This window comes from Mustela erminea, chromosome 12 (assembly GCF_009829155.1).
Source record: "Mustela erminea isolate mMusErm1 chromosome 12, mMusErm1.Pri, whole genome shotgun sequence".
NCBI lineage: Eukaryota > Metazoa > Chordata > Mammalia > Carnivora > Mustelidae > Mustela > Mustela erminea.
The window spans coordinates 92,194,211-92,478,441 of record NC_045625.1 but is presented as its reverse complement, the minus strand read 5'-3'; the positions used below and the strand labels follow the sequence as shown (position 1 = coordinate 92,478,441).

Here is a 284,231-nt window from a genome sequence, read left to right as displayed (position 1 = left end):
CACGACCCGAGCAGAAACCAAGAGTTCGACGCGCAACCGACTGAGCCACCTGGGCACCCCGAAGGGTCATTTTGCTTTTCTCTCTACTCTGAGACGTGCTTTTGAATTTCCATGTTGAAATAACAGGTAATAACCAATAATAATGCGTGTACGTTCTTACGGAGGCTTCCAGATGCAGCTGTGACATGTGAAGGGCTTGGAGGCCGACACCCTCGTGCCCAGGACCAGCCTTGTGCCCAGTCGCCTCGCCTGACTCAGGGCAGAGTTGAGCTCGCAGCGTGACCAGAGGCCCCGTCTGGAAAGGGGCAGATCTGGAGAGTCACGGCCGAGCTCTGCCTCCTGGGGCTGGGGCTGCTGGAGCCACCCACGGCTGAGAAAACCCACACGGTGACTGCAATGAATTTCCAGGGGCCACGTGTGGGCTGGTGTGAGTGAGCGATGCTGGGGTGGACGTATCGGGGGCCCACCTCCAGCCTTCCCCGCAGGAAACCCAGCAGATTCTCATCTTTCTCATCTGAGACCGAACTCCTGGTGACTAAGGTCGGGGAAAGGAAGAAGTGTCACCGTGAAATACACCTAGAGCCTCTTCTGGGGAAAAAGACCTGCCAGAGCCTCTGCCGGGTGAAGGAGAAACGCCTCTTCCTTCCCTGCAGCCCCCTCCAACCCTCCCGTCACCTGACAGCAAGGACTGGGTGACTCTGCCATCAAGAGGGGTCAGGGTTTCAAGAAACAGGCTAGGAATGTGGCAGCCTGGGGACAGGGAGGAGGGGACAGGAAGGGAAAAACAGGCAGTCTATGGGAGAGACACTTGTAAGGGACACAGCGCAGAGACTGAGGTTCATACACGTGCTTACAGGGTGCTCACACACACAGACCACACACATATGCACACACACCGCACACAGACCTACACACACATGCACACATCATCACCACCACCACTGCACCAACAGACCTCCAGGATGGTAACCGTGGGCTCCTACTAGAAGAGCTGTGCGCTGTGGACTACCTCTGAGGACACTAGGGAACCCAAAGTGAGGATGACACTGGAGACATCTCAAGCCTCCGGTTCCTACAGCCACAGCAAACACTGCCCATGGCTCAGCTCCGATGCAGATTCATGTAAGTCCTCGAGAGCTGAGATCCCGCCACCCCGGCTGCTCAGTATAGCACACTAGTCTTCCAGCAGAAAGGCAAACCAAGGGGAATTTAAAAAAACACTATGAGGAGACAAAGCGAGCACCAGCACCAGGCTCAGGTACGGCGTACCCATGACATTATCACACAGGGATGTAGAATAATATGACTAATATGTTAAGAGTTCTGATGGAAAAATAGGCACCATGGAAAAGCAAGTGGATAATGCAAGCAGAGATGAAACTGTAAGAAAGAATCAAAATCAAGTGCCAGAAATTAAAAAAAAAAAAATACAATGGTGGAAATGAAGGATACCTTTGAAGGGCTCATTGTGGCCAGGACAGGGTCATGCACAGTGGAGACAGGTCAGTTGGAACTTCACAAACTGAGAAGCAAAGTGAAGAAAGGATTAGAAAAATTATAACCAAGGGGCACCCGGGTGGCTCAGTCAGTGAAGTGTCTGACTTTTGATCTCAGCTCAGGTTTTGATCCGGAGTTGTGAGTCCAGGCTCTGCACTGGGCTTCACACTGGGTGTGCAGCCTGCTTAAGAAAACACAAAAGCAACAACAACAACAACGTATCCAAGAACTTCAGGATAATATCAAAAGGTGTAACACATGTGCAGCTGGACTACCAGAAGAAGAAAGAAAGCACAGAGCAGAAGAAGTGTTTCAAGTAATAATTGCCCAGAACTTTCCAAAATTAACGACAGACACCAAAGGACCAATGCAGAAGTTCAAAGAACTCCCAGCACCATAAATATCAATAAAATCACAGCTGCGCACATCCTATTCCAGCCTAGAAAACTGGGGCGCCTGGGTGGCTCAGTGGGTTAAGGCCTCTGCTTTCGGCTCAGGTCATGATCCCAGGGTCCTGGGATCGAGCCCTGCATTGGGCTCTCTGCTCAGTGAGGAACCTGCTCCCCATCCCCGCCTGCCTCTCTGCCTATTTGTGATCTCTGTCTGTCAAATAAATAAAAAAAATCTTTGAAAAAAAAAAACCAAAAACCTAGAAACGCGAGGACGAAGAGGAAATCATGGAAGAACCCCAAGGAAAACTACGTCTCAGCCACAGAGAAGCAAGGATGAGAGCTGCCTTACGGAAGACCAAGCCCTTCCCTCCAGAACGCAGGCAAGCCCGAGTTGGGGTAGTCACAGGACGGCACGAGACCACACCCCCAGCCCAGAGTTTTACATCCAGCACAACTAGCCTCCTGACAAAGCAGAGACAAAGACTCCGCGGGAAAGAGAATGAGAACGTTCATCACTGCTCGACTGGCTCTGCCAGAAATACTGCAGGAAGTTCTCCGGCAGCGGGAATGATCACGGCTAGGGGCCTGAATGTACATAACGCACGGAAGGGCAGCAGAAGAGTGTGAACGGTGGTAACATGAGGTTTATTCTTCCTAATTAGTCCACAAGAGAGCTGACGAGCAGCCGTTTTCCGAGGGAGCCTGGATCCTCGCTCCTGGTGCGGATCCCCGGGCTGTGGGTGCGGACGTGTTGCTGGATACCGGGCTCTCCTTCCCCCAGACCCTTTCTGCGGCCCGCACCATGGACCAGGACTTTTGTCCAGATTGTTCTAATTCAGGTTAGTATTAGAGCGTAAGGTCTTCTGCAGGGGCCGCGAGGGGTGCAGTCGGCGAAGCGTCGGACTCTTGGATTCGGCTCAGGTCATGATCTCAGGGTCATGAGATCGAGCCCCATGTTGGGCTCCGAGCCAAGTGTGGAGCCTGCTTGACATTGTCCCTCCCTCCCTGCCCCCACCCTTGGTGCTCGAGCCCCCCCACCCCGCAACACACCAAAGAAAGAAAGAAAGAAAGAAAGAAGAAAGAAAGAAAGAGGGAAAGAATATACTCAGAAGGGGCCCCTGGGTGGCTCAGTGGGTTAAGCCTCTGCCTTCGGCTCAGGTCATGATCTCAGGGTCCTGGGATCGAGCCCTGCATCGGGCTCTCTGCTCAGCGGGGAGCCTGCTTCCTCCTCTCTCTCTGCCTGCCTCTCTGCCTACTTGTGATCTCTGTCAAATAAATAAATAAAATATAAAAAGAAAGAATTTTGGCTAGCAAGTTCATTTTGATTCTGTATTTTTTCAAAATCTCCTTTGCGTTCACTCGGGCTCCCAGGGCCCAGCCTCGAGAAGCAGATGTGAGATTAATGATTCTAACCGCTCGCCCTACAGAGCTAGTGGGGATAGGCAGGCCCTTCTCGGTGCCAGCGAGTGGCTTGTTTGTGTAACTGGTCACGGGCCGCGTCTGGCCTCTGTGCCGGCCCGCAGGGTTGCACAAGCCGCAGGGCAGGCCGGGCTCTGCGGCGCCGCTGCCAATATCCTTTCCCAACTGACGGCGGCCGCACAATTTACTTCTGAGCCTGAATCGGAGCGTTGCTGATAGTTACAAGAGTAAGAGGGGCCTGTCCTGGTCCAGCCAGGATGCCAGGTCACCCTGCATTCTGTCCCCTTGTATCTGGTAAATATCTCTGTGTTTTTTTTTTTTTTCCCTCAAAACAGTAGCCAATTACGATGTATTCGTCAGCCCATTCTTTTGTTGTTAACTGTTTTATGCAGAATCCCATACTTGCATGGGTCTGATGGAGGACTTTGCACCTTCCTCAGTAGACAGATGGATTTGTCTCTTCCCCCGCTGGCATCAACATCCCTGTTTCTGCATCGGGCAGGACTGCGCTGGGCTGCATGGGACAGAATTCTGAGAGCAGTGGCTTCCTCGGAGTTAATGATCCTCATGTACCGAGAACGCCTGAGCCGCATGGTTCAGGTCAGGCACGACAGGTCCAAGACAGCATCTGTGACCCAGAATCCTTCCGCTGTTAGCAGGGCCACTTGTCACCCGAGGTTTTGGCCGTCGTGGTTACCAGATGGCTGAGGAAACTCTAGGCGTGTATCAGAGCAGAGTAAAGAGGGAAGAAGCAGGCGAAGGAAAAAATTATACCAGCGTCCAACCTGCTCCCCTGTCCCCGAAGTCTCGCATGGCAACCTTTACTTACATCCGATTGACCTAAACTGTGTCACTGGGCCACTTCAAGAGCAAAGGAGACTGGGAGGTTGCAAATTTCACCACCCCAAACAAATTTAGGAACCAAGAGACAGAATGGATGTCAGATAGACCAGCAACGTCTACCCCACCAGATCTGTAACACTTGTACACCCGCACAGAAGTCCGAGCTCCCCTTTTAGAAGCATTTGGGAGCTCGTGCGCATTTATGTCTCCCTGTGAATTTTAAAATCAGGAGGTTAATTTCCATGAGAAAAATAGTTGAGATTTTGAGTGTTATTCATTGAATTTTGACATGAACTTTGGCAATATTTTCTCACTTATTAAATTTTCTTCTAACTCATCCGGTCATATTTTATAGATTTCTCTGTGTAGATCTTCCACTCCCTGTGTTAGACTTATTCCGGTAGCTATTAAAGTTTGGCCACTACTGCTTATAATTTTTTCTATTATGGCTCTGAAGTTGATTATTGCCATCTAGGCTTGCAACGCCGTTGATTGCTAGTACTCACCTTGTGTCTGGCTGTCTGATTAAAGTAACTTATTGAAACTAATCATTAACCAGTTGGTGCCCCTTTTTAAGAAAGAAATCGTGTCATCTGAAAATCGTGTTGTCCTGTTTTCCTAGCCGAGGTGCATACCTCTTCTTGTTTGCGAGTGCGTCGGCTCGGGTCTCCAGGAGAAGGCTGACTCGGGGGAGGAGCCGGCCAGTTTTGTTTCTGACTTTATGCAGAGCACTCTTGAGTCTGTTGGCAGCTTTCTGCACCCACTGCAGACTTAGGCTGTTTCCTGCTATGACTAATTTCTCCAAATTATGCTTATTCTTTTATCATTAGTGTCGAACTGAAGATACTGTGGATTTTGGCTTTGAATAGTGCCTGTGTTGAAAACACGGAGTGGCATTTTTCTATTTTTGAAACATTCCCCATTCCTTGCATAAACTTATTTTAATATCCTGAGGGCTTCCTTCTATATTCATGTGCAAGCAACATCGTCTTATAAATTCCGATTTCTGATGTTCTTTTCCTGTTTCAATATCAGATTTAAACTATTGTCATACACTCAGGTATTTAATTTTTTGTCTTTGTTAAAAACTGGCTGTGTCCCACCCCCAGGTTTGTATGTTAGAGGCCTGACAGCCCCCCACCATGGGACTCTATCTGGAGATATTACCTTTAAGGAGGTAATGAGGCTTAAGTGAGATGTAAGGGCGTGGTTCAGGTCAGGATGGCCAAGTGTAATAGGACTGATGTCCTTATAAGAAGAGGGCGAGACAGCAGAGCCTTCTCCGTCAATTTCTGCATGTATTGTCGAGAAAAAGCCAGGTGAGGACACAGCAAGAAAAGGGCTGTCTGCAACCATGTCTCACCACAAGCTGAATTTTCTTGGAGCCTTGATCTTGGACTTCCGGTTTCTAGAACGATGAGAAGGTAATTTTCTATGTTGTAGGTAAGGAGCCTGTGATACATTGTGACGACAGCTCAGGAAAATGAACATAATCTTTTTTTGTTTTTGTTTGTTTATTTGTTTTGTATTTGGAATATAGGATAGCATTTTTCTGTTCTTTGCAGGTTTGGTAGAACTCAACTCTAAAGCCATTTGAGTAATATCTGTTTTAGAAGAATTTGACTACCGTTTCAAGGCCTCTTTCAATTCATGATCTACGCTTTTTAGAGCCAAGTTTGGCAAACCTGAGCATTTTAGAAAATTGCCAGTTTTCTGTAAGTTTTTAAATGTATTGGTATAAAGCTGTACATTTTGTCTTTTTTGTCATCCCATAATTTTAAATCTCTCCTGTATCCGTGGTCTATGATCACACCCTTTTCTCCTGTTGTTTGTCCCTTGTGTCTTCTTTCTTCTTTTTTCTCCCTTGATCAGACTTGCCCAGGAGATGTCTATTTTATTCCTTTTTTCAAGCAGTTACTGTACTGAGTTGCATGGGGAGACCGAGAAGATACGTTTGTATCCTAGTCCCCACATCTGCGTTACTTCATTCGGAAAAAGAGTCTTTGCAGATCCGATGAAGCGTGTTGGGGTGAGACGCTCATCCTGGATTATGAGTGGATCCAAAACCTCATCAGAAGTGTCCTGAGAGAGGGACATCTGGGGATGTCCGTGTGGCTCATCCGGTTAAGCACCTGCCTTGGCTCAGGTCATGACCCCGAGTCCCAGGATCAAGCCCCACCTCCATCCTGCGCAGTGCAGAGTCCGCCTCTCCCTTTGCCGCTCACTCTGCCGATGCTTGTGCTCACGCTCGCTCGCTCTCTCTCAATCACAAAAAAAAAAAAAAAAGTGTTGTAGGAGAAAAGCAGATAGTGGTTTACACGGAAGAGGGGAAGATTCAGACACCGAAGAGAAGGAGAAGAAAAGCGGGCAAAGACGGAGGTACACAGGTGCAGAGATGGGGACCCAGCCAGGGAGGTGGGGGACTGCCCGCAGCCGCCGCGGCTGGTGGAGGCCGGAGGCTCCCCCCAGCCTCCAGAGGCACCGCAGCGCTGCCCGCACCTTGATTTCAGGCTTCTGGCCTCCGGCATTGCAGGAGGATAAATTTCTGTTGTCTGCGCTACTGCGTCCGTGGTGAGGTCTTACGGGAAGCCCAGGAAGCGAACACCATTATCTTTTGATTTTTAATGAGCAACTCGGTTTTCCCTCCAGTTTTATTACTTTCTGTGTCTAATTTCATAATCTTTTGGGTTTTTACATTTATTTCATTTTTAGTCTAAAAAGCCTCGAGGTTAAACTTAACCTCATTGTCCCAAGGGTCTGATTTAGTTTTTCTGTGTATCGATGGAGGACGCGACAGTGTAGGGCTGCCTGGGTAGCCGGGATCCTATGTCGCTCTAAATACAATGGAGCATAACACATTCTCCATCAGTGCCACTGGCTGAGCAAATCTTCCACCAATCAGTGACCAGGAGTAAGTTTTCACCCAGGATCCGCGAGAAACCACAAACATGGCATACATTACGGGCGTGGAGGGCACAGAAGGTGCACGTTCCCCGGCGGGAAAACGATGAAATGGGTTTACTCATTGCTCTTCAAGTTACACACGAGGAACTGAATCGCAATGTAACATTTCGTTTCCACTCTAAATCTTTCTATATTGCCCATATGCTTAGGATGGATGAGGTATTTTTGCAGTTTTCAGGATATAAGTAAAATAGTACTTTTGGATTTATGATGCTTTTCAGAGGGTGCCCAATGTACTCACACCATATGCCACGCATAATGAGCCAGATGCTCATTTCTTTACTTCTCTGTTTCGTAACTACAGAGCTGAGCAGCGTGTGCTAGGCTCTGGCACATGCACAGCTCAGAAGCTGGAGTAAGTCCTCCAGGGAAAGCCCTGGCACGAGAAGGAGTAAGACCTGGTGGAGAGACCTCCCCACCTCCTGCCCTCCAGGTGGACAATGCTGGTTTCGTGAGGTGTCCATGAAGAACCAGGCTCCTTGTGCTCGCTCTGGCAGCACATACACTAAAGAATCAAGCTTCCTTGCTTAAAATGGCAGCACCAGTAAAACACATTGTATTGACTTTACATTGTATTGACTTCTTCCCCGCACAAGACACCCAGACCCCCACTCCCGCTCTGGGGATTACGTCTCTAAGTACGGGCATGTAAGTGCAGGCCTCAGACTCCATTGAGGCTGCCCCTGGCTCAGAATTCTCTTTCTAAAATGGTTAGTGATCAAAGGAACATGTAAAACCCCAATCTCTCTACCTTCCCCATCACCCTCACCGAAATCTTCCCATCCACACACAAGCCAACATAAGAATGCATCTCAGCCTGTGGGTGATAACCCAGACCAGGAAACACCCACACGTCCATCGGCCGGTGAATATTTCACACACTGCGGTACATCCATGCCATGGGATGCTACTCAGCAGTAAAAAGGAACACACTATGGACATACACAACAGCGCGGAGAGAGGGAAACATAATTACACTGACAAAAGAAGGCTGAAAGGAAGTCGGCTGAGCCACCCAGCCTCCCCTTCTCAAGAAAATTTTTTAAAGTAAAATTTGATGATCAGTTTTTGAGGTAATTCAGTTATGGCCCAATCTATAAGAAAATGTATGATCTTACACATAATTAAGACTGTGGTTCTACTGCAGTAGTTCTTCAGAGACAAAACCCAATTTTTAGTAAACAGAAAAATGAAAAAGTAAATGTTTGAGATTAAAAGCCTTTCTGAAAGATGATTTCCAGGGAATAGACAGATTTCCTCTATTCCAACTGTCTTGTTTGTTTGTATTGAGGGAACATAAATTATGACTTATTTTAGCTGTTTTATTCTTTAATTGTATTCCTCAAGGCTCATTCACTTGAAATCTCTTTCCACATCAAAAGCTAATGTTGAATTTCACATAATAAACAAAATAAGAAATGCGATATTATAAGCTAAAAGCATAAATCCCAAGTCAATATAGACTGCCATCATGTTGTGACTAATTGTAATGTTTTAGTTCTATCGTTTCTCTTAGTTAGATAATATCTACCAATGAAAGATGCTCCTTGTTCCTCTGTTTTAATTTCAGAGAAAATTTTAAATTAATATGTGTAATAAATGATTGCTTTAGTGTAATGCCAGAAATATCTCTGCTCTGAAACATAGTTTCAGGTGGTCAAAAAGACCTATTAGTGTAACCACTTGAGGAAAGTGCCAAGTTCCAAGGATTTAAGAACAATTTTTGAAATACCTAGGGAAAAATCAATTTCATATCTTTCCAAAATAACTTTGACATTTTTAAGTTTCAGTTTTTTATTATTTTTTATTGATAATTCATTACATATAATAAAAAAAAGGATGAGTTTATTCTATAGAACCTAATGAATGCTTATATTCCGCTTTTCTTTATGGTGCAGAAGGTTATGGGCAGAGCTGTGGTCCTCCCAAACTCATATGTCAGTGTCCTAACCCCCAGTACCTCAGAATGTGACCGTATTTGGAGACAGTGTCTTTACAGAGGTAATTAAGTTATAACGAGGATTTTATGTGGACCTTATTCCAATATGACTGATGAGAAGAAATTTGGACACAGACATGTCCAGTGGGAGGGTGAAGTGAAGACACAGGGAGAAGATGGCCCTCAGCAAGCCAAGGAACATAATCTTCCCTCAAAGCTTCAGAAGAAATCAAACCTTCCAGTACCTTGATCTCAGATGTCTAGCCTTCCGAACTGCAGGAGTATACATTTCTGTTGTATAACCACCCAGGCTACAATGCTTGTTGGCAGCCCTTGCAAAATAATAGAGGTGTCAATTCTGGTTCTTCTCCCTGGAGATAATGACCATATCCTGATTCTGTGAAGGACAGTGAAGAGTCCAGGATTTTATTCTACTTGCAAGCTAACAAGTTATCCTGTTGGCTTTTTTTTTTTTTAAGATATTAACAGAAGACATGAGATTCCTGGGTCAGAGAAAAAGGACTTTGATTGTGGATGGCAAAAACAGCAGGCGTGCACGGGTTTCCTCTGTCACCCACCCCCAGTCCCACAGGGACAACACAGTGGGTCCGAAATGGATGCCTGTATGTGCAGTGAGTTATGTTACAAAACAGGAAGTCACAGAGCTTAGGAGAGTTACCACCATTGCCGGACGTGGAAGGAAACCTGCCCCTCATCTGGGAGGACATGCTGCCTCGTCTCTTGGGATTACGCACTGTAAGTGGCCCCGATAAAGAGTGGCCAAGGCCTAGATAACCAATAAGAACATGTGAGGATACCCATGGCCAGTTGTGGCTTGGCTCTTCCAACAGAGCTGTTGTGTGCCAGGCACAAGGCTAAAGGCTCCAGTGGTGTAGACCAACAAGCCAAAGAAAGAGTAATTCTCATGATGAAATATTAAGTGCCATGAGTAAGTGTCAAAGCACGTGAAAGGGCCGAATTTTTAAAAAACAAAAGGCAAGAGTACCTCATGTTGCGTAAGAAACTCAGGGTGGGTTTCTGGGAGGATTTGAGAGCTATTGGACACCTAAGCGGTCAGCAGGAATTCTCTATTTGAGGAGGTCGAGGTACAGGATGAAAGGCAACTCCAGGCAGGATTAAGAAAATTAAAGCCAAAGTCAGAGGTTAGAGAAGAATTCGTGCAATTAAAAACAGGAAACATTCAATATATCTGGAGCTGGAATTAAGAAGGCCGGTGGTAAGAAGACAAAATTAGAGATAGGACTCAAAGACACATGTTGGGTTTTGAAATGATACTAAAGAATTTGGCTTTTTTCGTGAGTACCGTGGAAAGCTAGGGAGAATGGTTTTAGTGTGGAAAATGTTGGGATGAGTTTTGATTTCAGAAAGACCACTTTGGGGTGTCCAGATGGCTCCGTTGGTTGAGCCTCCAACTCTTTTAATTTCGGCTCAGGTCCTGATCTCAGGGCTGTGAGATGGAGACCAGAACTGGGCTCCACACTCAGTGGGGATCCGCTGTAGACCCTCTCCCTCCGTCCCTCACCCAGCGTCTCCCTCTCCTTCTATCTCAAATAAACAAATAGGAAAGAAGATACAAGAAAAGAAAGGAAAAGAAAAGAAAATGAAGGAGGAAAGGAGGAAGGAAATAAAGAGAGAAAGAAAGAAAGAAAGAAAGAAAGAAAGAAAGAAGACCACTTTGGCTGCTTTAGGAGAACAGATTTAATCAAGATAAGGCTGAGGCCAGTTAGATGCCATTACAGTGGAAAAGGAAAAAGTCTGGTGGCGAGGATGGATTCGAGAGATCTTTGGTATTCACCGAATTGAAAGGATAGACAGTTCTACAATAATATTTGGAGACTTCCATATTCTATTTTTGGTAATAGATAGAATATCAGACAAAAGATCAATAAGGATACAGAGACTTGAACAACACAATACAGCAGCGAGATCCAACTTCTATAAACTAGTGTGCACACAGAATACTCCACACAACAGCAGAAAAAAAAAAAAAAAAAAGGATACATGTTCTTCTCAAATGCACATGGAATATTCTCCAGGATAGACTATATGGCATTAACAAGTGTCAATAAATTTTAAAATGTTGAAATCATATAAAGCATCTTTAACAATGAAGTGAAGTTAGAAATCAATGAGAAGCAAAATTGGAAAATTCACAAACATGTGGAAACTAAACAACACACTCTAATTACAACCAATGGCTCAAAGAAAAATCACAAAAATTAGATAATTAGAGGCAAATGAAATGAAAATACAACATACCCAAACTTATGGGATGCATCAAATACAAAGCTCAGAGGGATATTTATAGCTGTCAAAAAATTTTAAGAATAAGAAAGATTTGGGCACCGGGCTGGCTCAACTGGTAGAGCATGCAACTCTTGATCTCAGGGTTGTGAGTTCAAGCCACATGCTGGGTATGGAGATTACTTGGGAATAAAATCTTAAAAAAATAAGAAAGATCGCAAAACAATAGCCTAATTTACACCTTGTGGAAGTGGGGGGTGGGGTAGAAAAGAGTGATTTAAATTCAAATGTAACAGAAGGAAAGAAATAATGACGTTATAGCAGAGATAAATAGAAAAGAAAATACAAAAATAATACAGAAAATCAATGAACCCAAATGTTGGTTCCTTGAAAAGACCACCAAAACTGACAAATTTAGCTAGACTGACAAAGGAAAAAAGAGAGAAGATGAAAATAATTAAAATCAGAAATGAAAGTGGAGACATCACTACTGACCATAGAAAACAAATTAAAAGGATCATAAAAATTCTATGAGCAATTGTACAGCAACAAATTGGATAATATAGATATAATGGGCAAATACCCAGAAACACAAATTACTTAAACTGACTTAAAAGGAAATAGAAAATCTAGGGTTAACTGGGTGGCTCAGCTGGTGAAGCATGTGACTCTTGATTTCAGCTCAGGTCTTGACAGAGGATCTTGGGATTCAGGCTCCATCCGACTCCATCTTCAGCACGGAGTTTACCTGTCTCTCACCCTCTGTTCTTTCCCTTGCTTGCTCTCTCTCTTAAATAAATAAATAAGTAAAATCTTTAAAAAAAAAAAAAAGTGGAAGGAAATAGAAATCTCAACAGAGACTGAATCAAAGAAAAGTCTCAGACAAGATGGCGTCATTGATAAATTTCACTCATAGCTAAAGAAGAATTAATGCTGATATTTCTCAACCTTTTCTACTAAAGATGAGAGAACGCTTCTTAACTCATTCTGTGAGGCCAGCATTACCCTGATTCCAAAGCCAGATAAAGACAGACCAATATCCCTTATGAATAGAAATGCGAAATCCTTAACAAAACATTAGCAAACTTAATCCAACAGCACATTGAAAGGATTATATTCTGTGACCAGTGGAATTTGTACTAGGAATGCAAGGGTGGTAAAACATAAGAAAATCAATAAATGTAATATATCACATAAATGCAATGAAAGAAAAAATCCACATGATCACATATGATCATCTCAGTCAATTCAGAAAAGGCATATGACAATATCCAACATACTTCCATGATTTGAAAAAAACACACTCAGAAAATGAGGAATAGAGGAGAATTTCATCAATATGCTAACGGGCACTTTTGAAAAACCCACAGCTAACATCATACCTAATGGCAAAAGACAAAACTGCCCCCTAAGATCAGGACCAAGGCAAGGATGCTTACATTCACCACTGTTACTTAAAATCATACTGCCCAGAGCAATTAGACAAGAAAAAGAATTAAAAGGCATCCAAATTGGAAAAGAGGAGGTAAAATATCTCTATTTACAGATGGCATTATTCCACATACAGAAAATCCCAAAGAATCCACAAAAAAAGCTACTGAAGTAATAAATGAATTCAACAAAGTTGCAGGAACCAAGATCAAAACACAAAAATCGGTTGTATTTTTATACACCCATTACATATAATCAGAAGAGGATGTTGAAAAGAAATTAAGGAACAGTAGCAACTGAAAAAAATAAAATAAAATAAAATACCTGAAAATAAATATAACTTAGGATGTGAGATACTTGAACACTAAGAATTATAGAACATTGCTGAAAGAAATTAAGACCTATGTAAATGGAAAGTCATTCCATGCTCATGGATGGAAACACTTGCTAGTGTAAAGATGTTAATACTAACCAAAGAGATCTACAGATTCAATACAATTGCTATCAAAATTCCAATGGCCCTTTTTTGCCAAAATAAAGGATCCAAAATTCAAATTCATATGGAATTATAAGGGACCTTGAATAGCCAAAGCAATTTTGAAAACAGAAGAATGGAGTTAGAGCACTGACATTTCCTGGGTTTAGAACTTTATGCAAAAACTAGAGTTATAACAGTGTGGTGTTCGTGAGAATAGACATGAGACCAGTAGGATAGAACTGACGGTTCAGAAATAAACTCATGCATCTCTGGTGAACAGGTTTTGCAAGAGGGACAAGTGCATTTAATGGGAAAAATAGTTTTCAACTTGTGGCACAAAAGAAAGAAGTTAGACCACCTAATTCACACCATATACAAAATTAAAAATTAACTCAAAATGGATCAATGTTCTAGATATAATGGCTAAAATCATAAAACTCTTAAGAGAAAGCTTAGGAGTAAATCTTCAAGATCTAGATTTGCCAATGATTTCTTAGAACACTAGAAGCACAAGTAACAACAATGAAAACACTGACAACTTGCCCTTCATCACATGTAAAAATATTTGTGCATTAAAGGACACTATCAATAGAGTAAAAAAGCAACCCACATGAGGGAGAAAATTGTTTGAAAACTGTATATCTGATAAGGGTACATTATTCACAAAATATAAAGAACTCTTCCAACTCAACAACAGTAAGACAAATAACTCAATTTTTAAAATGGCCAAAGGACTTGAATAAAAATTCTCCAAAGAAGATGTACACATGCATCTAAACATGAAAAGATGCTGAATATTGCTAATCATCAGGGAAATGTTCATCAAAACCACACTGAGATATGACCTCACGCCTAATAGGACGGCTACAATGAAAAATGGAAAATACCACGAGTTGGCAAGAACATGGAGAAATTGAAACTTTGCACATTCCTGGGGGGAATATAAAATGGCACAGCCTCCACGGAAAACAACCTGCCGGCTTCTTATATTTCTGCTAGGGTTGAAAGCTAAACATTGGATTACCATGTGAACCAGCCTTTGCACTCCTAGATACATACCCAGGGGAATGGAGAGCGGGCGTCCCAACAAACACATGCAGGCCCGTGTTCAGGATGACACGAAGGTGGGACACGTGTCCGCCAACAGACAGATGCATAACACATGGGAGCTACGCACACAAGGGACATCATTCAGCCGTGCATGAATGAAGATCCGGTACGGGCTACACCATGGAGACCTTATGCTAAGCGAGACACAAAAGTGAGCGAGACTCAAGGACAAATATTGTATGGTGCTACGCATACAGAATCTCAGGACAGGGACAATCATAGAGACAGAAAGTAGATCAGAGGTTCTCTGGGGCTACGGGGTGGGGAAGAGAACATTATTGCTTATGATTACAGAGATTCTCTTTGGAATGATGACACGAGTTTTGGAAATAGTGGTGATGGCTACACCCGTTATGAATGTAATTACTGCTACTGAACTGTACGTTTAAAATGGTTTAAAGACCAAATTTTATGTTACGTGTTTTATCCCAAATTACAAACATTCATAATGTAACGTACCAAAGACCACTGAACTGTAGACTTTAAATGGGTAAATTTTACCGCATGTGAATTTCTCCTACACCATTAAGAAGAATTCTTTTTCTTTGAGTTTTATTGAGATGTGACTGACATACAGTCCCTACGTGAGAAAATATGGAGAGGTGATCATCGTAGAGATAAGGCAGAAATGGCCATAGCAAGATCCGGGGTCTGGATAAGATAAGGTCCTGGGCAGGTAGCAGGAGGGCTTTGTTGTAGGAGGAAGAGTTGCATTATGTTAAGCGTTAAAAAGTGTACGTGTGTGAGGAGCTCCTGGGGGCTCCAATTCGGCTCAGGTCAGGATCTCAGCGTCCAGGGATCGAGCCCCGAGTCAGGCTCCCCGCTCAGTGCGAAGTCTGCTTCTCCCTCTGCCCCCTACTTGTGTGCACGCACTGTCTCTCTCTCTCTTGCAAATAAATAAACAAAATCTAAAACAACAAGGAAGTGTCGGTGTGTGAAGAGCTTACGCTGCGCAGTCAGTGGGAGGGGCCGTGGGTGCTGTCCATTCTTGGTGGCCACCGGACGTCAGGACCTCATTCCTACACTTGAGGAATCGACCGTCCTGTGACGCACAAGCCCACTCTGCCCACTCCTGAAGCAAAACGTGCCGGATCCTCACTCCCCAGCGTCCCCGCTTGAAGCCACTACATCCGTCTGTCAAACGCACGGCTCACCCTCCCCCCAGCCCCTGTATTTCTCTCTTGGTTGTCAACCAGTCATGAAAATAAGCTGGGATTACACGCGCTCCGTCCCGGGACGTTGGTGATGGCGGCATCTGCTGGGATTTTAGCAGCTGTCCCAGGTCCCGGGAGGGCGTTGTTCGTCGTGGGCACAGTAGCGTGTCTGCGCCCAGAGGCAGCGTCGGTTCCTTCGGTGACCAGGCGTCGGTGCTGGCTCGGCTAAGATGGACTGTTGGCTGGGCAGTCTGGCTGGAGCATCTGTGAGCTACCGAGGACCCTTCCAGTAAAATCCTCCGGACTTAGCTGAATCAGAATTGGTTTCCCAGCTGCAAGCAAGAATTCTCACTGCCGCAGTAGGTGGCGAGGGAAGAATCGAGGGTGACAGTTAGATGCCCAGTGGCTTGTGCGACGGGTGGGTCCCGGTCCCACTACCTGAGACGGATACCAGGAGGACGAGGAGATCGGATGAGCTGAGCAGGCGTTGCCCTGGAGACACCCCAACGGGTGCGTGCATGGGAATGTGGGTCCTGTCCCCGGGAGGGATGTGACGCAGACACACCTGTGTTTGCCGGCACGGAAAGGATACGTCCAGCCGGCCCAGAGGGTGGGCTCCCGCGGTGAGTGTGTAAAATGAGAAGAGGGCCGAGCAACACCGTGTCCGAAGGACGGAGCCTGTGAGCGAGCTGCAGAGCTCGATGCAGCCCGAGATGGTAAGAGGGTGCGGTGGCCAGGGCTCGCCTCTGCTGAGCATCGGTGACCGGACGTCCAGGCGGGATGACGATGGGACGTGTGCCCGGACGGGAACCGCTGACCCTGCCCAGAACACTTCCAACGAGATGGCAGCGTGCGTGGGACGGAGGGCACGGGCTCCCCCCAGCCCCGCAGAATGGGGAGCGCAGGGCAGGCAGACGCCTGGAGGTGCTGCTGGGGTCGCCAGACGGTTGCTTTTCTACTGAAGGGACGGGGAGGTGAGCAACCCCCAGATTACAAACACCCGCTTAAGCAGCCGGCGTGGGACGGCGAGTCACGGAAGCAGATGAAGGCACAGGCGGGGCGGGGAGCCGTCGCTGATCCCGGAGACAAACCTGGTGAAAATCCATTCTGGTTTTTGTGGCTGAAAATCCCCTGAGTCCAGGGAACCCGTCACTCCCCAGTAACCGAGGGGCGGTCACCGTATGTTCAGACGCTGATGAGATGTGGTTCGTGCCCAGCGCTGGAAAGAGGGGTGCCCGGCTCCAGAGCGAGGCCCCACGGGGACAGACTGAGGCAGAGCCTCCTGAGAGGACCATTATCGGGCTGAGACAGGAGAGGGCTCCTCTTCCGTGGTGACGAGAGACAGAAAGGAGGTAATGGGCGCAGCGGAGCCTTGCAGCCAGCACAGACCGCGCAGGGTGTTCGCTTTTCTCTGCGGGACGAGGGCACGTGAGGTCATTTCCTGGGCCTGGGCAGGGCGCTGGCGAGGCAGGAGGTCCGAGGGAAGCAGGAAAAGGCCGCGTCCTCTCCTGAGCAGTGCGGGCTGCGCGTGCTGGGCCCCGTTTGAAGTCTGGTGACAGACGTCCTCTGAGGGGTTTCTTCTCACTCCAACTCCGGGGAAGCAGCAGGAGGGGACCGGGCTGGTCGGGGCGTCAGCGCCGCGGGGCGCGGGAAGGGCGAGGAGCCGCTGCAGGACGAGCCGCGCCCGCGGACCAGACGGGGCGCGGAGCGGGTCCTACGGAGCGGGGGTGGCAGCCCACCGTTTGCCCACAGTGACAGACCGGGGCCGAGGGCTCAGATTCCCCGCGCAGTTGTCAGCCGACTCGGGATCAGTAACGGGAAGCTGGGGGCGACGTGGGGAGTGGCGGAGAGTCTGGGTACAAGGTCGCTTCGATTCCTCAGTGCTCTGTCCACGTGGTCAGCGGGTCACTCTTTCCACGCCATCGCGAGGACACCTGAAAGATCCCTCTGTGGGGAAAGGAAAAGAAAGACTCCGTAGCTCCTACTTGCTGGGCCGGGTGTGGCTGCCCTGCGTCAACCCCATGCGGGGTGGGAGGAACACGCCCACAGAGGAAATCTGGGGCACTACCCGTCCCCCAAGAAAGAGATACGGGAATCGGTGCCGGGCGGACTCACGCCTGTCTCCTACTGGGGATGGTACTTAAGCTGGAGCCAGCGAAAGATAAGGATGCCATCCAAAACACGAGCTAGAACGTTCCAGGCAGAGGAAACAGCATAGGCAAAGGCCCTGAGGCAGGAAAGACTGTAACACAGTCAACAAATTGAAGGAGGACTCGTGTGTCTGGTGCCTTGGGAGCAAGAAGAGAGGCGTGATACGAGCTGGAGAGGTGGAAGGTCTACACACATGAGTGTGTAGACGCTCACGGATCGCAGCTAGAGGGCGGCTTCTCCCTGAGCGTGATGGGGGCCGAGAAGCTCTGCAGAGCAGGGGCAGCCTGGGGGTGTCCTGGTCCGTTTGCAGAACCGGCAGGCTGAGACAAGGTCCGTGGAGAGGAAGATGGCTGGGACCGAGGTGGGGACCGTGAAGGTGGGAAGACGGGGCTCCATGTGGGACAGGGGCTGGAGGCTCCCTGCTTTACCTGGGGTCCTCTACCGTCCGCACACCCCCCACCCCAGCAGCCAGGAGGCTCCCTGTAACCTGATCATCACATAAGGTTTGTTGGAGGAGTGAAGCTCTGATGCTTTAGTGACCAGGTAATTGAGCAAAACTTAGCACAGTGGTGTTCTGTTCAAGGTAACAAGCCCTGGTGTAGACCTTACACAGGAGGCAGCCGACTCAGAGGCCAAGCCACCAGCCCAAAGCCACGCAGCAGGTAAGGGGCACAGAGGCCCGGCTGCGCACTCTGTCACATTCTCTGGGCTCTTCTGACAAATTTAAAATAAATTATTATTATTATTTTTTTGTTAACCGAAGCATAGTGCTTTCTTGCCAATGGTTCAGGGACATTGACTTCTTTGCAAGAAAGAACCAAAGGATAGATTTACAAGCGAGGCGGGGTTGAAAACAAAGGCTCCCGTGCAACATTTCAAAGGAAATTTTTAAGCAATGTAGCATCTATGATCGCATTCAGGAAATTACGGCAACAGGCCAGTTACGACAGCTCGCACAGGCAAGCAGCAAGCCAAGATAAGGGGACTGAGCTTGGGCAAACAACAAAACAAAACAAAACAACGCACACTGGGCAGGCAAGGGGCCGACGGCACGTCCTGGATGCGGCGCCAAGCAGGAGAGCAGTTCTGCACAGGCCACCTCGAGGCTGCTGGAAGGCGCTGGTCTCGCAGACCCGACGGCCTTGGCAGGAAAGCGGATCGCGCCAGCCAGAAGCAGAAGTTTCTCTGGAGGAAGGTGTAACGCAACTTTAAAATGCCAGAACACTCTCTGCTTCTGGTTTTAGAACTCGGACATAATGGCCTCCGGAAATCATGCAATCCCTCCCACCTAGACTCCGACCTAGGAGGCGGGAGCCCTAATTTCCACCTGCGTGGCGTGAGCTCTAAGCAACTTTGAACATTAAAGGGGGGTTAGCCACCTCGGTGTCGTGCTGCTTATGGCAAATGGCTTTCGTCCTGTACGGATCTTCATGCTTTTATTAATTAATTAATTTATTTATTTCCGTTTTTGTTTTGTTTTGTTTTGTTTTTTAATTTTTTTTGTTAACATACAATGAAATACTAGCCCCCGGGGTACATGTCTGCGAATCGCCAGGTTCACACACTTCACAGCACTCCTTCATGCTTTTAGATACGCGTCTTTCCGAGGTGTGGAAGCCGGAAGGAGTTCACACGGTGAGAAGTGGGGTTCTGCCCACACTGACCGCTACGCCTGCGGCCCGGGGCGGGGACACCGCGGTCAACTGTGCGTGCACCCCTCCCGAGTGGCTGTGGGCATAATAACATTTTTGTCTTTAGAAACAAGTGGAACTGCCTGAGTGGCTCAGTGGGTGAAGCCTCTGCCTTCGGCCCGGGTCATGGTCTCAGGGTCCTGGGATGGAGCCCGCATCGGGCTCTGCTCGGCTGGGCACCTGCATCTCCCTCTCCCTCTGCCCCTCCCCCTGCTTGTGCTCCCTCTCTCTCTCTTTCTCTGTCTTTCTCCCCCTCTCTCTCAGAAAAATAAATAAAAACCTGTTTTAAAAAAAGGAGCACGTAGAATCATGTTACCCACCTACTCTCGACTTACCATATTATTGCCATTTTTGGAAGTCCATAGAACTAGAGCTACTTCTTTCTCATGGCTGTTTGGTATCCCCCTGCATGCTGTATCATCAGCTATTCAGCTAATGGCCCCTTGATGGGCACGAACAGTCATTTCCAGGTTTCCCTCCTACCAATGACTCTACAGTCAAAACCCTGGCGGCACGCGCCCTTGCTCGCTGGCGTGGCGATGTCCGAGGGACAGATTCTGGGAAGTGTAATGCAGGTTGAAGGGTGAGGACGCTTGCACATCCGGCGCATACGGCCAGATTCACTTCTGAAGTTCGCATGGGTTGGCACTCGATTTCCACACCGCTCCCACCGGCCGTGGGTATTATCACCCACTGTGCTTGCCGGTTGGATAAGTAAGAACCCCGCGTTGTATCTCGTGTACTCATGATTAATGAAGCTACTCGTGCTTCCATAGGCTTCAAAGTCATCCGCATTTGCGTTTTTCCAAAAAGTAGTTATGCCTGTCCTTTGCCTATTTTACGATTGGCAGTTGATCTTTTTCTGTGGATTTGTAAGAACTCTTACATATTAAAATTGTTAACTCTATCTAGAACATAAATTGTAGATATTTCCCCTAACTTTCTGTCTTTGGTTTTTTGTTTGATTGTTTGTTTTAAAGATCTATTTACTTTACTTTAAGAGAGAGAGCACGCGCAAAGGGGCAGAGGCAGAGGGAGAGAATTCTAGCAGACTCAGGCTGAGTGAGGGGCCCGACGTAGGATCTGACCTGAGCCGAAACTGAGAGTCAGACGCCTAACGAACGGACGGTGCCACCCACGCACCCTTAGCTTTTTGTCTTTGAACTTGGTTTATCATATCCACGATCACACCAAAGACGCTTAACTTTACCTCAGTTAAAGATGCTTATCTCTTCTTCTATAACCTCTGGGTTCCATGCGATCCCCTACTCCAAGATTATAGTTCTCCCATATGTTTTTGAGTAGTTTTGAGCATGATTTCAACACTGAGATCTTTAATCACGTGGGAGTATTTTTACGTTTGGAAGGAGGTGAGGGTCTGACCAATGATCCTGAAATCATGCTCTTTTCCATCAGGAGTGGGTGCTTCGGGTCAGTTCTCTGAGCTTCCGTCTAATCCAGCTTCCACCTGCCAAACTGGAAAGCGAGAGAAGATGTTTTCTAGACTTCCCCGAAGCCGAGGTTCCGGAGCAAATCACCTCCCATCATTTAGATGCACTCGCGAGAGCGTCCAGAGGGCAGCTGTGAGCCGTCTTCCCCGCCCCTCAATGTGGCCACTGCAAGGAGCCCAGGAAACGCGAAGCTTCCTTGCCTGACACCCCAATGTCCATCCTGCAGCTTCCTGGGAATCAGAAGCAGTGGTGACAGGGACAGCATCTTACTATGACTTCTGGGTCCCGGAGCACAGCTTGGGACACCACGGTCTGGATTCCTGGATGTGTCGCTTCTTGTTTCCTGGACGGCGGCTGGCTTCTGGCCTGCTTTGGCGGCGGAGTCACAGTAACCACGAAGGCTCCCCCTTGAACCAGCTCTGTTTGTGCGGAGTCATGCTGGGGGGGCCCGCCTAGAAGGTGCCCCGCAGGACTCCCGTGGGTGCTGTCAACGTCTGCAGGACCCGGAGAACTTCTGCTTCTGGCGCTCATCCCCGACGGATCCATTCTTTGGCTTAAATGACCACATTTATCAGACACAGTCTTAACGTTTCTAGGAGAATCTATTTTTAGAATTTCAGTTCCGTTCCATTGGTCAGTTTCTTTCAGTGATGCCGCATTGTTTTAATTAATGAATTCACAACGTTTATTTTATTTTTTCAAAGCCAGTTCAGTTATTTTGGAATATTTATTCTTCCAGTTGAAAATGAGGATTGACTTTGCAAGTTCCTCAAATCGCTCATTGGAATTTTGCCGCGTAGGGTTATCCTTATTGGTTAATTTGGGGTAACTGTCTTCCTTATAATATTGACTCATTTTTTTCTTTTAAAGATTTTTATTTATTTACTTGAGAGAGAGTGAGCGAGAGGGAGGGAGAGACGCTGAAGCAGGCCCTGCACTGAGCACAGAGCCCGACGCGGGCTCGATCCCACAGCCATGCGATCGCGACCTGAGCCGAAACCAAGGGTCAGATGCTCAAGCGACGGAGCCACCCAGGCGTCCCGATATTGACTCTTTTAAACCAGAAATGTGTTCAATCTTTCCACTTATGTGTCTCTTTTTACACCAGTGTTCAGCGTCGAGCGGTTTTCTTCGCCAGATCAGCCCGCACTGTTTCGCGGGATGCAGTATGGTTTACCCGTTTTTTATTATGAGTCGCACACTTTTCCCAATCGTATTTTAAATACATTTAAATATAGTCTGTTAGCACAGAACAGCAAGAGCCTGCGGACGGTCACGAAGCGTTCTTTAGGCACGAGAAATGTGTCTTATGTTACATATTATTCAGACACAAATGAAAACGTGTGGGTCACCCGCCACTCCCCCAACGACAGCTTGAACAAACCCGGAGCTGTTTCTCACGCATCTGAGAAGCTGCGAGACGTGGTCAGAGGCCGGCACGGGCCCTTCCTCCTCGTCACATGGGCCGCATCGCCAGCGTGACCTTGATCTCCGAGGGAAACAGGAGACACCTGGACTTCGTCGGCCTCTCTGGCCGGAACTGCATCAAAGGGCCACCCCGGCTCCAAGGAAGTCTCCGGAAGTGAATGACACTTGCAAAACCCCCAAAGACCAGGGGGCTGGAAGGAAAAGCCTGGGATTAGGTGTCGAGGGAGCCAAACTACAGTGACCGCCCAGAAGGTCGAGGGCAGCGGGATCCGCACCCCTGGTTCCCGCTTGAGGGAGGACCAGGAGTTTGGGCCACGAGCCGTGGTCACACAGCTGCGGCGCCGAGCGCGAGCTTGCAGCCGAGCCGCTCCAGGACACCGGGCTCCCGTAGGCAGGAAAGCCGCCGTTTTTAAATATGACACTTTGTCCCGCGACGCTGCTGAATCCTTGTTTTCTTGCCTACTTTACGCAAAAGAATGCATTGGGTCACATCTTCCCTGTAATAATGATAGTTCTTTTTCTTTCCCTTCCTCATTTCTCTGTTTTGACGTAAAAAATATGGGGTGTTCTCATTGGTTTTCCTATTTAAATATGAAAGCTTTCCTGAGTTGCTGTTAATTAAGTGATCACATTTGTCCTGGAAAAGAAGACTCTTCTGATAGTTAATGATAAAAATGGATACTTCTCAGGAACACGTTAACTCCCTTTTCCCCCAAGATTTTATTTTATTTATTTGTGGGAGAGAGAGAGCACAGAGGCAGAGGGAGAGGGTGAGGCAGGGGGGCCCAATGGGGGACTCTGTTCCAGGACCCTGAGGTCATGACCTGAGCTGAAGGCAGGCGCTTCATCTACTGAACCCCCCAGGCACCCCCGCATTTTACACCTTCCACAGACTCTAGAAGCAAGAAAAAAGCTGACTGGGATTTCTAGAAACTGGAGCCGGAGTCAGAGCCGGTGCGCTGAGGCTTTCTTGGGAGCGACGGTTCCAGAACTGCGCGATGAGGGCAGGGAAGCCAGGCAGAGAGGGGCGACCGGCTCGGAGGTGTGTATTACCAGGCTGACCCCAGGTCCCCAAGCAAACGGGCCCCGCTCAGTGACGGGAGCACCAGGCCGCTGGAGAGCGGCTTGTCCAGCTCCCGCTTCAACCTGCTGAGGCCTCCTTGTGCTGCACCATCTCCCCTGCCCTCGGAGGTCGGCGCGACCCACCCCACGGGCAACCTCGGGAAAGGACAGGCCTCCCGCCTTCAGCGCCAATCTGAGTTTCTCAGTGATGGAGGCACTGGGGTGTCTGTCCAGTCTGCTGGGTCTGACGTGGTGCGGGGAGGAAGCGGAGATGAGGCCACCCACACAGGAAAGCGCTTGCGGCGGCGGGTGGGGTGCGAGGGGGGACAGTGCCGGGCAGGGCCTTCCTCCACCCCTGGCCAGCCGCCGGTGGGGGTGGGGCGGACGGCTGAGGCCAGGCAGTCCAGGAGGAGTGCACCCTGGGACTCGGGGCAGCAGTCGCTCTCATCAGGAAGAGGTTTCCTTCTTGTATGTTAGGAAGGAGGTCCTGTGTGGCAGGGGCGGGGGGCGGGGGGCAGCACGAGTCCTGCGTCAGGAATCACCTAACAGACGGCTGTGAGCCGAGGGGTCAATGCCCGGGGGCCGAAGGCACGTGGGTCTCGGCGGAAGTTTTGCCCATCAACCCCTGTTCCTGCCTCACGGGCCAGTCGGGCTGTCCCCACGGGGCGGACACCGCACAGGAGGACAGCAGCCCCGAGGCACGGAGCTCCCTGTTCACTTCCAGTGTGGGCAGCTGGGGTCTGAGCCCTGGTCCCGGCACCCCTCGCCTCTTGGCACAATGGCACGAGAGTGCAACGCCGTGGGCGTGCACAGTCCTGTCCAAGAGCCCCGGTGGACCCTGTGACCGCAGCCGCGACTGGAATGGACGGGCACGTGCGGCCCGCGGAGAGCCCCTGCTGAAACCTCGGTGCATCTGGCTTCGTTCGGGCCCTATGCGTTTAGGCGTCGGTCAGGAATTTTCAGCCGTGGGCAAGTAAACCAACTTCGCACATCAAGATTTCCTCCTCGCGTGTCTTGGTGAGCTCAGCAAGCCCGGGGGAGGCGCAGATCTCAGTGTCCCCTCCCTGGGAGTGTGGGGCCCCGGTGCCCACCATTCAGGAGTCACACAGCGTCCTCTCCGAGAGCAGAGCAGGAACATCAGGACACCTGGGGGCTTGGGAGTGGGGCAGAGCCACGCAGCTCAAAATCCCAGAGCGTGTGACATTTGCTGCCACCTTGTCTTGGGAGGGGACCGTATTCACCGGGCCACTGCTTGTTCCCGGCACCTTCCTGTCTGCTGCCAACGGCATGGGGGGCCTGTGTCCTCTGGGACCACCATGTCACCCCGCACGTCCCCACCTACCCAGGCGTTGCTACCTCAGCTCCTCTCACCTGTACGAGTGGCCCGTTTCCAGTCTCCCCAGCGGCCCCCCCAGCAGCACCCCCAGCGGGCTCATCCTGCCCGCCGCTCCCAGCTTGCTCCTTCTGGCACACGGCTCTGAGCAAGACGCCTGTTGAACAGGGTGGAACGCAGGGCCATCAGGCGGCAAGGTCCAGGCCTTCAACCGGTTCCCACGCTGACGCTTGGTGTGTGACACTTTGCATAGGAACATGTTTGAAACAGGGTGTCGCTCTTGGAGACCACGTCTGCCAGACCGGCTGTGCTCCTGCCTGCCTGGATCACGGTCAGGTCTCGCTGGTGTGGCCTGGCCGGCCTTCCCACCTGTTCCCCGGCCGCAGAGCCCTGCACACCCCGGACTCGGGAGCTCGTTGGGCCCCCCGGGGTCCCTGACCTCCACCCTCACTTGCTTCCGTCAGGTCCCCTCCACCAGTGGCCACACCTGGGGAACGCCCACCCGTCTTAGCAGTTCTGGCGAGTTGCACCTCTTTCCGGAAGAATTCCCATCTCCCTGCAGTGGGGACTGTGTCTGGTGGCCCGTGGTCCGGCATCGCGTGTGACAGCTCCACGTCGCGATCGCGCAGGCACAGCTTAGTCCCTGGGCCCCGGTCAGTGAACGCGTGTCAGGGGAGGGAGGGAAGGAATGAACTCATGGTGCAGGGCACGTCTGGGGGCCCTCGCGCAGACGTGAGTGAGCCCTCACTGGTCAGTCCCACTGAATGAGGCACCGACTCTGCAGTGTCATTCATCGTGCACACCACTTAATGGAGCACACACTTGTGCACATACACAGCGATGCACATGGACACCCGCTTTGCTGGTGAATATGGTTTCCCTGACGCAGGTCGAGTCTGGGTTGGGTTAATAACAACACCTAACGCGTGTCGGGTACTTCCCGAAGCAGGTGGTGGGTCCTCGCTCACTTTCACCTTCAACAACTTGTGACGTCGGCGTTGTGGTCGTCAACAGTCGCCGGAAGCGGAGACCAAGAGAGAAGGCAGGGAGGTAACTTGCTCTGTCCGCACAGTTCGTGGGCCGCTCGTGGGCAGCTCATGGGCCGCGAGGCCGAGGTGCAGACCCAGCACTGTCTGCTTCTCCCCGCCAGGCTCTCCGCCCGTTTGCTGGGTGACGGCCCCCCAAGGCCCTGCACAGCCATCATTCGGACAGCAGACCCTACGACAGCCCTCGGCAGATGCTTTGCCCTACTCAGGAAGGTCGTCACACCTCGGAGCTGCACAAAAGTCTAAAGCACTTCTGCTCCGTTGCTCAGAGTCTTTGAAGCTGGAAGCTTCTCAGAAGACCAGAAATGTGGTCAAGCACCCAGTTTCCGGGCTTCCAGGGCCTTTACCAAACTGATAGCATTCCTCTGCATCTCTTGCGGAAACAACCCGCACCTAAGAAGAGGCTTTCTGTCCAAGCCCGTCCATGTAGTTTCACCGTTAACTTCCTACGGTGTGAGTTGCAATTAGGCAAAGTGAAGCTCAGGGGCAGAGCCAGCGTGAACCGGGGTCTGCTTCTTTGCAGATGCTGAATGCGCCGCCCTCCGCCTGGGCGTGTCCTGGAGAACCCCGCACTGCAAGGCCAGAAGGGACGCTGGGAGTTGGTCAAGCCCATCAGCCATCTGAGGAAGAAACGGGGATCAGACAGGTGAAATGATTCCCTGCGTGTGTCTGGGGTCAAACACGCGTGAGCACCCCGCCTCCGGGGTTGCAGCCCTGGCTCCTTCAGCGGCCGTCCGGGGCCTGACTTCACAGAAATGTTTAGATAAGGTTTGCCTCGGTGGCGGGAGCTGCATTGCTGGGCGGATGGGTCACCTCTTATTTTCAGTGAGATGTTTGTGTTAGAACATGTTTCACAATTTTTTATTTCACACTCTTGTGACCCTGCCAGGTCCCCGTCGCCGGCTAACTGCTGCCACAGGCCTTGCCCCATCACTGGGGGATTTTGCAATAAATGCAATCAGCCGCTTCCCATGTCTGGACCATTTCTGGTGTCTTCCCCTGCTCGTCACCTGCCGTTCCTATGAGTTTCCTTTATTTTGACAGCTTTACTCACACCGGCCATTTAATTGGAAGGAGCACAGACACGGACCGAAACGTGTGCCATCCGCATGGCTGAGTTTGAAGACCCGGTTCGGTTTCTGTAATGCTAGACTTGCAACATCCTGTCCTCTTTTGCAAAACCGTCTCTTTCTGGTCTTTTCCTGGGTCTTTGCAGATGCTTTGAAATGCATTCAGGCCATCAGCTGCTTTTGTCTGGGGAAATCATGTCGTCGGTGTAGAGATCTAATTTCTTTCTTAGCTTGAGCAAGAGCCATTTAACATGAAACATTTCAGCTTCTCGTACTCTAAAGCCTGTGCTTCTAGGGGACTTTGTTTGACCAACTTCTATTACCCAATTTCCCACAACAACTAGTTTTTGAATAATAAGGCCGAGCACGCCCGTGGAGCTCCTCGGATGGGACCATGCGGCAGGGAATGGGCTGGCAGGGTGGGAATTCTAAACCCTCACGCTGTCTGGGTTGTGGCCAGGAGAGGCAGGGGCCAAGCAGGGGAGGCGGAAGCTTGGTAAAGGAGGCGATCCAGGGACTAGTGAGGGTCTGACGCCTGGGGAAAGGCCAAAGGAAAAACTAAGAATGATCGAGTAAGGGGCGCCTGGCTCGTTGGTTAAACGTCGGACTCTTGATCAGCTCAGGTCATGATCTCAGGGTCATGGGATCGAGCCCCACAATGGGCTCTGTGGCCCGTGTGCATCCTGCTTACGGGTCTCTGTCTGTCCTTCCCCCTCTGCTCTCCTCCTGGCCACTCCCCGCCATTTCCCCCACTCCTTGCAAGCTAAAAAAAAAAAAAAAAAAGCGTACATGGAATAAATCAGGAGAAGAAAACACAGAAGGAGAGTAAAGGTCAACAGCAGCAGAAGGAGGAAAGAGCGGCTCGGGGAGGACAGGACCAAGCCCGATGACTGGAAATGGCATCAAATACACAAAACAAAGAGCAAGCAGGAAAGAAAGAAATGCCCATTCCAGGAAGTTTCTGCCTAAACAGTCGATGACTCATGAGGTCAAAGCAAAATGCCAGCATGTACCGCACGCTGACGGGTGTGGGCAGCCTCCCGTTGGGGACCAGCTGTGGCAATCACTAGCTCTCGGCTTTAGGCCTAACCTCATAAACAAAACAAATCTATAGCTTCTGCATTCCTAGAAATTGTTTCCCCTGGAGTTTGTGAAGTTTACAGGGTGGGCGTCAGACCGTCCGTTGGCCCAGTGCGGTGGGAACACCGGGGTCCTGGGCTCGCCACCCTGAGCCTGGCTCTGGGGCCCCAGCGGTGGCCAAAGGGTTTCTAACTGCAGACGGTTTCCTAGAAAGAATCCAGAAGCCACAGTCTGGAACAGGTGAGGTGGAGCTGTCCAAGCGGGGCCACCAGCTAGGAGCCTGTCTTCCTCCCCTCGATGGCTCCTACCCTGGGCATCCCTGTAGAATTCTCCATCAGGTGGCACAGCCCGCCCAGCATCCAGCCCGCCAAGCCATGGGGTCTTTTCTTTTTTAACCAATTGCTTGCCAACACTGAAAAATCAGGATAGCTTACCAAATAAAAATTTTGTTGATGTCTACTCTCTTTTGAGAAGCTGGAGCCTGAGGCCCCCGGAACTCTGTCCTGTGCTGCAAGGACCCACGAGGGATGAAGCAGGGTGTGCGGCTCTCCCGCGGCCACGGTCCAACACAGTTAACCCGAGTTCTCGCTATGCATCCAAGATTGCATCTTCCTCTGCCTGTCGAGGCCCGAGGAAAGACCTCTGGAGACAGATGGCCTCTCGGGAATCTTCTAGCTTGACATGTTCTGTAGTTTTAAGGTCACTGCCCAGCTCGGGAAGGGGAGGCCACCCTTGGAGTCCATCGTTCTGCTCTCCTTATATCTGGTTAACCAGAAAGTACGCTGGGCGTGTCATCAGACGTAGCTGAATGGGACCGACCGTCTTCTGTCCCTAGTCCCGATCAGAGTCCCTTCTTCCTCCTCCTGCCTCTGGACTGACAGGGGCTGAGAGTGAGGAAGCTGTGACTTCATTCTTCAACAAGAACCCTGTTCCTCCTCCTCAGGGGCCTGGTCACAGCCCTGCTCCACGGTTAGGCCCCTGCGGACGTCTTCCTAGAAGCCTCCCTGCCCTGAGTCATTTGTTTCCAATGCAGGCTCCCCTGACTTGTGTTCATCTGCAAGCACTTGCCTGTTGGGGAACATTGTAGGATACGCCATCAGGCACCCCACGTCTTGGGGAGTGGGGACAGATCCTTCATTGTAATGCTCCGTGGTTTCCCAATCACCAGGAGGAGCTCTAGAGTTACTTTCTGAGTTGGTATCACAGACCTCTCCTGCACTGCCTCTGATTTCCGAGTAGGATGGCACCAAAAATTGATGCACAGATATGACACAGGCACAGTCTAGAACCAACCCTCCCCCAGTAATGAAGGGAACATCGGGTCTCAAAATCCAGCATACAGAATGAGTTTCCAAGTTCAGAGACTCCCCCCCCACACACACACCATCATTGTCTGGGGTGACTGCAAGCATGTTACCTACTTTTCTTCAGTTTTTCCTTCTATAAAACCATTATTCACTATTCATTTTACAGCAGCTTTGGAATTTTATAAAATTATGCAAAAAGCAGAACAATGTGGAGAATATGTTGCAGGTGTGGGGTAAGAGAGTTCTGTTGCTCTGGGGTTCTAGGAATTAGCTGCATTTCTAACCCTGAAAAGGTAACTGACTTACGGATATTGTTTTAATTTCATCTAAGGAAGTTTTCAAACTATAATAGGCATTGTGAGGGTTTGGAAAAAGCAAACCTAATAGTAAAAAAAAAAAAAAAAATGAGAGAAGTGGACATTATAAACCAAAACCAAGACTTATTTTCATCAACAGAGTCAGCTCTGTGGAATAAATATCTAATAGAAGGGGCAGACTCAGAGCCAGGGACATGCCTCTTGAACTGGTGAGGGCCCGGACAGTGGATTTGGGGGAGATATTGAAACCTATTTTGCGTGCCTAAATTGTCAGGGCCTTGTTGGTAAACCTACACTTTACCAGTCGGGTTGTGAAGAAGTGTGTGTTGTGAAACACAGCATTGTCCTTGAAGAACACTTCGAAGTGTGAAGCTTTCCAAAAATCAGGTGATAAGTGATCAACATTTTTAAGCATCACTCCTTGGGTGCTTGTGACTACTGTGTAGTAGGAGAACGGGGGAGACGGAGACACAGGAGGGTTTTCTATTGATGACGAGCACGGCCGTGGTCGCCGGGGGTGCAGTCTCCTCTTTCCTTCGGGGTTTGGTTCAAATTTTTCTTCTTTTTCAAAAAAAAATGTGTCATGGGGGAAAGAATGGAACGTCCCCGAAGGCATTGCGTCCGGCTCCCGCGGTCCCGGCGGAGCAGGGGGTCCTCCCGCACCTGCCACGGCCGCGCCCGGGCCAGCGTGTGCGTCCCCGCGAGGAGCGTGGCTCCCCCGGCAGAGGCCGACCCGCCCGCCCGCTGCTTCAATCCGCAAACGCGCCGGGTGCGCACGTGCCGCCACGGCCTCCCGCGCGCGCTGCCCGGAGAACGCGCCGCGAGGGGCCATTTCTCCGGTTCCTTTACGTGTCTTACGCAGCCGGGAATTCCGGGGGAGAAGACAACCGCGTCCAGTCGGGGCAGAAACGACACCACGGAGGCGCCGGCTCCGAGGTCGCCGGGGACACTCCGCGCGCCGGCGGGCCACCGGCCGGGCACCCGCGGCGGCCGCGCACACGGACCTCGGCAGCCTCCTTCCCCAGTGCTATTACGCAACAACTTCGCGTCCGTCATCTTCGCCCTAATCGTGCAGGGGGCGGTGTCTGCGCGCTCGCGGTCTCCCGCTCGGGGCCGTCGCGCTCCCCGGGGAGACGCGCGGGGCATTGTAATCGCCGCCGCCGCAGCGCCGCGGGGCCCCAGCCGGCCGCCCGGCCTCCTCCCCACGGCCCCCGCCCCGAGCGCCCGCGGCTCGCCAGCGCCCCCTCCCCGGCGCCCACCCGGAGGCGGCGGACCGGTCCTCGGCGAGGGTGCGGGGAGGGGCCGGCGGAGGTCCGTGCCACGCCCGGGTCGCCGCCGCCCGCGGGCCTCGGCTGGGCAGCGGGTCGGCAACAGGTAGCCCCGCCGCTGCGTGCTCGGGAGACAAAAAGCGCCCGCGAGCGAGCGCGGACCGGGGCTCCCGGAGGCTCCGCGGCGCCGGAGGGCGAAGGCGGCGGCGGGAGAGCCGGACGGCGGGGGCCGCGGGGGCGGTCTTGGTCCCTCCGCTGGGGACGCCGGCGCCGGCCGCTGCGCAAGCCCAGCGCGGGGCGCGGATCCTCGCGGCGCTCGGGCGGCGGCGCTGGCCGCGGTCGCGGAGGGACGCGGGCGGCCGGCGGCGCAGCGGGGAGGTGGTGGCGGGGCGGGGGGGCGGGGAGCGGGCGGGGGGGGGGCGGGGGGCGGGCCGGGGGCGGGGCCGCGGAGAGCCCGCCCCCGCCGGCCGCGGCCATTGGCGGCGGGCCGGGGGCGGGTGCGGGCGCGGCGATTGGGGCCGCGGCCGCCCATCACCGCGAGGCTGGCGGGCGGCGACGTAGCGCGGCGCTCGGAACTGACCTACTAACACACATCTCCCGGCGCGGCCACGGCGCCCGCGGACCCGGCGCGCCGCCCGCCTCCCGCGCCGCGCCCTCGCCGCCGCCCGCCGCCCCGGAGGCCCGGCCCGAGCCCCGCGCGCCGCGGCGCCCCGCTCCCGGCCGCCCGCGCGCTCTCCCCGCCGCCCGGGCTCGCCGCCCGAGAGCAGGAACACGGTAAGCGCTCCGCCCACCGCCGGCCCGGCCCGGCGCCCCGCTCCCCGCCCGCTGCCGGGGCGCGCGGCCGGCGGGCGCGGGGCGCGGGGCGCGGGCCGGGCTGCGCGCGGGGCTGGCCGGCGGCGGCGAGAGTGCGCGGGGCGTTCGTTACATAAACTTTTGCTGCCTTGGCGCGCGGGGGGGGGGGACTCGCCACCCTAAGGCGGCCGCCCCGGCTGCAGCGCCCTCGCGCCGGCCCGCGCCCCCCCGCCGCGGTTGCATAATGTCTCCGGATTTCAGGAAAATTGATGTTTCGGCGGAGCAGAGCGCCGGGGACGCTGAGCCACCTCGAGCGGGAAGCGCGGCGCTGCCTGCTTCCTCGTCCCTCCCGCGGGGCTGGCGGCGGGGGCGGCGGGGGCGCGGGGCGCCGAGGGCCGGGGCTCGTCCGGGGCGGCCGGCGGAGAAGGCGCGTCGGCAGCGTGAACCGTGACGGCATCCCGGGAATGCGCGCCCGCGTCTGCCAGTGTCAGGGGCTGTGTCGGCACCGACGTCTCCCACCCTGTCTGTCGTCAGCGCGCGCTGCCGGCGCCCGGGAAGGTTGTGGGATGTGTCCTTGCGCGGATTGCATAATCTGTCCGCCGCGAGACCCGGGCCGGGGTTCCGGGCCGCGGTGGGAGTGTGCGCGTTCGTGCGCCGGGATGCGGGAACGTTAGCGCCGCGCGGGCGCTGGGGACGTTGTGGACACCTATGCTGCGACCCCAGGAGAAAGACGTGCCCCTCAGCACTCCTACGCGACGTGAAGAATTCCCCGCGCCGTGTTCCGATCTTGGATACTCCCGGGGTTCGCCCCGTAGGTGTCCCGAGCTATTATGTTTAAATGTGGGACGAACCATTGTGGCGTTCACCTCCCCAGCTTCTTGATTTTCACGCATTCCGTTCCATCAGCCCTGTTTCTCACCTTATTGTCATTGCTTTTTCAGACACGAGACAGATCACATAATAGTTTCCTGGAAATGTTGCATTATGTAACCGCCGAATTTGCTGGCAGTCAGCATAGGAAACGGGAGCTAATTACGTGATTTTATATTCTTGCTACAAAGAAAGTAGGACAATCTCAGCCTTTAAAATGTCACTGTAACAGTTTTCCTTTTCTTTCTTTCTTTCTTTTCTTTCTTTTTTTTTTTTTTTAAGGATATTTTAAACAGGAAAGTAGACAACCGGGTAAAGCACTGAGTTGGCTCACGCTGCCGAATGTGTGTCTTTAGCCCTAAATGAAATGTGCGTTCTTCTAAATTTAGCCTATCGCATTTTAACAATTGTGGCCTCGCCGCGCTATTTCTGGTGTTTTCTCCAGGGCTGTGTGCAGATTCAAGTTCAAGGCCATTTGCCGTAGTTTTAACTCCACGCCTTCGGAGACCTTTGATAAGACTGTATTTTTAGGAAGGCATTTCGCAGAGCCGGGTGGCTTGCTGGATGCGGACTCCCGTTCGTCTTTATAAAGGACACTTTAGGAAACTGCTGTGTTCCCTGAGAACAGCAGGGGATGGCCAAGTGTCGTCTTCTGGTCTTGGCTTTTGTAAATAACAACAGGGAATGAGGTCACAAGTATTTATTTCACATCGTGGGTATTTTTTTTTCTCCAGGCTAGACATGATTTATGGGAAACAGATATAGGTTAGTGGATTGCATTTTGGTGTAGATACCCCAGTTTTATTCCTGTGAGTATATATGGACATATAATATACCGAGATTTTAAATTTCCTCCGGCACTCTTAGGTAGTGTAATTAGGTGTGAATATATGTATATGATGGTGTGTATATGTCAGGTTTTTTTCCCCCTGACTTAACATTTAAATAACTACAGAACAGGGTTCGAGTTTTGGGGGGGGGGCGCGTGTTATAGACATTCATCCCTAGAACAAATTATATTACCCCAATAATCGCAGCTGCTTTCCAACAAGCTAATATTGCTCCAGGCCCCCCGGTGTCAGACCCCGACCTACTTTGGAGCTTGGGCAGGGAGCCCCGGGCCTGCCGCGGAACGCGCAGCGCCACCTTCCGATCGCGACCTCCAGGGGCGCGCCCCTCCCGCCTGCGGGCCCTGGGGGGACGGAGGCAGGGGGCCGGGAGGTGGGGGCGGCGCGTGGGGGCCCAGGGTCGGGACCCGGGAGCGCCCTGGGCGGCGCTTGGGCCGGAGCCGCGCGGCGGCCTGCGCGCGTCCTCGCCCCCTCCCCACATTCCTTTGTTCTGGCGAGGGGGTCCTGCCGGCGCCGAGGCCCCGCTGCGCCGCCCACCCGGCGGGGGCGGGTCCCGGTGAGGCGCCGCGCTGGGGGCGCGGAGGGACCTGGGCCGGGGAGCGCGGGCGCGCTCGGGGTTCGCCGGGCCGAGGGCGGGGAGAGGAGCGCGGCGGCGGAGGGCTGGGAGGGGAGCTGGGGAGGAGCGAGCGGCGCCCGGGCGAGGCGCAAGGACAGGGCGGCCGGGCGGCCGGAGCGGCCGGAGCGGCCTGCCTCCTGCCTCTGCCCGGTGAGCCTCCGAGCGCCGCGGACACCGTTGTTCCTGGAGCCTTCATTGTATTTGGGAGCCGCGCGCTTCTCGGTTCGCGAAGTGAGAGAGACCGACAGCGCCTCCAAATGTCAGCGGCCCGCGGCCCCCGGGGGTGGGGGCGCTCCCGCCCTGCTGGTGACGGAAAGGAGCGCCGGGCTCGGCTGTGGCCACAGTCGAGCTGATGTTGTGTTTTTTGGTCTTTTTTGAACCTTCACTTAGTGTGGTCAAAGGCCAGAGTAGAAAGAACTTGAGTCCCCCGAGTTGAAAATAAAACAAAAATCACAGCGCCCACGCAGACGCCGCGGTCCTGCTGTCAGACATCAGCCCGTCCGTCCCCGCGCGCAGACCGCGGGCAGCCGCTGTGCGGTGGCTTCGGGCGACATCACGGGCGTTCTCCGGCAGGCCGCTGGTTTCTGTGCGATCACATCCTAAGTCCGAGCCCCTGATCCGGTTCCTCTCTGGACTCCAGGCCGCTGTCCAGAGCCAGCGACCAGCTTGGCGGGGTGCTGAGAGCTCGGGTCCAGGAGAGCTGCGCCCTCAGCCCGGGCCTGTGGTTTTGGGAGCCGCTGTGATCTCCACCGGTGTCCAGGGTAAACTGAGGGAGTAAGACCTATCCGCTGGGCAGTTGTGAGGAGCTCAGCAAACCACCAGCAAGCAGACTGGTTCGTTGTCTTAAATAAAAATATTCACCTTCATTTTTCGCTGCCTGCGTCTCTGTCCGGTAACAGTAGGGACTGAGGTTTGAGTTAAACCCTGTAGTTAAAGATCCTCCTTGGGATCCATTTTTGTTGTAACAATGATTACTTTTTTTTCTTCTCTTAAAACTGTGTGCCATTGTGTTCGATGGTAACTTCAGTTGGAAGTGAATTCTTGGCCGTGTTGCAGGCCTCCTAGATCACCGGGTTGATGTAGAGGAAGTGCTGGCAGGAACAGAGAGGCCAGTCGCTGTGGCGGGAGTGACGAGACAAGTGCCACAGAGCCCTGGCTTTGCCCCGTTCCTTGGACCACTCTGATGGTTTTCCGTGGCCTGATGATGCACATCTCTACGCTTCTGTGGCCCCTGACCAGCGCAGGCTGCTTAGACCCCACAGATGAGCCCTCTGGGAAGGAACGTGTGCGGGCTGCGTGGTTGACAGCCAAGGCCGTGCCCCGTGAAACTGCTGATGGTTGGCCCTTTTGATTAATACACAAGATTTCATCTGGTTGAGTCTTCTACCTGCGGCGCAGGGCAGGGCTTCCCTAAGAATCGCGAGAGGCTCAAACGCCCTGGCTCGCCAGCCTCCTTGCCTTGATGCTGCCGAGACGAAGACCTAGTACTTCCCAGCCCCTTCGCCTGCTTGTGCCTGGCACTGGGCTGTGTTCTGTCACCATCCCCATTTTATAGGTGAGGGACTGGAGGCACGGAGACATGGGTTAGCAGCCCAGTCCACCAGCCCGAGAACGGGAAAGGGGGGGTGGGCTGTGCTAGTAACACTCCCCCCTCCCTCCCCAGAGTGTGAATGCTAGCTCACTGGAGTCTTTGCAACAGTTTCCTTTTCTGTGTTAAAGGCTTATCTTTGCACAGCCCAATTATAACATCAGTGTGATGCAACAACCTGAAAATTAAAAACCCTTTGTTAGAGCGCTTTCCCGCGTTGAGCAACTGCCTGACTCACCCACGGAGTGGATATTTCTAGTTGACCTTGTCGTCAGCTCCACGAAGTGAATGTGATTGCCGCATGGAATGGAAAAGGTGCAGTCATATTGCCTCGGCTTTATTTTTACCCGCGCTGAAATCACACATACTTCACTATTTCCATTGTAATCCAGATGGCACTGATGCTGTGAGGAGTTGTTTATTTTTAATTTGTATTGAGGGAATGAGAGCACACTTGGGATTCGATTCAAAATATGACAGAAACAATGCAATTGAAGCTCCTTTAATATGCATTTCTGGGTTTTGTGAGGTGTGCCAGTATTTCACAGCATTGACACATTGTCTGATATCCTGTTATTTTCCTAAGTTGTATTTGAGTTGATTTTTATCCAGATCAGACTCATTGAGAATGTCGAAAGACATTGACCTTTGATCACAGACATTACATAAGAGTTTTTCGGTTTCAAAATGAATCTGTATTACCATTGCCCCCAATTACCTCTCAAATTTCTTTGCAAATAACTTTCCTGTAGTTTAAAAAAAAAAAAAAAACTTAAAAAAATACCATTTCTCTTATGGTTTTAATTAGAGAGCTTAAGGTTGTTTTTATGATAAGAAAGTTAGCAGGGATTTTTCTAGATGCCATTCATAATAATATGTGCTTTGAGGACTCAATTTCGTTGGAGTCAGAATGATCTTTGTATTATAGGCCTTTAGTTATCAGAATATGGTGTCTTTTATCAATTAACTCTCCAAGGATCTCAACTGGCAGTTCAATAGTCTTCAAGTAAACATGGAAACATTTTTTTAAAAATCCATCCTATTCATAAGGCATGTAATAAAGTAAATGACATTTGTGATTATCTGCTCAAGGGGGCAGGAAAGTGAAATTAGAAGAGATCAGAACGTCAAGCTGAGGAGCGCCGCAGTGGTTCTTCAGGGAACTTACAAGCATTCAAGAACTTTCCCTGCCCCCCTCCCCGCCCTGCACCTACACCATTCCTGTCACCCTTCCGCGTGCTGCACAGGCTCTGCTGGTGCGAGCCAATGGCAGAATTTCCTGTAACCGGGTGACTTTGTGCTTGTTGGCGTCCCTTAGGATTGCAGGTTCGTTGTCAAAGATACATTGATCTTTGGAAGTAGCAAGGAAACTAGTGGTCCCCACTTTGAAGGGACTCTGGCTTTTTAAAATGCTTTATGATTCCTCTTTCTTCTCCCCCCAGCCCCGCTCCCCATTCCTCTCCCTCTTCAGGAGGGTGTGTTTGGTCTGTTGTTCTCCAGCCGCCCCGTTGTTCCTGTGTGTTAGCATCTGTGCGCTTCCGCACCGTCTTCCGAAAATTTCCACTATGCGCTGTAGGTCACAGACACTGGCCTCTCTTATAGAAGAGTGCCGAGTGATACTGTTTCATATTTCAGTCCCTTAAGTTGTATCAGCTACCACAGAATGCGATGTTGTCCTTTTTGTTAAGATTGAATCTAATTTTTAAGTGGTCCTTTGTTGAGGACGAGAGAGCAAGAAACTTGAAGTATTTTCACGGAGTGTAAACTTGATCAGATTTTGACACATTTGTTTACAAATACGCCCAAGGAGAAAAAGTAGGTTAGTTTGTTGCTATGACAGGACAGATTCTGGCAAAGCAGGAGGGTCCCTGTATATGTGTGTTTCTATCTGGATCAGTACAATTTCCTCTCTAACATTAGGGCTGAAGTCTGTGTTACGGGACACAATTATATTCTTGAACGGAAGGTACTTCATTGGCAATTAGAGAGGTTTAACGTAGTTTTGTTTATTTAAAAAATCTCTGGGGCATCTGCTGGCTCAGTCGGTAGAGGGTGCGACTCTTGATCTTGGGGTCATGAGTTCCAGCCACATGTTGGGCATAGGGATTACTTTGAAAACTAAAAGCCTTTCATTTGTCAGCCTGATTAGAAAATCCCCTGCGACTTCAGTGCTCCCCGAGTTTCCATCCCCCAGCCCCCTTGACCGCACATGCGTGCTTCCTCCCCGTTTGGCCTCCGCTTTTCAGTCCTGATGTCGCTCTGATCCACGAACAGAGTAAAGCGTTTTACTGAGACAGTCGTGTCCTCGGTGGTTCACCTACCACAAGAAGCCCAGTTGACATTTTGCTCGTTTTAATAGCTTAAAGAGCTGTGAATTGATTAACTTCATTTATTTTTCACCGAAATGACACCTGTCGCAAAGACAAGCAGCTGTCTGCTTAGTGCCGCGAGAGTTTACCATGAGATGAAATGGTTTGTTTCCTTGAACGGCATCTACACTGTGCTCCGAGGGCGTAAGTGGCACATCCGGAGGGTGGGGGGCGAGAGTTCTACTGGAAAATGTTTCCAAAACATGAAGCACATCGGATAGCTTCTCATTTTGTGTAGACAGAATTTTTAAATCAAAATATGTGACACAGGCTGTTTGCAAGAAGACTTCCCCTGGCTCTTCTGAGAGGGGCGCTGGGGGCCGGGACAGGCACAGCTCTGTCTCCGGAAGCAGACGTGACTCCGTCCGTCCGTGAGGAAGAATTAGGTGGAGGCTTCATGTTGTGAACTTTTATTCTTTTTTTAGACTTTTTTAAACCAAATTTTAAACTTAATTAAAGATCACGTTGGGGTCTTCTGACTTGAATACGCATCACAGCTCAGCGTTCACAAAACCCAGCTCCCACCTGTGGAAATCAGGGAACGTTACGTGCTGTGAAAAAGCACTTGGAGACGGCGCGCCCGTGTTGGGGACGGGAGGACCCATCGGCTGGAAAGCGGTGTCTTCTGCGCTTCGATTGCTCTTTTCATCCGTGTCCTGATGGCGCAGCCCTGTCACCTAATGGAACTGATGAGGCTGACCACCCGAGCATGCCAGCGTCCCAGAAAGGACACTAAGGGACAGTTACTCAAGAAGGGAACTCGAAGGGGTGCCCGCAGTCCAGCGCGGGTGGTGGCCGGAAAGCGTGATGCAGAGGCTTAAATCCACCCAAAGGGAGAATGCTGGGGTTTGGAAAAAAGCCACCAGCGGAGTATAAAGGCGGCGTATAAACGACGTGTCAGAAGGCGGCGGATAAGCCCCCTGAGGTCTTTCCTGTGAGTTCACTGTCAGGGGACACGACTGCATTCTAAGGCGCTTCTCTGCCCACGAGCGCTATGTGATCCTGGGAAAGTCACTCAGGCTCTCTGTGTTTCGGCCACCCACCGCCCCTCCGCGCTGAACATGCGTACATTTTGTTTTTGACCCAAAAGTCATAGGCGCCGCCGCCGCCGCGGTTTTCCTCGTCTTCTGTTGTAGCGCGCCGGGTCGCCGGGAGACCAGCTCGGCAGAGGCGAGCGCGTGGCCTGTTCCTGCGGCTGAGTCTGTACTCGGGGTCTCACACCACGGCCAGAGGCGGGGGAGAGCTCCGGGTGGCACCTGGGTTGCCCTAAGGCAGTCGTGGCCGCATCCCGTGGTGCAGTGCTGCCGCGGCAGTGAGGGCGTCCGTGCGGAGCGTCCAGGAGAGGCATCGGGCGCGCCAGACCCACCGCGCGAGCGTGGAGACGCCGCTGGCCGGAGCTGGACCGGGATCTGGGCTGGAGTCCACTCTGCTGCGTCGCCAGCTGCGGGGCGCGGGGCAAGCCACCAACGTCTCCGAGCCGGTTCTGTTTTGAAAAGCGTCATCGTGGGGGTGACGCACATGGGACAGGCCAGGCCCCCGGAACCTGCTGTGCAGCACGTGCTCCGTACATGGCACCCGTTGGGATTGCTGTGCTGTTGTCACCGCGACCAAGAAACAAGCAGCGGGGCTGGAAGGGATGTGCGGTGGGACCCGACGCCACGCTGATGGCGCCCGTAGTGCGTGCCTCCCCGAGCGCGGGGTTCTCCCGTCTGGCTCCTGCCGGAGACAAGGAGCTCCTGGACTCTCAAGTTTGGTTTTCCCTCCCTCTTTATGTGCCGCCATCTGGCTCAGTGCCTGGTGGCCAGCACGCCGCACGTGTTGGGTGAACCAGTTAATGAGAGAAGCTGTGTGTTAACAAGTACGATGTCTTTTTTTAGAATACGTGATGACATAGAATACGTAATAATATTCGGTCAAGAAAATGATCAGAAAGTGTTTCATTTACAGAATTCTCTTAGGTAAGGCAAATGAGCGTCTGCCAGCCCAATGTCAGACGCCCTGTGTCCTGCGTGTTACGAGGACGCGCCCCTGGGAAGGACTGCAGGCTAGTTAGGGGCACAGAGCAGACCCGCGGACGGTGCGGTGTACGAAATCTGCACCTGCTCTGCGGTGCCTCACGTGCATGAGAAACTTTTTCCAACACTGCAAGATTATTTGATAAAAGATGTTACAGAAGATCCTCTTAAGATAGTAGGTGGTGATTTGCCTGTGAGTCAGAGAGACAATATTTGCAGGTGAGGGCAGACGTCAGATCCTAGTCCGTGTGGTAAAACTCACGTGGGAAGAAGATCAAAAAGAAAGGGGACTTGCTGTAGGTTTTGAATGCCCCGAGGAAGTTCTAGAGATGACAGAGTGGACACGCAGTGCTCCGACGGCGAGAAGACAGGGCTCATGGAGATGCTAGGACTAGGGGTACTTTTGGTAGATGGAGCAGGGCAATCTGGTGAGGGCCGCCTGCCCCACTCTGCCAGGCTCCTGGGCCGGGAGGCTGGAAAGTCTCCACCCCCTGGTGGATTTGAAATGCTGAAAATGGGTAAGAAATGATGAAATAAGGAAAAGTTTAGGAAGAGTAACTAAGGCAGGATGGTGGGGCATTTCAAACGTCTAAGTGGGGAGCTCACTGGGGAAGGCAGCCATAAAAGGAATGTGACTTTTTTTTTTTTAAAAGGTGGGGATGCATTTTAAAATGCAGGGGAGAAGAGTGCGTCTCCGGTGGAAAATCTATCCAGAATGAGTGTTCAAGGAGCCGTATGATGCTTGGAAAAACAGTAGTACCCAGGGGGCCGCAGCCAGGAGTCCACTGATCGTGTCGAGGAAAGACGGGTGTTGGTGTCGGAAGACGAAGCCTGAGTGGGAATGTGCCGAACAGTGTGGTACCGAGTGATGACGAGATTCCTTTTGACGCCGCCTCTGCCTGCCGTAATGACTCCTCGCCTTCCCGTCCTGTCGTCAAAAACAAACAGAACCTCGGTATTATTAATCATGGGTTTCACTAAGTCGCAACTGCTTCCACGTTGGCTCAGCCTGACGGACAAAAATGTGGCATTAAAACCTTAGTCTTTATGATCCTGAAATCATTACATCATTTCTTCTGTTCCTTCTGGAAAAGGCGCAAGAAGCTGGCAAGCTTTTCCAGCTGATAAAATTAACCTTTACTTCATTAGTCATTACAAAACTATGCACAAGAAAGGGAGAGTGATGTGAAACAAAAACATTAAATCTTTTTAATGTGGCAGGAGAGAGTGCCGTATGCAGATAGCACTGAGTGAACGGTGGTCTGCTTTACGAGAGTATTACCTACTGGGAAATCGGGCCGAGAAGCCGTCGAGAAACACAGTGGGATCCCGAAAGCACCATAAAAAGATTGTTACTGGAATCTAATATGGGTTTATTACCTCATGTCAACCCAAATTCAGATTATAAATATCTCATCAGTGGAAAAGGAAGCTAGCTGACGGTTCTATTTTTTTTTTAAAGATTTTATTTATTTATTTAACAGAGATCACAAGTAGACAGAGGCAGGCAGAGAGAGAGGAGGAAGCAGGCTCCCCGCTGAGCAGAGAGCCCGATGTGGGGCTCGATCCCAGGACCCTGGGACCATGACCTGAGCTGAAGGCAGAGGCTTTAACCCACTGAGCCACCCAGGTGCCCCCTGACGGTTCTATTTTTGAGGGTTTTTTTTTTTTAATATTTTGTTTAAAACTAATTAGTTAAGTGAAAAGAAATTCTTTCCATAATTACATTCTCCGGGTCTAAAATAATTTTAAGTTTCAAGAATGCACTGTACTTTAAAAAAGGGGGAAAAAAAGGTCCCTTTGAAGAGTAACTGTTTATTCTAGTCCCAAACTGTTGCCTCAATGAAATCTACTGGGACAGACTTTCCAGGACCAAAACAGGCACCTGGCTGGCGTGCTTCAGCCTTAAGGGGACATTTGATAAATCAGTGTGGAGGAGCCAGAAAAAAGAAGGAATGGATCTGACGTCATAGCAGGGACACACCCCAAGATCTGGCGCTGGGGAGGCGCTGGGGTGGGGGCTGTGGGCGTCCTGGGACAGCGCGGTCCGGGCCTGGCGGGCATGTGTGTATGGGTGCTGGAGTCGGAACAGAACCACCACGACTCCGCCGTCTCGTGGCTTTTGTTCTCATTTTTGTTCAGACACAGATTTTGCTCTGGAATGTACTTTATTCTGCGTAGTTTCAGAATTTCTGTACGGGCACGCGTTCACCTGGGAAAGTTCTCTTGGGGGGGTGAGCGTGTTCGCCCTGCGCTGCTGGGATGTCCGCCGAAGTTGCTCAGGACCACCACGATGCGCGGCCGCTGTTTAAGACTTAACCAGCCAGAGGCGATCTGTCCTTTCCTTCCCGGGATGTCTCGTCCCCACCTGCCCCCCACCCCGCGCACACACGTTTCCGCTCCTGAAACGGCTTCCTCGGTTTCTCCCCGGCCTCGTGTGTGTTTGCTCCCTCCGTCGTGGGCCACGCGGCACCCTGCTGGGAGGTCTCGCTGGGGACTGTCCTCTGCCGCTTCCAGCCCAGGCCGCGGGGCCCGATCTCCGTCCCCAGCCTCCTCGAGGGCAAGCGCTGTGTTGAGTTCGGACCCTGCCGAGCGCAGCGCCTCGTGCGCGCCTGGCGGGACCTGTTGGCCGGTGGGTGACGTTCTTTTCCTGTGTTGCAGGGACGTGGGAGGAGGGCGCCTGCTCCGCTCGGAAGACGCGCCGGCGAGATTCGTTCGACAGCAGAGCCGGAGAGAGAACGTTGATGGCTTGTGCACCGCAGCTTCTAAAGCGCTTGTGAATCCTGGGGAAGGGGGTCTGTGTGATTCTGATGCAGCTGAGGAAAATGCAGACCATCAAGAAGGAGCAGGTGTCCCTGGACGCTGGCAACGGCGTGGACAAGATGGTGCTGAACGCGGCCTTGACCGAGGTCTCGGAAGACTTGACGGCGGGCGAGGAGCTGCTTCTGAGCGAAGGCAGCGTGGGCAAGAGCAAGTCCTCGGCCTGCCGGAGGAAGCGGGAGTTCATCCCCGACGAGAAGAAGGACGCCATGTACTGGGAAAAGAGGCGGAAAAATAATGAAGCGGCCAAGAGGTCACGGGAGAAGCGCCGCCTCAATGACCTGGTCTTGGAGAACAAACTGATCGCCCTGGGAGAGGAGAACGCGACTTTAAAAGCTGAGCTGCTGTCCCTCAAATTGAAGTTTGGTTTAATTAGCTCCGCAGCCTATGCCCAGGAGATCCAGAAACTCAGTCACTCCACCGCCGTGTACTTCCAGGACTACCCCGCGTCCAAGTCCAGCGCCAGCCCCTTCGTGGATGAGCAGGAGCCGTCGGTGGTGAGCGGCGGCTGCATCTCCGTCATCAAGCACTCCCCGCAGGCCTCCCTGTCCGACGTCTCCGACGCGTCCTCGCTGGAGCCCTCGCTGGACGGGGCCGCGCGGGGCGGCTGCGGGAGCCCCGACGGCAAGTTCCAGGCCATCAAGCAAGAGCCGGTGGAGCTGGAGACCTACGTGCGGGAGCCTGGCGAGGAGCGGGGCGCCTTCCGGGCCTCCGTGTACCAGAGCCTCATGGGGGCCGCGTTCCCCGGCTTCTCCCACTCGCCCCCTCTGCTGCAGGTCGCCCGGTCCTCCAGCAACTCCCCCAGGACGTCCGAGACGGACGACGGCGCGGTGGGGAAGTCGTCCGACGGGGAGGACGAGCAGCAGGTGCCCAAGGGCCCCATCCACTGTCCCGTGGAGCTCCAGCGCGCCCACGCCACCGTGGTGAAGGTGCCCGAAGTGAACTCCTCCGCCTTGCCGCACAAGCTGCGCATTAAAGCCAAAGCCATGCAGATCAAAGTGGAAGCCTTGGATCACGAGTTCGACGCCGCGCCGAAACCGCCCTCGCCTGTCGACGCGGCGCCCAAGAGACATTTCGGACTGGAGAAGCACTCCGCCCCGAGTATGGTACACTCTGCTCTCCCCCCTTTCTCCGTGCAGGTGACCAACATCCAGGATTGGTCTCTCAAATCGGAACACTGGCATCCGAAAGAACTGAACGGCAAAGCTCAGAACAGCTTCAAAACGGGAGTTGCGGAGATGCAAGACAGTGGCTTCAAAGTGTCTGACCCAGAGGGTTTGTTTCTGAAGCGGGGCATGGCAAGCTTGTCCGCAGAGGTGGTGTCACTCAAGAGACTCATCGCCACACACCAGATCTCTGCTTCGGACTCTGGGTGAATCACTACTGAGAAGCTCTGGCTGTTTACGAAGCCGTCATTTGCAATAGATGAGTACGTTTTGTATTAGGCTGAATTTTCACTGGACCTGTGATGTCATTCCACTGTAATGTTCACACGTTGTCTGCTGGGTGTCTTTTTGTGCACAAATTATTATGGAGATTAGATCGTGTTCTCACTCTGCCTTGTGTATAGTCACATAGCCCATGCAAAGACTGTATATATCGGACATTATTTTTGTTGTTCTGCTATAAAGCGTGTCTGTTGCCAGTTTCAATAAAGGATTGGGGACAGACACAGAACCTCTGCTCCATTGCACATGATTTTATGGAAGAGAAAAAGCAATTTAAGTTCCAAAAGTGGTATTAAGATATTCCGTGTTTTACTCATTCAGGGACGTTTACTCCTCTGCGTTCAGGAAGCCGAAATGTAAGTTCAGCACATGGTTTGGTTTTCTTCTAGTTTGGTCCGGGCTATAGGAAGTTTAGAAACATTCCGAAGAGAGGGCAAACAAATCACAATGACTTTTCTTGCATTTGAGGCTGATTTATTAACTCACTCCCTTTATCCATTTTGCTCTCAGCTTCAGTTTTGGGTGTTTTTTGTTGTTGTTGTTTTAAGTAGAAAAATCCAAGTGGTCCAGCATCACCCTCTCTGGGCTGTCTCTTCTGTGAGTCTGACACGTCCATGTGAATAGTTGAGTCACTGACCCACTTTATTAATTACAGGTTCTTTTGAAAGAGCGTCTGAAGACTAAGGATGAGGTCACTTTTTTGTTATTCTAAATCTTAACAGTTCTTGACTCTAACAGTCTAGGGAATTAAGCTAGTGAAATTCCATTTTTATTTAGTTTCTGAAATTTCAGAGAACACACCAGCTATCCCATGCGGGCACGTATGGTCTGGGTGTACATGATCCTTGTTCTTTTCCGGTTTGCCAGAGATGAAGGTACATAGTCGCTCACAGTAGAAAGGGTAACGCGGACGCCCAGAGGAAAGTGTCCCTGTACGTCCGCTGACGCTCAGATGGTTGCGGCCTCCGGAGCTGCCTGTAGAAGCCGGCGTGGTGGGTCGGAAAGTCTTCTGTTGCAGGGTGAGCCTGGCCTCCGGGCAGGGCGGGCGGAGGCTGGTCCCGTGCAGCCCTCTCCGAAGCTGCTGTCCTCTGGCTCCAGCTCACTCCACACTGACCTATTCTGCAGAGGGTGGAGGGGCTCAGCCCTCAGGGGTGTGTGCGGAGCGACTTAACCCTCGCTGTGCTCACCGCCGCTACCTCACCTGCCCCTCCGGCACGGGCCTGATGGGAACATCCCATTTTCGGGGCTGCGGTCTTTTTGGCAGACAGGTTTGAGCAAAAGCTCACTCCTTTGTATTTTTAAAATATAAAAAAATGTTATTTTTATTTATATTTCTGCCCTCTGAATTAAAGGCAATGTTAATAATGCGCATACGTGCCCTCCACTCTGTCCCTTGGTCACGGTGACCAGATTTCTCTGGAGATTTCGTGGCTCGTAGAGAAACGTGGCTTCTTTTCAGCCGCTGGCCTTCCCTCTTCATGTTGTATCAGTGACTGGGTGAGGCCCAGAGGCAAACCCCTCAAATTTCCACCGTTCTGAAGCCCAGGAGACCTAAAAGATTGCATGCGGGTCAGGATCCCAAAGTGCTCGGTAGCCTGGAATGGGTAAAACGAGCCCATCCTGGGCACAGTAGGGATACAGTGTGAAGTCAGATTCCTGTGTTGAACGGGAAAAAAGAGGTCATCCAAGTTCACAGTTGGGAGAAAACAATACAGTAAGTACGTGGGGGGCGGGGCTTTGGTGTCCTCCGGCTTGTAGGAGTCGCTGCCGGGGGATGCGGTTGTGTCCAGACAAACGCTGTCCAAGCCTGAGGACACCTGTCCCGCTGCCCAGGGTCAGGTGTGCTGCGAGGCCCAGGAGGGCGCGCTCCGAAGGAACGAGCAGACGTGTCAGACCCCACGGCCTTACTCCTTCATACTTGTCATAAAGCCTCACTCCTTTATGTTTTTTGAAATAGAAGATATTAAGGAAACTGGACAAACGGCCCCGGAACGAGGGGAAGCATCTGTGCTGTGTGGTGCTGGAGCGGGGGTGAAAGCCGGTCGAAGAGAGCAGGAAAGGTGAATCTTGGGCTCAGTCAGGGGAGCGCGTGATTCCTGGTCTCCAGGTCATGAGTTCGGGCCCCACAAGGGGGTAGAGAGCATTTAAATAAATAAACTTACAAAATACATATTTCAAAAAGAAAGGTAGGTCTGAGTTATTTTAGGGAAGAAGCAGGCCTCTGTCAGAGCAGTGCAGAAGCAAAGCGGCCTGCCTGAGGCCCCGGCGCCTTCCACAGTAATTGCTGACAGGAACTGTCAAGTGAATGTTTGGATTGAAACACAACTGCGTCCCTTCTTCCTCCCTCATTTTGGCTTATAATTTAGGGATCTAAGATATCGTGAAGAATGTTGCTCCTTAAGAATAAAAGAACGGCATAGACCAATTCCACACTCAGCAGGAACCAAAGAAATACCGTGCGAATACACTGGCGCTTCTGTCACTGTGTGCAGGGGAAACGTGGCTGCCTCTCCCTCCCACTCACAGAGCCGCACACAGTCCTGTAAAATGTCCGCACGCCGAATCGATCCGTAACCGTACTGCACAGACAAGCATGAGAAGGCTCCGAATATCCCAGTCCCCAAGCATTGCCAGCAGGACGGTGCTCGCGTAGGGCTTGATGGGGAGGAAGCTGCGAACGCCCAGAGGTCCCACCCCAGCCGTGGGGTGCCGCAGAGGGAGGGCAGCCCGCTGACTGGCAGGGGGTCCCGGGGCCCTGGCCGCAGGAGCGGCTGCGTTTCCCTTGACCTGCCCAGGAGGAGGGTCCACAGGTAGGGCATGGCCTGCGGAGAAGGCAGGCATATACATCCCCAGCGGGGCCCACCGAGCAGCACATGCCTGTCCCCTGTCCCCTGCCTCATGCAACAGGATCTCTTTAGTTCCTGCGCCCTTTTTAGGAAGGGGAAGACTGAGACTCTCAGCAGCCAGCACCGGACCTCCCGCCACCAGGCAGAGAGGGGCCAGTGTACCTGGTGTGACCCTTCGGTCCGTGCCCAGGAGGAGCCCCGCGAGATGAGTGGCAGCGTGTCCGAGCGGCAGGCGCAAGACCGGGAATCTGAGAACGGGTCGGGCTCGTGGGTGGCTTTTCTCCGTAGGTTACGGGGGCTGCTGCAGAAATCCCGACTTCTCTGCTGCGTAGCAGTCGAGGGAGAGCTCTTTTGCTTATCTGCAAGGGGCAGCTATTCCCACAGAAAACAGCGAACGTCTGCCGGCTTTCCTGCGCTCAGGTCCACACGCGTCAACACGTGTAGCCGCTTCCGGAGCCGAGTCACGTCTTGGCACACGGGAATTACGCGTTACAGACCACTTTTAAAGATCATGTTACATTAACAAAAGCCAACCCACTGGTAGCTATGAAACTTATTTTTGAAAACTAGGAATTATCCCTCGAAGTGCGAATCTCCGGCGGCACCCTCTCGGGTTTTGCTTCCGTGATTCGGGGGCCGGGAGTGGAGGTGGTTTAGGAAATGATACAATTGTTGGGGGTGACCTGCACAGGGGCCCCCAAGCTACGGGCACCAGGAAAACGGAAATAGGAAAAGCTTGCGGAGGACGTGAGAGGTGGGGACTCAGGATGGCCGGGAGGCCGGAGGAGGAAGAGAAAATGCACGACTCTGCCCTGCGGAGAACCGGCATGTCTCCGGACGGTGCGGTAACACACGACTGCTGGGAGGCTTTGGCTGCGTTTCCCACGGAGCCGGCGTGTGCTGATCCGAGCGGACGCGAGAAGGAAGCGGAGGGCGAACGGAACTCAGCGGTAGAAGCGCGGGCAAGGGGAGCAGGTGGCGTCCGGTGACAAGGAGCACTGCCTAGGGAGTCCGCAGAGCAAGCACGCGCCGCCGTGCCGTCGTGCGGGGGGCCACCAAGGCGTGGCTGTCGCTGAGCGGACGCACTGAGCAAGCAGAGTAGCCCCTGCCCGCCCACTGCCCCCCGTGTCGGTCCTCCCCCTCGAAAGGAAAAGGTTACCGTGGGGAAAGTGCCTGAGTCAAGTCCAGGGTTCTGGGGGGTCCAAGCAAAGCCGTTCTGCAAATGCACACGGACGAAACCCTGAGGACGGAGGAGAGCACCGCGGGGCGGCCGGCCTGGGGCCCGGCACGGGAGCCGAGGAAGGAGGCGCCCAGAGTGGACCACCCCCGCAGGAAGCAGATGGTCAGTGCAACAAGGTTAGAAGTCTACCAGCCGTGAGACGGCGAACTTTCTCTTTGAGAAAATAACTTCTGGTCTGCGGCTGGGGTCCCAGGGGGCCCCTAAACACAGTGGCAGCACCGGTCCCAGACCCCGAGAGAAAGCGGTGGGTGCTGGGCAGAGAAAGTGCGAGACATTGACGTGGGCGCTTGCTTTGGCCGGGAAGGGGCAGGGAACGGAGAGCAGGGAGGAGGGGACAGAGGCCCAGGGAGGCCACCGACGCGCGTGCGGGGAAACACGTCTCCCTGTCCTCCCGCACCGTCAGTACGTCCTCCGGGCTCTCCGACGCTTTGTGCGAGTGGGTGTCTGACCCTCTCCGCAGACGGACCATCCGTCCGGGTCAGCAGTCCGCACAGCGAGGCCGTCACCTGGGGGCGGGCAGCGAAGGGGGTGGTGAAGGGACGCCCTCCGGAACCCGGAGAATCTGGAAGGGTCCTGGACCTTGACCACCCAGGCGGCTGAGGCTCGGAGGCCACCTTCCCTGGGCCTGGGGGCAAGGGAGGCCCTGTGGCCCTCAAGAGACACGCGCTGCCTCTGGGTGCCCGGCTTCATGCAGCTCAGCACACTGTGGGGGCAACAGTCCCATACGAGAGCTCGTTTTGAGTTTTGAATTTGCTTGAGAAAGAAAGACTGAAACTCTGAACGCGGTAACAGCCGTAGGCTCCGGCGAGAGGCAGACGGTGCGGGAAGGAGCTGAGAAAGCAGCTCGCATCCGACCCAGCAGGGGCTGCGGACCCACGGGCGTCGCAGCCAGCGCAGAAGCCGGCTAGGGGCGGGCTGGAGCGTGGCCTGCCCAGGAGCGGAGAGCGGGGATCTTCCCACCACGGGGAAGCATGAGGCCGTGCTGCGTCCCCGGAGAATGAATCCCTTTAGAGGAGTGCGCAGACAAAATCCGAAAGTAAATGTAGACCCAGCTGCGGAAGGGCCTGGAGTCCTGGGCTGCAGAAATTGCCAGAATCACTTGGGGAGCGGTTGTAGGAGACGTCGTCTCGGGACCGCTGCTGCAGGACAGGGCAGGGCAGGGGAGGGGAGGGAGGGGTAACTCTGGGAGGGGTGCACGGCCGCTGCGTGACAGTGGGAAGGGAGCTCTGTGTAGACACGCAAGCAGAAGGCGTCTGCGGGGACGGTGGACCCAGAGGCGGCACGCGCAGCTTCCTGTGCACTGATGGCAACGGTTTTGCCTCGGGGAGGGCAGCTGGCACCGCTGGGCTCTCGAGTGAGCACACATGCGCGAGGCTCTATGGTGCCTGGGATTGTGCCCAAGGCCACCGACGGCGTCTGTGCTCTGGGACGCTCCTCCTGGGCCCACGATGGAAACGCAAAATTGCTGTTTCTGCAGAGGAGCAGAAGCAATAGTGAGTGAGGGAATCTGTAGATACAGACAGGGAGACAGACCGAGATTGAGTCTGAGTAATCCTCTCATGCAGTGTGGGTGCTGAGAAGTCCCACGATGTGCTGTCTGCTAGCTGGATGCCCAGGTCCAGCTTCTTAAAAAATGGGTCCATCCATAATTCCATCCGTCCATCCACCTGCCCTTCAACCCACAGAAAGAGAGAGAGAACACTCGCACTACAGTCATTGAAAATGTTGATATTAGTAAAGGTTAATGGATCACACTTTTGGACAAATAAATGTCAGAGAAGTCTCCAGTATTGTCCTCAAATCTTGTAAACATCCTGGGCGTCATGGCCCCTCTGAACGCCCACAGCTCTGTGTCAGGGGCACAGGGCAGAGGACTAAGAGCTCTTCGTACACTTGATGCCCTTATGGGGAATCTCGTTTTAAAATTTTTTTCAAGGGTGTATTTGAGGACCTCTGCTCAAAGCTCTCAGAGGTTTCTGATTTTTTTTTTAAGATTTTATTTATTTATTTGACAGAGATCACAAGCAGGCAGAGAGGCAGGCAGAGAGAGAGGGGGAAGCAGGCTTCCCACCAAGCAGAGAGCCCCATGTGGGGCTTGATCCCAGGACCCTGAGATCATGATCCAAGCTGAAGGCAGAGGCTTAACGCACTGAGCCACCAGGCGCCCCGAGGTCTCTGATTTTTTAAGTTACACACACATGCGTAGTGTTTCTTCCCCTTAGTTTCTCTTCCCCAGCCTGGATTTTAGTAGGTAATAGAGCATTATTGATATTTTCCAGTTCTGAACTCTTTTCGACACCTCTACTCTCTCGGCATGGAGGCTGCGTTTCGTAAGTGTCTCAGGACTGGCCTGTTGTAAGGAGAGTCGTGGGTCTGCCCGAGCGTCTTCCCGTGGCTGCCCCGCACGCCAGCGAGCAAAGTCGGGTGACACGGAAAACTACAGGAGGCCGGGCTGGGAACCCACCCCGAGTCGGCTCTACTCCGGGTTCCAGACACCCCCTTGCGGAACACGGGGCCAGAGAATATACGAGCCCCTTTTACAAGTGGTAAGTCCGGGGCGCCCGGGAGGCTCAGTCCTCAAAGGGTCTGGCTTCAGCTCAGGTCGTGATCCCAGGGTCCTGGGATCGAGCCCTGTGTCAGGCCCGCTGCTCCGTGGGGGTCTGCTTCTCCCTCTGCCCTTCCCCAACTAGTTCTCTGTCTCTCTTGCTCACTTTCTCAAATAAACAGATAAAATCTTTAAAAAAAAAAAAAAAAGTGGTAAGTCCTCTGAAAGCTGGTGTCCAAAAGGCTTCCAGGACACAATCATCTTCTAAAGGTTTTGTGGGGAACATCTCTAGATCGATCCTATAAGGGATCCCACCTGGCCGCCGAACGTAGAGCTTCTTTAACACCAATCCTGACCCCAAAGTCATTCTCTCTGATTATTCCCCGCCTTGGGTCCGGGCGGCCCGTCCGCTGTGGTCGGACGCTTGTTAAGGCCCGTCTGCTGTTGCTCACCACACCCCCGGCTTCCAGTGTCATAAACGTGTTGTTTTAAAATGTACGTCCTTCAACGTATGCCCTCTTTATGAATGTTTCCTAACGAGTCCTTGTGAGGCCATTAAGGTAAGTGTGATAATTTATTATTACGTATGTGTTTTTCTATAAGACGAGAACAGCTTGTCTGTCATGGTGACAGAAGCTTCCAGAACATCTGCTTTGACGTTAGCTTCCAGAGGCCTCGCATGGACCAGTCTGTTCTCTGCACACAGGACTCAGTCATTGCTCAAGTCCCCAGGAAGCGACGGCACAAAACCAACCACTGCTGGTTTGATTTACAGTGTTTTTAAGTCATTTTATCTGTGGCAGTAGCTGTGCTGTTCCTGACACGGCTCCTCCTTCTACCCCACGCTCCGTCCCGATGCTAAGACGGAGGTTCAGGCAGGAAGGAGACGCGCCATCGGCCAGGGGATGCGCTTCCGGGGCATCTCGGAGGGGACGCGCGTTTGAGGAACTGGCGGGTCAGAGGCCGTGCGAGCCGGGCTGAAGCAACCGCGCACAACCCACGGGGGAGCCGCCGGGCAGCGTCCGTCCTGGGGTCGGCGGCGGGGAGGCCGTCCTGCTCACAACCGTCTCACACGTGGATTCCTGGTTAGCTTTTTCAAGTACAAACGTGACCTAAGCCCGTGTTCGGGCGTCCTGCCCTGGAGGCGCAGCTTGGCTGATGGAGGTGTGGTCTGAGCCCCAGCAGGGAGAATCTGGCACAGAAGCTTCTAGAAACACGGAGTCTCGGGCCCCGCCCGGAATGAGCATGGCTTTCCCGTGAGATCCTGAGGTGACGGGGCATCCACACTGAAGCGTGAGAAGTGTGGTCCACAGGGCCGGATCCCAAAACGCTGTCTTGGTGAAATTTGTGGGAAATGGCCAGGATAGTGAGTTTTTCATAGAGCTAAACAAGTGGACCCAACTTTTTGGTTTTTGTCGTAGAAAAGTAGAACTCTGTATCCTCACGGCGTTGCTTGTATAAACGGATGCTGACCCGCAGGCGGCAGCAGTCTGGATCTTTACTCAGGAAAATAAAAACCCATCGTTGTGTGTCAGCGTTCCGTTAATTCTTGTCCACCGGACGAGAGACACGCAAACGCCTGGGGACGTCCGGAATATGGAGCGAAGGCCCAGCTCCCTCGCAGGCGCGAAGCCCGTCTGCCACCGTCCCCACCTGCCGTCACCCTCCAACCGCCGACCCGCCGCCGGGCTCTGGCCTGCAGCTCGCACGACTCTGGACTCGACACGTGGAGCTCCTTCCACAGCAAGTCCCTGTCCCCAACCGACCTGCTGCTTCAAGGTCAAGCCCTTCGGCCGCACCGGGAGGGCCTCCGGGACGCGGCTGCCGCGGGCTGTCCCTTCCAGCCGAGGTGCTGCGTGTGTCGGCGTCCGTCCGCCCATCTGCGCCGCCTGCTCCCTCGAAGCAGACGCCCCGTCCCCGTCGCTGGCTCCTCGGCTGCCTGAGGACCGACACACACGGCCTCAGCGAGCGGCTGTGGCTGCCCTGGGCGTATCTGGGACGCGACCCCGCAGCCGCCGGAGCCGCAAACGCTCCGTCCGACGGGACAACGGCGGCCAACGGAGCACCTCGCGGCCGGGCCCGCTCTGGCTCGGCCTCTCGCTCGCCGCACGCGGGGCGCGTCACGGATCCCCTGGTGCCTCGGTTTCCCTGTCTGTGAGGCAGCAGGACCCGTGGACCTCCCCTCCCCGAATTATCCTGCCCGCGAAGAGGAGAGAATTGCGGAAGAACTTCCGAAAGGTCAAGCCGAGACGAACACTCGGGCGCAGACGAGCGCCGGGAGCAGGGAGGGCGGATCGGCCGGGCCGGGGCGTGCGGAGAGGCCCGTGGAGGGTCACGCGCGTCCCGCTGTGAGCGGCCGAGGTCTGAGGCTCCAACACAAAACTCGGTAGAGCTGAAGCCTGCTGCGAGAGGAGACCCTGAGTGTTCTGGCCCAGCGAGCGAGCGCGAGTGCCGGCAGCCGTGACGAGCAAGTCCGGGGGAGCCACGGAGCGCGGCCCGTCCTCTGGCCGAGCCCCTCACGCTCCGGTCCTGCTGGCGGGACCTCGGCAAGCCGGGACGGAGAGAATGAAGGTGACCGCCTCCGCGTATGGGGCGGCCCGTGTGCCGGGCTCCCGCTGCAGAGCCCCACAGCCGGGCGTCAGACGACTCACTTCTCTCCGCTCTGGACGCGGGAAGTTCGAGGTCAAGCCTTCTCCTGAGGCCTTTCTTCCTGGCTTGGGGCTGGCCGTCTTCTCCCTGCCCCCACGTGGTCCTGTCGTGTGTGTGTGCGTGTGTGTGCGTGTGTGTGCGTGAGTGTCTATCCCTATCCCCTTTCACACTGGATTAGCACGCACACGAATGACCTTGTTTCAACTCCATTAGCTCTGCGGAGACCCTGCCCCCGGGGTGAGGTCTGGGGCGGGGGATGGGGCCTCAACGCATGCGTCTGGAGAGGACAGATTCAGCCCGTAAGTGACTAAGGCCAGCGCAGCAAGCGTCTGGTGGGGTGTTCAGAAAGCGAAGCCTTATAAAGTGTCCCACTGGGTTTGTTCTCCCCACGCACGCCGCCACTTGTGAGTTCCCAGCACCGTCTGGTCGCTTCGGAAATGCAGACACCACGAAACCAGCACCGGCGAGCCAAAGCCGCCCTTTTCCCGGCAGCAGGATCCGACTCCAATGGGACTCAAGTAGAGATGCGTGTACAGTGTGTTTCCGGTGATAGAGCTGTACAAGAGACACGGAAGTATAGAAGGAAAATGCGAAGACGTCCACTTCTCCGAGCCGATCGTTCTCAGATGCCCAGTGCGAAGCAGGTCAGTAGCGTGCCTTTCCCCACATGAAAGTGGACACAGACGTACACACACGTGGGACTCCGTATGGAGGCATTTCACACCCGTTTCACTTTGATCTGTCATCATATCGCAGCTTCGTGACGTGATTTCAGTGGACGTGGACGTGACAGCTCGACGGTACGATCATCAACACCTCTCGGGGGAGGGGGACAGGGACGCACCTTCCACTTGCTGGTAACAGCAGGAAGTCCCGCCGGACTTCTAGTGCGGACCTCGCAGGTCGGTCCCCTGACCGCTATGTCCAGTGCCCTGTCCTCTGATGGAGAGGTAGGAACAACAGAGATGTCCACTTTCCTAGACTCCCTTGCAGGGAGGGGTGGAAATGTGGCCCGATTTGTCAGGGATATATAAGGGAAGCCAGCTGTGGCTTCTGAGAAAGATCTGTGTCTCCCGATGAAGGGACGGTGTTCACGACGCTCTTCTCTGCCATGAGATGAAGCTGCTTGAGGCCACCAGGCCCAGGGGGCAGGGCCGGGCCAACTTCTAGAAGAAGAGCTCCCCAGGAAGCGACCACGTTGAAATTAGGGACGTGTGCTCATCAGAACACAGGATGAGGTGAGTGAGTTGTCGGCCCGTAGAGTGGAAGATGTCTACCATGCCCGCAGCCAGCAAGAGAGTCACGGTCAGATTCTACTAACAACGCGTGCCTGTGGCGAGAAAGGGCTGCACTTCACCTAGAGGACAGCAAACTGGCTAACGAGCTATGGAGGAGTGCCCGCCGCGCTTGGTTATCAGAGCACGGCCAGTCCCCACCACGGCGAGGTCCGCCACCATCCACCAGAACGCCTAGAATCAAAAGGCAGAAAATCCGAAGTATCGGCAAAGCTATGGAGCAAGTGAACATTCACAGCTCGTTGGTGGGAATCTAAGTTGGTCTAATAAATTCAAACCTATTTGTCAGTATGTACCAAGGACGGGCACGTATGCAAACGTCCTGACCCAGCAGGTCTGCAGCCACAAGCCCAACACAAAGGCCTGTCTGAGTGCTGGCAGCAGCATGACTCTGGGCCCCAAACGGGAAATAACTAAGCATCCATCAACAGTGAAAGAGGTCACAGTCCTGCGCGTCTCCCGCACGGAAGTGTTGTGCAACACACGGCGGTCTGCAGAGCCACAAACAACCTCACGAGGCTCACAAACACGACATGGCGAGAAGAGACACAGACTTAAAAGAGTCCACGCTGCACAATCCCACTGACAGAAACTTTAAAAAAGGGGTTAGAACTCCTGCCTGGTGTCAGAAGTCAGAAAAGTGGCGGTTTGGTGGGGAAAGGGAGACGGAGCCGTGCGGGGGGAGAGGGATGCCGGCGACACTCGGTATCCTGACCTGGGCGGGTCCCTCTGTGAGGACAGTCCTGCCGTGCAGTTATTACCCCGTATTTTCTGTGCCTCTGTTATACTTCAGCGGACACAGTTCATGCACTTAAAAATGGATGAGGGTAAGTCTGTGTCCCAGGAAAAGCTTCTGAACTTTCTAAGAAACAGGGGGCTGGGGGGTGCCTGGGGGGCTCAGTCAGTTCAGCCGCTGCCTTGGGCTCCGCTCATGATCTCAGGGTCCTGGGATCGAGTCCTGTGCCAGGCTCTGCGGTCAGTGGGGGGTCTGCTTCTCCCCCTGCCTCTCCACCTGCTCTTGGTCACTCTTTCTCTTAAATAAATGAAGAAAATCTTAAAAAGAAAGAAAAGAGAAACAGGAAGCTGGCACAGATTTTTAAGCAGGAGAGTGGACTCGTGGGCAGCAGAGGGGGAGAGGTCGGCCGAAGACCATCGGGGTGACCGCAGTCCCAGAGGAAGAGGGAAAGAGGCTCGGCCCAGGGCTGCCGCGGGCGGTGGGAAGGAGGGAGAACCTGAGGGTCCCAGAGAGAAGCCGTGCGGGAGAATGAAGGCCAGAGCTGAGAACGGGGCCGGGGCTTCTGCGCACTGTGGCCAGACGTGCGGCTGCAGTTAGGAAGGAGACGCCACTGCTCCCGCCACCGCTGCCCGGCAGGCATCACGGAGGTGCCCGCCGCGTGCTCGTGTCCCCTCCTCGCCTCCGCCGTCCCCTGCCATCATCTTCTCGGGGTTCTCCCCGCCGCGGGAGGTGGCAAACACAGCCTCGGGGAAGGAGACCCTGGCCAGGAACCTCAGTCTCGTGGCCAAGCCGGCCGTGTCTCTGTCCCCTTAGGACGTCCGCCGTTGTGTTGTGCTTGTAACATCCGTCGAAGGAATGCCAAATCTCACAGCGAGGAGACGCGGGCAAAGGGAAGCCTGCGCCGTGCCCCGGTGCAACGCACCCCCCCCCCGGGCGGGCCGGACGCCCTCGAGAAGGGAAAGCAGCCCCCGACGGCAGTCCCGACGGAGTAGGTGCTCACGCCGAAACCCGCGGCCTCAGCCTGACCATCAGGAAAGAAGCAAAGCCTGGAACCCAAATGTTCTACAGACAACTGGACTCGTCAAGAAGGGGCATGTTTTCAGAAGCAAAAAAAAAAATAAAAAGAGTAGGGGTTGTTCTAGATTAAGACTGGCCTATCCCAGAGCAACCTGCGCCGTTTTCACGGGAAACGGGCTGCGGAGGACCCAGCAGGAAGCCGTAAGTGCAGGTGGTTTCATGGGCGCTTACCCGGTGTTGGTGTGATAAGGGCGTCACCCAGGGCAGCTTCCGCGTCCTCAAGAGAGACACACGCGGACACGTGGGGGCCGGCGTCGTGATGTCGCAACTTCCTCAGAGAAACCAACGCCACCACTGGTGAGCGGACCTGCTCCCCGCTGACAAGTATGGACTTTCCCAGTTAACGAATGGGTGAAAGCTACACAGGTGTGTGTTGTACTCTTTTTCCGAGCTTTCTATGGACTTAAAATATTTCGAAGGAATTTTAGGAGGAAGAATCTCTAAGCATTGCAGAAGGAAAAACAAAACGTAGTTTTAAAAACAGGCCTCGATTTGAAATGAGAACCGTGACGCTGCTCCGCTGAGAAGCCGCGCGGTCTGGTTCCGCACTCCAGACGGTGAGCGCGGGCCACGGCGCGGACAGACGGATGGAAGCAGCAAAATCCGAAGAAATCAAGACGCGGTGAGTAGCTCTGACAAAGGGCCCGGGAGAGAGAACAGATCCCAGAGGTGCGGACACGGGGGCAGGACTCTCCCCGGACGTGAGAGCGCGGGGTCGACAGAACGGTGTCCTCCGGGACAACGGCCTCGGGGAGGGTCACAGGCGGGAAGCAGGAAAAGCCGAGCGCGAGCTCCCGCCCCGTCCCTGCGCGGTAGGACCTTGGGCGAGGATCTCCCCGCAACGGTCCACATTTCCGCTCCCTTTCCCACGGGCGACGGTTAGATGCACTTCCACGCCGGCTGCAGAGTTACGTTCAACACGTAGGGAAGCTCCTGGCCGCGGCTACAGTGACCCCGGGGCCGCCGCACAGGTTTTCCCGTGGGGAGCCCAAGAAGGCAAAACGATGATCCCGCTGCGTGACCGGTCGCCGTTTACCGACGTCGGACTGGACACACGTAAACACTCTGCGTGAGTCGTGTTGCTTGAACAGAGCGGTGCTGAACCGAATGAGATTCTCACCTGCGCGGTCCGCTGCACGGGGGACGGGGCACAGAGGCACGGAGGACCTCTGCCTCAAGAGAGTTTCCTTAAAACAAACGCCGGCCAACTCTGTGTTAGATTTTCGGTGGGAAAGATACTGAGAAATCTGAAAATACACCAGGCGCGTCCCGCATCTGTTTGTATCCCCAGCGCCTTCCTCTTCAGGTTTACGGTTTGGGTTTTTTGTTGTTTTGTTTCGTTTTTTCATTCTATTTTAAAGGAGGTGGAATAGCCCAGAACCTTGTAGGGTCGTCCAGCTGTGGCTGCTCCCCCGTGTGCTTCCATTCTGTTTTGTGTCCAATGCCGTCTTCTTCCCCAGGACGGAACCTCGGAGGTGGTCGGGGACGCCAGGACGTTACACTCCAGCAGCTGCGGGTGCTCCCAGTGCCCGAGGGGACCAGGACGGCCTCAGCCTCCCTCATGCTTTCTTCTCCCCCACTCTAGGACACGTGTCCCCCACTCTGGGACAGCAGGGGCAGCAGGAGGAGGAGGAGGTCATCCGAGAGGCCGAGGACGGCTGTTCAAATGATCAGATCGAGCCAAGTTCAACAGGCAGAGATCTTTTTTGTTTGTGTTTTTCCTAAAGCAGGAAGAAGCTTGAGACACCCGAGTAATGACACACGTTACAGGAGCTACTGTTGGGAAGAGCTGCAGAGCGAGCTCGGTGTTGCAACGCGGTGTTGTTTTCAACGCGCCAGGGGGGCAGGAGCGGTCACAGGGGCCGAGAGGCCACATACACGGGCTGTCATGCTGCACTTTCTGTGGCAGCTGCACTGGATCCCAGGGCGCCCAGGCACTTGGCTAAACGTTTCTGAGCGCGTCTGTGAGGGCGTTTCCACGTAGCTTGACACTGGAATTAGGAGTCCACTTAAAAAATAAAGCAGCTTGCCCTCCCCAATGTGGATGGTCCTCAGTCCGTCGGCGGAAGGCCTGGGATACGGGCTTCTGTCCTTGGGTTGGGATTATGCCAACAGCCCCCGAGTCTCAGGCGTGGGGACTCGGACTGGACCGTACGCTGCAGGGTCCTGGGTCTCCAGCTTGCACAGCAGACGTTCGGGCTACCCAGCCTCCATGACTGCCCGAGCCAATCCTCGTAATAAAGCTCTCTCCCCGTCTCTCTCCCACACGCGGGATATGTATCCGTCGTGCGGATATTTGCGCGTACGTAGCTCTAAATAAACACACATCCTATAGGCTCTGATTCGGTTTCTCTGGAAAACCCCAGGACTTAGATGTAGGACTCACAGGCTGCAGTTGAAGCCGCGTTTGTGGGTGAGAACATCCCAGGAGGGCCCGGTGGGAGCAGAGAGACGGCACCGGGGACAGCGACCCCAGCGTCCACACTGGGGAGCCGGAGGGGCCTGGGCACGACACTCAGGAGGAGCCGGAGCGGGAGGGCCTGGCTGTCCCAGAGCCCCGAGCACGACCGCAGGAGTGCACTGGGAGGAGGCGCGTCCACACTCGGATCTGGGCCCTCCCCTGGCTGACTGCAGACACTCAGACTGCCGATTTTCTACACCAGCTTGCTCAATTTTTGTAGCTCCTCTGTATTTACCTGAAATGTCACTGCTTGGGATATGGCTTCTTAGAATGTTTCCCTTTGAAGCTCTGAGGGCAGCTGGCAGGGTGCCTGCACACCCCTGCTCGGACCCCGGCTTCCCCGTGCGGGAGGGCCGGCGCGGTGGGTGTTGGCAGCTCGGAGCCGAGCCCCTCCGACAGCCCGTGCGACCGCGGCCCCTCCTCCTTGGAACGATGGGAGCTTCATGCTAGCCCTTAGGAAGTGTCCTTCTTCAAAGGGGTGAGCCCGAGTTGAAGGAACCTTTGTAGCTGCCTTCTGGGTTACGGATAAATCCAGGATAAAGGAGCGAGGGAAGCAGTTCCACGGCGAAACCACCAGATACAGTCAGGAGGTGGGGCCTTCGCCTACAGCCGCCCTCACTAGAGCGCGGAACTGGCCCTTCCGAAGGTCGGGGTCATTCAGCGAGCTCCCGGGGGACGGGAGGGCCTCCGTTTTATTAAGAGAGGTCACACGAGGTCACACGAGCAGATACAACAGGACAGTCACTGGAGCCTGGGGTGCCCCAAAAGTCAAGTTCCAAAATAACTGGAAGTCTGCGGTGCGGCCGGACGCTGGAGGTCCCAGGGCACGATAGGTCTGGTCAGGTTGGCAGTGATCATGTGAGTATCAAGTAAAAGTTTCTTTTTAATTAAATACAAGAAATGATACTTAAGTAGTTCAGGATGAACTGCCAAAATGTCTCTAACTCCCATCGCCAATATTGCAGGGGAAAATGTGGGGGAGGAGGTCTTTACTGGGAGGAGCCGCGCCGTATCTGTATGGCCCGTCCGTAGTTCCCACGCGATACTTCCCGCACACACACATTAATGACGCAAACAGAGCGGGAGCAGACGGTACTCACGTTTGCCGGCACCGGGCTGCCCCTGGGCCACTACTGTTCCTGATTGACAAGAATCAGGTGTTTGGGGGCACCTGGGTGGCTCAGTCGGTTAGGTGTCTGCCTTTAGCTCAGGTCTTGATCTTGGGGTCCTGGGATCGAGCCCATCGGGTTCCCTGCTCAGCGGGAAGCCTGCTTCTCCCTCTCCCACTCCCCCTGCTTGTGTTCCCTCTCGCTGTGTCTCTCTGTGAAATAAATAAATTTAAAAAATGAGAGAGAGAGAGAGAGAGAGAAACAGGTTCTTTGGATTTCAGTTTTCTTTTCCATGAAATGAAGAGTCTAAATAACACAGCTCCTGAGCTGCTTTCCGTTTCTAAACGGTAATGATTAAGCAATCCAGGCACCTACCCAATTACTTTTAAATGGATAGAAACATATACATGTATTATGTGCCACTGATTTTAAATCTATTTGCTTTTTCTTGGAACTTAAATTTCTCTCTTGATCATATTAACTTTGTTTCTCATGCAGATACATTGCCGAGGAACAAATTTTTGAGAAGATGGTGACTTTGAGGGTGAAAGCCAATAAATTTTACCTTTCCGTCTCAAAGCATTAGCCCCGTAATAGCCCGTACAAGAGTTGAGTATGTAGGATGCGCCTCGTGGAGTCACGGGGCCGAGAGCCCACGGTGTGTGTGTATTCGTAGAGACAGGGCTGTGCACGGCTCTTACTCTAGAGAGGAAAGCGGGAGCCGTTTTACGTGTTAAAAAGAAGGATTTTAGTGGTATTTTAAGGCCATAAATGCAATCCGTAAGCAGAAAGAGCAATGAACAAGATGCAACACGGGAAAGATACGCTCTGATCAGACTCGTGGGGACCAGAGGTTGGCAGCGGACACCTCCGTACGTCACCGGTGTCTATGGGGAGGGAGCTTGCTGGAGTGACCCTCTGGGCCGCTTCCACGCTTGCCTTGCCCCAGGGGAGAGAAAGGACTCGTCCGACTGATCAGCACCAATGTCGGAGGGTGGTTCTGTTGCTGCAGGGGTGTCTGCGGTGGGAGGGGGTGCGTGGGAGCTACCTCCAGGCTGGAGGGCAAAGCTGTTTTTTGACTTAGGTGGTGGTTTCAAGTATGTACCTTACAAAAAATCATTAGGCCACATGTTTGTCTTTTTGTCATTTTCTGAATCTTTATTTTTCTTTTAAGATTTACTTATCCGAGAGACAGAGTGGGGGGAGCACACAATGCGGGGGGGGCGGCGGGGGGAGAAGCAGACTCCCCGAGACCCATGCGGGGCTCGCTCCCCGGGCCCTGGGATCATGACCTGAGCCGAACGCAGATGCTTGACCGACTGAGCCGCCCAGGCGCCCTCACTCTTCACATTATAGTAGAAGGATTTTGACTGGTCATTTGGGAAGAGGGACCCGAGGGTGGGTGGCTTAGCCCCTTCCTTCTGTTCTCTTTGCCTTTACCTCAGTGGGCTTTCTCTGCTCCCCACGCCGGGGTCTTAGGGGACGGTCCCCCAAAGACGGGAGGCAAGCAGTTGGGTCCCCTCCAGTGGCGTTCAGTTTCGTCAGGGACTGAGGAGGAGGGTCTGGTTCCGGAGCTGCTGCGAGCGAGCGCGTTCGGCTGCGGACGGAGAAGCACATTGGCCGACGGCCCTAACAGCGACCAGAGGAAGAGAGGCGGCCGCGGTAGCACAAACACGGGGCTGACTCTCCCACCGCCCCTGTGCTCCGCAGGGTGGGGTGGGCCATGGGGCATAATGTGCATCTCTGGTCTCGTTTGCTAACGTCCGGGGCTGCCGGCGAGGATGAGAACACACAGAAAGGGGAGGATTGAGCTGGTCCGTGGCCGCACGCGGGCTGCCCGCGCCGCAGCGCCCCAGGTACGCCGGGCAGACGGAGGTTCGTGAGCGGAGCGCGTGTGTGTCGGACCCGGACAGAGAGGAGCGGAGAGGCGAAGGGCTCCTTGCAGTTCGAGACTCGACGTTTCCCCGAGGGCTTCCCTTCAACCGCCCTTTGTGGCCTCCGTGTCCTGGCCCTGAGAAACGCAAGTGTAGCCTGGGCCACTCTGCAGGCTCCCGGGCAGTCGTGATGGGACGGGGTGCCTGGCTGCGGCCTCTCCTCTGACGGGTCTCCCTGCTCCCAGGTCAACAACAGGGCCGGGGCGCTTTGTGCGGCAGAGGCAGACAGACAGACAGACACACAGTGGACAGTAGCACAGCGCGGCCAGGGCTCGGGGAGCGAGTCCCGCCGCCTGCTCGCACCCTTCCCTGCGTCCGCTCCTGAACCCTGTTCCTGTCCCTTCGCTCCTCGCTGTGTTTTAACGGACTTCACAACCAAAGTCCTCGGAGCAGCTTCATTTGGCCGATGAGACCTTCTGTGCTGGGCGTCTGGGGTCGCGGGGCTGCGGGTGTCCGTTGACGGTGAGGGTGAGCCCCGGCGGGGTCCGGGGAAGGCTCTGTGAGATCAAGGCAGTATTTAAGTGGACACCGTCAACCTGCGAGACTGTGAAAAACGACTAGTCTAGCATTAAAAAAGCTGTTAAAGCAGAAGGTTAGGAAGTAAATCCAGGTCAAAACTCAACGGAGGCCTGATCAAATATATGGAGAAAAAAAAGCCAAGAAAACCCAAAGCCAAAGGCAATGTCCTCAGGGCTGGGAGCTGTGAGGACATGGGCACAGGGGTGCAGGACACGTCCGGTGGGAGCTGACCCCAGAGAGTGCTCTCACACCCCAGCCCCCCACCAATGCCCGGGGGGCAGAGAGAGGACCGCTATGGTCCATGGTGCAGAGCGTGACCTGCAAATCTGAAAACACTGCCCGTGGCCCTGTCACCCGTCACGAAAATGAGGAACTTTAACAGGTCAGACTCTAAAGAGGAACAAATTATTGGATCAAGTCTTGGGAAACATCATGAGTTAACAGTGAGGAGGAGAAGACGCTGCGCCCGGCCACTCCGTCACTGTGGCTTTGCCTTTCCAAGAATGTCTTTCAGATGGGATCACCCCACACTTGACACCCTGAGCCAGGCCCCGAGACGGAGCCCACGTGCTAAGTGCGTCAGTTGTGGGTCCCTTCTCGTTGCTGCACACGCAGCCGTGCTCTGCACTGAGCCCTGGACGGTGCCGAGTGGCCGGTGCTGGGACTGCCAGCTGCAGACCGTGCGCGGAGGCGTTGTCGGCGACAGGCTCCGGCCGTACAGCTCAAAGTCACAACCCCTCCCAGGGACGCGTGGGTCGTGGCCCAACGCACACCTTAAGGAGAAAATCCGGAGCCATAACACAGGACGCGGTGGGCGAAGGGGCTCGGAGAGGACAGAGACACGCTGGTGGGGCAAGACGCATCTCACCTCTCACAGGAGCCCGCCGGCTGTGCTCCTGAGCCTGCAGAACACTGCGGGAAAATTCTTCGGTAATGAGGGCGGAACAAAGCCACATCCCCCGACCCAGAAAGCCATTTAACAGCCGTCCAAGGGAGTGAGCCTTCCGTCCGTCCCGGGAGAAACGGAGTCAGGAGATGATGTGAGCTGGACACAGTGGACGGGCGACAGCAGATTTCACACCGAGCGAGGGAACAGCGTCGCACCAGCACGGGTTCAAACTCTCGGCTCACAGCGGCTGTCGGGGCACCGCTCCCCACGGACGCACCGACCGGGCTGCTGCGCACGCAAGGCTGCCGCTTCTCCTCTCCAAGTGGAAAGTGCACGGAATTCCTTTGACTCCTTTGGCTTAGAGAGAGTTAAGAAGCACCAAGTAAAAGTCGGCGGGAACATAAACCAGTGCAAACACTGTGCAAAACAGTATGGAGGATCCTTTAAAAAATTAAAAATAGATCCACCATCTGATCCCGTAATTCTACTACTGGGCATTCACTCAAAGGAAATGAAAACATTAATTCCAAAGGTGCATGCGTCCTTATGCTTCCTGCAACATCTTTTACAATGACCGAGAAACAGAAGGAACCGGACAGCCATTGACAGATAAAGAAGAGGTGGCATGTGTGTCCCCATACACACACACACACATACACACACGCGCGCGCACGCATCAGCCACAGAAAACAGTGAGATCTTCGCTGTGACAACATGGGTGGGCCTAGAGGGTGTTACACGAAATGAAACAAGTCAGACTGAGAAAGACAAATACCATACGAGTTCACTTACATGTGGAATCTAAAAATCAAAATAAACAAAGCAGAAAGAGACCCAGAAATACAGAGAACAAACGTGGTTGCCAGAGGGGTAGGGTGTAGGGGTGTAGGGCACAATAAAGGAGATCACGAACAAACTTCCAGTTATAAAATAAATAAGTCCCGGAGAGGAAAATACAGGATCGGGACCATCGTCAATAATATTGTAATGGCCTTGAGCGGTGACAGGTGACGGCTGCCCTTACCTTGGGGAGCCCTGAGTAATGGGCAGAATTGCCCCGTCCCCCTGCTGCACCCGTGAAGCTAATACAACATTGTATGTCAACTACACTTCAACTGTAAGTAAACATTTTTAAAAAGCTTAGAAAATAAATTTAAAAAATAGGTCAGAGCTCAAAAACAAGAAAACAGGGTGCACAGGAGACTCAACGGTTGCGGTCTCACGGGTGCCGGTGTTTCGAGATAAACCCTCTCTCGCAGAAGCTCCAAGAGGAACTCTGTAACAGTAACGGAATCTCCACATACTGGATTGACCAAAAGGCAGAAAAAATACTTAAAAAGTCAATACTGGAATGCTTGGTGGCTCAGTCGTTAAGTGTCCGCCCTCTGCTCAGGCCATGATCCCAGGGTCCTGGGATCGAACCCCGCGTCGGGATCCCTGCTCCGTGGGAGGCCTGCTTCTCCCTCTCCCACTCCCCCTGCTTGTGTTCCCTCTCTCGCTGTGTCTCTGTCAAATAAATAAAATATGAAAAAAAAAATCAATGCTATTAGTTGTAAGGTAAACAAGCTCAAACATTCCGTTGCTTCCTGCAGAGGCGTACACATCGTGTCGAGAACGTCGGAGTGATGGCGCCGTCTTACACCAGTCCTCGGACCAACCGCATCAGTCTGACGTCCTGAGTTAAAAAGTGGCTGTGTGTCTTCATTCTAGCCTCATTATTTTAAACCTTCTGAATTTCGTCTGTTGGTTTAATGGGTCAGATAAATTATTCTTTATAGAAAGTATTTGAGGGCATGAAAATATAAACATGTGTATTTAACTAAAGGAAAACTGCTATTTTATTAAGCAAAAATTGGTTTTTGTAGACTCCGAAAAAGAGTGCAAATCATTTTAACTCAGTTGTTCCCCCTGTGCGATCCGTATATGATTTTTAAATGTCGTCCCTTCATTGTTAAACTTGATGATTATATTACACTTCAGATGTAATTTTTGAGATCTTTTGATTTTTAACACCTGGGACTAATATTAAATTAATTTAGTGAATAACGTCGTCACCTGAAATCTTGGGGGATTAAAGTGCATAAATACAGATTCTAAAAATGATCCGTCACGCTCTTAACGCATCCTTGCTTTCTGTGAAGTTCCAATTAAGACTGAGTATGTGGGATGTGTATTGCCTGGATACGGTTAACTTGTTTTAAAACTTTATGTTCTTGTCCAACTGCGTACATGCATGTGTGTGTATTGAAAGAAGTAAACATGCATGTGAAATGTGTTTAACTGGAAAAGCTTATGAAGGATGAAGAGGAGGAGGAGTCGTTCAGATAAGTATCATGTTAATCCTTGAATATACAGTGTTCTCTGCAGAAACCCGGGAAACAACAAACAGTTTCTTTGTCTCTGTGGAGGACAGAACCATCCGGTTACCTCTCATCTCCCCACGAACAGAACTTCAGGAAGCTACTCCTGTTTGTAGCTTTGCACTGATTTCTTGAACCATTTGATTGACAGATGGATGGATTGATTTTAATGATTTAATTTATTTGTCTCAGTGTGAGAGAGAGAGAATGAACAGGAGTGGGGGAGGGGCTGAGGGAGAAGCTGACGTCCCGCTGGGCAGGGACCCCGACATGGGGCTGGATCTCAGGATCCCGAGATCATCACCCGAGCAGAAGGCAGAGGCTGAACTCGATGAGCCCGTCCCCCCCCAGCCCCCCCACCCCCGCGTGCCTCTTAAATCATTTTAAACAAAGGCTCCTCGTTTCTAAAAAGCTGAATCTACTTACCGGTATGCTTAATTTAAACCTTGCTTTTCTGACTTTAATCATTTCTTTTCTTTAGAAAACGAGGACATATGCTCGTATCTTGATGCGCTTAAACGTTGGATGACACTCTTGGTATTGCCCTTCCCTGATCTAGGGCCACAAGGAAAACAAAACTGGCAGATGGGAAAAGAGACCGTGATTGATTACACGGTGTTGAAATGTCATCGGGATGAGTGTGTCCCCAACTGTTTGCTTTTCAGGTTGAGCAGAACATACATGGCCTTGTGCATCACGACTGGGGCAAAACTGTCCAAGAACTGATGTGTATTCTTAGACACAGAACCCTCGTAATTCCCTAGCAACTGGAATACATAACAAAAGAACCCAAAGGCTCGGGGCACTTGTCAGTATCCTTACTGATCCTAAATCTGTCCCCTCTGGACCATCATGTAAATAGACCCAGACAGGGGACTGCACTCTTCTCCGTTCTGATGAAATACTATGGACTAATCAGACCTATTCAGTCTTAACATTTACAGGTGTTTTCAAAAACTACACAACAGAAACAGGGTTTTCTAGAAGTGGGAAGAAAAAGAATTGCAATACAAAATGGTACCAGAATCCAAACAGACTTCCCAAGGACAAAATGAGGATTTCTAGTACTCGAGTCAGAAGAGATGACTGCATGAACATGCGTAGTAGTAGTAGTAGTAGTAGTTACGCTTCCTAGGTCATTCTCTTGTTCAGTTTTTCAACCTCACCCAATACTTGAGAGTGAGAAATCATTCCTAATATTGATGATATGTGTAAGGGGTGTTCTAAGCTGTTGGAACTCCCAAATGTGGGGCGCGTCTGCCCCTGGCACAACAGCCCTATGTTCACAAGATGTCAAGATGGTTAGTTGTTGGATTTTGTATCAACAGACTTCTTGCAGAACTTTCTGAGCATCTCAATGTTATTATGAAAGTTCACATTATTAAATCAACACTACATTGCTTGCAGAGGAATATACTGATCATAGAATTTAACTTTGTTCAGAGATAAGTGAAACAACCTGTGATATTTAAAGCAAAAGGTACAATAATGTTTAACTGGAAAATAGCTTAAACTGTGTACCTACCGTAACATCTCAAAATATCTTTAAATATTGTCATTTAATTCATGGACCCCACTGAAGAATGAAATGTGTAAAGAATGTTATAATTAGGGGCACCTGGGTGGCTCAGTGGGTTAAGCCTCTGCCTTCGGCTCAGGTCATGGTCTCAGGGTCCTGGGATCGAGTCCCGCATCGGGCTCTCTGCTCAGCGGGGAGCCTGCTTCCTCCTCTCTCTCTCTGCCTACTTGTGATCTCTGTCAAATACATAAAAATAAAATCTTCAAAAAAATGTTATAATTAAAGAAATGATGATTTAATTATTTATTCTGTGAGAATTAGTATAGTAATATCAGATTGACACTGGCTACTTTACAATTCTAGTTTAAAAGCCACATGTTGGGTCTTGAGATACATCTAAAATTAAGGCGGAATTCTGGGGGGTGGGTTCTAGTTCTGACTTCATGGAAAGCCACACACCTTATTTTCATTTGTGCAAGAAGAAGAATAAATATTGTCTTGCTTCCTTCCACCCCCCCCACCAACTTCCTTTCTCTCTCTCTCTCTTTCTTTCTTTCTTTCTCTTAGATTTGTTTATTTGGGACAGAGCGCCAGTTGTAGGACGTAGAGGGATAAGCAGACTCCCTACTGAGTGGGGAGCCCAACGAGACACCAGGCTCGATCTCGGGGACTCGATCCCCGGACACTGAGATCATGAGTTGAGCTGAAATCAGGTGCTTAAGCGACTGAGCCGCCCAGGTGCCCCAAGAACAGATATTTTCAACTATCCAATGTGTCTCGGGCATTGCAGAGGTCGCTGGGATGCTGTGGCAAGTACGATGTACAAGAGGGGCTTTTCCCAGGATCTTACAGTCTAGCAGGAATTAGCTATTGATCCTGAGAACATACATAAGAGCCACAGACCTTCGTCACCATAATTTAGAAATCAGTCCTGGCTCATTGACTTGAAAAAGAAGAGTGCTCGACCCCAAACAGCAAAACTTGACATGTGGGTCTGGATTACATTTTCCCTAATTAACCTACGCGCCAGCAGTACACACAGGGATGTGCCTATAAAATACACACATTCTAACAATCGTATTTAATGGGAAATAGAGTTGGCTTTCTCTTTGGGGCTGAACGTGACCTTTGGCTCGAAAGGCCAGAAGTTTCCAGGGCATTTGCTGGGTTATGATAGACTGCCTCGAAGCTGACATCAATCACAAGAGCTTCCAGAGTGCGCCGTCCCCCTCCTGGGCTCTGCATCCCAACACCTCTCGTTCTGGAAGGACATATCTCAGGTTTTTAAAAGTTACTGTTTCCTAAGCGCGTCATTTCTTGGGCTTTCTCCTCTTTCTCTTTCAGTGTGATTATTATCTCCTTCGGCAAAACTTTGATGTTGTTTCCCTTTCCTCCTGAACTGCTACCACTACCTGTTTTTAGAAAAAAGGCAGAGGGCCCACCGTGGCACGTACGCGGTGTTAATCTCTCGAGTGGCTGCCGCGCACAAACGTAACACAGGACGAGTGTGTGGGGAAGCACAGAGGGTCTGCGCCGCTGCACACGAGCGGGGATTAAAGTCAAGAGTTCTTCCTTCCATGCCTCCCAAGCCCCAATTTTCTAATTTGAGTTGCCTAACTCTCGAGTGACTTCAGATGAGTTGACTTACGTAGTTTTGCTATTGGACGCATCTATAGGAATGCTGCTGATTAAAACAAGGTCTGTCTCATTTCCTGAATTATTTATAAATCCGGTTGCTTAATATAAACTAAGTATCCAAGGCAACACACCGCTCCTGATCTGGGGGTTTGACAAAGGAGCGTTCATTGACTGCGTGAGGCTGTGGATGAACACAGCACACTGGCTTTTCAGGCCAGAGTCCAAAGTGGGACTATCCCGTCCCCTAGGACAGGTAGGCAAACTTAAATAATTAATGAATGGTTTGAAAATATTTTGTGGTCTGCATAAAAGAAGCCTCATTTTGAGAATGAAAATGCTTCTGGGTTTTGACTGAATCTCTGAGCCAATAGTCTCCTTTTTGTTTTTTAAATCACCATCACCCTTTTTTAAATACCATCAAGAATAGGGTAAAAAATGGTAAACATATACTTTCACGTGTGTGCATATAAACATGCACAAATAGCAGCTCTAGGAAGGGGTAAAATGTAAGCAGAAGTCCTAACATTTTCTAACCTACCCCCATGTATATTGTCTTGGAGCTCATTGCTCAGTTAACGATATCTTAAAGATAACAGTGAATGAGCTGACACAGGATGTTTACAACACGCACTACAGTACGAACGGTTTTCCGTATCTCACTTAATCCTCAAACAACCGAGGAGAGCAAATGATACTATTTTCCCCTCTTGGAGATGAAAGCTCTCTGCTTGGGCTCATGCTGCTAGTAAGAGAAATCCCTTTGCTGAAATCTATGTAGTTTGAAGCCCAAAGCCATGCTTTTGCCATGCTGTTACCTGAAAAAGGCACCTGAGTTTCTGCAATATATTTTTAACTTCTCTTCCTTTTTTCTTCCTTTACATTTTTAAAATTTTCAAATAATATTTGAAAATAGTATTAAAAACGTAAATGGGAAGGAAAATATGCACGAGAAGAATAGGGAAAGTCTCCCTTACCTCCTGATGCTATTTTCTAAGGAACTTGCTATGAGATCCTGGGTAACGTGACATCAAACACAGTAAATCATTTTTTTTCCTCAAAAAAGTACAACTGATTTGTTTTTGCCTTTGTTTGAAGCTCTGTTCTGGTAAAGGCAGAGTAACTCATACAGACAAATTTACAAGCACAACTGTTGCTGGCCCCGCAGAGGAGGATGTGGGGAGAAACTGGAGGGGGTTGACACATGGAAGAAAAGTTCAGGGCTGGTGAGTCTCCTGCTTTTGCAGCTTTCTGCCCGAGGACAAGCCTCCGTTTGTGCTATACACGGTGCCTGGAACTCCAAAACCTGCAGATTTCTGGTTGAAATAACAGAGGAGAAACTTTGGGACAACCACAGAAGCTGGAAAATAAAGGGAGACATCTCAGAAGGGTGGAGCTGCAGGGCAGGTGTCCCGAATTATGTGTGTCAATGCTGCCCAGATCGCCCACTGGTCCCTGAATGGTGCCTGAGCTGAGCAGATTCCAAGCAGCACAGCTAAGAAAGGCTGAGAGACTAAGGAGAGATCTCTGCCACTGCCCATTGTAAGGGAGACAGAGTCTGCGTTCTCGTAAGTGGACCACCCGTTAAAACAAAATAATCACTACTAGTAGACGAACAACACACTCGAGAGTCTGTAATCTGTCACACAATGTCCAGAATAGAATCCAAAATTATTAGACACAGGAATAAAGAGAGGAGTAGGACCCATGCTGAGAGCAGTACCTCTCAAACGTTGTGAACGGAAGGTCCCTCTACACTCCAACATTACTGAGGCTCTGCTAGGACTTTGTTATGCAACTTACCTCTATTGATATTTGTTAGAAGTTAAAACTGATAAATCTAACAATTTGTTAGAAGTTAAAACTGATCAAATCTAAAAATATTTCCTTAAATTTTTATATTTATTATTAAAAAAATAAACCTCACACATGTTGACAACAATAACCCATGTTTATGAAAAATAACTATATTTTCCAAAACAGAAACAATGAGAAGAATGGCTTTGTTGCATTTTTTCAAGTCTCTTTGATGTCTGATTTAATGGAAGATTAGTAAGACTCTCATATTTGCTTCTGCATTCAATCTATTGTAATCTTTTGGTTTTGTTTACATTGTGAAGATAATGTGGTTCCCCCATAGTTCAAAAGATAGAAGTATTTAACAGCCTTTCCAGATAATTGTGGATATTCTTCTTTCATACTATACTAAAATTTGACAAGTGCTAGATCCTTAAAGGATTGTTGCAATGTGGAATTTGAAACTATATCACAGCCTGTTGATTTTCACATTCTATTATATTAAAATCCATTATTTTATATTGCACTTTGAATGGATCCTTTATTGTGCAATATTAGCTTTAGTCATTTGTAAAATACTGACTGAGTTATGCAGATCTTTCAGATGTTGGCCTACTTCATTGTTCAATATTTTATTTAAAAAAAACAGTCATGAGTATCATAACTGATTTCACCAGGTCAATCTTTTTTTTTTTTAAGATTTTATTTATTTATTTGACAGACAGAGATCACAAGTAGGCAGAGAGGCAGGCAGAGAGAGAGAGGGGGGAAGCAGGCTCCCCGCTGAGCAGAGAGCCCAATGCGGGGCTGGATCCCAGGATGCTGGGATCATGACCTGAGCCGAAAGCAGAGGCTTTACCCCACTGAGCCACCCAGGCACCCCCAGGTCAACCTTTAAATATCAAGAAACTCTTATGCTCATGATAACGGTGGATACAAGTTTTTCAAAATTTAAATTTTCACTTGAAACTTCAGATTTCATTGTGGGCCAAAAATAGTCACTTTCTTTGAAGTTACACACTCACATGATTCTTTCTTTCCTTTTTTTTGAAAATATCTATCAAACACTAAATTCTGAGAAACCAGTGTGACTACCCATTGTTCTTTCAATTAGAAGTGGTGTCTCATGAAAGAATCAGTGAGTTCTGCTGAATCATTCACATAAGTGCTTTTCCTATCTGCTTCATTATACAGCAAAAGTGACTTATGGATGACTCATATCTTGTTGCATAGAATATTAAAAAGATATGCTCTCAAAGGCTGATATTTAAAGAAAATAATAGCTCATCCGGCTTTATCAAAGAAATTCTCTCAGTCGTACAGTATAGCTACTGCCTTGATTCCTGCTCCCATGCCATCAGTTTAATTGACAACTGCTTTTGTACCATAATTGCAAATGTCAACATATTGAAACAGACAAATAACATCTTAGTATAACCATGAAAATAGTTTTGACCTTGCAGTGCCCCAGAAAGCATGTTGGGGAACCTCAGGAGATTGCAAACCATACTTTCAGAGCATCTGCACAAGAGGAAATGGAAATTATGGAGTCAGACCTCAAGATCACCCAGATGTTTGAATTAGCAGGCAAGCAGCTATTATAAATATGCCCAAAATTTTAAATGGAAATGTGCTCAGAAGAAATGATCAAATAAGAAATCTCAGCAGTCTCCAGCTCTGAGTGTAAAAAATTCACTGACGGGCTTAACAGCAGAATGGAGAGGAGGTGTGCAGCCCACTCAGAGTGGTTGTGCTTTTCCTTCTTGAGGGTAGTGTCTATGTACGTTATTCGGAATTCTTCTACTTGGGAGATTTGTCTCTTCTCTCCCATTTATTTATTCAATCATTTATTTTATATCAGTGGGATTTGTGGATACTTAATTTCTGCTTTCTGTTATAATCTTGCAGTGCTTTATTTATGTCCAACTAGTTCCAGATCTGGCCACTGGAGAGGTCTTTCTCTTGGTTACTGAGTCTCTTTGACATACTCCCATGATTGTGGGTTTCTTTGTTCTGTGGTTTTTTTTTTTTTTTTTTTAGCACTTTCTTACTTTCTGATTCTGCAGCATCCTTCTGGCTCATCCCATATATTTTCTATAATGTCCCAGTCCTAAAATCAGCTATTTCTCCAAGGAGCACTTTCACTGAGGGATGGTATTAGAAACCAAGATTTGGGAACTAAGTGTGCTCATTGCTACTGGGCTACCATTGCTTCTGAGTCATCACAACTGGGGGCAAGGACATGTAAGTCCTTGCACCGATACGTACTTATCTCTTTCTGTACGTGACCCTCTGCATCCATACTAAACTAAGCATGATTTTACATGGATGTCTCCAGTGTGATTTCCTTATCCCATGGGTAATCCTAGCACAACCCCCGGTTGGCTTATCTGTAGTCTCACACACCAACTGCCAGACATTCAGTTAATTGTTTACTGACATAAAAGGAAATTCTAATCATTAATATCCATTACTGGCATTATTCCTATTGATGCTCCCCTTGTCCCAGATTTGGCCAGAGAGATCTCTTTCAATCCACGTCTCTCTCACCTCTGCCAGTCTTTGAGCACCTCATTGCATCCTGGGACAATATTCTGGACTTGCCTTGTGTTTTCTCTGTCTCAGATATAGAATCAGTCATATCTTCTAGAAACCCTAATCCACCTCCTCTTTTTATTGAAATATAATTCCACATGCCATACAATTCATCCATTTAAAATGTACAATTCAGTGGTTTTTGGTGTATTCTTAGAGGCATGCAAACATCAGCAGTCGATTTTAGGACATTTCCCTCACCCCAAATGGAGCTACATATCCTCTACCTACCATCCCCCAATGTTTCCATCCTTCCATCCCTCCCCTCCCCCTAGACAACGGTGGCATGTGCCTTCAGAGCCTAAAGAACGTGTACATGTATGTTTGTGTGCACGGAAGCACACACAACTGGCAACTATGGCGTTGGCAGGAGGAAGAGGCAGTATCTGGGAAATCATAACCACAGAGGATCTGACGCAGAAGGTGAAGTTTCCAAATGAGAGGGTAGGAGAAGAGAGTGGTCAAGTCCCCACAGCAGGGAGTGGGGGTGGTGACGGGTAGGGCAGAGCCCTGATGACCACCCAAGAGAAGGGGGCAACACAGTCATGATAACTTAGATTGTGGAGTTGAGTGTTTGAGACTCTGCTCTGCAAAGTCTAGTCATGGAACTCTCAGTAATTTAAAGCCTCACGTTCCCTGTTTGTGCAACACTTATCTTTTGCCTTATAGGTAGAGGGAGCTCACAGGCGCAAGTCGTCATGGTTGCTGCTTAGGAAGGGCACTTATAAAATCTCGGCAGGGGCGGAGTGCAGCGGCCAGTCAAGAGGCTTCCTCAGAGGGTGTTCTCTGCTGTACCTTCTCTGTGGGGACAATGTCCCTGGGCGAGGCTTGCTGGAACACTCACAGACTCTGGACCTGGGCTTTCCTGGATTTGCCATTCAACCCCTCCCACTCTGAGGTGAGTATTCAGGTTGGATGGAAAGCGAGATGGTTCTGGAGAGGAAATCCACTCTGGAGGCTTAGAGAACACTTGAGAAAGAAGCCTATTTCAAAGCATTAAAAAGAGACTCAAAGAAATTCAAAGGGGCTATTGTTTTGATTTTTATTTTGGGACTAAAGCATGAGTGAAACTTTGCACCCCTCTTGAAATGCACTATGACCATTGTTTTGTGCCTTAAAGAAACAGATACTCAAAATGCCTATGTAATACCTAGAGAACTTTGTATTAAAAATCACACAAATACCTCAAGTTGAAGACAATTACATATATTTTTTCGATCACTTTCTTACCGCTATTTATGAGCACACACCATTGTGAAAGTTTCCCATAGTTGTATATTGTAGAACGTGCAGATTGCAAGCTCTCTGCGTCGCTGTGTGAGCAGATCCTCATAGACTCAACATGGCTGTGACCGCACACACAAGGTCCCATGCTATCTTTTACCTGCCTCTTCACTGCTGGAGATAGAACCGCAATTGTTTCCAGGTAGCTCACGTTGACAAAAGTCTTCCAGCTGTTTCTTGTGAAACCTACCACCTTTTAGGGCTGTGAATGTCTCTCAGGATTCACAGAAATTTTGGTTTAAGAGTAAAAAATCCAAAGAGTGTAAGGCAGATTGGGTTCCTGACGATCTGTCATTGCCACCTTTGCATGCAGTAATAGCATCGAAGCTGGGTACATATTGCCCTGAGCAAGGTTACATTTTTAGGTCCACTTTGCTGCCTGGTGCGGCCCAAGGGAAGCAGAAGGGCCAGGTGCCCATTCTAGAGCTGGGTACCCCCTCCTCCGTCCTGCTGGTGGCAGGGAGCGGCCACTCGAGACCCAGAGGCGGACGCCCCATGTTGAAGACGGGGGAGCCGTCGTATATGCCGGGACTGTTAACACTTCTCTAGTGCAAGCCGTCACGTCCACGGGTGCCTCAGATCCTGGGGCCCGGACTTTACGCTAAATCCTACTTTCTTGTCGACTGTTTCAGGTGAGATAGTTTTAAGACTATGCTTCCATCTTCAGAAAATTCCAGACAGTTCTGCTTCAATCTTCACACAGCATTTGCGAAACCAGTTTTGTCTCTCCACTTGTGCTTGATGACGTGCTGGCCAGTGTTTCAGTTTGCCGGGGACACCTGTGTTCTCCTGCCGGTTCTGGGCAGTAGAGCTGTGCTCAAGGAGGGATGGCTTCTGCCACTGAGGGCTGCCTGTATTCTAGTAGGCCGGGGGTGGCCCTCCTGTGTCACTCACACGCACTTAACATGGTATAGAAGTAAGTGGGAGGCAAATCAAAGAGTGGCAGCTGCGCGCTGGCTGGAGGCGAAGGTCCCAGTCCTACAGACAGACAGTGGTACTAGTAACCGAATACCCCCAACACCAGCCCTACCTTCCTCTCGAAAACTGATACTGGTTGCCGACTCACCCTCTGCTCCTGGTGTACATCTTCCATGGAAAAGTACAAAGGAACTAAAGGGAATTAGATTTTCTCCCGCATTGACTTCTAAGAGGCAGTTTCACAGACTGGGGTATCCCCATGACTGTCTTTCAGTGAGAGCCAGAGTTAAAATTATTGAGGACGGAACTAGTGTCTTTGTGCCGCTCTGTCCCATCCACACCAGGGCTGTCCTTCTTCATCTGCTTTCTAATATAACCAAACAATCTATGATGGTCTTTCTGCAGCTCTCCTAATCAACCACACGTATTTTCTGAGGTTGCATTATTTTTTGCTTACCTTTATTCAGTTTGTTAAAATATGAAACTTTGGCCCTTTACAAATAATTTGTATTTTTCTGACATTCTTTGCTTTTTTGATGGTTCCCGAACAACTTTCTGAATGTCTCTCTTCTGACCCTATTAAAAACTTAGTACAGAATGTGTACGATAGATAATTTAGAAATTTTCATAAAGTTGAACATATTTTCAAATTTAGGTAGTGTCCATTTTTTTTTATTAAAGAAACTTCTCAGTATAGTTGACGCACAATGGTACATCAGTTTCAAGTGTGCAACACTGCGATTGACCTCCCCTATACCTTACGCCCTGCCCGCCACAACCATAGCCACGATCTGTCACCACACAACCTCCTTACAACCCCAGATACCACGGGCTGTATTCCGTGCGTGGTGTGGTGGTGGCCATGGAGCTGTGTCACATTCTCGGCTCTACAGTAAAGTCTTCTAGATGGTTTCTATAATTGGATTCATTTATTGTGGCAAAAGACGGGTTACAGAGCTGTGTAAGGCAACCCAACTGTATTTCTTACCTGCTTGCAGGTAAGACACATCTTGTAATGTTTCCTTTAGAGTCAGAGGACTCCGCTAAAGGTATTTTGTGTCTCTTAAAAGGCGTCGTAGGCCTTTCAGGGGCAGCGCGTCGGTATGTGGCAGGTGCGTGCGCGGGAGACCTGGGCCCCGCAGGGCAGTGCCCACCCCGGCTGCGCAGTGTGACTGCGCTATGGGGCGCCCGTCGCGGCTGGCCCGTGCCACAACCGACGCCGGTGTGAGACCCCAGCCCTGGCCGGGGACCCGCGCGCCGGCGCTGGACAGAAGAGCCAGTCGCTCAGGGCGCGGGGATCTGCCGCGGCCGCGCTAGGAACGACGTCCTCGAGTGTCCCGGCACCGACGTGAACCTGAGCGTCGGAGAAGGGGGGACGACGGGCACAAGACGGGCCCCAGGACGCTTGCACAGCGCCCGCGGCCGCGCGCCCGGGCCTCCCCCTGCGCCCCGGGCAGAGCCGGGTCCCGCCGAAGACAGTCTCCGGGGCGGACAGGCGCCTGCAGCGCGCGAGCGGGACCCACGACCGCGGCGGCCGGCGGGGACCGGGTGGGGACGCGGCGGGGACCGGGTGGGGACGCGGCGGGGACCGTTGGGGACCGGCCGAGGCTCCGATGAGCGCCGCCCCCCCCCGGGGGCGGTCGTCTGCCTTCGCGGCCGAGGCGGGACCAAACGCTGTCACTGCCCCCGGCGCCACCCCAGCCCGTCGGTCCGTCGAGGGGCCTCAGCGGGGCCCCGGGGAAGGCCGTGCACCTGCCGCGGGTGGGCGGGGCCTGCAGCGGCACCGGCCCCCCCCCAGCCCGCAGCCCCCCGCTCGCCGCGCGCTCACAGGCACGTGCCCGGACGACCTGCGGCTCGCGGACGCGCGGATAACCGGGAGTCCCTTGCACCGCTGCCACCAGCCCGGGAACCTGGGAGCGGACCCTGCAGCTCCCCTTTGCCGCTCTCACGGGCCCCCAGGGCGTGTCCTGGGGAGACCCGGAGTTCTTCCTGCACAGAGCCTCCCCCCAGTCAGAGCACAGCCGGGACCGCTGCCCGCTCCGGCCTCCGCCGGACGACGGTCCACCCCGGGCGCCGGGCAGGGGAGGCGGAGGAAAGTGGCCGCGGGAGCTCGGCGTCCCCGGGCCGGGGCGGGGCGAGGCGGCGAGGGGCGGGGCCTGGGCGGGGCCCGGCGTCGGAGGCGGGCTCCGGGGGCGGGGCGTGGGCGTGCCCGGCGGCGTGCGCGCGGCGGCGGCGGCGGGCGGCGGCGGCGTGCGGCGGGGGCGGGGCAGCAGCCGCGGGCCCACGCCGTAAACAGACAAGATGGCGGCGGCGGCGGCGCCCCGGGCCTTGGGCACTCTGCGGGCCGGCCGCGCTCGCTTGGCGGCCGCTTGCTGCGCTCGCTGGCGGCTGGGCCCCGGGGCGAGGCTGCCCGGCTCCTGGAGGGGCCCGCGGGCCGCGCCGGCGGTGTGGGCGCGGGGCTGGGCGTCCGCGGCCGGGGGCTCGGCCCCGCGGAGGGGCTACAGCTCGGACGTGAAGCCGGAGGACGAGCTGCGGGTGCGCTACCTGGACGAGGAGAACCGAGGTGAGGGCGCGGCCGGGGCGTCGCTCAGGGGTCGCGGCCCACGGCCGTGTCGGGGCGGCCCGGAGCCCCGCCGGCCCCCGCCGGCCCCGCGCGCCCGCGGTCGGCGCCTTCGGAGCCTGAGGCAGCGTCGGGGGCGGCCCGGGAGCGGCTCCGGCGCCCGCGCGGGGGTCTCCGGCCGGGCCGAGGTCGCTGACCGCGGTGGTGTTTGCCCCCCGCGTGCCGTCTGTCGCGGGGACCGGGGCCGGGGCGTTTCGGCGGCCGCGGCCGGACGCCTCCGCCCGGGACTCGCGCCCTCAGCGCCGCGGCTCCTTCCCGGCGCGTTTGGGAAGTTCGTGGGCGCGGGGGACGGAGCCCTGCGCGGGGTGCGTTGAGTCCCGCCCCGGCGGCCGTGCGGGGGCTGCGGTTCGTGCCCTTGAGCCACCCGCGGGGAGGAGACGGCGCGGCCGCGGGGGCGGGGCGGGCGCGGAGGGCGGGCGCGGGGTGCGGGGTGCGGGGCGGGCGCGGGGCGCGGGGTGCGGGGCGGGCGCGGGGTGCGGGGACGGGGTGCGGGTGCGGGGCGGGCGCGGGGTGCGGGGTGGGCGCGGGGCGGGCGCCGGGTGCGGGTGCGGGGCGGGCGCGGGGTGCGGGTGCGGGGCGGGCGCGGGGGCCGGGGTGCGGGGCGGGCGCAGGGTGCGGGGATGGGGTGCAGGTGCGGGGCGGGCGCGGGGTGCGGGGCGGGCGCGGGGGCCGGGGTGCGGGGCTGGCGCGGGGTGCGGGCGGGCGCATGGTGGGGGGGGCGGGCGCGGGGCGCGGGATGCGGGGGCGAGGCGCGGGGCGCGGGGTGCGGGGGCGGGGCGCGGGGGCGGGGCGCGGGATGCGGGGGCGAGGCGCGGGGGCGGGGCGCGGGGTGCGTGCGCCGCCTGCCCGAGGGTCCCTGCGCTGCCGCGGGGTCGGGACAGGGAGCACAGCCGTTTGCCGGACGAGCGGCCGCTTCACGGGGACGCGGGTCCCGAGCACCTGCCGTGCGCCGAGCGGGGTGCGGGACGCAGCGGGGACTCCGTCCTCACGCGTCTGCTCACGGGGCGAGGAAGGGCCCCTGCGGGCTTGGTGGGGGCGCGGGGCCGGGACAGCCCCGGAGACCCGCCGGCCGTTCTGCCCGGGGAGGTGGAGGAGTGGCCGGGTGTTGGGGGCCGGCTCCGGGTTTGGCGTCCCCGGCGCGGCTGACCGGGCAGCGAGGGCTCCGCGCCCGGTGCGCGCAGCAGGAGAAGCAACGCCGGCGCCGCGGGGCCTCCGTGAGCGTCGGGCGCGGCTGCGGGTCCGCACGGCCCGTCGCTGGCCCCGGACGCCCCCGTGGACTGCGGAGCTCGCCCGTGCGCCCCTGGGCAGCGCGGGAGGCGGAGCGGGGGCGCTCCCGGGAGTCCTCGAGGCGCGTGTGCGGCGGTTGGCCCCGCAGGCGAGGACCGAAGATCCAGCGGGAAACCAGATTTGGGACGGGGGTGATCCGAAGCCTCTTGGGCAAGCTTGGTCCGCCTGGGCTTCAGTCAGGTGTCCGCGCGGCGCTCGGGTGACGAGGTGCGGGTGCAGAGAGCCGCCGCGTTCGGGGGTTCCGGTCCGCGGGACGGAGAGGAGCACCGAGGCGGGTCCCGACGCCGCCCGGAGAGGACAGGCAAGCTCTCGAGACCGCTCAGGAAATCCCCGTGTTACCCGCACTTTACTGGAAACCCGGTCTTCGGAGCCCCGCTGTGTGCGCGAAGTGGACTCCGGCTCGGCGAGCACAGCGCCCGGTTCGGCAAAGCAGCAGCGCGGCGCGAAGGCAGCGCGAGGTCAGGGATCGGCGGGTGAGGGACGCTCTCGGGTCCTCGGCGTCCCTGGAGGCCCGTGCGGCGCTGGACGGTCCCCGCGGCCCGCAAGGGGAGGAGACTCCCGAGTTTCCTCAGAGGCAGGGTCCGAGCAGCCCCAAAGTGCCGTTTGCCCCGTGGGCCCCCGAGGCTGCGCGAAGTGAGTATGTGCGGGGCGCCCTGGCCTTCGTCCGAGCTCCGGGTCCGCGCCCTAATGTGCGGAGGAGACGCAGGTAGCCCACCCGGTCCTGTGGCGGGTGTTTCTTGCTCTGTCGTCGGACCTCCTCGGGGATGTCGAGCAGCCGTGGTGGCCGTGCTTCATCGGGGTCCCCTCCCAGGCTGACGGTTCACCAGTTGATTGTTCACGCGTCCGGGGTTGCCTTTTCTCAAGGCCGAGAGTGGCTGCTCTGCCCACTTGGAAACCGCTCGTGGCTCGCTCCTGCCTTTGCTGCTCTTCTGCTTGTCCTTCCGCAGGCCCTGCCGGAGCGCAGCGACTTCTTGCTGCTGCTGCCCGGACTCTCCCAGTCATGGAGCCTCTACGCACAGCAGTGACCCGTGCCAGAGGTCACCTTTAGGAGCCACGTTGGGAAAGCGGCTGGCAGAGGCAGAGCAAATGAGCGGGGCCTGCGCGCAAGTCATTCTGGAGACCCGCTGCTCGCTTACGGTTTGCAGCCAGATTATCGGGACTGCCCGATGGTCTCTGAAATCTTGCCACTGCCCTCTGACTTCTTTGCCGACACCGCTCTGGTCCTAGCCGGCTCCGTCTCCCAGGGGGCTGTCGCTGCGGTTCTGCCGGCTGGTCTTCCGACGTCCGCCTGCTTTTCGTTTTCAGCACATTGATTTCTTTCATATATTTTTCCTCACGTTTTTATCTTTATTTATTTACTTTCTCATGTTTTTAACAACGCGTTTCCATACATTTTATGGCATGGGAATATATTTATAAAAATATAAAGTATGTATATGTTTAAGATTTCATTTATTTATATGAGAGCATGTGACCTAGAGAGAGCTCTGGCAGCGGAGAGGGGACAGGAGAGGGACAAGCAGACTCCTAGCCAAAGACCCCAGGGTGAGGACCTGCACCGAAGTCAGATGCTTAACCCACTGAGCCACCCGCGTGCTCAAGATCTATATGTTTTTAAATCCTGGTTGATCTATAAATCACATACCATAAAATTCAAAACATACAGTTGATTTTAGTATATGGACAGAGTTGTGCCGCCATTTCCGCAGTCCAGCTTTGGAACGAAGTTGGATTTTATCAGTCCGGACAGAAGCCCTGTTCCTTTAGTCATGACCGCCCATCCTCACACTCCCTTCCCCGCAGAATCGGGCCCACGTATCCGTTTTCTGTGCAGCAGCTGTGTCGCCGTTGGGCGCTGCACATGAAGAAGCCGTCGATGTGGGCTTCGGTGGCGTCTTCCAGTCCCCGTGTGTCGGCAGCCGTCCGTGCTGTAGCGGTGTCCGCGCTTCCTTCCGTTGTGGCGTCGGGTAGCATGCCCGTGTTGGGATGGAGCAGGACACGCTTTGTTTGTTCATCATTCACACACAGTTGGGTCGTTTCCACTTGCTGGATACTGTGAACAATTCACGTGCGTTTTTGGGGACGTTTCCTTTCACTTCCATTTAGCGGAATTGCTGGGTCCATGGTAATTCTATGGTGACCGTTTCGAGGAGCTCCCACACTTCTCCAGGGCGGCTGCAGCATTTCGCAGGCCCTGCAGGGAGGTATGGGGGCTCCGGTTTCCATGCGTCCTGACCGATGCTCGTTGGCGTTTCTGGTTCTAGTCGACCCGCTGCCTGAGAGGCGGTGTCTCCTTGTGGCTTTGTTTCGGGCTTCCTAATGGTTAACGACGGAGCCTATGTATCTTTACAGAGTGTCTGCTCACAGGCTTTGCCTTTTTTTTTTAACTGGGTGTGTCTTTTTATTGGTGGCAAGAGTGTTTTTTTTTAATATATTCCGGATGCAAGTCCCTCATCAAATCTATGATTTGCAGAAAAATTTCCCACCATTTTGTGGGTTTTCAGTTTTTTTTTTTTTTTAAGATTTTATTTATTTATTTGACAGATCACAAGTAGGCAAAGAGACGGGCAGAGAGAGAGGGGGAAGCAGGCTCCCCGCTGAGCAGAGAGCCCGATGCAGGACTCGATCCCAGGACCCTGAGATCATGACCTGAGCCGAAGGCAGAGGCTTTAACCCACTGAGCCACCCAGGCGACCCAGTTTTTAGTTTTTTAATGGTGTATTTTGAAGAACTTGGGTCTGTACGTGGTTTATTAGAGGTAATGTGTTCCTGGTTTTCAGCATGTTGTGCATTACATGTTATTTTGTAGTAATAGTAGTAAATTATTCAAGTTTACAAAATTTCTAAAGTAAAAATGTTATATATGCACACGGTAAGATTAAATAGCATAAGCACGGTGGGATGGTGCCAGCTTTTCATTTTCAGGCGCCGCCATCCAAGGTCCGCACTTTGCTCAGGCGGTGAGTGCTGATGATGTTCCCTGTTCCGTTTTGTGCTGCAGGGAATGGCTAGACCACATTTCGCTTCTGTTTTTCGGGTGTTGTGAGTAATGCTGCTGAACGCTGGACTGACTTGTTTGGACGTACGTGTTCGTTTCTCTTGGGTAGATAGTAGGGGTAGAGTCAGTGGTCATGTGGTGACTTTATGTTTAGTTTCCGGAAGACCCACCGGAGTGGTTTCCACCGCAGCTGCGCCATTTCGGCATCTTCACCAACAGCGCGCAGGGGTTGCTGTTCCCCCCGCTGCCCGCCAACGCTTGTTTCCATTGGGTGTTCCTTGCAGCTGTCCTGCTGCCCGGAGGTGGTGACTCGCGGTGGTGTTGGTGTGCGTCGCCCTGCTGACAAACGACGTGGACCGTGACTTCGTGGGCTTGTCGGCCATTTGTGTGTCTCCTGTAGAGACAGCTGTTTACACCTTTTGCCCATTTTTCATTCTGGTCGTTTGTCCTTTTGTAGTGGGTAGTGCAGATGCTTTCATAATCTGGATTTTAGCCCTGTGTCAGATGTATCATTTGCAAATTCTTTCTGTTGTATGAGTTCTTTTTTTTTTTTTTAAAACTGGGCAGTTTTAATGAATTACGTTTTTTTCTTTTGTTGCTTGTGCTTTAGTTATCATGTTTAAGACTCAGTTGCCTAATCCAAGGTCATGAAGATTTATTTGTGTTTCCTTCTGAGAGAGCTACAGTTTTAGGTCTCACAGTGTGACTAACATCCATTTTGAGAACATTTTTATATTTGGTGTGCGGGGACGGTCCAGTTTCATTCTGTGATGGTTAATCTCCAATTGTCCCACCCTTGTTTGTTGAAAAGACTCTTTTTTTTTAGCACTGAATTGTCTCAGTATCTCTTTTGAAAACCAGTTGGCCATAGAGTAGGTGTTTATTTCTGGCCTCTCAGTTCGTTGATCTTCATGTCTGTCTTTGTGCCGGCACCACACTGTTTTTACTGTAGCTTTGTAGTAAGTTTTGAAATCGGGAAGTGTCCTGATTAAGTCCTTCAATTAAGACTTCTATCTTTCTTTTTCAAGATTTTCACCCCTTGGGGTTCCTTACAATTCCATTTGATTAGTTTTGTGTATTTTTTCAGAATTATTGATAAATATAAAAACTGAAAGATGTAGGGAAGGTAGTGTGTAGGTCATATACATAATTGGAAAGAAAATGTAGTAGTTCTCAAGTTTTTAAAATTCTGAAGGTTTTAATGTTTATTTCTGTCCCTGGTTCTCTGTGTGCGAGTTTGTATTCTTTTACTTACAGGGGCTCCCTAGATTTTAGAAGCTTCAGGCCTGCAAACCCTGGATTCCACTTGGTGACAGTTACAGGATGTTTCTTTACATTTTCCAAATGCCTTCCAAGATGTCTTTCATACCATTGACGTCTGCTATTGTGAACAAATAGGTAGTAGTGTTTTGGCTGGGTGGTTGATGGAGACAGTATTTTTAGGAGCATCTTTAAAATTAAGGATGCACACTCGGGGGATGCCTGTTCAATAGGATAGAAATAGTGCCTTCCTCTCGGGTTGCTGTGAGGGTCTTTGGCTTCGTGAAGCGCTGGGAGCCTGTCTGGCATATCCTTCCGCGCTCTGCTAGTGACAGGGCTGTCCTCATCTGGGTTTAGTGCAGAGCCTGCTCTGGATGCAGCTGCTGCTGCTGGTGGTGGTGGTTCTTCTTTTTCTTTTTATAATTCTTATTTATTTCTAAAAATATTTTCTTTATTTCTCAGAGATAGAGTGAGAGCGAGCGAGAGAGCGAGAGCACACAAGCAGGGGGAGCAGCAGAGGGTGAGGGAGAAGCAGGCTCCCCGCTGAGCAGGGAGCCCGATGCGGGACTCGATCCCAGGACCCTGAGATCATGACCTGAGCCAAAAGCAGACGCTTAACCCACTGAGCCACTCAGGCACCCCTAGATACGAGTTCTTCATGATTTTCTCCATGCTGAGATCATTTGGAATTCTTGAACATTTATTTTGTGAGCTGAAGTCGATCTCCGTACTCACTTTGAAAATAGGTTTGCAGGTTCTTGCCTGGAGAAGGCATGCACACGTTTTGTTGTCTTCAGTCTAACTCAGTTTCAAGAAGGATCATACCCACCCCTAGCCCCAAGGAGGTGGAAGGCATTTCCCTGCACTGGGAGAAGTTGTGCTTATTCATGGGACAAGCAGGGTCAAGTACAGGTCATATAGGGCTTTGAATATCATGCCAAGCTCTTTGTATGCAGATGTTTTGGAGACAAAGGAATTTAAGGAGGGCTGGATTCTGTGCATAATTGCTTTTGGAAGATTGTTGGTTGGACTGAAGCACTTGGAGTGCGGTGGTGGGTTCCCTGTAGAATTAGGGGAGTGGGGAGGGAGGACCTTGCTTCCTGGGGAAAGAAGGAGCTTTGCTTTTAGGGATTGAGGTCACCAGCTGAAGTTACCAGCTGTGTGTGGGGGCGTTATACCCTGAGAACTCACTAACTCAGATGCTGTGCCATTTTGTTTTGTTTTTCACTAGGAATTGTGGTGCTGGGAATAAACAGAGCTTATGCCAAAAATTCATTCAGTAAAAATCTGATAAAAATGGTGAGTATAAAGATTAAGCTGTTTGTTTCTAACATTAAGATACAATGTTGACGTCAATCTGAAAAGTGATTTTTTTCCTCATTTCTTTTTTTTCCCTTCCCTACCCTCCCTTTATCTGTTTAGCTCTCAAAAGCTGTGGATGCTTTAAAATCTGATAAGAAAGTGCGGACCATAATAGTCCGGAGTGAAGTCCCGGGGGTATTCTGTGCTGGTATGTACATACGTTTTATTAGGACGTTGAACTATAGTTTATGTTTTCCTCTGTGATAGCCTATTTTCCATTACGAAGTGTTCTGTGATTTGAATTCCATTACCAGCATTTTCTTTGTCTGTTTTTTTACTGTTTTACAAGAGAAAAAAAAAGCTTTCTATTAGTTAAGGAGCTTTCTGTTGATTGTTTCGTAAGTCGGAAAAATAATTTGAGCCACTAAAATATTTGTAGTGCATGTGAAATATTTATGAAAGATGAGCTGGGGGGAAGAGTCGAGTCTTCTACCCAGAACAGTGTGCTCTGCGCGCATTTGCTCACCGAAGACCTTGACTGCCTAGCAGCAGCTCCCCCAGTGAAAAGCATTGGGTATAGACATTTGCTTTGGACGTTGTTTGTAGTAGCTCCTGCGTAAGGATGTGATGTGTCTACAGACTGTATTTGTAAGTTGGCATCTACAGCAGTGAAAATTAGGATTTCCCCCCTGATGGTACTGTATTACCAAAAGCTAAAGATTAAGTTGCCTTGCCTTTTCCTTTTATAATTGTTTCCATGCCGTGAGATTGAATGAATCTGTTTCAACTAGTAAAATAGTAAAACGAGTAAAAATGTCGATGAGGAAGGTACATGCTGGTGACCCACAGTATCGTTGTTATTTACAAATCAAAGTAGAAGTTGGCTGAAGCGTAAACATTTTTTTCAGTAAAAATATAAATGAGATAATCCCCTTCAGGCAATTAGACGTTTGAGGGAACAGCACATAGTATTTTGTTCATTAAACAAGTATCTATTAAAGCTTTAGAGTAAAAGCAGAATAATGCCGCGAGTGACGGGAAAAGTGGAGAGTGTCTTTGTTGTGGGCGACGGGTTTCAGTTTCTTTCTCAAGAGCCCTCAGTCAGTCAGGGTTCAGCCTCTGTGGCTTCCACCTTAAAATACTGCAGAATTTTGTGGTATTTAAGAAACACTGAGTGTAAATGAGTTACATTTTGGCTTCCAGTGTACCATGGCATGCCTGAAAAGACTAGTTTTCACTCCAGCTGGGTAATCGGAGAGAGTGGGATTATCCTCCTCAGCGGTGGGGTGAAGGCCTTTTGTGGTAGAGCCTCTGCTTGCCCCGCCCTAATTGCAGGCAGAGAAGGCCGCCCGCCTGGCGGGGCTGTCGGAGGCCTGGGGCCGGTCTGGTATGGCACATGAGGCCCTCAGTGATGGCCCTTAGCAGTTCTTACACGTTGGGCTTTAAGTACATTTCCATTGTTGCCTGAACAGGATGGAGATCTTCCACGGAGAGAGTTAGAGGAAGGGCTCTTGTATCTGACTGTAGGACCAGGAGACTACATCTCCAGGCGACTGAGGCCGGCCCACGTCTGATGGCCTCGGAGGGCTGCTCAGGGGCTTGTGGAGAAGAAGGACATAGAGCACTGGGGCCTTGAAGGAAAGCCCAGGGACCTGAATCTCTGCGGAGTGACAGAGATCCGGTGAAGGCAGAACCGCGTTTCAGAATTCAGCATTCCCGAGCCCACCGGCCTTCCTGCCTTCGTGGCTTCCCCGCCGCTGGCTGACGGAACGGGGCAACTCCTAGGAGAGTTCTTGTTTTCCCGGTTCCTTTGCTGCCTGTGTGTTTTGCTTTTCTCGCTTGTTGGTACCCTGAGAAAGCCTGTGGGGCTCTATAGATCAGTTTACAACTCCTTTTTATAGGTTGCTTTTTGGGGGACGTATTAAGTAATATACCACATGCTTTTCCCCAGATGAACACAGTGGCCTCGAACACTGTTTCCCGAGGCTCCATCAGGTTTATTTCCTCTGTCGCATTGCTTTGTAACTTCTGCACGACCAGGATCATCTTCTGCTGTATGCTTTAACTCATGAGATTTGTTACTGGATTTTGTTAAAAAAATCAGAGTGTGAATTTTAGTAAAATTGGGGCAGGTCATTTATGTTAGTAACTCAGTATATGTAATGGAATCATTCTTTCCAATTTCTCGGGAAGGTTTTTCTCTTCTTACATATATTTGAAAGAGGCAGTTGGGTAGGCCTGTCATTATTAGTAGGTGCACATGAACTCTAAGTCCAGTTCATAAAATCCCTTTGCAGAGTGGAAAATGAGCACTTACAATTTTCCTCGTTTATACCAGTGTAGAAATCTGAATTTAGCCAGGCCTCGTGTGTTACTGTTGAAGAATGCAGACTGTCACGTAGTTAGAACTTTAATTTCTGTTCTAGTAATACTCAAGACCATTGTCGTCCGCTGCTCATTACTCTGAGTCCGCCGGCCCCTCCGGTCGGTCTTGCCCTTCTCTTTCTGCCGGTGGTTTCTCTCCTCCGTGTGTATTCCAGCGGAGCCCGGTTTGTTTCCCGAAACTTGGAGCTGTAAAGCGGTCTTGCCTCAGATTTCTTGAGGACGGGAACTTAGTTTTGTTCTTTAAAAGTCATCTTTCGTATTCTGGGAACACAGCCCGACAGGGACTCGGCGTGTGGTTGCTGAACTCAGTCGGGCTTTGAACTGCTGTGGTTCAGGGAGCGCGGGGGTATTGCGCGGCTTCACGGCCGTCTCAGACCGCCTTCTGCTCACTCATCGTGGCTCCGGCGCTCGACTTCCGTTCATTCTTCTTCTTCTTCTTCTTCTTCTTTTTTTTAAGATTGTATTTATTTATTTGACAGAGATCACAAGCAGGCAGAGCAGCAGGCAGGGGGCGGGGGGAGCGGGAAGCAGGCTCCCGCTGAGCAGAGAGCCCGATGCGGGGCTCGATCCCAGGACCCCGAGACCATGACCTGAGCCGAAGGCAGAGGCTTAACCCACGGAGCCACCCACATGTCCCAAGGTTCTTATATCCTTTTTCGAATATGCCAGAGAGCAGATGAAGGGGCGCTATTGAAGTGATCCCTAGTGTGTTGAAGGTTGGACTGAGTCACCCCCTACTTTGCCTTTTAAGTGTACTATTGAAAATCGATAGCCGTATTTCACTTAATTGGTGATCAAAATGTACACAAAATGTCTAAAATGTGTACAAATAGAGAAGTCCCGCTTCTACCCTTCTGCTCATTCTTTTCCTAATAAAAGTTGAAATTTGTATTAGATTATTTTTATCCTTTTAGTATTTCATTATACAGACGCACGCGGATACGCACACGGACCCAGTGGGACGTTAAGGGACTCTCGGGAGGGAGAAGACGGACAGGACGGCCCGGCGGGCGGCGCGGGGCGGGACGCGGGTGCTGCCGGGAGGGCCCGTGCGTGCCGCGGTCGGCCTCGGGACCAGGCTGTGTGCTCCCGGGGGTCCGAGTGCTACTTTCTTGTCCCTGTCTCCACGCTTTCTGTGAAATAATTATCTTCCAGTCATAAATTAGAGTAACCAGTGATACACAAAGTAAATAATTTGGGGGAAAAAGATCACCAGGTTCCTAAAATTGTGACATTGACCGAGTTTCTGAATTATTCTTACAACATGTGAGAGGAAAAGTTTTAAAATAAGAAGATCTCATACAGCCATTCAGATGCTCTTATTTGACAGAATCCCTGTGAGGTTACGGGCCTGGTTAAAGGGAAGGACTTAGCTGGAGTACTTCTCTGGACTCCTAGAGCCTGGTTCTTTTGTTTCGTTTTTTAACTGCACTGTGATTTCTAATCTTTTGGAGTATGAGGACTTCTTAAATTCTGAAAACCCCATGCACTTACATGTCCTAGTCGGTTGAGAAGATAGATAATGTCAAAACGCCAGTCTGGGTACAGCACTGTATAGAAGTGAGTTTTCTGTTAATTAATAGTGATACCTAGCTACCGAAAAAGAAATCAGAATTATCACGGGTGGACATGGATGTTTTCAGATGCCATGCCATACCCAGGCGTGACCCAGGTTGGGAATCGCTGAAGTGCACTCTTCCTCGTAGGTTAGACGCTGCGTCTGGGTTCACGGCCTGCCTGTGTTTCTCCGGGACTACTAAGACATGTCGGTCTCATAGTCACAGTCATCGTGAAGCCGTGGCCAAAATGTGTGCTTGTTTTCCCTGCATAGTCTAGATGTTATTTATTCATTTAAAACTTTTATCTTGTTTCTTACACATATAAAGCACACTCACATCCACACACAGAGGAAAGCTGAAATAATTCTACTACTCAATTTAAATATATTGCCTGTAATGAAATTATGAAAAAGTTCTTTTGGCTGGGCTACTGAAGTCGATGTAAATGCGTAACCCTGGATTTTTACTTTAGTTCTTCCAGTGTTCCAACACTAAGTAGCAAAGGACATACGTGTCGTTTTTACCATCAGATTTTTAGAAATGAAAGTTTTGAGAAATTACTGAGAATAAGGATTTTTTTCCTTTGAAATTACTAAAATAGATTATAAACAATTCTTGGTAATTGATTCTTGTATGCAGAACTCTAAATTGAGTGTTTCACTGAATTATACATAATAGTGTGGGTTTTTTTTTTTTTAAAGGAAATGTAGTTTTGCTTCTGCTTTTGAATTCTAGTAAATTATGATTTCACTAAAAACTTCTCACTAAAATTGTCAACATGCTTTATTGCATGTTGTGTGTAGTGTTCAGATAGACAGATGTCATGATACAGATCCATGGGGGCTGTTGACGGGTGAAGTTCTCTCTTCAGTCTTACTTCAGAATCTCAGGTTAAGTTGTAGTAATGTTCTTGAATGTTAGTCCCTTACAGAGTTTGATAAGAAAGGGAAGGGACAGATACCCACAAATCTGTAATAGTTTAGCCTAGGGTTCTTTTGTTGTGTATCATTTTTTTTGAATTAAAATAATCTAATTTTGGGGGTATGAATTTCTTGCAATAAAATGCACCAATAATAGGGGCGCCCGTTCAGCTCAGAGCGAGGAGCTTGCCACTCTTGATCTCAGGGCTGGGAATTGGAGCCCGATGGTAGATGTAGAGATGACTTAGTAAAATAACACCTTGGAAAGAAATGTGCCGATTCTAAGTATGTAATTGCTGAGTGTTGAGATTTTGATCACGATCTCAGCAGTGATCTCTAGAGCGGGCTCATCGCTGGAAAAGCCTTCTCGTGCTCATTTGTGGTCAGTCCCATCCTCGGCTCTGGCCGCTCGGACAGCTTCCCTCGCTCTTCTACAGTTTCTCCTCTTGTGAAGCGTCTCCCGAGACGCCTGGCTCGCTCAGCCCGAAGAGCGTGCGACTCTTGAGCTCTCGGCGGTGAGTTCGAGCCCCGTGTCGGGTGTGGCGATCACTCAGGTTGAAGGGACCCCTGCTGAAGGTGGTCTGGTGCAGGAGCTTCCGTCACTGAGCACGGTGGCACGCGGGGCGGGGCGGGGTGCTGCGGGCTCCGTGTTCATTCTGCACGCTGAGCGGCTTGTCCTGTGTCTAACGCCTAGTGGTTTTGAGCATCTTTTCTGGTGCTTTTTTGGTCTTTTTTTTTTTTTTTTGGTGGTGAACTGTTTATTCAGTCTTTTCCCCATGTTTTTATCAGATGTCTTCTTACTGAGTTATAGACTTCTTTGCATATTCCTGATACAAGGTCTTTCATCTGAGGAGTGTTTCCTGGGTATTTTCTCCCATTCTATGACCAGCCTTTTTGTTAACAGTTCATTTTGAAGAATGAAGGTTTTTATTTGAAGTTTAATTTATCCATTTGTATATTCTTTTGTGGGGTTTGTACTTACTTTGTGAATTAAGAACTCTTATCTTATTCCAGAGCACAGACTTTGTCAAACTGTGTTGTCTTTTAGAATTTTTTTAGTTGTTATGTTTTACATTTAGACCTTTGATGCATTCTGACTTAATTTTTGTATATATTGTGAGATGTAGATTTAGGTATTGTAGTAAAATAAAACATGTATTTGGTCTTTGCCCCAGATTCCTGGCACAGAACACCTAAAACCCAGGGAATTCCCTGAGTGGTAAGAGGGCCTTTTTATACTAAAGAGTTGAGTCAAGGCTGGGGGTACCTAGATAGCTTTAGGGTGGGGCGGGTTGCCAGAGACTCAGTCATGGGATTAAAGGGTTAGAACTTTCAGTCCCACTGCCCCAGAGTCTGAGGAGGGGAGAGGGGCTGGAGATGGACTTCAGTCACCGAAGGATTTGTGCCTGTGTAGTGCGGGCTCTGTCAAAACCCGTAAACAGTGGGGAGTTTCTGGGTTCTTGAACACATGGGTGTTTGGGGAGGTGCCGTGCCCACAGAGGGCGTGGAAGCTCTGTGTCCCCGTCCTCTTACCTTGCTCTCAGTATCTCTTCCACCTGACGGTTCCTGCCCGAGTCTTATCCTTTTAATAAACTGGTAAATGTAAGTAAAGTGTTTCCCAGCTTCTGTGAGTCATTCTAGTGAATTCTTGAACCTGATGAGGGTTTTGTGGAAACCCTTGAATTTAGAGCTGGCCAGTCAGAAGTTTGGGTGCCTTCTGGGACCAGTGACTGGTATCTGAAGTGATAGCAGGCTCACGGCCCTGAGCCTTTAATCTGTAGGGTCTTTGCTGACTTTGGGAGTTAGCATCAGGATCGAATTAAGTTGTTGGACACCCTTTGGCGTGGATAATTAGAGAATTGGTGTGGAGCCCCGTGTGTGTCCCCCCCCACCCCCCGCCAATTGGTGTCAGGAGTAAGATTGGCTAGATTGACTCCCGGACTCGGGAAGGTGCTTTACTTACCATTAGTAGTTTATTATAAAGGACAGAAAACAGGAACAAGGTAAAATGCGTAGGGCAAGAGTAGGGCGGATGGTGAGCACGCGTGTCCGACAGCCTGAAAGCGCCCTTGAGCCCCATTGTTCATGGGTTCTGTGGAGGTTCTGTTACATGGCCCCGATTGATTAAAACATGGGCCTTTGGTGATTGAACTCAGCCTCGGGCCGGCCGGCCCCCAGAGGTTGTCGGTGCCTCCGTCTTCCTGGTGAGGAGCCTCTGTCCTGAAGCTGCTCGGAGCCCCCAGCAGTCATCTCATTGGCATAAGCTTAAGGATGGTTGAGAGGGGCTCATTATGAGTAAGAATAAAAACACTTCTGTCACTCCGGATAGTTCAAGGATTTTGAAAGCCCTATGCCAGGATCCTGTGAAAAGGACCAAATGTATTTTGTATTATATTGCAGGTTTTTTTAAAACAATTTTGCATATGCATATTCCAATTTTTCTAACTGCATTTATTGAAAAGAGTAACTTTTCCTCCATTGAATTATCTTAGGACTTTCTAAAAAATATATGTATGTGTGAGTTATACCCAGGCTGTCTTTGCTGTTCAGTCAATCTTGGACATATTTAGTTAAGTTTATTCCTAAACTTATTCCTAAGTATTTCATAGTTTTTTGATTTACTCTAAGTGGCATTTTCTAATTTAGATTTTGATTTTCTATTGCTGGCATGTGGAAATACAATTGATTTTCATATATTGACCGTGTATCCTACCTTATTAAACTCACTTTTTAGTTCTGGGAATCTTTTTATTTTTGTAGGTTTCTTGGGATTTTTCTTTGTAGGTAGTCATCTGTACCCAGCTGTACTTCTTCCTTTTTAGAATGTTGGCCTTTATTGTTTCTTAGTACATCAGTTGGGGTCTCCTTTACAGTTTGAATAAAGCTGATGAGAATGTCCGTCCTAGCCTTCTCTCTGCTGAAGAGGGAAGGCATTTGGTCTTTCACCCATAAGTATACTGTTTGCTGTGGTTTTCTCAGAAATGTGTTTTTATTAGGTTGTAAAAGACTCTATTCCTAGTTTGCTGTTTTTTTTTAAAATCATGAATAGGTGTTGAATTTTGTCAAATTTCTTTCTTTTATATCTCTTTCTCTCTCTTTTTTTTTTTTTTTAAAGATTTTATTTATTTAGTTGACAGACAGAGATCACAAATAGGCAGAGAGGCAGAGAGAGAGAGAGGGGGAAGCAGGCTCCGTGCTGAGCAGAGAACCCGATGCGGGACTCGATCCCAGGACCCTGAGATCATGACCTGAGCCGAAGGCAGAGGCTTAACCCACTGAGCCACCCAGGTGCCTCTTTTGTGTCTCTTCAGATGATTATATCTTTTTTCCCTGAGTCTCTTAAAAGTAGCAATTATCAAATGATTTTCAGCTATTAAACAACCTTGTATTCCTATAATGAACCCTTCTTGGTCATTTTTAAATGTTGTTAGATTCGATATGTTAACGTTTGGTGGAGGAATTTTGCAGCTGTGTTCATGAGGGAAATTCAAGTATAGTTTGTCTTGTAACGTCTGTGTCTGGTTTTAGTGTCAGGGCATTGCTGGTCTCATGAGATGAATCAGAAAGTGTTCCAATTTTGGTTCTTCTGTTTTGCTGAAGAGGTTGTGTAGAATTGCTGTTATTTCTTCTGTAGTTGTTTGGTAAAATTCACCAACAAAGCCATCTGGGTCCAGTGGGAAGATTTTTAAGTGTGAATTTAATCTTTTCTGTAGATCTAGGGCTATTCAAGTTACCCACTTCTTAAATTTGGGTAATTTGTGTCTTTTAAGGAAATTATCTGTTTCATCTAGGTTTTCAAATTTATTGCATAAAGTTCACAATATACCCTTATCTTTTTAATGTCGACTGAATTTTTAGAGATATCTTCCATTTTTCCTGTTGATAATTTGTGTCTTTTTCTCAAATTCTGGCAAAACATTTATTACTTTTCTTGATCTTTTCAAAGAACTGGCTTTTGGTTTCATTGGTTCATTTTTTTCTTTCCACTGTTTGCTTTGGTATTAATTTATTCCTTATTTTCTAGATTCTTAAGATGGGAGCTTAGATCATTGATCTTAAACCTTTTTTCTTTCCTAATAGATGCTTTTAATATTATAAATAATTTTAATTTTTTCATTTGGACATGCCAGAGATACCATTAAAAATAACTCAGAGTACTCACAGCCTTTCTGAGAAAGTAATAATTACTGGCTGTTGCTAATTCATTTCTAACCCTATTTCCATTAAAAAAATATTTCTTAAGTAAGTGGCTCAGCTGGCTGAGTGTCCGACTCTTGATTTCAGCTCACGTGGTTCTCAGGGTCCCGTGATCGAGCCCTGCGCTGGGCTGTGCACTCAGTGGGGAGTCTGTTGGAGGTCTCTCTCTCCCTCTTTCCCTGCTCTCTGTCTCTGTTTCTAAAATAAGTGCATCTTAAAAAAATGTCCTAAGTAATACTTTATGCTCTGTAGATCCTGTTTTCTTCTTAAGAAGTAGGGGGTGCGCGTTAGGAGTGATCCGCCGACTTCCCCTGGCAGCCCAGCCCCGCTGCAGCACGTTGCCCAGCAGAGTGGCCCGGTGGGCTGATGTGAAGGATCGCCTCACCGCCCTGCTTCAGCCGATCTCCGAAGTGAATGTGTGGTGGGTGAATGGTGGTCCCCAAACTTGTCCATGTCCTGAACCCCGGACCTGGAGCTATGTGACCTTATATGACACAAGGGACGTCATCCTTAGGAATCAGTTAAAGATCTGGAGCTGGGGAGGTTATCCCGCGTTAGCTGGAGGGCGCAGCCCGACGACAAGGGTGTGTCAAAGGCAGGAGGACAGGGATCTGCAGGACAGACTAGGCTGGGAAGGTCCTCGTCGTGCAGGGAAGTGGGGCGAGCCCGGGCCCGTGCGCAGCCTCCGGGAGTTGGGGAAGGCCCGGCATCTCACCCTCCCAGGAGCCTGCAGTTTCTGCTTCTGACCTCAAACCAGAGGACGAAGCCACGAAGCCGGCCGCTCTTTGGAGGAGACGGACACCAGGCGCGTAAGGTCCGGCCGCTGTCCTCCTGCCCCGTCTGCCCCTTCCTCCCTCATGTTCTCTCCGCCTTGGGCCCTGCCCGCCGGAGCTCGTTTCTCCTCTCAGACCCCGAGCTCCCTTAGCTCGCAAGGACCTTGGCACAGATGTCATCTCCTTGGCTGTTCCCTTGTCGTCGTAGCCCTGCCCCCCACCCTCCACCACAGTTTCCTATTTTAGCTGCTTCTTGGCACTTTTCAGTTCCGGAATTTATTTTTTGCTTGTGATTGTGTGATCGGCCTGCTCCTCCTGCAGATCTGCCGAGTCCCTGGATCTGGGGCAGGGCCTTTATCAGAGCGGTGCCTGGACCGTCGCAGGTCCTGAGCAGCGAGTTCGGGAGGAAGAGCGGAAGGGCTCTGCTCGTTGAGGAAGTGCCACCGGCAGAGCATCGTCTTACCTGCGTCGTCGTGTAGGTGGCTCGTGGGCGAAGAGGAGGGACTTGTGCGCCTTCTGTCTCCTCACCCTCCCGTATTAAAGGGACCGTCTGAAGTGCAGGCATGTCTCCGAGGAACAGAGCTGCCTCTTCCGGGGAGAGGAGAGAATGGGCCCCTCCAGAGGCGGCGGCTCGGCCGGAGGTGGCTGGCCTGGGCTTTTGTCTCTCGGGGCCCCTCGCCAGGCCTCCCAGGGAGGCCCTGCTGCCTTCAGTGGCGAAGAGGGCACTGGAGGCCAGAAGAGCTCCTGCGTGTGGGGAGTTCCAGGGGATGTAATTCAGCCTGTGACCCTGGGTGAGGTCCCGTGGAGCTCCAGGGGCTACAAAGGCAGAGCCTAAAAACTTAGAAACAGATGGTTAAGCCTCTGCCTTCAGCTCGGGTCATGATCTCGGGGTCCTGGGATCGAGTCCCGCATCGGGCTCTCTGCTCAGCGGAGAGCCTGCTTCCTCCTCTCTCTCTGCCTGCCTCTCTACCTACTTGTGATCTCTCTGTCAAATAAATAAATAAAATCTTTAAAAAAACACACAAAGACTTAGAAACAGATCGAGTGTTTATCCGTCTGCTCTGGTGGTTGAGACTCAGCCACATAGCTTGCTTTCTGAGGGGAAAGTTCGTCTAGACTAGGCTTCAGCAAACGCTTTCAGTAAAGGGCCAGATAGTTTAGGCTCTCTGGGCCTCTTACAGTCTTTGTCATGTATCTGTCTACCTATCTGTCTGTCTTGTTTATTTTTATTGAGCTTCAGGAGACAAGAATGACCCCTTTTAGCTGGGGGCAGAACAGCCTGCCCGCTGTGATGTGCTCACCCCAGGCCAGATGCGATTTCTTTTTCCCGTTTGCTGGTCTACATGTTTTCCCTGGACCTGGCCTCTCGGCCTGCAGCTGGAGAAGCCAGGCTGAGGTCCGTAGGGCTCCACGGAAGGTGCTAGATGCCTGGCCCCTGGAGACTGCATCTCTAATCAGCAGTGAAAGTGCCCTTTTGTCCTGTGCGACGGAGGAGTGACCCTGCAGAAAGCTCTGCAGCCCGCAGTCGCACAGGTGCGTAGCGTTAGTGGCCTTTGGGGCCCCTGTCAGCGAGGATCACCTTGTGCTTTATGTTCCTGGAAACCCCCCATTAGGATGTCCGTTTGAATAACTTAGGACTTGCTCGGCAAAATCAAGTTTGAGACATGGAAGTAGTCAGTATTTTCACATTCTCTAAAACAGAAGTATAGGCCACGTGGTTAACAGATAGCAATGTAATGTATTCATTAAAACACATAAAAATGTCACATACTTTGAGTTGTTATCTCTTCCTCACTATAAACTTTTGGTGATTTTCTTTTCTTGAATTGTATGAAATATCTGTGATTGGTTATTGATGTAAGAAAGATGTTAGGGTTCAAAGCCGATGGCCAAGAAAGAATTCTTGAGATGTCTTTGGTGCGAAAAGGTGGTTTTCTTAAAGCCTGGGGATGGGGCGGGTAGTCAGAAAGAGCCGCACCGGGGCCCAATACATACTTTCAGTCGAGAGGGGGTGAGGGGGAGCATAAGTCTCTAAAGAATTTGGGAGCAAGGTTTCCAGGTCCTCGAGGGGGCCGGCTGTTGTTGGGAAAATTCACTTATCACTGGCAAATGAAACCTTAGTCTTGAGACCCTCCAGATGTGTGTCAGTGGGCCGTATGCTTGGACGGTGATTGCTAACCTCTATTTTGGGGAGTAGCGGTAAAGGAAGTTTCTAAAAGAATTTCTGTGTTAAAGTAGACTTGAAGGATCCTATAGGTCCACAAGTCCAAAATGGAAAGTGTCAGCATCGAGGCAGTGGAGTCCCTAGACCAAGGTCACGCCGCCTGTTTCAAGGACTTGTCTGTGGGCTGTAGGTAGTAAGGAAATTTAATAATTTAATAATTTCTCTTCTGCCTTTGTTCCCACATCAGTTACGTTTGTGATGAATAGACCACCCCTACTTGGTGTGTTCTCCGGGACGATCTGCCTGACCCTTTTGAGGCTTTTTTTAAAGCTTCTGATGTCTTTACTGAGTGCCCAGGGTGTTCTCAGTTCCTGCTGGTCATAAGGCGAACGGCAGAATTGTTTGCACCCTGGCTTCCTGTCGATGTTCTCTCTTTGGTAACTGCCTGTGAATGGGCATTTCATCTTCAAGGTTAAGGGAACTGGGTGCAGATTAGGGGAGCTCTTTCTCTGAGTGACATTTCTCTGATTTTCTGTTCTGCAAACTGCAGCCACCCAGCCTCCCTGCTCGCTCTGTTTAGGGCCCCCTGCCTTGCACCCATCCTGGAAAGCACCCTTAGAAAGAAAGCTGGAACCGTCAGTGGACTCCCGTGCAGTCTGTCACTACCTGTTGATCAGCCTCTGAAGGAAGTTTCCAGTATTTGAAGGAAAAAAGGCTAGTCTGCTGTCCCTTAGCCCGTCGTAGTCAGAGCTTTAAATTTTCAGTTCCCTTTGTAGGGAATGGTGTTTAGGAAGTAAGAGCTGGGTGCTAACCGTGCTCATTGTCCCTTGGTGTCTTTGTCTCTAGGCCCTTTTACTGGATAAAGCTAAGAGCTACTTAGATAAATGAATTACACTGTATTACACACACACACACACACACACACCCCCTCTCTCTCTCTCTCTCCTATCAGTGCATTTATGTATGGAAAGCCATGAGTTCATGTTGACAGCTCCATTTCCAGTTCCTCACTGTAGGATCCATTTTCCTCTCCCATTACGTTTTTTAAAGATTTTATTTATTTATTTGTCAGAGAGAGAGGGGGAAAGAGAGGGCACAAGCAGGGGGAGTGGCAGGCAGAGGGAGAGGCGGACTCCGTAGGGAGCAGGGAATCCAGTGAGAGACTTGATCCCAGGACCCTGGGATCATGACTGGAGCCAACGGCAGACACTTGACCCACTGAGCCACTCAGGCGCCCCTCCTCTCCCATTCTATACTTGCGTTATCTGAAACACATTTATTCATCTGCTCAGTTCTGTAGTATGCAGAAAATAGTTTCAGAATTGCTGAGTTGATACCGCTGTGATAAGCACACTTTCTAACGAGGGTTCACGATTTCCTTAGAGCCTTTCTGGCTTTAGACTGGGGTGCAGAGTAAAGCACTGTCCTGGAAGTTATTCGTGTCATTTCTCGTTCGGTGCAGTTCTGTCTTACTCCTGTGAAATCGAGTTAGGTTTCCTCTCTTGTTTCTTTTACCTTGACTGTGTGAAATACCAGCACGGTTTCACAGGCAAAGCTCTCCGCGGACGTGCCCTGCCGCTTCCTCCCTCCGCCCGTCCAGCGGATCCGCACTCTTGAGGGCGCTACTGAGTCTCGTTGGCTCCTCGTTCACCTATCATGTTGCCTTTTTACAGAATTAAGGACGTGCTTGTGTGCCTGCTTCCATTTTTCTCATGTAGAATTTTGTCTGTACTCTTTGTACTTGTTTCAGTTAATAGTATCGTAGAAATTAGCTCCCAGGAATGTGAGGATAGCCGGCAGCGTATGAGGGGCTCGGGAGCCTTTCTGAAGACCGACCGTACCACGGTGGGCAGCTGGCGGTGACAGGACGGCCCCAGACTCTGCAGGGGATGGAGAAATGGCACCATCTTAGCGGGGAAGCCTCCCAGTGAGCTGGAGAGCCTGGCATGCTGGGTAGAAGGAAAGTTCTGGGTTTGGGATGGTAAAAGGATGCTTCACTGAGGGAGAATGAAGCTCTGTGTATTCCAGCTTTGAATTCAGATAAAATCCTATGGCAGAACAGTCTCTTGTCAAATGGGAGTTACTATAAATGACCTGGGGAAAATTTACTGTATAATTAAAAAAAAATTTTAACACTTAAATGTTTCTAGAGCAGTTTAGGTTCACAGCAAAATTGAGAAGGGCATACCGAGATTTCCTATAATCGCCCCACCTCATACACACGTAGCCTCCCTCATAAGCAGCACCTTCCACCAAAGCGGTCCGTGTGTTGGGTCTGACGAACTTACCCTGACATGTCCTACGCACCCAAAGTCTCTCATTTGCGTTGGGGTTCACTCTTGGTGTTGTGCACTCCGTGGGTTTGAACAACTGTAGAACACGTATCTGCCATTACACTATCATGCAGAATGGGTCTGCTGCCTTAAGAATTGTCTGTAGCTCACTTGCCCCTTCCTTATAAACCCCTGGTGACCATTGATCTTTCCCTGTGTCCGTGGTTTTACCCTCTCCGGTATGTTACTTTTTACTTCTTTCTTGCTATATTACGTTCATAAGGACTTCTAGTAGGAGATCTGGAAGGTGTGGTGGGGGGACGTACTTGACTTTTGCTTGATCGTAGTGGGAAAACTTTGAATTTCTCACCATTCATTATACTAGCTGTAGATATTTTATAGATATTCTTTACCAAGTTGAAAAAGTACCCCTCTGTTTCACTTTATCAAGTATGCATATCATGAATGGGTATGTGTATGCTTTTTCTGCATCTATTAATATGGTCATGTGATATTTTTTCTTATATAGCTGCTGATGTGAGGATTACTTTGATTGATGTTTGACTGCTGAGCAGCCTTGCGTACCTGGGATAAATCCCACTTAGTTGTGCATAATTTACTTTAAAAAAGGGTGAAAACTCATTTTCTCTTGCAGTTACAGTGTGGGTTCATTGGACCTTTTTTTCTGAATCTAAGATGCATTGCGGGTTCTTGTTTTGTATCACTATTTGTATTAGTAATTTCATCATCTGGGAATGGATTTATTATTACTTACCTCTTGATCACGGCTGTGCTGAGAAGGACTACAGTACACACGTGAAGAATGATGGAACTGCCCAGAAAGATGATGGAGTAGTCAGATCATTGCTTCTTCATTGCATTGTCTCAGGAATTGCATCGTCTTTTAAAAATTTAAATGAGGGGGGTGGCTCAGTGGGTTAAAGCCTCTGATCCCAGCATCCTGGGATCAAGCCCTGCAGTTGGGCTCTCTGCTCAGCTCCCCGCCCCCCCTGCCTGCTTCTCTGCCTACTTGTGATCTGTCAAATAAATAAATAAATAAATAAAACCTTAAAAAATTTTTTAAAAATGAAATCGGGAGGCACCATCTTTGTAGTCTTTCTTTCTTTCTTTTATTTATGTATGTGTTTATTTATTTGACAGAGAGAGACATGGAGAGGCAATACAGGGAGTGGGAGAGGGAGAGGGAGAAGCAGGGTTTCCGCTGAGCCGGGAGCCTGATGCGGGGCTCCATCCCAGGACCCTGGGATCATGACCTGAGCCAAAGGCAGATGCTTCACCGACTGAGCCACCCAAGTGCCCCTGTATTCTTTCTGTTAGCTTTTATTGAACACATTTAAGAATTTAGAATTTTTAATTTTCTCCCTCTGATGACCAGGAGTAGAAAGTTGACAGAGGAAGATATTTCATCGTTATCAGATGAATAATCATCAGTAGAGACAGCAGGACTCCAGGCTCTAATCATTGAAAGTGAAGTTGATCATGTAAGGGAAATCGGAGACTGAGTGGTCAGATGACAGTGTCCCGGGTGAGTTCTCTTGAAGTCAGGACTGGAGGAGTGAGCAGTTTGTTGTGTGAACCGTGGACAGTGATTCATACAAGGAAGTGTGGAGGTGCCTTCAGTGAGTCCCTTGGTAGGAAGGACTTCCTTACGCAGTGGTTTATGACGAGCACTCGGACATCCCATTTTGCTCAGAGGTTGTGTGTCCGTATTCCTGAATTTCCCGTAATGTTCACGCGCCATTGTTTCCTCGACGCAGCTGTAGGGGCGGGAGGTGAAGGCTGGTGCACGCGGAGGCGGTAGGAAGGACTAGGTGGTGTGCGGATGAAAATACATCGTTGGCTTTGTCGCTCCAAGGTTCATACGTCCTAAGCTGAATCTGTTTCACAGAGTACAAAGAATATGACTCTTCTGATAAAATTGGGAGCTGTCAAAATTTTCAAAGCACTGCATTTCTACAGTGCAAGTTGAAGAAGAACTGCAAGTAATGATCATCTATTTTATAAAAATCTGGGATCAGATTTTTATAAAACTACATGTTCCAGGTTCATATGTGTCAGTTGATGGGCCGTTTTGTCCACATGGTGTGTCTTTGTGTGTGTGTATGTGTGTTGTATCCATATATATGAATGTCTTTGTTGTGTGTGTGTGTCCCCACATATATGCACATACCAGGAGAGTTTAAAAATAGGGGGTTTGTATATTTATACTTTGACTAAAATGTCAAATTTGCTTTTTCATTTTTCTTTTATTTTTCTGTAAATTATTTATAAAATGACCCACATATTAAATAAAACACAATGGTTTCGCATCCTCAGCTGATGAAGGTGTGCTGAGGGTCGGGGGATGCACCTGAGCGGGTCCTTGCCCTCCGCCGGCCGCGATTACGCGTTCCCGGGGCTGTACGCCTGATGGTCGGCCATCTGCTTGGCTGTAAAACCTCTCCAGATTTGAAAGGCTGTGTTCTGACTGCAAGCACTTAAGATAGAAGTCATTTACAAAAAGGTAATTAGAAGAAGTCTCCATACATTGGGAGATTTAAAATCACTTCTGAATAACTTACGGCTCAACAGAGGAATCTTCATGTAAAATAGAGCATGTTCAGAATTACATTCTAACAAAATACTTTGAAAGTTGTGTAATACAGTTAAGATTGTATTTGAGGAAAGAATGAAGTTTTGAAATGAATAGACTGAGAATCCAGCTGAGGCAAGACACAGATAGCTGTAGGCGAGACGTAGACAGGCCTGGAGGAAGCCAGTGCAGGTGAGCATACACGTACGACGCAGAGAACGCGGGATTAAATCAAGGGCGGAAACACACGCAATGTGCAGATTGAACAAGGAGGCCAGAGGTATCGATTCCATAGACATTAAACTGGTAAGATCATATTTGCCAATAATTGATGTCAATACATTTGAAAATTTTACGTGAAATAGATAAATTATCACAAAATAAAACTTAATCAGAACTGACTTAAGAAACAGAAAATTGACTAATCCCAGAACAGTGGAGAGATACCTGGCCCGATGATTGCAGAAAGGTGTTCTACGCGGAATGTCTGGAACAGATCATTCCAGTCTCACATCGTTCTTGGAGAAGATGACGAAGACCCTTGCCCAGCTTCTTTGTGAGGCTAGGCTGACCCGGCTCTGTGCACCATGCTAGAGCCGTGCAGGAGGGAAGAGACGGGAGGCGTCTAGACGGACGCCTGCCCAGAACCCTGGGAGCATCGGCTCCCCCTGCGCTGTAGATTGAGCTGTCTGGAAATCCTTGTTATCTTGACCTGATACTTGGGTTGAATGGGAGGAATAAAAGCCCTTTTGGGGTGCGAGCGAGAAAGACCAAGGTGTTTGGATTGGCAGCACGTGTACGGACACCGGAATGACTGGGAACGTCAGCTTCGATGCTGCACGTATCGATACTACTACAAATCGTGGGCGTTTCATCTGCTGCTGCGGAGCAAAAGGCAGTTAAAGCCACCATTTCTTGTCCATTAGATGGGCAAGACTTAGCAAGTGTGGCAGTGCCAGGCACAGGTGCAGCGCACTGCTGGCCAGGTGTGCAGGCGGGAATACCTCGGAAACTGGTAAAGACCGCCGTCTCCATCCGTATGATCTGGCCGCTGCACTCCGGGGAAAAGGACTTCACGCGACGATCTGCCAGATGGGGGTGGGGAGATTTCTAGGCATCTAGAGGCTTCCAGGAGGAATATTCAGGAGGAATAGCTTGTTTTCAAAGTGTCTGGTTGATACAGCTTGCAGACGCAGGTGCGCTTCCGTGAGACCTCTGGGTGGTCTGTGGGTGGCGGTCACTCCCGCCGTCTTCCGTGTCACTGCGGCCCTTGCACTTCACAAGTCGTCTGGCCTCCCCTGCCTCCTTGCTCCGGGAATGGAGAAAAGGTTCTGAACTGCCGAAAAGGGTTTATTTTATTTTATCTTATTTTATTTTTAATATGAATACTGAGAATTTCAACTGGGATCCTGTTCCTGTTCTGGCAGTTTCCAGCACTTTGCTTAATAAAGTTCATATGGAATTGTTAAATGCTTCTTGATTGCTATATGATTTTTCAAGAGGTGGCTCCGAAGTAGCTGAAGAAATCGGGCGGCATTGCGGAAGTGGGACTCCTTTGTTTATGTGAGAGTTTTCTCCACACGACTAACCTTGATAAGGAGCCCTGCCTCCTCCGAGCATGGACTTGCATGCGTAGATACACGAGATAATGAGTGCAAGGAGGCAGACGGACCCCGGGGTCTCAGTGAGATACGTGTCCAGTGTAAGGTTGCTTGGAGTATGGAATCCTTACTGGACGCGCGCTCCATGGCCGCTGCGGCCGGGGGTGCGCCGGTTCAGACTCGTAATGAAGTCCGTGCCGGGTAACCCCCCCCCCGCCTTTTTTTTTTTTAAAGATTTTATTTATTTATTTGAGAGAGAGAGAGAGCGAGACAGAGCGAGCATGAGAAGGGAGAAGCCCCATGGAGCTGGGAGCCTGATGTGGGACTCGATCCCTGGACTCCGGGACTGTGACCTGAGCCGAAGGCTGTCACTTAATGAACCAAGCCACCCAGTCACCCCTAGAGGAAAACTTTAAAGTTAGTGCTTTATCATAGTTACAGGAAATTTAATAAAAATTAACTCAATCCATTTATGTATTTCATTGCAAAAACGTTTTCTATGCATAAATACTGAGTATATCAGCAAAAACAGTTACAGGAAAGAAGTAGAAATAGTAGTTCCTATAGAACAGAAACGATGTGACATTTAGGCTTTGTTCGTGTGTGTTAGACGTGGGTGCTTTCGTGAATCCGGTCACTGGGGTTGCACTGGGCACACTGCCATGGTCTGAGTCAGCTGTTTTGTGAGATGCCAGTGTTTAGGACCCACTGTAATCTTTATAAGTGTTTAAACGCAAGTGATAAAAGTTTTAAATGTCATATACAAAGTTTCAGTACAGCCTATTTTTCAAAATTCTTTTTAGCAGTATTCAGCAGGCATGAAAAAGGTTGAAAACCCTTGGCTTACGCAGTAGATCTCCAAAGGCATGGGAACACACTGGGGAGCCTGTTGGAATTCCAGAGAGTTCTTCGGTCGGTGCAGTGATAGAAGGGCCTTATGGTCCGGCTGTTGGGGGCCAAGGAAGGTAGACATCCTGCAGTGTGTGACAAAGAGTGCTTCTGTTTCTCGTGACTTTTCTTAAGTCCTCCTGGATGGTCCACTGCACGTATAAATGAGCAGAAGCCTCACACACAGTAATCTTAAGGCATTTTTAAACGTGGGAATTTATATCAAAGAATAAGTCCAGGAGTTTTAGGGGAGGGCCATTTTAGTGGGCAATATTTAAGTGAAATAGGTTTTTTTCTCAGAATTGCTAAGTTGCTAAATTACATATTAACTCTGCGTTGTGTGTCTGGTGTATTAAATACTGAACTATGTATTTAGATGGGACGAGTTTGCAGTAGGGCAGACAGTGCAGAAGCGGCGTAAGTGAGGAAAATGTGTAACTTAGAACCAGATACTGTTTCAGTAGCGTGGCAAGCAGATGTGACTGAAGTTCTGCTACTTTCTCGGTGACACCAGGGTGACCGCACCACTGATACTGTCGTGCTGTCCACAGCCTCACCAGCCCCCACCTCTGTGGCACTGTCCTGTTCTCACCCCAAACCTTTACCACTTCCTCTGTTGGTTATTTCGTCTTTTTTCTACTGTCTTTCCCTCTCCCTTGCCTCAAAGACCCCGTGTCAGAGGGGAGCTGGGAGACAGAGCAGCCCTTTCGGGGAATCTGCCTCCAGGGAGGAGGAGAGGGCGGCGGTGGCTGGAGGCGGAGCGTGTGGAGTCAGGAACTTTGTTTTCACCTTTTCAGGTCGATTGTAATATACATACAGACAGTTGCACAAATCTTGAGCGTGTAATACGTTTCTGTGAAATGAACTGACCTGTGCAGCCCCCCCCAATTTCAGAAGTGGACCTTACGGCGGCGACCAGCAGGCCCGCAGCCCGGCCCGCAGCCTCTTTCTGTCGCTGGCCGTCCCTCACCCAGAGCCACTGGGGTTCTTCTGATTTTGATCGTCAGATCCCAAGTTTGCTTGTTTTTCATCTTACCTACCTGGAATTATCCAGCATTTACTCTTCTAAGGTTGACTTTGACTCAGCCGTGTCTGTGGGACGTGGTTCGTGCCGTTCGGCGAGGAGTATTACAGTCCTGTTCCTCGTGGCACCTCTCAGCCATTCTGTGGGTGCCGGATGATCGGGGCGTTGCCGGGTTTTAGCTGCCGTGAATAATGCTTCTGGGAATGTGCTTTTATTCCTCGTTCATGTATTTCGGATATGGGTGTTTGCACTTGGGGTGGAATTACTTTCCAGAGGGATTTTGACCAGTCTGTGCTTCCAGCAGCATGAAGTCAGCGTCCCGTTGCGCTGTGCCCTCCCCAACACCTCCGCTGTGGCTGGCTTGTGAAGTTGTGTCTCCGAGCTGTGTTTGCATGATGACTAATCCTGGGTGTTCCTTTTCATCTGTGGGTTAGCCAGTCTCCTCTTTCCAGAAGTATCTGAGTCTTCTGCCTGCTTTTTACCTTTTACTTGCTGTGATTTACACATGCCGGGCTTCTAGTTCCGGCATTTTTCTCAGACAGTCTCTCCCTCTTTCACGGGCATATTCATTCTTGTGATGGTGCGCTTCGATGAACGGAAATATTTAATTTAATGAAGTCCAGTGTTTTCCTAAGTCTTTGGAGACATCTTTAAAAAAATGTTGTGTATACCAAGGTCTTGAAGATATTTTTGGTTTTCATTTAGAAGTTTGATTGTTTTCCTTTTCACATTTAGGATATAATTTACCATGTATTGATGTGTGTGTGTGTGTGTGTCAGGTGAAGGGCCAGAACTGTGTTTTCTCGCATGAGCGTTCAGTGGTCCCAGCCCCATTTATCAGGGTGTCGTGGTCTCCCTCCCGCAGTGCCATCGTTGTTATAAATCAGGTGGGTCTTTTTCAGACTTGCTGTTTCGTTCCGTTGGTTTTTTGTTTTCTTTTCTCTATTTTTGAGGCTGTATTAGTTTTCTTAATTAGAGTAGCTTCATAATAACATCTTCCTGTTTTAGTATAAATGGTCCAACTGTTTCTCCTGCAGGAGGCTCTGCATTCTTAGCTTCTCGTTTTCCAGAAGCATTGGGGTTTTAATTGGAACCGCATTGACTCTCTTAATTCAAAGAAAATTTTATCTTTCAGCATGAAAGTCTTCTAAAATGAGCATGATGTATTCCTCATTTTTTTTTTTGATGTATTCCTCATTTAATTAGTTCTTTAATTCATCTCAGAAGATTTTGTAGGTTTTTGTGTCAAGATCTTATTCATCTTTTGTTAGAGTTATTCCTTGGCTCCTTGATTTCTGAATGTTACTGAGATGGTATCTTTTTTAGATTTTACACATTTCTTTTGCCAGTATATATGAAGACAGTTGATTTTTGTTTATTGAACTGTATTCTTCAACCTTACTAAATTTACTTGTTTTCATGATTTCTAAATTCTTTTGGCTATTCCTCTTATATAATTAAGTCATCTGCTCATGTGACAGTTTCATTTTTTCCCTTCTGATCCATGTAACTTAAATTTTGTTGTTGTTGTACTGACTGTTATATCTGTTACTGTCCTAGTAATTGACCTGTAAAGGTGATGGTAGTTAGAGATATTTTATTACTACTCTTTACCAGATTCAGAAAGATCCTTTCTTCCTAGTTTGCTGTGAACTTCATTAAGAATGACTGTTGAGGGGCGCCTGGGTGGCTCAGTGGGTTAAGCCGCTGCCTTCGGCTCAGGTCATGATCTCAGAGTCCTGGGATCGAGTCCCGCATCGGGTTCTCTGCTCAGCAGAGAGCCTGCTTCCCTCTCTCTCTCTGCCTGCCTCTCTGCCTACTTGTGATTTCTCTCTGTCAAATAAATAAATAAAATCTTTAAAAAAAAAAAAAAAAAAGAATGACTGTTGATTAGATATGACAACAATAGCATGTGTGATTGAGACTGATAAATTGAACTTCACTGAAGTTAAAACTCAAAAAAAAAATCAAGAAAGTGAAAAGAAAAACCACAGATGGGAAGAAAATGTTTGTAAATCATATTTATGAGAAAATACTTGTATCTAAGATATTACTTTTAACTCAGTAAGATGACAAATTGTCCAGTAAAAAAAAAAAAAAAAAAAGAGCAAAAGATTTGAAATGATGTTTCACCAAAGACCTGTGTGAATGGCTAATAAGCACGTGTAAAGATTCTTAACCTCATTAGTCATTAGGGAAATGCACGTTTAACCATAACAGATACCGTTGCACTCTCATAAAATGCTATAAAAAAATGACAGGCCTAGTGCTGGTGGCCATAGAAGGGTTACAGGGACCCTTAGGCGTTGCTGGTAGGAACATAAAGTGGTGCGGCCACTGTGCAGAAACAGTGACAGTGGAGTTTTGTTGTTGTTAAGTAGAAATTTACAGTATGAGCCAGCTGTGTGCCCCTGTGTATCTGCTCAAGACAGAATCACCCGTCTGCACAGGACCTTGTGTGAGAACGCTCACAGTAGTAGTTTTCATAGGAGTCAAAAAGTGGAAACAGCCCAGGTGTCCCTCAGGGGGTCAGTGGATAGACAAAACGTGTCTCTGTCCCTACGGAGGAATACCCTTCGGTAATAAAAAAGCCCCGATCCATTCTTGGGACATGGGTAAGCCTGAAACACGCCGCGCTTGCCACGTGGGAGGAGGACCCAGGAGGCTGTCTCATCTGTTGTACGAGTTTGTTCCTGTGGAGTGTCCAGAGAAGGCACGGGTTTAGGCAAACAGTGGCTCCCGGGGAAGCAGTGGGAGCGGGGAGCGTCTGAGCGTGAGCGAGAGGTAATGGAAATGCTCCGCAGTTGCCCGGAGGTGCGGGTTGTTCAACTTTGTAAATTCACTGACGGTTACTGAATTGTACTTAAAATGACTGAATTTTACTTCCTGTAACTTATGTCTCAAGATGGTAAAGAATGGGTTGAATTTTAAGTACTCCTTCTATGCCTACTGAAAGTTTATATGATCTTTCCCTTTTATGCTGTTAGTTTTACAAATTTAAACACTTGATGCTAAACCAGTCTTGAATCTTAGACTGAATGTAAGTTGGTCTTGAAATACGGTATTTTATTTATGTTACCACTGTGTGTGCTTTACTAATATTTTGTTTAGGGATTATTTTGAGACTATATTTATGAGAAAGATTAGCCTGTCATGTTTTTTTCTTAAGGTGTTCTTAATTGGGTTTTTGTTTTGCAATTCTCCGTGTGTCAGATTCATGTTAATTTTTTTTTTTTAACGATTTTGTCTTTTTTAAGTCCTCTCTGTACCCATCGTGGGGCTCCAGATGACAACCCCGGGATCAGGCGTGCGCTAAGCTCTGAGTCCTGCAGGCGCCCTCCCCCCGCCCATCCAGTGTTTTCGTTGTGTGTTTGGAAGAAGTTCCTGTTGGAGCCGCATGAGCATGGGGTTTCCTTTGCAGCAAAGTTTTAAATTAACATATTCAGTTTCCTTCATAAGTATTTGTGTTTTCAGATTTTCTCTTTGTCAGTTTTAATAAGCTGTGCTTTTTTGAAATGTGTCCATTTCATGTGCTTTCTAAATGTATAGGGCCGCGGTTGTTGGTAATACTGTCTCGTTTTAATCGGCGGAGAATCTGGCGTACTGTCCTCCTTTCATTCTTGCTGCTCGCTTCGCTTAGGTTAAAATTCTAAGTGCGTAGTTACTTTTGGGGCAGGTTCTACATTTTTTTTTTTTTTCACTTGGGTCCTTTCTCTTTAGCATTTGGTCTCGGTATGGTTTTCTTCGTGTTTACCCTGTTTTATATTTAACCTTCAGAGGTCCCGAACAAAAGCCTGTGGTGTTCTTTTTTGGCAAGCCCTGAGCTCCAATTTTTTTCTCATTTCTGTGAAATTATTTAGAAACTTACATTTGCCTTGATGTTCTCCTACATTCTGACTGTCTTAGTTGTTCCCCATTGTCCTCTAACTAGCTGCCTTGCGTTTCGTATCGAGGGTTTCATGAGAGAATCGGTCTGATAATAAACTCTTCCATTAGAACGGGCAGTGAAAGTCCACATAGTTTTCTTTTCTTTTCTAAGCAGGATTACGGTGTTCCTGCAGCTGATGCGAATGGTTCTCAGGAGAGGGATACTTGACTGCTTGTCGGTGATGGCAGCCAGGAAAGGGATGATTGCTCGCGTGGTGGCCCTGGAGAGAGAAGGGGCGGGGTCGAGGGCGCGCGTCGGCTTTGGCCGTGAGCAGTTCGTCGGAAGTGAGAGGAGGGAGGCAGAGTGTAAGCGTCTGCTCCGGGTACGTGGCAGGTTTGGGGGTGGGTGTTGGTGAAAGTTTTCTTCTGAGTGCCTCCGTTTTCTTAGTCAGTTGGTGTCAGGTTTGGGTGGGAGGCTTGCGGTTTAAGGAGAGCGAGGTGTTAGGAAATGGCCTGAGGGTGCAGCAGAAGGGGCTGCGGTGGGACTCCGCGCAGCAGGAAGGCCCTCGCGCCCGCAGGGAGTGGTCGTGGACGTGGGGGATTTAAAAAGTAAGAGAAAGATGCCAGACCTCAAATACACCCGATCTTATCAGATGAGAAATTGACAAGATCTGGACGGATAGAGGCAAGGAAACTGCACGTTTAGGTTCCGAATGTTCCAGATTCCAGGGTGCGTTTCTAAAGTAAAAACAACAGGGTATTACAGTTTTTAACATGTAGTCTCAAGGTCACAAGTGTCCAACATCCCACGGAGAAAGGACATGATTTCTAAAACACACGCTGGATCCCGTGGCGGTCTCACACAGTGGTGAGGGCCAGACCGCATCGTCCAGCTCTGCGGGGCCTGGGTGTGCGCCTAGACACCCCGAGCTCCCGCGGGCTCCCGACACGCGCTCTCTGGAACCGGGGTGCGGAGGCCGGTGAAAGCCCGGTCTGGAGCGCCAGTGCCGTGTCCGAGGGCACCGCCTGCTGCGTAGCCCACGCTGAGGGTCGGTGCCGCGGTCCCCCGGCCTCCTGCAGGCCCACCGTGAGCAGAGCCCTGGGGGCTCCCATCCGCTTCTCCCCTCGGTCGCTTGGGCTCCCCTGCCGTCCGCCCTCCCCGGGCCGGCCCCGCGTTCAGCCGTGTCCACAGACTGGTGCTGGGAGCCGCAGGCCGTCGCAGCGCCTCGTGCTGTCACTTGCACTGTGTCCTCAGGGCTCGACAGTTTTTTCCTCCACAAATATATCCAAGTGGCTTAACAAGTGTTTTGGCCCTAAAAATATTTTTCACGGAACAAGCTTCCTAGGAAGACATACATCAGGCATTCAGAAGTGTTTAAAGCCTGGTGCAGTGAGGGGCCGTCGGCGACTTGAGCAGCGCCGTGTCACACTAAGCCGTTCCCGGTGACCGTTGCCGGTCGCACTCCCTTCTCACAGAGCTCGCTGCGGATTGACTGTGGCATGTATCATTTCCCTGCACGTTTCACATCCCTAAGTAGCTTTCGTTTGCTGTTTACTTATTTCTTAAGCTATGTGCCCAGTGTGGGGCTTGAACTCAGAACCCTGAGATCAAAAGTCACGTCTCCCCTGACTGAGCCCACTAGCTGCCCCCCTCAATAGCATTCGTTTAAAGAAAAGTTATGTCGGTGATGAGCATCCCGTGTGTGTTTCTGTAAATATGATAGCGTAGTGTCACTAAATCTATAAATGCGTATTAGTGTTTTAAGGTATAATAAATATACATAATTCTGTGTTCTTCTACACTTAGCTTTTTCCGTATTAATACTTTTAATTCCTTCATTTTCATGCTGAACGTGTAATATTCTGTATAAATATATCTTAATTTTATTAAAAATTCTTCTGATGTATATTTATTTCTGATTTTTTTTCAATTTTATATATGTTGCATTGAATGCTACTGTACATATTCCTTGGGCATATGTTTGCAATTCTAGGGTAAATATAGCTAAGAACTGATGAGTTGTAGGGTATGTGCTCTGACGGGAAGTGTGTGGGCTCAGAATATTCCAGCTTGGCTGGCACTTGGTATTCTGTCTAGTCCCAATTTCTTTATAACGGACTCTTCAGAGAGTAAATAGCTGGGTGTGTACCTTTTAGGCTGTCATTTTACTTTGTTTTGTATTTGTTCATGTAAATGGGAGCCATTTCTCATACAATTTTATTTTATTAAAAAGAATTCTTTGTTGAGCCACAGAGTAAGTGATCCCTTAAGAATTTCTTCTCTGCTCCAAATTTATGATTCTGTGATAAACTCATAATTATGAAATTGTCAGTTTGTGCATAAGTTAAGACTGCAGCCCCCACGGCGGGCATCTGTGGAATCAGACTGATTCTGTGATCTGCCCTCTGCACCAGGTTGACGTTTATACTTCCAGCCGAACGCGGTACTGCTCAGACCGCCGGCTTTCTGGGCACCGAGCAGGTGGCTGGCGTCCGTCTGCAGTCATTTATCTTAACATGAATGGGTTCATTTGTATTATTAAACTAATGAATACATAATTTAAAAAAATTTAATAGTTTTTAATAGAATAACTATTGGTAGATACCATCTCAAGTAAACCTCTTCCTCTAAGAGTGTAAAGGGGCCCCGAGACACCAGAGCTCCAGAAGCGCTGCTGTGGGCACATGCTGTATGAGCAGGTGTTCACTCTTTCCTGTGCTGGTCTTCGAGAGGGAAAACTTAAGTAACTTACTTCCTTCAGTGGGTAAATTCAGTTGATATTCAAGTTACCTATGAATCTTAAGTAAATTTTCAATTCATTGCCTTAAAATCTTGTTTATAACCAGATTGTGTTTGTAAATGAAATACTTTGCAGGTGCTGACCTTAAGGAGAGAGTCAAAATGAATCCCAGTGAAGTTGGTCCTTTTGTCTCCAAAACAAGAGCGGTGATGAATGAAGTCGGTAAGCTCAGCTCAACTCCTGTTCGCGTGCTGAACGACCGTGAATGTCCGACGCCGAGAGCTGCACGCGCTCCTTCCGAGGAAGCTCTCGCTAGCGTACTTACTGTGTCGTCAGATAATCATGATCTCTAGCTGGGTGCTGTGGAGCGCAGTGTAATATACTTGACTTGAAAAATTGTGAAGACTATTTTATAATTAAAGATGCTTCCTATACGTGAGGACATGGCGTGTGAAGGTGGTTATTAGCAGCCAGAGAGAATGTCTCCCTGCATATAACTGCATACACACATATTTACGGATTTGGCATTGTGGTGTTGCTTGTGTAGATAGGATCCTGCTATTTCCTTAGAGACTTCTGGGTAATATGAATGTCTCAGTGCATATCAACTTACTGGATTATTAATACTTTTTATTATATTGCGGTGTAGTAATCCACAGCATTGTCATATCCAAAATTTTAAATTACTTCATTAATGTGTAGGGATTCCTTTCCATTTTTTGTTATTTATAATAAAGCGGTGAGTATCTTTGTATCAAGTCTTCGAGAGCATTAGAATGTGTGCTTACAGGATAGATTCCTGAACGTGGAATTGCAGTTCTAGGTATCATGTGTTGTTTTATATTTTAATCATTTTTACCAGATTATATTCCAAGAAGATTGTCATAATTTACATTCCCATCACTTACATGACGGTACTTGTCTCTTCATATTTTTGCCAGCATTTAATGTTGCTGCTTTTCAAGTTTGCCAAGGTTTAAAACAAAAGACATCTTAACATTTTATTGTATTTGAATTAATTTATTTTTTGAATCTTCGCATTTTATTTTGCTTTTGGCAGATGCTTTCCTGTTAGACTTTGTCCCCGCTGTGTGGCTCGCCCCTTCGCGGCGCCCCCTCCCCTCCGCAGCGCTCATTAGCAAGTGCGCGCCGACGGCCTCTCGTTGTCAGTGTGTTGCGGATGCCGGCTCCTGGTGCGTCACCCTGACTTGTGCCGGTATTAAATCTTGAGGGTATGACGTTCCCTCGTTACTCTTTTTCTTTTCTCCGTGAAGATTTTCTTTGGTTTCCACATGTCAGTTCTTCCAGATGAATTTGGAATTGCTAGTTTTTAAAGCAAGGGGGGAAACTGCTGTCGCGGGGCTTTGATTGGAATTTCTCTGAATCTTATTTAGAATTGGCGTTTTCGTAATACTGATGCTTTCCATCTGTGATGTGTATGGGTTTCATTCCGTGTGTTTGGCCGGGGGGGTGGGGCGTCTTTTTTTTTAATGATCTTCAAGAAGGTTTTCTTGACTTTTGCCTTGCTAGGTCTTCCGTCTTTTTCTCCAGCTCAGATTTACACTTGCTCTTTTATAGCATTTGTTCCTTTGAACGGGACCTTTTTCTCCTGGTGAAGTCTGGTTATTGTAGTTCTGTAGGAAAGTGATGAAGTTTCAAGTGCTTATTTTATGTAACAGCAGCTTGATAATTACTTTTATTAGCTGTTGTTACTTCTAGGTTAATTTTTTTTGTGTTTTCCAGGTGAAAGTTCATTATCTGTAAATAATGCTGTTTTTAGTTTTGCTTCTCCTAGCATTTTACTCTTACGTATTTTTCATGTTTATATTGGTAAGCCGGTTGGTACAGCACTCAGTGGTTGCAGTGTGTCCGTCTCCATCTTCCTTGTCTTTCTTCGACTCTGATGAGTGCTTTTAGTATTTGCCAGTAATCAGCGAGTTCGGGGAGTTTTCTTCTATTTCACCTCCTTAGGAATTGTTACTGTTTTTTCATCAGGAGCACGTGTTAATGTCTGTCAGATGCGTTTTTGGTGCATGTCAGCATTTATGCTGTTGAGCCTGTAGCAATGTGGGGGTGTATTGAACGGTGTGTGTTACTTTTTGACTCCCCCGAGACTTAACTGCAGAAGCCTACCCTTGGCCAGAAGCCTTACTGATAACAGAAATAGTTGCTAATACATATCTGACGTGTTACAGGTATTATATAGTATATTCTTACAATAAAGTAGTAACATTTTAATAATAATTAGATATTAATATAGTAAATTTCTTAGAATAACGTAAGCTAGAGAAAATAAAATGTTACTGAGGAAATCATGAGGAAGAGAAAATACATTTACAGTACTGTCCTGTATTTCCTGAAAAAAATCTCTGTATAAATAGACCTGCACAATTCAAACCCGTGTTGTTCAAGGGTCAGCTGCAACTGGTATATACTAGAATTTATCTTATTTAGCCTGTAGTATGCTGAATTGTATTAGTAGAGTTATTAATGCTGTGCTGGCTTCGCGTTACTAGAATCAACGCCACCTGGTCATGGTGGTTAGTGGCTGTAGTGGTTTTTAATATAAACGGGGGATTCAATTTTTATGTGTTTTGCTGTGATCAGTCTTCCAGTTCTTTTTTTGTCTGTTCCCCTTTTCTGGTTTAGTATCAAGGTGGTCTAACTTCGTAGAATGAGGTGAAAAGCTTTCTGTCTTTTTCTCTGTGCTGTGCAGGGCAGTCATCTGTTCTTTCGGCTTGGTAGAATTTGACCATGTAACATTTTGGGGGGGCTTGTGTGGTTTTGTTTACTTTTTGTGTTTTAGAGCTCAGTTTTAGAATATATTTGTTTTGATTTCTGGAATGGTTGTTGTCAACTTTCTACCTTTTCTGAATGCCGTGCTACTGTTTCTAGTGGCTCTGCTTTGCTTCTCTCTTCGTTTCCGGCCTCATGGTCCGATCAGATGTCCCCTGAGATGGAGCACGGACTTGGTTTCCATGTTGGTCAGAGAGCCTGATCCTGGACGTAGAGGTTGATGTTGTCTTTAACTTTGTACGTGTGGTAGGAGGAGTGGCCGAGACTGTCCAGTTGTAAACATTACTTTGATGTTTTTTCCAAGCTTCTTTTTGTTATATTGATTTTGAAATTAGGATTTTTCTGGGACATTTAAAATGAAGGATGTTTCTGTTTTTTCAATGGCATTTTCTTTTCAGTGATTGTAGCTGTAGCATTTCTGTCTGAATCCTAATCCAGTCTACTTTTTTCTGCCCCACAAGTTCCCCAGTTTTTGTTAATAATACTTTTTCTTACAACCTTATAATGGACATGAATTTTTTCTCAAAAGATTTTATTTATTTATTTGACAGAGATCACAAGTACACAGAGAGGCAGGCAGAGAGAGAGAGGAGGAAGCAGGCTCCCTGCCAAGCAGAGAGCCCAACGTGGGGCTCAATCCCAGGACCCCAAGATCATGAGCTGAGCTGAAGGCAGAGGCTCAACCCACTGAGCCACCCAGGCGCCCTTGGACATGAAATTTTTAAGTTGTCTTTTGTGGAGACTTACTGAGATTTGAAGGGGCAGATAGAAAGTGTCTTGACCTAATCTACTCATTTAATATATTAAACCAGGGCAGGCAAACTTTTTTTTAAAGGGACAGATACTGACTTAGGCTTTGTATGTTCTGTTTTGTGGTTATGCACCTTTTTTTTTTCATATAGTTGGAATCATATAGTATGTATCCTTTTCAGATTGGCTTCTTTCACTTAGTAGCCACTTGAAAGTTTTCTCCCTTTTTATGCCTTGCTGTCTTATGTTTCTAATGTTGTTCTGTGTTTCTGGTGCTGAATAAAATACTCCATTGTTTGGATGGACCACAGTTCATTTATCCATTTACCTACTGAAGGACATCTTGGTGGCTTCCAAGTTTTGACAGTTTTGAATAAAGCTGCTAGAAACACCTGTATTTCATAGAAACATCTATGTGTGGACACAGGTTTTCAGAGCTTTTGAGGAAATAACAGGATGCGTAATTACAGGATCAAATGGCAAGAGTGTTTCATTTTGTAAAAAAAAACAAAACCCTGCCTCACTGTCTTCCAAAGTAAGTGTGCCACTTTGCATTCCCGCCAGCGATGAAGGAGTTTTCTGTAGCTCCACATCTTTGTCAGCATTTGATGCCCGTGTTCCAGATTTTAGCCATGCTAATAGGTGTATACTGGTATCTTGTTTTAATTTGTATTTCTGTGATGACCCGTGATGTGGAACATCTTTTTAATCTGCTTGTTTCCTATCTGTATACCCAGGGTGAGGTGTTTGTCGAGATTTTGGCGCAGTTTCTAATTGAGTTGTTGTATTTCTTGTGGAGTTCAAGAGTTCTTTGTAGGTATTAAATAATAGTTCTTTATCAAATATCAGAAAATTCTGTATTTTCTCCCAGCTTGTAGCTTTCATTGTAGTCTTATTCTCTTGACGTTATCTTTTGTAATAAGCTTCATTTTAGTGAAGTGCAGTTCATTATTTCTTTCCTGGATTTTGCTTTTGGTGTTGTAAGTAAAAAGTTTTTTGTCTGCTAGGTCATCTAGGTTTTCTCTGTTATCTTCTAGAAGTTTTATAGTCTTGTGCTTTACAAAGTTAGATGTGTGATCCATTTTGAGTTAATTTTTGTAAAGGGCATAAGGCCTGTTTGTGTGTAGATTGTTGATTTTGCTGGAGAATGTTGCTGTTTCAGTATCATTTGTTGGAAAGCTATCTGTGCTCCGTTGTATTGCTTTTTCGTCTTTGTCAAAGATCAGTTGATTTATGGGAGTCTGTTTCTGAGTTTTCTGTTTTATTCCTTGGTCCATTTGTCTGTTCTTTGGCCAATAACCACACTGGCTTGTTTACTGTAGCTTTACAATGAGTCTAGACGTTGGGTAGTGTCAGTGCCACAACTTTTTTCTTCTCCATTACTACTGTATTGGCTGTTCTGGGTCTTTTGCCACTACACATAAACTTGGGAATTAGTTTGTTGATAGCCACAAAAAATAACTTGTAGGGATTTTGCTTGAGATTGCATCGAATCTATAATTCAAATTAGGAAGAACTGACACCTTGACAATACAGAGTCCTCCTGTCCATGAACATGGACTGTCTCTTCATTTATTTAATTCTTTGATTTCATACATTAGTTTTATATTTTTTCTCAGATCGCTCTTGTACACATTTTGTTGGGTTTATACCTAAGTATTTTATTATGCGGGATGTTAATGTAAGTGATGCTGATGTAACTGTTTCTGACTTAAATTCCACTCGTTCCTTGTTGGTATGTGGAAGAATGATTGACTTTTGTATATTTACCCTGTGTCTTGCAACCTTGGTATAATTGTGTATTTGTTCTACAAATTTTTTTGTTAATTCTCTCATATCTTCTGTGTTGTAGACAGTCATGTCATTTGAAAGCAAAGACAAGTTTGATGTCTTCTTTCTCAATCTGTATTCTTTCATTTCCTTTTTTTGTTTAATTACATTTGCAAAGATTTTTAGTATAGTGTTGGAAAGAACTAGTGATAGGAGACATCCTTGCGTGTACTAGGTACTCAACTTTGACAGCTAGTGCTGAAGCAGTCGCAGACATAATGTATTAAACAGATGTGTGTTTCTCTGTTTCAGTAAAACTATATGCACTGTGAATTTAACTTTTAAATAGTTTCCACGTGTTATGAAACAGTTTATTTTATTTGTTTACTTTTTTCCAGCTGCTTAAAAATACAGAAACCGTATCAGCTCACAGGTTTTACTAAATCAGGTACTTCTCTTCCTCCCTCCCGCCGTGCGTCCATTTCTTCTAGCTCAGATGCTTCCTGTCTTCTTTATTTTTCCTGTTTTTTGGAATTCTAATCTTCCACTTTTTTTTCTTTTAGTTTTAGTGTTTTGGTTTTTTTAAAGAAATCTACTGACTTCTAGTTCTGATTTGAATAACTTGCTTCGTGTTTGGTTCAGGCCTTTTTGATTTTTGCATTTTGGAGATTTAAAGGTTTTAAGGTCTTTGTGTCCTTTGCTGGGGAGTTTAAGGCATTATTCATGGATCAGGAGTGGAGCATAATTCTTACACAGGAGTTGGAGAGTGGAGAGCAGAGTAAAAAAAAAAACCAAAAACCAAAAGAAAGTTCATCAAACGTTAACAAAATGTTAAGAGGACAAAAGGGGTACGATCTTAGGATGAATTAAATAATACGATGAAATAAGTCTGGTAATCACCATTAATGTCCGTCGACTAAACTTGTTAAAGACATGGATGTTCAGATTTGATTAAGAAAGTGTGTATTGTTAATAGTCGCTGCCTCCGTTGTAGCCTTTTCCATACCAGGAGATTACGAGTCATACTCTTTAAGACAAAAACCGTTAGTAGTAAGAGAAGGATGCTGCATGTACTAAACGGTTAAATTTTCCAGAAGATTAAACTTGTATGTTTCTGAAAACAGAGATCTAAAAGTATACAAATAAATGAAGTTATATTGGATATGTATAGGATAAATTGGCAAATCCTTCATCATTGTGGATGATTTCAGCTCCTCTCTCCCAACTTACCATGAGTTTGAAAGACAAAAGTTAAAAATAAAGATCTGAACAATGTGCGTATCAAAGTTGACTTAAAAGATCCTTAGCCCCAAATCGGAGAACATGTGTACTTCTCACGAGCCTACGATCCATTCGCAAAAACGAATGTTAAATTTCTGTTAAATTTCAGAAGATTAATACATAGAGACCATGCTCTCTGTTCATAATGCAACTAAGTTAGAAATAAAATAACCCAACTTAGAGATTTAAAGACCATATATTTATAAATCAAAAAAAAGAACTGTTAAGTTAATCATTGGTCAAAGAAGGAACTATTAAAGGAAAAAGTACTAAGACTTAGTGAATATAAAATTACTGTATATCCAAAATTTTGAGATTTGATTAAGGTGATAGTTTGAGGGGAAGGTCACAGTTTAAGTGCCGGTGTTAGCAAGGGAAAACCACCGGCAATAAGTGGCTACACGTCGCCTTAAAAAGCTATGAACCCAAAGGAAGGGGAAGGCAGGCAATATTACAGGGCTGCGGAGTTAGTGAGGCCGAAGCTGGAGTTGCAGCGGGGAGTCGGCCTGAGGCTGCGCCGCTAGCAAAGCCGTAGAGGATCCTGGACGGTTCGCGTCACAGACAGAAGGAGGACCTCGTGATCGCAGGTACAGCAGAGGCTGTGGCGCTTGTGGGAAGGGCTGCGGCAGTCTTTATGCCAGTAAAGAAGTTCTTGTCTCCAGGAGGAACCGTATTCTGGAGTAACCCTGTTCCCACGGGAGAGACTGAGTAGGGGTTGGAAGTCTGCTCAGAGACAGCACCAGGCCTAGCTTCACAAGCTCGGTGGTGAGCCGGCGGGTGGTGAGCCGGCGGGTGCCGTGCCGGCGCGGTGCAGCCTTCCACGGACTCCTCCGCCCAACGGGGCAGCGAGACTTTATTCCTAGACTCAGTGTTTCTGATTCGCATGACTTTCGCATGCACATGTGACAGAAACAATAGAACAGGGAGTGACAGGAGCCCGTCTTGCTTAGGAACATGGATGAAATCCAGTAGGTTTCGAAATAAAAAGACCAAGTTGGATTTTCTCAGGAATAGAAGGGGGAGGAGGAGGTTCCCATTTGAAAATCTTTCATTTGTGACGTTAGTCATTTAAAATAAAATCATGTTTTGTCTTACTAGATTAATGAAAAGAATTTGAGATGTCAGATCCCTCCTTAGAGAAAGGTCCAGGCACACAAGAAAGAGAAGGGAAGTTCCTTAGCTTGATGAGAGGTGTCTGTTTCTTAGCAGTAAAACCTGAGTCCTAAGAGTCCTCTCTCCAAATCAGGAAGAAACAAAAGGCCCATCGTTACCACCTCGGTTCAGCAGTGTTCTGAAAGTCCTGGCCTGTGTGGAAAGGCAAGAAAATAGAAATAAAAGAAGGACACAAAGAAGAAATTCAGCACTGCCTGTCTCAAGTGGTATGATTGTCTTGGTTGAAATCTAAAAGGATCAACAAATTATTCAGGATATGAGTGTCTCGAGAGAGCCAAATATAAGATGCGTGTTTAAAAATAATTAATTGTTCTTTACCAGCAACAGCCAAGAAATGTCAGTCAAGAAAAGATCCTACTGACAGCAGGAAAAAAATGAATCTAGAAATAAATGTGAGCTATTTCAAAATTGTGAAACTTTGTCAGAAGATGGTAAAAAGATTAAACGGAGACACGTTATCTTCTTGGATAGGAGGACACAGTATCCAGAAGATGATTCTCACGAATGATTCAGCGTACGGATTCACTGTAATCACACTTACGTTCTCAGCATGAATTTTGTGAGGAATCTGATGAGCATAAAGAAGCATAAAGAAGCATAATGAAGCCAGACACTCCTGAAGAAGAATCAGAGGGCCCTGGCCTCATCGGCACTCAAGACTTACGCTACAGATGTGTGAATTAAGTTGGTGCGTTAGGGGCTTTGGGATAGACAAACGCACTGTGGAATGGTCTGCAGACGCCCGGCAGACATTCGTAAATGGGGGACTGCCACCGGGGAGGGGGAGGCGTTTGTGACAGAAAGTGAACGTCTGTGATCTTTTTTTTTTTTTTTTTTGAAGATTTTATTTATGTATTTGACAGACAGAGATCACAAGTAGGCAGAGAGGCAGGCAGAGAAGGGGGGAAGCAGGGGCTCCCTGCCGAGCAGAGACCCCCGATGCGGGGGTCGATCCCAGGACCCTGAGACCATGACCTGAGCCGAAAGCAGAGGCTTCACCCACTGAGCCACCCAGGCGCCCCTATGTCTGTGATCTTGACAGAGTAAAATTGTTAAACACAAAAATTGTTCAACTCAAAATTTCCCGTAAAAGGAAAAGTATAAATTTTACCAAATTAAACTTAAGAACATTTGTTCATTAGAAGGTGCTATAAAGAAATTAGAAAGGAAAGCCACAGACTGGGAAGAAATACTCGAAACACATAGCTGCGGAAGTGTGTGTGTGCATGTGTGTGTAAGTGCGTGCGTGCGTGTGCCTGCACGTGTGAATCAGCAGGGACGTGTGTGTGCCACCTGGGAGTGTGTAAGACGGCAGGAGAGAGTCCTGTCTCACACATCTGTCAGATAAGCCACGCATTCTGTGCCTGAAACTACCACTACCACGAGCTGCTGAAGAAGCGGGACACGAGCTGACGTAGGCGTGGCGGAGGACAGTGTGCTGCTGTCTTACGACGTCGAACACTCACGTTCCACGAGACCTCGAACGTCCACTTGCTTTAGAAGGCATTTACCTAGAGGGTAAGCCTAAGCCCTGTAACACTGTTTTCATGGGACCCATAGTAAAGTTTATCCCAGTCAACACATAGGGTGGGCACCAAAGGTTCACGCAAATAATCACCTTTCTTTGTGCACTGCATTTGGATGCTGTGCTCTTTTATTTTTAAAAATACCTGATAGGACTCAATGAATGTATTGCTGCTTGGAGTTTGTGCATTTTGTGCATGTGTCCTTGGGAAGCTTATGCCAGAATATAAGAGAAAGGTTTTATAGTAGCAATATTGTGAATAAAAAGCTGAAGTCAACCAGCTTTCAGCAGCAGGGGAATGGATGGGTGGCTTTGTGTATTTGTGCGCTTGTGTGGTACGTAAATGAATAACTCTAAGTGTAACAACACAGGTAAATCTTTGAGACATCGAATTAAAACAAGGAACTTTTCATCAAACTGAAAGCATACAGAACAGTATATAATGTAGAAGTGTGTGTGTACTGACGTCACACACGGGCACAGCCACAGGAAAAGTGAGAGGGCGATCCGCAGGGAGGTCTCAGTAGGCAGGACGCTGGGTTTGGGAAGGCAGACGGCGAGCCCGTGAGGCGCGCTCGGGCGCATGGGGTGTGCCCCCGGTCTTACGTCGGTAATCCTGAGGAAGTCTGTTGTTGACGCCTCCTTCCCTGGGGAGGCCGTAGACGGTCTTCATATTTGCCGAATTAGATCAGTTTTTAAAATACTCATTTATCTTGAATTCTGCAGACATTTCCAGTGTTATTTTTTGAATAATTTTTATTTTCCACCTTGATTCTTATTTTCAGGAGAAGCCAGAATTCTAGATTTTTTTTTAGAAAAAATCTCCTACTTACGTTTTCAGGAGAGAGGAAAAAACCCTTTGAATGTGCAACACAGTTGGTTTATGGACCAGGTTCTACACGGAGGCCTCCAGCCTTCTTGTTGGTCCTTCCCCACCAGTTCTGTTGGTGCGGTCAGTTGCTTTTCTGTCCAGGGCTTCTGAAGGTCAGTGGGTCTACAGAGAGGTCTTGTCTGGAGGATGTGAGTGGATGCGGCAGGTGAGAAGCCTCCCTGGCACTCGTGGGGCTCTTTCGTACGCAGACGTGTTGCCGCCTGTTCCTGGAGGCTCGGGAGGACTGCTGCTCTTCAAAAACCGGGTGAGCTGCTCGTCACAGCCATCGTGGCCCTGTCGGTAGTGGGCTGAGTCAGTATATCCTGCCTGTCTGGTACCACTTTTTCCTCTTGCTCTGTTATCTTTGCATTTTCCACACCTGGAGAATCTTTCTCTGGGGTCTCAACGGCCACGGACTTCCTTCTTGACCTTGGTGGCCCCTGCGTCCCTCTTGTTTTTAATGAAAGAGTCTGTAAGGAACTGACGGGAACGGGACTCATTTGAAAGTTGTTCTGTGTTATTAAAATACAGATCTGAAAGAAGTTCTGTATTTTATTCCCCGTCACTAAATTCCTTACTTAATGCTCCTAGCTTCTTAGAAAGGCTCTTCTTAAAAAGTAGCTCCAAAATCCTAGAACAAAACTTGGTTCTGTTGTTCTTTTCAAAGAAAAAAGGCTCTTTTTGAGATGTTTCATTGTAAAGAAACGGTGAATTCTCAGATATCTCAAAGGTTAATCACTGTTTCAAGTTCCTTCCCGTTTCAGGGGATGCCTCGGTTGGAAGCAGTAACAGGTTATTTTGAAATCTGAGGCCTGAGCAGGCCGTCACAGCTGCTCAGCCATGAGATGATCTGCATGTCCTGAGAGCTGCTGATCTTAAGTTCCCGCCCCTTCTCCATCTGCACCCCCTTCCTGTTTTCCCCTGTGACATGGGCTTACCGCTGTTGGGACTCCCGCTGTGCAAAGTCGCGATGCGGAGGGTAGGCTGCAGAGGTGTTACTTCCTTCCTGATGGCCAGGCTTGACTCATTAGATGGTGTTTCATAAACAGCTAGAAAACATGCAGAATTCTCTCTCAGATCGACAGTCTGCGGGAGCTAGTCTGCTTCCTTCGCAGGTTGAGGTCTCTACAAATTGTCCTCTAATGATAAAGAGATATTTGAAATAGGTTTTCACCAGAATATTCAGTTGTAGAATCGATGTTCCTTAGTAACCCTTTAAAATGCCAGGCATTTCCAGCTGAAGCTCTTTAACGTTTCAAGACTGGGCTGAAAAGAACCAGAGAGGAGACTCAGAGGGAGACATAGGAGGAAGACAGTTCTCTGAGAGCCAGGTGAAGAACGTCCTTGATCTGGGGGGCCTCGATCGCACGCTGCCGCCGTGTCCGGGAGGGCGCACAGGCAGAACCGACGGCTGAATTCGGCAGCGCCGTCGGCACCGGCGCGTCTGGGAGGATCCTTCTGGAGATGAGCGCCGGGGCCCGGGGCAGCTGCTTCCTGGCCGGCTGGCCGTGGTGGAAGAGCTCCATCCTCGGACGGTTGTGGACGGCCCCTTAGACTGACTGTTGGGCTTTCTGGTGTAGGTCCTTGGAGAAAGAACTAGTTATCTGAAACTTGTGCTGGTTATGGATGAAAACTTGCCATTGTTCGATTTCCTCTAAGGAAACTGTAGGTGAGGGTTTTGGAAGGTTTCTTTTTCTTCCCTTGAAACTTTGTATACACCTTTCTTCGTAGCATGAAGTCGGATTTACTCTGGGGTAAGACACAGAGCTTTGAAACATGAATAAGGTCTGATCAGCATTTTGCTAAAGGTTAGAAAGTGTACCTGTTGGCTTCATGCATTTCGTTGTCACATTCTTTTTAATGACACAACATGTTACACTGAGGCCTGTGCTTTATAAAGGTGTAACCCCACTTAAAACTCCCTAGGGTCCCATTTTAATATATAGACATTCTTGAGTGGTGAATGCAAAAGGGCTTGCATGCGATTCCAGATAGACCCCTTTTAAGCTTTCCGTCTGACTCAGAGACGCCCGGTACTTATAAAATCAGACATTGCCTCTGTTTATCATTTGCCCAAAGGAGTTGCCATAAGGTGTTTACTTGCTGCAGAAGAGTGGCGTTCATCCGTTACCTATGTGCGGTGAGCTTCTGGGAATTGTGATTGATTTTTTTTTTTAGTTTGATAGTTTATCACCATTATACCATTCAGAGCTTTTTCAGACACTCATTTGTGTGTCACTTGACCTGAAACAGGGCTTGCTGTCAAATTACTTCCCTAGTGCCACATTGACTGCTACCACACCCGGTTGGAAGGTTGTATACTTGCTTCATTTTCTCTGCTATGCGCTGGTTATTTGACTTGGATTTTAGATGTGTTAAGAACTGTTTAGTAAAGAACCTTTATTTATTTATAAAGTTTTTTACTTATTTATTTGACAGAGAGGAAAATCACAAGAGGCGGGGGGGGAGTGGGGGAAAGGGTGGGGGGGAAGCAGGGTCCCCGCTGAGCAGAGAGCCTGAGATCCCAGGACCCTGAGATCATGACCTGAACCCAAGGCAGAGGCTTAATCCACTGAGCCACCCAGGCGCCCCCAGTAAAGAACATTTTTGAGGTTTGCAGAATTGTCAGTCTGCTGGCTTGACCCAAAATACTTATGTTCACTGTGCCTATTTTTATTTGTTTGAAGGTTAAGGAGATTTTTTAAATAATTAGTTTTGTTAAATTAGATGAATTTCAGCCTGTATTTTTATCTTTCCCCCTAACCTGATGTAGTCAGCAGAAACTGGAAGAGCTCAGTTACGGTGTGTAAGGGAGCGACTGATGGACACTCAGGTTAACTGTCCTTCCTAGTTGCCAAGTGGAAACTTCCAGATCCTGCTTCCGGTTGCCTTCATCCTTTCGTCCTCTGACGGAGACCGGCGCAGGGCCTGGGAGCCGCTTGTTTTCCCTTGGAAGTGCTCCGTCCCCGCCTGCTGAGTCACAGTTTCGAATCCAGTTACACTTCCCTTTGCAACTTAGGATCTCTCCTCTTCCCTTTGTCGAATTCTGTTGCTTTTGCTGACTTCCACTGGGTATTAATCACACTCTGACTTGGCATGGTGGTGTGCAAATGACACTGTTTTGCTAAATATAGCCAAAGAAGCAGGCTTATCAACCGAGCTCGGTCGCTTACTCTAAAATATTACCCTGGAATATTCTAGAATTTCACTTTCAGTCTTTTTGAAGGGAAATACTTGCATCGTTTTATGTTGGCTAGCTGGGAATTCCTAGGGAATATCTGAGTGTGTGTTTAATGAAAAAATTAGAACTTCTTTTAGCAGCTTTCCCCCATTCCCTTTCTGTCCACATAAGTAATTACCGCTAGTGCCCTGATTTAATATTTTAATATTTATTGATTTTAGTATTTGTCGGCCTTTTCTTGGCTTCTCCGTGAATATATATCTGTATGCATACATTGATTTAGATTATATGCAAACACATATATGAAAATGACCACATACACAAGTTGTCTGTATTTAAGTTTTATTTCTGGAAATTAATACTTTTCTAGGAATTATCCGTTTCACCTAAATTTTCAAATGCATCCGTCTGAAGCCGTTGGTAACGTTCTCTCGGTGTCTCTGAGCCGTCCGCAGAGGCTGTCCCCTCTCACGCTGCGTGGGCCGGCTGGGGGCTCGCTCTGCTGCTGCTGGGGTCCGCCTCCCCGTAGGGTTATCTAGTACACATTTCAGAAATCTGTTTTGGGCTTTGTTAATCCCGTCTCTTGTTTCTGTTTTATTAATTTCCATCCTGATTTTCATTAAATTTTGTTTCTTCAGGATACATTGGCTGCTTTCTTTTAAGCCCAAGACAGGGGATGTTTGGTTCACTGTTCTCTGCCGATTTGACTCGTGCCAGACCCTCTTACTGTGTCTGTCTCCCCTTCCGACTCCCGTGTGTTCCTCCTTCCTTCCCACCGAACACTTTACAGCTCCACTGGTTTTTCAGAAGCTGCACCCAATTCGTTACAAACATTGAGTTTTTTATTTCATTTTACAATACTTTTTCGTTCTTTTAAAAAACTGTTTTGTCACTTTCTGTCACTTACAGTTTCTGCTTGGCTTCATGTCTTTATTTGAGAGTCAGCGTTTGAAGATCATGGATCTCAGATTTGTATGGGTGTTTTCTTAATGTTTTTTCCACTATAGCTCGTTTTCGTGGTTATCCTTTGTATGATAAACATTGTATTTGAAAAATTATTTCTGGGAATAGTTTGGAGTCTAGTGTTCTGTAGTGTGGAATGTTTTACCATTGCATTTAAAAGACTTGTTTCCCTGTATTATTTGCTATAGACATACCATAATGTATGTAATTATTTCCTTCATTGATGGACATTTGGATAATTTTAGTTTTTTTACTATGACAAACAACAGTGCAGAAAACATCATCCATATTATACGCTATCTAAGGGAACCTTCATAAATAGAAATCCTCCTCTGTCTAAGGTCTGGCATAAATTGAAAAATAAAATAAAGTTTAGAAACAGGGACAAAATGTTCTCTTGATCACCGATACAGCCAAGCTGAAGGTTGTGGCTTCGATCTGTTGATGAGGAGGTTGCTCATTGGGCTGTCCCCTCTCAGGCCGGCTTCCCCACCCCAGCGACCGGGCGGGCGCCTGAAGTGGCCCGCGGAAGTTAGCCCGGCGCCGGCACTGTGTGACTCCCGGGGCGTGGAGGACCGGTGTTCCGGGAGCGAAGCGGGGGTAGCCGAGCTAAGGACACGCCGTTCGTTTTTTCTCATACTGTCCATTTAAAGAAGTGATTTGTTGGGGCAGAAGAAATTTAGGGGCTGTAGTTCTGAGAGTGTGGGACCCATTTCTGCCGGGGAGGCATCAGGGAGGAAGAACATCTGTGTACAGCCGTGTGCACCGGACATTTTGCAGGCGCGAAGGTGGCCTTGCTGGGAACGACCTCTGGAGGCAGGGGCCGGGGTCCTGACCTTCCACTGGACCCGTCCTCAGCCGTGGAGCCTGCAGTCTCTGCCCAGCCACTAAAACAGGGAAGACGTGTGCCCTCAGCCCATCTGTATTTGTCTGTCCCCAACTAGCTAGTATTTTTGTTTTGATTTTTAGTTTAATTATTATGTAACGGCCAGAGAGGGGCTGTAATGTTTGTGCTGTGACGAATTTGTTGTTTCTCATGTGTTTGCTTTGTGGATGCCCCTGCTGTGGTGTTTTGTGTGCAGTAGACATTTTGTTGCTGCTAGACCTTCCTTGTGGACTTTTCCCTTATTAAGCCTAAAGTGCTTCTCCTTTGCCCATGTAATGCTTTTACTCAAATGTCTCCCATTACTTGTAAAAGATCATGGGATGACTCTTTGTGTTTGACTCTGGGATATGCCCTACCCATCCTTCAGGTTTTTAAAATTTTATTTTCTCCCTTGTTCTAGATGCTTCTCTAATGTAGTACTTGTAATTGGGTTTTGCTTTATGATCCATGTGGAGTCTTTTCCTTACTAGGTGTGTTCAGCCTCTTTACATGTATTGAGACGTTTGGTCTTAACGTCTGTCATGATTTTCTGTGCCTTCAGCTTTGGGGATTTCACATTTAAAAGATCATATTAAGTACGCGGTGTGGTTGTCTTTGGATTCTGTTTGTGGGTTTCCTTCTTTCTTTCTTTTTAAGATTTATTTGTTTGAATGAGAGGAAGTCCGTGACTGTGCGTGTAGGGGGAGGGTAGCGGGAGAGACTCTCAAGTGGGCTCCCCAGCGGAGCGCATGGCGGGTCGCGGGGCTCAGTCTCAGGATCCTGAGGTCGTGACCTCAAGAGTCAGATGCTTAACCAGCCGAGCCACCTAGGCGTCCCTCAGCTGCTCATTCTTGCTGTAACTTCACATACTGTCCTCGATTCTTTCCTTTGGGGAGTTTTGTTGACCTCTTACTACGAGCAGTGACAGAACTGGTGCAATTCCAGTTTGGAATTCTCCCCTCCCCATTACCCTGAGCACTGTGTTTGTGACATGTCCCCTCAGGCAAGGGAAGCAAGCAGAAGTAAACTATTGGGACTACATCCAAACAAATAGCCTTTGCACAGCAAAGGAAGCCATTGACAAAACAAAAAGGCAACCTAGTGAATGGGAGAAGATGTTTGCAAATGCTATATATCTGATACAGCGTTATATCCAAAATACATAAAGAACTCCTACAACTCAAGAGCAAAAGCCATTCTGATTAGAAAATGGGCAGAGGACCTAAACAGACGTTTTCCAAAGAAGACATGTCGATGGCGGACAGTGATGTGAAAAGCTGCTCCACATCACTCGTCTGGGAGATGCAGATCAAAACCACAATGAGATTTCACCTCAGACCTATCAGAATGGCTGGTATCAAAGATAAGAAGTAACAAGTTTTGGTAAATATGGGGTGAAAGAGAAACCCTCGTTTGCTGCTGGTGGGCATATAAATTAGTGCGGCCGGTGTGGGAAATAGTACGGCGGTTCCTCAAAAACTGAAAATAGAGTTACCGAATGATCCAGGAAATACCGGGGATTTACCCAAAGAGAACGAAAACACTAGTTTGAAAAGAGATCTTCAGCCCTGTGTATCGCGGCGTCATTCACAGCAGTCGAGATGTGGAAACAGCCTACCTGTCCACTGACGGACAGACGAGTAAAGATGTGGTGTGTGCGACACACACGCTCACACTCACTCACACACGCTCACACTCACTCACACACGCTCACACTCACTCACACACGCTCACACACGCTCACACTCACTCACACACACACACACACGCAGAGTGAAATATTACTCAGCCATAGAAGACAATGAGATCTTCCCGTCTGCCACAACACGGAGGGACCTAGAGGGTGTTACACTACGTGAAGTAAGTCAGACAGAGAAAGGCGGATGTCTTGTGATTTCACTTATATGTGCAATCTGAAAAAACGGACAAACGAGAAACCAGATGCTTAAATACGGAGAGCACACTGGGACCGTCAGACGGTGGAGGGAAGACAGGGGATCAGGGTGCAGAGCTGTAGGTGTGAAATCAGTAAGTCGTCGAGAGGAGGAGTACAGCACACGGAGTATGCGATAGCGGAGTAATGGTGTGTGGTGACTGATGGGCCCCAGAGCAAACACTGTTATTTACAGAATTGTTGAATTCCTGTGTTTTACACCTGATGCTTCTATAATACTGTGTGTCAGTTATATCTGATGCTTCTAATACTGTGCGTCAGTTATATCTGATGCTTCTATAATACTGTATGTCAGTTATATCTCCGTTTGAAGAACCCAAATCGCTCCTTTTTACTTTTCTCACCTTTTTTTCTCATCATTTTTTCTTAATGCTATTTCTTTATCATTTTAAATTGATTCATACCTGTGTTACTTGATTTTAAATTATATCTAAAAGAATAAACATAGATTATATATTTAGTTGAACCCTGTTTATAAAAGACCCAGAAGTAGTCTACTTTATTCTCTTGGATTTATCATGTTCATGTTACTGCAGTCGTAGACGCTTTAGGAAGAGACCCGTTGAGGTGTAAGTGGCGTGTGCTGAGCTGGAGGCAATAGCCCGTGCCGTGTGTTGGGTTGGACTTCCGCACACATCGCCCAGCCCACGTGGCCAGCGCGCCCGTCCCCCGCGGGAGTTCCTTCGTGGCGCGCAGTGGTCCCTTTGCCTGCCCCTTCCCATTCCTTACCTGTGCTCGGGGAACTGCTGAGCTGCTTTCCATCACTGGAGACCACTTTCCATTTTTAGAGTTTTTAATAAACGGAGCACAGTTTGTATCAATTTGCATGTCATCTTGCAGCAGATTTTTCTCGAGGTTCATTGATGTTTAGCACGGGTGGGTCAGTCGCTGGTTCCTTCTCACCGCGAGTAGTGTCCGTCCTACGGAGGTGCACATGGAGCTGCCACAGACACTTGTGCGGAGGTCTTTGCGCTTTTGCATTTGAGTCTGACCGAAAGACTTAGGGCGCTTACTGCTCCCTCTGTCTGTGGGGGGCAGCAGGTCATCCTGCAGGATGGTGAGGCGGTCAGGTTCCCCGTGGATATCTGGGTGTCCAGTGCTTCCCCCGTGATCTTGTTCAAGTGCAGCTCCCGGGGCGGGGGGTGCGGTAGTTCCGGCGTGCGGCCTGGGGCTGTGCGTTGAGCTCCCGGTGGTGCTAGTGCCGCGGGTCGAGACCGCGCTTTGCAGAGCGAGGGTACAGAGCCTGGTGTTCTTGGAGCCAGACGGAATAGTGTATTTTTTCCTACCAGGCAATAGTAGAGTACATCTAGTATCAGGTTTTCCTCAGAAATGAAGATAACTCCACGTATCATGTCAGTCAGCAGTTGACGTTCCAAGAGCTTGCTCGCAGCAGACCGTCTCTCTTTCCTTCGGGTGTTCATTCTTGTCGTGAACACCGGGGCAGCAGTTGACGAGGAACGTGACCACTCAGTTCTGTTTGGTATTTTCTTCCAGACACGGCTGTGGGGGGCGGGGGACGGCTAACCTTGCTTCCCCTTCTCTGTGTTTCCCCGTTTGTTTTGGAAGTTCGGTCGGAAAGGGATGCTCTGGTGTTGGCCCTCGTCTGCTAACCTGGAGTCGTGCACTGGGAACAGTCTGGGTGAGGTGTGCAGGGAAGCCTCCAGTCAGAAATCTGTTCCAGTCAACGGACAGCAGAGCTCAGAGCCACTGTGCTTGTCAGACTTCCTCGGACGCATAGTCATGGGTCCCCGAGGCAGGCCGGACTGTTGTCTTGCCGAGCTGAGGCCTGGGTCACGGGCTCTGGGTCGAGGCTGTGAGAGCTGCTGATGGTCTGTCGGGCCAGCGGGACCCCAGTTGCGGCTGCAGCGGGCAGGCGACGGCAGCTCTTTTGCCCTGTGTCCCCATCAGCAGTGACGGTCAGGGTGCTGCTGAGGTCACAACGCTGGGAGGAAGGTTACGTGATGTTCGTAAGGTGCTTAGGACAGTGAACCCACCTCGTAAGCACTTTCTGCATGTGCTCAATCCACAGGCAGCCGTATGGAAAGTTATGACAGGTGGAGAAGAGGTAGGGCTAGGAAAATCAAGCATCAGATTTTCTCAGATTGCACAGTGGTCGCCCCCTGGCTCGTGGGAACAGTGGCTCCCGTTGACAGGCCTCGAGCCCAGCTGTGATGCGGGGCGAGTGTGTGTTGGCATCCGGGTTGGTTCCTTCTTGCTCAGAGGTCCTGGCTGGGCTCCAGAAGCGTAGCCCCTGCGTGCTTGGGCCGGGAGTGGTTGTGTTTTGTTTCTGTGCTTCCTCTGAAACCTGGGGATGGGAATGGCAGAGGACACGTGAGTGTGAAGGTTGGAGTTGGAATGCGTGATAATTCGGGATTGGTTGTAATTTTCAATTAACCTGCATTTTATTTCTATTCTTTTTGAATGATACCAGTAAAGTCAGACCTCCAGTATGCTATATGAGCATTTCTTTTGAAATGTTTCCATTTTGTATAAGAACATGATTCTTCAGTCAAAGCCATATTTAAAAATCACAACTGACACTGACGTTTTCCCTTAATAATTGAATCTGTCTCTTTCTGGAAACATCTGAAAACCTCTGTTACGTATAGTTTCTTTCTTGGAGCTGAAAGTAGGCCTGCTCCCTGTTCCCCTCATTCCTGGTCTGACTCCGGTGCCCCTCCGTCATTGGGGTCCTCCTGCAGACACTGAGGGAGACCACAGCCTTCCCGGGCAGCTCCTTTATCTGTCTCTTGAAATAGCAGAACGTTAATTGTTTGCTTTTAATTATATTTTTAGGAGCATTTCAAAGGATTATTATCTTCTTTGTCATACCTGGCCCATTTCCTGGTACTAAACTCAAAATAGCATCCGATCCTGTTGGTTGCGTAACACACCGAGTCATCATTTCTTCCTTTTGCTGTTGGGATAACCTGTGCTCCCGGCAGCTCCGATGGCATCCAGCCGCGCTCTTACACAACTGCCGTTGTGCTGGTTCCCAGCTCTCGGGGACGGGAAATCGGCCCTTCTGAAGTGTGTGTATTCAGTCTCCTGAGATTATTAAGTGCTACCAAGCAGAAAAAATACTGGATGTAAAAACCAGCGTATGAGGTAACTGTGAAACTAGCATGAGCTTTGGGATGGCTCATCTTTTCCCGAAGAAAATTTGCTAAGAGAGACATCTTTCAGGGAAAGATTGAGATTGCATAAAGTTTAAGATTCAAAAACAAATTTAATTAAAAAAATTTTAAATTGAAGTATACAGTTGACTCACTAGAACTTCAGAATTTATAATATTGTAAAATGGTTGAAATTTAATTGCTCATTGAATGCTAATTGAGCTGTTCTTAAATAATTTTTTAGTAGGAAAAGTTTTATAGACTGCTTTATGAAATGCTAATTTATGCTAATTAGCATTTGAAAGGTGCAAATAATTTACCTTTCTAATAATCTGAGTGTTCATACCCTATTTACCTTGTTCTTGTTTTGTGTAAGGACCCTACGCTTCTTGTCTTTTATTTTAGATACTTCACATAAAATGTAATGTTAAAAAACTTTCAGCCCCTTGAGAAAATGTCTTCAGTTTTTAACTATCAAATTTAAGAATGATTATCATTATTTCCAAAGAATTAAGCATATAGGGGAAAAGTGCTGATTCTTGCACTTTAGGATTAACTTGAGCAGGAGACGAGTCGTCTCTCCGCCTCCCACCCCCACCTCCCAGATGAGCGTGTTTGCGTTTGCTTGTTTCTCCTTAGTTCCTACATTGTTCTTCCAGGCCGGGCGGACCCCGAATGCCCTCTCTCCCATCATTTTATTTTATCAACGTGTGTGTGTTTACAGCGCCTCTTACAGTCACAGGAGGGTGTATTTACTAGTCCATTTTATTTGTGCGTTTTTTAAAATTTTTTAATGTTTTAAAAAAGTTCTTATTTATAGGTTAGAGAAAGAGGGAGAGAAAGAGCATGCAGAGGGAGAAGCAGACTCCCCGCCAAGCAGGGAGCCTGATGTGGGACTTGACCCCAGATCTCTGGGATCACAAGCCAAGCCAAAGGCAGATGTGCAGCCATCGGAGCCACTCAGGCATCCCTTTATTTGTGTTTTTAATGTGTAGTATCTCTCTTTTTTTCCCTTTAATGACATGTTATATTTCTAAAAAATAATACCTTTTAAACTTTCTGTTGGCTAGTGTGACTTTTAAGTATGATATTTATTTGCTAACATTAACTAACTAACAGAATTGTAAAGCAAAGCCTTGCCAGATGTTTTTGGGGCCTCCGTCCCCTGACGTACTAACACGGACGTTATAGACAGGCGCGGGTCGTAACCACTTGCCGTGTGCTTCCTGGGATGCTTCGGGGCTCATGAGCTTGTGGGATGTTCCTCTTGTAATTTACAGTCAACTCACTCTGTGCACCCTAACTTAGTCTGCATGTTCAGTTCCCAGTCTGTTCCCGTTAGCGGGGGGAGGCCACCCTCTCAGCCGGGACTTGGCATTTTCAGAAGCTGGACTCAGGAGTGCGTATGTTTCAGGCCCGGGTTTGACCGTAGAGGCCTTTACCCTCCTCTTTGTGGTTCTGCTCTCAGAAGAGCCCACGTCCCGCAGGGCAGTGCCCTGGGCGTTTTCATAGGGCCGGCGGAGAGAGGACACGCCCGTCCTCCTCTGGTCTCTCCCCGCTCGGGAACCTTTGCGCGCTGCCTTTCCCATAGCTGCATTCATGTCCTTTCTCTAAAGTACTAAGTGAAAGGCGTTCGTGATGAAAAGAAGAGCAGGGAGAAGAGGAGGTTGAGCGTCCCAGGGACAGGGACAGGAGCAGCAGTCCCAGGTAGGAAGGAGTTACTGACCCGCGCGCCTGTGCTGTTCGTCTCCGTTGCAGCGTGGGTGCGCGGCGATCGGCGCTGCGCCAGGAGAGCGTGGACGGGGTGCCGCGGGGATGCGCAGCCAGGAACCCGGAGCAGTGCCCGTAGGTGCTAGCTGGGCGCGCCAGGCAGAGGGCAGCTTGTCCGCAGGCCTGGGTGGGAAGCGCTTCCGGAACATAGAGTGCGGGCCTGAGGTTGGCGAAGAGGTCGGGCGGGTGGACAGAGCCTAGTTTATCGGCTGCTTCCTGGGCTGTATTCATTGTTTTCTCCATTTTTATCCTGCGTGTGGAGTAGATCACTGTACCCTTTTAACCGGGGGCAGTAGCATGACCGCATTGGCGTTTAGAAGGACTAGACCCCAGGAAGTCTGAAAGGCGCGTTGGAAGGGCCAGTCGCAGGGAAGCTCTGCAGGGACTTCTGCTGCCGAGGGATGAGGGGACCCAGAACCGACTGTAGCACCGGGAGGGGGCTCGCGGCTTTGTGCGCTGTGGCAAGGAGGGCCTCTGGGACGGCTCTGGGCCTCTGTCCTGGGTAACGTGGGGGGTGGAGACACTACGAGGTGTGAACCAGCATCTAGAAGGAGGGCTGGCGAGGGGAGAAGCAGGTTTGAGCTGAAGCACGTCCATGGGGTACTGCGGACGTGCCGCAGGCAGGCGGGCAGGACGTGTGGCCGACAGGGACGTCGGTCGGAGGTAGGGATTTGGGCGTCCCTGGCATTGTGTGGTCAGGGTTCTGGGTGGGAATGAGACCTTCTGGGCGGGGTGTCTGTTGGGCGAAGGAGAAGGCTGAGAAAGAACGGGAAATGGGAAGAAACACAGGGACGTTGACAGGGGTTCGCCAGGCAGACGAAGAGAGGACCTCACGGAGGAGTGTGCGGCACTAGTGTGTGGTCCTCAGCGCCAGCAAGTTGCACAGGGGCCAGACCGTGGCCACTGGTTTCGGGACCGCCTCCTGGTGTCCCTGGAAGCAGGGCAGGAGCAGCGGGGGACGGAGGGGCTGCGGCCGGGGAGGTCCTCCGTTTCTGTCCTCCTCGGGAAGCTTGTCCTCTTGTCCTTGACGGGAGCCGGCAAGAGGCTGAGGGGAGGGTCTGCTGGGAGCGCCATGAGACTGCGGAGACAGGAGACCGGGGGAGTTTAGAAGTCACGGTCATTTCTGCCGCCAGGATCTTGGAAAGGAAGGCGTGAGCCTTGGGTCGCAGTCACCCCACTTGACTTGTCGCGGTTGGAGAAGATCTTCTCAGAGGGACTTGCTGTTAGATTTCCTTACTGATCTTTCTTTCCTTTTTTTTTTTGGTCAGATAAACATTACCAGCTATTGTTTTTTCATTCAACTTATTTCCTGACGGTAGACCTGACGCAGCTGTCTGCTTGCTCCCCAAGTGTCCTGTCGCGTGCACCCGGGGTGCGTCTTCGAGCCCCTCAGCCTCCCCTTCCCCGGACGTTGAGGCCGGACCGCCCGCTGGAGGCGCCTGCCCCCCGCACCCATCCCTGCTCTCCGGGTCGGCTGTTGTCTTCGCAGCAGTGAGTGTCTGTGCTCCGGCCCGTGTGAATGAAACTCAGTGTACTTCAGCAAATTTGTATGTTTCAGAAGTCCGAGAATGCACCTCTCTGACGGGAACGTCCTATTTCCGAACAGCTTTGGAAGAAAGAGGTTGTTCGGGATGGTGTCGTCCGTTTCCTTCCTTCCTTCCTTCGATCTTATTTATTTTTCCAAAAATTGAGCTGTAATTGCCATATAACATCGTGTAAGTTTAAGGTGTGTAACGTGTGGATTAGCTGTATTTATATATTATGATACGATTACCCCGGAGCGTTAGCCAACAGCTCCCGCCACGTGACTATTCCGTCTTTGTCGTCAGGGCAGTCAGAGGCGATGCACACGTTCTGCTCGTCCTGGAGCAGGGCTGGCCAGCTTCGCAGTCCCATTGTCAGAAGTAAAATTACATAGGAGGAAGTCGGCTTCACCTAATCATCAGTCAGCTTTTGAACCGGCTATAAAAACTAAGTCTGTATGTTCCAATTTATAAAATCTCATTAAAATAATATTTGGGGCTCAAGAAAGTCTGGTTTGAGCTCTTTGGTGGCTGACCCTTCCCCGGGCATGCTTTTGGGCAGGCCCTCAGGACCTTCTCCGAGCCGCATGCCTCTGGAACGTGCTGCCGGGTAGAGCCTGGTTCTCTAGCCGGGGTGCGTCCTGCTGCTTCCGCAGGGTCGGAGCTACTGGGCGGGACCCCAGCAGCCGCTCCGTCGGCTGTTGTCTGCGCCGAGAGCCTGGTTACTTCGTCGGGTGAGACCATCATTCCGAGTTCCCTGGTGACCCATAAAGGATCTTGAACTTCGCAGTTACACAGAAGTCATTTCAAACAGAAATTTGTATGAACCAAACGTCTCATAAAGGACGTTAGGCTCGAAGATTGAGGAGGCCCGTGTTGCGTGGAGCTCTGGGTGTTGTACGTGAACAATGAATCTTGGAACGCTTCATCCGAAACTAATGATGTAGTCTATGGTGACTGACATCACACAATAAAAGTATTTAAAAAATCACGAAGTCAGAATTGTGATTGTGCTAATTGAGCAGAAAATATTTATGGGAATATTTCAGGGATATGGGAAGACTTAAAGACATTCTTGCGTGTTTATTTGCTGGAACTCTACACAATCGCATGTTTGAAGAACAGTAACAAAGGAAATGACTATTTTGTTTAAGGCAAACGGGCTACAGAATTCTGTATACGGTATGCCCTTGAACAATAAATTCACCAAAAAGAGTCTAAGATAAATTACACAGTAAGGTCACGATCTTCCCGAAGAAACTTGAACTCTTTGCTCTGTTTCAGCTAATCTGCCGGTGCCAACCATCGCGGCGATCGACGGGCTTGCCTTGGGCGGTGGCCTCGAGCTGGCTCTGGCGTGCGACATTCGCGTGGCAGGTGAGGACGGCCCCGTCAGAGATGACGGTTTGCTCGCTCTCCAGATGCTTCCCGACGCTCTGCTCCTGCCCCGTGCTGAGTAGAATGTTTGGAAGGAGGCACCCGCTGGGCGTGACGGAGCGCTGTTGTCCCCGTGTGGGGGACAGTCTGCTGGAGGAGAGGGAGACGGGAATCGGGTCAGACAGGACTGAAAGTGCGGCGCGGGCCCTGTCCTTCTCCGATGGGCTTCCTCCTCTGCAGTGGGGGAAATGACAGGGCGGCGCGAGGATCCAGTGAGCGAAGCCGTGGCCTCTGCCCGGTCCTGGCACTTCAGTCATGTCAGCTGCGGGACCGACAACTTAATCTCTCTGGGGTTCACTTGCTTCTTGCTTGGCTTCCGGTGGGTGGGATGAGGCGATTATGAAAATAATACTGAGAACAATTAGTGCTGGCCCGTGCTGAGCGCTGCCCCGGTGCCCGGCCTGGCTCCGAGCCCCCATTGGATGACGTCACGCCACGGCCCCGCAGCCCTCCGTGACAGGCTCCGCGCTGCTGGCGGCCGCTGGGGCCCGGGGCCGTGGCCGAGCTGCACTGGAACCCAGGCGGTCCGGCACCATGGCCCACACTCCCCCCGTTCCGCCAGAGCCCCGCGGACTGCCACCATATGGCCACGTTGGGGTGACAGAAAGGGACCCTGGGCCTGAGGAGCGGGTGAAGCAGGCAGCAGGCTGTGTGTCACCGATTTTCCCCCGGCTCCCACCGTGACTCCTGAAGCAGCTGCCTGCTAACAGTGAGTCGGTGTGATTATGTTTCAGTCACTTTGGACTATTTCTTGGGCATTGTAGCTGCCGGTCCATGTGGGCTCTTTCCCCCTTTCTACTTTATTTTAGATTTCTACCTACTTGTCTGAAATCATGAGTTTTAAATGGAAAAGCTGAGGTACCCATAGTCCATTTCTGAAAGAGTGCAGACTGTGGGCGTTAGGGTGTGGGAGGGGGTCCAGATGCAAATAAACAATTAAGAGGTTTTCCAGTAGCCGTGAAAACAAAACACAGCAGGAGGAAGGAACCTGTCCAGCTGTCAGAATAGTAAATCCGTTTGTCAGAAGTAACCAGAGATTCGGCCCTGAAAAGCTGCCATATGTGACGTGGTACGTGAAGCTGTTTGATTCGCGGGACTCCTCAGGCCGCTGGAGGCCCTGCTTGTCCGACACAGCTTCGCGCCTCATCCCGAACAATAACGGGGCCTCAGCCTGCAAACGGGACTTGGCAGTGTCGGGTCAAATCATGCGGTTACAACCCTGGTCTTTCCGCGTCGAGGATTACTTCACTGCCGACCAGTTCTGAAGAGGAGGTGTCACGGGAATCCCTAATGTCTGTCATTTACAGTGTTTACCGATTTCTGTAACTAAATGCCTTCTGAAGTGACTTTTAAAGAGATTTGTGACACAGGTTTAATTAGTAAATAGAATATTTGTAGTTGATTTTAGTAACTTTAAAGTTGTAATATTTGAATCTGATGATACGGATTTTACTTAATTTTCTTCCTTCCTTTTTTAGCTTCCTCTGCGAAAATGGGCTTGGTCGAGACGAAGTTGGCAATTATTCCTGGTGGAGGTATGAAGTGTCCACGCCCGTTGATTTATTCTTAACAACAGGGTGTAAGGCAAAAGGGTGAGAATTGAAAAGGTGACATTTTGGGTGAAGAGACTAATACTGTATTGTTTGCCTTTGTAGCAAAGTCCTTACGTAAAATGTGCTCTTTTATTTAGGTGGTAGAGAAGAGGCTGGGTGTGTTGGGTGCTGCCCTGGTTTTGCGGTGTCACCTGTGCTTTTCTGTATTTCTTAATTTTTAAATTATTGTTTTCAGCCACATTTTTCTTGAAACATTGCACTGATACTTTGAAAGCGGCCTGCACACGGTCCGACCCTGCTGGAGGAGTGGGCAGGGCTTCCCAGGCTTCATGCCGGCTTTTTTGTTTCTGGGCAGCAGGACAAAGGTTGGGGTTAGTGGGTGGCCTGAATTTGGAGCGGAGGTCTTTCTTTTGTCATACAATAAAGACAGGTGAGCTGCCTTTGGGGAAGACTCATTTAAGAAAGCATTTTTCCAACACTGATAATGAAATCTTGTATCACCCAGTAAATCTGAAATTTTTGTTATTTTGTCCGATGCGAGAATTTGGAGCTACTTTGGTTTTCATGAAGTTGTTCTCTCAGAAAGTAGGGTTTATTTGAGATGTGCGCGTTGATGATTTATTAGTGTATGAATTAAATCACAGTAACAGCGTTAAAAAAAAAACTAAGTGTAAAAATTAAAAGCGGCGTTTGAACATTTTAGGTATGTTTGTACCTAGACAAGTTAAAATTGTGTGTTTAAACTTATCATTAGAAGAGTGCTTATCCTGATTAGGGTGGATAGGGAGAAATTAAAACACAATTCAGTTAAATTGGTGACGACCCAGGTCAATGTGTAAGACTCACGGAAAGATTTCTGCTTCAGTTGTCCGTGAAAACGCTAATCTTGTGGGTAAAAGCATTTGGTAACTGCCTGCTGGACCGCGCCGCTCCTGTTCACAGTGACTTACGGAGATGCTGGCAGGTGGATTTCTGTGGAAATGGATCCAATTGAAAAGAATGATCAGAAAATTAATCCTGGAAATAAAACAAGGGTTAGGGAAGGAGGCTGGTGGGATGTTTCTGAAATTCTTCTAAGAAGCGTTTGTTGGTTACTAGGGTACTGCTGACCCTAGAAAGACAGTGCCTGTAGTAGAATGGTGACACCCCCCTCTCACGACTCCCCCTGCCCCCCGAGATAGGTCAGCCTGGAACCTGTGAGTGTAACCTTATTGGGAAAAAAGGTCTTGGCAGATAAAGTGTTAAGGGTCTTGACATGACCTCATTCTGGGTGATCGGAATGAATGTCAAATCTGATAATAAGCGCCCTTATACGAAGAGACGAGGAGAAGCAGAAGGTCTGTGAAGACAGAGATGGAAGAGAAGCGTTCGCAGGTCCAGGAAGGCCAAGGATTGCCGGCGGCCACCAGAAGCTCGGAGCCTCTGGAAGGAACCACCCCTGCCAGCATCTCGTTTGGACTCTGTCCTCCAAAACTCTAAGAGGAGACTTCGGTGGTCTTAAGCCAGCGCGTTTGCGGTAGTATGTTACAGCAGCCCTTGGAGACTAATACGGTGGTGGTTAACGCTTCAGTGATGTGTTTCCGGACAGTGGGTTAGTGGGTGGCGGCGGTACAGGGCGGGAGGAAGATGAACTTGGTGTTTGGGACATTTGTCATCATCTCGGACATGAGATGTTGTGTTAAAAGCCCGAGAAGGTAGAACGGCCGCATGAGCCTCATGTTGGTGTTGGTTAGAGGGAAGCGGCCCGAGTGGCTGCACTGCAGAAACCCGAGTGCGAGCGCCCGCTCCTTCCCTCTTGGCTCCTGAGCCGCCCCCGCCTTTTGGGTCTGGGGACTAGCATCTTCTTTCCAGAGTACGGAAGTTGCTCAGGGTCCTCCTCAGCCGGGGACCTGTTGATTAGAACCCACTTGTAAGTTTGATTCATTTTGGACTGTGCAGTCTCATGATTATAATTATTTCTAAAATTTTTATTGAGTGAATTTGTGATAAAATTCAGAATACTTTACCATTTTCCCATCTACTTAGAAAGAATCGTCTTCTGTCTTTGTCTTTTTTCCTAAGTGAGTCTGAGGGGATGTGTCTCAGTTGTTCCTTTAATTAATGACACTTTCAAGTTCATCCTCGTGCACGTGCATCTCCGTCGTGTCGCACTTTCTGTCGAGAGAGGCGAGTCCTCTGGGAGCCACGTGCCGCTTCGATGGAGAAAGATGCAGGCATTTGCGTTCAGTTCAGGTTCGTGTGACGGTGACTCATGCACCCGAAGTCAGGCCCAGTTGGTTTTTTTTTTTAAACAATGCAGATTTTCTAAGGTCTGTTTAGTGGACTCTCTGAAGGGGGCGCTTCTGAACTCTCTGTGGAGAGGAATCCTCTGGTGGGTGTTGTGACCCCAGATATTTCCGTCAGACCCTTCCTTGTAGATGAGAATACCACCTCCCCCTCCTCCTTTCTTTCTTTCTTTTTCTTTAAAAGATTTTATTTATCAGAGAGAGAGGGAGAGAGAGCGAGCACAGGCAGACAGAGAGGCAGGCAGAGGCAGAGGGAGAAGCAGGCTCCCCGCCGAGCAAGGAGCCCGATGCGGGACTCGATCCCAGGACGCTGGGATCATGACCTGAGCCGAAGGCAGCGGCTTAACCCACTGAGCCTCCCAGGCATCCCCCCCCGCCCCTTCTTAAAGTTGGTTTTAAGTTGACAGACTTGCCTTGGCTCCTGTGATCCCTGAGATGTCGACTTTTGGGCAGTGAACTGCTGTAAGAGCTTCTTAGAATAGACAGTGTAGACTGAGTTTCTTTCTCCCTTGTTGGTGGACCTCTTAGCTAAAAGCAGATGCTGAACTTGCTTCCTGTTGTAGATGCAGCGTGGCCCTCGTCCCTGAGCCCTTGTCAGTGTCCACAGCTCCGCCGGTCATCCACTTCACGCGGGACCAGCTGTGACGGCCACCTTGGGGTAGAGAACGGGGCAGGAGCGACAGTACTGTGGAAACAGCAAATGCTTTGCTTTCCTCGTCATATGAAGACGGCGGTCAGTTCCTCAGGGTGCAGGGTCTGAGCTGCGCGCACACTGGAAACCGCGGTGCTGCAGGTCTGGTAGGGTTGAGCCCCTCCCGGCTCGTAGAGGCTGCGCTCCCCGCCAGATGGCCCTGGCCGTCCTGTTGGCATCACTTCTTCCCCTTTGTGATGACAGCTCACGGGGAAACAGTCGACAAAGCCTAGCGTTTCTGAAGGTTCCTTCTGTCCTTCCTTCCTTCCATTTTCACTTGAGCTTGAGCTCAAGTGATCATACGGTTCCTTTTAAGATATATTTTATAAATTTTCTCAAAACAAGTTAAATGAAAAATGGTTGTTTTGGGGAGAGTACTGTTCCTAGTGAAGACGAGCACTAGTGGGCCGTCACCGATAGTGTGACTCTTAGATGAGTATTCTAAATTTCAGTGTCTGTGAGGCGAGAGACTGTTCAGGGACGACTGTTGGAGGGAGTTAATGGAAAGGAGCGCGGAACATACTGGATCTGATTGAACTTCTTTAAATAGTGTTAGAGCAGATGTAATTGGAAAACTTAAACGTAACTAAGTATCATATACTCTAACCCGTGCTTTTACTTTCACTCGTAATGTGTATGTTTGATTATAGACACACACTATAAAATACAAAATACACAGTGTCAATGAGTGAAAGCACTAGCCAATCTGAGAATAATTAAGATTGTCCCAAGGACCTTGGCACAGCATCCTGAATTACACTGGGGGTCTCCGTGCGGCTCACAGCTCTGCTCCGGCCTCCGGCCTCTTCTCCTTACCGACGGCGGCTGCGGCTCCTCCGCTCTTCCCAGCGGCGAGCGCTCCAGCAGTGCACGCTGAAGCTCCCTTCCAGAAACAGCCCCTCTGAGGATACTGCCCTTTAACGCCTTCGCGAGAACCAAGCCAAACAAAGTCCAGAGGGTTAGAGTTCTCGTGACAGTGGAGGACATTTCTCGTAAGTGCGTGCAGAAAGCAGTGGCAGACGGCCTCGTGCCCGGCCTGTGCTTCTTGCCGCTTCGACTGGAGGACTTGGGGTTGGTGGCACGAACCCTCCGTGCTGCTCCGAGCACGTCCAGGCACCACCAGGACGGGACGCGCCCTGCTTTCACCGCCCCATGGTTCTCTCAGATCTCCTCCAGCTTTTTATTTTGGGAACACTCAAACTTCGGAACATTTGAAAGGCAGAAAAGTGATCCTCTTTATCTGCCTCACCGAGCCCTGCCCGTCCCCTCGCGGCCCCCATCCTGGGCTCGTCCGCACCCCGTTTGTTCCTGCGGAGCCGTTTCGGAATGAGCAGGTGAACCCAGGATGTGCCAGCAGCGCCTTTCCTGGGAAGAACAAACCCGTGCAGAACCACAGAACTGCCGCCACCCCGCACGAGATGAGCACTAACTTCAGGTTCCCCACGGGGCTCACCGTGTTTGGGGTGGGTTTTGGCTTTGCTTTTTCACTTCAGGATCGAGTTAATAATTCATGTTGTATTTGGTTAGATCTATGGGGTTTTACTGTTTTGTTTCTTAAATCTAGACCGGTCTTCCATCTCTTTGTTTTTTATAACACATTTTTTTTTTAAGCATTCGGGCAAATTATCTTACTGAGGTTTACACATTCTGGATATGACTGAGTCATTTCCTCAAATTTAGATGTAGGTGAAAATATTGAGCCAAGAACACTCAGTGGGCTGTGCTCCGTTTCTCGTTTTAGCGGTGACTCTCGATGGTAGGTTGTCCCGCTTTGGGGGACAGTAATTTTGATCCCTTACTTCATGGGGTGACTAACTAGGACTAACCTTTGAACATTCTGTTTTTAGAAACCTTTTAGGAAAATAATCTTTAATTACTCGGTTGGCATTGACCATTCCCCAAATAAAAGCAAGAGGAAGGAAACGCGAGAACTCGAGAACTCGAGAACTCCGGCGTCATGGGCATGGGGGGTGGGGGGTCCCTTCCGTCTGTCTGGGGGCCGGGCCCTGCAGGAAGGCCGCTCTGGGCACGGGGAGCAGGAAGGCCATTTAAGGTGCGCCCGTGAAGGAATGCAGATGTTTAGACCCTGCGCGCCTGTTGTCCTGAACACCGCAGTCATTTTGGAAAGTGTTGTTTGTAACCTTTGTTGAAATCCTCTTAGAATTCACGTCAGAATGGCAGCTGCTGCTTGCGAACATCCTTAGTAGTGACTCATCTTTATCCTGCGAGGGTGAATTTGGTTTTCACAAATAGCAAAAGACCTTTCTGTGCCCAGTCTGATTAATTAAGGTCAGACTGTTTCAGGAGGAAGAAAAGTGTAACGGCAAAACTAAGACCGCTTTTCTTACGAGGTTCCCCTGAGGTCGGACGTTTACCTGTGTTGCGAGCCGTGGGCAGCACTGCTGGGCTTCGTGCCCGCTCCCCGGCTGACCTCTGCGGAGGCCCGCTCTCTTGTTCTCTGAAGTTAGGTGCGTGCATTTGTTTGTTGGTTGGTTTATTTTAAGGATTTTATTGATTTTATTTTGAGAGAGAGAGTGGTGCACAGCGGAGAGGCGGAGGGAGACGCAGGCTTCCTGCTGAACAAAGAGCCCCATGTGGGGCTCGATCCCAGGACCCCAAGGTCATGACCTGAGCGGAAGGCAGGTGTTCCACGGAGCCCCCCGGGTGCCCCGTTAGGTGCATTTACTAACACGCTTCTTACTTGCAGACTCCCGTTTCTTTGTACTAAAAATGTGATTCAGGGGCCTCTTCTAACTGCAGTGTTTGGAGAGTTGCTTGTGGACTCCACACTGTGGACGGGCCATTGCGTTAGTCGCAGTGGAGGGAACATAGCGCGTGTGACTCGGCAGTGTTCCCTTCGAATTGCCGAGTCAGACCCGGCAGCAGAGAGCAGGCGCGCAAGAACCGTAGCTGCCCTCTGCTCACTCGCCGGACTCGGACAGGCTTCGGGCGGCTCACGACTGCGACAGAGCAGTGTGGCTTCTGCCCGCTCTCGGTGTGCGTTCACAGGGGCCCCAAGGTGGCTTCTCGGCTCAGTCTCAGCCTCCAGGCCCCCTGCCGTGCGCTTTGCTCACACGGTGCCCGAGGGGTGTGTGTGCTCGCAGGAAGCACTGGTCGCGCCGCGCCGCGGTCGGTCACCGGGTGTGCGGCCGTGACTGGGAAGGACAGGTCCCCGTGGCCGTGCGGCCGCTGCTCCACAGAGGGCCGGGGGCTTGGCGCCCAGCGCACAGGGACACGGGGCAGGAGCGCAGAGGGCTGGGGAGCGGAGAGGAAGGGGCCTGCGCCGGAACGCGGGGCTGGAGAAGGCAGCGCTGGAGGGACCGCGGGTGGGGGCAGTTGAGGGCGTGAGCCGCGCAGATGGAGGAGAGCGCTCCGGCCCGCGGCCTTGCCCCGACACTGGCACCGCGCTGGGCGGGAGGAGACTGGCAGCAGCTTCTGGCAGGGAAGCGAGGGGGTCCCCGACAGGCCGCCCGTGCGTCCACCCTGAATGAGAAGGGCCCCCGGCAGGGTCTCAGCAGAGGGCAGTGCGGTCGGAGGCTTTTAAAGATTTTTCTGGTCTCTGCGGCGAGGCCGGTGAGAGGCCGAGCCCGTGCCTGCGGGGGGCCTGTGGCTGCGGTTCAGGTGCAGGGCGCGGGGCTTGGCCTGGGACGAGGCGGTGGAACCCGGGTGTGTGCCGCGGTTTGGAGACTCTCCTGACGGAGCGCAGCAGTGTGTAGGACTGCCGGGATTCTGGCTGGAGTGACCGAGAGGAAAAGGTTCCCTTCAGCAGAGATGTGGGAAGAGCAGGTTTAGAAGACACAGTGAAGAGTATGGTTTGGTTAAAAATAATTGTCAAACATCCAAGTGCCGTATTAAGCAGTAGGTTGTGCAAGTGTGAAGTTTAGGAGAGTGCTGTGGGCTGAAAATAAAAGTATGAATTCAGTTTCTTCCTGGCATCCATCCCTCTGGTCTAAAAAAAAGAAAAAAAAAAATCCCAGAAAGGGCCATTGGCACAGCCAGAGAGAACTTCAGGAGAATCTTTCTTGTTCAAGTTTGGGAAATGGGAGCTGAGTCTCTTGCTAGGGACCGCTGTGGCAGGCAGAACCCGAAACGTCAGGAATTCAGAGGGAAGAGAACCTTTCTCAGTCACAAGAGCTGCTGTCTCAAGGGGGTGGGGGCAAGTTCCTGCTGCTTTATTTTCTCTGTCTGTCTGCATTTTGTCTTGGACATAGGTGTAGTTGTTGAAAGTGCAAGATAGAGCAAGGTGTAGACAACCCCAGGGTTGTGGATGGAGGTCCAAAACGGAGGAGCCCTAGGGCATTGGAAAATACCAAGAGATGGTCAAGAGTTGGGGACGCAGGACGGAGATCCCTTCCCGTCGCTTGTGAACTCCTGACTCACTCTTGGGCTGTGCGTGCGTGTGTCTGATTCTGCACAGAAGATCAGATGCTGAGGACTTGCACCGAGAGATGGGCCACTGCCCGGATCCGAAACTGGCCGAGGTCCTCACGAACATAGCGGCGCTGAAGCCACAGTCCACGGAAGGCTGGCTGGGATGTGTCGCCTGAGTCGTCTAGCACTGACCGAACGCTGAAACAGAAACGTCCAGGCCAGAATTACTCAGCGTGTGAAGAACCCGAAAATCCCAACTTGCATGGGAGAAGACATTGAACAGATGCCCTCGAGGACTGTAGATGTTAGAATGACCTGAGAAAGATTAAAGCACTTACTGAAGATGCTCCGAGAAGTTAGGGTGAACGCTCCAGGTTCCTCCTCTCCACCTGGCCCGTGCGCGAGGCTCCCGCGCTGGCTGTCTGGGAATGACGAGACGCCTCGCGCCTGACCCCCGAGAGGTGATCGCGAGCAGTTTCTCAGTCACATCGGTTCCCATTCCAGAGGAGGAGGAGGACACTGCAGACACCCCACGGGACACCCCACGGGGCCACGGCGCGGGTGTGATCCGGAGTAGAGGATCCGGCATGGCTGCGAGAAGCCAGCTTCGGAGCGACGGGAGAGTGGGCTGTCCCACGCGTCCCACAGGACAGTGCGGTGGGCTTGGTTTTTTGTTGTTTGTTTTTGCTTTGGTTTTTTCTTGTTAATTTTATTTGAACTCAGGAACCTGAGAGCAAGAGTCACATGCTCCAGACTGTGCCAGCCAGGTGCCCTGACGGGCTTGTTTGAAGGATTCCATGGTCTGATGCTGGAACCCACTCCCCGGAGATGAGTAGGAACCCGGCCTGGTCTCTTCAGTGAGGAGGGTTCTCTGTCTAGGGCGCTTATCCGTGGGAGCAGAGTGGGAGGGGGGCTTGTGCTCAGGCCACTTGCGGCTCATCTGGTGTCCCTAGATGATAGGAAGCACGTGCTTTTGGGCCTTAATTTTAGACCTTACACCACACAAGCAGGTGGAAATACAGCAAGTTTCAGAAAAGAAAGAAAAGATACAGAGTATCCGACTTTAGGGGTGACAAATACATTAGCCAAAATAAGAAGCAGGTGGATGGACTGAATACCGGATAGACACGACAGAAGAAAGAGGGGGAACATGAAGGTGTGTCCACGCGACGCTAGGCGGCACCTGGGCGGTACTGACACCCATTCTGTTATTATGACTTGTGTTGTTCCTGAGTGGTGGTTTGCCGTAATTTTTCTTATTTTTAAGATACCTTGAACAGCTCTACTTTATAATTGATGCGCAATAAACTGCATGTATTTTTAGCAAAAATATTTGGTGAGTTTTGACGTTTGTATACCCGTGAAACCATTAACAGCTAAGAGAATAAATATGTCACCCCCAAAAGCTTTTTCACACAACAACTGAACCACTCTCTGTCACTATAGATTAGTTTTCACGGTCTAGAATTCTATGTAATGTAATGGTCTCTGTAATCTTTGCCTGGCCTTTTTATTCAGCATAATTATTTTGATATTCATCTACTTTGTAGTGAATTTCAATACTTAATTCCTTTTTACGGCCGAGTGACACTGCATTGTATAGGTATACCACAGCTTGATCACTTTGGATAGATGCTTGGCTTATCGCCAGTTCTGGGGGTCTTACGAGTGAAGCTGCTGTAAATATTTGTATATATTGTACACATTTGCTTATTTGTTGTATGGGTAGGCCTCCATTGCTATAAACATTCCCTCTTCGAACTGCTTTTGCTGTGTCCCAAGATTTTGAACTGCCGTGTTTACATTTTCATTTTTACTCAGATTTTCTTGATCTCCCCTTGATTTCTGTGGTGACCCTGGGATTCATATGTGACATGTCACGTGCACGTACCAATTTATATTAAGTTGTTGTTCACTTATGTTTGAACACATTTCAGAAGCACCACATTATATGTGTACAAAGTCATATTTTAAACTTTTTAAAATCTTTTTTATCCCTTAATTAATTAGTTTTTGTAGATACAATTACTTTTACTATTTTTATCATTTAACCTTTATACTACCCATATAAGGGATTGACTTACTACCTTTACTATATGTTCGCTTTGCTTTTATCACTGAAACTTTCTCCTATCATGATTTTCTTATTTCTAGTTATGGATGGCCTCTCCCTGCCCCCCACCCCCACCTTCTTAAAGAAGTCCCTTTAATATTACTTGTAAAGCCAGTTTAGTGATGATAAACTCTGTTAAGTTTTGTTTGCGTGGGAAGCTCTTTAACTCTTCTTCAGTTCTGAAGAACTTTGCCAGATAAAGCATATTTTAGTTGTAGGATTTTTCCTTTCTGCTATTTGAATATATGTCAGGTCACTCCCTTAAGACTTTGCAGTGGTTCTGCTAAAAAATCAGCTTATAGCCTATGGGTTTTCCCTTATACATAACTATTTGCTTTTCTCTTGCTGCTTTTAAGATTCTCTGTCTTTAATTTTTTTGTGTGATTTTAATTATCATATGTCTCAGTGTGGATCTACCAGGGTTCATCTTGTTTGGGGCTCTTTGTATTTTCTGGACATGAATCTCTCTTTCCTCAGATTTGGGAAGTTTTCAGCTACTATTTTTTTCAAATAAATGTTGTGTTTCTTTCTCCCTTTTCTTTCTGGGACCTTATAATGTGAATTTAGTGTGTTTGATTTCTGTCTCGCAGGTCCCTTAACCAATCCTCATTTTTAAAACTCTTTTTTTCTTTTTATCCTTCAGTTTAGTTGTCTCCCGGATTGCTGATTTGTTCTGCATCGTCCGCTCTGCTGTTTACTCCCTCCAGTGTGGTTTTCTTTTCACTTATTGGATTCTTTAGCTTTGATAGCTTCTTCTTTACATTTTCTTTATCTTTTTTGAAGTACTCAGTTCATCAACTTTTCTCTCAAACCCCACGAGCATATTTAAGACTGTTACTTTGAATTCTTTATCAGGTGGATTTATTATTTCCATTTTGCTTAGTTCTCTTCCTGAAGTTTCGTCTTGTTCTTGCATCTGGGTCACATTCCTCGATCTTAGCTGTATCTGGGGGTCTCGTCTCTTCTGTGCGTCAGGTGGCTTGGCTAGATCTCTTGTTCTTCAGTGTCATGGCCTCCTGTAGCAAGCTTCCTTTGGGTCTGAGGAGCGCAATGCCTCCTGGTCACCAGATCCAGGTGCTCTGTGGATGTCCCCTGACTGAGGTGCGTGGGCCCATCTTGCGATGGGGCAGTGACTGCTGCCGGTGTGCTGGTGAGTGGGGCTGGCCTCTGGAGGGGCTGGCTGAGAACCCCGGGTTGTGTCTGCTGTGGGCGTGCTGTTGGGCAGATCTGGCTCTCAGCCAGCTTGTTGCAGTAACTGGCCGCGTCCACTGTGGACACACTGGTGAGAAGGGAAGTTCCCCCCGTCGGCTTGCCTGACTGGAGCTACAGAGGGCTTGCTGCTCGGTGGGGCTAGCTCTCGGCACAGCTGGCTGCCAGGCCCCAGTAACACCTGCTGTGTGCACACTGGTGAGGGGGCTCGCGTCCCAGGGCAGGAGTTTCTTTGGTGTATGGGTCCTAAGCAGGCTCAGGCGGCTAGATGACCCCTTCCCATCCTCATGGCAGAGTGCTGATCGCTCTGGGTGGTCCTGATCACGGTTGCCCACTGTGTGTGCTGGTGAGGTGCAGCTGCGTTGGTGGGTGCCCACCTGGCGCAGGTATGTTCTCAGGGGAATGCCCGGGGTGGGGGGGCAAGGGATGCTACGAAAGTAGATCGAACATCTCAGAAGTGGCTCCCACAAGCATCTAGTGAGGTAGACCGAAAGAGGGCATGGGCCATGGCACCACCGACTCTTCTGTTCCTGACAGAGCACCTACACATTCCTGCCTCTGTGGCACATGCCCTAAAATTACTCAGTAAATCTCCTTCATATATAGCTCAGGCTGTTTTCAGACTGCGGCTTCTGGGCTGGGTCTGAGACCAAACGGTAAAGCACGGTAGCCCTTTGAGGACAGCATTGGTTTCCTGTAGTCCTCAGCTCTCCTGGAGTGAAGCCCTGCTGATCCTGGAGCTCAGTGCTTCTGGCTACAGATTCCTGGGGCCGGGGCTGCCCCGTGTGGGGCTTGGTCCCCTCGCTCCGTGGTGGCGCTCCCCGTGCCCGCGACGTCCCTCCTGCTCGTGGTCGTCGTGCTGGAGGTTTGGGTCCTGACCCCCTCTACGTCTTTCCTACCCTTCTGGATGTGGCTTCTTTTCTTTTCCTTTTCAAAAATGTCTTCGGTCGTGAATGGTCTGTTGTGCTGATCTTCAGGATGCTCTAAGAGCAGGTTGCTTTATATGTAGTTGTTACCTTGGTGTGTCCGTGGCCGGAGGGGAGCTCCGGACCCTCCTGCTCCATCTTAGCCCTCTCTCTGTGTCTCAGGAGAACTTTTTATTCCTTCTTGAGTTCTTTGATCCACTGGTTGTTCAGTGGTGTATTGTTCAAGCTCCACATACTTAGGAATTTCCCAGTTTTCTTCTTTAATTGACTGCGGACTTTATACCATTGTGGTTGGAAAGATGCTTGGTCTGATTTCCGTGTCCTTCAGTTTTATGACCATTTTTGTGGCCTAACCTATGATTTATCTTGGAGAGTATTTCACATGCACTTGAGAAGAACGCTCTTGCTTTAGGGTAGAGCTTTCTGTAAACGATTGTAAGTCCATCCAGTCTGATGTGTCATTTAGAACAGTGTTTTGTTACTGGTTCCCTATCTTCACTGTCTGTACACTGGGGTGTAGTTGGGTATTCAGGTCCCCCATTACTGGTGCACTGGTGTCTACTTCCCCCTTTTTGTTAATGTCCGCTTTATTTACTTAGGTGCTTTTATGCATCAGTATTTGTAAGTGTGCTGTTCTCTTCTTGGATTGACGCCTGTCGTTACATAACAGCCTTCTTTGTCTTTTTTTTTTTTTTTAAAGATTTTATTAGAGAGAGGGAGAGTGAGCAGGGAGCAGCAGAGGGAGAGGGAGAAGCGCGCTTGCTGCTGGGCAGGGGCTGGACGTGGGGCTCGACCCCAGGACCCTGGGAACATGACCCGAGTCAAAGGCAGACACTTAACCAACAAAGCCATCCAGGCGCCCCCCCTTTTTCCTTTTATGACCGTCTCTGTCCTGACGCTTACTGCGCCCAGTACTGACGGAGCCGTCCCGTGTTTGGGCTCCGTTTGTGTGGAAGACCTTTCCCCACCCTTCACTTCGGGTTTGCCTGTGTCCTTTGAGCTCGAGTCTGTCTTTCCGAGGCAGCTTTTATTTTGTTCTCATTCCTTCAGCGGTTCTGTGTCGTGGGACTGGACGTCGCATCGTTTTACACTGAGCGTAATTATCGGTCAGTATATATTTACTGCCACTTGGCTAATGGTTTTCTTGGTGTTTTGTCATTCCTTGTCTTCCTTCTTGGGCTGTCTTCCTTTGTGGCTCGATGGCGTTCTGTGTGGGGAGCGGCCCCCCGCCCTTGGTCTGCGCTGGGTCTGCTGCCGGTTTGCGCGGGTGGTGACCGAGACGCTCACGTTGCAGAACTGAGGTTCCTCCACGTCGGGTGAAGCTGGAATGTATTCTGCGCGTCATTCCCCTCACGGGTGCGGCTTCTGATGATCCGTGCTCTTGACATCCTGCGTGCTGCGTTAACACATCGGGGCGCCGGTCCCTTAGACTGCCTGTTCCGTGTTACCTCATGTTGGCTGAGTAAGTGATTGACCCACCGCCTTCACAGCATTAAGTTACTCTGGACTTTCTGCCAGGAGGTTCATACTTTCATAGGCTTTCCTGTTAGTGATCAGTAGCCTTTCATTTCAGCTTAAAGCCATTTCTTTAATATTTTTCTGGAAGGCCAGTCTAGCGGTGATTTGAGGAAACGCTCTCCAATTCGGAAGGACAGTTTGCCTGGCATTCTCAGCTGGAGGTCTCGCTTGAGCACTTGGACCATTCTGTGCCCTTCCGTCCTGGCCTGGAGTTTCTGTTGAAAAATCTGCCCATGGTCTTGGGGAAGGCCCCTTGTTTATAACAAGTTGTGTTTGTCTGGCTGCTTTTGAGAGTCTCGCCTTACCTTTCACTTTTGGCATTTTGGTTATGTGTCTTGGTGTGGGTTTCTTTGGGTTTTTCTTGGGTGGAACTCTCTGGACTTCCTGGAACCTTATGTCCTTAATCCCCCAGGTTAGGGGCATTTTCAGCCATTACTTTCTCAAGAAGCGCTCTGCCCTTTTCCCTTTTCTCCTCCTGCGGCCTCTGTAATGTGGGTGCTGGCTTTCTTCGTGGTGTCTGATGAGCCTCTTAAACTGTTTTTCCTTCTTCCCCTCCTCCCACGGGCACCCCCACCCTGCTTATGAGAGTCCTGCTGGTCTCTGAGGTCCCTGATCCTTCCTTCTGCTCTGCTGAGTCTGTCGTGAACCCCCCGGGGTATTTTACAGTGGCCGTCCTGTGTTTCAAGGCTGTGACTTCTGTCCACCACCTTTTATTCGCTCTTTGTTCAAACTGCCGCTCTGTTCACAGATGCTTCTCCCGTCTTCGGTGAGCGGTTTTAGGGCCCTCGTTTTGAGAGCCATTTCATTGAGGCCTTTTTGTGAGGCATCGTCCTGGTTTTTCCCTTGGGATGTATCCTCGGTGGTTTTTCCTTTTCTTTGAGTCTGTGTTGGCTTTTTTTGCATTGGGTGGAACAGCCGCCTCTCCCAGTGGTGGAAGTGAGCCTTGTCATTCACGTCTGCCGCAGCTCTTAGCTGTTTCTCACAACCAGGTTTTGGTTCGAGCGGCTTGCTTCATCCTTAGTGACTCCCAGTCACGGAGGCTGCGGCCGCCCTGTCAGTGCCCCAGAGGGGAAGGTCTCAGCGAGCGTCTGGCCGCAGGCGGCCTGCAAGCCCCATCGTGATGCAGCAGCTTTACAGTCTGCAGACACACCCCTGGGGGGCAACTGGCAATGGGTGTTTCTGTTCATTTCCTGTATGTTCTGAGCCCTGGTGCGACAGCCAGTTAGGAACTGTGACTTCGTTTGCCGCTGTCCTCTTGTACGTGCTCACACGGCCCAGCTGGCCCCTAGATCCAGGCTTTCTGGGCGGCAGCCACAAATGCTGGGCTGCCAGATGTGCACAAGGTTCTTCCTCAGCGACCTGAGCAGGGCAGATGGAGCGCTCACAGGCGGCCCCTGCTGCGGGGATTGTGGTGGGCTCCTCGATGTGTGGCCCCTTGGCCACAGCTGTGAAGGTAAGTGGGTAGGTGCTGTCACCAGAATCCCGGGCTGTCCAGCAGCTGCGTCTCCACGGTCCGTTGTGTGGGACCCGGGACACTTAACTTGCCATTGTGTGCCCTAGGTTCCACATAATGTACAGGACGTGGAAGCCTTGCCCCCAGAGCCAGGGGGTCGAGGGCTGTCGGCACAACAATCAGCGTGCCGTCCCTGTACGCAGGCTCATTTCCAGAAGACGCCGGTGACCTGCAGTGAATCGAGGGGGGGAGGAGGGGCGCACAGCTGTGCCATCAGCCTTGTAATTCCTGAAGAGTATTTCTGGAGCCCCTGGACGTGCACTGCGTGAGATGCGGCCCCCAGCACGAAGTTACAGAGTACATGAAGTAGGCCTCTTTCACAGGAACACTGGGTGCTTTTCTGTGTTCTGCTGGGGGCGGGGGGGCCCTGGGGGCAGCCAGTTGAAGTCTCTTTCTCAGGTCACTAACCCTGCGGGTTTTCCGGCATGAATTCTGATGACTTTCAAAACTAGACATTCTGTGCTTTCATCTGTCAGGCCGCAGGGCTGGAAGTGTGGGGTGTTGCCCGCGGTGAAGTTCGAGCCCTTTCCTGCTCAGGGACAGTCTTGCGCTTGTGAGTTCGCTCTTGGTTGTGTGTCGCCGTGCTGGGGGGCGCTGACGGCGAGATGGTCCTTCAGCCTCTCCTGCCGTTTCTGCGCGGGTTTTCTCTCATTCACCCACTGTGTAAGAACTCCTCAGCCAGCTTTTCGGGTGTTTTATAGGAAATTGTTCTGTATTTAGCTGTAGATTTGATGTGCTCACGGGAGGAGGTCGGCTCAGGGTCCTGGTATTGCACTGTCTGGACCTGGAATCCATCGCATTATTTTATTCAATTACTGATCGTTAAGCAGAAGAGGTCTCTCAGTGTGCGCGTCCTGAGGATGGTGATTTTCCCACTCACGGAGATCTTGCCAGGGTCCTTCCAGGGTCTGTTTTCTACAATGTTGAAATCTTAAGATCTTAAAAGCTGTTTGGCATGCAGTGTTTGCCGAGGTCTGTTTCCTTGGGAAGGGCTCCGTGACAGCGGACGGTGGTGGCGCTGGTTGGTCAGGAGCGCGCTGTGTGGCCTGGTTGTGGCGGGACTAAGAAACGTGGGTTAATATTCAGATTTCTTTTGTGTGTGTGTAAAATGGGCTTTTACTAGACTTTTGGTATAAATGGGATGACACCGTAAGCCAGAATGTGATTTTGCAGTCAGGCATCTCCCCTTTCACTGTGTGTGCGTTTTCCTTTGAGGTGACACTGGGTGTCTGCCGGGCCCCCGGGCCCCAGCAGTCACAGCAGCCTTCTGGGAGCATGTGTGCGGCCCTGCTCTGTGTGGTCGGCTGTGTGCTCTTCCGGCACGTCCCCCTCGCCTTCTGCCTCTGGAGTTTCCTGAGCACAGCCCCTGCTTTCCCCACCCTGCGTCTTCCAGCAGGGAGCCAGGAATGGGGCGCCCATGGGGCCCGGCCTCCTGGAGGGTCTGCCCGCGGGGCTCCGGTACCCTCCCTGAAGGAGAAGTGGTAGTGTTACGTGAGAGTTTACCTTCCGGAGCCCTTGCATACAAATGTCATATTGCGGGGGCTTTTTTTTTTTTTTTTAAAGATTTTATTTATTTATTTGACAGAGAGAGATCACAAGTAGACAGAGAGGCAGGCAGAGAGAGAGAGAAGGAGGTAGCCGGCTCCCCACGGAGCAGAGAGCCCGATGCGGGACTCGATCCCAGGACCCTGAGATCATGACCTGAGCCGAAGGCAGAGGCTTTAACCCACTGAGCCACCCAGGCGCCCTTGCGGGGGCTTTTTAAAGGGAAACATAAACACTAATAATGTCTGATGAGACATACAAAATAATAATGGGTGACAGTTTGGGGGAATTTGAGAATTAATCTTCTAGTAATTGAATTTCTTAAAAGCGGTTGCTTATGTTGTCCACTGTCCTTGGCTTGGTTTCCGTTAGTGATCATCCCCATAGTGGTTCGGAGCCTTTCCTCCCCGATTCTAAAACGCATCTCCCAGGGTACGGGTACAGGCGTCCACGGGCTTGTTTTCTCTAGAAGTATGACCAGACTGGACGTTCCCTTCTGAGACTTGCTGCTTTGGATTCGCTGGTATTTTAGCTGTCTCTGCTTGTCTGTCTTACAACTAGCAGAAGAACTTCAGTGTTTCACCGTAAAGCATTCTCCTGGTCTTTTTTATAAATCCATAATCTCATGGGGGTCTATTATGATATATGAATAATCTTGAATTATATTGGTACTTGCAATATTTCGGTACATTTTCTATTGGTAAAAGATTGTAGCTTTCTTTGAATGAACTGCTCTGACAGTGGTGTGTTATTCTTTCATTCTTAATGATACTTCTGGATTCGAGGTGCCTATATGAGAACGGTACTTTTTGGGTATCTGTTTTTAGGTGAGATTAGTTTGGAGTTTTGTTTCATATGTTGTCTTGTGAGATTTTGGTAGTAGTTTAACATCTTAAAAAGTTATTTAGAAGTCTTATTATTTATCTGGTTTCTGGAATACTTGAAATAATGGCATTAACTCATCTTTGAAATTTTGTGCTAATTTTACTTGTGTATCCTGCTATATTTTGACATTTTAAAATTCCCTTGTAATAAATGACTTGACTAGAGAAATAACGTTACCCAGATTTTCAGATGTATGAACATAGACTTTTATGCCATGTTTTCTTGTCATTGTTTGCATTTTCTGTCATTTGGGTGTTTCTCTTCATTCTTTAATTTCTGTTTTTATTTCCTTCCCGTTTCTCCCGATTTCCTGTTTCACAGAACCGACTCTTAGATTTACGGTTTCTGTTTTCTTTGACTCTTTTTCTCTTTTCTGATTTATGACTTCCTGCTTTTTGATCATTAATTCTACCTTTTCTTTGCCCCAGTGCTTGCATTGCCTTTTTTTTTTTTTTTTTTAGGATTTTTATTTATTTGAGAGAGACGGAGTGTGCATGAACTGGTGTGGGGGGTGTGGCAGGGGCAGAGGCAGAGGGAGAGGGAGAAGCTGACTCCACCCTGAGCAGAGAGCCCCATGTGGGACTTGATCCCAGGACCCTGAGATCATGACCTGAGCTGAAGGCAGACGCTTCACTGACTGAGCCACCCAGGCGCCCTCTAGACATGGCACATGTCTTGATTTTGGTTTAGAGCACTCCACCAGTGTGATGTGCCCGTTTTCCCAGGAAGTGTCTTTACCTTGACGTCTCGCGTACCCACCTGTGAGGGTTAGGAACCCTTCATCTGAGCTCCAGATGTGCCTTACGCAGCCTTCTCTTTCTGCCTCGGAGTTGCTTTGTTATACGTGTGTGTCATGCAGACATTACAGTTTGCAGATGTTATAAAATGAATTCTTAGAGGTAATTTTATCCCACGTTTCACGTCCTTTGTTTTGGAAGTGGACCTCAGAGTTAATCTTTCCTGGTCCCGGGGTCTTCAGACCGGCTTCTTGCCCTTCCTTTGTCCGAAAGCAATTGCTCTGGGCCGTGCTGGTCGTGCCAGGCCTTGCTTCTGTGGTGCTGTCTGCGGGCTCCGTTGTTCTTGGTATCTTTATGTACATGGCATGTAATTAAAAGTTTTGTTTCACACTTGCATTTTTCTTTGGAATTTTCAAAGTTAGGTCATTACCTTTATGGAGTTTCTCAAGAGTAGTCTAAGTCTACTGGTATGGCTGTTGGTAGATGTTGGAAATACTTTCTCATTTAACTCTACTCATCCTTCATTTTCACAGAAGCCGGAAGTAGAGATGACGTTCTGAGAGCTCACATGGACTTACAGGCTCCCGTGGAGGAGATTCATGTTTGATACTGACTCTGGATATTATTTTTGCTCTTGCATGGAAAAATTATTTAAAACTTTTTAGAAACGTGACGCTGTGCTTCGGGAAGCTATTCTGGTGCTGTTCGCGAAGGACGGATTGCTGTTCCTTTCCCACCCTGACGAAACTAGGTCACTAGCTTTGGGCACATCTCCGTGATGTGAGATGTATTCGATGCTCAAGTGCACTGTCTGGAAGTAGTGACGCGATGTCAGCAGGGCCACTTTTCATGTCGTGAACATGATTTCCAGGGCCCGGGAATTCACTCATTCGTTGACCTGTTAATGATCACACGTGGCCATGAGCGTCTCAGAGGCAGAAGCAGCGTCTGGAAATGGTCATTGTCCGTTTCCCCGTTGGATGTTACGTCGTGTAGTTTTGCTAAGCTTGGAGGTTGGCCTGTTGGGATCGTTGATATCTTATGAAAACCAAGGACCTGTTTATCAAGCAGACTTTTGCCTGATGCCATGATGGGACCCACTGGTTCCTGTCGTTGAGAATATATAGATACAGGTATTCTCTCTCTCTCTCTCTAGATATATATATTTGAATTCTGTCTTGCTGTGGCCAACTTTAAACACGATTGGGGAAGTTCCATGTTCATACACAGCCAGAAACAAGTACTTGCAGAAACAGGGAAGAACCCCAGCACCTCTCTAAAGCTAATGATCTGCAGGTACTAAAATACCTGACAGTTGAAATGAGCGACTTTGAAGTCAGCCACATATTAATTCAGGGTTTCTGAAAGAGGCAGAGAAGATATGACCCATTGTAAAACCACTGACCTTGCCAAGTGTGGCCCTGGAGCGGGTGGAATCCTTGCTCTGTGGCCTTGGGAAAGTGACTTGCTTCCCCATGCTTCTCTCACCTGTGAGGTGCGGTGACAGTCCCAAGGATTTGACGCCGGCCTTGTGACAATGGAAGGAGTCAGCGGTGCCACTTTAAAAGGGTTCTGGGGGCTCCTGGTTGTCTCAGTTGGTGGAGCATATACTCTTGATCTTGGGGTCATGGGTTCAAGCACCACGTTGGGGGTACAGTTTACTTAAAAAAAATCTGGGGGCACCTGGGTGGCTCAGTGGGTTAATAAGCCTCTGCCTTCGGCTCAGGTCATGATCTCGGGGTCCTGGGATCGAGCCCCACATCAGGCTCTCTGCTCAGCGGGGAGCCTGCTTCTTCCTCTCTCTGCCTGCCTCTCTGTCTACTTGTGATCTCTGTCTGTCAAATAAATAAATAAAATCTTAAAAAAATCTGAAACTGCAAACAGAAGAAGCCGTGTGTGGCCGGGGTGGATCTGGTCCCTTGGGTTGGCTCACGGCAGCGTCCAGTCCCGGGTTTGTTAACTGGTAGGTATTGAGGAAGTGTTCCTTGATTGAAGCCCATCGTGAAGCCTTTCGTTTTGTTTTGTTTGTTTTTTTGAATGCTGTAGCTCCGCGGAGTTGTAGGCGGCATACCTCGAAATTATGTTTACGTGCTCTTTGGATCGGTTTGTAGCACATTTGTGTTTTGTTCCTGCTGCTTTTCTTGGTATAGTTTGTCTTTAACTAGGCATATCTCAGTGCCCTTGGGGACACATTCTTGAGATTCCAGGGACCTTGTACAAGCTGTTTCTCGCTCCTCTGCCTTTGGTGAACCTGCGGAGGCTTTTTGTGCACTTCATTTGAGCCTAAGGAAGAAAGGAACGGATTATTTCTCTCAAACTCAAGCGAAGCTGGCTGGTCCTTGCACACTTTTGAGAAGTGAGAAATAAAGTAGATTTAGATTCAGGAGTTGTTTGTATTTTGTGGCTGCATAAAATTAAAGCCACGAAGAGAGCATTAGTCATAGAGCCCAGGCTCCTTTTAGATGCAAACAACTGAATTGTCAAGAGTCAGGGATTGCTCTGTAACTGGAGCGGTGCCCACCCCCCCAGCCCAGTCCTTGTTATTTGGGTCACTGTGTAATTAGGTTTTCACTGATTTGCTTCATGAATGTACACATATTCCTGTTATTCCAGATGCCCTGAAGATCATTTCTGTTCAGTTGTAAAGGTGGACAGTTTAAAATACTTTAATGGTGCCCTTATTTTGAAAACCTTAAGTCGGACGGCAGTTTCCTTCCTCTGTCCATCTGTTTCTTCCTTCCTTCTAGAGGGGGAGAGCGAGGTCTGAAGCAGGCCGGGCGTGAAGGCAGCGCTCTGTCTCAGGACCCTGAGATCACGCCCTGCACTGAGAGTCCGGCAGACCCTCGGCGGACGGAGCCCCCAGGCGCCTGTGTGACATTTTCTATGCCGGTTGATACTGCAGAGATCTGCAGCGCGCTCAGAGGTGTGAAGGCTAGCATATGGGTTTGGAGCTGCTCTCACACACAGTGCTATGGGCAGCCGATTCACTGACGCATCAAGAGCCGAGCACAGTGGAGTCCTTGGCAGTGCGGATATTAGGGTGTCTGCGTGCCAGGAAGGGCTCTTAGGGGAAGCGTGTTTACCTGTCCTGACGGACTCTGCTGCCGCGTGTGGACTTGCCCGGCATCGGAGCCCCTTCCTCCAAGGCCGTGGCTCCCTGCTCTATGGGTCTGACCGGGTGGCTGCTGGCGGAGGCTTCTGCTCAGGATTTTGTGTCAAAACGTGACCTCAGAAGTAGGGACGGTGGGTGGAGGGTTCCTTCTGGCGCTGGCGGCTTTGTCCACACCCTGGGTGGCAGGGTCCTTGCTAGAGGTGGCCTCGCTGGTGTGCGGGGCTGTCATCCTCACTCGGGGAGTCTTGGTTCCTCCCTGTTTTCTCAGCACCGTTCTTTAGCGTTCCTGGTTCTGTGCAGGCGCCCAGAAACCTTTTCGTGAATTCTCTGTGTCTGTAAGTCCGCCCACGTTGGTTTCCGTTGCCAGCAGCCGCAGAGCCTGTGCAGCCGACCACGTACTCCGTCCGCCGGCGCCCCGGCGGTGAAGCCCAGCCGGTTACCGCTCAGGTGCGAAGGTTCACACGCCACGTCGTGTTCTCCTTTTGCTCGCGAGCATTTGCTGTGCCTGGGGTGTCTGGCCCGGTTTGTTTCTGAGTCTGCGATGTATTCACCTGTTTTTCAAGTACTTGACTGAGTCCTTACTGTGTATCCGGTGCGCGCAGTGGCTGGAAACATGCAGCAGTGAGCAGGCGAGCAGCCGCTGCCTGGGGGGAGGCGGACTGACGGAGGAGGAGGACGCCGAGTTGCCGTTGCCGGCGCCAAACCGACGGAAAGACCGACCGCAGCCCAGGAGGAGGGCGCCGGGCCGCAGGCCGTCAGAGGCCGCGGTCAGGGCTGCCCCCGCGGACGGCTGCGACGGCCTCACGACGCGGCGCGGGCCGTCTGCAGGCCTGGGACGGAGTCGGCTCCCGGCAGCGCTCCCGGCGTCCGGATGCTGGTCTCTGGAGACGTGCTGGGGGCCCCGGGAAGGTGGCGGCCGCGGCGTTGGGCCGCAGGAGACCGGAGCGGCCTCCGTCGCCTTCTGCAAGTGCAGGTGTGAGGAGAGTCGAGAGAGGCGCAGCGGCGTGTCTTACCGCGGGCGGGACGGTGACCATTTTCAGCGCTGAGGAAGCCAAGCGCGGGCTGCTGAGCGTGCGCCCCACGCCGCCGCCCTGCCCTGGGCCTCGGCCGGCTCGCCGCACGCGCTCCGGCGGGAGCCCCAGGTTCTCCAGCAGCAGAAGCCCGGGCTCTCCTTCCTGAGCACACGGGCGCCGCACGCTGAGCCGCGCTTGCCGGCCCGGTCTTGTCCGACTCCGGCGGCCGCAGCGCATGCGGGGCCCAGTGAAGAGTCCGCGTTTCCTCGGGCGAGGCCGGGAGATGCTCCACGCGGAAGCTGTGAAGGCCTCGGTGGCTGGGCCGGGCCGAGGGAAGACGCTCCCGGCCGCCAGGCCTTCTTTCCTCCCCCGCACTGCTCACTCGCGCCTGGTGCTTGAAGATTTATTTTTGTCGGTGTGAAGATGAAAGGGAAGCTAAGCAGAAGCAATCTTAATATCTTGTTGATTACATTCCAGAAAGAAAAGAAAGAGCAGAACATTCAGCCTCACTGCCGGGTGCTATAATTACCCCGTGTGAAGCAGAAGCGGGAGCTGCGGGGCCTTGATGGAGACGTCGCGAGGGTTTCACCAGCTGCGCGTCTCTGCGAGCACAGGCACGGGCTGCAGCCGCCACTTGGAAGCTCGTTGCCGTCCGGCTCCGGGGAGAGTATTTCATGAGGGGGCCTGGCCGGGTGCTGCCCTGCGTTCCCGGCTCCTTTCTGCAGCATTTCCAGCGGACGACAGTCCTTTCAGTTAAATCCTGAGTACCTCCGTGTGAGGGGTGTTTCCGAATTTTGTAATACTGAGTGTTTGGAGGCAGGGAGCTTAGAAATGCCACTATTTTAGAAATATTTGAAATATCTTTCTAATAAAGATTTATAGCTATATATGTATAAATCTTTTTTGAAAAGTTAATATTTAACTTTTTCTAAATATATAAATTCTAATTTACGCATTAGTATCTTTGGATAAGGTAGTTTGATCGCATTAATGTTTACTTTTACTTTCTTTCATCCTTTTCAGTTGGAAGGATTGAGTTTTGCACGATCATGTTTAATCTTCGTAAAATTTAGATCCTTTGAAAAGCATTGAGACAAGCCTCTGTATGTCAGATGACGAATGTCAGTTTGCAGAATCCCTGGATTGCGCAGAGGTTTATTTTTGTGGGTGACGGTGACCGCCTACGGCACCAGGTCGGCCAGCCAGAATCTGTCCCAGACTGCTTCCTGGATCCTGTGGGTCACAGGCTGAGCCGAACCGAAATTCTAGGTCGAGCCGCACCAGAAGGTGTTTATTCTTTTGCTGCCCTGAGTCATCTGTCGGGGCGGCGGGGTGCCGACGGCAGGCTCTTGCCTGCTGCGGCGTCCCAGGGACGTTGTCATTGCAGAAGCGTTGTGCTGCGCGGCGGGCCGGTGCAGTAGTGCGAGAGCCTGACCGACTCAGACTCGGGCCCGGTGCTTCCTGCCCCCGCCCCCCGCAGCGGAGCGTGCCAGGCTAGTGGGCTCTCGGCGGCCCCCAGGCCAGGCAGTCCGCTCGCCATCGCGCCAGCCTGCAGGCCGTCCTCGCGGTCGTCCGGAGCCACCGTTGGCAGACCAGGACCGTGGGGCTGAAGCTGGGGACACTGCCACCCGCCTGGGAGGCCGGGATTCGGGCTTCTGGGCCGGAGCCCGCTGGACCCCACTGCGGCACTTCTGCTGTCCACCGTGTGGAACCGGTGGCAGCCGCCTCCAGAGAACGGCACACACACAGCAGGGGGAAGGGAGCAGGGCAGGGGGAGCTTTCCGAGGGCGTGGAGTGTCGTCCTGGGAGACGCCGGTTTGAGCCTCCGCCAGCGAGGACCGACGGGGCAGTGGAACGTGCTCATCTCTAGTTGCAGCAGCGGCCAAGGAGGGAAGGTGCGCGGTCCCCATAGTCGCTTCCCGTCTGCGCCCACGGAGGCCTGAGGACTGCAGGGGGCAATTGGGGGCGTCGGAAGGAACCGGAGAATGCAGGCAGCTGGGGGCCGTGGCTCTTCTTGGCGGGCACAGCTGTCACAGGAGCGCGGACCTGTGTGGCGGGAGGGGCTGAGTGGTCAGGGGAAGGACAGGCTGCATCCTGCGTGCTGCAGGTTTGGGGTTACGTCATTGACTGCGTGGCGGGGTCCTCATTGGGGCCACCTCCTTGGGTCTGTGAGCTTCTCTTTCTCTGTGAAGTGACAGTGATGGGATTATCTGTATTGCTGAGCTGTTGCAAAGTCCTTATCTCGGCCGCCTTTTAAAAACTTCTCCGTAAACTGTACGACAGACACCGTATGCAAGTGCTACTTTTTCTAGGGAGTTTTCACTTTCCGGCTGGCGGACCTTTCTCGTGCACGTGCTGCTGAATCTGGGTGTTGGTGGTGGGTCGGGGGCTCCGCGGATGCTTGGTGCCACCGGGACCGACATTGAAGACCCCCGCATCGTGGTGCTCCTCCAAAGCACCCGTAACCCAGAACACGCGCACAAAGCACGTGCTGGTGGCTGTTTCCCAGCTTGTGTACAGTTTGCAGTCCAGCCCAAACAATATTTCTGTTAAGTTCCGATTACCTTTTCAGTTACCCATGAACAAGATGTTAAAAAGAGGGAAGGGGCCCCGGCTGTTCTGTACTGGTGGACAGGATGGGGGGGCCCAGCCAGTGACACCACGTGCTCCTGGACCTCGGAGCGCACACCCCCAGTTCCTGGGCTGCTCTTATTTGTTAAAGAAGAGGATTGACTGTGTCCTGTGTCCCCTTCTGGGCAGCTGTTCTGTGAAAGCGCACGTAGTGCACATTGCAAGGAACTCCTGACCTGATTACAAAATCAAATTATACAACACGCTCATTCTTACAAAGTGGTTTCTAGATATTGGGTAATTCTTATCCATCTAGGTTGGTCATGGGGGACTTTGCTCCATAGAGTTTATTATTGTCAAGGCCACAAATTATCAAATTTTATTTGCTTAAAATATTTGTGAGTGTTACTCATCAGTAAATGACGTTTTATTAGGCTGTTCTCTCTGTTCTTGTGTGTCATAACTTGCCACTATAAGCTTCTAAACCATAAGTCTTCCGGTCAAGAGAATAGACCCTGAACACTGTTACTTGCTACCTGCCTATTTTAAAACCTCATCAAAATGATAGCACAGAACATTGGTGGGGGGGGCATAACCATTCGCCAATAAATAGCAAACCAAGGGGAGAGAATTCATCAACAAATGAGATATCAGCAAATTTGTTTGGAATATAGGAGATGACAGTGGGTTAAAGCCTTTGCCTTTGGCTCAGGTCATGGTCTCAGGGTCCTGGGATCAAGCCCCGCATCAGGCTCTCTGCTGAGCAGGAACCTGCTTCCCCCTCTCTCTGCCTACTTGTGATCTCTCTCTGTCTGTCAAATAAGTAATGAATAAAATCTTTAAAAAAAGAAAAAGGAATATAGGAGATGGGACAGCTGTAGCCTGTGTATTGCCATTGGGCCTGTGAAGATGGGGAAGGCATTATTGTCTGCAGAGGAATCTTGGAGGGGCTCAAAGCCACCAGCTGTTTTAGTGGTAATAACTTAGAGCTGAGGATTCCCAAAACAGGGTCCAGTTGAGGAGCTAGGTGTAAAATTGTCATGGTCACCAGGGCCCTGCGCCCCAGCCTCCGAGTGCACGTGCGCACACTCAGAGCAGAGGGAGCTGGGGTGTGGGATCAGCCGGAACAGGCAAAATCTGATTCTTCCGTACACACGAAATGAACTTGGGAGAACTGGGACTTTCCGTGTGGATTTTGGTTCCTCAGTAAAGCCCTCCTCATTGTTCAGCATCTGCTGCTCAACAGTCAGGTTCTTTTCTGTTTACGTCAGGTGAAGCCTGCCTGTCTTATTCGTGCAGAGAGCTCAGAATTTCCTCTCCGAGAGGAGGCCTTCCTACAATGCCCGCTGGCCCGAGAGCACAGGAGACCCGCTCCCTGCTCAGAGCTGCGGGTCGCCGGGTGGGCGACAGCTGCGAGCGCGGACGAGGAAGAAGGGCCTCGGCGAAGGCGCTGACGCAGGAGCAGCGGCAGTACCCAGAGGGGCCGTTAGGTTTACTGTGTTAAAGGACTGCTGAAATGAAATGTAAGTAAAAAGAGGATAAAGTGATCTTCCAAAATGGAAATCCCAGACCAAAGGAATACAAGCCGCGCGGTTTGATACTCGGCTTTAACAGGAGTTACGGAAGGAAAGAGGGGAGGCCGCGGTCAGAAAAGCAAAGGAAGGTCATGCCTGAGCCAGGAAAGAGGCGTCTTTGTATTAAAAGGACCCATGGAGATCCAGCACAGTTCATGGAAACAAGTCATCCGTGGGTATGTATTTGTGGGATTTCAGTGCTTTAAGGATGAAGAGAAGATTGCAGAAATTTTCAGGGAGGAAGAAAAATTCTCCATGTCAAACCGGCGTCAGAGTTTCCATCACTGATAGTGGGTGTTGTATATATTGCCCACAAACTCCAAAGATAAACATCCTTTTTTTTTACTTAGAATTCAGTTACAACAGCAGAAAAAAGACACTGAGACGCTGAGGACTAGAAAAGTCAGCTTCCCAGGTACCCTTATTAAGAACGCAGTTGAGTGTGTACACCAGCAAAGCAGGAGAATACCAAGAAGACAGACTTGCCCGAAACGGAGTAGGTGACCTAACTGGGTGGCCGCAGCTGATGCAGGAGGATGGCCTGTGAGACAGGTCCAGACAGCAGCCGTTCCAGACGGGAGCCGGAGCGCAAGGGTGGACAGTTGGGGAATGACCTCTGTCCCCCTTTGACCCTGCCGTCCCTGAAAGAAACCATTAGAAGCCTTTGGAAAAATTCCTGTTGTGGCCTAAATGTAAGAGGAGAGGCCTTATTTTTAAGTAATCAGCAGGAAGAGTGGAGCCCTTCAATCTTAAAACTAGTATTTTTTTTTTCCCTTGGAGTGGCCAGGAGATCATGACATTGGATTTGTAAAGAATTAAATGTACCTTCAGCATGCCTCTTGGCTTGGCCTTAAATCGTATTTATATATCGCACTGTAGATGCTAGTTGATCGTCAGCACCTAGAACAAGACTGTAATAAAGAAGGCTTGGTTGCTGTTTACTTCAGAGTATGAATGGTCAGAGTCCTGACGCTGTTACAGGAAAAGTGTGGCAGACCCAAGGTGTACTGTGGGAGCACAGAGACTCCGTGCCAGTGAGGAGGCGAGACCCAGTGCCGCGTCCGTGGGACAGGGAGCTTAACTATACTCCGTAGACTTAAAAATCACAGTTGGTAGATGGGCTAAAAAGTGAGAGAGATAGTTGAAGACTGATGAACTAAATTCTGATTTTTTAATCTAGGAAAACCTGTAGGCATTATGTAAGGTTATTAAATCTGGAGACCTAAATATGTTTACTATCTTGGACATAGAGGTAATTATCAGAGGAACAAAAAACAACAAATTTTTTTCTGGAGAATGGGACTCAAGGTGGGCAGGAAGGGTGGGAACACATAAATTCTGTATTAGATTTGTTCTACATATGCATATTTTGAGAAAATGAAGCATTTTAAAATATTTCCTAATTTGGTGTTTCACTAATCCAGACCAATAATAAAGTTTTACCAAAGAGAGTTAACCATTTAAGTAATTACCTGAATTAGTGTGATAATGACCTTAGGAAATAAAGTAATATGAGAACTTTCTCTTTGCTCTTGGGTTTTTAGGAGTCATCACTTTGGACAACAATAGCAGTCATCAATTGAATGAGTAACTCTCTTTCCCCTTACTAAACTGAACAGCTCCCCCCCCCCCCCCAACCCTGCCGAAAACATCTGTGCTCTGTACTCTCAGGTGTATGGATAGAGTAAGTGAATTCAGCTCACTTTTATTTTAATAGATTTGAATTCCAGCCCTGAATCCGGTAGAGTAGTAAGCACATGGGGGGCCCAGATAACATCCCGCGTAGTAGACCGCGGTACTGGAGGAAGGAGGGGTCACAGGACACTTACCAGCGTATGTAGCGCGCGTGTAGTGTGTAGTTGCTTCCGCTCGAGTTGACTGAAAAGTAAGATCTGTCTGCAGTCCTGGTGCTCTTCATTTTCTTTACTGAAGATAAAGATACATGGAATTAAGGAGAACGAACATGTGAGTTACTTCCAAACACAGCCACACTGTGCCGCAGCGTCAGCACAACCAGAGGGCCTCCAACAGGAGGACGCGGTTGCCAGGGCTGTTCACTTCCTGAGGTCCTTGTAAGTGGGATTGATGACTCCCGTTTATCTTCCCCAGGCAAATTTCTCACGGGGGCCTTTTTAGTTTGTCACTGTTTCCAAAAGTTGTAGCCCCTCATCCTGGCAAAAGCAACTTCTTCTTTACAAAATAGGCAGCTGGCCCAAAGGCCATACTTGGGACTCTGGAGCCAACCAACTACCTAGATCTGAAGCTTAGCTTGCCCACTAACTGAGTTACTCTGTTTTCTCAGCTTTAGCTGAAGATAATGGAAGTACCAGTCCACATGGTTTTGTGAGAATTAAATGAGGTAACATATGTTAGGTAGTTGAGAACAGTGCCTAGGCCATGCAGCTGCTTTTCAAGCTTAGCTACGGTTTGAAATAGGGTACAAGTGGCCATTAAATTGACCTTCATGTGCTGACTTACCATGGTGAGAGTCTGGGAGGCCATGTTTACGTTCACTGGAAAAAATCCTGTCTAATTAACTGTGTTTGAGGGGAGAACAGAGACCATGGCAACTGGTCTAGGTCTTTGCTACCTCTTACAAATGATCCTCCTATCCTCAAGTAATCTCTCTGTGATTAGGAAATAATGCTACATTAAAATGTTGCTGTCTGGGCGCCTGGGTGGCTCCGTGGGTTAAGCCTCTGCCTTCGGCTCAGGTCATGATCTCAGGGTCTTGGGATCAAGTTCCACATCAGCTCTCTGCCTACTTGTGATCTCTCTCTGTCAAATAAATAAATCTTGAAAAAAAAATTGTTGCTGTTGGAAAATAGATTCAACCCAGATTGTTTGAGGTTACATTAAATTTTATAGGAATATAACTAATGTAAATTTAAGGTTGGCAGACAATAAATATTACAAACCACCCTTTAAAGTTGTATTTTGTTAACATTTTGCAAAAAGAAATATATTTAGAGAACTGAGTAGTTAGTTGAAAAGTGTGAACTAAATGGAATGGAAACTTGGGGTGGTTTTATTTTTCTTCGCGTGCCTTCAGCTGAACTTTTGAAAATCTTCTTTTCCATCCATCAGTGAATTCTTCATTGATTCAGTAACTTTTTAGTCACTTTTTGTAACTTATGAGAGAAACACTCCTCTGTTTACCCCAGTTCAAAGCTTCAGTCTTAGGTCTAATTCAGAAGTGTATCCTTGTTCTGTTTCTAGCCATATTGGAGTAACTGAGACCAGATTTACCCTTCTATCTTAAATACCAAAAAATTGGGCAAATATATGAAACAACTGGGTCCGGAGAGTAGAGATCCTTAATCCTAAGATAAAACAGTCAATCAAGGGAAGCCCCGCAATCAGCACAGCTTTCTTCCTAGAGTCATTTCCTAGACTCCAGGCAAGAAAGTAGAACCAAGCTGTCTGAGATGGTCTCATGGGAAGTTGAAATGGATTAAATATGTGGGGAACAGTACAGGAGAGGAAGTAGTTATACCAAAGAAGAATTCCAGAAACTTGCACAATTTGTTGAGTTTGTTGCTGAATGCTGTGGTGTGCTTGCATTGTCCAGTCAGAGAACGACCTGGTAATTGTAAGAAGAATAACCCCCAGACTTCCACAGAGAGAGACTGGAAGGGTTCCACATTCCGAGTCGAGAGGCTTCGTAGGACACACTGTGAGTCAAGTATATACCGGAAAGGTTATGCTATAGGAGACCTGCACTAGCCTTAAAATAACGCATTCTCTAATCCTGCCCTGACAAAGCTTAGAAACAAACCTCACAAGGGGACCACCTGCTCTGCCGAGAACTTAATTGCCTGTGGTACAAAGCCCAGTGTGCTTTAAAGGAGAACAACAAAAGGTAGCACGAGACAGGGTCACATAATGCCTGGCACCCAGTCAAAAATTAGTAGACACAGTGAAACAAAAATGTGCCGCAGAAGAATAAGCAGTGAACAGGAAGAAACAGATACAACAATGATGGTGCGATTTGCAGAAGACACTCAGAATAGTTGTTTATATTTGTGCTCAAGGATTTAAAAGGAAAATGAGCATAATGAGAGAATTGCAACCATGCAGAGAACCACGCAGAACTTCAAAAGCTAAGAATTAACAGTTTCTGAAGTGAAAAAAAAAATGGTGGAATTAGCAAACTAGATATTGCAGAAGAAAACTTTAGTGATTTGAAGACACAGGTAGAAAATCAAAACAAAAGCACACAAAGGATAGAAAAAGTTCGGGGATGCCCTGCTGACTCAGTAGGTAGAACCTCAGTAAGTAGATCTCGGGGTTTTGAGTTTGAGCCCCACATTTGGTGTAGAAATTACTAAAATAAATAAAACTTCTAAAAAGTTTTAAAAAATGAATAGAGCCTCAGTGGCCTGTGGGGCAGTATCAAGTGGTCTAACATGTTGTACGTGGGGTCTCCACGCTAGCAGTAGAGGTGGGGAAAGAAAAAATACTTGAAAAAGTAATGGCCGAAGTGTTTTCAGATTTGGTGCAGGCTAAAGGGCATGGGAACTACATACTGTCTTTGTGTTATTGGGCGATGCATAAACACTCATTCCTATAGTTTCCGGTGAGCTTTGTTTCCACAAGACTGTTCAAGAAGGGCTGCTTTCCTTCAGGCGAACCACTGGAAAGTTCTCAGATGAGAGTAAGAAGGCGATAGTGAAGGTAAATCGGATTAAAGCTCAAAAATCGTCAGTCCCGAAGACAAGAAGCAGCAGTACACGTCCGACGAGCAAAGTGGAAAACAGAAATCAAGATGGCGAACTTAAAACTAACCTTCTTGGTAACTATATTTAGTGAGTTTTTCTGTAAGGTCTGCAAAGCAGACAGACTGGTTGGAAAAGTAAGACTCAGTTATTTGCTGATGGTTTAAAACCGTCCGGGTGGAAGAAGGTATGCCGTACTAACAAGAGGCAAGAGAGCGTAATGGCCGCACCAGTGCCAGAAAACTGGGTTTCAGGACAAGGAAACTGCCTGGTCACGGAGACATTTCCTAATAACACAAGAGCACATTCACCAGCAAGGTGGTAGAATCCCAAGCATGCCGGCAAGTATAATAACAGAACTGCAAAATACGAGAAGCGGAATTTTCTCAGAAATAAAAGGAAAATAAAGAAATCACCTCTTTTGCCAGGGATCACATAAGTTGATGGAGGAAGTGGGAAGGTCAGTGGGGATATAGAAAGCTTGAACTTGACTCTGAAATGACTGTGACCTGACTGATCTTTTCAGAGAACTCCACCCAACAACTATGGAATGCACATTCTTTTGAAGTCATACATGGAGTATTCATCAGAATAGAAAGATGGAACTTAAATACATAAAATAAATCTCAATCAATGTTAATAAATTCAAATAATGAAATAATACAGACTGTATTCTCTGACCCCAACATAATTGAATTAAAGATGAGTAACTGAAAAATACATGAAAGTTTCCAGATTCTTGGAGAGAAAAGAATACACTTCAGAGTGTACCCGGGGGTCAGTGAAGAAATAGGAAATATTTGAACTTTGTGAAAATGAAAACAACACTAAATTTTGTGGGATATAGTTAAAGCACTGCTTAGAAATTGCAGTTTTAAAAGCTTATATCAGAAAAAAGAAAGATCTGGGATTAGTGAACTAATAAACCTCTACTTTTAAGAACCGGGAATTAGTGAAGAAGGACTCTGCATGCCGTCACTATGGCTATAATCCTGTAGCTATTACAGGATAATCAGAGGATATTATGTCTAATTTTATGCTAGAAAATTCACCAGCTGGAAAGACCCATGAGAACCAAAACTGATACTAGAAGAAATAGAAAATCTGAATACTCACGTATTTTGTTTAAGAGGTTTTGAATTTGTAATTATTATTTTTTTTCTCAACCAAAACTATGGGCACAGACAGCTTCCCTGGTAGAATCTATCAACCTTTCAAGGAAGAAATACTGACAGTCTTACCCAAGAACTTTCAGGAGGCGAGAATACGTTCTGACTTTTTATGATGTCCTCAACTTTCCTGCCAGATCAAACCAGATTATTAAAAGGAAGGAAACCTAGTGTCCCTCATGAAAAGAGATGTAGTGATTCTTGACAATTTAGGACATCAAACCCAATAATATATAAAAAGGAAAGTTGGGTGTGGGAAGTAAACTGAAGCCCCCGTAGGTGCTCCCCGTTCGTGAACACTGTTGTGGATGCTGGAAAAGGGTCCACTGGGATTGAGCTTTTTGCTTCTCAGAGTCGGAACTCTATGGCTGTATTTCCCCTCCTGTCTTTTGCGGAGAGGCTGGGGATGGAGGTGACGAGTGGGGGTTAGGACTCTGGGCAGGGCTGATGCAGGGCTACATGCTGGGAGCTTGAAGACCTCGCGTCTGTCCTGCTCTGCCACTTTCTTGCTCAGTGAACTCGAGCTCCCTCACTGACTGACCCTGATTAAATTGCGTGACAGGCGCTGTTCTAAATGCCTTGGGTCCAGTTCCCAGTTAGTCAACAATCAATCAATCAAACGTCTATAGAAAATGAAAAGAAATTTAAAGAAAGATAATATATCACAACTAAGCGGGTTTCATCTCATTTATAAATCAGTTGGTATAATTAATCATTAGCAGAAGAAAAGAAAAATTGTACGATCATGCCAATGTTTGCAGAAAACATTTGACAGAATTAACAGTGATGCATGATTTAAAGTAAATTAGACTAGCAGAGTACCCCCTCAGTCTGACCAAATGCCTTTATAAAATACCTCCCGCTAACACACTCAGTAATGAGAAGCTAAACCCTTTCCCACTAACAATGGAAACAAGGCAAGAATGTCCACTCTGATCACTTCTGCCTAACACTGCAACTGTAGGCTCTCGCCCGTGCAGTAGGGCAAGAAGAAGAAGTAAAAGGCGTGTGGATTGGAAAGAAGAATGAAAATTGTGTTCACAGGTGCCAGGATCATCTTCAGAGGGACCTCACCGACACCTGTCAGAGTTAGTCGGTGAATCCAGCAGCGTCTCTGGACACAGGATCATACACAAAAACCAGTTGTACTTCTGTATACTAGCAAGGGACAATTGCAAAATGAAATTTTAAATGCTATTCATATACTAGTGTTAAAAATAGGAAATATTTTGTTAATTTGTGCAAACTCTGTGCACTGAAAACGCTCAAACGTGGCAGAGAGAAACGAAAGAAGACGAAAGCGAATGGAGACTCATAACTTGCTCGTGCATCGGAAGATGAATTTCTGTTCGCCCCAGACTGATCAGTAGATTCTGCGCAGTCTTAGTTAAAATCCTAGCAGCCTTTTTAGCATGAAATGGGAAAGAGATGGTAAAATTTATATGGAGATTCGAAGAACAATGTTGGCTGACTTCCACAGCCTGATTGCAAGACTTCGTACGGATCAAGGTAGGGACCCCCGAGCGAGACGTCCCGATGCTGGGGAGAGAACAGAGCCGGGGGAGAGGCGCGGGCACGGAGGGCGGGGGCGGGGGCCGTGAGCGGGCGGCGAAGGACGTCCCTCCTGTCTCCTTGCGAGAGGCGCCGGAACTTCACGGAATCTCGGTCGTAGTCTTACTAGCAACGGTTATTTGAGGACACGTTCTACGAAGTGTCGTTTTAGGCCGCTAACTGAAGTGTAAGCTTACTCGGTGCCGTCTGGGTGTGTCTGACGGCTCAGCCTCACGGCCGGATTCTCCCAGACCGGCCAGAGCGATTTCAGGGCCTCCCAGGTACCACGTACCACCAGTGTCTGGTGTCTCTAAAATAAGGTGAAACTGAAACAGAATGTTTTTATGACATTATTTAAATCTAATTGCATTTTATTCCTGTAAATAGTGGATAACATGCTAGCACTTAGAACTTGTGCTTTATCTGTGTTTAAGACAGAGCTGCACAACTTACAGCGCCTCACTTTGTGAGCAAAGAGGTTGTTTTGAGAAATTAAGAGAAGACCTTTTCTAAGTTAATTCACGTTATGCTTTTGAGTTTAAATAATAGACGTCACCGGTGAATGATGGCTGGGTACCAGGTTAGCGTTGGGGAGCTTAACATATGCCATTTTGTGACTCTGAAGTCACAAGGGGGCATCCAACACAGCTTTTCTGTGAGACCATGCGTGTACTGCATAGGCACATGTAATTATTAAAAATGACTTGTCAGGACAGCCATGGAAATGTCCTCTGTGACAGTTTTTCTCAGCTCTGTTTCAGACTTAGGCATGTGTGACTGTATTTATCTAATCAGCCTTTGCTGCGAGGTTTGGCGGTTTGATGACGAGCAGCTGTGCAAAGCTGCTTCTTCTCAGGGCTGCATCCTTTGTCGTGACGCCGTCACTCCCATCTTACACGTGTAAAAGCAAGTAAACTGTGGAGCTAGACAAAGTGTGTGATGTTTATGTCATGATACCTTCGTGGAAAAACGATTCTTTGGGGGCCATTTAAAGTGGAAATAGTAAAAGTTTTTTCAGCCATAACACAAGTCATGAGTCATGTGGATTATCGTGCTTAGGTTTATGAGTCCGAAACTTCCCGTGCTGAGGTCGGCCGTGGCTGGACTTACATCCCGAGGGCCGAGATCAGCGCAGCATCGGACGCGTGCAGGGAACGTGCAGGTGCTGGCGCGCACGTTCAGTGGATGTGTAAGACTGTCAGAAGTCCGGAATTCCAAACCTGTGACCCAGAGGGGATCTTACGGAATGTATGAACTGTTACTTAAGCTTAGACTTCACTGTCACCGCCGCCGTCCGGTGTCAGGCTGAAACGTCATCCGTTCCGGGCATGAGGCGACTCGGCTGGCGTTGGAGTCCGCTCTGGAGCGCGGCGCGGTGGTGGCTGTCGCCTCTTGTCTCGGCTCCTCCCTAGACCGTGCGGGCGCCGCTGCGGGAGCGGAAGCCGGACCTCCTCTGGGGCCCCGGGGCCACTGACCGTGTCGGGTCCTGCTGTTTGCCCTGCCCCCTCTGCCGCTCCGGATTGTCGGTGGTTAGCAGTGCTCAGGCATTCGGGGCACTGACCCTAACTTGTACACCGTCCGCACTGACCGCCCCGACGCGGCTGCCGACGTCGCCAGCTGTTGACTCTTCGCGTTAACCGAGGACGGGCTCGGACGGTTGCCGTCTCACGTTACAGCTCGTTCTTGTTTCTTCCGCTCGGTTCCCCGGACTTCTGTTACCGGCCAGGTGAGCCGCGCAGCTCTGGGCTTTGGGAGTCCCTCCTCTCTTGGTACATGTACGTCCGTGTGTACGTCCGTGTGATGACTGCCGAATGAATCTCACTGCGGACCCGTGCATAGCCGACGCCGCTCGCCGAAGAAAGCGTAAACTCGTCCCGGTGTTGACCACTTGACTCTTGCCTCCCGGGGCTGCCGTGGGCACCAGCGTCCATGCCCCGTCGCCGCCTTTGGAGACCTTCCCTCTACTGCGGGCCGGAGCCGAGCTGCAGGTGGGGGGCCGTGCCCTCCCTTCCCGGCTCCCCGCAGCCCCTCGTCCCTCCTCCCAGCAGCCTCCCCGGGCCCCGGCCGGGGCACTTGCCGACGCCACGAGAGCACCTTGCACTTGTAGCCCCACATCACGAGCTCCAGGACGTCGAGGCTCACACAGGAAGTGCGCGCCAGCCAGAAATCACGCTCCCGACCCTTGCCCAGTTTTTCTTCTGCCTGTTCTCTGAAGGGAGCCTGTACCTTCGGGACAGGCCGTGGATCTTGAATCTTCAAGTTTGCCAAAATGGACAGTGGTTTTCTTTCCATTTTAGTTAGTTTGAAGTGTGATTCTTTTCACTCTTATCTTATGCGACGTTGTTATGCTGATTTCTTACTCATTTTAGTTTCCTTGACTCTCACTGTACTCAGTACCATTAAAATGCAGTTTACATGCAGGAGAGCTGCTTGCAGGAGTAGAGAGACCGCGCCCTGCAGTGGGACATGCTCAGATGCCCCGGGCAGACTCCGGTCTGGAGAGAGGTTCTGCAGTGTTCGATCGCAAGGAGCCTCGTGAGGATGAGGAAACCACTTCTGGGAGCGGCCTGCAGGGCCGTGACTGCGCACCGTCCCGCGGCTGCACAGAGCCTGCGGTGTGGAATCCCGGAGGCCCGTGTCTCCCTGCACTTGCCACGCCTCCCGCTCCATGGGAGCCGCGAGGTGGCTGTTACGGGCGACAAGGCACGCAGGGCCACCGCTGATCCTGTTGGCAGTTCCCGCACATGCCTCTTGAATCTTAGCTCACAGGCTTCCGCACATGGTCTGCGGAATGCGAGTGTGAACTTCGCGTAACACGGAGGAAGCTAGTGTGCACAGCGCGGTTTCCGGGATGTGTCATGACCTGTTGTCTGAAGCCAGAGTGTGTGCTAGACCCGAGAGCTCAGCTCTTCATGTCACGTTGTGCGCAGAGGGCCCTCCCCTATGCGTTCTAGCAGACGTGGGAACAGTGGCCACAGAACTAATTTGTTTTGCATGAGAAAGAAGTCGTTTACGTGTAGCCTGAGGTTGGAAAGTTCAGCAGTAACTTTGTTCCAGTGTAGCTCAAACATGCGTGGTGTCCACAGCCACTGGTCTCTCACCCCAGTAGTGCTGACTTCAGGTTTCTTTTGCGTTTTATTCCTGATGTGTGACCTCCTCGCGCCGGCCCAAGTGTCCCCTACCCTTTGTGCTCCTGCAGCCCGTGGGGAGTTTGGGTTCCCGCGCGGTCGACCACGCAGCCTTACGAAGTATCGATGCTCGTGTGGAAACCCCGGCACTGCTCACGGTCACCTCCGGGGCCGAAAGTGGGGGCGAAGGCAGCACCCCACAGAGCTGGAGTGAGGGTGAATGAGCTGATCAAGCACTCAGAGCAGGACCTGGCCCGCGATCGGCACGAGACAGATGTGCCCTGCCCCTGGGTTTGACAAGGCTTGTCTGTTGTCAGGTAGCTGTTCTTGCTCCTGGTGAGAGTTTTCAAAGCTGGCCCCCGCTTCTCTCCCCATGCCGCCCTCAAGAACACAGAGAGAAAGAAAAGAAAGGCGACGGGCTGGTCGATTGGTCGATGTCCTCGACAGCTTCCGAGCTCAGCTGGACACAGAGCCGTGGAAGGGCCGTGGGGACCTGAGGGAGTGGGGAAGCTTCCAGTGCGGATGTGAGCCCGCGCCGTGGGCCGGCCGGCGTGCTCCGTGCTTGCCGAGCTGCCAGCCGGCGGGCTGCAGGCCTCTCTGGGAAGGAGCCGTGTGGAGCGGGTCTAGGGGCGCGGGACAACCCGTCCGGCCGGCCCGTGGCCACGATCGGCTCCCTTTTCCGTTTTCTCTCACGGCTCGCTGGGCGCAGGTAGCCGTGGAAGGCACAGCTTCTGGCTTTTGTGGTGAGTACTCGCTCGGCCGGTGACCGGCTTGGGTTTCCCGCTGCTCAGGGACCCTCGCAGCAGCCCGGGTCCTCTGTGAGCAGCAGAGACGCAGCAAGAGTGAGCGTGAGCGCTCGCACTGCACACCCGGCCTCCTGCACGGCGGAAGGACCCGGGAGGGGGACGTTCTGTACGGGCTGGACCGGAGGGAAGAGCTCGCGGCCGCGTCTCGGCTGACGGCCCAGCACTTACATGAACGTGCGTTGGTCACCCCAACTTCAGGGGCCCCTTGCTGCCGCTCTCGGAGGGGCCGGCCGGGAGCTGGTGTGCTTGACCTTGCCGAAGAGTGACTGCGGCAAGGCCATCCGTCTTCTCCCCGTCACGATGTTGAGATTGGTTCAGGCCCTGCAGCCCCGGTCCCCAACTCCTGGGGTGGCACCTTCCTCTGAGGCCACAGCCGAGATGTCACACGGGCTCGCGGCTTCCCTGCGTACGGACGGAAGTTGCCAGTTCAGTGCGAGGGATTTCTAGCGGTTATCAGGCCCTTGTGTGTCATCGCAAGTCCCCGCAGGGTGACTGACGAGTGACCTAGGAAATGGGGCTTCCTTTCTGGGCTGGAGGACACAGAGCTCCCGGGGAGCGAGTCGGCACATCTCGGCCGCGCACAGTCCGATAGGGGGCTGGGCGGGGAGGCGGCCGCGGGAGGAGCAAGCCCCGGGCTCACGGGCGGCGGGAGACTGACACTGTCTCGCGTGTGATGAGATTCGGTCGTGGGCGCTGTTCTCCGCAGGCAGGACGACGCGATGAACACGCCCTCCACGTTTAGGTTAAGGTTTCTGATGACTGGTTTAGAATCCAATACTCGCTAAACATGTGGCTTCAGCCACGTGGTCGTCCCATGTCCGGCTGCTGCCTGGGGTGCGGGAGGCCCCGCCGCGTCCAAGTGTGTGCGCTCACCAACGAGGCCCGTTCTTGTGAGTCCTGAGCCTTACACCAGACCCGGCAGAGAACAAGAACTTGGAAAATGTAGTACATGTTTGCTGAGTGACACAGTGACCTCGATGGCCCTTCACAGATTGGTGCGACACGACTGTGGCATGAAGGTGACTTTCCAGGGGTGTGAGCAAGGCCTGGGCGACACGCTGGACCGGGCAAGGCCTGAGGAGCCTGGGGCCGAGGGGCCAGCGGGGAGGTGGTGGCGGCGGGGTGACTCTCCCCCACGCCCTGGGCGCCCTGGGACTGACTGTCTCCTCGGGTGCAGACGCGTCCCTTTAAAGCTTCTCCGCCCTTCCCACTGGACCCGGAGACCGTTCCTTATTTCTCCGGCTTTTTTCCATTTTCCAGAACAGGGGCTTAGTAGAGACTGCAGTTTCCAAGGAGCTCTGAGTTTTTAAATTTAAACATTTTAAAATTAAAATGAAGAAAAGAGTAGTTGATAAGCGTATTTTGAACATGGTCTTTATACTTCTGTCTGTCACATTCGTGATAACGAGCGAAGGTATACAACATATTGGACCATGGAGTGTGTGTTGGCGCTGGCTTTACGTTACTGCTACACGAACGGCTGCGGGGGACGGCAGCAGCAGGAGGAGGCTGCCGCGGTGGTTTGTGACACACTGTTTCCTTCGTGCGTCCCAGAGCCTGTGGCCTTCATATTCCCGGAGCCGCCCGAGCCTTTACAGAACCCTCGGCCGCTGTTCGGAAATACTGCTGTCTCTGCTCATTTCTCTGATTCTCTCTTCTGCCGTTTCCACGGAGCTCTCCCCTCGGACAGATGCTCTGTTCCACCGGTGACCATGAGCGCAAGATGCCGTTAGGCTGGCCTGCTAATTATAGCCGCGCTTCAGGGTGTGCATGCGTGCGTGGAACCCCATTTCAGTGGGAAACGGGACGGACAAACACGAGTACCGTCTAAGTGAGCGGTGGTTAGACCGTATGGTTCACCTGCCAACTCTTGTAATTTCTGTGTCCCAGCGCATCGCCCTGGCAGCGGCCCAGCCCGTGTGTCCGCTTCTGCTGCAGCCGCCCTCCCCTCCCGTGGGCTTTCTTACAGCCTTTAGGCTACGGCCTCCTTTGTCAAAATCCAGCGTTGTTAAGAATTTATGCCTTTAGTATTTTTTAAAAAGATTTTTATTTGTCAGACAGGTCACAAGTAGGCAGAGAGGCAGGCAGAGAGAGAGAGAGAGAGGGAAGCAGGCTCCCTGGTGAGCAGAGAGCCCGATGCGGGGCTCGATCCCAAGACCCTGGGATCATGACCTGAGCCGAAGGCAGCGGCTTCACGCACTGAGCCACCCAGGGGCCCCTACTTTAGACATGTTTAGGAAGAAGGAATATATTTTGAGACTTGCTCTGTAGGCCCCTTACAGACAAAAGCAATGCGTAATACAGATGTGAACATTTGACAATAAAGCGTGGCACAAAGGCAGAAAATTGGGAGGAAGAACAGTCTTTTCAGCAGTTGGTTGTCCGGAGACATTGACTCTGGTCTCTGTCTCTCCCCATACATAGAAGTGAACTCAAAATGGATCACAGACACAGACACGATGCCTAAAAATAGAAAACTTAACAATCTTTTTGCTATTCAGGTAGAAAGTTAAGATTTCTTAGATATCAAAAGCACAGTCTATATGAGAAGGAAATGTGAATGTTGGACTTGATCAAAATGAACACGTTTCTAGTCAAAAGACATGGTTGAGAGAGTAGGAGAGAGTCCCAGCCTGGGGTGGGGGGTGGTGGGTGGGGAAGTGTGTACAGACGGGGTCTGAGGAGGCGCCGCGTTCTCTGCGTGCACAAGGACTGTCCACACTCAGTAGGAAGAGGGGAAGACTTGCCCTAATTAAAAACTCATCAGCAGATTGGAGAAGACGTTTCACCAAAGACGGGTGACTAGAAAATAGGTTCGTGCAAAGATGTCCAGCATCACAAGGGAGATTCATACTGAGCCCACAGTGAGTATGAAAATTCATACTCAACCCACAGTATGAAAATTCATACTTGGGAAACCCTGCGAAACCCTGAGTGGCGAGTGTAGCTAAAATTAAGAAGATGGACTGCCCCACGTGCCGGCAGGGACGTGGCCTGTGGAACTCGCGTACACCACACACGGGAGTGTAAAATGGTACCACCAATTTTAGAAAACATTTTGGTGTTTTTTTAAAAAGTTAAGCATACACCTGCCACGTGACGCGTATGGTAGGCACTGGGAAGACACGTCGAACACACCTGCCGTCACAGCCGCAAAGACGTCTTTCTTGCTTCCGTCTGTTGTGCGCTGTGCTCTAGTCCACGCGGCCTGTGCCCTACTGATAGACTTGTTTGTTCTCTTGTAATGGCGAAGTCACAGGAAAAGCTTTGTACCTGTTTTCATGACAGGACCGTACTAGTGTGTCTTGAGGAGAGTCCGAGGAGTGAGGCGGCCGAGGCCCGGGGTGCTCTCCCCGGCTACCGCTGGCCTTCCTGAACGGGGGGCTAACCCCATGCACCCCATGCACCCACTAACACAGTGGCCGGTCTGTGGGACATTTCCAGTGTGGTAGGTGAGGAAGGGCATTTTTGAGTTCATAGAACTTTCATTTTTCTTTATAAACAAAGTTAGTAGTTTTTGTGTTTTCAAGGGCCTGTATGGGAGATAAAGCGCTTTTCCTCGGCCCCCCCCCGTGGGCAGGTGTCTGCCTGGGGCCCTGAAAGTCACACTGACAAAAGGACAGATTAGCGAGAGAAAGTGTATGGAAATGTGCAGTGACCCTTTACCTGGGAGAAAATTCAGTAACTCCAGGAGGCCGTTGGAATTCAGGATCTTTTGTGCCATCTTAGGCTGAACCCAAGGAAAGAGGTTTGGATTTCTGTTGGGAGGGGGTGTGCAGAACGGTGGTAAACGGGTCCTGTTGAGTAAGGTGCGTAATGCAGATTTAAGTTCCTGCCTTTCTCCACTGATGGGCATTGTTAGGAGTTGTCCTCTTCCCGATGCGAGAGAGGGAGACACCTTTACAGATGGGAATTCCTATATGAACGTACCTTTTACCAACGGAAAATGTAGGCTCGATTTTACAGCTTTAATGTCTGCTGCTTCTCCGTTGCCTTTAGCTCAAAATAGTCCTCCTGCCCAAGTGTCATTCTCTGGAGCATATTCTGGTCTCCGCACACCGTTTGAATTTTCCATTATCTGTTCATAACTTTGGCTTTCTCCATTATTACTAAGTTGCTTTGTCAGTCTTAAGTTTGAGTAGTTTGTTACACATGAACAATTAGTTCCTTGTGCCTTTTTTCCCCACCGGCCATGCTTGACCAGTTTTCCTCTTTACTGATTTGTCTTGGAAGTTTGCTAGCACATGCTCTCTCTCTCTGTTTATGAGCTTTTTAAAAATGCATTGATCCTTTTTACTTATAGATTTTGAGATACAAGCCCAGGTGATTAAGGATTCATCTGTTTTTGTATGTTTGTGGTGTTCGTTTTGGAATAGCTTTGTTTTTTTTTACTTTTAGACCTCAGTTTGGAATTTTAACCTGGTATGTGCTGGGAGAAATGATCTCATCTTTCTTACTTTCTTGCCTTCAATCTTGAAGAATATGTTCATTTGGTGTAGACTCTGTTGAAAAAGAAAATTCAGCTGAGTAAACTTGAAGATTTAATTGTCTTTATTTAATGATTCATGAATCGGCAGCATCCTTTTAGCACAGGGAGCGGAGCTTCAAGGAGCTGTACCACGTGGAAGCATCTACAGGCAGAAGGGGACATAGAAGGGAAGATTCTGGCAAAGAGTTGGTTGTTTTGGGCAAAATTACATTACTTTGGGGGAAGAAGGGGTCCATTGGGCAGATAGCGTCACTCGTGCCGACCGGGTGATGCCATGCTGCTTGGGTAAAGGTGTTGCGTTTGCGAGAGGCCGAAGCTGCAGTCGGGTGGGTAGGGGGTCTTGGTTGGCTGACGTGGGGCTGGGCACACGGGACTCTCATTTGGGGCCAGTTGTGTCTTTTCTAAACACTTCCTCCCTTTGGATTGGATTCTCAGCCGAGCTGAAAGATGCAATCAGAGTTTCAGGCTCTAGTGTCACTCTCGGCTAGGCCCGCTCTGTCCTCACGGCTTTCAGTGATCTCTGTGTGACGGTCGCAAGTCATGATGGCTTTGGGTGTGTGTTTTCTTTCTTTCTGACTCTCTGTGGTATTCATAGTCACAACTTCAGGCTCGCAGCTTCTTAGGTGGTTATTTTTTCATTCCTCTTCTGGTATTCTGGCCTTCGGGAGATCGTCTGCTTGGTGGTTAGTGGCTGCGGATGTGTGTCGTGTGTGTGTGTGTGTGTGTGTGTGTGTATTACTGTGAACAAAGGAACTTAAAGACGAGTACTTAGGTACCGTCCACAAAACAAAATCAGTCGTTTGTGCAGTCTTGCCATTAATCTACACACATTTTAAATGTAATAAATATTTTGTATTTTGTATGATAAAATCTTTTTAATTTTTTTATTTTTCTTTTCTTTTTTTTTTTTTTTAAAGATTTTTATTTATTTATTTGTCGTATAGACACAAAGAGCACAAGCACACAAGCAGGCAGAGGCAGAGAGAGAAGCAGGCCCCTGCTGAGCGGAGGGCGCAGTGTGGGACTCGATCCCAGGACACTGGGATCATGACCTGAGCCGAAGGCAGTGGCTTAACTGATTGAGTCACTTTGTTATTTTTCATGCTTCACTGTGTCCTTTTTAGTGAATGCCCCTCTTTTGTGTTATTTTATCTTTTATGGCAAATTGCTTTACAGTCATTAGTCATGTGGCACAAATGTTTGTGGTAAAGATGTCTACAGCAGAGAGACTTCTGGTAAAAATACCAGACACAGGTCCCTAAGACCAAAACCACTCAAAATCAAGTAAGTCCAAAAAGACCCCTTTGAAGGAGTCATTTTCTTAAGCCATGTGGCTCAGTGGTCTTACGTAGCTGAGTTTCAACTTCCCCAGAACTGTTACGACAGGTACAGGAGGTGGTGTTGGCCACAGCACAGACCCTGCGTGCCGGGCTGAAAGAAAATCCAGGCTCCCCTGCCAAGCACGACCTTGCCTGCGTGTCTCGGGGTTTCCGGTGCGCAGCTGTCTCGGCAGTGGATTCTGCGGTGTTTCCGAGGGTTCGGGAGAGGTTCCCGAGCGTCGCGGGGTTTACACGTACTCACCGGGGAAGTAGGCGCCTGCCGGGGGTTAGGGAAGACGCGGGCTGGGAGATCTTTTGAAGGCGGTGCTGTAAATCCTGGAGAGCGGACCGGGCGGTTGTCTGTCTGTGGTCAGGGGTGCAGTTGGTAAGAGGCACTGCCCAGTGAGGTGCCAGCCCGCGAGGCATTCGCAGGTGCGAGGGAACGAGGACCGCCACAGACACGGGTAAATCGCGTCAGGGCCACACCATGCCTGCCAAGGGGGCACTGCTTGTGGAGCAGAGCAGCTTGGTCAGGTGAGAGATTTTGGCTCCAAATCCAGGAGTCTGAGAGGTTATTTCATTTAGCAGTGGCTTGGGACATACGGCTGAGGCTGTGATCTTCACAGGCCAAGTGCCAGAGTAAGGAGAGGAGCAGCAGAAGGAGGTAAGAAAGTGTGCCATGGTTCAAGTATGATGTCTTGATCCGATGTCTTGGGAGGAAGCGGTCTGCCTCAAGGTCAGCTCCTTCTCTTCCTAGTCAGTTTTATTCGGGGTCTCCAGCGTGCACGTAGGACCACATGTCAGGGGGGTCCTTCTTCAGCCAGGAGATGGAGACCCAGGCTCAAGCCGCTGACGTTTGCCTGCCACCTGCGTAGTGAGGAGGACCTGGTATCGCGCCTCACGAGGAGGTTCAAGATCAGCCTCCGTTCTTAGTCCTTCCAAAGAACATAGGAAACACTCATTTGGAAAGTCATACCCAGACATTTGAGGAAGTCAGCAGAATTCCAGATCCGGTCCGGTTTAAAGTTACATAACAAAACCTCCAAGACAGTTAACAGGACTAGAATCTGATCTTTACCAAGGTACGAACCTAATTTTTCTTTCTATGATGACCCCCACTTTCTACTGAAGATGGTCACAGTGAGACTTAATTTATTTGCATTCGGCTTGGCCAGACTATTTACTTAAGTGCAAGAATAGATTTTGACCTTGTAGCTCTTTTTAGAAACTGCTTTCCCGAAACCTTTTGTAGGGAATCTCAGATCGGACCTTTCAGAGGCCCTGAGGCCAGCAAGCCATGCCAAGGATTTGCTGTGAGATTTTACCTGCAGGAATCATTCCAGTCGGAGCCACGATCATAATAGCTAGGGTTCCCAGCTCTGTCCTGTTACGAGCAGAACAGGTTACTGTAGAACTGAAGCACATAACTAGATCTGTTGCCATGAGAAGAATACTCAAGAATTCCTGAAATTGGGTGGGTCAGAGAGGGAGAAAAAGTAAATGTTTCATCTTTGTTTACAAAGATACACTTGATTAAATTGCTGCATTGAAAAAAGAATGATAATCCTCCTCCTGGTAAGTTTATGCAGTTGCATGTAGTTAATCCTTGTTTTCTTGAATGCAGTTTTCCATGAGTTCTAGAAATTCTTACCCTGTAGTTGTGTTACCCTTCAAGTTGTCAGAAAGCTCTTGTCAAAGCCCTTGCTGTGACTCTCCCTGAAGATGAAGAGCGTCCGTACTTACGAAAGCATCCAAGTAATCTCTCAATGACAGACACTGAAAATGCCCGTTGTTAGAGATCCATCCGAGTTCCTCCGATGGGAAACGTAGTTCTTTCTGTAGCGTACACTATTTTAAGATAATAGGACATAAAGAGGGGATATGCTGCTGGGGGGGAATTACGCAGTGTTTTACAGTTTACCTTGTTACAGAAGATTTTTCTTTCTTTCTTTTTAATTTTTAATTTTTTAATTTTTATAAACATATAATATATTTCTATCTCCAGAGGTACAGGTCTGTGAATCACCAGGTTTACACACTTCACAGCACTCACCAAAGCACATACCCTCCCCAATGTCCATAATCCCACCCCCCTTCTTTCAACCCACCCTCCCCCCAGCAACCCTCAGTTTGTTTTGTGAGATTAAGAGTCACTTATGGTTTGTCTCCCTCCCAATCCCATCTTGTTTCATTGATTCTTCTCCTACTTAACCCCCCATGTTGCATCTCCACTTCCTCATATCAGGGAGATCATGTGATAGTTGTCTTTCTCCGATTGACTTATTTCGCTAAGCATGATACACTCTAGTTCCATCCATGTTGTCGCAAATGGCAAGATTTCATTTCTTTTGATGGCTGCATAGTATTCCATTGTTATATATACCACATCTTCTTTATCCATTCATCTGTTGATGGACATCTAGGTTCTTTCCATAGTTGGGCTATTGTGGACGTTGCTGCTATAAACATTCGGGTGCACGTGCCCCTTCGGATCACTACATTTGTATCTTTAGGGTAAATACCCAGTAGTGCAATTGCGGGGTCATAGGGCAGTTCTATTTTCAACATTTTGAGGAACCTCCATGCTGTTTTCCAGAGTGGCTGCACCAGCTTGCATTCCCACCAACAGTGTAGGAGGGTTCCCCTTTCTCCGTATCCTCGCTAACACCTGTCATCTCCTGACTTGTTGATTTTAGCCATTCTGACTGGTGTGAGGTGATATCTCATTGTGGTTTTGATCTGTATTTCCCTGATGCCGAGTGATATGGAGCACTTTTTCATGTGTCTGTTGGCCATCTGGATGTCTTCTTTGCAGAAATGCCTGTTCATGTCCTCTGCCCATTTCTTGATTGGATTTTTTTTTAAAGATTTTTTGTTTATTAGACAGATCACAAGTAGGCAGAGAGAGGGGGGGAAGCAGGCTCCCTGCTGAGCAGAGAGCCCGACGCGGGGCTCGATCCCAGGTTCTGGGACGCTGGTAGGCAAGACTGCAGGGTTGTAGGTCTGTGGCCAAAACTGCCCTACCAGTTTTCCTCTTTCTTTTTTTAAAAGCGACCCCCGACCCCGCCACCCGCTTGCTTCAACATGAGCCGGAGGGCAGCTTTCTTAAAGAACCCCTCTGGCCTCCCCAACCCGGCTCTGGCTGTAGCTTTGCCCTCCGTCCCGCAGCCCTGGTCCCTGGGCCCTGGATCCGGAGCCCGGGCTGCGGCACCCGTGGGTTGCGCTGGGACGTGGGTGACGGGGGCCCTTGTATTCTGCTTACTTCTGTGAGTCTGGTGTCCTCCCTGGGGTGGGTCAGGTGTTCCTGGCTCTTCTTTCAGATCCCGGTGCTTTTAACTTGATACATATGTAAATCTTGAAACCCAGCATTCTTTTGTTTGCTTTCGAAGGGAAAACTGTCTGATCCAAATATCTCAGCTAGACTTTTCTGCTTTTCATGAAACATACAGATGAATTTTAGGATTGAGATATTTATCATATTAGGTACTTTCTTGCAAGTCACTTACGTAGAAGTCTCATCTGGTTTTTTAACTGTCTTTTTGTGGTAGTTACCTGCCATTAACTTACTTGTATGCTTTTAATGTGGAAGTGTAGGTAGCCGTGGAGACTGTTTGATTTGATACCTGATCTTCATGGCTCTGTAGATGACAGGCTGGCATAAATTACCTTGTCGTTGCCGAGAGTTGCTTTCTGACCTAGGGTACACTTAGTTTTCATACATGTTACCTACGTATTTGAAAGTAAAGTGGGGTGCAGAGTTCTTTAGCTTGAACTTAATATTTGTATCTAAATCGGGGTGGGGAAACTTTCTCTAAAGGACCAGCTGGTAAATTTATCAGGCCTTGGGGGCCATTAGTGGTTGGGGGGCCAACTGTTTATCTTAGCTGCGTTGCATGGGCCCCGTGGACCACACACCGAGGTGGGTGTGGTGTGTCCCCGTATGACGTCACGTTCAGAGCAAGCCATAGATGGATAGGCCTCTGAGTATACCCGTGCTGTGTCCGTCTGTTTCACATAGATTCTCATAGGGCAGATCAGAATTTCCCTTGCTTACTGTGTACTTACTGTCTGTGTTCTCAGGACCTGTCTCACTGCAGTTGTGTCTTTCTGGTCCTGTTCCCTGTGAGGGATCTTGTCTGCGTTCATCTGTCTGTTACCACAGTGTCATTGTTGAACAATCTGCTCCTGGAGTTAGTGGCTCAAAATAATAACCATGTATTTAGCTCTGGTGCTTATTCAGGAGTGATTTAGGCTGAGCCCATCAAGCAGGCCTAGTCCTGCTGGGGGGCTGCTCACATGCCTGGTAGCTGGTCCACGGGGCTGGTCCAAGACAGACCCCCTGGGGCAGCGAGGACCTGGGGCAGCGAGGACCTGGGGCAGCGAGGACCTGGGACAGCGAGGACCTGGGACAGCGAGGACCTGGGGCAGCGAGGACCTGGGGCAGCGAGGACCTGGGGCAGCGAGGACCTGGGGCAGCGAGGACCTGGGGCTGCGAGGACCTGGGGCTGCGAGGACCTGGGACAGCGAGGACCTGGGGCAGCGAGGACCTGGGGCAGCGAGGACCTGGGACAGCGAGGACCTGGGACAGCCTTCCCCTGTCCTTCTTCCCCTGCCTGCTGGCTGGTTACGGCGCGGTCTAGTGTGGGTGGAGGAGACCTGCAGGTGTTGCTGAAGCCCCGTGTGCTCCACTGGCTGATGTACTTGACACGACTGTCCTTGCCTGGGGTCAGGGGTGGGGTGTGGTGTAACGCTCGTACTCAGAGCCAGTGAGAACAGCAGCTGCAGTCTGAGTGTTTTGTTGGACACCCCTTATCAAAAAATTATTACACCATTCTAGGTTTTAATCCAAAATTGATGTGTTACTTTTGTTTTGAGGGAAACTTCAGAGTTGTTTGACAAATGTAAGTTAAAAATTGAAAAAAAAAAGCCCATCTATTTTATAGCATTTTCCCTTTCCTTTTTCAGCCTGAAGTGTCCCATGTGTCTTGTTATAATGACAGACGACTTACTAAAATAAAAATAATAAAATGCATAAGCTTAGTTTTTCTGAAATCAGCTTACTTAGCTTAGTTACATGAAAATGTCTGAGACTCCCAGTCAAGATGGCATAGGAGAACCTCAAGTTCACTTCCTCCTGCGGAGACACCGAGCCTGCAGCAACATGTAGAACATCTCTTTTTGAGAAGGACCTGGAGACCAGCAGAACAGCTCTTCCATGGCTTACGGTTTAAAGAAAAAGCCACATTGAGAGTGACAGGAAAGGCAGAGATGCTGTCGGATCGGACCCATGTCCGGGCGTGGCAAACCCACACGAAGGAAGAATATCAGAGGCGTGGAGTGCAGATGTAGTGCACTGAGAGTGTACTCGAACTGAAGCCACATCAACTGAAAATAGACTGCTATATACATAGAGTGTCACATGAACCTCATGTAGTCACAACCCAGAAACCGATTGTAGATACACACAGAGAGAGGAATCTAAACGTAACACTAAAGAATGTCATCAGATCATAAGGGAGAGAACAAGAGAAGAGGAAAGGAATCGGAGTGCTGTAAGACAACCAGAAAGCAATGACAAAATGGCAGTAAGTGTACCTAATCAGTAATTACTTTAAAGAGATTAAAGGCTACGATCAGAAGATACAGGGCAAGAAAAAAAAGACAGAGGTTGGCTGAATGGATTAAAAAAATAAGACCCATTGTATATTGCCTGCAAGGTATCATTTCAGACCTAAAAACAGACGAAGTGAGGGGTTAGAAAAAGGTACTCCATGCAAATGGAAATGAAAAGAAAAGCTACGTATATCAGACAAAAGATACAAAACTATATTTCACAACACGAGACAAAAAGAGCATTGCATAGAACTAAAGAGATCCATCTACCAAGTGGATATTACAGTTTTGTAAATATCTGTGTATCCGGCACAGGACCACCTAAATACATAGAGCAAATGTTACCGGCATAAAGAGAGATAATGACCGCAATACAGCATAGGAAGAGTCTTTCGTAGCCCACTTACATCAGTGGGTCAGCCATCCAGGTAGAAAGTAACAGAAGAGCAGCTTTGAACAACACCTTTTACCACATGGACTTAATGGCTGAATAAGTCCATTAAGACTAAATTACATTAAATCAACAAATCAAAGAGGACCTAAAAAAAAAAAAAAAAATACCGTGAGACAAATGAAGAAAACACAATGTTCCAGAATCTCTGGGATGCAGCAAAAACAGTTCCAAGGGCACATTCTTAGCAAGACAGGCCTGCCTCTCAAGGAATAAGAAAAATCTCCCATAAACTGACTTTATACTGAAAGAGACGGAAAAAGAACAAAGCCCAATGTTAACAAAAGGGGGGAAGGAAGTAAAGATCAGAGTGCAGAAAAATGAAACAGAGACCAAAAAATGCCGTAGACAAGATCAGTGGAACTAAGAGTTGGTGTTTTGAAAAGATAAGCAACACTGATAAACTTTTAGCCAGACTCATCAAGGAAGAATGAGAGGGAACTCCAGTCAGAAGTGAAAGAGGACAGGTTCCATGACGGACACCACAGAAACACAAAGGATCATGAGAGACGATGACAGACAATTACATGCCGACACACTGGACAGCTTAGAAGAAACAGATAAATTTCTGGAGACAGATAGTCTTCCAAGACTGAATCAGGAAAATAGAAACTCAGGATAGATGAATTACTAGTAGTGAAACAGAGTCAGTAATTAAACAAAAAAGACACCTCTCAACAGAAGTTGAGAATTAATCAGTTTCACAATTGAATTCTTAATAAAATTTAAAGAAGAGTTAAAACCTATTTTTCTCAAGTTATTCCAACAAATTGAAGAGGAAGGAACACTTGTAAATTCATTCTGTGAAACCAGCATCACTATGACACCAAAACCAGACAGACACTACTAAAACCAAAAATTACAGGCCATGTCTTTGGTGACAGAAAACCAGATTCAGCAATACATTAAGAGGTTCATCATGAGGCGGGGTTTATCCCAGAGATGTAAGGATGGTTTAATATATGCATGATATGCCCCATTAGCAAAATGAAGGCTACAGATCATATGATGACCTCAGTAGACGCAGGAAAGCATTTGACCAAGTCAGCATCCGTTTGAGGCAGACTTGCAGCAGCAGAACATAAAGGACAGCGCCTTCACCATCTGACGGCCACGTGCGGCAGACCCACAGCATGCTCCCGGATAAAGAGCTGAAAGCTTCAGATTAGAAACCACACAAGAATGCGTACTCTTGCCACTTACATTCAACATAGTACTAGAAGTCTGAGCCATAGCAGTAAGACAAGAAAAATAAAAAGTGTCCGGATTGGTAAGGAAGAGGTCGAACTGTCAAAACTATTTACAGGTGACATGATAGTATGTATAGAAAACCCTAAAGACTCCCCTAAGATGCTCAAGATCCTGTCACAACTAATAAATGAGTTCAGTAATGTTGTAGCATACAGAACTGACAGACATCTGGTGCAAATACATACAGACCAGCAAAAAAGAGAAATCAAGAAAATTCCAGTTGCAGTTGCATCAAAAAGTGTAAGATACCAGGGAATAAATTTATTCAAGAAGGTGAAAGACCTGTACTCTGAAGGGGGGAAAAAAAGGAATAGAAAAAAGACATTGAGGAAAGAAATGGAAAATGATACAAATAAATGGAAAAAATATACCATGTTTGTGTATTGGAAGAATTAATACTGTTAAGATGCCCATACTACCCAACGCAGTCCACAGATTTAATGCAATCCTTATTAGAATACTAATAGCATTTTTCACAGAACTAAAATAAATAGTCCTAACATTTGTACGAATCCAGAAAAGACCCTGAACTGCCAAAGCAAGGTTGAGAAAGAACAAAGCCGGAGACCTCACACTCCCTAATTTCAAGACACACTGTAAAGCTACAGTAATCGAAAAAGGGTGGTACAGGCACAAAACCAGACCCGTGGTCCGTGGAACTTGAAGACCTCAGAACAAACCCACACTTAGTCAGTCAGGCCATGACAAAGGGGACAGGTAGTCCATGACAGTACACAGTGGGGAGGAGGCAGTCTTTTCAACAAATGGTGTTGGGAAAACTGGGTAGTTACATGCGAAAGAATCAAACTGGGCCTCTTGTTTACCCCATGCACGGGAATGGCTCAGAGTGGAGGGACCTGTGTGGACCCCCGGAAACTCAAGAAGTCCTGACAGGAAAATGACGCTCTGAGCTCTCGGGTATTACCGTGGCAATGTGGTTTTGGATCTTTCTTCACAGACATGGGGAACAAGAGCAGAAATGAACTCTTGGGACTACATCAAACAGAAAGCTTTTGCATAGGGTAGGAAACCAGCAGCCAACCTAGTAAACAGAAGAAGATACTTAGAAAGGGTACGTTCTCTAAGGAGTCAGGATCCGAAATACATAAAGAACTCATGTAAGTCACCAAGAAAACAGGCAGGCCACTTAAAGAATGGGCATCAGGCCCGAATAGACATTTTCCCCCAAGGATTGAGTTAGATTGTTTAGTTAGACACTAGTTCATGATGCAGGCTGATGCTGGGTCACGGTGTTGTGTATGTGACAGTGACACAGTATTGCCTGTCGGAGACTTCAGCGAAGGTGAGGAGGACGAGGTGGGTCGGGGGAGAAGTTCCGTGATGTTGCAGCGGTAGACCCGGAAAATCATTTCTGAAGGCTGCTTTGGCCCATCGTGTTTTAAGTTCTGCGGGCGCCGTGCATCTGAAGGCCAGTGGGCTCGGGGAAGGGAGGCAGCGTGCCTGTCTCTCAGAGACTGCTTCGATCTCGAGGTCTGTCACGGGGCTGCCTTCGCGCCCTCCGTCCTCACCCGGGAGACGGGTTGTGGCCGCACCGCGCACACCCGCGGCTTTGCCCCACGTGGCCCGTCCTGGACGTCCGTCGTGTGTGTTCCTGACCTGCTTTTCAACGATTATGCCCTGGGGTGGCGCTTCTCACCTTTTATTTCCTACCCCCACATCAAGTTTTCAGCTAATTTTTGTTGCCTTTTTAAAGGAAGAGTCTAAGAATTAGTCACGAGCTCACGGAATTTCTGTCCTACAGAAATCTGCCACATACATTTTGAATCTGTGATCGATGCATGTTATGTCTCCAGTGTTATTAAAGTTTTCCATTTCAAATACTGACAGTATGGCTTAATTTTATTATTTGCATCTCACACTTAATTTTTCGAAGGAGCATCTTCATCAGTCCATCGTTGACATGACGCCGTATTTCGCACAGCGGCGGTGAGAGAACCCTCACTGGTTTTGCTGGGAGGGCGGTAACAGCTGTCGTGTCTGAAGCTCTCCGGGGCTCTCCTAGCGCAGGGAGAAGGCAGGGGTTGTCTCTCTGAGCCTCCCATGCCGGCGTGTGGTCAGCAGGACCGGGGAGGGGCGGGGAGTGGCGGCCTGTCTGCTCCCGGGCCTTCACCAAAGCTCTGAGCTCTGGGGAGAAAGGGAAAGACATCAGCACTTAGCCAAGTTCATTTCACATGTATTCGATGTCCGTCTGTGCCTTAGTGTAGTCTGCAGTATGAAACTCTGGTAAGTAAACCATCCTTAGGGGCGCCTGGCTCGCTCAGTCAGGGAAGCCTCTGCTTCGGCTCAGGTTGTGATCCCAGGGTCTTGGGATCGGGTCCTGCGTCGGGCTCCCTGCGCAGCGGGGGCCCTGCTTCTTCCGGCCCCCACCCCACCGCTCGTGCTGTCACTCTCTCTCGCTCTCTCAAATAAATAAAATCTTAAAAAACAAACTAAGTAAACCCATCTGTATTAAGCCTGCACCTGAAGTTCCTCTGCGTGTATGAGCTGAGTAACTGGACGTCTACGGGTGCAGGACTTGGGGTCCCCGAGCATTCTGCTGTGCCGCGTTGTCGTTTGCAGTGCTGTCCTGTTACTGCTGTACAGCGAACACCCGAGAATTACGTGCCAGACCATTGTTACGAATTAGCGGGACACGAGAGCGCAAGAGCCGTGGGAGAACACACGTGTGTCCCTGCGGGGAGCTCTGCGGGTTGCTGGTGCCGGAGGGGATTTAGGTGACGCATGGTCGTGTTTCCTTCATCCTGTTTTGGGTGTAGGGAGAAGGTTCTGTGTGTTCTACAGGTTTTCTGCCGCAGCAGGAGTCCGAGCTACGAAACCCTGAACTGGGTGTTGGATAGATCTCGCAGGAAGAACGTGCTTCCAGTAAGCTCGAGTTGCTTCGCCTCGCTCGGACGCGCTCTGAGAATGGCTCGTTCTCCCCGTTGCTCTGAAGCGGTTGCTGCCTGTGCCCGAGTAGCCGCGGCTCGTCCCGTCGTTTTGCAGGCCGGCTGGGCCCCCTCCCATGAGGAATGGCGCAGAGTAGTTCATCTTTGTAGTTCCAGCCACTGTGAAATACCACACCTGCTTTATTTTGCTCATTTTGCTGTTTGTTTTCTGTTTACAACTTAAATAAATAAAAAGTGGCCGTTCCACACAGAATACCTCAGAAGTGCCAGAGCACAGAGCCGGCCACACCGGCGTGCACCCTCTTGCTGGGACTCGTGCCGGGGCTCAGCTCCACCGTGTCTGTCTGTGCCTCTGGCCTTTCCCTGCAGTCAGAGCCCGGAGCCCCCGGGGTACGGCAGAGGCAGGCCCGCCTGGGCCAGCGGACACTGAGGGGGGAAGGTGTGCCGCAGAGCGGTCGGCGGGCACGCGGGCCTTCTGTCGGGTACAGCTGGCATTGACGTGCGCTTCTCGGCAGCAGCGCGTTGCCGGCGGGCACTGACCCCTGTGCATTCTTGTGCCGAAGCGCTCTGCCGTTGCTCGTGGCCCCAACACTAGTAACTCACTTTTCTTGTGTTCCGATTGTCCAGTTCCATTCCTGCACTGACTGCCCCTGAGCCTGCTCTGTCAGAGGGTGACTGCTGGAGGAGCCCGTCCCAGCTTCTGGAGGGAGGTGGGCCGCCGTCCGCAGAAGCAGGTGGGCTGCGGGGTCAGACAGTGCTGACTGACCTGGTGGGCACGGGCGACCTCTCAGCCTTCGATCCTCTAGTTGGTGTTAAATGGCGATTAGTGACAAGAGCAGCCCCGTAGGATTCTTAAAAAATTAAAAGAAATGAGGTGTTAAATGACATAGTACATAGTAAGTTCTCAATAAATGGTTGTTATTTATCTATTAATAATGGTTCCGCTGTGCCCGAGTCTTCAGGTTTTATCGTGGGACGTGCTTTTGGTAAGGAGAAACTGAGCGTTTAGGTCTTCGTGTCCACTGTGTTGTCGAGTCATGTTGTCGGGTGTTGGTGTTACTTCCGTCGTCAGCCGTTCCCGGCACTGGCTGTGCTCGCCCAGAGAGAACGCGTGCCCACCGCGGTCTCTCCCGCGGGTGTTGAGCCCTCTCGCGCCCTCCTTCCCCGAAGGGTCCGGCCCAGCTGCTGCGAAGCACCAGGCAGGGCCCCTCTTGGTGCAGGGGAGGCGCTGGAGGAAGGGCAGGTTCGTGCCGTCCTGATGTGCGGGCGCCACCCACTGTGCTCCGGTCTCGCTTGGCAGGGGGCGGAGCTGCGTTGTGGGGTGAGCTCTGCAGAAGGAGCGCCGGCCGCGCTGTCCTCTCCGCACCGTCCCCGTTCCTTTCTGAAGTAACGGTGGACGTGTCCGCTCGCCCCCCCTTCATTTGCGAGACGGGAGGGTGATCGTGCGGTTGGGAAATACTCTGTGAACGCGCCCTGGACGAAGGCTCTCGGGAAAGGGCGGATGGGCAGGAGAAGCGGTGGCCTTTACAGCACGGCTGCCCACCGAGGCCTCGTGCTTGTGCCTGGCACCGTCCAGATGCCCCCGCACCGGGGCCCTTCCCTCCTGAGGCCTGGGCGTGCAGAGGCCGCCTGGAGAACGTGGCAGCGTACGCGGGAGATCGCCTCCCGGTCCGGCTTGTGCGTTTGCTGCCTCGGTCGGCTCATCGTGGGCGGCTGCTTGCCGGGTCAGCGTGCGGCCCTGGGGGGTGGCTGGTGCGGCGGGGGCTGCAGGGGCGAGGCGTCGAGAGGCAGCCTGCACGCCCAGGGCCAGGGCCTCCACGCGTGGCCTGGGTTCCTGCCCCACAGAAACCGTGGAGGAGGAACTGTTTCCCGCCGCTGACTTTTGAGGTGACTTGCCCCACGCACGGATTCCTGCGGCGGTGCCTAGGGAAGTCTTCGCGGCTCCCGAAGACGTTTCTTCCTGAAGCACAGACCGCGCGCCCGCTGCTTTCCCGTGTTCGCCGGCCATTTGACTTGGGGAGTATTATTGCCTAATTGTTTCCAGTGTTTGTGAGATCTTTTTTAAGTATAAAATGGTAAATGCATCTCTGTAGGTATCAAGCTATTAAATTTGGTGTTTGACTTCAGGAATCCTAAGACTTACCGGGCGGTAAACATGAAACTTAATACAGTGAATATCACTGTATTAAAGAAAATTAATTAAGAATTTCCTCTAAGGCTGTCATGGATATACGCATGTGTCTCGTGCTCAGTCCACACCATAATTATATGCGCATACCATTTCACACAGGAGGGCTCAGCCGAGTCACCATCCTTGTGATGTACTTGCAGATGCGACTGTGACATTAAACCAGTTATGTTCGTCAAATGTTCAAGTGTATGATCTGCATAATTAACTAGGGTCTGAAGGGAGAAGATGGAACATATGTCCGGCAGTTGTGGTGTCACTTCATGGCCCAGAATTTTTGCTGGAGGGACGTTTCTGCAGTCACAGCAGTAGTAGTTTGCTTGGTAGACGTACACAGCGAGACGGACATCAGGATACAGAGCCCGTGGGTCCCTTCTCTCCACGAGCTCCGTTTCCTCGGAGCAGGTGCTGTGTCTGAGCGCAGCAGACCGGGAGAGGTCCATGCTGCAGGCTGCTAGGAAGGCCTTCGTGATGTGCGCGGTCCCAGCTGTGGACGCCCCCTTTTCTCGTGTGTGGCCCCGCTCTGGCGGAAGAGCAGGCGGTTCCTGTGGCTTCGGGCTGCGCCCTTCTCCTCGTGGGCGTGCCAGAGGCCAGCGATCCCGGGGAACCACGTCTGTTGCCAGGCAGGTGCCGCCTCCTCTCTCCCTTGTGCTGGGTCCTGTCCTCCTGCAAGACAGGTGAGCTGTGCCGGGTCACGCGGACCTGGCACCTTGGCCGCGTTACCCACTGAGGTGCTCTCCATGTCCGATGAACCCTAGATCTCACCAGACTCTCTGGGTTTGCAGCAGAAACAAACTTTGTGACCAGAAAGGAGCACATCGTGGGCGGAAGGGACGGGTGACTCCACGCTGTGCGGTCCGTGCCGTGGCTGCAGACCGCAGGGCCGTTTGGGTTGACGAAGATGAGCACCGCTGGAACCGCAGCCTCGCGCCTCGCATTTCCAGTGCAGAGGAGTCTCGTGCGGCTGGTGGCCCCCATGTTGCACGGCCCAGACGCACACGGTCGCCACCTTCACAGAAAGCTCTGCCTGGCAGCATCGCGGCAGCTGGGCGTGCCCGAAGCCTGTGCTGGAGCGAGGGAGCCCAGCCGCCTCCCCCGTCGTCCCCGTGCTCCACGCATGATTCTGCCATGAGGGAGACCGTTTGCCGGCCGCTCTTCCGTGCCGGGCTGACACGGGGTCCGGTGGGAGCCGCCACCAGCCCCTCGGAGCCACCCCTGACCTCAGGGCTAGCACCGGAGTTCAGAGCCCCCGCACCGCAGAGAGTAGCAGAGGGCAGCGCGGCGCAGGGTGGTGGTGGACGCGGGGTGGTTCGAAGTGGGCAGAGGTCCACCATGGCAGTCTTCAAAACGGTTGGAGAAAGTGAGATTTTATCTTTCATCTGGTGTACCGCAGTATCTCTTTTCAAAAGTTAAAATAAATATAAGTGCTTCAGATATTTTCTGTAGAAATTACACAAACAATTTAAAGAAGTACATTTTTTTTCTTAATATGAATAAAACCTTTCCACGTCTGTTTCCCTTTACAGTGAATAGGAGAATAGTCGAGCAGGGATTCCGGAATGCGCGTTAATAGAAACCACATCACAGAGGTGCTGATTTGTGGCCAGTCAGCTGAACGTGCTCTGGAAAACTATTTTTGATAATCAAGCTTTTTTCCTCTGCCCCAATTCTGAAAAGTTCTTAGCTTTTGCTAACAATGCTTCTCTAGGATAAAACACACAGAGCTCAGACGGATGCGTTTCTGTGGGTGCTGCTGGGGTAGCCAGTGAGGACTTTCTTCCCACGTGCCCCTGTGTCATTCCTCTGTGTGTGTGTGTGTGTGTGTTTACTTTACAACGTGCTAAAACCCCTCAGGGAACAGAAAGTATTACAACACTTCAAACGTTGGTCACAGATTGAAGGATAAATATTTTTATGGTTTTGCATGGTTGGGACATGTTCGGTCATGAGACCAGTACACGCTCATGTTTGTTCACATAGCACATTCCTCAGAGACCTGGATGTTTCGGTATAAAAGCAAGAGGAAGTCGGTTTTGTAAACATTCAGGCCAGATCTGTCAAGAAAGCCCCTGCCTGAAGCCCCCTGACAGAGCTTCAGAGTGGTCGGTTGCTGTAGGCATTCTAATCCACAACTAACGTTTTCCTGCAGTATTTCTTCCACAACTCAAGGAAAAAGTAACCTTAATTGGCTTTCTATTTATGAGAGGCGACTTCGACATAATTCAGAAGGGGTACTTCTAGAAGTCAGAGATCCTTTCTCATTGTAGCAGCCCGTACCCTTAATGTGGGAGCCGCCCAGTTTCCAACTTGCCTGATTGTTGGAAGTGTCCCCGGTATTACTGTGGCTTCTTTTCTCATGGAGTTAGTTGTAAGAGAACGGAGAAGATAAAGGCTGAAAAGGAAAGCTAAAGAGCAGAAACATCTTCTACCTTGTAAATGCCGCTGAAACCTGATCTGCAGCCCGGAAGCTGCGGCAGAATGATTGTGAAAGGTCAGGTAACACTTGCTGTCGCTGTTCACATGATGTCAGTGGAACAGCAGGAAGGTGGCGTCTGTGCTTGGTTTACTTTAGACGTTCGGTTTAGGACTCGGGTTTGGGAGGACAGGGTTGGGGCCCGCATCTCCCCGCGGCGTCGGAGGCCAGCAGGCCCACGAGGCCGCAGGGAGTTCGGAGCAGCGGGCGGATCGTAGGAACATGGAAACGCTCACCTCTTGCCTTTGCTGCACAAACAAGCTTGCTGGGTCTAAGCCGTGGCTTAGCTGGACGTTGCTACTTTAGAAGCAGAGAGTCCCAGGAGAGATGATACAGGGGAAAGATTCTTGATGCCTTCTTACACGAATAGATGTTAAATGGGAGGAAATTTTGAACAGGACTGTAACATTTCAAATATATTTTTATTCTACACAAATAATAGATAAACATGAGAACATTTTGTTCTATGATTAATATAGTTTTGCCACTTGGTGTGGCAACTGCTAATTGATTACCTGTTTTCATTTTCTCTTAATAATATGAGCCCCAGTTTTATTCCCTATGTTGGTGGCAAAACACTTGAGCAAGAAGGTGACCTTTCCTGGCCCCCCCACCCCCGCATGTGACCCAGTGCCCGGTCAGGGAGGTGGAAGCAGAGTCGTGGGCCGTGGGGCGTAGACATGCAACAGTGGTGGGCCGCAGCCGGGCACCACCTTCCTCCTGCGCTTCTGCTGCGTCCCTCGCCGTGCCGGGCACCTCCCGGGGTCTTGCCCACGCTCTCTGCTCCTTTGTGTTGTGACCCGTCTCCCGAGGGCTCTCATGCAGGCCCTGGCTCGGAATGCCGTCTGGGGACAGTGATGCTTGCTAAGCAGGGACAGCGCGTCCTGTCCTATTCTTGACTGCCGCACTTCTGTACGTAAAAGATGCCCGCGTCACAGGCCGAGTGTGCCCCGCCGCCTCTTGCCCTCCCAGTGTCAACAGCGGTGCCCCTTCCTCGGCTCCGGTCAGAGAGCCGGCTGACAGAGTGGTTCCCTGTCTGCCCGTGTATTTCTCACCAGTTTCGGACACTTGCACCAAATGCCCCCTCACCCCCCCACTCTAGTTCCCTCCGAGCTGCCATCCTGTGGCGCGTGGAGGACACAGCAGCCTCCTGCTGGGCACCTGCCTTCGTCGTGCGCCTGTAATCTGTCCTCTGGCAAGCTTAAAAGTATCTCTTAAAATGCAGATTGAATTATGTCACCTTCTGCGCGAACCCTCCAGGCTCTTTGCACCACCCACAGAGTGAGCCGTAAGCCCGCACGGTGTCTGTGGGCTCCGAAGCCTGCCCAGCCCATTCCTTCCACGCCTCTCACGTTCCTCCCCTGGGGGCCTGCCGCGGCCTCCTACCTCGTCTCCGAAGGGCCTGAGCCTGGCTTCGCTGGAGGGGCCTCGCGTGGCCGGGATCATCACTGGGTCTTGTCCGTGGTCTTCGTGGGCTGCTCGTTATGACGCAGACACGACCTTCGCTTGTATCCAGCAGGCCCTCCCCGGCCACTCAATGTCAGTTAGACCTGGTGGTTCTGTCACAAGCTGTTCCCCTGCCTTTATTAAATTCTCGCCCCGACGCTCGCTTCGTCTTGTCCCTGCGCTGCTTTACTGCGCCTTCCCTTCCCTGTCTGCCTCAGACGGAAGCTTTCTCAGATCAGGGGTCGGCCTGCTTCACCGCTGTGTGTCCAGCACCTGGGACGCATCTGGCACATAGTAGATCACTAAACCAATAAATTTGAGATTGAACAAATGGATCTTATTTGCAAAGAAATACAACAGATAAGCTCCCATTTGGCTTCATCTGTTTTGAGAAAGAGGAAAACAAAACTGCTAGTTAAATGACCATGTCCTTCATGAAACATACGATAGAAACGGACTCCGGCCATCCTAAAAGAAAAAGACATTTACTGTCAGGCGGCCCGAGTCTGTAGAGAACAATGCTTAGCACACAAGCCGGAAGACCTGGCATCAGACAGCCACGGTGGTGGCGGAGCAGCAGGGGTCCATAGAAGCCCGGGGTCATCGGGTCTGCACATTACAACCCCCGCATCGCCCATAAGCCCTCCAAGGCCACCCATTCAGGACGCCCAGCACCAAGAAATCACATCCTGCGGACCAGAGCTCACTTGAGCGCCTGCCCAGCCGTGCTAGGGCAGAGAGAAGGAGGGCCTGCCCCCTTGGCCTCCACTGGAGGATTTGCTACTGTCCCAGGCTGCGTACCTTAGGCGTCTCCAAAAGCAAAACCAGGATTTGAATGGGGGCAGCCAAAACAAGGCAGATACTGAAAGCATTTGGGAACGCGTTTTGAAGGTTCTTCCAAGCCTGTCGGAAGCTACGACGAGTAGTGGGGACATACTGCGCTCCTCGCCTTCGCTCATCGTGACCGTAGCTCGTCCTCAGACCCAGATCTTCACTATGCAAGGGTGTTCCATGCCCCTCTTTTCAGACGATGCTCTCAGATGCTCAGTGTCTTCCTGTCACCCTCAGAGTACTCCTTGGGGCCTTCCGGGGCCCACCAGATCTGGTCCTGCTCCTCCTGGGCCATGTTTGCTGCCACTCACATGTCCCTACTCTGGGCTCGAGCCTGCCCCGTCTCCCTGCACTCTGTGAGTCAGACATGGTCTCCCCAAGACCAGCGCACTGGTTCACGCCCCACTTTCTCCTGGTCTTGGATCCAGTGTCCCCTCCCGAGAGCCCCTCCCTGGCCATCCCATCTAAGCTGCATGCATGGCGCACCCCGGCACTTTCCCGTCTGCTCTCTGACAGTAGGGATTTGTTTGCTTGCTGTGGGCTTCCCGGTGAGAGTGTGGGGTCCAGGAGGTCGGGGCTTTGTTCATTCATGGCTGGATGTGTGCACCCAGGGCTGGAAGCGGCCCTGCGTCCTCGTTGAATGCGTGCACACGTGTGTTGTCATCTTGGAGATCACACTCCTGCCGTCCTGCTCCTATACGCTGCACAACATTTTGGAAATACAGCCAGGCTGTACGAATGAAAAACGAGGGAAAAGCAGATACTCTCTGACTCACAGAGACAACTTTCCGGGCACGTTTGATACGTGTGTCTGCCTACGTATGTGATCACATACGGTCCGTAGCAGATACACACCTTTTATTTCTAAAACAAGCATCAGTGCATTTCATAATCTGCCCTGTGTGCTTTCTTACCCCGTGGTAGGTAACAGTCAGCAGAACACGTCTGAATCCTGTCTCTGCCAGCTGACTGAATGATTGCCGCTCTCCGAGCCGCAACGTGGGGCTTCAGCACGAGGCACGGCTGCGCGGGGGACGGACAGTGCCCGACCTGCGCAGAGGCTCGAGGCGCTCCGTGACCTTGACTGTGTCCGGGCCGCTGCCGGGGTGGAGCGGTTCTCCTTGCGCCGGGGACAGACTCGGTGGGGTCCCGTGCTGGGTTTGGTCAGTCCCTGAGACTCTGTCTGGAGGTGGCATTTTACGGTCCTAAACTCAAATCCTGCGGGAAGTTAGCCGGTTGCGTGATCTCGTGGCTGAGCCTGGGGTAGGAAAGGACTAAATCGTGCCAGAATCGCTTAACGGTTACAGAAGATGCTCACGTTCTTTTTTGGGTGGGCTCAATTTGATAAACTAACTGGATTCTGCCTGGAAGTGGCTCTCCGCTTACTAATCTTGACGTAGAAACTTGTGGCCCCGGTTTATCTCATAAACCGAGGAGCGAAGCGTTTGCATGTGAGGACTGAACGCTCTGAAGTCACCGCTCGTACTCCCCCGCTCTCCCTGCAGGGGGGACGCAGCGCCTGCCGCGTGCCGTCGGGATGTCCCTGGCCAAGGAGCTCATCTTCTCTGCGCGCGTGCTCGATGGCCAAGAAGCCAAAGCCGTGGGCCTGATCAGCCACGTGCTGGAACAGAACCCAGAGGGGGACGCCGCCTACCGCAAGGCCCTGGACCTAGCCCGAGAGTTTTTACCTCAGGTATTGCTAATTACATTGCTTTTCTTTTTTCTTTTCTTTTCTTTTTTCTGTTTAAAGACCTTTATAGCAAATGGACACAACAGTCATCTCACATGCCGGGGATGTGCGTGTCCTGTTTTCCAAGCAGAGAAGTACATGGTAGCCCTAACACCAGGAACGGTAAGCTACATCAACGTGCAGGGCCTTCAGCATCGAGACGGGAGAATGGAGGTGGTCTGGGGCCCCCACTGAGGCCGGGCTCGGTAATATCGGACGTGCCCATCGGCACGTGGGTCGGAGCTTCCTAGGAACTGACGTCATTCACCATCTGACCCTTCTGACCTGAGCTGTGCACGTGGAGAGAAACAGCCATGGATGGGCTGTCCCCCTGAGTCCCCCTCAAGCCGAAACCCACTGAGAAGCACATGCTGGGGAGACCAGAGCCGGTTAGGCAGCGTGGGCTGTCCTTGCCACAGCCGGGTGTGAGGTGACCTGCCTGCACAGAGGCCTTTGTGTGTCCTTCCCCGTCACTATCGAGGAGGAAGCGAGGGAGAGGCAGTGAGAAGCGGATCCTCCGCTGAGCAGGGAGCCCGACGCGGGGCTCGATCCCAGGACCCTGAGATCGTGACCAGACGCTTCGCGGACTGAGCCCCCAGACATCCGTCCTTGTGTTCGTGTTTATGGTGACGTAGGCACTGTTTTAGCGCCGTTGTGCGCCGTGGTCTGCCCACGCTGAAGCTCCGGAGTCCGGGACGCGCCGCGTCTCCTCGCAGACGTTCCCAGGAGCCGCGTGACGGTAGGGTAGGGCTAGCGGGGCGCGTCCTGGGGCCCGTTCCGCAGTTCCTTCCGTCTCTCCCTTCAGGGTGTTTTCCAGATGCTCCTTTCTTCTGAGATCACAGATTAGAGGACTTTTGCTGTGCAAGTAATTAGCGATTTGTCTTTATCCCTAGTGGGGTTTCAGGCTTTACCACTCCCCGTCCAGTCCTGGAATCAGAGTGGCTTCCTCTCCGACTGCACCATTTGGCGCAAACAGGACTCGTAGCCTGTTCTGGGGCTCCGGAGCCTTCTGGGAATCTCAGGATACTCCCTCTAGGAAGACGCACACGCTCTCCACATTTGTTGGGAGCTCTGCATCCCTCCTCAGAAGGTGCTGTTAGACTTTCCGGTGGCCCGACAGGGGCCCCGGTCCGCCGGGACTTGCCTGACCCCCGACTGCTGACAGGCAGGGCCTCCCTGTGCGGTTGGTTCCGGGAAACACACTGCTCCGTGCGGATGCGGAGGTCCTTGTCACTCAGCCCGCGGCGCCCTCTCCCGGGACTCCGCTCTTGCGGGATTTGCTCTCCGTGTAAGTAACCAGAGCCCTGCACTCGGAGCTGATGAAGAGAGCAGGCAGAAGAGATTTTTAGTGTTTTAAGGTAAACTGAAACTTCGGTATTAATCTTTCCCCAAGCGATTGGAGTGGTGTCGCCTGAAGAGCGGTCGAGGCGCAGGTGTGAGGAGGAGGAGGGTCTGACTAACGACCGGCTTCGCGGCGGCCTCCGGCTTACAGCTCTAGGACCGGTGCAGGTCTGCCTCGAAACAGGGCTGTGTTTGAAGGGTGCGTCCTTCCCGTGCAGAGCACCACGGCCTCTCCTGGTCTTCGGACAGCGGTGCTCAGCTCCCTGCTGTGAGCTGCGTCTCTGGGCACCGCTGGGCCTCGTCACGCTTTCTCCTGTGCCCTCCGTGCCCGTGCCTTCCCACCTGCCGCCGACAGCCAGCAGCACTTCACCGCGGGCCAAGCCAGGGTCCCTACGGCCCATCCCTTTCGTCTGGGGGACCTGCCTCTGAGGACACTAACCCCTAAGCTTTCTCTCCAGGGCAAGGGAGACGCTGAATTCTTTGGGAGATGCGTGACTGTACAATATGCTGGAGTTACAGAACAAAATTCGAGGGGCCGTGGTCTTTATTTCTAGTTTTTGTCACTGGATGATTACTCTTCCAGAAACTAGAAAGCCTCTGTAAAATTAGTATTTCCATCTGATTTCTGTAGTGGATATTAGTTCCCTTGTCCTGTTCGAGAACAAAATGTTGGTCCAGGAGAAGAGCTGTTGGTTTTGTGTTTTGAAAGAGGCGTGTTAAATAAGCATTGCATCTGCTAGCATTTCCCTTTTCCTGTTTTTCTAGTTTTGTAAGCCTCGCTGCCCAGTACAACCCAGGCATCCTCAGGAGCGGGCCCCAGACCCGCTGCCTTTTCACGAGGGGCTGGGGGCGCGTGCACGCGCGGGAGCGGGACGGCATCTTGTCTGCGTCATCTGGGGGACACGAGGGCACAGCTAAGGCTGTCGCTGAGAGGGCGCGCGCTTCAGAAACCAGTCGAAGACTTGAGGCTCTCAAAGACACGGTTCTCCTGTGAGCCCCACACCCCCAGACGGCATTCCGGGGGCTCTAACAAAGATACTTGTGTGAGCCTCGAAGACCTGTGGCCTCTGAGAAAGATATTTATTAAGTGTCCGGATTAGGGAGAGAACTTAGCTGGGTTAAAGTTGATGACGGAGCCTCTGCGCGGGAAAACAGACGCTCCGTGCCGTCGGGTGTTTATCACTGGTTCGTCGTCGGACCCTCCGCGGCTGCCCTCACGTCGAGCCCGCTCTGCCCTTTAGTCCGGAAGACGCTTGCAGAGATGCCGCTGCGGCCTAGCTCCTGACCCGGGAACTGTTGTTAGGGATTTAAAATGTGATCAGACAGCTAAATTCTACCTGGGGCACTCTTGTTTTCAAAGATGACAGAAGTCATGTTCTCCTTCTCCCAAGGACACCCAGTTCTCCCTTCTGTGACCCTCACACTTGCCAAGGACGCATCAGGGCTGTAAGCTTTCGTATGGTGTGGGAACACTGGCTGGAGGGCACAGCCTTGCCCGTACATCGTCATTGTGCTCAGTGCCGAAAGCCCACGGTGGACAGGGGCCCGCGGAGGACAAGGGCGGGGCCGGCGTGTAGGACGGACGCGGACAGGAGTGTCGGCCTCATCGCCAGCCTGGGCTCCCGTCGGGCCGTTCGTGGGTGTGCTATCATGGCGAGCACAACGCCTCCTCTTCTTTGCCTGCTGCCCTTCTAGGGAGACTGCTGGAGCGCGGTCGGCCCCTCCCGGGCACAGCCCCTGCCCACCTGCAAGCGGGCCGCGTCGCCGACGTAGGAGCTGCTCCAAGTGGTGTTCAGACCTTGCGCAGCCGGGAGGGATTTCCCATTAACTGTCTTACACCTTCGGATGTTTCTTTGCCATGGTGCCAGCAATGGGAATTTCTGATTTTTACTGGTTTATACAACATAATTTGCATAAATCGTAATTAATATCTTATTTCTTTAATTGAATTTTAGGGACCCGTTGCAATGAGAGTGGCAAAATTAGCAATTAATCAAGGGATGGAGGTGAGTGCCTTGATACTCGACTTTGTTGTCGGAGGAAGTAGTAGGCATTTCATTCTGTTTAATTTATTGTATTTTATGTTCCCAAATGCAGCTGTTTCAATGCTGTTGTTACTGCAGGCTAGGTTATTTTTTTGCTTTTAGCTCTACTGTTGATTTCATTCTGCTCAGGCTCTTCCTGACTCGCCTCCGTCACAGAACTCGGGAATTGCCCTGGAGTCCCGCAGCCTGTGGCACGCTTCCTGTCTCTGCCTTCAGCTAAGAGATTTATTGGCTGGTGGTTCCTAGAACACCAAAAGAAAAGGTCACTCGGTGTATTCTCAACACCGTTCATTATAAAAAACATCCTGAGAAGCACTTCCAGGCTCAGAGCCGAAGCGAGCTCTCCGCCTTACGTCACCACGCGCTCTGCGCAGGGAGCCGCACTAACGAGGCAGATGTGTGGCGTGTCCTGGGGTTACCCCGGGAGGCGACTTCTCAGGAGCACAGGCCTCAGGCCGCGGCAGCGATGCAGGCACCCGTATACATTGGGCGTTCATTACCCCTGTGGGGTTTTGGTTAAATACCAGAATTTTGCAGAAAGATACTCTTTCTTATAGACTCAGAGGCTGCCATATCTTCCTTGGTCTCTTAGCAATAGAAAGAGGTTGAATTTGTTAGCAATAAATACAGTTTTAAAGTTGTACAAAGCAGAATGGTTTTAAAAATGTTCGTGTAATTGTAACAACACTAACAGCAAATGCCCTGTGGCCCGTTCTGCATGGCAGGCCGTGTATCCGTGCTTTATCAAGGCGAGATCGCCCCGCGTGGTAGACCGTACAGTTAGCCTCTCTGAGCCACGGAGAGCATAACCAGCTCAGCCACGGTCACACAGCCCCCACGTGGCGGAGGCAGAACGGGAGCGCAGGCCGTCAGCTCAGCCTGCTCTGCTGCTCGCACGGCCGGTTTGCTGTGTGTCACCGAAGGGTTCTGTGCTCTCGGAGCAGTGTTATGAGTTTGAATTTATATCGAGTGCTCCATGTTTTGAAAAGTAATTCCTGCTGAAATGTATTATGTTTTCATCCTCAGGTTGATTTAGTAACAGGATTAGCCATCGAAGAAGCTTGTTATGCTCAGGTATGTAATGCAACTACAGACTCAGCGAGGCTGCCTCTTAAAAATCATGTCAACCTTCTGTGTAAGTCAAGTGAATGGTATGTCTCAGAGCAAGACTACGCCCACACCTCTTCTCAAATCATACAGATGAGTTGAAAGTGGGTGTCCGTGCTCTTTGACTATACTAGCCCTTAATCACTGGTTCTCTTCCATACACTAATGTCTCTTGTCTAGCTAATTTAGAAAACTCTATCAAGTTAGTACCATGTGTGCTGTCGCTGTCTCTCAGTCTCCTGTTATATTTTATGGGTGTCAATATGAACCTTCCCTCCAGTGTGGATGGGTGGGCGGAGGCAGTGGTGTGGGTGTGGACCTGCGGGGGGAGCATCCGTGTATGAGACTCAGTGGTTCTGAGCCTTCCCTCCTGCCCACTGAAAGTTCCCTGATTCCGTGTATACAGTTTTCTGTTTCGTACACAAATTAGTAGGACTTTGTATAGAGGAATAAATCTCCTTTTTTTCTTTCCTTCCTTGTTTTCTAAAAGATGTAACTTCATTTAGGGCATCCAAAGTAGCAAAAGAATTTTGTTCTACCTTTTGTGAGAATTGGAAACTCACTTGAGCTCCCATTTAAGCATGGCGGTGTCCTGAATTAGGAGAAACAGCTGGAATGTTCCCCTGCACCTGGTCTGTGTGTGTACATTGCAACCTTTCATGATGAGCACACGCCACGAATGAAGAAAATTACACTCTTCCCACAAATGGACAGCCTTAGAGTCCAGAGAAGAATTTACAAGTATGTTTGGCCATAAATCCCACCTTACCAAATGTGAAGGAACAGGAATCCTAAGCATTTTGTCAGACCACAGTGGAATTAAACTAGAAATCGTAACAGAAAGATAGCTGGGAAATCCCACCTGGTAATGGTAGGATCAGTCTTTTTACTCTGGGTTGAACAGCGTACTTTTCAATAACACGTGTGTCACAGGAGAAGTTACTGAGAGCACTGCTTAGGGAGAGCAGCATTTTGGCACTGAGCACATGTATGAGAGAAGGAGCATCTAGGATCAGTAGTAAGTTTCCGCTTCAGGAAAGTAGAAAAAGGAGAGCAAAAGAAAAGAAAAAGTCGGCAGAAGAAAAGGAAAAATAAGCTTTAGAACAAAAACCCAGGAAATCAGAAACAGAAAAACAAAAAGAAAAGACCACAACAAGAAAAAGCTGGCTCTCTGTAAAGACCTGTGGAGTTGACAGACATTCAGGCAGACTAACCATGGAAAAAGGAAGATAATCACCAACATCAGAAATGCAGGAAAGGCCACCTCGAATGATCCCATGGACACGGAGAGAATGATAAACTCTGCCTACAGATTTGATAACTTCGATGAAATGGACCAATTCCTTTGAAGACACAGCATACCAAAACTCATAAAGGACAAATAGATGATCTGAATAACCCTATGTTTGTTAAAGAAATTAAATAATAATTAATAAACTGCTAAAATAGGAAGCTCCTGGCCCAGATGGTTTCTCTGGTGAATTCTACCAAACATTTAAGGATGAAGTCATATAAATTTTAGGTGACTTTTCTAGAAAATAGAAGCAAAAGGAACCCTTCCTAACTCATTCTGGGTTGGTATTATCCTGATACCAAAACCCAACATAAGAAAGGAAAACCACAGGCCATTGATCTGATCTAGATGTAAAAGTTCTCAGCAAAATATTAGCAAATCAAATCCAACAATGTATAAAAAGATGTTTAAAAACAATTTCAGTTTGTCTGATTTGTATAAAATATATGGATACAATGTATAAAAATAACCAAATGGATTTTTTTGGTAGATAGGCGAGCCAGGTTTGAGAGTCAGAAAGCATTATAAACCATGAACCATCACACCAACAGGTTAAACAGGAAGGTCAGATGATCGTATCAGTAGATCTAGAAAAAGCATGTGACAAAATCCAACAGCCATTCATAATAAAAACTCAGAAAACTATGATGGGAGATTCCTTACCTGATAAGAACCTCTATAGAAGAACTTGGAGCCAGCGTCATACGTCAGAGCCAAGGTCAGGCCAAGGTCATCGTCCTCACTGCTCCTTGTCAACATCTACTAGAAACCTTTGCTGATGTAATAAGACAAGAAAAAAGGATAAAAGATACACAGATTGGGAAGGAAGAAATAAAACTTCACAGAAGATGTGATTGTCTGTGTAGAAAGTCTCAAAGAATCAACAAAAACACCACTAAGAAGCAGCAGAGCAAGGTTGCAGGATACGGGTAATAGACAGGTCAGCTCCTTCCCTGTACGCCGGCAGTGAAGAACCGGGGCTTGAAATTAAAAGCATAACGTGATCTTCATTAATATAAAAAATACCAAATGCTTAAGTATAAATCTAAAAAAAAAAAGTACGAGATCTGTAGGAGGAAAACTAACTGGTGAAAGAGATGGAGATGTAAGCAAATGGACAGGTCAACCTGTTCATGGATAGGAAGCCTCGGGATTACTAAGAAGTCATTTCTTCTCAGTTTTATTTAGAGTCAGTCAGTACAATCCCAGTAAAAACCTCAGCCATGTTACTTGACCTGTATCGACAGACCAGTTCAGAAGTTCATGTGGAAAGTCCAAAGACTTCGACTAGGCAGTCCAGTAACGCAGAGGAGCAGAGCTGGGGGACCGGCACTGCCCAACTCCAAGACTTACGGTAACGCTCCAGTAAGCAGGACAGTGTGGGTTGACCAAAGAGCAGACAGTTGGATCAGTGGAACAGAATAGGGAACCCAGAAGTAAATTCATATGAAAGCCATAGAAGTAGACTCATAGAAAATGAAATGACTTTTGACAAAGGAGCAAAGGCAGTTCGGTGGAGAAAAGATGGTCTTCAAGACGAGTAGTACTGAAGCATCTGGGCCTTCAGTGACAACAAATGAATGTAGACACTGACATCACACCCTTCACAAAGTCTCACGCAGATTGGGCCATAGACCTAATGTAAAATGAAAACTATGAAACTTCTTAAATATCACATAGAAAATATAGGCATCCTTGGGTTTGGCAGTGACTTCTTTAAAATTAACACCAAAAGTCTAATCTATGGAAGAAAAAACTGGTGTTTCACTTCGTTGAAGTCAACAGCTTCCCCTCCGGAGTGACATTGTGCAGAGGATGGAAAGAGAGCCCCAGGAAGGGAGGGTCTTTGCGGTACACATCGGTAGAGGACGCGCCGGAACAGACGCGGGGCTGGTAAAACTCAGCAGTAAGAAAGCAACCCACTAAACAGCGGGCGGAAGAGCTGAACCTCCCCAAAGTAGATGCGCTGATGGCGAGTGAGCCCAGAAGCAGACGCTCCACATCACACGGTGTTAAGAAATGCAAGTACAAACAAGATCCGATTTGCGCATTTCTTACAGAGCTAAGCATAATGTTAGCATGTGATTCGGCAGTTGTAGCTCTAGGTGTTCACGCAACTGTGTTGAAAGCTTATGTCTGCACCAGAGTCTGCACTTGGCGTTTTGGCAGCTCAGTTCCTAACTGCCCAACTTGGAAGCGGCTGAGAACTGGAGGTGGAGGCACATGCACGCAGTCAGGTATTACTCAGTGACAAGGCACGGAAGAACCGCAGACGCGTGCTGTTAAGATACGGGTTTCCGTCTAAAAACTGTAGGTACGATAGGGTTCCAACGGTCTGACCTCTGGAAAGGCGGCACAGGGCAGGGATGTGTAGATCGAACATGAAGAACTTGGTGCGGGGAAGCTGTTCCGTGGCTGCTCTGGGGTGGATCCGTGACATCCTGCCTTTGTCAGAACCCATGGTGCACACAACATACAGGCTTTGCTTAACAAGAACGTGTGGATCCTGGTTCCTCAGTTGTGACAAATGTACCGCATTGACGCAAGATGTCAGTAAGGGGGCAACCCTGGGGGCAGCTCTGCAGTTTGTTCAGTCGTTTGTAAACCTAAAATTGTCTAAAAAATAAAGTATGTTGGTTTTTTAAAGTACATTTGAAATCGGGGGCAAAGTGTGTTTGGAATTAGAATGTAAATTTGGTCACAGAATTGTTCAAATGATGGATGGGTAGATTTCGAAATTTCGATCACCTTCTAGTTCCTTTTCTCCTACTTAAGTAAAGCTTGTTAGACTTTCGTAGTTTCTTCTTTTTGGTGTAGGTAACACAATGTTTTGTTTCTCTAGACTATTCCAACAAAAGACAGGCTTGAAGGTCTTCTTGCTTTTAAAGAGAAAAGGTCCCCGCGCTACAAAGGAGAGTAGAAGACACAGAATGTTCGCAGCCCCGGTGTAAGGGGCGCAGCTCTGGAAGCATCTTTCGGACCCGCACATGCCTCCGCGCCTGGAGACCCAATGACCAAAGTGAGCCTCTGTCGAGTGAGTTCAGCTTCTGGAGCAGACCCATCTGTGTACGTCGCTCAAATGTGCGTCTTGTCGCGTTCATTCAGATTTACAAAGCTAGTAGTGCATACTGTCAGAAACAGAGTCAACATAGGTACACATTTTTAAATATTTCCTGCATATGAGGCTTTCTGTTCTTAATTTTTTAATGTGAATAATTTATATATTGCACATTCTAGGAAATAATATCGATTGTATGTCTACTGTGCTGCAATACGAAATAAAATTATTTCTATATACCAAAAATGTGAAGTTATACCAAATAAAGTTTCTAAGGGATTATACAGTACATCCACGCATAATACATCTCAGACTGAGAAAGGAATTGGAAGACTCTGAGTGAAAATTACCAAATAAAAATAAAATTGGTGAAAAGAAAACTTGGTAAATTTTCTTCCCCGATTCTCTTGAACCAAGTCAGTCACCGCACCCTGATCTGCGGAGAAGCCGCCCTTCAGTGCCGAGTCTGTCGGGTCACCCTGTAGTCTTAGAGCCAGTGTGGACAGTGTGAGCTCAGCGGGGCCCACGGCCGCGGAGGCCAGCAGGAGGCCTGGAGCCGGAGTTCTCCCAAGATCGCCCAGCACCCGGCCTGGCCGTTGGGCTAACTCCCAAGAAGGTGGTGTCGCCCGGGTTGGGCTGTCGAAGCGGCGTGGGGTCAGGGATTTGAGGGGAAGCCCAGCGGCTCTGCTTCGCCCCGGCACTGGCACCTGGTTTCAGGAAGGAAAGGAGGTGAACTCGGCCGCTGCAGCCCCGTCTCCTCGACTAACCCCTGGCCAGGCCAAGTGACTAGAAATGGAGGGCTCGGGGGCACGTCTGCGTTGCTGGCCTCGCCTGGGGAGGGAACAGTGTCCATGCGTGGCCAGAGCTGTGGGCTTCAGAGTGCAGCGTGGGGAGACCTTCGCGGCTCTCCCGGGAGGCTGGAGCTAGCTTTGGTGTGTTATCGGAGCAGACTGCCCTCTGAGGCTGTGTCCAGGGCCGAGTCCGGCGGTACTCGGGAAGCCCTGCTTTTCTGGGACCTGCTCCTCCTCACCGGTGGCCTGGGGGCCGCCCGCTGCCCTCTGAGCAGCACAGCTGTGCTTTGTTGCAGGGAGGGGACATTCGGCATGTGGGTGGTTGACCGTTCGCGCGTTCCCACGCTCCGCACCGCGGCTTCCTTGGAGAGCACATAGACTTTGACCTTTTAAAAATCACCAAAACTTTTGTTTTTCACCTGGGGAAGTTGAGCGCTCAGTTGCAGGAGGCCAGCATGGAGTCCCCGTCGGGTGCTCCCATGCGGGGGGTGGGGGGAGGGCGTCGTGCTCACCTGCAGGTTCGCGGCCGGGGCCCAGGGGGGCCCCCTGGGGAAGGGGCTCGGCGAAGCGGAGGCGCACGCTTCGTCTTCCGATCGCCTCGTGCCGTTCACGTCACACAGGGTGACTTGCGGGTGCGGTGCTGGCCCTGGTTCTCACTGTCTTTTAAAGACTCCAGGGCCGCTTTGTCTGTCTGCAACACGTTCTCACTGTGCGGGAACAATTATGTTCATGGGAGACTGCTCGGCGTGCACTGGGTGACCTCTCTGTCCTCACGGATGCCGGGTCTGTGGCGGACCGAGGGCCGCTGGATGCCCGGCAGAGTTCTGAGGAAGTCACTGCAGTGTGTCCAGAAGCAGAGACATCCCTCCTGGGGCTTCAGAGAGCGCAGACTGCCGTGTTAGGGCGCGGCGCCAGAGTGTAGACGTCGGCCTCTGCCGGGGTCTCGTCTGCCGCAGAGCAGCCTTGCTGGGCCTGGTCCTGACGCCGGCGCCGGGTCCCGGGACTGCTCGGGGAGAGGGCCGCAGCCGGGGCGAGCTGGTGCCCGCCGGCCCCCCAGCACGCTGTGCATTCGCGTGTCCTTGCACCGAAGCCGTGTCCAGCGGACGCAAGCCGGCGACGCCGCGGCGACCCCCATGCCTCCCAGGGACGTGTGAGAAGACCCGGAGAGAAGATGCGTAACCGAGCACTGCCCCCGTTCCCGGAAAAGCACCTCCCGTCGTCTGGGGTCTGCAGGACCGCGTGCCGGCTCACTCGTCACTTCTCTCTCAAAGAACAAGAGGCCGCCACGTCCCAGATGCTCTGGGACGAAACGGGCTGTGATGGGGGCCCAGAGAAGGCTCAGATTTTCTGGACTCCTTTCTGTGATTTAAAAGATTATTTCAAGTTCAATAAAACTTGAAAACTTGGCTCATTGTGTCCAATAAAAAATAGATGGTTTTCCTTAGCCCCTCTTCCCCACTCTCTTCTGGCTGTCAGGAACCTGGCTTGTCACTGAGCTCAACTTCCTGGCCACACCTGGAAAAGAGCTCTGTAGGGGACCAGAGTAGTGGCGTGTCCCTCGCGGGTGACATGCTCAACGGCAGGCAGATGCCTGTGTTTGGTGCGGGCTTGACCTTGGCTGGCCTGGCCGCTGACCCTTCCCCTCACTGGACCACAGCTCTCCCTTCTGGTGGTAGGTCCCGAATCGCTCCGATCTGGGGTCCAAAAATCCCGGCAGGCAGACACTCTCTAATAATTAATCATAGCGCTGTGTCTTCCTCTGCCCGCCCAGTTAGATACTAACTTGTGTTCCTCAGCACTGTGAGGCTTCATCAAAACAGCAGTGAAATTGCTCTTATTTTAAAGAATAAGTGTACCTTTGTCACAGAGGAAAAACTACAGCATTTTACAGTTACTGGGTAATCTTTTGGCAAAATGAGAGCCACTTTCCTGCATAGGTGACACAGGCTCCTGATTGTGTTTGGGGGTGTTTGGGGCGTTAGGGACGGAACCCTCTGCTCAAAACCCCTGTGGGTCTCGGGTGCCAGAAACCCGCTGTCTCCCATACCGTGGAGTCCTTTCTCTTCGGGAGCCTTCCGGCATCGGCTGTCCCGTAGAGCGACGGCTCCCAGCCTTCCAGCCCTTGCTGTGTGGCCTTTGTTTTCCAGGTGAATTCTCAGGGCAGCGTGAGAGCAGGACGCCTGACGGGGAGAACGGAGGGCGCCCAGGACGGGCTCAGACGTGTACCTGCAGTGGCCGGGGCCGGCCCTCACGGCGCCCGTCCACGCAGCGCAAGCCTCGGGAGGCAAGGTAGGGGGGCGGCCGTCCTCCGCGAGCTGACTGTTCCCGGGGGCACCAGGGTGAGCTCAGAGCCAGCAGGGTGTCAGTCCCTCTGGAAGTACAGAGAACACTGTATTCCGTGGCCGGTTTGGGTTCACGGGGACACGGACAAGATCACAGAGAGCTCGGGCTGGTTGTCAGGGGAATGGCACCGGAGCTGAGGCCCCGACCGTCTCCACGTGTCCTGCGCGTGGGAGTCGTCTCGGGAGCAGCCCCAGGGGAGAGGCTCTGGCAACTCCAGGAGCAGCATCTGGGGCGCAGGGTGGTGGCTGGAGAGCAGTGGGGCTGGAGCCGCCCCTGGGGCCAGACTGGGCCATCTTGGTCAGCCGGGGAATGGCTGGTGTGTGTGTGTGTGTGTGTGTGTGTGAGAGAGAGAGAGAGAGAGGGAGATTGAGCCTCTGCCCTGATGGGTGCCGTGGTTTCCTCACGACCTGGGAGCTCCCGGACGTGTGCGTGTCCGTCAGCCCGAGGACGGCAGGCCGCCCGCCCTCTCCGTGCGTGTTCGCAGCCGGCACGCGGGGACTCGGACGGCTCCGCCGGCTCCAGGGCTGCAAGCTGAGGTCCGCCGTGGTACTCGCAGGAGAGGAAGCCCGTGGGGCCCAGGTCACCCTGCCGTTCGGGGCAGTGTGGCGAGCGTCTTGCTGTCTCCGCACCGGCCAGACTCACCCAGGGTCTCGCGTTCAGGTCCAGCTCGGTCAGAGGTTCACTCTGCTTTTCTGGAAGGCACACGGGAGCCCTTTGACCAGGTCCCGTCTGAAGTCGGTGCCGAGCCCAAGCTCAGCATCTCCCGCCCCCGGGCCTGCCGGCTGCTGCTGGTGGTTTTCAAAGCCAGATGGGACAAGTCCGTGCCCAAGGGCTTTGCGGCCAGGAGCACCGTCTTCCACAGATGTGGCGTCTGTCTGCCGGGTTTTCACCAGGGATGGGCTGGGATGGGGGCAGGGGTGCAGGACTGCATCCAGAAACCCGTCTTTCACCCAGGGAAAGAGCCGTGGGGGAGAGCTGGTCGCTAGCTGTCTGTGGGTCAGAAGGGCAGGGTGACGCTGGGGCCTTAGAGGCCGCCACCGGCCAGAGCAGCCACACCTGCCCCCGCCCCAGGGACACTTGCACGGGCCGCTCTGTGCTGTCACTCACAGACCCAAGGATCGTCAACAGGAGGAGAAGCTGCTGAGGCCCTCCCAGGTCTGGCCGCAGGGGCAGAAGCGGGTGGTGAGCCATCGGGCAGGTCTGTCGGCAGGCGTGGCAGGGCAGAGGGCAGCCCTCTAGCTCCACCATGTCCGTCCCCAGAGTGCCCCAGATGGTGCCCTTCCGCTCTGGCGTGGGCTGAGATGTGAGATGCTCGGCTGCGGGGCTGCTCACGGGTGGGCTAGGTCAGAGGAGGCACAGAGAACCATGTGTGCCCCGTGGCGACCCATGGCTGGGCCCTACCCTGGCCGTGAGCAGGAGTCCGGATGCCAGCTTGGAGCGCTGGGGAGGGACAGGTCCCTGAGGAAGGCAGCCCCTGTGTCGTGTTCTGCCGGCTCTCCCGCGGCTGCCATAGGGGACATGCCGAGGGGCTCTGGCCGCCGCCGCGGGCGCATGTGCCCACCCCCGGAGCAGGGCAGCATTCCCACACAGCCACGGCACCCACCTCCCTGCCGAGGCGTGGCCGTGGCGTGCAGCCCGGAAGCCCGCCCCGTGTGGGTTTGTCAGACGTGGTGAACCCATTTCACAGAGTGGGACAGAACGCTGCCACCGACGAGGGAAACAGTGGCACCACGGCTCAGGGCTGTGACGGCTCAGGGCTGGACCCCATCGTGATGATGACTCCAGGCCGAGGGTTCGGAGGAATTTGAAGATGGGCAAGTGCCCTCTTCTGACCTTTTCAAAACCACTTTCCTCACTTTCACTTCCAGCCTCCCAGCCGGCTGAACGGGACCCGTGTGCCCTTTACAGAAAGTGAAGCACGGGTTCGCCCGAGAAGTTCAAACTCCTCACGGCCTCTCGTGGGTTGAGTCACAGTTCTTCTGAGTTGTCTGTTAGCTCTTTCTGGAAGCGCCCACTTTTTGTGAGGCTTAGAACTTGCTCACAAGTGGCCCCGATTTGAGGTGACGTGCCGTACCCGCCAGCAAGCAGCAGCGCCCAGCTGACTTGGTGGAAAGGTACTCTGATGCCTGGGGAGCCTGGTGGACGTGGTGGCCGTGGCGCTCGTGGACGCCGGCACACAACAGGAAAGGGCACGTTCTCTCCCTCTGGTCCTTGTGGGAGTGTGTACGTGGCATGCGACCGTCCACCCGCTCTCCTCCAGAGACCAGCAGTGTTCCCTGGCCTGTCCCCTCGCCTGCACTCCCGAGTTCAGGGACAGCGTGTGACCTTCCGTGCGCTCGGTGCGCATCTGAACCCGTTTGCGTGTGTAGGTAGGAAAATTTGTGTTGAATTTCCCATAAAACTCAGCAGAACTGACCGTTTTAATTGTATCCGGTGTGCCCCAGGGATGAGCTAGCCGTGGAAAGTGAGCATGAGGGGTGGTGACGGGAGCCAGGGAGAGGAGCCGAGTCCTGGCCCGGGACGGCCTCTCCCGCGCTTGCCCATGACCTCCGGCAGACGCAGAGCGAGGGCCACATCTGTAAGAAAGCGATTTCGGCGTGTCTGTCACACACGAGAGCAGAGTTCCCCGCAGCTGCTGGCACCTGGAGAAGTCGTGTTTGGGTGCCTTGTGGGGGACGCCTGGGCAGCTCAGCCGTTAAGCCTCGCTTTTGGCTCAGGTCATGATCCCGGGGTCCAGGGAAGAAGCCCCGCGTCGGGCTCCCGGCTCAGCGGGCGCCTGCTTCCCCTCCCCCTCCCCTTCCCCCTCATGCTCATCCTCTCTCTGTTTTTGTCAAAAATAAATCAATAAAATCTTTTTAAAAAGTAAGAAAGGATACATTGGGGGGGTCTATTTTGTATTGATTCTGGGTTTAGAGGCCTAGCATCAGAATTGAAAAAAAAGATACTTTTTTGACTTTTGTGGATTTTTCAACTTATTTTTTAAAATACATAATTTAGGGCACCTGGGTGGCTCAGTGGGTTAAGCCTCTGCCTTCGGCTCAGGTCATGGTCTCAGAGTCCTGGGATTGAGCCCCGCATCGGGCTCTCTGCTCAGCGGGGAGCCTGCTTCCCCCTCTCTCTCTGCCTGCCTCTCTGCCTACTTGTGATCTCTCTCTGTCAAATAAATAAATAAAATCTTAAAAAAAAAATACATAATTTACATACCATAGAAGTCACCCTTTGAGCTGTGCAGTTCAGTGATCGTCCTGTATTCACAGAGCTGTACAGCCCACCACTGTGTAGTTGTAGACTATTTCCTGGGCCCCTAAAGACGCCCCATACTCATTGGCAGTCTCCTGACTGCGCTTCCCGCCAACCTCCAGCGACCACTAATCTACTCTTCTGTTTCTGGATTTGCCTATGTTGGGCATTTTGTATAAATTTCATACGGGAGTAAACTTTCTTTGGCTTTTTTCATTCACTATAGTGTTTTTAGGGTTCGTCCATGTGTAATATGCACCCACGCTTCATCCTTTTTAGGGCTGGACGTTCCCCAGCGCACGCACACGCCGTGTTGTGTCCATCGACTCGTCAGCTGGCGAACTCTTAGGTGTGTCCACTTTGGTGCTGTCACCAACGACGCTGCTACAAACAGCGGGTGCGGCTTGGGTCCTGTGGATCTGTGGTACCGTTTGTCGCAGGCGCTCACCCAGAAGTGGGGTTTCACTGGGTCGTGCGACCACTTTATGTTTAACTTTTCAAGGAAGTGCAAAACTGGTTTCCAAAGTGCCTGCACCAGATGACAGTCCCATCAGCAACATACGAGGGTGCTAACTTCTCAGCGTGCTCACCGGCGCTCGCCGGTGACTTTGACTTTGGTCATAGCCATCCAGTGGGTGTGAAGTGGCACCGCATTGTGCTTTTGATTTGCATTTCCCTAATGTCTGATGATGCTGGGAATCTTCATGCTTGTTTGTCATTTGTGTATCTTTTTTGGGGAGAATACCGGTGGAAACCCTTAGCCCATTTTTAATTGGGTTGCCATTTTATTATTGAGTTGTAACTGGTCCTTATATCTTCTGGGTACGAGTCACTTTAGATATGAGTATCTTATCGGATGTATGATTTATAAATCTTTTCTTGCCTCGGCTGTCTTTTCACTTCTTTGATGGTGTCCTTTGAAACACTAAATTTTAGATTTTGATGAAATGAAGTTCATTTTTTCCTTTTCTTCATTGTGCTTTTGGTGGCATATCTAAGAAACCATTGCCTAACCCAAAGTGATGAAGATGTGGTTTTGTCGAAGTATTGTTACAGTTTTAGCTTTTACATTTAGATTTTTTCATCTATTTTGGTTCATTCTTGTATATGGTGTGAGGTAGAATCCAACTTTTTTTCCCTGCATGTTGATAGCCAGTTGTCCCATCACTGTTTATTGAAAAGGCTATTTTTCTCCTATTGTATTTTCTTGATAAACTTGTCAAAAAGGTTAATTTCTAAACTGTTCTACCACATGCCAGCGTCTGTTGATGTGAGGATGCAGTGGTTATTTTTTATTCTACTGATATGCTGTTATCTTAATTGATTTTCAGATATTAGACCCACCTTGCATTCCTGGGGTAAATTGCTTGGTTGATCATGGTGTGTACTCCTTTTTGCTGGATGTAGCTTGCTAGTATTATATTCAGGATTTATGAGTTTATGTTTAGAAGGAATAGTAATGTTCAGTTTTCTTTCTTGTGGTGTTTTTCTTTGTTTTGGGTATCGGGATAATACTGGTTTCATAGAATGATTTAGGAAGTATTTCCTTCTTAAAAAAAAAAAAAGAGTTTGTGTAGGATTGGTGCTAATTCTACTACAATCATATAAAGTTTATCAGTGAAAGCATCTGGACCTCAGCTTTTCTATGTTGGAAATGCTTTGATGGGTCACCCCCCTTGTTTTACCTCGATCCAGAGCTTCTGTTTCTTCTTGAGTCAGCGTCAGTACTTTGCTTCTTTTTGGGAATCGTGAATTTCATCTGGGTCCTGCAAATTCACTGGCAGGGTTCACGTTCTCTGGATGAGTGGTAGTTTCCCTCTTCCCCATTCGTGATTGTAGGATTTCGGGCTTCCCTGTTTGTTTCATTGCCCATTCTGCTAGGTTTGCCTGTTGTGTTACCTTTCAGAGTCAACTTTGGTTTTGTTTTGTTTTGTTTTCTTTAATATTTTTCTGTCCTCTTTTCCATTAATTTCTATTAATTTCTATTCTAATCTTTATTATTTCTTCTCCTCTCTTTACTTTGGCTATAGTTCGCTCTTATTTTTCTAATTTCTCAAGGTAGAATCTTAGGTTATTTGATCTGTGATCTTTTCAGTATGGGCATTTACACCGCTACCTGTCTCTCTAATCATGCTTTATTTGCATCCCATAAGTTTTGATATGTTTGTGGAAAAGAGTTAACAGGTCTGAGCTTCTGTCCTCGGGAAGGGCTGGCTGTGAGATCAGCCCCTGGCCTGCATTGGGAAACCTAGGTCTGGGGGAGTTCCAACCATTTCCCGAACTGATAAGAGTTATGCCTGCACTGTGCAAACAAAATGGTTTATGCTTTCCTTTCTGGGATATGGAATTTGGATATCTGCCAAGCAGAGTATGCCTGCCTGTGTACCCCCCGGAAACTCTGGGCTCCGAGTCTCTAGTGAGGTTGGCAACACTTCACACATCTGGTTATACTTCATTGCTGGAGGAATCACACTCGTCCTGTGTGACTCCACTGGGAGGGGACCTTTGGAAGCTTGCGACCGGTCTCCCCTGATATTTACCCCTACACCTTTTCCTTTGCTGCTTTTGCTTGGGATCCTGTTGATTATGTAATATGTCACAGCCATGAGTAAGCTGTATGCTGAGCGCTAGGAGTCTTCCTACTGAATTACCAAACCTGAAGGTGGTTTGGGGACCCTGACACATGTGGTTTTGTTTTCATTCATCTCCAAGTATTTTTAAATTTCTCTTGTGTTTTTTCCTTGTGTTCTTTTGGTCTTTTAGGATTGTATTCCTTAATTTACATATACTTGTGAATATCCCAAATTTCCTTATATTATTGATTTCAAATATAATTACATTGCGGTTGACAAATGTCCTTCAGTCTCATCATTGTATAATTTCAGTCCTTGGCAAATTTTAATGAGACTTTGTGGCCTAAAATATGATCTGTCCTGGAGAAATCTCGTGTGTGTACGAGAGGAAAATGTATTCCTCTGTTGTTGGGAGGAGCGGTCTATCAGGTCTGGTTCATTTGTAGTCTTGCTGCTGCTGCTTCTTCTTCTTCTTCTTTTTTTTTTTTTTGAATATTTTATTTATTTAACAAAGAGAACAATCAGGGGGAGCAGCAGAGGAAGCAGAGGAAGAAGCAGGCTCCCCACCGAGCAGGGAGCCCAATGCAGGGCTCTATCCCAGGGCCCTGGGATCATGACCTAAGCCAAAGGCAGACACTTAACTGACGGCCACTCAGGACTCCCTCATTCTTTTTTGTTTTTTAAATATTTTTATTGGGGCGCCTGGGTGGCTCAGTGGGTTAAGCCGCTGCCTTCGGCTCAGGTCATGATCTCAGGGTCCTGGGATCGAGTCCCGCATCGGGTTCTCTGCTGAGCAGGGAGCCTGCTTCCCTCTCTCTCTGCCTGCCTCTCAGTCTGCTTGTGATTTCTCTCTGTCAAATAAATAAATAAAATCTTTTAAAAAAAATAATAAATAAATAAATAAATAAATATTTTTATTTATCCATTTGAGGGAGAAACAATGAGAGAGACAGAGAGAGAGAGCACAGGCAGGGGGTGGGGGAGGGGAAGAGGGAGAAGCAGACTCCCCCTGAGCAGGAGCCTGATGTGGGGTGTGATCCCGGGACTCTGGGACCATGACCTGAGCCAAAGGCAGACACTTAACTGACTGAGCCACCCGGGCGCCCTCTATTTCCTTCTTTTGTTTCCTTGTGGGTCTTCTCCTTGTTCTGCACCTTATTTAAAGTGAGATAGTGAAGTCTGTAAGCACTGTCGATGACTTGTCTGTCTCTCCCTTCAGTTCTGTCCCGTTTGGCGTTATATGTTTTGGGACTCTGTTGTTACACGTATATATTCGTCATCATTATGCCTACTTGATGGATTTATCCTTCGTCGTTATAAAATGTGCTTCTTTCTCCACAGTAGCTGTTACTGTCCTGCAGTCTGCTCGGTGTGATACTGGGGTGGCCATTCCAGTTCTCTCGCTTGCTTTTTCACCATCCGTTTTGTCTACACTTTTGCTTTCATCCTGTTTACGTTTTTTAATCTAAAGAGTATTTCTTGGGGTGCCTGGGTGGCTCAGTCATTAAGCCTCTGCCTTCGGCTCCAGTCGTGTTCCCGGGGTCCTGGGATGGAGCCCCGCATTGGGCATCCTACTCAGTGGGAGGCCTGCTTCTCTCTCTCCCACTCCCCCTACTGTGTTCCCTTTCTTGCTTTCTCTCCGTTAGACAAATAAATAAAATCTTTAAAAAAAAAAAAAAAGAAAGAAAGAAAGTGTATTTCTTATAGACAGCATAAAGTTGGATCATATTTTTAATTAGTTCTGCCCATGCTGCCTCGTGATTAGAGTGATCATTTACATTTAATGTAATCATTGATAAGGTCAGAAGTGCGTGTGCCACTTCACTTTCTGGCGTATCTTTTTCTCCCTCTCTTCCTGCATCACTGGTTTTCTACGTTTAATAGGTATTTTCTAGTGTACCGTTTTCATTTCCTATAATTTTTTTTTTTTACTTTTTTTCTTGGAAATTACAATTACAATTTTTACTTATAAAATCCATTTTGGATCAATACCAACCAATTCCAATGGTATACAAAAACTTTGCTCCTATGTTGGTTTGAACTCTTCTGCTTCCTCTGTGCTGTTTCCGTTATAGAATTTAAATCTGTATGCATGGTAAGTCTGAGAGAACAGCTCTATACCCTCGTTTTACACACTTGTGTGTGTGTGTTTTTAAAGATTTTATTTATTTGGCAGACAGAGATCACAAGCAGGCAGAGAGGCAGGCAGAGAGAGAGGAGGAAGCAGGCTCCCCACTGAGCAGAGAGCCCGATGCGGGGCTCGATCCCAGGACCCCGGGATCATGACCTGAGCTGAAGGCAGAGGCTTTAGCCTGCTGAGCCACCCAGGCGCCCCACACACTTGTGTTTTAATTCTGATTGGAGCCAAAAATGGTAAAGATGAAAAACATTTATACTGGGTTTGGGGTTGGGTTTTTTTGTTTTGTTTTGTTTTTATGTGCTGTTTCCTTTCCCAGTACACTTAATGTTTTCCAGTGGATTTGAATTATTCTCCAGCCAGTGTCCCTTCACTCCAGCCCAGAGGCTCCCTCTGTAGAATTTATCGTAGGGAAGTTCTGCTAGTGACAAATTCTCTGTTTTTGTTTATCTTGAAATGTCTTAATTTTTTCTTAATCTTTGAAGGGAATTTTTGTTAGCTATCTACTTCTGGGTTGACAGTCTTTTTACTTCAGCTCTGTGAATATGTCATCTCACTGCCTTCTGGGCTCTGTGGTTTCTGATGAGAAATCGGCTGTTCATTTTTCGGGAGGCCCTTTGTGAATGACAAGTCATTTCTTTCTTGCTGCTCGCAAGATGCTTCGGCTTTTGGCAGTTTATTATGTGTCGTGGTGTGGACCTGTTCGAGTTCATCCTGCTTAGATTTCACAGAGGCTCCGGGTGTAGAGATCATGTCTTTTTTCAAATTTGTGAAGTCTTTGGCCAGAGTCTCTTTAGACACCCTTCCGGCCGCTTTCTCTCTTCTCCCTCCGGGCTCCCACCATGCGTGTCCGCACACTTGATAGTATCCCAGAGGCCTTTGAGGTGCTCTTCGTTTTCCTTTGAGCTTTTTTCTCTCTACTCTTCAGATTGGAAGATTTCTACGGATATGTGTTCAAGTTTATTGATTCCTCTGCTATGTCAAATCTGTTCTTGAGACTACTAGTGAATTTTTTTGTTCTAGGCATATTTTTGACTTTAGAATTGGTCTTTGGTTCTTTTTTGCATTTTTTAAAAACTAATAGTCCGTGTTTGATGAGACATTGTTCTTATTCTTTTCTTTGGTTCTTTGAAGATATTTAACTGATTTAAAACCATTTCTAGTACCTTCCATGTCTTGCTCTTTTCAGGAACAGGTTCTGTCGGTTGCCTCTTTTCTTTGTATAGAGTGACACTTTCTTCTTTGCGTGTCTTACAATATGTTCCTGAATAATGGGGATTTGAAATAACCTAATATGGCAACAAATAAATAAAATAATCTAATACGGCATTGCTGGAAACCAGGTCCTGGCTCCCCTCCCCCAGGTTTATGGTTGCTGTTTGTTAGGGTTGCAGCGTGTGCGCCTTGTCTTGTCTGACATAATTCTGTGTTCTTTGCTGTTTGCGGTCCCTGAAGTCTCCACCCGGTTAGTATGGTGACCGGGTAATGACTGGACCAGGATTCCTGTAAACCCTTGCGGCAGGAAGGGCCCCAGGCTTGCAGAGAGCGCCGTGTGCATGTCGGGGCCACGCCTTCCTTCAGTGCTTTGCGGGACAGTTGGCAGCCTTGCCTTAGCCTTTACTGCCTTTCTGTGCAGAGCCTTGGGGTCGGCCAGAGATGAGAGTTGGGGCCTTCTCAGGTCTTCCCTGTGTGGGCAGACAACCCTGCTTCTACACACCGCCTTCCAGTTTCCTAGGAGCTCGTCAAGAGCTTGTTACAGCCCCGTACAGCATCTCACTCTCCAGTTTCTCCTTTTAAGTTTGTTGGCCCATTTCTTCTTTGTACCACTGCTGTCACTGCCTTAGGTCACTTTGATGCTAAGCAGTTGCCACTGATTGTTTTCTGCAGATGCCTGGTAGACAGAGCTGTTCACAGGGAGGGCCCCCGAGGCAGGTCTCCTAAAGACCCGGCCCGCGGGGAGGGGCTTTCCTCAGTCCTCCATGCTCCGGGCTGCTGCCGACAGGTCAGATAATGACACGTGACACGTTTCTAAGGAAAGAGCTTTGGGTGGGTCACAGACGCGGCGGTCAGGTCATGGCCACCCAGACTTTGAGAGTGTTGGTGTTCCAGGAGCTGGGAAAGTGGACCGGAGACGCGGCAGTGCGAAGTGCCGCAGAGCTTGTTGTTCTCAGTGGGATGCGGCTCCGTCCCTGGCATAAGTGTTCAGCAGATTCTCGCAAGCTTTTGGTTAGTTTGGGGGTTTTGTAAAAGTTGATCTTAGAAATTACTGCTTATACGGAGAAGCTGGTCTTCAGAGATGCTCACTGCGCCTGCCCGCAGGACGATTCTAAGGTAACCACGTGTATCCCGGATGTTGGAAAATAAGGCATGCAGCCACCTGACTTCCGGTACATCAAAACTGATGTTTGTTGAATAATAATCATGATAATAGTATGTTATCATTAATACTAATACTATATCAATCATATTATAATATTTATTCTTGTCTTGTTGTTATAGCCCTCAATACTAAATACACCTTATGCCCCAAATGTTAAGGGTATCTGCAGTCAGAGAAATACAGGGTTCACTGCTGTGTTGTCTTTTAAATGTGCATTTAGGCCCGGGAAGCAAAAATTTGCTGTTCCAGCTGCAGCGGCGCCTGCCAGGCCAGGAGGCTGGCTTGGTCGGTGGAGGATTTGTGCTCTGTCCACCACCAGTCGTGAGGCTAACAGCCGTAAAGCAAAGCAAATCAGTGCGTAGAAGCAGAATTCAAGTAGTAAAAATCAAGAGGTAATTGTTGAAATCTGGCACTTGGGTGTTCTGTGTTTCCGGAGGAGTGTGAACTTTCCACCCATGCAACTCAGTTCACGCGCCACTGCTGGACATTGAAACTATGGTGACCAAACCGTGTGCTAATTTGAACTTGTCAGACCTTGGACAGGATTTCCAGTACAGTAGGACTTCGCTAGTGATGGAATCTAAGAAAGAGTCCTGTTCTTTTCTTTTCTCTTTTTCTTTTTGGAAAAAAGAGTCCTTTTCTAAAACAAAACAAAGAGTAAAATGAAAATAACCAAGGTGCTGTTTGATGACTTGTGATGTCTAATCCGTGCCAGGGGACAGCCGCCCTCTAACTAGACTGTGCAGTGGGCTGTTAGGTGGGCGTCCGAAGAGCTTTCTGGTCAAGCTGCCGCTGACAGCAGCAGGCCGGCGCCACGCACTCCCGGGGCCGCTCGGACACAGCGGCATTGTTGTTGCTGTGGCTTATTACCGCCCTGCTGCTCTCGGGCCTGAGTGCATGTTCCAAAGGCCGTTTCTGCCGCACAGGCTCTCTATTCATGTAATAATTACAGCATATTTGTCTTGAGGATTTCGCAAGTGTTCTCTTTGGATAATACTGGCAAGATGAAGTAATAGTTTCTCGCTAACAGTATTGCTCAAGCACATCAAATGCGGCGGGCCCAGATTGGATGGATTACGCGTACAGCTTTGGCTCCTAGTGCCTTTGATTTTTTTTGCTTTTCTTTTCTTACGTATAAAGTAATCTTATTGTGGGGCTATGGCTATTGTTTCTAACACAAATGCCAGGAATCACTTAGCAGAATATTTTATTTCCACTTTAATGGGTGGTTTTCATAATGATCAAGAGGAACACAGTCCAGTCAGCCCCAGCACTGGGCCGGGAACCAGGGACTTCAAAGACGGTTCTCTTCAGGACTCTGAAGGAACTGAAATCCCTCCTTCTGCTCCTCCACATTATCCAACTTAATTACTGGCCATGAGTGTCCGTCAGCAGGAAGCTCTCATCCCGCGTTTCCAGTTCTGCCTCGGGAAAGGTCAGCAGGAGGCAGGACCGCCGGGCTCGGATCCCCTGACGCGCGCCCCGGAGCCCGTTACGCAACAGCACTCGCTGATTCACGGCCACTTGCACAAGACGGTTCTCATTACCCAGATGCGCACGTCCTGGGAACGATGAACTTCCTGACGTACTCTCAACACAGATTCAAGCAGAGCTTCAGAAATAACCAAATGTGCTCTAGTGTCTTAACGTGAATGTGATTAACAACTGTTCGAAAGCCACAGAGCGAGACGGAGAAGCCTCTGCGAGAGGTTTTAGTTTTTTGGGTTTTTTGGTTGTTTGTTGCTTTTTCTTCCAGGAGGAGGAGTTTCATGAGATTGGCTTGTGCGTGAACACTCTTCCACCGTATTTTAATTTTACCTTTACGTGCTTTAATTTGCCGTAAGAAATGGGGTCAGTTTTTACAGTGTCTCCATGGCGTGACGGAGACACTGACGAGACTGTCAGGCCACAGAGATGGGACTCCCCCGTGCCCGTGCCGGGCGGACGGGAGTGTGACGGCGGTTGCTGATTTCATGGGACTAAAAAGGTCAAACACAGTTCTGCCTCCTGTTAAAGGTTTCCAAATCTTCCCAGTTGGGTGCGATTGGAAATGCGTGGTGTCCTGGGACTTGGGCCGTGAGCGGCAGGAAATCAGCCCAGGGTAGCTCAGGGGAGAGTGAGCTCTGGGACCCCCGGCACAGCCTGCGGGCAGGACGGGGAGCGGCGTTGTCGGACTCGGCCGCGGGGACGCGCTGTGCCTCGTCACGTGTTCGCGGGCACGCAGCCTCCTCCTCGGGGACTGGTCTTGCGACCGGCTTCCCCGGTGGCCGCTCCCAGCCGCCCGGCTCCCCGCTGCGGGCGAAGGGATGCTTTCCCTCACTGCCAACTCGGAACGCGCCCGGAGAGGGCTCAGCGGGGCTGACGTCGATCACGCGCTCCGTGGCTGTGGGCGTAGCTCTATGATGGGCAGGCGACTTTTCCAGCCGGGGGGAGGGCTGCTGTTCCGGCCGCCGAAAGCGTGGCGGCCGCGGGGGCCAACCCTGGCCCGGCCGGTTATCCTTGTCCCCACGACCCCCACTGCCGTGCGCCGTCCGTCCCTGCGTGTCCACGGATGCACAGGTTTGCTCGGAGCCGCGGCGCGGTTCTGCCCAGCAAGCGAGCCCAGCTCTGAGCCCAGCCCTCGAGGGCTCGTCCCCTGATACGAGCGGTCTCTGTCGCTCTCCAGAGCCAGACGGGCTTGGCCTCCCTGCTGCTCAGCCGTCTCAGGTCTCAGCACGCTGTTCCAGCGATAACCGGGCTGAAGCGCAGGGAGCTCTCCGGCCCGAGCACTCCGCAGCAGAGCAGGGACGTGACCGGGTCAGTGGAGGCCGGACGTCCACGGCGGACTCGCTTTCCTTAGCCGGTCTCGCCGCCCAGCCTCCTGCTGATGGTTCCCCCCCAGTGGGTCCCTGGAGAGAACTTCTTTGTGGCGGGGGGGGGTGTCTTTCTGTGGCTCCTTGGTTCACTTCTGTTGGTGCTGCTGTAGACGGTCCTGGAACTTGTCTGGGGCGAAGGATCCCCTCACAACCGCATTTGGGGTTAGTGCAGGGCAGAGCTTGTCAACCCTGTGACGTGATTCTCACCAAATTCTTATCACACCGGAGTCCGGCCTGGGGGGCGTCGGAGGGCTTGGCCTCTTAGCATTGTCTTTGCGATTGGGTCTCCTTGGACCTCTGCTTAGTGGGATCGGCCTTCCAGCAGCCGGGCGAGGAGGGCCAGAGAGGTACGGCTGCAGCCCACCGAAGGCGCGGGCTCGGCCGGCGCAGGGGTGTGGGCAGGGTGAGACTCCAAGGCCCGCGGCGGATCTTTTTATTTGGCGAGTAACACACACCCGACTTGCAGTGAACTAGACCAGAGAAGGGCATGCTCGGAGCCGCCAGCTCCCGGGGCCGCCAGCCCGTGGCCCCATCTCCCAGCTCCCCCTCCCCGGCCAGCTGGCGAGCTTCCAGCCTTGCCCCCAGGCAGCGGGCGAGCTGACCTCTGCTCCATCCAGACCTATCTGGGCGAGGACTCGGGCCCTGTGGCCGGAGGTGAGGACACCACGCGTGGGGTGAGGAGACGAAGCAGGTCACGTCCCCACCCTTGGCTTGTGAGGACAACCGACGGCCATGTGGAGGACCCCCGGGCAGGTCTCCCCCAGCGTCTCTGCTCCTCGTGCATTTTTTTTTTTAGAGATTTTATTTATTTATCAGAGAGAGAGAGGGGGAGAGAGCGAGCACAGGCAGACAGAATGGCAGGCAGAGGCAGAGGGAGAAGCAGGCTCCCTGCTGAGCAAGGAGCCCGATGCGGGACTCGATCCCAGGACGCTGGGATCATGACCTCAGCTGAAGGCAGCCGCTTAACCAACTGAGCCACCCAGGCGTCCGCTCCTCGTGCATTTTCTCGCTCACCTCTGCCCTCGCCCCACGGCTAGGACACTGAGGAGACCACTTGGTGATCGCCGGCTGCTTCAAGTCCACATTCCCACTGAAGCAGCTGCCTGTGCGTGGACGCACTTTCCCGGCTCCGTGAGAGCGGCGACTCGTAGAGCTGGTCCCTTCACCGGCCACCTAAGCCACGCTTGTCACTTACAGTCGTTTTCTTCCCGGAGGGTAAGACATGTCCAGTTCCTTCCACGTGGGGCCAGCCCCTCAGAACCGCCGGTGCAGGAGCCCCTGTGTCTCGCACGGGGTCAGTTCTAGAATCTTCTACTGCTAGTAGGCCAGGTACCACCGGGGACTTTTCCTCAATAACACACCTCACTCCCTCAATAGCACCTCTGAAGGAGGCGCTTGCTTTTCTTCCTTCTGGACGACGTGCCCGGGGAAGGTCCGCGAGCCTACAGCGCTGCCCCACGTGGCCGCGAACAGCAGGAGAGAGAAGGGGGAAGTGGGGCTGCCCACCCCCCGACACACGCACAGCCCCTTCCAAAGCCGCGGCCCTGCGAGGGACCTGGCCCCGTGGTACTTGAGCTCTCGGCTGGGTGAGATACGGGCGGCCGCGTGCTCCCAGGGGACCGTTCTCGTCCCGGCTTCCCTGCTGAGGGCTCGGCGTTTGGACTCCTGTCCGCACTTACCTCCCACACCCCGGCTTCCCTGAAGTTCCAGGGTGGTGGGTAAACATTGACTTTGGAGTTGTCCCAAAGTCCCTGTAGAGGCCCAGGAAGCTGGTCCCCGGGCTGGCTGAGGCTGCCTACGTGCGGCAGCTCTGGAAAGGGCCGGGGCCAAGATCTCTGCCCCTTCCTGGGAGGGGGCGCTGGGCAGAGGTGGCCTGTTGCTCCCAACGGCAGAGGAGCTCCACGGCGAGTCGCAGAGCCGCGTGGCCCAGCTTCCCTCGGGCTTCTGTCCATGCTCGTCTCCCCAAGAAGGACTGTGTGTTTGGGGAGGGGAGACAGGAGGCGTGTGTGCATGTGTGAGCCGGCGTGATTTCCTTTGGGGGATTATTTCAGAAAACCTTCAGAGAGGCCAGAAATAGTAACCATCGGGGGCCTCCCTTGCCATGGGTCGCATGGTGTCCGTAGTTGGACACCACCCCGAGATGGGCCCTTTGGGCCAGTGCCTGGGAACCACCGTCCCTGAATCCTGCCTGGTGGTTCCCCAAGCTGAGCCCCCCCGGGACAGGCTTGTCTTGGTTGCGACATCTTAAACGCCTGTCACTGACCACCTGGGGCCCCGGTTTCCCTTGCAAAATTCCCTTGGACCCGGAGGAGAAAAACGTATTTTTATCCTGGTTATTGGAGAGGGTGGAGTGAGCTAAGTTTAGGGGAGGCTAAAAATAACAGAGCCCCAGGGCGGGTCTGGCCTGTGGGCTCAGGGCCGTGGCCCAGCACCCCGGGCCTCCCAGGGCACCACATGCAGTGCTGGTTCCAGAGGGTGCCGGGCAGCTCATTACTCATATGTCAGCTCCCTCTCTGCTGAGGTACGTCACGCACCAACTGCATTTCCATAGAAGCGTGTGAGTCACCAGCGGGAGGTGGGGGGGGAGGCGCTCTCTGAGCCTCGAGAAGGAACGGGCTCCAGAGGGAGGGAGTGGCTGTCAGACACCGGAAAGCAGGGGAAGGGGCCCCTCAGAGCTTTCTGCGTGGCTTTCTGTTTCCATAGGTTAATTTTTATCTCAGCGACCCAGATAAGGTTGGATGGCCTTTTTATAAGAAATCTATTTAAACGCAAGGGATTGTCTGAGCTCCGTTTGTAAAAGCCAAGAGCATTTTTTGGTGGTGCTCAGTTTATAAAGAAAATAACTCATAACTGTTGTTCGGTGGACACTCCCGGGGCTCAGGGCCTGTGACGGTGGGATAGAGGGCCCCCTCCCCAGGGCGCAAGCTGGCCCTTCGTTCTGGTCCGTGGGGACAGCCGGGAGCGGCCGAGCGCGCCAGGCCCGGACCTGCTAGCCAGGCTCGCTGCTCAGAGCAGATGGTGGTTCTCAAGCCCGGTGCTATTCTAGTGCACTGACTTAGGAAAAGGACCTAAAAATAGACTTGAATGAGCATAACCTGCAAAAATAAGTCGTCAGCTTCTTTTTACTCCTGCCGGGCTGAGAACAAAGCTGTCAGCAGTTTCTGGGAGTTGAGGAATCTGTGTGCTTTCTTATTTTAGAGAAAGCTTTTTCAGTCCGGCTGTAACTGAGTCCCCTTAAATCTCTCGGTGTCAACACATCCCCATCTGTTGTTCTAGAGCCTCAGTGCCAAGGCTGGTCAGGCCGGGGGGGGGGTGGTGGAGGCGGGGGGTGGAGGCCGGCCACCAGGGCTCAGGGGCAGTGGGCAGGGGTCCCTCCTGGGAAGACCAGGCTCCGCAGGGGGAGGAGGGGGGACTCCCCGACACGGACACCTGTTATGACCTGGACTGGGCTTTGGGGAGCACATGGCCTCCCTCCCAAGGTACCTGGGGCCATCAGGACATCTGGGAAATGACCCACATGCCAACGGCGGGTGGACCCTGGACCGGTCACGGGTGGCTGGACGTGTTGCCCATGGGGATGGTACGTCCCCTGGCAGTCCCCGGGCTCAGCCCCTGGAGCCCCTGGAGGCTCCCGTGTCGGACCACGACCAGCTAAGCTCCGAGCACGTGCAGGTCCCTGCCAGCCACTGGCCCTGAGTGGGACGGGCTCCAGGCAGCCAACAGAAAGGGCCTCCCAGAGCCGCTGCCTGGTGATCAAGCACAGCAAACCCCGGCTGCTCGACAACAGGGTTCGGTTCTGCTCAGAAACTGAGCCCACTCGGGCTCCCCTGTGCCTGACCCGCACACACCTTCTGGGAGTAACGAAGACAGCTCGGGGCAGGTGTGCAAGAGCACACACGACACAGACACACACATGCCACACCCCCCACGCACACCCCCCCTCGTGCACACACACTCACGCACACCCCCACGCATGCACACCACACACTGACACAGACGCACACAGTGTGCTGGGGAGCGTGACTGCTCCTGGGACGGGGTTGGTCACGTACCCGAGGGGACGAGGCGACAGGGGAGGTGCCAGGGACGGGAGGGCAGGGCCGGGCGAGGCCGTGCCAAGCCCACGAGGCCACCACAGCGGACCCAGGCCCGGAGCCCCCGCCGGCCTGGCGCAGATGGTGTCGGCTTAGGGTCTCCTTCGCTGCTGAATTCGCTTAAATCCACCGGTTTGTGCCGAGGGGGGCACAGATTCACCATTCGGGCTTTTCCCGAAGCTGAGCTGGGACAGAAGCCAGCACGCCTGCGCAATGCCAGCCCTGGGCACACACTCACTGGACACTGCTGGCCAGGGCCTCCAGGCTCCTGAGGGGACAAGGCTGTGCCCCCAGCTTCCAGCGGGTGACGTGAACCAAGGCCCCGGTGGGCTTCTGCTTGGGCTTCTGCTCCCACATATCACGCTTCCAGCCGCAGGCACATCAAAGAACCAAAGCTTTGTATTTCAAAATAATTTAAAAACGTCGGCCCCAAATCTAGACCCCGACGCATGGTCCTTAAAGGGATGAAGTTGGGAAAGGGACAAAAAGCCCGTCAGACACAGAGTGGGGAGGTCGGTGAAGCCTCCACGGCATCGGAGCCCTCGGGAGAGTGACAGTCCTGGCGGGGACAGCTGGCTCCCCCTGGCTGGACGGCCCCACAGCCCAGCTCACCCAGCTGTGCCCCCGTGACATGATCCCTGAGACCGGGTCCAGCACTGAGGACAGAAGGTGCGGGGGAAGGGGACCTCTCAGGAGAGACCGTCTCCCGAGCCCCTAGGCGGGCGTGATGACACCCCGTGTTGGTGAGGGTCCAGGGCCGTGGACGGCCTGCACGGCCGTGGTGGTAGGGATCGAAACCGCCCGCGGGGAAAGAGCCTTCCATCCTTCAGTTGTAGGGACTCACCCTGAGATGCTGACCCAGTTCGCACCGTGGACCGCCCGTCTCCGGGACAGACCACGGCCTCCGTCCAGAGGTGGGCAGCAGGAGCCCTGCGTGGTGGTCCGCGCTCAGCTGGAGGCCCCCCCCGCAGCCGGGAGTCCCACCGCAGCCGTGTGCGACTGCCGGGGACACGGGCCCCGCGTGCTTGGAACAGCAGGCACGGCTCAGAGACACAAGCTGACCCTGCTGTCCTGTGATGTGCCTGCGGCGTCTCTGCTGTTCCTGATCTCCCCAGAGCTGCGTCCGTTCTGTGCGGCAGCAGCAGCGGCATAAACACCTGCAACCCCGTGGCCCCCACCATCACACCTGCGATCTCCGGTTCCGGAGGCCTGGAGGTGATCCGGGTGTCCTCGGGCTGAGGTCTGGGTCTCGGCAGGCCTGCTTCCTCGGGGACCCCAGGGGAGGGTCCCTGTGCTGACTTTCCAGCTGTTGGAGGCCTCCCGCGTCCCCACACCCCTCTGTCCCCGCGTTCCCGCACCCCTGCATCCCCTGTCTCCAGACCCACAGTCCCACATCCCGCGCCCCGCATGCCCGTGTCTCAGCGTCCCCTGTACCCCCGCGTTCTCGTGTCCCCGGACCCGTGTCTCCACCCGCACCCACAGAGCAGCTACCCCGGTTCTGCGTTTCCGCCCACCCTCTCCTGCCCTTCGCCCCGACCGGGACCTGTGGCCACACTGCCTGCCCAGGCTCTCCGGAGTCTTCTCTCAGTTTTAAAGCCGATTAACAACCTTCCCTTTCTCCTAATTACCTTCCTCTGCTGCCCTAATCCCCCCGGGTAAGAAACCTGGCATATGTACAGGTTCCAGGATGAGGACACGGACGTCTTCCAAGGGCCAGTATTCTGCTCGGGACAAGATGCGTGTGCTTGTCTGTACTCAGCCAGGGAGAAGGGGACTCCAGAGTGATCTGGGCGCTCCGTGTGCGATTTCCTTCCAGCTTTACCGACTCCTTCCCTGCTGGATCCCGCTGTCCGGTTCTCGGCGTTAGTGCTAAATGCACAGTAATTCACTCATTCTCCTTCATTTCATACCGTGGCTTTCCGTTCTCGGGTCCTTGACGGAGCGGGTGGCACAGAGGAGCCTGAGTGTGGTTCAGGTGTTGCTGCGTGATGAGCCATCCCCAGACTTTGTGCTCGAGACCACGTCACCTTTTTTCCTTGCTGTCCTGCAGAACTTGGACCGTGCTCTGCGGGGCAGCTGGGCTTTCCCTGTCCCCAGGGTCTCACCGTGGGACCTCTGATCTCCACGTGTCCCGCGGGTGGCACTGGGGAAGTAGGATGCCCAGACCCTCGTAAGGACCGGGCATGAGAGTCTCAGAAGGACACATTTACAGTCTGTGCTCAGAGCAGTAGCCAGGCCTGTGCAGAGGAAGCAGGAGGCCTTGTGAGCCAGCGCAGGGCTTCAACAAGACCACTTCCGGACGAGGTGTGCCGACACTCAGTATTCCCTGCAGGGGCTGTGTCCGTCGCTGGGACCCCCTTTGGTCCCTGCTGCTATCCCTGGAGCCCCCCCGCCTTACGGGTGCCTGCCCAGGGAGCTTACACGTGGAGTGCTGACAGATGCAGAGACAGGACCCCCAGGGTGGGCGAGGGGGCAAGGCCAGACTTCTGGAATGCCCCTCAGTCCCTCGAAACCTAGAAACAACGACCTACACACCACACCCCACACTCTGAAGAAGGCAGACCCCACTGCTCAGCTCTGCAGATCCCCAGGTTGTGGTTCAGGGTCCCTGATGCCCCGGAGAGGTTTGGTCTCTCTGGAGTACCATCTTGGTTCTGGCTGTGGGGCCCAGCCCCTGCCCGCTCCCCGCAGGTGTGCACTAGTGACCTTGCTCAGGTGTGTGCCTCTGGGCCGATGCGGGCTGCCTGTCCTTGCATAGCTGCAGGGCTACCACTCATGCCGCATCCTTGGCCTGCTGGGGCTTGAGGGGGGGGGCACCCTTCTGCCCCAGAGCAGCCGGTGTTGTCTTAGACTGTGGGTCTGTGGACCTGCTCCACAGACTCGGGACCTTAAAGGTCCTCACGGCCACCCAGGCTCCCCACAGGGGCTCAGCCTCTTCTCTCTGTCCCGGCCCCCACCTGCCCCTCATTTTCTGAGCAGGCAGTTTGTCCTTCTGCTTGTCGTCGGAAGACCACCCCATCCCCCACATGGCCCTCTGTTTCTGGGGGGCTTCCGAGGGCTCCCCCGGTTAGTGCCGGCCCGTCTCCCGGGGTCTCTGGCAGCTGCTGGTAATGCAGGAGCTGTTCAGCCCGGAGCCAGCGCTGCCGGAGGGCGTCCCGGGCTGCTCCCCCGGGGGTTCACATGTATCCAGACTCCAGATGACCCACGCACGTCTCGGGGGGATTACATAAGGCCGGAGTGGAGGTGGCGGCCGAGGGCAAGCAGGGGGCCGGTGGAGCTCGAGACCCCGCTGGCTGGCTGGGCCGCGAGGCCGGGCACGTCTCCTCGCCCGAGCTGGCGTCCGCGGCCGTGATGCGGTGCTGGCACGGGCGCTCGTGCAGCCGACGGACCACGCGGAATCCACCCGCTCGCCCCTTCAGTAGCAGCCCCGGGAACCGGAGCCAGAAAACCCTGAAAGTAGCGGCGGGAGAGGAGCCCCTCGGGCGGGTGGCTGAGGTCACGAGGCTGGACGGGTCTCCCGGTGCCCCCGCTAACTATGGGTCCCACAGGCAGGGTGTGGCAGGCCTATTCCTTCTGTTTTCGAAGCCGCGTTGGACGGGCCCCAGCCTGAGGATTGCGTCAGCGTCTCCAGCACCGCAGCCACTCGGGGGACACGACGCCCGGTGGCGTAACTCCATGCCCTTCCCGCTGTGTCTCCGCGGAGCTGGCGTACGTCACCCGCCTGGGGGCCGAGGCCAGGGGACGTCCCGCAGCGCCCGCCCGCGTGAGGGGGAGGGGCCGCCGCGCTCAGCTGTGAAATAGTAACTGGAAATACCGAGTACTTTTCTTTCTGAAAAGAGAAAAAGTAAAAAGAACTAAGACAAAAAAGTAAAAAAATTAAAAAAATAAAAAAGTTAAAAAAACAATAAAGTAAAAGACACGCAGCCACCTGAAGTGTTGGACAGTCCTCCTGGCCGCTCACGACCAGACGGGGAAACCGTGGTGGCGGTCTGGGATTCGGAAGCGGGTCTCCTGCACTCGGATGTGCTGCGCACTGGCCGAGGGGCCTGGGGGGGGGGGTGTCACTTGCTTACTGGCTACCTCAGTTTCCTGATGTGTGAAGTGGAGATGGCAGTAGTGAGCCCCGGGCCGGGTGGTTATGGGACAGAGCGCATGGTTGATGCAGTGCTTCGGCCCGTGCCCAGCCAGGGCACAGCTCAGCATGTCCAACAGCACTGTCCTCATACCTGTGTCCTCGACCTCATTATTCCTGACTGCTTCCCAAAGCCGACATGTGCACACCCACGTGCGACAGATTCACACCCGTGCACGCTGGCACACACACAGGAACACGCATGCGGACATGCACAGACACTCACGCACACCTGTAAACACACATGTACATTTTTCCGCAGAAGATAGCATCATACTCTCCAGACAGGCCCGTGGTTGGCTCTCTTGAACTCAGAATAATCATGAACATTTTCCCCAGTCAGCAACATAGCCTTCCTTACGGGGCTGCCCTTCCTCGTAGCTGCTGCTTTCCTGCTGGACCTTGTGGCTGCTCTGAGGCTTCGCAGCTGCAGGGCTGGCCCTGGGTTGAGGAGGCACTGTTTTAATTTTCCCAGATACTGCCCCATTGCTCACCCTGATTCCTGCCAGTCGGTCTCCCCCTGGCCGTGGGGGTTGACGTCTCCTCCCCCAACAGGAGGGGACGCGGCCCCAGCACGCTGCCAGCCCAGTCCTTGAGAAACAGCTGTCCTGGTTTTGTTGCATTTCTGCAATTAGTATTCGTGTGACAGCCTTCACCAATCCCCCTTTTTATAAACAAACAAACAACAACCAAAAAAACCACGTACAGATGATCAACAACCTGGTCAAACCGCTAATTTGCCAAATGAGCGCGTTCAGGGAAGAAAGAGGTCTAAACTGGGAGGCTTGTGTTGCTGCCCGTGGTAGTACTTGTGAAGTGCTCACTCTGCAAAGAACTGAGGGGAAAGGCGTTCAGCCACTGATGGTTCCGGAAGGCCCGTCACAGGAGGGCCTGTGTTTTTCAGCTCTGTGGCTACATGAGGAAACAGGCATTCAGGAATCTGTGCTGGGGCATTTATGATCTCTCCTGAATCATGTGGGAGCTGAGATCAGGGCTGTGGAGGGGTAGGTGGCTGCTCTGGGCCAGAGCCCAGGATAGGCCTGTTGGGTGGGCCACCGACCAGCCTCCTGTGCCCCTCACCTGGGGCCGGCATGGAGGCCACGTGTATCTGGGGTGCAGACCTGGCCAAGGACCTGGCCTCCCGTTGCCCCCAGGGCTGCAGGGCAGGATGGGCCGGTGCTGTCTCAAGGCATCTGAGCTCCTGTCCACGCAGGTGGGACAATGAAGCCCAGAGCGGCTGCCCGGCCCCTGGTGCACACCCACCCTCCCCGTCTGGCTCTGAGGGAAGCTCCAAGACGTGAGGTCCGCCTGGCTGGACGCCTGCTCACCACATGCTTGCTCGAATTTGTGCGCCTCCAGCGTCCTTGTCCTTGGGCTTGCTGCTTCTGGAGAGGCTGGAAGAGCCGAAAGGCCTCAGGGAGGGGCCTGGGCCCCCTGCACCTGCCCCCGATGTAAGGTAGCAAGTTGGCAAGTTGTCCAGGGCTGGCCCTGTGCTCTCGGCTCCCAGTGGAGCTGTGGTGGCTCGCCCTTGGCCAAGGCACATACCTCTGTCCCAAGCAGCTGTGGCCAGGAGAGTGGCCCTTATCACTGGGCCAGCTGGTCACTGGTGGGGCCATGTGGAGCTGTAGAGCTGTCGCTGCACAGTGTGTTTGGGAAAGGGACATGGTGCCCCTACCCTCAGGGCAGCCCCTGAACATGGAAGCAAGGCACAGGTGGCCACAACAGTGGCCTGTGGCAAGCCTTTGGGCCACCAACTCCTGGGTGTGGCGAGGCCCAGTCCTCTGTCTCGAGCCCGTGCTGTTGGGGCTCTACCAGGTGCTGGGGGTCCTGGGGGAGACGCCGAGCTTACAGGGCCGGGCAGGCCTCTGACGGAGATGATGGGTGCTGTCTGGTAGCTCCACTGACCGCTGGACTGACCTGCCATCTGTCCCCACCCCACACACCCTGGCATGGGGAGGGCCAGCACAGCGTGTCCCTGGGCTTCCTGCACATCCCCAGCCGGCAGGTCCGAGAGGCCTTTCGGGGGAGGAAGGGTTCAAGGGCAAGTGTCGGGCGGGGCATGACGCAGGTGCAGGTCCCCATGGACACAGGCCAATGTCACCGCCGTCTTGTCCTGTTCTGCCCACATTGCACCCTGAAGAGCCCGCTTCTCCCTTCCTCTGGAGGTGTTTAACCACGGCGTATGGGAGTAGGGACACCGAGGGCACAGCCCTGCAGCTGGGGCCGTGGCCAAGGAGCCAGGTGGGTCGGGCCCACGGCCTTTCCTGGCCAGGACCCAGTGGCTGCCCTTGCCTCTGCTGGCCTGTCCCAGCCCTGGACCGCCCACCAGTGTCCTTTTTTGCCTAGCCAGACCTTCACCCACCTGACTTTGCTTCTCTGCTTCCCAAACCCACCCCGCTTGGAAATGTCCCTGCCAAACCACAGAAATGACGCACGGCCTGCTTTCTGGCAAACGCGCCTGCAGCCGGCCTGGGCGAGTCCCCAGGTGCGTCTACCAGGAAATCAGCGGCCATGGCGAAGCTCACGGGGGATTTGGTTTTCCTGAGGAGGGGTCGGCATGTTTCAGAGCCGAGGAAGGAGGTCGCAGTCTGTTCACGTTGTAGAAGAGAACCGTGGCGATGTGGAAGGTTGAAGTGCTGGCCAGCGGGGCTGCGACCCCAGGCCGGGGGCCGGCTTGTGCTCTCTGCTGGAGGCGGCCCCGGGAGGGAGACGTGGCGTTTCCAGCCTGCGTGTGCGAGTCCCCGCACGCGAGTGAAGCTTGGGGCCGACGCAGAGAAACAGACTCGTTTCAGGACTCTCGGAAGATTCAAGGTGAGCTGGGCCTCTGTGCTCCGCCTCCCACCAAAGGCGCCGCGTGGCCTGACGGTCCGTGTCGGCCCAGGACCGGCCGCAGAGCGTCCCCCTCTCCGCACACGACGCCCAGCCCCAGGGCGGTGGGAGCTGCCCTGCCCCTTGTCTCCAACAGAAGCCTCGTGCTGCCTTGTCCTCGATGCAGGCATGCCGTGATGGTGGCCCCCCATGCAGGTGCACCTGGACAGGGGCTCCAGCCCCTCTGTGTCCTCCCGGAACATGCCGGAAAGCCTGGGGAGACTGTGTCTGCCCTCGGGTCTGCTAAGCCCCCACCATGTCATCCGGCCGTCCCTTCCTCGGTGCTCTATTCGCTGGTGCTCCCCCAGAACCCGTGGCCGGAAAACCACGCTAGGGAGCTGCTGTCCTGTAGCAGAGCAGCGCCCTCAGTCCGTGCTGAAGAACCCGTTTCTTTGGACTGGTGCTTGTGTAAAATATCATAAACCTGAATTCCGGAGCCCCGTGCCCACACCTGGTGGCCGCAGGGCTGTGGAAATCTGTGACAGTTCCAGATCCCGTTGCAGCTCTTGGGGGTCTTGTCCAGTAGCGGGATGAGCAGCCGGCACCCAGGGCCTCAGACCCTGGGTCGCATGGTGACGGCGTGTGCCGCCCCACACCAGCTTCTGCGAGGTGTTCCGCTTGCCACCATGCTCCAGCTTGACCAGGTGCTTCTAGACCCCGGGGCTGTCAGATGCCGGCCACGGAGTCCTTTGTCAGAACCAGGGTCCTGAACTTCCCATCAGAAGTTCCGGGGAGGTGCAGCCTCCTGCGGCCCCCAAGGGTGTTCACGGCACAGGAGTCACAGGCAGAACCGGGCGCCGGCTTCCAGGTAGCATGCAGGCTCCGAAGAGCTACTTCAGGAAGTCCTCCCGCATCTGCTGCGCCAGAAGGTCCCTCAGCACAGAGAGGGAGAAACCACAGCGAGAACAATGTCAAAGTAGACGTAGCAAGTGTTCACCTCTGTTCAAAGTGTTCACCGCTGCACCCCGAGAACACTCCGCGCTCCCCGCCAGTGACAAGGAGCCCGGGCCATATCCCTCTGGGACTTCCCTGTGTGTTTCTCCTGCAGTTCCCTTCCCGACACATCGTTTTTCTGGGTCCTACGTACTATATTTGGATTTCTGCTAAGCCAATAATGTGTTTTTCTGTGTTTCTTTGCTCAGAGTAAAGGTTTTCTGGTGTTTTTTTTCTCTTAAAAAGATGATTTATTATCAAACGTGGCAAGCTCTGAAGAGACATCGTGGCATGAAGTTTAATATTATGATGTCGGGAGTTGAAGTCCGTGCTTGTTGCCTTACATTAGTCATTTCTGTTGCCATGGAACCTGCCGACTCTGAGTCTCCCCCGAGCGCTACCTTTCTGACTTCAGGACTTTAACAATAAGCCCCCTCCCTCTTTTTGTACTGTTCTGTACTGCTTTGCTCTCTACATTATGCTTGTTTCAGGAATACACTGCGGTGCCCCATATCTGTTTCCTGAAAGTGTTTGCATATGCGATCGGTGTTATTACTTCTGTGAATATTTGACAGAGTTCACAGAGGGCGCTCGGTGGGTCCGGACTTTCCCCGGTGGGAGGGTTTATGATGACAAAGCCAAGATCTTTAATGAATACAGGGCTCTTCCCATTTTCTCTTTAAGCATGTCCAGATTTTGGTAAGTTGCATTTTTCATGGCATTTGTCCAGTTCGTGAAGTCACCAAGCTGACTGGCCTAAAGTCCTTCACAAAACTGGCTTGTCGTCCTGTTACTATCTGTCATATACCCCGGGACAACCAGGCTTTCATGCTTGGGATCGATGGTTTATGTTCTGGTAATTATTTTTTCCATGACTAGTCCGGGTATCAGTTTACCTGCTTTGTTGCTTTGAAAATACTAGGATTTCACTTTGTAATTTCTTGGTGATGTTTGTTTTCTATGTTGCTAATTTTTGCTCTTGATTATTTTCTTCCTTCTATTTCCTTTGTGCTTCCTGTGCTTACTTTCTTTTGTGGCTCTTGAGAATGACCCTTGTTAGAGCACTGACCTCAGCCTGTTCCTCTTTTCTAACACAGGCATGGATAGCTATAGCTCTCCCTCGAGCCACTGCTTTGGCTGCACCCCACACATTTGGATACGATGTATCTGCACTCCCACTAAGGTTTGAAATACTTTCTAAATTGTTTGCAACTTGTTTTTTAAAACATAGGTTATTTAGAAGTGTGTCATTTAGTTTCCAAATATTGGAGTTTTTCCTGGATATCATTTGGCTATTGATTCCTAACTTAATTCTGTTGCAGTCAGTGAATCTGCACCATATATTTTCAGATCACTTCCATTTTTTGAGACTTGTGGTATGTGTCATTTTTTCCTGTACTTGAAAAGTAAATGTAATGATGTATTGATAACAGTTAGGTTAAGTAAATGGTGATGTTTGGCTCCTCTATGTGTCTACTGATACTTTTCTCTAACTGATAATAAATTGCTGAGAGAGGAAAGTTAACACCTCTTACTATGATTATGCAATTGTTTTTTTCCTCTAGAAAACTAAGCAAAAAAAAAAAAAAAAAAAGGACTTCTTTCATCTGATAAAGGGCATCTGTGAAAAACGTAGAGTTAACACAATACTGTACCTACTATTGAAATATTGAATACTTTCTCTCTAAGATCAGGAACCTGATAAGGAAGTATGCTCAGTCTTATCACTTGTCGTCATCTTACTGAGAGCCCATGGTTATAAAACAAAAAAAGATGTAAAAGACATAAATTGGTAGGGGAGAAGTAAAACTGTCTGTATTTAAACATGGCATGATTGCATGGTAGGTCTCCATGAATCTCTAGGATGAAGCCACTACTATGAATCGCAGGATACAAGGTTAATGTACAAAAATTAATTGTACATGTATGTACCTGCGGCAAACAATTGAAAGATGACATTTTTTTTAAAGAATTCCATTTCTAACACCAAATGAAATAGTTAAAAACACATTTAACAGAAGATGCACACTCCTGTTCACAGATAAACTGCAGGACAGTGTTGACAGACTCTAACAGACGTGAGTCCGTGGACAGATGCGCCGCGTTACTGGACGGAGAGACTCAGTGTCACAGAGATGCCTGCTCTCTGCAAACTCGTCTCTAGTTCACTGCAATCCCAGTCAAGATGCCAGCAGGCCTGTGTGCAGAAATTGAGGAACTAATCCTAAAATATACTTTGAAAATACAGTCAAGCCTTGAACAAGACGGGCTTCGACTGTGTGGGTCAACTTAGATGCGGATCATTTTCCAATAGATACAGGACGGTTCTGTAAATGTACTTTCTCTTCCTATGATTTCCTTAGTAACATTTCCTTTCCTTTAGCTGACTCGATTTTAAGAGTACGGTACATAATGCATATAACACAGAATACTGTGTTAGCCAACTGTTCGTGTTACTGGTAAGGCTTCTGATCGGTAGTTGGCTATTTTAGTTAAGCTTTGGGGCAGTTGAAAGTTCTGTGTGGATTTCTGATCAGGAGTTTGGCACCCCTAGCTCTACGTTGTTTGAAGTTCAGCTGTACAATAGTCCAATTGTACTTGGACTAGAATAGTCCAAGCGATTTTTGAAAAGTTAGAGGATAGATATCCCTTGGGTTCCAGAATTCCTCCAAAGCCACGGTAATCAGGTAGTTTGGGTGTAGGTCAGTGGGCTGAGAACCACACAGCAGTAGTCCGCTGATTTCCAACAAAGATGCCCAGTCAATTCGATAGGGAAATGAAAGGTTTTCAAAGAATTGAATATCTGCATGTGGGGAAGAAACACATCAATCCTGCCCGTGTTCTATGCACGAAATTAACTCAAAATGATCATAGACATAAAACTCCTAGAAGAAAGTCTTTGTGATTTGTCTGTTGTTGCCTCAGGTACCATTTCCAGCTTGTGGTGCAGAAATCTAAAGTGTGGGGGCCGGCGCGTCCCTGGGTGGTTCCGTCGGTTCAGCGTCTGCCTTCGGCTCGGGTCATGATCCTGGGGTCCTGGGACGGAGCCCAGCAGGGAGCCTGCCTCTCCCTCTTCCTCTGCCTGCCACTCCCCCTGCTTGTGCTCTCTCGCTCACAAATGAATAAAATCTTAAAAAAGAAAAAACCTAAGCAGGCCCCCACCCCCACCCCCAGCGTTAGCTCCCGGGGCTGTGTCACCTGTCACCTTGCACAGCAAAGGGGTTGGCATCAGTTGACCTGAAAAAGGGGAGATTATCTGGGCAAGGCAGGGATGAGCCCGGAAACGGTTCTCCCGATGCCTCCCGATGGGAGCCTCGACGTCACCTCCCGGGGCACCGCGCAGAGCACTGGCCCGCCCACCGGCCTGTGGCCTGCAGAGCCGAGAGTCTGCGAACCAGTGACTGGCAGTGCCGCGTCCGTGACTGTCGTGAGCAGAAGGCCTTCCTGTGACCGTGGCAGTGAGCCGTTTGCTCTGTCCCTGACTCCTGTTTCCTGGAACAACGGGTATCATCCTATTTGGGTTTTTCCCTCTTTTTTTGATATGACAAGCCTTCGGTTTCCAAGCTGTTGCAGGCCTCCTGTGAAATGATGGCCCATCCTCTCGGAGACCTCGTCCGAATCCTGGCTGGCCCGGGTATGGCCCTGGCCCCACGGCAGCATCCACTCACCGGGGAGCTTGGGAGGGACTCACGATCCCAGACCCCGCTCGGGCCCCCTGACACAGAGGCTCGGTTCAGGTCGCCCCCAGGCACTGAAGCGTCCCCAGTGGTCGCCCGCCTTGCCCGGGAGTGTGGCTCATACAGGTTCTGAACAGGACACTTCACGGGGTGGCGTGTAGACCAGGCCCTCTGTCGTGGCGCTGCTCCGGCCGCAGGGTCTGGATTTCTGGTCTCAGACAGGGGACCTTCCGTTCCAGTGAGCTTTCTCTGTGGCCTGTGAACCGTCTGCAGCACTCGGGCCTCAGACGTGGCCCCGGGCAGCTCCTGTGCCTTGCGAGGCCTGGTCTTCTCCACTGGAGTGGGACCTGCGTGCGGCAGCTGCCCTCACCGCCCCGTCGCGGGGAGCCCAGGGTCACCCGCTCGCAGCCGTGAGCAGGTCGGAAGAGCCTTGGGGAGAGTGGCACGTGCCCTGGTCGCCAGCTGCTGCCGTAGACACCCGTCGTCTCCGCCAGACAGACACACAGCAGAGCCGCCGCAACCTCTCCGGGGCCGCAGAGGGGACTGCCGCTCCCCCGCAGAGGCCCCGGGTGACGGCTGGGTGCGCCGCCTCCGCGGCCAGCCCCGCGGGGACTCCGGAGTGTCTCTGCCTGCGCCACTGTCTTCCCTCTTCCTCCCGCAGCCCGCACGCCCCCGGGAGAACAGGGATCCCTCTCCCCGCTGGCCCGACACTTGGCGATTTTCTCTGTGAGAGATCGCAGCCCTGTCCTTCCCTTGCCCCGAGACACTCCTTCTTCCAGGAAGCCTTTCTAGAATGTCCCACCAGGATGCCCAGTGCAGTGTCCCTGAGAGTCATGGCCTCAGTGCTCTGACCACTCGTTGAAGCCCAAACCACTCTGACTGCCGCGGCTTAAAGCAACCATTTGGTTTTGCTCCCAGTTCCACAGGTCAGGAGTGTGGGCCGGGCTGGTGGGGCGCTTGCCCTCGGGCTCTGCTCCGCAGGTGCGGTCACCCAGAGGCCTCGCTGGGCGGCTGTCCAAGAAGGCAGCCGCGTGCTGCTGGCCCCTGGCGGCTGGAAGCTCTGGCGAGCTCCGGCAGGGGTGCCTCCCCTGGCCTCTCTCCACGGCTGGGGCATCCTCGTGGGCCTGGAGGGTGAGGGCAGGAGTTGTCAGAGACGAAGACGGGGCCCAAAGCTTGCTGCCACGCAGCGCCGAGCTCCCGTAGCCATGATCTTGTGTTTCCACTGGTCACTCCGGCCGTGCCGGTCAGCTCAGATCCAGGGAGCAGCAGCCACAAGGACCTTGAGGTTTCTTCCCTCACACGTGGCCCCATGTCCTCCGCACCGGGATTCTCCAGCAGCACCGATGCAATGAGCCAAATTCCATTTCCCAAAAGTTGGGGCAAGGCAGGCTTGGAGATGGAGTCGCCCTGTCCACGTGATGCGCAGGTGCGCGAGGCGGCTTGACGTTCATGCAGAGTCGTTCACTGGTCAGTCCCAGCGTGGGGCCAGCAGGCGCCTGGAGCCCTCGATTTAAAGAACCGTGAGCCGCATCCATGGGACTACACCGAGAGGCAGCCTATTACGGAAAGTCTTCAGCCCGGTGCCGAGGTCCAGACGGGCCACTGGGGCCACAGAGCGCAGGCGTGAGGAGGAACAGGGTCAGCGTGCTGCTCTACCCAGGGGCACGCTTCTCCGCGCTCCTCAGGCTCCGGCCCCCCCGACAGCGGAGGCACCTCCCCTGCCACGCAGGCACCTGAGCCCTCAGCGAGAGGGGCGTCTTTGAGACAAGGCTCATGCCGAGCTGGTTTCGGGAAAACGTCTCATCAACCTTGCAGGCAAAAGAAGTTTTTGCCGTCCTCAGCTCGAATTTTATTTACGGCGCAATGTTGACTCACCGCAAACATCCTGCTCCGCTAAATATACCGCCAGCTCCTAGAACAGGGCTGTGGTTTGCGAGCACGGCGTCTGTCCCCCCTTCTCGGGCTGGCATGTTGGGCTGCGCACGCCCTTCTGTGGTCGCCTACCCTGGGGGAGGTGGGTGGTCGCCGGAGCCGTGGGACGCGCCGCCGCCCGTCGGGTCTCTGACGGCGGTCTTGGCCGTGGACGGAGGTCTGGGCAGCAAGTCTGGTGCCCACTGCCGGGCACGGCCTGCCTGCGGGGCGTCCTCCTCCTCTGACAGGCTGCTGTGGCCGACGCTCACCAGGCCGTACTCACACGGCCAGGGCTTTGCGGCCGAAGGAAGGGTTTGGAGCCGATGCAGGCAGAAGGGCGAAGCCTGCCCTCCCACGACTCGGCTGCAGAAGCAGAGGCCCAGGCCCCAGAGATCGAGCCCGAGCTCCAGGGAGTGGCCGGCGAGGCTTCCGTCCTTGTCACCCTTGTAGAGAGAGACAGGCCGGGCAAGGGAGAAGGAGGCAGGGGTGCGACTGCAGGGTTGCTTCTGCTCACACAGCAGGAAGGCGGGAGGGAGGAAGCTCTAGAAGGAGCAGAAGCCCACTCCCCGGGCTGCGGAGAGCCTGGGCAGCCCCCGGGGCTGCGCTCCAGGAATCCTGCAGAAGACCGGATTCGGGGGTGGGCGGGCAATGGGCGTGGGGGAGTTAGGGCACCCCAGCCCGTGTCCCCATCTGGTTCTGCAGTGGCCACAGCAGGAGCGCTAGGCCCACGCCACACCTCCTCCCTGGAGCCGCAGGGGGACTGCCACCGGGCGCAGGACGTCCCCTTCGTGTTGTTAAATGCCCAGTGGTTGCAGGCACTGGAGGTGGGTGGGCGGCCTGGGCCTGTCCCCTGCCGCTCCCTGGTCCCACTGGCAAGCTGAGACCCACAGTCCAGCATCACATGGGGCAGGTGGAGACCCCAAGGCAGGAAAACAGGGAACATACTTATGGGGCGAGGCCCGTGACCGGCTCCTGGTGGAGCCCGGGTGCAGGATGTCGGGCCCGGTGGCAGTGCCGGCCCTCTGCAGGGACGCTGGGCCCTCCGAGCCCTGGGAAGACTGTGGCTTTCCCGCCTGCTTCGGCCCCGTGCGGAAGGAGAGCCGGGCATGTCTGGGCGATGTCGCCGCACGCCTCTGCTCTTTTGTGTGAAGCCGCCTGCCAGGGGGAGAGTTTTTATTCCTCTCCGCTGAGGTCAAGAGATGTCTGACAATGAGACACCAAGGTTCCCTGAAGGGACATGCGCTGGTGTGGGCGCTGGCAACCCAGAGAGCAGCCTTCACGGAGGTGAACAAGCCGCCGGCTCCGGGGAGCTGAGCGAGGGCTGACGGGCGCAGGCGCCTGGGGCGTAAAAAAGCCCAGATGAGCTCTGACTGCCCACCCCAGCCAGCGGGTCTCCAGAGGGTGGGATCCTGCGGTGCCGCCGGGCCCGGGAGATTCTCGGCTGCGGCTGCTCTGGTGGGGCCAAGGGCTGGCAAATCACCACCTGTGGGCCAGGGCCTCCGCGTCTTTTGTGAATAAAGTTTGATTGGGACACAGCCACACCCATGTGTCCCCGTGGTCTGTGCTCCCCCTGCAGAGCTGAACCTTGTGACCACAGCTTAAGGCCCGGGAGGCCTGAAATAGCGTCGGGCCCTGTGCAGTCGACTTCCTGACTCTGGGCCTGAGCCATGGGTCCTTCTGGAATGCTGGGGATGGTCTCTGGCGCTGGCCTGCCGGTCCCACCCTTCTCAGAAAAGGCACCTGGCCTAGGTGACCCCGGTGCAAAGTACCTCATTCCTGCAAGTCACAGCGGCGGTGGGAGACCATCTGCTTACGTGACAAAGAAAGCTCAAAGCTGATTTATGATCAACAGTCCTGGTGCATAGCACGGGCCCTCGGAGGTCACCTGGCTGCCCTCTTGGTTGGTGATGGGGGTCGGAGCCCCCCGAGGGGCGTGGGCTTGCGGGGCCGAGTGCAGAGCGGGGAGCGGGGACCTGTGCTCCCAGCCCGGGCATTGGTGCAGGCGTCCCACGGCTGCTGTGGAAGCCGGGCAGGGCCTTGTCCCTGTGCCCGACACTTGGTTTCAGAGCCATTATTAATTTCCTGGTACGTGGGATTTTTATGTGAAGCGGCGGCGGGGCTGGAGTCCAGCAGAAGTAAATAAAGCCTGGGAACGGCTGTGTGTCTGCCGCCGGAGTGGGGCGCGGGGACCTGGAGCCCGTGGGAACTGCGGGAGCGCGGCACGCCCCTCCCCCGCCTGCCTGTGCCCGGTCGGCGGCTCCTGGACCCCGGGGGGGCACTGGGGTCTGAAGCCGTCACTGGGCAGGTGCTCCTCCGCCCGCCTGGCGCCTCTTGAACCCCCTGCTGCCCCTGGGGCGGTTTTTAAAATTGTGAAGCCCTGCCCCGACCCCAGAGCTTCTGCAGTCGCGGTCTGGGCAGGGCCGGGGAGTGGAGGGTTTGGAGCGAGGGTGCAGGGGAGGCCGAGGGCCTCGGTTGATGTTCGCTCCGAATGTCGCAGCCGGGAGCCCATGCTAAACCCCGGCGGGCCAGTGAGGACTCAGCCCTCAGCTCGGGGCTCGGGACTCACGCTGCCTGGAGCCCACCGTGTGTTCCCCTGCCCTGGAGGGTCCTCTCTGGGGCCCCTGCACGCGGCGGAGCTTCCAGGAGGTGTGGTGCGGCAGTGCTAGAAGGAGCCTCGGTCCCTCGTAGTCCCTGGCTGGTGGCAATGGGCCAGTCCCTGAGCCTGGAGCCGCGTGCCTTCTCGCAGACCCGGCCTGGCCTGATGATGGACCTTGATGGGCCCGGGGGGCAGGGGGGCATCCACACATGACCAGCGTCACTCGAGGCCTGTCTGGCCGTGGCCCTCCGAGTCAGGACAGACCCCGCTCTGTTCTCTCCCAGCTCCATTCAGACAATAACAGCCCCGCTCAGGGCATTGAGAGGCCCTTCTGGGGTCAGGCTTCTGTCCCACCCACGGTCCCCCTGAGCGCCCCTCCCTGCCGGGCGTCAGCCTCCGCCGGCCCCTCCCACGCTCGTGCAGGGCGCAGGGTCAGGCCAGGCCCGGCAGGGTGGCCTGACCTGGTGGAGGGGTCTGGGCAGGCAGAGAGCGGAGATTCAGTGGTAGGAGCACAGCCCTACGGGCACCTGCCGGACGCCTTCTGTGACTGCCGCGTGGGGCCCCACAGTCCTCCAGAGCCCACAGTGCATCCCAGAGGGAACCCCGGCATCCACAGCGGCCTGAGGCCCAGGACGGCCCCCAGGCCAGGGCCTTGCGGGTTGGGACACTCCTGCCCTCCCACTGCCTGCTCTCCTGGGCTGGGCAGCCGCTGCCCCTGGGGCCCAGAAGCAGGACTCAGCAGTGCGTGGGGATTTTGAGACTAACAGTGCTGGACCCATTCTGAGCCCTCGGTTTCGGACGGGCCTGCCTGTGCCCGGAGGAGCTGGTTCGTGGTTCTCTGAGGGGGTCGTGGTTCTCTCCTGCAGGTACGTTACTGCGCGCATCAGGTCTTTTCCTTGAGCGTGGAGTATTGAGTAAAATCAGGAGGGCTTCTAAAATGGTAAAATCCAGGGCTAACCGTCCTGTGTCCCCACTTCCCTCCTGCCTCGGTTTCCCCTGAAGGGAGTCAGCAGCCCCTTGCTGGGCTTTACACCACGGAGCTCCTGCTTACTGGGACAACCGCACCCCCAGGGCCACGGAGAAGGGCCCATGCCTGCCAGGAGCGGGCGGCCTTGGCCCTGCTGAGTAAGCGCCGAGATTTCACACTCGGTGGAGGACGAAGCTTTAGCGGAGAGGGCACCTTGGTGAACGCGGACAGGCAAGGCTACAGAGGCTGGGTGTGCGGGGGGACTGGCCCTTTCTTTTTCCCCTGAAAAGAGCTAACTCCGTCCTTGGGGCCAGCGTCATGAGAACCAGAAGCACTGGTCTCGCAGAGTTGGGTGACCGCCGGACTTCCTCGGGAGGAGACGAGCCCGTGACAGGCCGTGGAGCTTTTCAGTGCGACCTGGGGCCCAGGAGACTGCGCTTCGCAGCAGCGGGGCTGAGCCGGCCCAGGTGCTGCTCGTCCGCGGGGCCTGCCCAGTGGCTGGGGGCCTTCTGCCGATTCCCCTGCCCCAGACTCTCCAAACCCAGCCGTATCACGCCTGCAGTCCTTGCGCCTCTGGCCGGGAGGGTTTTCTGGGCCTAAGGGTGCATGAGATCGGACAGGACCCTCTGCCCCATGGTCAGGCCAGGACGGGCTCTATTTAAAAATCTATCACCTTGGGCCCATCTGCAGAGTCCCTTTGGCCGTGCAATAGGAGGCCTGTGGGCCCTCCCGCCTGACCCGTCATCTGGGGAAGGGACCTGCTCCCCCGGCGGGCAGCCCCCCGGCATCCCCCGAGTCGGCCACCGTGACCCTGCCCATTGCCTTCTGAGGGTAGCACCCTCCACTCCAAGAGGGAAAGGGCTCCGAGGCTTCTGCCAGGTGCGCTGGAGCCCCCAGGACACAGGAGTGTGTTCTGATCGTCACGGCAGCACCGAGCGGAGGGAGTGGACGGGTTCACCCACCGACCGTGAGCACCGTGGCGAGGCCGCAGCCCTCCTCGTCTCTCTGCCGCTCGAGGGCCCGTAAGTGCCAGGCCTGTTTCTTTAAGCAGGCGTTCCAGAACTCAGGGCCTCTGCAAGAACCCACAAGTGGGAGTGGGAGGAGCTCCCGTCCCGCAGGACCCTCCGGGTTCTCCGTGCCTTCGCAACGATCAGATTCATTGAAAAGGCAAAAACCCACAAAGTCGAGTGCGGTCAAACTGTTGCCGAGAGTAGGGTGACGTACGAGGGGCAGGAAACAGAAGTGTGTGGTCGGGGCGCTGCTTTCACGATGAGTTATGCTGCTTCTCCAGAAAAGCTCTGCCCTCGGGTCTGTCTTGCTATTGGCCACGTCGGGAACGGCCCTGGCCACGGTCACATGTCTCCTCTTTGGCGGCACCCGGGCCACACCCCATCACCGTGGGGCGACGGGAGGAGGAGGAAGGTCTGGGTGGCCACTGTGCGACAGCTGACCCGGCACAGCGACTCGAGGCTGCCGTTCCCCCCCGTACGCGGCGGGCTGCCGGGGTCCACAGGGCACTTCTTCAGCCCGTCCTCCTTGGGCCCGCTGACCTGGCGGTTAAGCCACCAATCCCCGGGCACCGTGGCTGCCCCGAGGAGCGGCAGGGCCCTCTTTCTGTCTGTGGCCTCAGGTGTGGTGTGTGGACTCCTTAAATCTGGGTTTGCAAAGTTTTTCTGTATTTTTCCCTTTGTGAACATGGCCTCTGTCCCGCAGCCTCCGGTTGTAATGGAGAAGCAGCCACAGACCATGCGAGGTGACTAGGCCTGACCGTGCTCCAGTACAGCTCTACTGACAAAACGGGCATCGGGGCCGGATCTGTCCGACGGCCGTCATTCCGTCTGACATGGAGACCCAGGACTCCTAAAAGCACAAACGCAGACTCTGCTTCCAAGTCTTGGTGCTGGAGCAGTCTCAGCCCGGCCTCTCTAGTGGGTCACGGGGCCAGCCCTGATGGGATACGGGTGGCCGCACAGGGCAGCTGGGGGCAGGGACCCTGGGCATCTCTGGGGATGACGGTCCTCCCGGGGGGTGGGGGTGGGGAGGGAGATGCGCGGATCGCCCTGCTGACGGGTTTTAAGGAGACGGTGGGGTGTACAGCCCTCGTACTGGAAGCAAGGCCAGGAGTCCTGCCCTAGGCCCGCCGCCTGTGTACCTTGCCGTGAGTTCCTGGGAGAAATGTCCAGGCCTGGTCGTGCGACGCCCCGAGACGAGCAAAAGGACCTGTGCTCACACGACTTCGTGACAAAGACGCGGTCTCCTCCGCCCGCCTCCTCTCGTGGGATGTCGTACTTGGATACAGGACGGAGAGACACGATGTGACCGTGACTCTTGGAGGGATTGGTCCCTGGGGCCTCTGTAACATGCGTCTTGCTGGGCTCCAGAAGGCCCCTGCCCAGTGTTCTGCCTCCTCCCCGGTCACCTGTTTCTCAGGGCCCCGGGCTGTCCTATGGACAGAGGGGTGTCCGTGGCTCCTAGAGGCCTGAGGGTCCCCGGACACATGGGGCAACTGCAGGCCCCCAACTCTTGCCCACAGAATGTTGCAAGCCGCCCCGTCCTGCCTCCAGCTGCCCCTGCCCCGTGGCTCTGTGGGGGGGGCGGATTTTACAGCACATGGGCTCCCTGGGGACGAGCCCCCGGCCGCTCCCCGCGGCCTCAGGCTGCCGCTGCCTCAGGCCAAGTGCCCCGTGTCCTGATGTCACCTGCCTTCCCACCCCCCCCCGTGCACACGCGGTGCCCCGGGCCCTTCTCCGTTCCCCACGGAGCCACCTCCGTCCCCCGGCCTTCCCGTTTGCTCTGAGCCGGAGACGTCCCCCCGTTGAAGGGGATTCTGCGCATCCCGACCCAAGTGCTCCTTCTTCCCCGTTCCGTGAATGCGTCCGGTGCTCCGTCCTGGGGGCGCCTGGCGGGCTCGGTGGGTTGGGCGTCCGCCGTCAGCTCAGGTCACGATCCCAGGTCCGGGATCCAGCCCCACGCCGGGCTCCCTGCTTGGCGGGCGGCGTACCTCTCCCGCTGCGGCCTGCTCGTGCCCTCTCTGTCTCACATAAATAAAATCATAAACAATCACGACAACAAAAAATAAATGCTCCTTCCTGAAAGACGAGGGGCAGGGCGGGAGCGAGAGGTCGCGTGGGGACAGGAGAGCCTCGGCCTTGACTGACCCGCGCGCACTGCCTTGTCCACCCACCGGGACACTCGTGCCTCCGCAGGACGCAGGGCGGGTTCACTGAGCGTCCAACGCGGTCGCTTCCCGTCCATCGTGATTCCTCTCTGGCCCGGTGCGCCGTTCTGGGCCTGACAGGAGAGTTTCTGAAGTGGTTCCCAAGCCGCTTGCCGGCGTTTCCAGGTGGGGTGTGGGGCCGGGAGACGTGTGTGAACAACCAGGCCAGCATCGGAGTCTCAGGCCGCCCTTCCGTGTCCCCAGCACCGTCTGTGGATCCATGTGGAGCTTGAAACCAAAACCAAAGACGAAGAATCCGAGGCTGGATGTTCCTTGTCCCATGGAGGGGACCGCTCTGCCTCGGGGGCGGCCAGGAAAGGCGCGTAAGCAGATCCCCGGCCCGGGCCGCCGAGGACGCAGGCCCCCGTTCTTGTTCCGTTGGGATTTTTACATAAGGAAGTTTGGGCAAACTGCTGTCCCTCCTGCCCTGAGCCGGGCCTGGCCAGGGGGTCCCCGGTCCCCGCGGTGCAGGGTGTGCAGTGAGGACAGGCTCGCACAGCCACTGCCGCAAGGGGCTGGGGTCACTTGGGTCACGCCAGTGAGCGTGACGTCGTACAGCACCGAGGGGTCCCCTGGGCAGGGGCTCGTCCAGACACCCAGACCCTCTCCGGGCCGCCCTCCCACCCCCGCCCCGAGCCCAGCAGACCCGGCCAGACGGCCTGCCCCGTTCTGCAGACTTGCCCGTGGGACGACAGCGCCCCCAGGACCCCTCGGGCGGGGCAGCCTTCACTGGCGCAAAGATGTGAGCAGACGCGGGTGCGGCCAACGGGAACACGGGAGGACGCCGTGACCCGTCATGCGGGACGCGCAGCTCGAGGCCACAGCGAGCGCTCGCGTCCTGCTGGAGCATCACCAAGGGGACGGCGCTTGTCGGGGGACGTGGCGGGCAGAGCCCTCGCGCTGCGGTGGGAGCGCGGGCTGCGCGGCCGCGGCCGGCAGCGGCGAGGCTCCTCGGAAGTTGCGGACGGAGCTGCCGCCGACCCAGCCGTCCGGCCCCGGCCGATGCTCAGAGGAACGGAGACAGGACTCTGAAGGGACCCTACGTCCCGCGTCCGTAGCCGCTTGGCTTCCGGGCTGAGACGTGCGAGCAGAGTCGCCGCGAGCCGGGGAGGGGCGCAGAGGCCGCAGCGGGCCGGCGTCGCGGATGCTCCCCGAGCTGTGGGCGAGCGGGGCTTCGGGCGTTCGCGGCGCCGGAGGTGACCTCGAGGATGCGGTGCCGCGTGCGGCCGGTCAGAGAGGACGCGCGCCGAGTGACCACTTACTTACACCGGGACGCGCGGAGATGGGTTTGCGGGCGACGCCGCTGTGGCTCGTCCGTGGCCACATGCTGAGGGGAGGGTGTGACCGTGGGATTTTGGCGCCACCCGTCACCTCCCAGCGGGCGAGCCCGGCTGCATCGGGAGCATTTCGTACATTCCCGTGTCGGGGAGACCGCACGGCCACCGACGCCCTCCACTCCGCGGGGTGCTCCAGGGGCGCAGACGGCTGTGGCGGAGCGGGGCACGCGCACTGCGGAGACACCAGACAGGGACACCAGCCTCGACGGGCGCTCGGCTCTGGGAAACAAACTGCGGGCCGGGGACCGGAGGGGGTCGGGGGTGGGCACTGCGGGCCGGGCCGTGAGGAGGGCGCGCGACGGGGGGCCCTGGGTGCTGTTCGCGCGACGGGGGGCCCTGGGTGCCGTACGCGGCCAGTGAATCCCTCGACACCAGGCCTGGAACTGACGATGTTCTCTATGTGGGCGGGTGAAGTTGAGTTTAGAAAAATAAAGAAATCTGACCATTATCCCATGACCCCTCCGGGCTGGTCCTCCTAACGCTGAGCTTTACCTGCAGTCGGAGGAGCAGGAGGAAGCGCGCGGGTCAGGGAGCTGCTGGAGCCCCGCTTAGGGGGGACCGTCCTCTCGGGGGCACCCCTGCTGCTGCGGGGACCAGAATTCACGCTGGGAACCTCCCCTCCACCGTGACGGGATGCGGAGGTGGGGCCTCGGGAGGCGGTCAGGACACAAGGTGGAGCCCGTGAGGGTTAGTGTCCACACAGAGGAGCCCGCAGAGCGCTTCCCCCTCCGAGTGAGGAGACGCCGAGCCGTCGGGAAGGCAGACGGGGACTCACCAGCCATGCCCGGACGCCGGTCTCCAGCTCTAGCTCCCGGAACCGCGAGCAGTGAATTTCTGTGTTCGTAAGCCACTCAGCTTCCCAACTGGACCAAGACACAAAAGCTCAGACGGGACGTGCGGGTTTTACCAACCTTGCAAGGAATAAACAACCCCACCTTCTCTATCTCCAGGAACTAGAGAATGAGACGCGCTTCCCCACCGCAGCTAGACACTATCTTCGCTACCCAAAACAAGGTAGAGGCAGGACAAGGAAAAATCACAGATTCATTTCACTTGTGAATCTAAATGTGGAAATCGTAAATAAAATGCTTCTAATTGTGTCATAAAGAAGTAAAATATGAACAATTAGGTTTTAACCTGGAAAGTAAGGATATTCCTATCTGAGAAAATCTACTGATACAATTTACTCCCTTAGTGGAGAAAAACCATATATTCTCTCAATGGATATGAAAAATATTTAAAAATATTCAACACTCTCCGGGCATCTGGTGGCACAGTCCGTTGAGCTTCCGACTATTGGTTTCAGCTCAGGTTGTGAACTCAGGGTCCCGAGATCAAGCCCGGAACCGGGCTCCGTCTCAGTGTAGCGTCTGCCTGAGACTCTCCCTCTGCCCCTCCCCACCGAGCACGCGTGTGGGCTCTCTCTCTCAGATAAATAGATAAATTAAAAAAAAAAAAATCAACAGTCTCTCCTAAATAAGTGAGCAGTTGAATTAACAGAAAATGTTTCCATAACTTGGCAGAGGCCGTCTATCAGAAATCTCCCTGGGAGCCTTAAAGAAAAACATAAACGGTTTGAATAAGTACTGAGACGCCGTTCTTCTGGAGGCACATCTCAGTATCGTAAATATTGCAGTTCTTCCCAAATCACACAAATTTGTTTCAATCACAATCGAAACAAGATTTTTTATTTTTTGAGTTGGCAAGCGGGAGATCATGTCTGTATGAAAAATACGGAACAGAAGAAACGTTCCGAAACATTTGGAGAAGACAAGGAACAGGTAGAGAGAAAGTACTTAGAAACCAAAGGAATAATACCCAGCATATATCAAGAGTGCCTACGAAATGATCAGAAACCTGCAAGGAGTGAAATTAAAAAAAAAAAAAGGCGAGATAAGTAGGTGATTCGCAGACAATGAAGCACACACGCGGGGATAATCACGTATGAAGATGCCCACGTCTCAGGGAACTGCACATTCAAACGAGCGGCGGGGCCTGGGGGCCATTGGATTAGGAACAACCCGAACATTTGTCAGCAGGAGCCAAGTGTTAAGTCGATCACATTTCGTTCACATAAGGAATCACATCTGCACACGTGGCGAGCTCCAGGAAGCACGGCGAAGAAAGTGTGGGGAGCATCACGTGTGCAGTCCACACGTCTACACCCGCCAGTGCCCGGCCCAGCCCAGTGCGGCCCAGAGCGCCCGGTGGTGAACGGTGGCCCCGAGGCCAGCGGGTGGGCCCGGAAGCACAGCTTTCCAGACTTGCTCAGGACACCAGTACGCTACCTGAGTCTTGGGCGTGAGGGTCTATTCATGGTTCGTTTTCAAGTGCCCTTCAGTGCCTCCGATAAAATGGAGAATACTGTGCTTTTGCTGCTCCTGTCGAGAGCTGTTCCGCACCAAATGCAGGTGCTTCTTTTTGGTGCATTTCCACGAGTTCTTCAGCTCCCCCGTTAGCATCCTGACCCCACAGAAAAATGACGATGCTATAGTAAGTTGCCGGTGCCAAGGAGGAGGCCAAACCACGGACGGGACATCCTTAGTGTTTCCACGAACTGGATATGCCTGAGGCCCGTTTCCTGAATGCTTCTTCCGACGGCAGAAGCATGAAATTACCCGCCGCGCCGCAGCTGACATTCCCGGAGCAGCACCGTGCATCCCGACGGGGCCCGGCCCGTTCCCCGCACAGCGAGAAGTGTCCTGGGAAGTCCGTCCCGCCTCTGGGACCCCCTTAATAACCCGTGCTCTGGTGGGAGGCGAGGGCTTGTCGGGAATCAATAAAACGAGCGAGAAAGGACCCAGTGCCGAGACTTGATCCAACATTAATCCTCACTGTAACGACGTGTTCTGATTCTCTGGACTTTCTCCACCTCTAATTTTAGAACGGAATGAGATTATTTTTGAATGTAAGATTATGACTTTCCTGGCCACTTTAAACTTTAAATATTTAGCACTTTCTCAAGAAAGAAGAAACTCTAGTAACATGGAAATTCATACTCCCAAGTAGACACAAGCGGTGACTTGACGTACACAGCGCGCCGGACTCGTCTGAAAACCTCCAGCAGTTTCTCCTCAAGCAATCGGATCCCGCCGCTTCCTGACTCGTTGTCTCCCAGCCTGCAGAGTGTTGGAAGAGAGACCCTCTCAGCTCCGTGTCCTGGGGGAGCCCTGGCCGCGGCGAGGCAGGGCTGCGACCCCGGGGTTGGGGGGCGACCGGCAGTGAGCGGGACCCCAAGGCCAGGCTGGCCCTGGGCGGCCCTCGGGGCAGCGGAACCTGGGTGAGACTCCAAGAGACGCCTCTCTCCGCGCGGGGTCTGGCCCAGGACACCGGGAACGTTGTCGGCAGCATTAAGGCTGACTTCACAATTTCTCTTTGAACCAAGAAAACACCGAATGCCCTTTTCCCTGGTGCTCCGTCGGTTTTAATCCGATAACCCAGCCCACCGCAACCGGCCGAATGCCAGAGGAACGCCAGGGGGTCCCTAGAGACGGAAATGCCCTTTCTACAGCTAAGACGTTAGGAGAAGAGCCAGAAACGCACTACAGAGCCTCACGGGGGGAGAAGGGTAGAGAAACGTCTTTAAATGTGAGAGACGCCTTCCAGGTAAGGTACGTGAGGTCCGGACGGTCCTACTGAGGCCCCCCGCTCTGCCGCACGAGCTCGGGCTACCGTGAGATCTCGGGGCGGCCTTCCTCTGCCCTGCCCCCCTCCTCTGTCAGCTCCCGGCCCCGCCTTTCTGAGTCGGGTGACCTCTTCAGCAGCTGGCCTTCCCGAATGGGAAGGCTGCGTCTGGTGGCTCCACAGCAGCACAGACACGCTGCATTTCCAGCCGCAGGGCTGCCTGCCCTACTTTCCGTCCGTGCCGGGAGCTGGGCCTCATCCGGAGGTGGCCTCGACAACGGGAGTGCCCCGAAGCCTCTTCCCAGCCAGCCGGCGTGCTCTCTCCCCAGACCCTGCGGCGTCAAGGCCAAGTCCTGGAGGCCAGGCCTGCCGAGGGGCTGGTGTCCATCCCCTGCCCCTGCCTCCAGCCGGCGTGACCGGCCTGTACTCCGCGTTTCACAGCCGGCACGTCTCGACATTCCCCAAACCCCGGGAGCATCTCAAAATAGAATAAGAAATGAGAATTTAAATTGGAAACGACAGCCCCTGCACCGGCCGCCAGCTTCGGGGGCAGAGGGGACCTGCCTCCTCCTCCCCAGGACGGTCCTGGTCGCCTCCACGGTGCGGCAGCGCGGGAGGCGCCCTCCGGCGCGCGGGACTCAGACAGGCCTGTTGGAAAGGGAGGCCGGCGTCCGGCGGTGGGGCTGGCGTCAGCGTCCCCTGCCTTGTGAGGGAGAAGGACACCGGGTCCCCCACCGTTCAGCGCACTGGCTCAGCCCCCGAGTGAGAGGAAAGCGGGCCACGGGCTGGGGAAGTCAGGTTGGCTGGTTTGCCTCCTGGTCGTGGGTCTGCGGTGTTTCCGCGAGCTGAGCCCTTAGAGGAGTCCGGGGTGGGTCACACCACAGAAGAAAGTCCCCTTTGCCGCTCGGACGGGAATCCTGAGCTCGATCCGTGCGCGTGGCCCGTGTCACCCCGGGGCGCGCGGCAGGGTGAGGCCCCAACCAGGGCTGCCTGCGGGAAGGCATCCTCGGCCCCTCCGGACCCGCCCTCCCGCCCAGGGGGAGCCGGACTCCGCTTCACCTGCACCTGTGTCGGGCCTGGGGCTCGAGGCGCTCCGGGTAAGACTCCCGTGGACAGCACGGCCCTCCCGCGCCCACGGCCTCACTGCGGACTCCGGCTTGTTTCCCTCACAGGCTTGGGAAGGGCTGGCCAACTCCGTGCGAACCCCGAGCTCACGGGGCTCCCCGCTCTTCCTCCCCTCCCCTGTCTGCTGACGGGAGACCCCGGAACTGGGGACGCAGAGAAAGGCCGCGCAGGACGCGGGGCGGAGCCGACGGGACACGTCAGACTCACCCTCCACTGTGGCTGAGCGGCGTTTGCCGACTCTCCTGCTGGCAGGGCCGGCCGTCCCGGGCCCCGCGCTTCCTTCACCCCTGGGTTCCCTCGGGAGCACCTCCCACAAGGTCCTAAAGGCTACCGGAGGCTGCCCCACGCGGAGCAGAGACGGCCCAGTCCCTTCCAGCTGGACGTCCAGCCTCGGGGTGGGTGCTGAGTCCCCACGGGCTCAGGGTCTCCAGACCGCCCGTGCCCCCTGCCCCTGCTCCCAGGGCCCGTGTGCGCCTTTCCTGCCCAGACCAAAGCCTGTCCTCCGCTCAGCTCTGTCCTCCAGCCCCGTGGACGCGGCCTCCTCTGCCGGGCAGGAGCTCCTCTTGACTCACACACGTTAGGAAACAACACGCACAAATGGAATCATTTGCTCCCCGTGACAGCAAACCCGGACTTAATTACAGTTTCGACCTCTCCCAGGAATGTGACCTTTTCACAGTCCGACATTTCCTGCGCGGCGCTGCTGAGATCATCCCAACGGCACAAGCGTCATGGCCCCAGCTCCCCGCCCCAAAGCCGTCCTGGCATCGCACAAGGCGTCCTCTCGCTCGCACCTCCTTGCCCGGCCGCGGCCTAAGAAAACCTTCGTTACCTGCACGTCCTTGCTCTAGCGCCGGCTCGCCGGACGGGACGCTGCCGGGTCACGAATCGGCATTCGACAATGCTAGTTAGATTGGCAAGCTTGCCGGGCTGAATGTTGTCTTTTACCCGCGTAGATGCTGCACAAGCGGGAAGGTGGGCCCGCCGGCTACTCTCCCCCCGGGCTGGGGCATCTCTTGCCACCGGTGTTCAGTCTGTCCCGGCAGGACCTCAGGCTCTGCCGCCACCCGAGTCCCCGCCCTGGCCTCCGCCATCCTGGAGGTGACTTTCAGTCTTCTGGAGGGGGGCAAGGGCTCAGGTGTCCACGCCTGTCCCGCAGGGCGCCCCGGAGAGCCGCGGTCCTCCCTGCCGGCACCACGGGCCTGGGCTTGGGAGCGCTGCTCGGGGGCCGGCGCGGGAAGGTAACCAGACGGGCACTGAGCGGGTCATGGGCTGTACGTTCACGATGATGGAGCCGTGAGATCCGCGTCGCGTGGGGACCCCGCTGTCCCTTCCCCTCCGCGGCGGGCATGCAGCCTTGAGAAGGGGCGCGGCATGGGGGCGGAGTGCACTGCATCTGAAAATCCCTACTCCCTAATTTCCTCAGCGCAACACAGGCACAAAGGTGGCCCGCACCGCGCAGGGTTCGGACACCGGAAGGGGCGCAGCCCGGGGCTCGACCGAGAGAGACTCTTGCACCAACGTCACACATGTGACACTCATGTCCTTACAGCGACGTTTAACGTCCTCGCTGCGTGATTCGGAGCCTGGTTCTCTGCAGGAACCGTGGGCCATGTGCTCGGTCGAAGCCCGTTCCTGCGACCTCGATGCCCTTCTGCTGTCCAGAGTGAGCAGCTTTCCTCTGGAGAAGATGGGCCGTCAGTTCTAGAAGGAGAGGAGGCCAGAGGGTTCTGTGCCTGTGCGGGGCAGCCCGGAGCCTTCCGTGGTTCAGTCTCTGTTCCGAGGAGACCACAGATGGCTCCACGGCCAACGCTTCCCAGCAGGACCCAGCGGGGCGTCTCCTCCAGCACGTGGCCAGTGACTAGTGGCAGAGAACACACAGGAACGCGTGATTTCCTTCTTCCTTTCCAGCGTGTGGGGGTGGTAAGCCGGACCTGGACGTCACTGGCCCAGACACTGGGCCTGGGGCCGACCTTGGGTCGGTCCCGGGCCCGTTTGGTCTACCCAAGCCTGCTTACTGAGTCGTTCTGACCGCATCTCCCGGGAGCCGTGGAGAGGACGCATGTCACCTTCAAGGGCGCGAGGTGTCCTTCCTAACGCCCCCGGCCGCCTCCACGTGGCCAGCCAGGTCCCACTTGCGTCCCCAGAGCCAGCCGCAGTCCAGCTTTGAGGTTCCAGTGGCGACGGTGCAAATCCTGCGAGCACTGTCAGCCGGCGTGTTCGAGCGGGTGCCTGTGCGCACTCCCGTGTGTGCCCGGGGGCCTGTGTGTGTGTCTCGTGTGTCGTGTGTTCAGCCCTCTCTGTGCCGACCTCGCTCCTGCCCTGTGAGCCTTTGTGCCGCCGGCCACGCGGCTCACATCCAAGAGTCTGAGCACGCCAGGGCCCCCGGGTGTTTCTGCGCCGCAGCACCGCTGGTGAGGGGGTGTAGGAGACCTTCGTGAGGTGTGAACGCAGGGGTCCCTAGGCTGGGAGCGGGTGGGGGAGCATCAGTTAGGGGAGCCACACTGGGGCCCCGGGAAGGATCCGGAAACTCGCCCCCAGCAGCGCGAGCGGCGCCCCCCGGCCTTCGCTCCCCAGCCACCCCACCGAAGCCAGTCCAAGGAGGGAGCTGCGGCTCGAGGCGACACGTGCCTGTGCAGGGTCCCGGCAAACGTTTCCGCGGCGTTGCAGCCACAGGCCGTGGGCGTGACAGGAGCGACCCCTGTCCCACTTGCGGGCGCTCTGCTGAGGGCTCCGGCGTGGCCCTACTCGACACTTCGGGCTCATTGTCCGGGACTCTGAGGAGGGCCTGCGTGACCGACGCGGAGGTCCCGCGCTTGCCTCGTCCTCGGGGAATCTGGTTCTTCCGAGAAAAAGGCCAGGGAGCCCGTCCCTAACCTCGTCTTCGCCGATCAGGACTGTTCTTACTACAAACCTGCCTCACACTGTGCGTCTGGAGCCCACTGCCCTGGGAGCCTCGAACCCGGCGGAGAACCGGCACCGCGGGGCTGTCTTTCCCGAGGGCTGGGGGCACCGGGACGTGTAGCCTGGGGGGCTCAGGGCCCGGGGCGCACGCTCAGGGACAGGGGAAGGTTCGTGGGGGACCACGGGCTCAAACGTCCTCACCCTACAGCCCAGGGATGCACACGGCCTGCACAATTAACCCTTCAGGGTAAAACAAGAGAGCTCGGGAATCTTGAAATGGTGAGAGGTCCCTGTGCGGTCCCCGGCCTGGCCCCTCTGTCCCCAAGCGCACGGCGACGTGTGGTTACCAGACTTGTGTCTTTCCTTCTCTGTCACTTCCATGTGGAGACTCTGCCCCTTCTCGCTGCTCCTCTAGAACCTAGAGGCCTCCTGGGTGCCCGGGAGACATGTGTGCGGTGCACCAAGAACCCGTCCGCCACACTTCAGGTGAAAAACACACCATGTGGAGCCGGTGACTTAATTAGGAAACACAGGCTGTTCCTGGGATTATGGTGGGGATGTGTATAATTTTGGACCAGATAATGGATTTCAAAAGCACAAATGTTCAAGTGCCCTGTGTCGCTGTAGCCCCCAGAACACGGCTCCCGGGGCCGGCTTCGGGGCCCCACGCCTGGAGGCAGCCGGGGCTGGTTTTCCTGCTCCGCCGTCCCCATTCTGAAATTCTTAACAATTTTTGAAGCAGGGCCCATGCTTCCATTTGGCTCCTGGCCCTGCAGATGAGACCGCTGACCCCAGGATCACACAGCACGACATTCCTGGGTACAGACCCACACTGGCATTTTGTTTCTTTGTACATCTTTTCTGCAGGGTCGGCGGCAGGGGCTGGGTGGGGAGCCTCAGCATTGTCCGGCTGTTTCCTGGGTCGGCTCATGTGCTAATTCGCACGTGTGGCTGCGGGGCACCTCCCCGCCGTCCGATGTCCGAGGGGAACTTCTGCTGCCCCAGAGGCTGGAGGCTGGCGGTCTGCTCCCCGGCACCGCGGCCAGCTGTCCGGCCCGCAGCCCCTCGTTGGAGACAGCCGCTGTGGGCTCCTGTGCTGAGAGGCAGGGCTGTGCCTGGTGTATGGGGTGAGTGCTCCCCGGGCACTTCTGTCCCGTGTCTTGAACACCCCAGGTCCCTAAGAAGTGCGGCACGGGGTGCCAACGGCGGCTCTGTCTTCACACCCAGAAACTCGCGTGGGGGCCTGGCGGGGGCAGGGGTTTGATTTTAACAAGCTCCTTGGGTTCGTGAAGGACGAAACTGTGAGGGACACTTGGCCACAGGCTTTCTCTCCGACACCGATGACAAACAAGTGCAGACTTAGAGAAAAGCGGAAAGGGACCCGGTGTCCTCACCACCCAGACGATGCGAGTAAGTTTGCTGCGTCTGCTCCATCGCTCGTGAGGCCTCCCTCCCTCCATCCACTGCCACCCACCGTCCACCCGTCCATCCGTCCACCGTCCATCCGTCCATCCGTCCATCCGTCCATCCGTCCACCGTCCATCGGTCCATCCGTCCATCCGTCCACTGTCCACCGTCCATCCGTCCATCCGTCCATCGGTCCATCCGTCCATCCGTCCATCCGTCCATCTGTCCACCGTCCATCGGTCCATCCGTCCATCCGTCCATCGGTCCATCCGTCCACCGTCCATCCGTCCACCGTCCATCCGTCCACTGTCCATCGGTCCATCCGTCCACCGTCCATCCGTCCATCCGTCCACCGTCCATCCGTCCACCGTCCATCCGTCCATCCGTCCACCGTCCATCCGTCCATCGGTCCATCCGTCCATCGGTCCATCCGTCCACCGTCCATCCATCCACCGTCCATCCGTCCACCGTCCATTGGTCCATCCGTCCATAGGTCCATCCGTCCACCGTCCATCCGTCCATCCGTCCATCCGTCCATCGGTCCATCGGTCCATCGGTCCATCCGTCCATCTGTCTCACTGGCTTCAGTATACGCCACTCACAAACACTCTGCTCAGATCTCCGATTTCCCACGAATAAGCAACACGGGTGCCGGCAGCAGGGGTCCGTGGACGCATGACCCACACCGTCCTAGTGAGGGTGACTCCGTCCGCCTCTCCGGGCTGTGGCATCCGTCTCTCCTGCGGCTCTCGTTTTGGGAGGTAAATACTCATTTGCCACAACTAACTCCCATTCACAGAGAAGTGCGTATGAAGAGGAGGAAGCCCAGAAACCACGTTGGTGCTGTGACCATGACCTCACGGCTCTGGACAGCGCTCTGCCTCGCGCTCTGTGCGGCTCTTACCGCCGGTCCTGGAAGTGCAGAGTCTCCGAGCTACCGTGTCGTCAGTCTGTCCTGCGCTCGGCGGCACGGGCACACCCCTTGACCGGCCCTTGGGGTGACTTGTGGAGCTGTCGCATCTGCAAAGGACTGCGGCAGCTGCCCAGCCCAGCTGGACGTCCTGAGCTCTTGGCCCCACGATCCCTCGAAACGCAAGAACGTAGGTGCCCTGAGAACTGGGGGGCAGCGTGAGGCTTGGCGATCCAGCGCTGGGAGCCCGTCCGTTCGTCCCCCCCGAAGGCTCTGGTGGGAAGGCGGCAGGCTTTGACTGGACTCAGAAAACTCATTACCAGGCAGGTTTGTGGAAGAACTTCCCACGGGCAGGTGAGATGCGGCCTCCCCAGCAAGAAAAGCAAAGAAACCTTAACGAAACCCCAGACACAAGAGGAACACGAATTCTTGCGTTTCTCTCGGCGATCTCGAGGTCCCGTCGGTAGAGGGCGGGGACGCTGCTTGTTCCTGACCCGCTGCCCTGCTCAGAGCCCCAGTCTGTGCGCTCCCGTGTCAGCCTGTGTGTGGGGACCAAGTGTGTCCTTGAGTCCCCGGTGCCCCCAGTGCAGACTCCAGCACCCCTGCACGTACGTGCGAACCAGCCCACCTGCTCGCACAGGGACACGAGGGCCAGTCTGTCCTGACAGTCAAGGGAAGGCAGGACTCAGCAGAATTTAATATCCGATAAATAACATTCGTAAAAAGCAACTCTCAAACCGTGTATTTGAGCTGCAGAAACCTGTAGACACGTACCGACGTCCACACGTACATCTGCTCAGGTCAGCGCGTATACAGTAACGTTCCAGGGAGCATTAAACTGCCTCCAAAAATTGAGGATTTTAGGAACAAATATTTATAAGCCATAGTATACCTTTCCTTCATTTTTAAAATTTACTTATTTATTTATTTGAGAGACAGAGTGGGTGGGGGATAGAGGCAGAAGCATCGGGAATCTTGGAGCCGACTCCCCACTGAGCGCAGAGCCCGACGCAGGGCTCGATCCCATGACCCGAGATCGTGACCCGAACTGAAATCAAGAGTCAGTGCACGACCAGCGGAGCCACCCAGGCAGCCCCTTTGCCTTTCCTTCTTAAAAAGGTTTCTGGGGTGCCTGGGAGCCAGGGTTTGCTGGAGACGGAGGCCAGGCGGTGGGGAGCAGCCGGCGTACGCGCTGGGGTTGTGTGTGGCCCCTGAGGTCACCGGGTGAGGACGGGAGCCCGACCGCAGGTCAGAAGGGGGCTCACAGGGTCCGACTCTGAATTTCAGCTCAGGCCAGATCTCAGGAGCGTGACTGGAGCCCCGCGGCGGGCTCCGCACCCACTGGGAAGTCCGCTCGGGATTCTCTGTCTCCCGCTGCCTCTGAAGATGCTTCGTCTGGTTTGAAACTTCCTGGAGGCACCTGCGACCCAAGGTGACACGTGTGTTTGACTTCACCGGAATTCCCTTTCCCATTTACTTCAGGAGGAAAGCAGGCGCGGTCACCACCCGAAGGCCACATAGTCCAGTACAGATCAGGACTCTAGACCCCAGCCCCTCACTGAGATTCCCTGGGAGCTGGGGAAACAGAGCAGGAATCCCACCCATGACCTTTCTGTGACCTGTATGGGTCCCTGGGAACCCGGGACATCAGTAGCCCCGTCCCGGTGGAACAGCCCTGGGGATCGCCTTGAGGGCACAGCTGTTCACAGACACAAGTCCCTTAGGCTGCCCTCTGTCCCACTGGGGAAGTCACTGTTTCATATAATTTGCACACGTTCAGGCTGTGTTTCTATCCAGGGTTAATCGCTTCTAATTAGTGAAGCTGCTGCAGGAAGCAAGCAGGGCCCTTACGTGGGTAGCAGGACTGAAAGCAGGACACGATCTTCCCGGAGAGCTCTCGGCAGAGCCATTCCAGCAGCAGGACGAGAAGCAGCACCAGACGCGGGAGACTGTGGCGGGCAAGGGGGCTCGCGGTCTACTCCAGGGCCCTCTGGAAGAAGGGGGTCCCTTGACTTGCCGTCGACTGGTCAGCCACAGCCGTCCTTTGTTGTCGGACTGCGGGACGGCCGAGGGACAGAGAGGCGAGGGCAGCCTGCACCGTGGACAGCTCAGGCTTTACGGTGCACTAGCGACCCCAGCCATCCAGGTAAAGAGGCCCCAGGGCACGGTGCTCGGCAGGGACAGGCGGAAGCTGGGCATCAGACGCCCCTGCTCCCCTGCCCGTCCGTGCCAGCACCGGCCCCCGGCTGTGTCTGGTCACCACCGGCCCCCGGCTGTGTCTGGTCACCAGCAGAACCTGCGGAGCTGCTGCTCATAATCAGCGGAGACCCCGCGAAGGGTCTGGGCTCGTAAACCCAGGACAGGTGAACAACTGCACTCAAAATGGCTAAAAGTCAAAGGAACTATCCAGGCCGTGCATCTCCACGAAAGTCGAAGCTAAGGAAAAATGTGTCCTTTGTGGGAAACACCCGCAGGCGAGGGGCGGTGCCCGAAAGGCTGCCAACTAGTCAGGGGCGAGAAAAGAGCCAACAAACGGGGACTCGGCGCCTGTGGCCCCAGCAGCCCCGCCGGGAAGCAGCTGCCGGTGGACCCCGCGCCAGCCGCCCCGCTCGAGGGCTGCGACCGGACACCTGGCGGCGGGCACCGCGTCTGCCCAAAGAGAGACACGCAGGCGGCGCGCGTGGAAACTCCAGATAGGGAGCGGGACACAAACGCTCCAGCACGACAATTTAGAGATAATTATATAATTAGCAAGAATTTGGAGATGCAGAGAGAGCAAGAAAAAGGAAACCAGTATAATTATGCTGCTTTCCTCGGCTCCCGCAGCATGAGGACACCAGATAAAGCTTCCGAGTTATAATTCCGCGTCTGCTGACTTAAGTGTATTATATCAGGTTGTGAAGATAATTGTGGAAGGACTAAAAGCGTTGCCAGTGATCAGAAACCCCACCATGCTGCCAAGACGGGCTGGCACAGGGGTCCGACGCCGTCGGCTGAGAATCAGTTCTGGCCGTCTCTTTGGGGAGGAATGTTTTCAACAAATATGCCACTGCTTGGAGCTCGGCCAGCAGATTCGCTTACACAGTTCGCGGGGAGCGTCCTTGTGGCGGGCGGACAGCCGGCGTGCGCACGCGAGGGGCCTCCCCGGGCCGGTGGCTGGGCGAGCTTCCATCTCGGTAAGAGCCCCTTGACGACCGCTCCTCACAGGGAAGGCGCTTGCCCGCGCCCGCCACCTTCCTGCTGTGTGACCTTGGAAAGTCAGGACTTTCTCTTCGCGGGTGTTCTTGTTGGTGAACCGAGGCTGCTTCATGGTGCCGCTCGCCACTATGCCCACAGGCTGGGTAGACTGGGAATTCAGACGGGGCGCAGAGGGTCGCTGGGCTCTGCTCCACCGTGCCCAGGACCTCAACTGAAGGACCCTGAGTCTGGGGCCTGGGGTGCCCCGTGGCCTCAGTCCCCCAGCGTCTGGTGATTGCTCTCAGCCCTCGGCTGGCGTCTCCCCATGTTGGCGAGCTGGGGCCCCACACAGCATGGTGGCCAGGTGCGTCCTGGAGAGACAGGAAGCCGACCTAGACCCGCAGTCACAGAGTCGCCTGCGCGGCCTTCTGTTGGTGAGGCAGGGACCAAGTGTGCCCCGGCTAGGGAGGAGTTTGCCGGCGCTGCAGGTCCAAGTGCCACGGACCGCAGCTCGGACGGAGGCGTTCCCCGCCGCGTGCCCCGGAGCCCGCATGTCCGGGGATGCGGCGTGAGCAGGGGCTCGCTGGGGCTGAGCCTTCTGTCCGCAGCCCGCGGCTGTCTGCACCCTGTGTCCTCACATGGACTCTCCTCCGCCTGCACATCCGTCCCGACTTCTTCCCTCATAAGGACACCGGTCACCTTGACTGTCCCCCCTGGCAACAACCTCATTTAAATGTAATTACTTCTTCGAAGACCCCGTGTCCAAACACAGTGACAGGCGGAGGTCCTGGGACTTAGGCTTCAACCGTCCATCCCGGGACAGAGTGTAGACGCCAGCTCTCGCGAGGAAGCTGGCGTCGCACCCTAAGGAGCACTGGTGGCGTGGCCTAAGCCCACGCGTGTGGCCACTGTGGAGGACGGAGTCCGCCGCCCCGGCTCGCACCATCTGCGCGGTAGATGAAGGTGACTCCTAAACACACCTGCTGTGATCTCCAGGCCGCAGGGAATAGGCCTCTGGTGGAGGGGCCCACCCACGGGCACGCCGTCCCCCGTGGCATGACCTCAGCACCTGCTGTGTGGAAGATGCACACGACGGGCCATGGACACGAACAGAAAGGCCCCCCCCCCCGACCTGGGGCTCAGAGCGGAGCTTTGGAACAGCGCTTCTGAGGACCAACTCTTGGAGCGGCTAGGGCTGCCGGCAAGCCCCCCACACCCCCACTCCCGTTGGCACGGGCCTGCCACCCTGACTCCGGCCCCACATTCCGGCAAGGCTGGGACACCTGCAGGTCATGCCCCCACCCCCGCCCGGCCAACCTTCCACCGGGGCCCGGAGCAGCTTACACACACTCCGGCGACTTCCCTCCCTGGCGCCGGGGGTCCCGATTCTGCTGAGTCACCCCGGCCACAGCTGTGACAACGGGCTCTCTTCCTGCCTTCCCCGACCTGTCTCCTGTCCCTGTCCGGCCTTGCGTCCTGCTCCAGCTCTGGGAACAACCCCCCTGATATGCTTCAAGTACGGGAACGTTATCCAAGTGTGGCTTCTCGGGGAACCCTAACCAAGTCAGGCACAGACACAGAGCCGAGAACAAGCAGCGCGCGCACACGGCCGGTGGTTCCTGTTGCCAACGGCCGGCTCCCGCGTCAGCCGGGCTCCCCCAGGAGAGCGCCCGCTGCCCCCCACCCAGGCCGCCTCACCAGACGCTTGGTAGGGTCCCTGCCCAGGGGCTCGCCAGGGAACAGCTGTAGGATTTCAGCAGCCGTGCTGCTTAAAGGCTGGGTTAATAGAATAGCAGCAGGCCTCCCCCAGAGGGTTTATCATCCCAGCAAAGCCAGTCCGGGTGTTTGGCTAGAATGGGAAGCAAGTGGCATGAGATTTGCATATGAAAAGCCACTGCCAGGCCTGGTGGTGCTTCTGGGATAACACGGTAATCATGGCCTTAGGTGGCTAGCCAGCAGGGAAGAGGGGGGAAGGGGTAACTGGGCAGGTCCAGAGGGTCCCTCCTTGACCTCTGCTGTCTCCTGCCGGCTCCCTGGGACCATCTTTCAGCCCACCCTGGCACGTGGCAAGGCAGTCCCCTCTGTGGCATGCTGGGGAGTCCAGGCTGTACAAGCCCTGGTCGGGGAGGTGGGGCGCAGCCCTAACACAGGGCCCTCGTCTCCCAAGCCTTACCCATACCCGGCTCTCCTGGGGCCCAGTACAGGAGGATCCCCTTCCCTGGAATGAGGGAGGGGCAGCACCAGGGCCCACCCCCCCGGCTGGAATCTGTCTCCTTCGTGAGGGGGCTCTGCCCTTAGCCTTTCTTAAGTTCAAGGCCCATTTGCCTCCCTGTGATCGGCTGAGCCCACAGAAGCCCCTTCACCCCTGCACCCATGCCCGACTGTGCCTCTGCAGTCTTTACCTTTGGAGGCTCAGCAGTCCCTGGACACAGCCGCTGGTGCTGGGTGTGCCTGGCGCTGTGGCTGCCTCTGGGAGCTGGGACCGACCTCTGACCCAGACCTTGTGGGTTCCTGCAACACCAACTCGGCCCGTGGGGAAGGATCCAGACCCAGGCAGGCTGAGGTGCAGCCACAGGCACCCAGACCCCATGCAACACGGTCTCCAGCCCAAACTCTTAGAAACCAACCAACGAAGAGAGGAAACTGTCCCATTCTGGAAGGGGATGTGTGGTTCTAAAGTGAGAGGGAAATCAGACAACAAAAAGAGATAAAAGGCATCCAAATCGGCAAAGAAGAAGTCAAAAGCTTCCTCTTCCCAGACGACATGATACTCCACGCAGAAAATCCGAAGGACTCCATCCGAATTCAGCAAAGGTACAGGATGTAAAATCAACGCACAGTAGTCAGGTGCATGACTACACACCAACAAGGAAGCAAAAGAAGGAGAAATCAAGGAATCTCGTTTACAATTGCACCAAAACCTGTAAGATACCTCGGAATAAACCTAACCAAAGAAGGGAAGGATGTGTACTCTGGAAATTATAGAACACTCATGAAAGAAATCGAGGAAGATACCAAAAAATGGAAAAACATTCCATGCTCATGGATTAGAAGAAAAAATGTTCAAGTGTCTATGCTGCCCAGAGCGATCTACACATTCAATGCAATCCTGATCGAAATTCCACCAGCATTTGTCACAGGGCCGGATCAAACAATGCTGAAATCTGTATGGAACCAGAAAAGACCCTGAATAGCCAAGGAGATGTTGAAAAAGAAAAACAAACCTGGAGGCATCACAATTCCAGACCTCAGGCTTTGTTACAAAGCTGTCATCCTCAAGACGGTACGGTACTGGCACAGACACAGACACAGAGATCAATAGAGAACTCGGAAATGGACCCTCAACTCAATGGTCAACTAATCTTTGACAAAGCAGGAAAGAATGTCCAATAGAAAAAAAAAAAAAAAAAAGACAGCCTCTTCAACAAATGGTGCTGGGAAAACTGGACAGCCACATGCAGAAGAATGAAACTGGGCCACTTTCTTATACCACACACGAAAATAGACTCAGAATGGATAAAAGACCTCAATGTGAGACAGGAATCCATCAAAATCCTAGAGGAGAACACAGGCAGTAACCTCTTTGACCTTGGCTGCAATGACTTCTTGGTGAGCACATCTCCAAAGGCAAGGGAAACAAAAGCAAAAATGAGCTACTGGAGGTTCATCAGTAGCTTCCACACAGCAAAAGAAATAGTCGACAAAAGCCAAAGACAACTGACAGAATGGGAAAAGATATTTGCGGACGACGTATGAGATAAAGGGCTAGTATCCAAAATCTATAAAGAATTTATCAAATTCAACGCCCAAAGGACAAATAATCCGGTTCAGAAATGGAAAGAAGACATGAACAGACATTCTCCAAAGACATACAAATGAACAACAGACACATAAAAAAAATGCTCAGCATCCCTTGGTATCAGGGCAATACAAATCAAAACCACAATGAAATAGCACCCACATGGGTCAGAATGGCTTAAATTAACCAGTCAGGAAATGACAGATGCTGGCGAGGATGCGGAGAAAGGGGAACCCTCCTACACTGCTGGTGGGGATGCGAGCTGGTGCAGACACTCTGGGAAACATGATGGAGGTTCCTCAAAAAGTTAAAAATAGAGCTGCCCTACTCCCCCGCAGTTCCACTACTAGGTATTTCTGCAAAGGATACAAATGTAATAATTTGAAGGGGCACCTGCCCCCAGTGTTTATAGCAGCAATGTCCACAAGCCAAACTATAAAAAGAGCCCAGGTGTCCACCGGCAGATGCCTGGATAAGGAAGACGTGGTGTATGTGTACAAAGGAATGTTACTCAGCCATCAGGGAGAATGAAATCTTGCCATTTGCAATAACGTGGATGGAACTAGAGCGTACTATGCTAAGCAAAATAGGTCAGTCAGAGAAAGACAGTTATCATATGATCTCACTCATACGTCGAATTTGAGAAACGAAACAGAGGAGTATAGGGGAAGGGAAGGAAAAATAAAATAAGAGGAAAACCGAGAGGGGGGGAAAAGCCATAAGAGATTCTTAACCTTAGGGAGCAAACTGAGGGCTGCTGGAGGGGAGGTGGGTGGGTGGGGGGCAGGCGATGTGGTGAGCGGTGGGTGTTACATGCAACTGATGAGTCACTAAATTCTACCCCGAAACTAAGAACAGTAACAGTAAATTTGTTAAAGCTTCCATCTCGACAAATAAATAAATAAACAGAAATAAAGTGGCAGAGGACAGACACGAGGTCCCTGGGGCAGATGGAGGAAGGCCCGGCAATCGAGCTTTGCGCTGGCTCTAAGGAGATGAGGAACTTTGAAACACGGAGCGGGGTCAGCCTTCGCAGGCCGAGGCGTTGGACAGAAAGCTTTTAAAAGTGATTAAAATCACGTTGCAGAATTCGCCTGGAGGAGGGGGGAGAAGCCTCTGTCAGGCTCTGGACGTGGGACTGAAAATGCGTTTCTTTACGCTGCTCGGGCTGAGAAGCTGCACCTTCTTCTAAGGAAGCTGTCGATCCGGCCGCAGTCCTCTGGGAAACACATGATTAAACATTTCATCAGGGGCCTGATACTTTGTTGCGAGTTCATTGCGGCTGCAGGAAGAGATCTGTAACCGATCTTTATATAGCAAACCTGCGGCTAAATTTCACTTCATCCATCAAAAGCCGCTGCTAGGCGATGACCTAATTTTAGCTGCTTATCAATTCCCCGGCGCTTGTTGCTTGATGTAACTTTGATCCTCTGATGCTAGATGACTTTGGTGCTGAATATAGCTAGAATTTAATATGAATCATTTGGACGGCTGCCCAGCTGAGCTCAAGTGTTTGAGGCGTGGGCAGGGGAAGGACACGCGCGGGCGCACACACACACACACACACACACACGCACACGCACACACACACACACGCGCGCACACACACACACGCACACACAGGATGCAGCCCGCGAGGTGGACGACCGTACGGCTCCGCGCTTCCTCAGTCCCGCGCCATCTGCTTCCCGTCACGGGCGTCCCACGCTCAGGGTCCTCGGACTCTCCTTTTATTTCCCGTCCTCATGGACGAGACCCCGCCCACGGCGGGCACGCACGGGCGGCCAGGGGGACCCGGCTCTGCCAAGATCTAATGAGAGGGTCAATAATTGCAAGGCATTCTAAATGAATGTTTTCTAAGCAAACCGTCGCCTTTTCAAAGAGCTTTTATTTCGGCCGGGAGAGCGGCTGAGCGGCTCCACGGAGCAGAGGCACTTCTGAGAACCCTCCTCGCTTTCCATTTTCTGAATTAGCAGATAATGCCTTTCCACCTCTTCCACTGGCTGGGATCTCTCGCCGTCATCCTGGCTCTTCCCCGTGTCGTTCCTGGGTGTGCGTGGGAGGAGCCTCGGCGCACGTATTTACCTGCCCTACTTGGTGTCATTTCTTGCCACAAGACAGGGTCACGAGGCTTGTGATCTCCATTTTCTGAATGTTGTGGGTGAAGCTGGAGGTGGGGGCGGGGGGCGGGGGGCGAGGACACTGGCCCCAGGGCTGCCCGCCCAGTCCGCCCTCTTACCCGCGCTGGGAGGCTCTTTCTCGTTTCTGTCCCTTCTTTGCCCAGGTTGAGCCTCAGCTTGCACGTAGTCTCCTCCGCCCTCCGATTCTGGGCCGTTCCCAGTCACCCTCGCGCCCAGTCCTACGGGCCAGCGCTGCTGCTGTCCGACACCCACATGTCCCCCATGCTGCGCTCCTCCCCCGGAACCAGAGAGGAACTGGTGGAGAGAGACCTGGTGTGCAGACCCCAGCCGCCCCAGACCCCCGTAGCTGAGTGCCCAGGCCAATGCCGGCGAGATCCTTCTAGTTTCCAATAGTAGAAGCGATTTGAGGCTTTGAGGACGGAATTTCCTGAAGTGTTGGGGGGGAAATTAAAAACCTTCCTGATACTGAAAAACCGTGTTTGTGATTATTAAGTAGCTGATTATTTACTGAGTCTCTGGCTTCCATAATCATTTAACATTTTTTTTAATGTGTGTTAAGAGTCAGTAAAATACTTGCCTTTATGCATGAACATGGTGTTGAAATTCTTCCAAATGTATTCATTTCTCTGTGTGTTTTGTTCCATTTTTAAAGATTAAATATTTTTTAAGATTTTATTTATTTATTTGACAGGCAGAGATCACAAGTAGGCAGAGAGGCAGAGAGAGAGGAGGAAGCAGGCTCCCTGCTGAGCAGAGAGCCCGATGCGGGACTCGATCCCAGGACCCTGAGATCATGACCTGAGCCGAAGGCAGAGGCTTAACCCACTGAGCCACTCAGGCGCCCCAAAGGTTAAATGTTTTTATCTTGAGATAATTGCCAATTCACATGCAGTTGTAGCAAATAGCACAGAGACACCCTGTGAATCCTTGATGCACTCTCCTCCAATGGGAACATCTTGCAAAACTACGATCCAATGTCACAACCAGGGTGCTGGCCTCCAGGCGGGCAAGACTCAGGTCATTTTCCTCGCCGCCCGGATCGCTCCGGATGGCTTCCGCAGCCACACCCACTGCCCTCCGCTGCGCCCCGGCCCCTGACGTCCTGTTCTATTTGCATACTTTTGTCATATCCATGGAATCACATGTTTGTATGTATGTGACCTTTTGAGATTGGCTTTATTCTTTTTCACTCAGCATAGCTTCCTGGAGCTCTGTCCATGTTCTCATGTGGGCCAACACCCTGTTCGTCGTTACCGCTGAGTGAGATGGAGAGGTGAGCTTAACCGCTCACCCCTGATGGACACTGTGGTGGCTCCCAGTTTCTGTGTTACAAATAAAGCCAGTGAATATTTGCGTACGAGGTTTTGCGCAGACAGAAGCTTTCCTTCCTCTGGAGTAAATGCCGCCGGATGGAAGGCTGGGCCGTGTGCCAGTGGCACGTTCAGGTCTAGAAAGAGCTGCCCAAGTATTTCTTAGGGTGGCGGCTGCGTTCTACATCCGGCTCAGCCGTGCATGAGGGATCCAGTCCCTCTGACCCCTGAGCATTGGGGGTGTCCCTGTTCTCTGTTTTAGCCGATGGGACAGGTGTGTGGTGATCGTGGCTTAAAGTCGTGTCCTCGATGGATAACAATGTGGAGTATCTTTCCATGGGCGTGTTTGCCATCGCTGCATGCTTTTGGTAAGATGTGTTATGCATTTTGCCCATTTTTCTTTTATTGACTTATTTTATTTTTTTGCCAATTTTGTAATGGGAGTTGTTTCTTTATTGTTGGGTTTTGAACTTTCTTCATATATTCTAGATACAAGTTCCTGATTAGATGCACATAAGGTTTGCAATTAGTTTTTCTTATCCCTAGCTTGTCTTTATCCTTCTTGTAATAGAAAATTAATCAACAGTTTTTAATTTTGGTTAAACCCTGTTTTTCAACTTTCTTCTTCTGCGGACGATGCCTCTGGGCCACATCTAGGAGCCCTTTGACTAGCATGAGACCCTGAAGAAGCTCTAGTTTTCCTGTTTCATAGTTTTTTTCTTTGTTTGTTTGTTTTGTTTGTTTTTATAGTCGAGCCCATGATCCAGTCCATGGGGGAGGTGTAAGGTAATGTGTTGTGCTCGGTGTGAGAATGTGACTATCTCTGTAACATTTTTCTGCATAAGCTCCAGCTCCTCTGAGCGACCGCCATGCTCGGCCCCTGTGGCTGTGAGCGCACACTCTCGCCGGCCTTGTGCTGGCCTCACTACTGGGTGTGATTCCTTTCCTTCTCTGATTTCAGAGGTCATCTTTTTCTTTTGTTTTTAAGATTTTTTTTTTTTTTTATTAAAGGCAGAGAGAGGCCGAGAGTTAGGGGGAGGCCAGAGGGAGAGAGAATCTCAAGTAGACTCCTGAGCACAGAGCCTGATGCAGGGCTCGAACACTTGACCCTGAGATCACGACCTGAGCCAAAACCCAGCCAGACGCTCAACCGACAGAGCCCCCCGGGCCGTCTTCCTCGTCCACGTCGGCCGGACCCGTCGCTGCTGCAGACTAAAGTTTGCCGTGTTAGCTTCACGGCTTCACGGCCGATAGGGTCAGCGCCCCTGGGTCTGCGTCTCTGTCCTGGTGTGATCTTCGGCTAGTCTCCGTTTGAATGACTTACAGCTGATCCGCTCGTGTGGCTCTGTCCCACCCTCTGGGACAGCTTCCGTTCGCTCGCCCACACTACCTGCAGACTCTGCACCAGCCGGCTTGTCGGGAGCGGGCGCCGGACTCTGACCTGGCCTCCGCCCGGCAGCGCAGCCTGCGGTAACGGGCTCTGAACCTGTATTTGGACGGAGACGCCCGGCTCACAGGTGGCGGGAGGGGAAGGAAGGACGAGCCAGTGACGGGGGTGACGCGGCCTCTTCTCCACTGGGGCCCCTCCGGGGAACTCAGGATCTCTCCACCAGGGACAAGGAAGCGGGCGTGTTTCTGCAGCAGCCCCCTCATTTGGCGGAGGGCCGCCCCTAGGACGTTCCCGCCTGAGGGAGCCCCTGCGTGCGGGAGGCAGCCCCCCAGAGAGCTGGAGAGACGCGGGTGCCCGGAGGCGGCTGCGGCAGGTGTCCGTGCAGGCTCCGGTGAGTGGGATTGCCGCGGGCTCACTCTTCAGGGAGGGCGCGGGACACGCTGCCTGGTGCCACCTTCCCCTGCTTTTAACCTCAGAGGTACTGTGATGGCAAAGTGTCCCGTAAGGGCCTATATCCCGACTTTTTGAAACTTTCCTTGCCAGGCTGCAGTAGAGGGGCAGATAGATTCCAGAGACTTCGGGGGAACAGAGGTGTAGGAACCCGTCCTTGCCCCGCTCTTCAGCAACTACTCCAGACGACCCACCAGTCCTTTGATACGGGCTACGGGGACGGGTCATTCCCGTCCTCAGCCACGCTTGTGTCCCTGCCGGTAGCTGCTGCTGGGTGTGCCCGGAATCACGGCACGTTCCCGGTTTCCACCTGCAAACACTGGACTTAGCAGACCTAGCAGGGCAGCTGCAGCTTACCTAATGCCCCGGGGACTCCTCATCCCCTCAGGGCCTCAGCCTGCTGCTCCAGGGGCATCCACAGCTCGCTGGGCTTGACTCTGTACCCTGCACCCTGACTCGGGTGGGGCCATTGGAGCATCCCACGGGCACAGTGGCTGTTAGCGTCCCTGGCTAGGGTTGCAATGAGTTCAGTCCCACTAATAAAGTCAGAAGCTAACTGGCTGCGCACCTGCTGAAGAGAGAAACAGAGGGAGCTAGCCCGAGAAAGAGCTTTGCAGCCACATTCCGAGCTGCGGGAGCGCCCGCCTGGCCCCTTCCCTCTCCTGGGAGTGAACTACGTCCTCAACTCAAAGCGTATTTTTCTGCCACTTCCACGAAGCCACGAGAGCCACTTGAAAGTTCAAGGAGGCTCTAAACAGAGGACATTAGTGGTTCTTGGTCCTGGAGCTCCTTGCCAGAAATTTAGAATGCTGTTGAAGTCTTTACAGCATTCAGTCTGACAAAGAGAAGAAATAGCGTAACCCACAAAGTGACGTGTTCGACAGCATTTTAAAAACCGTCAGGGAGAAAGAGCTGGCCCCTTGTCACCTTGTCGCCATAAAATAACATGATCCGCTAACAGGAGTTTGGTATTTTTTCCTTATTAAATCAGAAACACGAACACCAACACGGAAACTGTCTCTCCACTCTTCCCGCCCGTGCGCTGCAGCCCTGGTCCGTTCATGAACCGGCAGGTTCCTGTGTACTGCCTTGCTGGACTGGGTTCACTTTTGTCCTCTGGATCTGTTTAGAAATCTGTGGGTTGGGCAGTCATGGGGACAGTTCGGCATCTTCACCTCTGTGGCGCGTCTCTCACGAGGCGTCCCTGTCTCCCGCGGCTGGAGGTTTCCAGCCAGAACGAGCACGTCCCCACCAAAAGGGAGGCGTTGGCTGAGTGGAAGAGCCAGCTACGTCCACGGGTGGAAACGTCTGTGAGCCAGAGGACAGACTCGGACAGACTCGGACTCGGACAGACCACGGCCGTGTCCTTTGCTCCAGCCAGGTTGTCCCACGTGAGCCAGGGGCGGCCATGTGACCACCGCGCTGTGGCTTAGAAGTCGGACATCTGGGCTGCTGTTTGGACTTTACCAATATTTGAGGTGTTCCCTGGGCCATGAGAAGAACAGAAACCAGCCGAGCGCATCTAAGGGTTGGGCGTGTGGCTCGCCCCGTTCTTCAGTCAGGTTTGTCTGCTTCTGCTTCTCCTGCTCCCCAGGACTCTGCTTCTACTGAAGCTGTGGACTAGCTTTGTTTCAGCGGCTTTATTCCTGTGTTACCGAATTTTACATCGTATTTATTGTTGAGTAGGTAATGCATGCACGTGGTACCCGGGTCAAAGGGAATGAAAAGGTAGATCATGAAGTCTTTCCGGAGCTGCCCTCAGCCACCCAGAAACCTTCCCAGAAACACCCCGTGCATACGTTCTGTTGGTCCATACGTGTCACGCTCCCCCAACCTTCGTGCCCTCAGCAGATTCTGACGGTCTTCTCAGTAGGGTTTTACATTTATAGAATAAGGGGCACCTGGATGGCTCAGTCGGCTAAGCGACGGCCTTCGGCTCAGGTCATGGTCCCAGAGCCCCGGGATCGAGTCCTGCGTCAGGTGTCCAGCTGCATAGGGAGTCTGCTTCTCCCTCTGACCTTCTCCCCTCTCTTACTCTGTTCCTGTCTCTCCCTCAAATAAAAAATAAAATCTTTCAAAAACAGATTTATAGAATAACGGAGCAGGTGGTTCATGGAGTCCCACAGGCAGGTTCTTCTGTCACCAACACGCTGCACTCCTGTGTTCGATCTGCTGTAATTAATAAGCCGGTGCTGATGCACTAGCATTAACGCGCATCCGTCACTTACCCTGGGCTCGCACTGCGTTGTGCGGACCTGTGAGTGATGCCGTAGACCCGCCCCCCCAAGCACCGCAGAGGAGGGCCTCATGGGCAGGTCCTCGTCTCAGGACCCTGCCACGCAGCTCGGCGCAACCCTGTGGGGGGCATCGAATGAGCACTCTGAAGGGACCCCAGCACGACGAGGCTCTGACGTGGTGCCAGGCCTCACGGGGCTGGGTCTTCCCAGACATCACTTGTCTCACACTTGTGGTCAGTAGCACGCGGAGGGGGATAGTGCGCGACCTCCCTCCCGTCCTGTGGGTCCACGTGCGAGTCGTGTGTGACCTCGAGCGCTCTGTAGCGTATTTGAAAAATCTGCGTTTGCCTGACTGAGAGAGCATTTCTATCAGGGGAACCTAACTCTTCCATAGGACCCGCCCCTAAATGCTTGTCCTAAAGTGCTGGAGGATGTGGTGCTTTACAGATTTTCTACCGGCTGTACAATGTTCCTCCTTTACGCCTCCCCGAATGTCTGTATTTCGAAGCCCAAAGGGTAACCTCTGGTTTGGGGTGGAATTTACTGGAAATAAAGGCAAGTTAAGAGCTCCTTTGGCAGGAGTCTCGATTTGCTTCCGGGTCTAGAAATCCAGGTCCAGGACGCTCCAAGAGCACCTACGCAGAGTAGGGATGCCGTGCCCTGTGTTCACCTGTGCTTCTGTTCCTTCCTCCGCTTGAGTCTGGAGGAGTGTCTCTGCATGGAAACCATGTCGGATGTGTTCTCCCGTGCTTCCGTGCCGCACTCACCCCTGCTTCAGCGGGTGGTACCCAGTGGGCCTTGGGGGTTTCTTCTAGCAGAGTCTCTGTGGTTTGACCCACACAGCCAGGTTGCCCTTTCATTACTTTCGGATACTCAGGATCACCAGGGATCTGAGATGGGATGCTGGCTGCTTTCTGGCTCACTGTTCTTGACTTTGGAGATGGACTAGCCTTTCTAGGAAAGCCCTTCATGCATGTCGGGTGCCCCAGGGTCAGAGCCAGAGCCACTTCTTATGCCTCTTTCTTGAAGGACACGTGACAGAATCTCACTTTCACATCCCCCCCCCTTTATTCCAATGCACACCAGAGAATGTCCTGTTCAAAACCAACAGCAGGCTAGACTTACGGACGTGCATACTGGATCCCCCCTCGAGAGTGCGAACCAGTGCGTTTTCACTGCAGGCCACTGTTGCTTCCCTACCCCTTTTCTGGAGTCTTTTGTGGGACACCACGGTGGAAAAAGAGAAGTGTTTGTGATGTGTGTTAATTTTATGTGTCAAACAGGGTGGGCCACAGTGCCAAGACAGGCAGTCCAACATTATTCTGGACGTTTCTGTGAGGATGTTCTGGGGGGAGGTTAACATTGAAATTGGTGGACTTTGAGGAAAGCAGATTGCCCTCTTTGAAGTGGTGGGCCTCATCTAATTCGTTGAAGGACTGGATTGAACAAGAAACTATTTCTCAGAGGAAGAGGGAAGTCCACCAGCAGATGGCCTCAGGACTCGGACTGCAACACCACATGTCCCATAGGTCTCTGCCTGCCGGCCCCCCTGCAGATTTGGGGCTTGGCAGCCTCTGGAATTGCGTGAGACTGTCTATCCAAAACCTCCCGCCCCTTGTGCACACACCCTGTTGGTTCTGCTTCTCTGGAGGACCCCAACAGTTAAAGCACAGACAAAGGAGAGGCAACACATGGCTGCTTCCCACTGCCACAGGGTCTAGGAGAAGAAGGTATGGCCAGAACCTCATGGGGAACATTTATTTTCTGATATAGAAAGAACATCCAGTTTACCTCTTGCCTTGCTTTTGCCACACGACTGGTTTACTAGGTCTTGCTAAGATTGAAGACAGAGCCAAGCATTTGATGCTTTGTGATGAAAACTTAAAAAAAAAAATGAAAAGCAGGGATGGCAAATTCAGTGTGGGGATCCTGGAGCAGAAAAGAACACGAGTAGAAAGACTGGTGAACTCAGAGTGAAGTCTGGCGTTTAGCTGGTAGTGACATTGCCCTGTCAGTGTTGACAGGTGCCTCGTGGTTATGTGACATGAGGCCAGTCGGGAAGCCCGGGGAGGGGACGCTGCCCTTGATTCTTCCATAAAGAAGAAGTTACTCCAGAACTAAAAATGTACTAAAAACGAAACTACGGGGCGCCTGGGTGGCTCAATGGGTTAAAGCCTCTGCCTTCAGCTCAGGTCATGATCCCGGAGTCCTGGGATCGAGCCCCAAGTCGAGCTCTCTGCTCAGCAGGGAGCCTGCTTCCTCCTCTCTCTCTGCCTGCCTCTCTGCCTACTTGTGATCTCCGTCTGTCAAATAAATAAATAAAATCTTTAAAAAAACAAATAAATTAGGAGCTGAATAAGGGTCCGTGGCAGCTGATGGTCAAAGCTTAACAGGAGTGACATTACTACAGATGACACTATCTCAGTTCATAAGGAAGCATTAGCATTCAATGGCTAACTTGCATGTTTGTAGATCTTGAAGAGTCCTTAGTAGAAATGAAATATTATTTTCCAAAGTGGTATAGAATCGTCACCTCCCTGTGGTTGGCAGCCACCGCATTCTTGGGTTGGGGCAGATTTTCAGGTCTGGATGGGCATCTGGAAATGGCGAATATAACCCATCATCTCCTACCGTGACCATCAAGCTGGCTCACAGCCCGTCGCCCGCCTGGCTTCTCAGAATGCCTTCAGCAAGCCCTGGTACCCCCTGTCTCCCCTCTCCATCTGGGAACCACTGTTCCACACTGAGGAGATGAAAAGCTTTCGGGATAGGACAAACATGTAACAGGTGCATACGGCCCACATGCGGCACCGTCGGGATAGGACAAACATGTAACAGGTGCATACGGCCCACATGCGGCACCGTCGGGATAGGACAAACATGTAACAGGTGCATACGGCCCACATGCGGCACCGTCCACCCACGCCTTTCGCTCATCCGCTCCCTTCGCAGGTCCGTGCCCCGGGCTCTTCTCTCTACCGCCCTGACTCAGGACTTCATTAAGCTCATTGAGTTAGGACAGTCACCAGGTTCAAAAGCCTTTCCTATCTCATCCCAATCCCTGACTCTCCCTCCGGGAGCCAACCCTCTCACAGTTCTTTCCACGGTCTCTACTGTCTACGGACCTCGGCTGAAAATTCGCAAAGAGCAGAAGTCAAACCAGTGACTCGCCGCAGTAGCAGTTAGTAAAAGTTAGTTGTGCGCGACCGAACAGGCAGTTTGCAAACCAGGGTCCCTCAGATCAGAGCGTGGAGCAAGGCCTAGAGGGAGACGGCCACAAAGCAGCCCATACGGGGAGAAGTCGGGGCTTCCCAGGCATGGTCAGGATGCTAGAATGTTCTCCAGTTCTATGGGAGACGGCCACGAAGCAGCCCATACGGGGAGAAGTCGTGACTTCCCAGGGATGGTCAGGATGCTAGAATGTTCTCCAGTTCTATGGGAGACGGCCACGAAGCAGCCCATACGGGGAGAAGTCGTGACTTCCCAGGGATGGTCAGGATGCTAGAATGTTCTCCAGTTCTATGGGAGACAGCCATGAAGCAGCCCATACGGGGAGAAGTCGGGGCTTCCCAGGCATGGTCGTGATGCTAGAATGTTCTCAAGTTCTATGGAGCTGGTCAGTGGTTACCCCATCTCAGCCCTGGGAAGCGGTTCAAGTTGCGCTTGTGATTTCTAGAGGCACAAGCAAGGGATGACCCGGGTCCAGTCAGTCTTGCAAAATAAGCTAAATGAAGCTTTGTTTGTGTGACTGCACCGGTTGTGTCTGCTCAGGGCTCCTGAGGGCTGTGTCTGCTTCAAGGCTGGTCCCCGTTAGCATCTGAGTTTAACAACCTCCATATTCCTGTGTATTTTGGATACTGCTCTTTCTTGACTTTGGGGTTTTAGTTATCATCTAACGACCGGCTACTTTGGAAAGTGAGCATTAACTTGTGGCCACCTGACCAGATGATTCTGACTACGTCAGTGCTCCGTCCCGTGATGGTGAGTATGCGGTGTGCCCAGCTGAGCTCCCCGGCCCGCGCTCGCTGCCTTTCCGGAGACTGCCGTACCTTGCCATGTCTTCTCGCTTTTGGAGTGAGCAGCACAGAGGGGAAGTGACGGTGTGGGTGAAGGGCGTCTCCGAGGAGGTGGAGGGGCATATCCTTGGGGGTGGGCGTCAGGTCGCATTCACGTGCTTTTCCTGAGTGGCCACCATGCTCTCGTGGTGCCGGGAGTCAGGGTTGGAGCCAGAGGAAGGAAGCAGCCAAACCCCGAGCACGGTGCATGTCCAGGTTCCTTGGCATTTCGGGTGAAGAGGAAGCCGTGTTTGGGATGGGGGTGGGGAGAGCGCGAGGCTGTCGCTGCAATCAGAGCAGCAGCCCTGGAGAGAAAAATAAATACTTGGGAAGGCTCTTGACCTTTTAAATGCCGAGTTCTAAAAATAGGGATGGAGCGTCGTGATGGCTTTCCCGGGGCGGTTGAGCTAGGCCCTGCTGAGCCTCCCTCCCTGAGGACCTGGCTCCTCTCCCGCTGTCAGCCACTCAGCCCCGTCCCTGTCCCTGGGGCCGGGAGCCGCCCCCACCTGCCCCGAGGTGGCTCGCCTGGGACCAGAGTCACCGAGGTTCCAGCCCTCGCTGCCGGCTTCGTCACCACGCCACACCTCCCTCCGTGCGTTTAGCAGGAAGCGGATTCTCTGGGCTGGAAACGGGGCCGCCTTGCCCCGTTGGGCTTTATCTCCACATTTCCTTCGAACTCCTTTCAAGTGTGTGGTGGGAGCCTCCAGTGTTGGGGTCCGGGCCAGAGGCTCCAGATGCCGTGCTCGCGTGGTCCAGGGCAAAGAGGCAGGGCAGGGGAGGCGGTGTCCTGCCGCCAGCGTCCTCCGTGGACCGTGGACCGTGGACCACTCTGCTCCCTCTGCGAGGGCTGCCCGCCGGCGTCCAGCCGGCCCGACTCCGGGACAAAGCGGCTTTGGGGCGGCCCGGCCCAGAGTCCCCCTGGGACAGGAACCTGTTCACAACCCATCAGCCTCTCCCGGAGCCAGAGACAGACTCTGCTCCAGGCCACAGCCTGGGCGGACTCCCTGGGTGTCCGTCGCTCTCGCCCGGCCTGGAGGCTCCGGACCGCATCTCTGACCGGCCCGCCTTCCTCCCACTCTATTCACGCTCGTCTGGCCACGAATGTCTGTGTGTTCTGCTCAACGGCAACAACTCTATGGCGGTAGGACTCTTACTTGTCCCCGGGAGCCAGAGCAATGCCTGGGACATGGTGAGCATTAAATAAAAATTGACCAGTGAGTTACTCACGGCAGATACTCCAGGTTGTTAGTTCGCTACCCCCTGAGCCTACTAACAACCCCACCCAATTTGGCTCCTGACATTTTTTAATTCCTTGTGCTCACGCCTCTGTCAGACACGCGTGGACCGTCGTCACCATCGTGTCAAGGATGACCGAAGTCCCTCCGCACCGACAGTGAGAGTATCCGCCGTGACGGAAGAGAGAAGCAGTGACCCGGGTGCCGCCGGGTCACTCAGCTGCAGCGATCAGCATCTCTGTAGGAGACTCCAGCTCCAGCTGTACTAAGGAATGCACTTCCTCTGTGTCACCGCTGGGAAGACCCACAGAGATGCTACCCATCCATAGCCCAAGGGACGTCCCCAGCAAGGGAAACAGTTGGGACCGTTGAACTCCTAACTCATTGTCGAGACCCTCGAGCGTTCTCTGATGGGCCCGATGGCCGTTTCTGGAAACACAGGGCTCTTGCCCGTCCACCACCTCGCCCGCCCTGCAGTGGCCCCACCGATTTCAGGGTGTTCTGCTGTTTCTGGAAGCCAGCACCCTTCTTAAGCCCATCGTGTTCCTGGACAGTCCACGTGTGAGATGGTTTTCAAACCTCCGGGGATGGCCAGGCCGTCCGTGCTGGTTCACCGCGCGCCCAGTTCTTAGCCTCGACCCGACTTCCGGTGCGGCAGCTGGAAGCTGGTTCCGACCTGCGGGCGTGAAGAGGCCGCAGGCCCCCTGTTCTCGCCCTGACCATAGCCAGCCGGCGCGGGGCCTGAGATTCCCGTGACTGTCTGCAAAACTCAGGGGTAAGGCATGACTTGGCCTTGGGCCCCGTAAAATGGTGCTGCAAGTACCGGGTAAGCTCGACGGACCCTCCCCGTGGCCGCCGTGACGCCCTCCGCCGCTGCTCGTGTGGCCTCGGATGACAGCCCGCGCTTACCTGTGCCGTGTCTGTGAAAGAGCGCCGTCCCGCTCGCCTTCAGTGCCGTCTCACAAACTCCCCGATGGCCATCTGTGGGTCCTGAACTCTGTGTCTTTCACGGCCACGACCACGGCTAACGCTGTGGGGCCGGCACTTTATTTTTCCCCCTGAGTTAAAAGCAACAGTTTTAAGTAAAAATGTGATCATACTGTGTGAATTCTTTGTTGTTCTGCCTTTCTCCCTCAATATTTCATTGTGAGAACACTCGCTCTGCTTCTAGAGACCTTCAACAGAGAAGTTGTATTTGTTGTAAAGTATTTATTCCGGGATTATACCCTTAGCTATAATTTATTTGCCCAGCTCCCGTTTTCTGACATTTAATGCTGTTGTTAAAATTATACTATTATCAGTAATGCTCCTGTGAATCTCACTGGGTATAAATCTTTGAGTATTTGTCAGGACCTTCTAGGCTCAAGCTGATAATAAACAATCGTGAATCTCCGTGGCTTAACCCAACAAGGGCCATCTCCGGTCACTTCCAAGTCCAGCCGCGGGAGCTCGGCCCCACATAGCCACGCTGTGGTGCAGATATGAATCCAACTCCTCCAAGGTTTTCTTTGGGGGAGCCCAGAGCGTGCGGGGAGCTCGCCTGCCTGTCTGGGCTTGGCCAGGATGTGAAGAGCATCATTTCTGCTCATGGGCCCTGAGCCTGAGCCAGTCCCAGGGCCGAGGTAGCAGCCCAGCCCGCCTGCTGCGAGTGGGCAGTGGCCATGTCCCCCCACAGAGAGAGAAGAAAAACAGCCAGAAGACATAAATCTGCAACACTAGGAATGAAAGAAGGCGGGTCATTACAGATAGAGATGAAAATAAGAGTATACTAGGAAAACAAACTAACAAGACGAAACAAAAGCCTGAGAGGAAAATTATCTCTAAAAGTGCAATTCAGCAAAATTCAAAAGCAAAGAGAATGTGAGTAGACCTGTAACCATCAAGAAACGTGGCCAGCGGTTTAGAAGTCTACTCCACCTCGTACCTTGCCCAAGATGCCAGGACCAGGCGGCCATAGGAGGATTCTGCCCAACGGTCAAGGAACAGGTATGGCACAGGGTGTGGCACAGGGTGTTCCAGAGAATAGGAAGGTGCTGATCTCTGACTCATGTTGTGAGGTGAGTTTATTTTTTTTCTACCGAAGCAGACAAGGACAGCATGGGAAGGAGACCCGTTGTCCTCATAGGTGCGGGCGTGAAAATCCTGATGGAGATTAGCCGATGGAGTTCAGCAATATGTAAAAACAAATTGATCCTGACGAATCTGGCCTTTTTAAGAAACGTTAGATTACATTTGAAAAACTATTTGCATAATTCACCACAATAACAGTTTAAAATTCTACATACATTCACAGCACACAATCAGAGGAAATTGGAAATCGAAAGTCTCTTAACTTCATAGACAAAAAAACCACTACCAAATACGTGTAGCAAGCAGGCTCCACTGGGGAAACCTCAGCATGAGTGTGCTGAAGTCTGAGACGAGCTGCGACCACCAGTCGTCACTCACCGGAGCTACTTATTATCATAAATGACGAACGCCAGCATTCCCAGGAGTCAAGAAAAGCCGACATTTCCTAGAGATGAGAAGACGGTGTGCATAGAGAAATCCAAGGGAATCTACAGATAAAAAATTAAAAAATCAGGGAGAGCGTTTAGCTGTTTTTCTGGACACAGGATGGGTGTGTAAAATCAATGTGTCATTCACAACAACAGACAACCTACAATGCAATTTAAGAAATATGCCATTTATAGCAGCCCCCAAAATATGTAGTAACTATGCAGAAATCTAACAAAAGTTGTTAAAGGTCTTTATGGAGGACACTTCAAGGTGTCACTGAAGTACGTAAAAAAAAATAGACTAATGTAAGATCTCAATGGAAGGGAAAACTCAACAGCATAAAGATGTCCATTTTCCCAAATTAACCCAAGAATTTTTTTAAAGATTTTATTTATTTATTTGACACACAGAGATCACAAGTAGGCAGAGAGGCAGGCAGAGAGAGAGAGGAGGAAGCAGACTCCCCGCTGAGCAGAGAGCCTGATGCGGGC

At 51.8% G+C, this 284,231-nt stretch overlaps 2 protein-coding genes and 1 pseudogene across 6 annotated transcripts; all 3 read left to right on the top strand.

Annotated features, from left to right (window-relative positions):
* Positions 1 to 30,707: 30,707 nt before the first annotated feature.
* On the top strand, positions 30,708 to 44,312 carry NFIL3 (nuclear factor, interleukin 3 regulated). 2 transcript variants are annotated; one of them, XM_032307436.1, is made up of 2 exons: positions 30,708 to 30,802; positions 42,456 to 44,312. In XM_032307436.1, exon 2 carries the CDS (start codon positions 42,605 to 42,607, stop codon positions 43,988 to 43,990), a length of 1,386 nt encoding a protein of 461 aa, XP_032163327.1. In that variant the 5' UTR covers positions 30,708 to 30,802; positions 42,456 to 42,604; the 3' UTR covers positions 43,991 to 44,312. The 2 variants fall into 2 exon arrangements, with proteins under 2 accessions (XP_032163327.1, XP_032163326.1); XM_032307435.1 differs by lacking the exon at positions 30,708 to 30,802 and adding an exon at positions 31,394 to 31,470.
* A 13,211-nt stretch (positions 44,313 to 57,523) lies between these two features.
* LOC116570959 lies at positions 57,524 to 58,730 on the top strand (annotated as a pseudogene).
* Positions 58,731 to 77,753: 19,023 nt separating this feature from the next.
* AUH (AU RNA binding methylglutaconyl-CoA hydratase) lies at positions 77,754 to 209,806 on the top strand. Of its 4 annotated transcripts, none has more exons than XM_032308996.1 (10): positions 77,754 to 78,033; positions 84,867 to 84,934; positions 85,058 to 85,145; positions 112,058 to 112,144; positions 136,745 to 136,837; positions 138,376 to 138,432; positions 200,358 to 200,545; positions 203,878 to 203,928; positions 204,994 to 205,041; positions 209,211 to 209,806. In XM_032308996.1, exons 1-10 carry the CDS (start codon positions 77,772 to 77,774, stop codon positions 209,286 to 209,288), a joined length of 1,020 nt encoding a protein of 339 aa, XP_032164887.1. In that variant the 5' UTR covers positions 77,754 to 77,771; the 3' UTR covers positions 209,289 to 209,806. The 4 variants fall into 4 exon arrangements, with proteins under 4 accessions (XP_032164887.1, XP_032164888.1, XP_032164890.1 ...); XM_032308999.1 differs by lacking the exon at positions 77,754 to 78,033 and adding an exon at positions 78,868 to 79,048 and having other exon boundaries at positions 84,868 to 84,934; XM_032308998.1 differs by lacking the exon at positions 77,754 to 78,033 and adding an exon at positions 79,315 to 79,508 and having other exon boundaries at positions 84,868 to 84,934.
* The last annotated feature ends 74,425 nt before the right edge of the window (positions 209,807 to 284,231 follow it).

Bases quoted from the DNA above. Each gene is read 5' to 3' on its own strand.
- NFIL3 (XM_032307436.1), top strand. From the start codon at position 42,605: ATGCAGCTGAGGAAAATGCAGACCATCAAGAAGGAGCAGGTGTCCCTG.
- AUH (XM_032308996.1), top strand. From the start codon at position 77,772: ATGGCGGCGGCGGCGGCGCCCCGGGCCTTGGGCACTCTGCGGGCCGGC. The intron at 138,433-200,357 runs GTATGAAGTGTC...CTCTCCCTGCAG, and splicing joins GGCAATTATTCCTGGTGGAG to GGGGGACGCAGCGCCTGCCG. The intron at 200,546-203,877 runs GTATTGCTAATT...ATTGAATTTTAG, and splicing joins CCCGAGAGTTTTTACCTCAG to GGACCCGTTGCAATGAGAGT.